The sequence below is a fragment of the Caretta caretta genome, chromosome 3 (assembly GCF_965140235.1).
Source record: "Caretta caretta isolate rCarCar2 chromosome 3, rCarCar1.hap1, whole genome shotgun sequence".
In the NCBI taxonomy this organism is placed as follows: domain Eukaryota; kingdom Metazoa; phylum Chordata; order Testudines; family Cheloniidae; genus Caretta; species Caretta caretta.
Window position 1 is genome coordinate 122,027,387 of NC_134208.1, and position 273,101 is coordinate 122,300,487.

Genomic DNA, 273,101 nt, shown 5'->3' on the forward strand with positions numbered 1-273,101 from the left:
CTAAAAATAACATTTAATACCACCAGAAGCTCATCTTAAATTGAATGTAGATTGTGCACCTGCAGTGATGCCTCAAATTAATAATTAATCAATTACTAATTATAGTAATGATCATGTTAGCATGGGTATAGCATCAGTGATGTGCTACCCTTAAATGTCCACATTAGTCATTCCCTCTTGGTCTGTAAAAAGATGTTGAAGACAACTTCGTGCTGCAGATGCTATGGTGTCTCAGGAATTATATGGATTTTTTTCCAAGGTTAGCTACCCTGTTTGGCATAAAAGTATATAATCATAATTCTCCCTTATCTGATGGTAGACATAATAATTGCTTATTGATCAGGTCTTTTAAAGGACCCCAAACTGAAATACATTTTTTTTTTCAAATTTAAACAGATCATTGTTAAAGGACCAGGTGGCCTGGCCAAGATGGTCGGGGAGGGGGGGGTCCTATGACAAGGAGGAAGCACCTGAAGGAAGAGCTGTTGTACCTTGAACCCTTCATATTTTCAATCTTTAGCTGCTTGGGAGCATATGGTATGCCTTCCTCTCTGCCCACCCAATGATTCTGTTGCTCAAGGGATTTGTCTGGCTTCCTCGTACAACTTGTATACTGAACCCAAAGAGACTGGGAACACTTCTTCCCCTTTCAAGAGCTAGAAACCCAAGAGTAGCTGAAGCTTTCTTGTATAGTGCGGTTCCTTCAGTTGCAGTGTTCCTCCAACCAGACCAGAATATGTGAGGAGCATTCCCCATTGTGATTGTCACAGTTTTACTGTCCAGCCTGGTCTATCCTGATTACTGATGAAATCAGGCTCCTGTGAGAGTCCATGCCAACCGTCTTCATCATCTATGTAACTGGAGTGTTGTATTTTCCTGTATATTAGCTCCATGGCTTCCTTTGCATTATAAATGAGATTATGTTAGGAACAAGTGCATGGAAGGCAGTGGTAATGTTGCTGCTCTTACCCTGTGCCTCCACACAGAGAGTCCAAATACAGGTTACACATGCAGGTTAACCACCACCAAGTGCACATTACGCAATAGGCAGTACATGACCATCAGTAAACTTTTGTTGCATATGCTCTCTCATGTCCTATCTACTTGTCATCATGCTAGGGTATGTTGTCACCCATCTTTTTAGCTCATTCATACTTCTCTGGGATTGCATTTGCCCCCCAAAATACAATACTTAAATATATAGGTAAAAATATAATCCCCAGCTCTCCTAGGATGCTAGATAAATTGAGTCATGTCAACTTTTCTGGTCTTCTCCTGGAGCTGGCAAATTTCAGTGTTGTACTGCGCCCTAATTGGCATGTCAGCAGTGTCAGATACCTCTTGTGCAGGCCTGTTGGCAGGGGCTCTGGCATCTCAGTGAGAGAGAGGGCACAGATCTGCTCAGGTGGTCGTCTGTCCATCTGTCTTTCTCTGCTCTCCCTTTCTCTCCCTTGCTCTGTAGGTTCCTTCCTTTGTTCTGTCCCTTTTCCTTTCTTCATCTCGATCACTTTCCCCTCCTCTGAACTCCCTCTTGCTCACACACATCACCTGGCTTCCCAGTAATATCTCCATTCTTCTCGAGCAATATCTCCATTCTTCTCGAGCAGAGGCATCACCCCCAAATATTCTGCTTGATGCTTGTTTGTATAGGATTAAAGAGGAATCCCTCATCTGTAACAGCATATCACTCCATATGTTACCCCCCCATTATGCTTCCACCATGTAAAATGATCATGGTAGAGATACCTAACAGATCAAAGGGGTTGGTAATAATGGATTAAAATAACCAATAGGATTTTAACATAAATAGTAGAGAAGTGTTAAATACATTGATTTAACCTAATGTATGATTTTTTCCAATTATCTGGGCTCTGTGGACAACTGCTCTCCTATAAACCCAGCTGCAGCCTGTTGTTTCAAGGTCACTTGACATACTCACTTTCAATTGTAAAAAAAAAAAAAGTGAGAGTTTGGAACAACATGAGGCTGGGCTAAACAAATGTTAGGTTAGGGTTTTCCATATAAAATGAGATCTGAAAGTAATTAGACAACCAGCAAGAACTGCTACAAGAGCAGTTCACAAGGAGAAGTTTTTAATGTCTGTTTCCACCTCAGCCCTACATTTCATTTCCCCCACTTACCAGCGTTTGGCTAGAGAGAAAGGTACAGATATCTGGGCTACTTTAAACTAGGGATTGAAATCAGTCTCCCAGGAGCACAATCCACCACCATCTGCCACTTGAATAGTTGACTGGGCATACCTCTATGTTTGTATCATCTGGAAATAATTTCCTGAACCATAGCAAATGTGGGCAGGCAGGGTCACTCAGAACATAATGGGGAGGGAAACACCATTAATGTTGATGATGTTGGGGATGAAAGGTAGAAAGTTTCCATCTATACACACTTAAATTTTTTGAAAATTCTAGCGTTGTGCACTTTGCCTGACCACCCTGTGTAAACTTCCAGAAACATGCCATGATTATCTACTAATGCTTATGCCACCATTGATTCATAATCTTTTCTCTTGATCTACCTCGGGGCACTATGGGCACATGAGTTACACGAATAGCTCCTGCAGCGTTTGAAAAGCCAAATTATTTAAATACCTGAATCTCTTCAACATTTGCGACCTCGATCATAAGTACCTGCAACGTAAGATGAACAGCTGTGCACACAGCCACAATAACAGCACCCACTGGAGACTTCAGTCCCAAACTGGTACCCACTCAGCTGACCAATAAATATTTGAGCAGGCAGCTTCGACAGGGCAACTGGCCACTCTTTTCCTCAACCTTGTGGTCTGGTCTTGCAACATCACCAGAGGCATAAAAAATTGTCATTTCTTATTTTGAAGTTATGCATTTACGATTGCTTGTCCCAGATCTTGACAACACCCTGGTCCTGCTAGTCTGGGGTTGTAGTCCAGGATCAAAAGTGGCACTCCCCCTAGTGAACATCATCCTCAAATAGTACATGGAGAAAACTCCTCCTTAGGTAGTTGTGCTTGACATTACAGCAACAACTGCTAACTATCTGGGCCTGGTCTACACTACAGAGATAAGTTGATGTAAGTTGCCTTACGTTGACCTAACTCTGTGAGCGTCTACACTAAAATGTTGCTCCTGCTGATAACTCACCCACTACATTGACTTAATAACTCCACCTCCATGAGAGGCATAGAGTCAATGTTGATGTAGTTAGGTTGACTCAGAGTAGACACTGCGTTGCTTACATCTACTGTTGCTGCCTTTCAGAAGCCATCCCACAATGTCCCACGTTGACAGTTAAATCGGTGCAAGTGCTTCTGGTGAGGATGCACACCACTGACACAAGAAGCATAGTGTGGACATACAAAAGCCATTTAATTACTGCGGTGGCTGTACATCGCTGTAACTTAGGTCGACATAATTTTGCAGTGTAGACATATGATTGGTCTGTGGCTGTCAACAGACATTGCTAGAACACACTCAGCCATCTTGCCAAAGCTGCCCCCAGTGCCTCACGATTACTTTTCAAAAGATATAGCAAAAATATTCTCTGTTGAGCAAAGAGTGAGAACCAAAGCCCAGATCCTCAAAGGTATTTAGGCTTCTAACGTCCACTGATTTCAGAGTGGAATCAGATTTCACAGTAATTTCAGTGAATGTTAGGGGCCTAAATACCTTTGTGGATCTTTGAGTATTTACTTTAGCCACTGTTTTGAGAAAAAGACTTGGAAATTATACTAGTGCCTGGAAGCTTATTGGAGTGGCCCTTCAAATTAGGAGAATGTTACCTCTTTTTCCTTACAATTCCCTGTGCTCCCAGGAGGTCATTCTAAATCTCCCAGAGGCCACTACTTCAGGGAGTGTTTCAGGAACAGGGATTAGTACCCAAAAGCCACTACAACTGCAATGATACAGTACAGTGCTGGAATGGACGCAGACAGAATTGCATCCTAAACTGTGTCTTTTTATTACAAATTTCATGATATTTGGTGTTTTGTCTCAGCCCCAAGCATCAAGTGATTATATGAGAAGGTTAACTTTCACTGAGGAGAAAAAAAAAGCCTAAAGCCTTTATGGTTGTGGAGAAAAGCTTGAAAATGTGAACCCTAAAAGCTGAAAAAAATAGTAGACAAAAGAAACCACCATTTAGTATTTTTGTTTAAATCTCATGATTTTTAAGCCAATCTCCTCCCTTTTGGGGGCCTGACTCCTGATTATTAATACTGGAGTTTGCCAATATGGCATGTGTGGGCCTATGTTACACTTAAATATAATCACGCCAGTGTTATATTTAACTGTAGATAACTGTAGCATAGATGGAACAGGATTGTGTCCCTGGTAGCAAGGCTGAAGTGCTGTCTGCAATCCAAATAGGTCCAGCCCACGCTACAGCTTTTAAGGATGGCGTCAGCAATCAGGAGGCTCCCTAAGTCAGTTTTATCTGTGGTGCAGACTGGCCCTGCCCTAGGAGGCCATGAACTGGGCACCCCCTGCCCTAGGGCAACTCAGCCTCTCTTTGGAAAAACAAGGGAGAAGGTCACGTGGCCTGTCCAATGGCAACACTCCTCCCCCGTGTCTGTCATGTGATGCGCCTGCTTCCCGAGGCTAGCGCCTCCCTGCCGAAGGTGGTTGGGAGGGAGAGAAACTGGAAGATCAGTCTCCGAGCCGGGCGGGCCAGCCGCGGGGGCGCGAGGCGGCGGGAGCGGGGCTGGTGCGCGCTGGGAGTCCGGCTGTCGCCAGCATGAGCGCGCAAGGCTCGGAAGCGGTGGTGCTTGTTTCCGCGGCAAGAACCCCCGTTGGTAAGCGGCTCCATGGTGCGGCGCAGCCATCCCTTCCCGCTGCGCCCTGCAGCGGCTGGTGGCGGGGGAGATGGGGCGTTGAGCCAGTGGCTGCGGATGGCAGCGGGGCCCCCGCGTGCTCTTGCACGCGTGTGTGATTGCGCGGGGGGGGGGGAAGGGGCTCCTCTTTCTGCACTGTTTGGGTGGGTGGATGCGTGCTGGGCGGCTTTGTTGCCCCCTCCCACCAGCCAGGTTGGGTGTGTTTCTGGGGCACTCCAGGCACGTGCTGCCCATAGGTTACAGGGTGCTTGGGGAGCCTTCGACACGGAGGGTGCTATAGGCGTAGGCGCGCAATATCCTTTGCTACTCTTATTTCTGTGAATGGGGCTGGGGGAGAAGGCTGCTGATGCGGCTGCTGATTGGCTCGCTCCCCGGCTCGCTCCCCTCCTTGCAGCCAGGGCCGGCTCTACCTTTTTTGCCGCCCCAAGCAGCGAAGGCGGGGGGGGGGGGGGGTGAGCGACCGCCGAAGAAGAGGAGATGAAAAAGCTGCCGCCGAGGAAGGGAAAACGAAAAACAAAATAAAAAAACCCGGAGTGCCGCCCCGGCACCAGCTTCCCTAGAGCCGGCCCTGCTTGCAGCGGCGTCGGGCCATCGCTGTGGGCGCAGGGAGACTCCACCCAGGCCCTGCGCTTGCCTCGCACTGATTGGGCAGAAGCGATAGAGCCACTCTGTGAGGCGGTTTGGCGATTGCTTAGCCGGCCTGCTCGAGGGTTGCTCTTGCTCCGATTGGGTTGCGCACGGTAGAACCATAAGCTGCGGCCCGAGGCGCTGGAACGCCTCTCATTCAGTAGCTTCAGGGGGTCCAAAGAGGAGGAGCCGATGTGTTCATTCAGGTTCCTTTTGTTTAGCGTGTGGTTTGTATTAAAGAGAAAGGTTTCAGAGGAACAGCCGAGTTAGTCTGTATCCGCAAAAAGAAAAGGAGGACTTGTGGCACCTTAGTTTTGGTTAGTCTCTAAGGTGCCACAAGTACTCCTTTTCTTTTTATTAAAGAGAAAGCAAACAATCCCTCTTCGTTCGGCCTGAGGCCAGCACTTTCTGTAGGGGGAAGGCCCGTAAGGTAAACATGATGCAAAGCTTCAAGGATGTGGGTAGCATGCATATAAATACTGGCTGGTATGTTGAGAGGTATAAACGAAAACACTTACAGAGAAGAACAAGGGCTTTCTCATTTCAATGAAATGCCTCCTGTGAAGGAGGCAGTGTCAGGGGCACATGTGGGTGGGGATAGGTGACTTGACCTTTATCCTCTTGGTAAGATCTGTTTTCTTATGCTTGTTCTAGGCTAATCTTAGAATGTTAGGTTACCCATAGCCATTTGTTTAAGGTATTGGTAAACTGGGATAAAGTGTGTCCAGTCTGTCTAGAATATCCTTGACCACTACTTCATAAATATTTATGATGATTTTATCTTGTGTTCTCTCTGACTCCTGCACCATTATATTGTTAATAAGTAGTTTTTTGAGGGAACATTCTTTCCCCTCCACGGTACTGATGGGAGAGGTGATACAAGTGTGGCTAATGAATTCAAAACTAATCTATATTGGACAGAATAATAAAAAAAACATAAAAATGTGTATACCAGCCACTTCTCCTTCCTGTCCTGGGTGGATTAAAGATTTTTTCCAAATAGAATGTAAACTGTAAAAGTCTAATGATTCCTTCCCCTCCCCCCCGCCATCTCCTTTTTTTTTGAGAGAGAAAAATATTATAAACAAAGTAGACTGCAATCCCTAAATAGAACTAGTTGGGGTATATGTGTAGGGGATTCTAAGGACACAGCGTAGCAGCCATGTTAGTCTGTATCTGCAAAAAGAAAAGGAGTACTTGTGGCACCTTAGAGGCTAACAAATAGTACTCCTTTTCCTTTTGCAGTAAGGAATGGTAACCTAGTAGAGTATTTTATGGTTTGCTGATATTTAGGTCATATAATTACATTTTAAGCTGCCTACAAAATTTGTGGCTGGATCACATGGTGATCCCAGGACACTCCCTCCCCGCCCCCCAGTCTAGAAATTGTATTCCCTCCTTCCCCCCCCCCGAAACATAGTATTCATTTGAAATGATATTTTTCCCCACAACTTCAGCTCCCCCTCAAAGAATTAACCAAAAGAAAGGCATGATAGACTTTAACACACCACAGCACTATAGTACTTCTAAATAACACTAGGCAGAACTAAACATGGGTTTAGAAAGGCCCTTTTTCAGGTAAATAATTCAGATATTCTGCTGATGTATGGTGTCTTAAAATGTAGAGTAGACTAGATCAGATAATGGTACTAGTTGTTGAATATCACCCTTGAGTTCCTTCTGTTCTTTGTTGTATTGCTCTGATCATTGTAAACCAGATGTTTTATTTCCCGTGTTCTTTTCCTCCTTCATTGACTGAAGTGAGAAGGAGCAAAATGAATCCTAAAGGCAAAAACTAATTCATTCTCTCTCAAGTCGAGAAGTGAAATCTTGGGCAATATTTTCCTCAGAATCTTTTTTGGAGTCATGAGGTTTAAAAAAAAAAAAAAAAGTATGATGACACTGACATAAAAATCTAATTGTTTGGTTTTTTATGTAGGTTCCTTTAATGGTGCCTTGTCCACAATGCATGCCCATGAGCTGGGCTCTATTGTCATTAAAGAAGTATTGAAGAGGGCAAATGTCAATCCGGAAGAAGTGTCTGAGGTTATATTTGGACAAGTCTTGACAGCAGGTATTTTTTAAATTCCTTCCTCAAACACTTGTACGAAAAGGAATTGGAAATAAAAGTTTTTTCCTTTAGTTTTACGATGAGAGACTATGATTGTATAGCAGAGAACAAATCCCATCAAATATCAAGTCCCTATTTTACTGTTCCATTGAAATGTTGAAATTTTAAAATTTCATTTTAAGAATATTAACATTGTTGGTATTTAAGGACTGAAGAAAGCAGATCCCGACTTAAACCCCAACCTTCATTCTGGACACTGCATAAAGCCATAGATATCTAACTTACTTTCTTTTAATCCAAAGAGGAACTAACAAAGTGGGTACGTAACACTAACCACAGACTGATCTTTCACTGTTGTAAGCAGCCTCCTCTCCTGTCTCCCTTGTCTCTCCTTAATCATTGCTTGCCATGTTAAGTCTGACTTTAACTGGAAAGTCCTCAGGGCAAAGAGCTGTATTGTATCTGTAATGCAGTATATACACTTGTGAAGCTGTGGAAATAATCCCTGTGTTAAGAGAAACCTCAGTTTATTTTGATCTGATGGAAATGCATCTGTTAAAGAAGACAACCATTTTAATGGCTTCTTAACTAGAACATTACATGGCTTTGGGTTATTTGAAATATAAATACTAATGCACATGCCTTTATCGGTATATTTTAAACTAGAGCTCAATTCTTTGCCTCCTATATTATGTAATTAAATGAAGGGTGTGCCCACTCTTTTTACTAGTGGCTTCTATACAAAAGAGCAGGCACTGCTTTGGCCTGGAGACATGGAGTTGAAGAATGTTTTCTGTAATATGCAATACTTCAGTTCTGTCAGAGGTTACAGAATGAAAGCTTTTATGACTCTTGCTATATGCTTGAGCTTTATCCATTTCCTAAGGGGTATAGGGTAATATGTGGTCATTCTTAACTGTTGTGTAGAATATCCAAGAAGTTTGATCTAGTAATAAATAAAATGACCAATGTCTGTTTAGTTTCAGAAAAGTACTAGTTTAGTCAAGTCACATTTGCTTGAAATTTGTAACCAATGGAAAGCAGGATTGTAAATATGAATTTACAGCAAATTGGGGAAATATCTATTTTTGCAAATCTTTTACTGGTCTTTACTACAAATAGCAAATAAAACGGTCATATCCAAAGATTAATACAGTGATATTACATACAAATATGGGAAAGGTCCTGTCTGTTATAAACGGCAACTGGTTCCCCTGACTCTTGTGCCTGTAGTGCAGGTAAAGCCCTCTGACAAAGACCGCAGCAGCACACTGTAGAATAGAGTTGGTTTTCTGTCTGCTCTGCTGTGAGTTCTTCAAAGGGAATCACAACACCAGGGCATGGGAGGAGATTGCAACAAATCCCTAAAGCATGTTGTGATGGATGTGCTATCACTCAAATTAAGCTGTGTGTGAGGGTTCTTTTAAAAAAAAAAAAAACTACACACACACACACACACCATGCACAAACCTTAGCTGAGAAATTACTTTAGGCAACTACAGAATCCCACTTGGAAGGGTGCTCTTCATTTCTAACCAGGAAAGTCATGTGAGCAAGACACTCTGGTGTCAGAAAGCAGGAGAACTCCCATGAGTTATTCCATTTGCAAAAAAATGCCCTTGTAATTTTTTTCCTCTCACCCAGTAGAAGCTTAATTAGATAACCCCTCTTAACTGCCATTCATCACTGGGAATGAACTCTAAAATGTGGGGGGAATCTGGCTGTCACTTCATGAGTAGCAGAATGTATGTGTTAGACCTATCTCCATATTAAACAGAGGTAAGTAAGCTATCTCAGAGCTGGAAGGGACCTTGAAAGGTCATAGAGTCCAGTCTCCTGCCTTCACAGCAGGACCTAGTACTGTCCCTTATTTTTGCCCCAGATCCCTAAATGGCCCCCTCAAGGATTGAGCTCACAACCCTGGGTTTAGCAGGCCAATGCTCAAACTACTGAGCTATCCCTCCCCCACTCTGCACTTGTTCATATCTAATTCTTGCAGGTGCTGGTCAGAATCCTGTACGACAGGCCAGTGTTGGTGCAGGAATCCCATATGCTGTACCATCTTGGGGCTGTCAGATGATATGTGGCTCAGGCCTGAAAGCAATATGTTTGGGGGCTCAGTCCATATTGACAGGAGATTCCAGCATTGTGGTGGCAGGAGGCATGGAAAGCATGAGCAAGGTGAGGCTATAGTCCCTTTTGGCAATAACAAAGGGTTACTCGTGACTTCAGGTTTACTATTGGATTTTAAAACTTGAATAATCTGGTAGGAAAATGTTTTGGACTGTTCCTTTGTTTTTTGGGCACCTGGAACTCTTAATGAGCTCAGCTGGAGTTGCAAGTGAGTAACTGTGTGGAATTGGTCTATGTATTTGTTCTTTTTTTGTTTGAGATTTTTGTTTTTCCATTGCAGCCTAAACTTAGTTTAAAAAGTTACTACTTTTGTAGACTTCTCTTTACTAGATCTGTTGCGTTTGTCCTCTTCCACTAACCAATACCTCTTTAGTGGTAGAGGCAGAGTTGTCTTTAAATTCTTCTTTTGAAATTTCAAAACTGTCATGGATTTCTTCACCTTCATTAGTATCCAACTTTCCATTTGAGCAACCTTTTTCTCCTCTAGTGAGACTATTTCTAGATGAAATCTATTAAGCATTCAGATATAATGAATGATATAAAATGAAAGTCAGGATATAGTTGTAGTGGTCCTTAACTTGGATTAACCCTTTACTGAAATTCAAAATGTGATTTAGGAATTTTAGTATTATAGATCTGACCGTGTTATGAGACTGCATGGGATATGAAAATATTGTGTACGCTATTGATGTATCTATTGAGTGTTCCTGCTTAAAATCTAGCAAGAGGAAATTCAAAGGGAGATTCACTTAAGGCCCAATCCAAAGCCCATTGTAATCAATGGGAATCTTTTCACTGATTTTGTTGGGCTGTAGATCAGATCCTTAGGGCCCAGTCCTGCAACTCTTACTCACCTGAGTAATATGACTTAAATGGGACCATCTGGAATCTTAGTGAGTAGAAATTAAACTAGTGCTGATATGAACCCTGATTGATCAGAATGAATCCTTCTGAACTGAAACTAGACTTCTTGACAACCTTTTTTCTTTTTTTAACTTTACTATTTAGGATGGTAGATACTGACAAATAGTTTTTGGTGGTGGGGATGTATTTGGAGTGATTATAAGAAAACAGATTAAGAACTTTGTAAATTCTGATGAAATTGCTTATTTCTCCATGTCCGTGCTCTGGGGATGAATTTAGAGTGTCTTAAATTTCTAAACGTTTTTAGTTGGCAATAGTTATAAATGCAACATCTGGCTTAAATAGAGAGGGAATGGAAACCTTGGAGACAAGACCGATTACACTGTTTTAATTCAAGCCTATTAATTTCCCTCCATCACCCTGACAGTGAGTGGTTTACTCCCAGCAAGACAGGCAAAGGCAGTATTGCTGCTTGCTCTGCAGGAGGCCCAGGTGCAGGAGTAGTCTGAAGACTACTTTTCCTCATATGTGAGCTGTCTGTTCTCCAAGGGTAGGTGTTGGCTGGGCCACCCAGTGCTTTCTGCTGACTCACTTTCAGATTGAAAACCTTGGAATGAGAGAGTTCACTTGATGGTTGGAAATAACCCAAAACTAATGGGTGGCCCCTTGTCTGCTGGTTATTCTGCAGGCCTTTTATTCATTAAGCTGGAGAGGATTCCTTTTGGCCATCAGATCAAAGTCAGACTTTTTGATGAAGTGATTGGATGGGAGATGGGGCTTTGCTGGGAAGAACTAACTGTACCATTGAGACTTCTACATTTCTCTCAATATCTTATCTACAGGCTCCTCACTTAGTTCATATGCGAGCTGGAGTGAAAATGGGGGAGGCCTCATTGCAGGACAGTATTATCTGTGATGGTCTTACAGATGCATTTTGCCAGTATCACATGGGTATAACAGGTAAGTAGTAGCAGTTAGACTCAGACTTTAAGGTTAGAAGGGATCATCATGATTAGATAATGTGCCCTTCTGCACGTTACAGGCCACAGAACCTCATGCAGCCACTCCAGTAACTCAGCCAGAGGTTATGGCCTTACTACAGAAGTCTTTAAATCTTGATTTAAAGATTTAAAGTTACAGAGAATCCACCATTTACTCTAGTTCTGAAAAGTTAATTGTAAATTAGCAAGGGGGTGGGAGTGCAGTATAAACAGATTCTGGAAACTTTAAAGTGCGATTCAAATATACGTCAAGGCAATAGAAGTTAAGAAATTGACTATATCTACAAGTTCACATTGATTTTCCCTTTTGCGTGTTACCATATTACAAAATTGACTTGGAAAGGATACTATCTGAGCTAACAGTCAGTTGGGGGGGAAGAGGGGGGAATTTTTTTTTGGTCTGCCTTATCTATTTCTGTCTTCAGCATTTTGTCCCATAATACTGTACATCAGATAGTGATATCTGTTGCAAAGAATTATCTGAAATTAATCTCTGCGAATTCAAATTTTAAATTGCTTTTCCCCAAACTTTTAAGTGCAAGGACAGAATACTGGAGAACATGTATGAATGTGTAGGAAACAGTTCTGCACTGGAAGGGGTAATGAGTCTTCAACCTCTGATTTTATGAGGTTAGTGTATCTACAGTACAGTCTTTCCAATATACAATTGCTGCAGAGATATTTGAACACAACTGTCCAGAGCAATAATGAATACTTGATTTTGCTTGCTCAAAAAACTTTTAAAGCAACTCTGGATGGAGATCAAATATGGAAATGTTCAGCCCCAAAAAGTGAATGTAGCAGAAAGTCATGAGAGAGTGAAAACAGGAGCTCAGAACGAACACTGTTCTGTAAGCTTAACCTACAGGCTACTACCAGCAAACATTGTCTGATTGGCATGCTGGAATTTTAACTTAAAACCTAGCAAACTTGCGGTTAAGAGTAAATGATTGAATTTTTTCTTCAAACTGGTATTTTTGCTTTGTTTCAGCTGAAAATGTGGCAAAGCAATGGCAAGTTAGCAGAAGGGAACAAGACCAACTTGCTGTACAGTCACAGAAAAAGGCAGAGGGTGCACAGAAAGCTGGCTACTTTGATAAAGAGATTGTTTCTGTCCTTGTGCCTTCTAGGAAAGGTAGGTGTGTGTGTGTAATTAATTATAATGGATAGTCAGTACCAGATATTCCAATGCCAGCTTTTATTTATTTAATGAATGGTGTCTTTGTGGAAAAGCCTATTTTACAGGCAGGAGGGCTCCTCTTTTCAATCTTTAACAATGGGTAAGGCTTCCCCCATTTTTTTTTCCTAAAAAGAGAGAGAAGGTGGAAGAACACTGATGTTTCAGAATTTCCAAATTTAACTCAGCAAGTATATGAAATATAGTTATGTTACTGATCCTACCACCCCTTCTTTGTAGGTGGACCCGACTTCAATGGTGCTCCTGCCCACATGTAGCCAGCTGTAGAATCAGGTCCTGAGTTACATTAGACCCATATTATGCTAAGTTTAAAACATGTTCAAGCTCACCATGATATTTGGTGCATAAACCTCCCTCACTGGTGAAAGACATAGTGAAAATAACCTAGAGTCATTCTGTTATACTCAGTAGCTTATAGATTTTTTCAAAGCCTGCCAGCTTCTTAATCTTGTCTGTCAGGTTTTTTTTGTTTTTTTTTAAATTTAAAGTCTTGGGGTGCCTTTCTTTGTATAGGTAGGCCCTTTGATAGTTGAGTGATTCCAGGATCCACTTTTGGGTGGGGAGTGGAGAGAGTTCCACATCTTTTGTGCTAAACTCACTCCCTAGATTCATTAGTCCGTTGAAGAACTCCAATAGCTTTTCTTTGCTCTTAATGGACTTGGTCAAATAGCTTTGGAGTTAGCTTAATGGCATCATATGTGATCTTTTACTGACCTTGTAGTTAACGGAGGAAGAAAAAACCCAAGCTGAACCAGGGAAGGCTTCTGGATAATATTGTGACTTGACTCTCTCAAATAAGAGCCCGATAAGTATCCATTCCCAAAAGAGCCTTCCTAGCAGAGGAATGGTTGGGGAATAGCAGATAGGAGAATTGCTTTTGAACAGGCAGGCAAATTTAGCCATTGGGGCTTGTTTCCAAAAGCTCAGATGTAAAGTAGTTATACATACTGCTACCAGCACCTGGAAGGAGATAGGCCTCTAAAGGAATAAGAGATTATGGGGCTAACTTGAAGTTCTTGTGTATTATTGTTATAACCCTGACAGCTATGAACTGGAAAAATTAAATACATCCCTTCCCAGTTACGTGTAATATATTCCTGAGTGGTCACTACTTAAAAGTTACTCTCTGTAGTCTTTATTCTAGAGGCTATTTTTCTCCATTTAGAACCCTTTTACAAGTGCAAAATTGCATAGAATTTATCTCAAGTTCATGTCTGACCATTTTGCAGGTCTTGTAGAAGTTAAAACAGATGAGCATCCTCGCCATGGAAGCACCTTGGAAACTGTAGCAAAGTTAAAGCCTTGCTTTCTGACCGATGGAACTGGGACAGTAACTGCAGCTAATGCCTCAGGTTTGTAGATGGGTAAAACAAAATGCCACAGACCAGCAATTGCAAGCAGCTCAGGATTTTGTTTGCAACATCTACAATGTGTACTATTGTACAAGGAAATACAGCATTGAGTTCAAGTGCACATGTAAGAACTTGCATATGCGTGTGTGCTTTTTCCCCTAAATATTGCTTTTGAGAGATGTTGTGCAGCGGAGACTTGATTTTTGCATCAATGCCAGAATTCAACCTGCAACACCCTGTCATGACATGAAGTCAGAGGTGCTTTTATTACTGACACATCTCAGCAGGGTCCACATTCCCTAGTCCCCCATCCTTCTATTTCTTAGTCTAACTGTATTTAGATAATTCCTGTATTCCTCCTTTTTTCATTTCCTTACCTTGTTTGATGTGGTTTGGACTCACCAGTGCAGTGCCTCCAGTTGGTAACTCTGGGAATTAGCTCAGTCCATGTGGAGCGCCATCCACTGGTGGTGTCCCATCTATCTCTCACCCTCTGTTGGCATCCAGACCACGTTGCTCCCTTCTCACAGCATCCTCCTCAGAACACTGCCCCCCAGCAGTGCCCCCTAGTCCAAGTGTTTTCTCTTCACCCCAGCCACATCCCCAAAGTCTAACCCCTTCTGTCGGGTCAGGCGCAGTCCACTGTTGCCACTTCTAACGGCCAGGTGTAGTACAAGAGGGGGACCCAGGACCACCCTCTACTCTGGGTCCCAGCCCAAGGACCCTCTGGCAGCAGCCTCCCTGCCATCCTTCACTCCTCTTATCCACCTCTCCTCCCTGGGCCACTTCCCCTTCAGCCCCCCAGTACTGGTCTCCTTCACTCAGGAGACAGATCTTCTCCCTTAAAGGTCTGGGAGAGACTGCCTGCCTCTTGCCTGAGCAGCCTCTATATAGGGCCTAGCCTGGCCCTGATTGGTTCTCTAACAGGCCCTCCCTGATTGGCTGTCCATCTGTGCAGCCCAATCTGGCTTGGGAGTGGGGCACCCCCCACCACACCTTAGTATTTCTACTTCAAAAAATGTAAAATGAATTCCTCTTCAGGCTCTCTAGTGGACCCCAGTGGTCTTCCATGCTGCCTCTTATGCTTACCATGTCCTTCCAAAATCTGTTCAGCACAGCTGCCACCCTTTCCTTTCCGCTCTCTCATTAAAACCTTGATTCCACAGCATCACTTACAGAAAGTACACATCACATAACTTCCCCCACAACCTAAGTGTGTATGCACCTAATCTGAGTAACCTTTAGCCTGCTGATGTAAACTGTCATATCTCCACCAAAACCAGTGGAGCTACACTGACTTACACCAGCCTCGATATCTATAACCTGTGTACTGTCTTGCTTGTCAAACCTATAATTTAGACTAACTCTTTAGGAGAGGGACCCATCATCTGCTTCCTGTGAAGAGTCTAACACAATCACAGTTTTAGGTGTTTGAAAATAATAAACTGAAAGCAATTGTTCACTGTTCTGCAGGTGTGAATGATGGGGCTGCAGCTGTAATTCTTATGAAGGAGTCGGAAGCTGCTAGAAGAGGTCTTACTCCTTTAGCACAAATTGTGTCTTGGGCTCAAGTGGGTTTAGACCCTTCCATCATGGGAGTAGGACCTGTCTCTGCAATAAAGAAAGCTGTAAGTAATATCAGAAGAAAAATTACTGATCACTTTGAAATACTTGTTTAAGACAAGTCTCCCTTTGACTGTCCAGATCTTAGTTTTTCTCAAAGAAATGCCAAAAATGTAGCACCAAACAATTCTATAATGGAGACCATGACAAACAAGATTTCAAAAGGCAGGACATGTGAAGCTTTGATTCTTTTTTGCTAGGGCTAGTATCTGTATCGTTATTTTCAGAGAAATTTATAAATGGGTCAAAAGTAGAAATGAGCCTAGTTCATGGAATGCCTCCCAAATTGTCATACACAAAGCTGTAACTTAACAGTAACTCTTCTAAAGGTGAACAACAAAGTTCTCTTTAATTGGGTTTATGGCCTTTTAAAAAAACAAAACAAAAAACCTCTTAGAAATATCAGGAAAGGTAAATTTCTTTCCTGATGATTTCCTTTCTGCTAGAAGTGTCTCCCACAATCATTATATATATATATATATATATAGTTCATGGAATATCAGGGTTGGAAGGGACCTCAGGAGGTCATCTAGTCCAACCCTCTGCTCAAAGCAGGACCAATCCCCAACTAAATCATCCCAGCCAGGGCTTTGTCAAGCCTGACCTTAAAAACCTCGAAGGAAGGCGATTCCACCACCTCCCTAGGTAACGCATTCCAGTGCTTCACCATCCTCCTAGTGAAATTTTTTTTCCTAATATCCAACCTAACCCTCCCCCACTGCAACTTGAGACCATTACTCCTTGTTCTGTCATCTGCTACCACTGAGAACAGTCTAGATCCATCCTCTTTGGAACCCCCTTTTAGGTAGTTGAAAGCAGCTATCAAATCCCCCCTTGTTCTTCTCTTCTGCAGACTAAACAATCCCAGTTCCCTCAGTCTCTCCTCATAAGTCATGTGTTCCAGTCCCCTAATCATTTTTGTTGCCCTCTGCTGGATGTTTTCCAATTTTTCCACATCGTTCTTGTAGTGTGGGGCCCAAAACTGGACACAGTACTCCAGATGAGGCCTCACCAATGTTGAATGGACGGGAACGATCACGTCCCTCGATCTGCTGGCAGTGCCCCTACTTATACACCCCAAAATGCCGTTAGTCTCCCTAGTTATATAGTGGTTGTAGCCATGTTGGTCCCAGGATATTAGAGAGACAAGGTGGATGAAGTAATATATTAAGACAGTTCAAAGCTGTAGCAGAGCATGTGCTAGCCATGCCCCCTTTCCTGGGCTGTTGCCAGATGATTCATTCCAAAGCGGTGTAAAAACTTGAGTACGATTGGTAACAATGACTTCAAAGCCAGTAACTGATGTACAGTAGATTACAGCCAATAAGCATAGTTTTCAAAATTAAATACTGTCCCTTGGCTAGGAAGCCACCCAGGGAGGGTAGAATTGTGGGAGACACTGCTAGCAGAAAGGAAATGTAACATTGTGCAGCTCGGTATCTTCCACAGGTTGGATACATATGGGAAGTAGTGAGCAGTGAACAGAAGTAGGGAGGCTTGAGAAAAACAGAATGCTATGAGAAAGACCCGTCAGGGTTAACTTCCCAAAATGGCAATGCCATTACTGGAGAAAGTCCATTTCATAGCATCTGATAAAAGTTTTAATTGATGGGCATGTTGCTACCTTGCAGATTTCTGTAGTGGAAGCAGAAGCCCTTTCTATGCAGTTGCAGTAGGTCTTTTGGAGTGCACCGTGATACATCTGGAACAGGAGCACTTGGTTTGGTAGAGCCTGGTTTGCCTCAACAGTGCATAGCTGGATCCATCTAGGAGGTGTTTGAGTCAGAGGACTCAGGTTTTTTTTAAACCTTTTCTTTTCCTTTTTGAACTTTTTGGCCCACTTTGTAGGTGTCGCTGCTCATCTCTGGCGTTTTGCATCTTACTTTATGCAGAGCTCTCTGGATCTCTCTCCCTTAATGGCCTCCCCTTGCTTGGGGGATGGGGCTTCATTGTTGGAATTCCCCGACTTGAGCTGGGAAGGAGCTGAGCATGAATCTTGCTTTTCTCCCTCCGGAACTTAGGACCCATTTTAAGACTTTGGGGCTGGGAGGAGACAAGGACCTGGTGCCCCTTGAGGGTTTTTCTTTCTGTCCTGGGACTCACCCTGAGCTGGGTGGCTGAACTCATGCTTGGAGTCTCTTCCCATTCTGCATCTCCAGGTCAGGCTTTTCTGTGTGCCGTGGCTTCCTGGAGCAAGGGTGGGAACCCAACATGTCTGTCTGACTCAAAGCCCTGTGCCCTGGCAGTGCAAAGTTTGACTGAATGAGAACAGGCAGGGCCCAGTTCATCTTCCAAAGAGCCTGAAAGCTGCCTTCCAAACAGAACACTGCTTGGATTTAGCTTAGTGTTTGCACAATGCCTTTGCCATACCTGAGAAGGGGGCAGGGAGGCACTGTGATACTGGCTCCAGGTAGCTGAGATCACTCCACTGATACAGGAGGGAGAAGAAAATCTGCACGCTACTGCCTGTAAAAACAGGTGTAATAAGTTGGCAAAGAAAAGTCAGGCACAAGGCAATCCACCACTTGAGGGCAGAAAATCCAACAGCAGGCCAGAAAAGGGAGCGTAGGTAGCGTGAGCTGTGTTACAGCTTTGAACTGCCTCTGGAGAGTGCAGGCAGGAGGCAGAATAGCCCATCCCTGTCAGAACTGTGTCTGGGAGATGTTGAGCTGCAGAAGGTGAAGTCTGTTATTTTCCAAAGTAGATAGATCTGAGGTATACCATCCTCTTACTCCGTATTTCAACTCTTCGAAACCTGCAGAACTGAGCGATGGAGGCTTTTACTGTCTGACTTTCTCACCCCACCCTCCAAGCGTAATATTTAATGGAAAAGGAAACTAAAGCTGCGGAAACAAGAACACAAATAAAGTACTGTCGGTGTATGAACAGCTTTGAGGGGTTAACCGGCTCTACCACTTCATAGCCATTCAGTAAATTCTGAAAAACAAGCACATTCCAGATCCTTTCATTGTAATTATTACAAGTTTAAACTGTCACTATGCCTAGTTGGTAAATATATCAGCTTGAGGACCTTGTAAGCCACTCGTGCATTAGCATTACAGTACCACAAGCGTGGGCAAACTGTGAGTCAGATCTGGCCTGCCAGCCATTTTAAGTCGGCCCTTGAGCTCCAGCCAGGAAGCAGGGTCGGGGGCCGCTCCACGCAGCTTCTGGAAGCAGCAACATGGCCCCCCTCCAGCGCTCCAGTGGGAGCTGCAGGGGTGGTGCCTGCAGAGGGGGCAGCACGCAGAGCCACCTGGCCACGCCTCCGTGTAGGAGTCAGAGGATGGACATGCCACTGCTTCCGGGAGCCGCTTGAGGTAAATGCCACCTGGAACCTGCACACTTCGGCCTCTCCCCGCACCCCTGACCCAGCCCTGATTCCCCTCCTGCCCTCTGAACCCCTTGATCCCAGCCTGGAGCACCCTGCTGCACCCAAACGCCTTAACCCCAGCCCGACCCCAGAGCCTACACCCCAGGCTGGAGCCCTCACCCCACTCGCCCACCTCAGCTCAGAGCTCCCTCCCACACCCTGAACTCCTCGTTTCTGGAGCCCTCACCCCCTCCCGCGTTCCAACCCCAATTTTGTGAGCATTCATGACCCGCCATACAATTTCTATTCCCAGGTGTGGCCTTTGGGCCAAAAAAATTTGGCCACCCCTGGAGTAGCAGAGTAGTTCCTAAAGAGATGCAAGTTCTTTGAAGTAGGGAGTCTTTTAATTAATGTCTAGACAATACCTAGTAAAATAGGGTCCTGAGCCTTGATTGTGTACTCCGAGGAGGTGCAGGCATACAAATGGTTTTGAAATGCCACTGCAGCAAATGTTTTCTGCTGACAAAGCAGATTCAACAGTGATGCAAGGTAAACTGGGGAGGTGGGCTTCCGTAAAACATGCCAGGGCCTGTTCCTAGTTTGAGATTCTTGAAGCAGGAAAAAGCAAGTTTCCCTGAGTTTAGAAATTAAGTGAGGCTGTTGGAAAAGCTTTTGTCTTAACAGGATGTTTTTAACTCCCTTTTTCTGGATGTTGGACCTACTGTGGTTATGACACCCAAGATAACTTTTAAGAGAACCAACAAGTTAAAAACAGTTTGTGCATTTCACAGCATTCCACAGGCCATATAATTATTTCCCATGTAAAGTTTGTTTCTCTCTTAAAATATCAGCAGAAAATATTTTCAAATATCCAGGATATAGTATGTGCAGGGCTGTCAAAACTGGCATTTTTTAAAATAAAATGTCCCTTAGTGCTGCTATATTTCTATTAACAGCACTATTTACAGGTAGATTCCTGGAAAAGAGTGAATACCAATGGAGCTTGGAAGAGGAAGCTCAACAATTCCGTCTCTCTTCTGTCACAGGTGGCTCTGAGCCCTATGGCAAACAGCTTGCAGCTTGGGTTACTGTAGAGCTACTGAAATCATTCACAACTGCCCCAGAGTGACATTTTGTAATCAAGTATAGTGGATATTGGAAAACTCTTCTGTAACTCTTGCCTCATCTAGATTAATCACTAACCTTGTAGGTAATGAGCCAAGTTACAGAAAAGAGTGTTAGGCCACAACACTTTCTAGTCACAAACCAGTGTAAGTTGTGAGGGGACAAAGGCCCTCCACAAGCCATTAAACTCCAGTCTCGTTTCAGTTAATATTAAATATTATCTCCTAGGTTGATAAAGCAGGTTGGACGCTGGAGCAAGTTGACTTGTTTGAAATTAATGAAGCCTTTGCATCACTAGCCATAGCAATAGCTAAAGAACTGAAACTGAACCCTGAGAAGGTATGTAATGGGAAAACACACCCAGTTCTTTATAAAAGCAATGATTTGGGTTAGTTTCTTCTTCCTTTTTTAGGAGAGAATTAAATACTTCCCTAGTGCCTGTATTGAATATGCTGTCCAAACTAAGCTCCATGTACAGCCCAGATATAATTTTGCTTTAACGACAAGCGACTGAACTGACAGCAGAGGCATTATGCTGAGGATGTGGGGTAAGGGAGTTGTCTTTACTTCACTAACAGGCGAACTAGCTCTGTTGTGAACTGAATCTGGTTCTCTAGCAAACATTGTACTAAAGCTGAGGTTCTCAAACTGGGGGTTGGAACCCCTCAGGGGGTCAATGAGGTTATTATATGGGGGGGAGGTGTTTGTGAGCTGTCAGCCTCCCCCTCAAACTCTGCTTTGCCTCTAGCATTCATAATTGCATTAAATATATAAAAGTGTTTTTAATTTATGAGGGGTCACTAGATCAAAAGTTTGAGAACCACTCTACTTTTAAAGCATACAGTGGCCCTTAATTTTACTTTCATGAACTTTACTGCTACAGCAGATGTATGCTATCATCTTAGAAAGTTTGGATAATTCCTGTAACAGTTATGCTGATAGTCTACATACTGCTCAGTTTCAGTGCGAATCTTTAGGTAATTCTAGATAGCATCAGTACCTACACCTAAAAAACTGAGTTTGAAGACCTGTTTCCTTTGCAGAGGTAACTTGGATACACAGATGTACTGATGTAATTCAGGGCATCATTTGAGAACTGAAGGCACTCTGTAAACCATTATCAGAGGTGAAGTAAGACCATTAAGTATAAGGATGGTGTTTGCTGGAACTAAAAGGAAAGTCCTCACTAGTTTTGTAGTAGTCAAACTGGTCTAAACACCTGACAGTAATGGTTTTCTTTCATGTAGTGCCACATATGTCCAGAAAATACCTCAAGAATGAGGGAAGGGCTAATGGAAGTGTTTCAGGAAACAAAGCCTGAACTACCAGTCATTAAGCACTCTCGATTTATTGGAAGGATGTTTATTTCTTATTTGCAGTAGTGGTAGAGCCATGTTGGTCCCAGGTTATGTGAGAGACAAGGTAGGTGAGGGACTCTTTTATTGGCCCAAAGTTTACCTTCCACCAATTCAAGTTAAGCCAATAAATGAGTCCCTCACCTACCTTGCCTCTTTCTTATTAATTATTACAAGACAAATAAGGCTGACTTTATTTTTCAGGTTAATATTGAAGGTGGGGCTGTTGCCCTTGGTCATCCTCTGGGCGCCTCTGGTTGTCGTATCCTTGTTACTCTTCTGTATGCACTGGAACGAACAGCTGGAAAACGTGGTGTTGCTGCTCTTTGTATAGGAGGGGGGATGGGAATAGCTATGTGCATTGAAAGGTTAACATAGTTCAGTCTCTTCTCACTGCTAATGTATAACCCTGTAGAGTGGTTTCAGCTTGCTAATAAAGCTATAGTATTAACTTAATTCACTTATTAAAAACTAAGTTCACAATTTAGACAATGACTGAAGTTGTTAATTACTTCAATGACTGTTAGCCAGGAGGATGAGAGAAATATACTTACCACCCTAAACTCTACCTCTCAGCCCTGGACTTACTATGGTGAATAAAGAACACAAACTTGACAGCAAGTTCTCTTGTAACTATCCCCATTTTATTAACATACACTCTAGGTACAATACTGGGAAGAAGTGTAAGATGAACAATTAAACAGTAACATAAATAAAAGCCAGACTAATTCTCAAGTGCTCCAGAACGAACAGCATCTTCGTAACACCCGCCTCTATCATCTTTGCTTTCAGGATGCAACTTAATAAGATCATCAATTCGTAGAATAGTAATTGCAGCTTCTGTTGCAAATTTCAAGCTCTTTACTTTGACTACAGTAGGCTCAAACACACCAGCTTGTTTGTTATCACGAGGTTTCCCATTGATTAAATCAAGACCAATCCTGCAAACAAGAAATGGATTAGACAAGTCTAATTTGTTGGGTAGCACATAGGTGCTAGGCACTATGGTAATGCACATAATTTGGCTGAAGTTAGAACATAAACTTCTGAGGATTACCAGTATGCTTATCTGAAGGAAAATAAAAAAAGTTTCCCAGAGCAAGGTCAGAGTTCCTAAATTATGATCAAGAGGAGCAGCTAAAGTACACAACAGGAGAAAAACAGAAATGCAGAGAAAAGTAAATTTACACTATATTTTGTAACAGAACTTCTCCACAAGCAGTCAATATTTACAAAACTCCTGAGACAGCCCTGCATTTAAATGTAACCCCCTTTCACTTCTATTAATGGATACTTGCCATTTCAGATTTTTGCGTTCTGGGTTCACTTGAGCTTCATTGTGAAATGCTCTCAGCTTCGCAACAAGATCTGTGGCATCCTGGGCAGCATTTACTGCTAAGGTATTTGGAATAATTAAGAGAGACCGTGCAAATTCTGCAATAGCAAGCTGTTCACGTGATCCCTAAATGAGAGGGAGGAAGAGTTATTTACTTTGAAACCCATCAAGCCAATTCATGCAATACAAGAGGAAAAATGTAGCCATAATTTTAGACCGCCACAGGCAGGTAGACACTTACAATCTATATTGATTATGAACAATACAGGGGGAAAATAGATGTAGGGAGAGGAAGAACTGTTCCGTTCCCAGCTCAAGGTTATTTCTTAATTGTTTTGAAAACTGAAGTTAATATTTTGGTGTATTAAAACAGATGCTCCCAAGATCTGGCAGAACAAAGCTCAAAGCACTTAAAAGCCAAGTTCTGCATTATAACCACCACAGCAAGAAGTTTTAGTGTTATGCAATGAAACACTTATTTTGTGAACTGCTCTTACCATGCTGGTTGCATAATTTTCAAGATATATTGAAAGGGCTGCCTCTACAGCACCACCACCTGGTACCACAGACTTGGACTCCAATACTCTTTTAACTACACAAAGAGCATCGTGTAAGGATCTCTCCATTTCATCACACATGAAGTCATTGGCTCCTCGTAAAATAATTGATGCAGAAGTACGAGCCTTGGTACTGTCCAAAAAATGAGGAAAAGTCAGTTAACTTCACGCCGATCAGAAAAACTCTTCTGGAGAAAGAGCTTTGATACTTTACTATCTCATTGCTACAGCTAAGTTCCTCAAACATTTAATCCTAAAGGGGTTATATTATCTCTTGTGACATCTGTGGGTAACCCTTCAGTTCACACTAACCCCTCTCAGACAATCCCAGATATTCTATGCTGGCTAATGCATTTTAATTTGCTCACCCTATCAGAAAATTCTTTACCCCTCAGCAAGAAAGGCAAGGCATTTCCACACAATGGGAGTGAGATAAAAATTACCATTAATGGAAACATATCTATTTTAAACACACATTTATTGCCACTAGAGATTTTAGATAGCATGTTTGTTTTTTCCAGCCTCTCAATTCCTCTGCTAGATTCCCCTCAGTACCATTGCTGGATTTCTTTATTCAACGTACAAACTTAGTGCCTGTAACTGCCATCAGTACAGCAACAGGTAGTCAGGCAGCTGCAGAAAGTGATATGGTTAGAGGTATCAACTCAACATCTTGGAGAATGTCTTTTAGTCTCATGAAACTGAAACCAGGGGATCACACCAGAAAACATGGGAAACCGATTAAGTGTGTCAACATGTTTTATGATGAGGCAGATCAAGGCACAAACAAGTTTGCATTCATATCATCACCATGGCATACCAAAATCATAAAAGGGAAAAGGAAAAATGCACTGAGTTAAGAATTGCTGTTCTTGATAGTCACGTGACAATTTAATATAAATTCCTGCCATTAAATGGGTTTAAATCAGCACCAAAAAGGTTATACAGAGCTAGTTTTAATCAAACTTCAGTATACAGCATTTTCAAATCTAGGTAGTGTCACAGAAGACATAACCACACCTCTGTCACTATAATCACTAGTGAAGCTGATCATCATACAGTTACACCGTTCCGATTGGATTTTCTCTATACTTTCACACATCAGTGTTTAGAAAAGTAATTTCTATAGTTATAGATAAGCTATTTAACAAAGACATTCTTTATGTCAACTACACAACAGGACAGGCTTATAGCTTGTAACTGGTATGACTGAGAAGGATGTCTGGCCCTAGCAATAATGGTGAAACATTGGTTGTTTCATCACAAATTTACAATGGCCTTACTATACTCTATCCCACGCGTATAACTGCTCATAGCATTGAGATTGCATAGCAGTAAATAAATGGGAAGTTTATCTAAAGATTTAGCAAAACCTGTTTCCAAGGCATGATGAACTCTACAACCCTACAAAAGTCCTTACTTTTTTATTAAAATCAGTTCATCATCACAAATTCTCTCTTGCACCACCTCTTCTGCCTGTCCCAGCATTGATGCCTCAAAGCTTTCTTCACCTTCCAGATTAGCCAGAGTGGAACAAATGATTGCTTTAAAATAAAAACAAAACAAAATTGTGAAATCAGTGTGGACAACACCAACTCATTGTTATTTATCAAACTCACAGAACAAATGGTTTTAGGTTTACAAGGCAAACAGAATGGTAGTATTCATCAGTATTCCTTAACATTAAACATAAATGCAAGATTGAACATTTCTATTTCCCTGCAGTGCTGGCTGGATTAAGTAGTCCTATAGGCCCTACCTTACTTTTAAATCCGTTTCTGTATTTTATAGTCCCCCTTAGTCTCTCTGGGTTCATTTTTACTTGATCTTTACAGCACCTATTCTGTATTATTTGAAGTTTTCACATTGCTGCTAAAAACAAATTACACACTGTTTGTTCTGCACGGTTCTAAGAAGACTTGAACTATCAAAATCTCTTTTAGATGATCTTTATAAAATGCATTTTGGGATTGAATAATTTTATACTATAGACTCTGAATTTTAAGAAAAAAATTTCAATTACTACAGGAAGTTGGAGATTAGATTAACCAGACTTCCATAATCCCCATTTCGAGATAAAATATAGTCTGGTTGTGTGCCCTGGCATAACAGAGCCTTCCCTGTGTCAGTGAACATCTCCCCTCACTGTACATTTTCTGCAGTCACAATTTTTCAGTGGCTCCTCTTTACTTAGTGAGGTGCTCCCTGTCAGAGCATTGTAGCATCTGAATGTTTTCTATTCCAAGCATACTTCCTTATCACTCTATATGTGGATCAGCCCAATAATACTCAGGGAACTGACCAACTACTGCTTAATAACAGCTTTGGAAACACTATATAGAACTAAAAACGTATACTACGACCAAAATCACAATATATACATACCTCCTGCTGCTTTAGCAATGCGTTTAAGGTCCTTTTTTAAAACTCTGCGTACTGCCATAGCACCAGCATCCACAAAATATTTCAGACACATATCATCAATGCTACCAGTGGTTAGAACAACATTGGCACCTGTGGCCAGAATCTTCTGAATCCTCTCTTTAGTGATATCGGACTCTCTGCAAAAGATAATGGGCACGTGTTTACTTATAACCAAAAATTATGAAAGTGGGATTAAAAATCATCAACTGAATGGCTAAACCATACACAAACATCTGAATAATTACCAGCAGTGCAAAGCTAAGATCTCCAGGGAGAAAAGGAACCATCACATGAATATATGTCAGGGTGGATAAAAAATTAAATACAAAAAATATTTCTATTTTTAAAATTAAGCCTATTTGAAATGAGATTTGAAATTACAATAATCTACGTTAAGACCTACATTTACTGTAATTTAAATTAAATAAAAAGTATTAAGGAATGTTGCTGCCTAAGTTTCAAAGAAAGTCTAACCACTGAACTCGTGGAAAACACTGGCTACACACTAGAGTTTGAAGTGCTGAATGAGTTTTTGACAGCAGTAACCCCTTCCATAGACTCAGAGAGAATATTTTATTCATTTCAGTTTTTTCAATAACTAGTACATTAAAAAGTTAAGAAAATGATTGGAAGTTGAAAAAGCATGCAGTCTTGTTTCCTCTCACAATCTAGAAATAAAACTGTGTTCAAGAGGATGAGATCTACTCATTCTAAAATACCAACGGACTTGGTGGGCAGAAATAATCAGTTCAATTCATTAACTTCCTTTGTTTAATAAATCAGTTTTAAATTCAAAACATGTTTTGATCTTTTTTTTTATGAATAAAAAAAGACTTTACAATTCTGTTTGTGCATTTTAATTGAATTTCAGTTTCCATCCAAATGCACCGACACAAATTACAAGTAAAAATAAAGTCTTAAATGCATCATGCACCATTTTCTGATATATTAAAATTAAAAAATTAAGAATCTGAATTAATGTAGGTGTAAGATAGATAATTGCTTAGGCATAGACTCAGTGTACCCACCTGGTTAGCAAAAATTGCTAAACACAGTGTACAGGCTATATTCTAATAGCCACCAACCAATAAGAATCAAATCTTTCTTTAGGAAAATGAAAAGTACAAACATAAAACAATGTAAATCAATTATTTAAATCAAAGTTTTCTGCTTGCTGATATAAATCAATCCAATCTTTGGTTCTAAATAATGTAACTTTTTTGCTTCATAATTCAATTAGGGCTGTCAATCACAGTTAACTCGTGATTAACTCAAAAAATAAATCAGGATTAATCGCACTTGTAACAATAGAATACCAATTGAAACTTAAATATTTTTGGATGTTTTTCTATATTTTCAATATTGATTTCAATTACAACACAGAATACAGAGTGCACAGTGCTCACTTTATATTATTTTTGTTTACATATATATGCACTGTAAAAAAGATAAACAAAAGACAGTATTTTTCAATTCACCTCATACAAGTACTGAAGTGCAATCTCTTTATTGTGAAAGTAACTTACAAATGCAGATTTTTTTGGTCACATAACTGCACTCAAAAACAAAAAACCTGTAAAATTTCAGAGTCTACAAGTCACTCAGTCCTACTTCTTATTCTGCCAATTGTTAAGACAAACAAGTTTGTTTACATTGATGGGCGATACGGCTGCCTGCTTCTTGTTTACAATGTCACCTGAAAGCGAGAACAGGCATTCACATGGCACTTTTGTAGCCAGCGTTGCAAAGTATTTACATGCCAGATATGCTAAACATTCGTATGCCCCTTCCATGCTTCGGCCACCATTCCACAGGACATGCTTCCATGCTGATGATGCTCATTTAAAAAATAATGTATCAATTAAATCTGTGGCTGTACTCTTTGGGGGAGAATTGTATGTCTCCTCCTCTGTTTTACCGACATTCTGCATATATCTCATGTTATAGCAGTCTTGGATGATGACCCAGCACATGTTCGTTTCAAGAACACTTTTCACAGCAGGTTTGATAAAACGCCAAGAAGGTACCAATGTGAGATTTCTAAAAATAGCTACAGCACTCAACCCAAGGTTTAAGAATCTGAAGTGCTGTCAAGGTTCCTCCCTCACCCTGAACTCTAGAGTACAGATGTGGAGACCCGCATGAAAAACCTCCTAAGCTTATCTTTACCAGCTTAGGTCAAAACTTCCCCAAGGTACAAAATATTCCACCCGTCGTCCTTGGATTGGCCGCTACCACCACCAAACTAATACTGGTTACTGGGGAAGAGCTGTTTGGACGCGTCTTTCCCCCCAAAATACTTCCCAAAACCTTGCACCCCACTTCCTGGACAAGGTTTGGTAAAAAGCCTCACCAATTTGCCTAGGTGACCACAGACCCAAACCCTTGGATCTGAGAACAATGAAAAAGCATTCAGTTTTCTTACAAGAAGACTTAATAAAAATAGAAGTAAATAGAAATAAAGAAATCCCCCCTGTAAAATCAGGATGGTAGATATCTTACAGAGTAATTAGATTCAAAAACATAGAGAACCCCTCTAGGCAAAACCTTAAGTTACAATAAAAGATACACAGACAGAAATAGTTATTCTATTCAGCACAATTCTTTTCTCAGCCATTTAAAGAAATCATAATCTAACACATACCTAGCTAGATTACTTACTAAAAGTTCTAAGATTCCATTCCTGGTCTATCCCCGGCAGAAACCAGCATATAGACAGACCCACAGACCCTTTGTTTCTCTCCCTCCTCCCAGCTTTTGAAAGTATCTTGTCTCCTCATTGGTCATTTTGGTCAGGTGCCAGCGAGGTTACCTTTAGCTTCTTAACCCTTTACAGGTGAGAGGAGCTTTCCCCTGGCCAGGAGGGATTTCAAAGGGATTTACCCTTCCCTTTATATTTATGACAAATGCCTTCCAAAAATCTGAGAGGGACGAGGTGTGGAGCATGCTTTCAGAAGTCTTAGAAGAGCAACACTCTGATGCGGAAACTACAGAACCCAAACCACCAAAAAAGAAAATCAACCTTCTGCTAGTGGCATCTGACTCAGATGATGAAAATGAACGTGCATCAGTCTGCACTGCTTTGGATCATTATCAAGCAGAATCCATCATCAGCATGGAAGCATGTCCTCTGGAATGGCGACTGAAGCTTGAAGGGACATATGAATCTTTAGCGCATCTGGCACATAAATATCTTGCAATGCCAGCTACAACAGTGCCATGCAAATGCCTGTTCTCACTTTCAGGTGACATTGTAAACAAGAAGCTGGCAGCATTATCTCCTGCAAATTGTAACCAACCTTGTTTGTCCGAGTGATTGGCTGACCAAGAAGTAGGACTGAGTGGACTTGTAGGCTCTAAAGTTTTAGATTGTTTGGTTTTTGAATATAGTTTTTTTGGTATACAATTCTACATTTGTAAGTTCAACTTTCATGATAAAGAGATTGCACTACAGTACTTGTATGAGGTGAATTGAAAAATACGTTTTTTTTACAGTGCAAATATTTGTAATATAAAGTGAGCACTGTACACTTTGTATTCTGTGTTGTAATTGAAATTAATATATTTGAAAATGTAGTAAACATCCAAAATATTTAAAATAAATGGTATTCTATTGCTTAACAGCGCGATTAATCACGATTAATTTTTTTAATTGCTTGACAGCCCTAAATTCAATATAATTATACAGTTCAACTGAATACAGATTATCCAAATACATTTTAATCAATAGTTATGATCAATGTTTTCCACCAGTATTTTATATTAAGATGTGTTACTTACCTCTGTAGTTAATTTTGTTGTCTATTACACTCTTCAGAATACCCAGAAACCCAGTACATAATTAAAAAATACCAAAATTAGTTTGAAAATGTGCTACCTCTGTCTAATCTGGTCCAGTTTCTCTGGATCTGTGATCACCACCTGAACACCAAGCTTCATTTTTGTTTTCTGCAGACTGAAGTCAAGACAGGCAATCTTTGCATTAACTATCCTCTTGGTCATACCTATATAAAAATGGTATTTTACTCAATGTTGTTACAAGTAAGTTTTAATTAAAAATGCTTAATAAAGCAAAAATAGTTGTGGTGTATTTTACTTTTTAGATTTCTAATACACACACACAAATTACCCATCTAAGGCTGCTTTTTTTCCTGCAACTCTTTTCACAAACACACTTGGGAAAATGTTATGATAAGAACAACAAAAAGGGTAGTGAGACATTCTTCAATATGCAGACATAACCTTAGTTGCTTTCTTAATTTACCACTTCATACGAAGACACAGAGGAGCACCTTTCCATGACTCCTTGCTTGCCAGTTTGTGACATTGGTGAGCTAGAAGTTCAAGATGTATTAGTACCACAGGTAATGAAACTGACCCTTTGGTATCCAGTGTAATCACTATGTAAATCTACAGAGAACTCGGATATATTTAGCAGGGACCTAGTACATTCCCAGTAAGGGATAATAAGAACATGTTGATTTTAACAGAGCTGAACATGTCAAAATACAGTAACCTAATTCTAGTGACAGTAGCCAATTTCCTTGCTTTTACACTGTCCACCTTTGAGGCCTTGCACTGCAGACAACAATCCTCAGGCCAAGGAGGGCTGGATGGAACTCCTTTGGGTGACATTTATTGTTGCTCACTTATTTGCTAGATAAGCTGAGCAATACAATGAACCTTCCCTCCACTACCAAATGAACAGCAGCCTGTGCTGTATTCCAGATTGTGTCATTTAAATGCACGTTCCTTTAACACTGACAACTGAAGCCTCATGAGTTTTACCTGCCGGTGTGGTTTCTTGACACCTGCAGAGTGCTGCACAGTAAATGATGTAATAAACGAGACATTCCTGTCAAAGACTGCACAAATTTAGACTTAAAAAATAAGCTTTTAAAACCTTATGGGCAATAGAAATAGTTCCCTGAGTCTCTCTTAAACTGCAAGTTTTTAAACAGTCTACTGCGATGTATACATTCCAAACATAAGTATTGTACGTACCTGATAACCTGAGATCTATTAGGCACTGATTAAGCACCAGATAAGCGATTGGCTTATTTCCATCATTCAAGTGCAAGAAAGTGACAGTGAACAGACTAAACAATTAAAAATCTATATGATCGTAGATCTCATTTAAAAAATCCTTATTGAGACAAGATTTCAAAGCCAAATATTGACTTCAGACATGAATGCAAGTTTCACTGAAGTCCTTAATAGCTGCCCATGAGTTTGTAGGGAGAATTTGGACCTATGCGTCTGCTATTTTTCTAGAGATGGGTAGTTAGAAACTAGTACATTATTTATTGGATTTAAATTGCTAGAGTAATTTTACAAAGTTTCAGAAAAACACAACCTTCAACTGGGGAACCAGGACAGTGTTTCAATGACACAAATATTTAACATGTAATTGTAAGACCATGTAAAATGGGAATTATCATCCACATGATGCCACAACTGAAGTACAATGTAGCATAGTAAAGCAACCACCATAATTTTTCTTTTTGGGTTTTATACAGTGGTGCCTCACTGCAATACCCGAGTTCCTTTCAGAACATCAACAGCAGCAAAGCCTGTGGACTTCACGGAGTCTGTGACTTCTCACTTTTGGGGCAAAAAAACCCACTGGTTAGTGTAGGGTTTGGTTTTATTTAAGAATGTTTTCATTTACTTTGTTGTTTCAAGGGTTGTTTTTAATTTTTCTGAACGAACAATAGCTTATTAGCCAATTCTTTACATCACTAGAAACATCCACATAAGAGCATATTCATAAACAAACTTCAGTCATTCTGCTCACTGAAGGCTTATAAAACAAAATCGAGCTTACCTTGTGAGCCCACCACACAGTTCAGTGCATAGCCGTTTACAAGAATACTCTCTTTCTGGCTACGGCCATGTGCCTTCAAAACGTTAATGGAACTGATTGGATATTTGGCTTGACCCTTTTGATCTGTGAATTTAACTGCAAGCACAGCATCCACCACCATGTTGGCAAAGAAGTCACCATCACTAGAATACCGTTAAGGCTAAAATGAGCTAAACAGAGACAACTAGCATAATATAAATTCATTTTAATCCTAAAAACAGCATTTATAGGCTGCTTTATATTAACATGCCTTTAAAATAATCCTTGAAGCACCTATGAGGTAAAATAGGTATTAATCTCATTTTACAGATAGAAGGAACTAGGACAGAGTTTAAATGTTTTGTCCAAATATCAAATTACTTCATGTTTTCACAATCACAACATTTTGCTACTGTTTACACAAGTACGCGTACACACACAGCCTATTTTTGCCCGCTTTATCCCAGTCACATCAGAATCCTGAATTAGAGAACAGTTTTTCAAAGGAAACAAATGGATGCCATAAATAAGTAACGATCACTGAACTACAGTGGGAAGACAGACTGCAAGAAGGAATGTTGCCTGGAATAATGGAGACACTCTTGGGATTAGTGTGGCTGATCGTCTGCTTGGATGCTTTTAATTTTTTTCCTCCATCTAATGCAAAATATAAGTTATATGTTGGCTAGGGTGGAACGTGAACTGAGTCAGAGTGGGTTCCACAGGGGCAGCCCCAGGAAGGAGAAAAGGGTTATGTAGTAAGTGGCAGAAAGAGCATTTTTTTAGCCATTATACTAAAAAAAGAACAGGCAAACTAACCAGAGTATTGTTTTTAAAGAAACATAAAAGATTGGTAAAAACAAGAAAAAATATAGGCAAGGGGCACAGCACATCATTGTGTTTTCTACAACTATTAGGGGGATCAAAACAGCTGTTTAGATTAGAACAGCTCCTTCAAGCCTCTGGGTATGGCAGCTTCTGTCAGAGAAAACAGCTACAATTTCAGCATCTAAGGGGGTGGTCAATTGTAGCTTGTGTTTAAGGATTAAGGGTTTAAACAAAATGTGATACCAAAAGAGGAAAATGGTTTGTAAGTGTGAGATTTAAAAACTTGTTGCAATTGTCCTTTAAACGAGCAGGGTTTGGTTTAGTAAACCAGAATACACCTTTTATGCCAAGTTGATACCAAGAACAAGTTTTCACAATGGAGTTATAACTCTTAAAAGAAGGGTTTAGAATGAAAAAGGATAAGAACTAAGAACTGCTGCCATGGGCTTTACAGTGGATACTCAAGCTCTCCACAATAATATCCCTTATTTTTGTAAAATTAAGATTCCAATTTATTATTACCAAGTCAAAGGATACATTCCTATGATTTTGGAGGACATTGATGTTTTAGCTGAATTAATAAGACACTCCCGGCCAAGTTCATCTGTGTTAATAATAAGATTTTCATTGATGTAGCGAACTGCCTCCCTGTTGAATAAAAACCAACATTTCAAGAACAATTTCTCTCTATTCCTTGTAAGGAACATTTCCTACTGTGGGGACATGCAGACTAAATGCAGAGTTAGAACCAAGTTGACAAACCACCACAAGTCTTCTCAAGAAAAATATCCTGTATTGTCGGCAATAATGAATACAGGATTAAGGTAAAATAAGTGTTCACTGGATATAATGAAACACAAGAGTTGCAAAATAATCTATTTCAGCGGAAATATTTGTATCTTACTTGCAAGCAAGACGATAGCCACCAATAACAGAGGTGGGATGAATTTTCTGCTTGACCAATTCATCTGCATTTTTTAGAAGTTCAGCAGCAATAATTACCTGTTTGAAAAGAGGAAAAAGAGTCACTGAGAAAACGGGCAAGTCTTAATAAGCAGTAGCTCTTGCTCCAACGAACAAATAAGTGACAAATATGAAATGTTTCCCATCATTTAGATTAATTAATGAGCAAAACAATTCTAATTCTAACTTTCCATTTCACTAGTTAACTCTGAACTGATTTTGGGGCTCTACTGATAGGAGTTGTCTGGAATCAGCTGATTCTAGTCCATCCATCAGTCCGCCTACGTTTTAATTTTTTCTCAGGGGTTGAGAATTAAGAACTTCTTCAACCCAAAAGCTACTCTCAAATATAACTTCGGGAAGGGAAGGAATGATCATTCTCAAATTGCAGGCACTAAGTAAAGAATAACCCTCTTCCAGAATGCAAGCATGCATAGAGATGCTATTTTTTTTGTTTTTACAGTGGTCTCCCTCATTACTCCGGTTCCAGGAACTGTTTCAAAGCAATTTTCATAGTTTGCACTGGGCAGATGCATTTGAAATCTGTCGTCACATGATGAAATGGTCCAGATTTAATCCCTACAGTGCCAACATTTATAATGATATGCCAAAAGCTACATTTGTTAATGACTTTCAACACGTCTGCCTGTAAAACTTTCTACATACCACTGAGGTGGTCCCATCTCCAACTTCTTTGTCTTGAAGTTCTGCCAGCTCACATAGAACTTTTGCAGCAGGATGTTCTACCTCCAACAGCTTCAGAATGGTTGCACCATCATTAGTAATGGTCACATCCTAGTTTTCAAAAAATAGCAAATAAAAGATTGATATTCATGCTAATTTATTTTTAAACTTTATGAAACTGTAATATATGAGAAGACATTTTAATGCGAATAGTGGGGAAGAACTATGCTTCATGTAACATTGTGTACATCGACCATTTACCTTAAGAGTTTACTTTGTCTTTTTAAGTCAACTCTTCAATACTATATCTATACACATGTAACTACACACAACTAATCCCAGTGAACCATGTGTTGCAGGATGGGAACCTTGGGGCACAAGAATTTGCATGAGCTTTTAGATGGTAGAATTCTTCATGTTGTATAAATAAGAACTAAGGAAGATTTCTTAAATGTAGCTTGAATATCTTTGTCTATTTTTAATAAAGCATTTTAAATACAGTTACTTACAAATCTCAGTTTAGGATAATGTGCAATATTACGACCTTTTATTAACTACACAGTTACCACTCAATGACATAATGCTATCTCACTTTGGCTTTCAGGATAGCACAGCAGAAAGACAGAAATCAGATTCTCACCTGGTCTAAATATTTGAAAATGAGATGTGATTCTATCTTATTAGAAACATTAGCCAATGCAAATTATGTACAACAGCACCTAATTCTAATACATGTAAAACAACTTAAAGACAACAACATGCATGTCAACAACCACAAAAATAAGTTTAGAATAGAACACAGAATGAATAAATCAAAACAATGTTAGTACAAGTATCCATGTGAGAAAAAAACGTTTATTGAAATTCAAACGTACTTGCATATGAGCAAGTGTTAATTGTGTTATAAAATAAGGGAGCACATCATGGAGGAAGTAACAGTTAACTATAGTTTACAATTAAGGCTTTCTTCAAAAAAATAAACTAAAGACAAATAGAGATTTAAATATTTAAAAAGTTAACCGTTTAAACAATTAAAATTATACTGCTTAACAAGTTACCTGATTAAAGGGAGACGGGCTGGGGGTTAACGGTTAAGGGTGGGTTAACAGGAAGACTAATGCTTACCGTTTAATATTTTACATCCCTAATGACAAAATGGAAAAAGAGGTCAAACTACCAAATGTATATTAGAGCCATGGAGCACATTTTAGATAGAAACACTTTACAAAAACAGACATGCCTTCAGCTGAAACAGAACAGGTGCCAGCTCTAATTTAGAGTGTAGGTTTGTTACTATGCAAGCCCTTTTCTTAAAAGTCAAATGAAAGACATGCTTACTTACACCAATATCATCCACTAACATTTTATCCAAACCAACTGGACCAAGAGAACTCTTCACAATGTTAGCAATAGAAGCTGCAGCCATAACTGTATAAATCAAGCAAAATAAAAATCAATAATTCTTTCTTCGCAAATATCTATTTTAAGAGCAGTATATTTTTGTGTCAGCAGATTCTCAATTTCAGCAATCTGAAATAAAATGACTCCTTATTTAGACTCCAATCCTGCAAAAAATTTGCCAATCTGACCAGGAAAATGGGGAAAAAGGGTGGTTGTGTAAGGGTCCATGACGATACTTGATTGCAAGTTCGGGATCTTGGATACTACGAAATAGTGATGTAATGACTGGAATCTATGTATGGTGGCCAATCTAGAACTACTTTTAACAACCCAAAGGTGTAAGTAGATCAGAAAGTTTAGTTAGACGCGATCAGGTTTATTTTTTCATGCTTGAGGATCTCCTCTCTGCTAACCCCAGATGCTTTTGTTTGCTTGTAACATTTAAGCTGAACCCCCAAGAAAGCTATTTTATTTTGGGTGCTTAATTTTGAGAATTGCTCTTAAAATCTAGCAAAAGCCTAAGTTCCAAATGTATTTTGTCCTTTTTGTTTTTAATAAAATTTACTTTTTTTAAGAACAGGGTTGGATTACTGGTCTCTTAAGAGGTTTGTGCATGTTGTTTGATTAGCTGGTAGCCACAGCTAGTGTCCTTTGTTCCTTTCTCAGCTCTTCCCCGGAGCAGGGAGGGGAAGGGCTTGAGGGTACCCCACAGGGAGGGATTCCCAAGTGCTCTTTCCTGGGTTAAAAGGGTGGTTTTTTTGCATTTGGGTGATGGCAGCATTTACCACGCCAAGGTCAGAGAGAAACTGTAACCTTATGAGTTTAATACAAGCCTGGATTGGCAAGTATTAATTTTTAGAATCCTTATGGGCCCCCACTTTCTGCACTCGGAGTGACAGAGTGGGGATTCAGCCTTGAAGGATGTTGTTTTGGATACTGAAATAGTAAAAAACTTTCTATGTTAAAGAAATAAATTATGCACTTTGGTTTGTCATTCAGAATCTTTTCATTCTGTGTTCTGCCATTTCATATAGGAAAAAGATATCGTCAATCTTCTCCTTCAGACTTTGGCAGGGTTTTCTCTATCCCATAAGCATAGCCACTCAATCTGTAAATTGAAGGAGTGGTAGTCAAATGGGAAGGGTCCAGTTTAAATCTGATCTTTCCTTTAAAGCTTTAAATGTACCAAACTTGCTCATTTTTTCTTTCCAGAGATCAGCCCTTCGTAAAAAAAAACATTTCCCAAATTTGCCCTTAATATCAGAAGCTTCCTTAGCCATAGACTAAATAGGCAGCCATGTACCTCATCCCATTTAAAGACACTGCAAAAAAACTACTGGAACTACAGACTTTACTAAGATATGTACCACTTTTCCACATGATGCTTCTACCCATACAGCACCCACTCCAAAAACAGCTGTTTTCTGCTCATTGTGCAGGGCTCCTGTAATAACTTATCTGAAGCACTGAGACAGATGGCACAAAAAACCCTTTTGAGGACTAAAAGGTAACTCTGCAAATTCCAGACTCACCAACATTGCAAAGAGATAATTACGGCTGTGGCAAAGGCAGGCTGATGAGCTAGTGGAGTACTAGGGAGCTACATCTAAGCCTCTCTTTGTCACTTACCATGCTTGATTCTATCCCAAACTAGCCAATGCCCAGATTCTCAAAGGTATGGTAGTGAGACACCCCTCTCCCCCAAGAAAACCTCTGAGGGCCTGGGACCAAAGCTTTATACCAAGCTGTATTATTTTCACACAAAATTAGTCTATCTACCCCGTTGTTTAATTAACGCATCTTGATTTTATACTAGCACTAAGGGCCACATCCTGGTATTTGCTTCTTAATTGTCAGTAACCGGATGGAGTTAAGAAAATGTCTCAAAACTATTTTTGATCCTCAGATAGATTAAAACAGGATCTGTGCTACAGAGGATGAGAAACTCAGTCTTCATGCTCTTAATTTGCATATGCAGGAAGCTTTAATGTTTGAAAGTCATTCATAATCTATATTCAAAAACACCAATATTTTGTAGGAAACACATACAAGAATGGTCTCATGTGGGCAAAAACTTAAGAGTACCAATATCTAGTTTCACCCATGTGTAGCCTTAATCTCCAGTGTAACAAGGGCCACTTTTCATAAATTCCACCCAACCGGGAAGCAAAGGCCCGCCGAGGGGGGGGGGGTTGATAAGACGGTCACTATTGTTCACAGGCACTTCAGACGACACAGTGACAGTGTAAACATTCACGGCACACGATTACCGATTTCTCGGCCATTTCCCCATAGCGAGCCGCCGTCCTGTCCCAGGACGGGACCCACGCGGGATAAGTCACCCGCCGCTTCGCCCCAAGTCTCGCCTGCTGAAGGCATGTCAAAAATGGCGGCCGGGGCCATTCACGTAACAAGGAGCTCGGGTTTGCCTAGCGCCCCGAAGGGAAGCGGGCTAGGAACAGCAGCAAGACACGAGCGGCCCCGCGCTTGGCTGCTCGGTGCGAACGCGGGCGCCCCCGCGCCGCAACCACCCAGGGGCCGCCGCGGGGAAAGCGGCCCTACGTAACGGGCCCGTGGACTGCCGCGAGCTGCTTCTCGGCAACCACCGCCCCGGGCCGAGCTCTGAGCGCGCCACGGGGCGGGCGGGGCCGGCCGCGCCTCGCGCTCCCTCCCAACGGGCTCAGGCACGTAACGATGGCTTCACAGGGACTGAGGCCGCGCCCCGTCCCGCAGACACAAGCGGGCTTGAGAGCCGGGGCCTGGCCCCTCCCCGAGCCGCGGGTTCCTCTACTACAGGACACCCCGCCCCCCTGCCGAGGCAGCACATGGCGGCGGCCGCTGAGGCAGGCGGCCAGGGCCCCGCTCCGCGCTCGGGCTGCCATTACCGTTCTGGCCGCGGATCGCCTCCCCGGAAATCCGCTCCCCAAACACAGCCAGCGACCCCATCTCCATCTTCCCCGCGCGCCGAGAGGAGAGACAGTGACACGCGCGCTGCTGCAGAAGAATGCGCCGGCGACGCCGCAAGGCTTGCTGGGAAACTGGCCCCTAACCGCGGTGCATGATGGGGAGAGGGCAGGGCAGAGAAAGGAACGGCGCTGACTCACGATGACGCTAAACACTTCTGTCCAATCCAGCAGCCCGTTGCAATGCGGCCCAGAAGGTGCCTAGATTGAAGGTGGTGATTGGATTCTGGGGTTAGCAACGCCTCTGCTCTCTGAATTTCCCCCTGAGTCACGTTGCATGTTGGGAAAGGGGGCGGGGCTAGGAGCATTGGTTTTTTTTCTCCTTCCAGGAGGTTGCAGGGCTGGCCTGGGAATTCCCAGCGCAGGGAGCGTCGCCTCAGAGGGGCGAAGCCGCTGCCGAGACGGCCCCTGCCCCGGCACGGCGCGAGCGAGCGAGCTTCAGCGCCTGTCTCTGGGCGGGGCCCAGCGCACCTCCCCCCTCCTACGACACACACGCGGGGCGGGCCCAGCAGGGCGCAGCCCCGGGGGTTAGTGCTGAGTGCTCCGACGCTCCCAGTCCTGCGTGTTCCATTGGGCTTCGCCCGGCGCCGAGGAAACAGGCCCGCAAACTAGCTCCGCGGCCTCCTGCAGCGGGTCCCGGGCCGCGGGAACCCCACTTCCGCCCGGGCCGCGCCGACAGCCAGCCCGTCCCAGGCCGGAGTCGTCCCTCCAATCCCCGCCCCTTCTCCAGCGCCGAGATCGCTGGAGACCGCAAATGTTCTCCCCAGGCTTGGGGGGGTTTAATTGCACGAAGCTGCGGGGCTGCTTTAGTAGCCATAAACCTAGACGACGACGTCGTCCTGCATTTTGGCAGTAGGGCGTAGGGGTAATTCCCTAGAGCTTGGTGTGACCTTGGAGTTGAGTAGAGCAGAGCCAGTATCTTCTTCAGAAGTAATCCAGTACAGTTTTCGCAGATTTTCAGTGTTTATAGTCTACAGCCCCATGAGACTGTTTTAGCTTGATAACTAATTGCAGAGCTAACCAAATGTACAGTGCTACCCAGCATTTCGGTCAACCTCAGAACACTGGTGTAACAGCTTTGGATTTCATCAGGGAAATATGATCTATTTTCCATGTTAGTGCAAAGTCTGGCCCCAAATCTCTTCTAGTTTGTGACCATCTACAAACCTAATATGATCAAAGGGCTTACCACCATTACCTTGTTTTTGTTGTCTATGAAATCAAGATCTTAGTAGTGACCATGGAAATATTTTAGGAATCGTTTGTGTTTGGGGAAAAACTAAAATTAAATCAGTATAGAACAGTGGTTTTCAACCTGTGGTACATAGATTCCTGGGGGTCTGCAGACTATATCTAAGATTTTAAAAAGGGTTTGCACCTCCATCTGAAATTTTGAGGGGTCTGTAAATGGAAAAAAAAGTTAAAACCACTGGTGGACCAAAAAGAAGTGATAGGGTAGTTAACTCTTGGAGGGAAAATACAAGCTCCTTTAATTTTTATTTTATGTTAGTACTATTAAAAATAACAACAACAAAAAGAGCCAGTTATCTCTGCTTAATCTAATTCCCTTTGAAATTCCTGAAAATGTTGGTGGAGTCACCTTGTCTTCCTTTTCTAATTTTGGCCTTAGTTGAGGTCTCACACTCACAGAGCTGAGAAGGCATAATGTGCTTGGGTAAATCCCAGTTTGAATCAATCTGTTCTGAAATTTTATCTGATTGTAGACTTCAAAATAGCTTTTGATTCTATCAAAGGCCACATAGAATTTCTCATTGCCTAATTTTTAAATATAAAGTACTCAATCAAGAATAATGTTCTCTGTGGTGGAGCATCACTCCCTACTCTGTTAATCTACAGTAAGATTTTCTTGATCGGCACTATCACGCAGTCTTCCCCAAATATCTCTTGTATATATTTTAGATATTCCATCTGCTAAGGTAATTTCTATCTCCGTTTTTAAAGATAGGATAAGAAGATTTAAATGCTAGCCTGTAAGGCTAATGCTTGTGGAGTGTATAGCTGTAAACAGATTTCATGAAAAACGAGAAATAAAGAATTAGTGACAAGTATATACAAATCTGACTTAAATTTTTTTAAATGTAAATTTTAAAAAAATCAGATAGAAATTAAAAGTAACTTTAAAATTGTATCTAACCAGCCTTTCAGCGAATTGACTCAATATGAGCCTCCTCCTAACTAGCAAGGAAGGGGAAATAAAAGACGCTCTTGATGACATCCCATCCTGTGCATAGATGGGATTCTTTAGTCTGCAGAAGAGAAGAATGAGGGGGGATTTGATAGCTGCTTTCAACTACCTGAAAGAGGGTTCCAAAGAGGATGGATCTAGACTGTTCTCAGTGGTTGCTGATGACAGAACAAGGAGTAATCGTCTCAAGTTGCAGTGACGGAGGGTTAGGTTGGATATTAGGAAAAACTTTTTTACTAGGAGGGTGGTGAAACACTGGAATGCGTTACCTAGGGAGGTGGTGGAATCTCCTTCCTTTGAAGTTTTTAAGGTCAGGCTTGACAAAGCCCTGGCTGGGATGATTTAGTTGGGGATTGGTCCTGCTTTGAGCAGGGGGTTGGACTAGATGACCTCCTGAGGTCCCTTCCAACCCTGATATTCTATAATTCTATGGTTCCTTACTGGAGAAATGGCAGGGATTCAGGAAATTTCACTTACTCGCCTTTTCCTAGAGCAATGGTCAACAACTGGTTGATCTCTGGCGGAAAAGCAGGGCTGTGGCTAAGGCAGGCTTCCTGCCAGCCCTGGCCCCACGCTGCTCCCAGAAGTGGCCAGTGTGGCCAGGGGGGTCTCCCTCCATACACTGCTCCTGCCTAAAAGCACCGTCCCCGCAGCTCCCATTGGCCAGGAACAGGGAGCTGTGGCCAATGGGAGCTGCTGGGGTGGTGCTTGCAAAGAGGGGCAGCATGCAGAGCCAGGTCCCTTCCAGGAGCTATGTGGTGCCAGGGTAGGTGGGGAGCCTACCTTAGTAGCAGCCTAGCTGTGCCACGGACCAGGAGCTGCTTGATGTCAGTGCTTCCTGGCAGGAGGCCGCACCCCCAGCCCTGAGCCCCCTCCCAGAGCCAGCACCCCATACTCCTTCCTGCACCCCAGTCTTGTCATGGAACCAGCACCCCAAGCCCGCTCCTGCAGCCCAACACATTGTCCCAGCCTGGAGCCCCCTCCTGCACCCAAACTCCCTCCCAGAGCTTGCTCCCTTCACCCCCTCCTACACCCTAACCCCTTGCCTCAGGCTCAGCCCAGAGCCCACTCCCACACTGCAAACCTTTAAGCCCAGAGCCCACAGTCCCTCCTGAACCCTTGCCCCAACCTGGTGAAAGTGAGGGTGGGGAAGAACAAGTAACAGAGTGGGGGGCAGTCTCGGAGGGAGTGGGATGCGGTCTCAGGGTGGATCCTGGGTTGCCCTCAAATTCAAAACGGGATCTTCGGCGTAAAAAGGTCTGAGACCACTGATCCTATTGGGATTTACAAAAAGAACAGGAGTACTTGTGGCACCTTAGAGACTAACCAATTTATTTGAGCTTAAGCTTTCTGTAGCTCACGAAAGCTTATGCTCAAATAAATTGGTTAGTCTCTAAGGTGCCACAAGTCCTCCTGTTCTTTTTGCAAATACAGACTAACATGGCTGCTACTCTGAAACCTATGGGGATTTAGTTTATCTCTGGCCCAGGTAATAAAGGTGTGATCCAGAGCTATACTAGGCAGGGCTTTGTCCTTTACCATCTGCCTCCACGAACCTGAGCGGAGAGAATGCAAAGGCTATAGCCGATCCCATGGCGGGAACGCTGTGCCGAGCAGGGGGGTTATTGGTTGCACAGCAAGGCGCCTGCCTCGTAGGCCCCGGACCTGCTGTGCGCGGGAGCAGCCTGCGCCTCGCCGGAACTGACTGTCCCCTCTGTTAGCTCCGCCCCGCTGCGCGAGGGAGGCCGCCGTGGCGGCGCCTGGCCTGTGAGGGCGGAAGTTAGTTGTCTACTTCCGGAGTAGCCGAGCCGGTCGCTTCAGCAAAGATGGCGCGTCCTCGGCGGCCGTGAGCGCGGGGGACGTTTCACCGCGACTCCTGCCTGGTCGCGATGGCGCTGAGGACCCGGGGCCTGGTGTTGAGGGCCGCGGCCGGGAGACTCCAGGGAGCCGGAAAAGGTGATTTTTCCGCCGCTCCTCGCGATTGCCCTCATCCGCCCCTGGTTCCCCCGCGGTCCTCCGACCCGTGTCTTCACCCTGCCCGCGGGGGGCTGGCCATAGGCAGGCAGCGAAATAAAGTGTCGTTCGCACTCAACGCGCTAGTCCCGGTAACCCGCGCTGGGCCGCCAGACGGGCGGGAGGCCTCCCGGGGCGCCCCCTAGAGAGTGGGCGCGAGGCTTTTGTTCTTGGGACTGAGCCTCTTGCACTGCTCGTACCCCATGCTTAGTGAGCCTCCCAGCACGTTGGCAGGGAGGCTTTCACGGAAACGGGTGCTTTAGGAAGGGCAAGTTGGTGGCAAGTTTTCCTCTGGGCCAGGGCGAGCCCAGTGCTCCAGGAAGGTATTGGGGGTACTCGGTTGCTATAGATGTTGCCTTTGGTACCTAGGCATTTAGGGGAATGCAAGAATCACCATGCACAAACTAATTGTTCATCTAGTTACTGGTTGTGTTTCTGATGCTCTCCAGAACTAAGTGCCTCAGAAGAAGACGCAAGACACCCTGTAACTGGTCATAATAGTATAATTTGCCTACATGGCGAAGCTTTTCCTAGATTCTTACTGTGGTATCTGAATGCCAAGGTCTTTCCCATATGTGGTTACTGAAGATGCCCCTGGCATATTTTTAGAAGAAGGAGTGTTAACACTGATAGTATTGACCTACCTAAATGCCTCTTGTATCCTTATTTGAATATTTGAACTTTTGGTTCCTGCCCAACATTGTTACACAGCTGTGCACTGTTAAACAGCTACTTCACCCCAGAGCGGCTTGAATATGAATGGATAATGGAGTGATCTGTGGACATAAACCTTACTGGACCCTTCAAAATGGAAGGCACTATTCATTATAAACAGTGATCAGTTTCTATTAGAAGTTTTTCTGCATCATGAAATTATCCAGAATTGAGCATTTGCAGTCTGCACATACAGCTGTCCAGCTATAAGTCAGTATTGCAAATCAGGCTTCAGCTATGTTGGCAGAGATGTATAGGATGTCTTTATTCAGTTAGGCAGTTTCCTGTGCAATTACTTATTTTCATTAAGAATAACTTTGTAATCCTGAGAGAATCTTTCTGTCATTTATGCATTTGGGTTACAAGCATAGGCACAGAAAAATTGTCAACTCACCTTTGCAGACCATAAGTGGAAATGTGGTATGCCTTCTGCATTCAACTTACAACTCCGCACACATTTGGTGGAAAACTGTTCAATTCCACTAAGATTTTTACCCAAAATCTTCAGATCACTAGTTCTACATTTCAGGCTTTGTAGACTCAATCCATGTATTCTGTGTATATTCTAGTTCGTTCATTCTTTTCCTGATTTCCCCCAAGGGCTTCGTTTCATATCTGCTGTAGCCAGCTTCAGAACCACTGAGGGTGAAGTAGACACGAAGGAAAATGAAGTGGTTGCCCCAGATTTCACCAACCGAAATCCTCGTAACTTGGAGCTGCTGGCACTAGCAAGAAAGGAACGGGGCTGGGAAACAACATGGCCCAAGAGAGAGTATTGGCATAGGTGAGTCAGAAATCTGTTAACAATAGTGCAAGCTTAACAAAATACGTCTAGAATGTAACCTTTAAGTTGTAACTCCCTCACTACAATATTTTTGTTTAGATTCAACTGAAGATTTCACTCCATTCAGAAAACAAGATACACCTTAAAGTGTGCTGAGCATCTGCCATCTGAAAATCGGGGCCCTTAAAGATGTTCAAGTTGGGCAACCAAAATCACTAATCACTCTTGAGACTACAGGCCACAGTGTTTTAGTGTACCAATAAACAGAAATAATAGCAAGTTAAAATTTTCTGCTGTTGATTCCAAATTAAATAAAAGAGTTGTAAATGAGCTTTTAATTCCAGGGAAATATCTTGTTTTCTGAATAGCCTGAAATCTTCAGTTGAATATAAATAAACATATTGTTGTGTGGGAATTATTGCTTTAAGGTTCCACTTATAAAAGTCAGTGGACAAAAAATACTTACAAATTAACTATTAATGAAAATAACAGTGAAAACAAAAAGAGAACTTGCAAACTTTTGAACAAGCAATAACTTTTGCAGCCTTAAAACATGTTTCAGAAGTTTTACTCAGGGTTCTAGTTACCTCTTCAGTGTCTTTTGCTTCTGTACTCTGGTATATCCAAAAAAAACCAAAACGTTCAGAATCCTGGCACCCGATACCTCCTCTAATAGTGTCACTTAAATCAAAATATTTAGATAACAATTACTTTTAAAAATCCATGAGTCAGCATTAAGGTTATTGCAGTGCTTTTCTTTCTACTTTATAAGTGAGCAACATAAAATTTATGATGTCCTTAACTATTTTCCTTGTTTTTAAAATTTAGAAATGATTCCATAGTCACATATATTGTAACTTATCAACTTTTACTTTTTTCCTAAAAGTTTTGCTTTCAGAGTTGTAAACAAATAATCGTAGAAATGTAGGGCTGGCCTCAAGAGGTTATCAAGTCCAGTCCCCTGTGCAGAGGCAGCACCAAGTAAACCTGAATTATCCCCGACAGGTGTTTGTCTAAACTGTTCTTAAAAACTGCCAATGATGGGAATTCCACAACCTCCTTTGGAAGCCTATTCTAGAGTTTAGCTATCCTTATAGTGTAAAAGCTTTTTCTCCTATCTAACATGCATCTCCCTTGCTGCATAATACTGAAGCTGTCTTTCTTTCAGTGTGACACAATCTAAAATAACAATCACAGAATAATGAATCATTTCACTATTTAGCTTTCATGTTCCATGATATTTATTTTTCCCTCATCCAGACTACGGCTTGAGCGGACACAGCACTATGTGGAGGCCTATGTTGAGCATTGCAGTGGGAATGTCGTTGTGTCAGCCTCCACCCGTGAGTGGGCCATAAAGAGACATCTGTACAGTCCCAAGGGAGTGGCGGCATGTGAAAATATTGGGCGTGTGGTGGCACAACGCTGTCTGGAAGCAGGAATCAACTTTGTGACCTTTAAAGCTGTTATCCCATGGGAATATCACTGTGACTCGGTAAGCGTCCATCTCCTTGCACTGGATTTCTTTACACAAATTTTACTGCTCTTGAATGCTAAAGTGATCTTTGGGTGGCTCAAAGAATGTACCTTAACCAAGAAAGACTACACAATCCCCTCTTCTTTCAGCTCAGAGCCATGTGGACATCCTACCAGAGCACCTTATCTCTGACAAGCAACACCTTCTGCTATTGCAGTTCAGGGGGCCTCCATGGCTTTGCATCTTAAAACTAATTTATAGGACCCCTATTATTCCAGTATAGCAGATTTAATTGGAGGTGGGATGATGGGGGGAATGAAAACTACTTTAAACCTTCATATTTTACAGCTGTTTCCCTTTAAAACCAGATCCAGCAATTCCAAAAAGCTGTGACAGATGGTGGTGTTGTCGTGGGTGAGCCTCGAAGAATCTATCAGTAAGATGAAGACTGTGGGCGAAATTTCTTATAACGGACTGTCAAACAACTGCTCTCATACAGGAGTGGGCAAAGAAGCAATTCAGGCCCAGAGCTGGGACAGTGTGGAACATAGCAATTTATTATACTAAATAAGTGATGCTGATTTTTTCTTTTTGTTGACTTCAACTCTAATTTGTTCAAAGATTTTATGGCCAGAAAAAAATCATTATGATGATCTAATCAGGCCACAATTTCACCCAGTAACTACTCCTTCAAGCCCATATCTTGCGGTTGAGCTAGATCAAGTCTAGATTTGTAGACATCTAGTCTTGATATAAACTTCAACTAATGGAGAATTTACCACATCTGTTGGTATATTTTTCAGTGGTTAATTACAATCACTTTGTATAAATAAAATTTAAAAAAAAAAAGTTGCACTTTATTTCTAATCTGAAGTTATGTAATTTCCAGCTGTTGGATGCCTTTAATCTAGCTGACATAGACCACTACTATTTGGAATCTTCTCCCCATGCAGGTACCTATGAGAACTGACTTGACATATAAGCAAAATATATTGCACTTCCCCAAATCAGTTCCAATTCAACATGCTTTTTGATGTGTGGACACTAGAAGTAGAAAACATGTAATGATTTCCCCAGTGCTATATACAGAAGTAATACCATTTCCCTATTTTATAGTACCTTGCTTATGCATCCAAGAATCACATTAGTCCTGTTAGCCACAGCATCCTACTGGGAGCTCATGTTCACTTGGTTATCTGTCATGATCCCTGAATCTTTTCTACAGTCACTGGATCACAGTCCACCATGCTGCAGGTATGACCTGCATTTTTCTTTTTCCAAGATATGACCTTGCATTTGGCTTCATTAAAACACATGTTCAAATGAGCCCAGTTTACCAAGTGACCCAAGTAGCTCTGTGTAACTGACCATTTACTACTTGATGCAGAAAACAGGTGAGCTGCAAACTTTAGTAGCACTAATTTTATATTTTTCAAATCATTAATAGATAATAGAATAGTACTGGCCCAAGAAAAGGTCCTGGTCAGATGCCACTATAATGTAGCCCCCTTTGGGCGATCATTCCTCACCTTTAGAAATTTATCAAGTGGCAGTTTTAAAATCCATGGAATACTGACTTTTTAAAATTGTTCACTATTAAATTAAACCCCTTACAGAAATGGAAATATAGCAGTTACCTTTAAAAAACAATCTTAGAAGCATTCATAGTATATGGTGACCTATGCTATCAACCTTTAATTCTTTACTGATTATTTTCTATATTAGTCTTTCCATGATTTTGCCTGGGATCGATGGCAGACTCACGGGCCTATAGCTACCTGGGTTGTCCCATTTACCTTTTTAAAATATTAGCATAACCTTAACTTTCTTCCAGTCCTCTGGAAAAATTAAATGAGGTCAGTGAAAGTGACCAATTGCAAGGCTTCTTTAAAACTGGTTGTAGAAGAGAGAAAGCTGTGGATGTTGTTTGCATTTACAACATTAGGACAAATTTATCTTCAATTTCCTGCATAGTGCATAATTTATTCTTTTCAAATTTGTATCAATGGGGTTAGTTCCCAAAGGTAGAAGCTTTATGTGTGTCCTGTCCTACTGTCTTCCAGCAGCTGCTATGGCACTGGTTAAAACTGGTGGCCTGTTTTCCACAGAAAGTTAATTTTGTATGTTTCTGTTTTAAAGAAAATCCTTCAAAAGGGGGCAGACAGAATCTCTGCAGCAGCCGTATAATGTACCAGCAGCTGTAAAATAATTTGGTGCCCTCTAGTGGGAGACGTTGCTGTTGTAATCCTGACTTTTTCGAATCCTGGCTGTTGTCGGGGAACTCCTCTTCGCTCATCGATTATTATTATATGCCAAATGAGCCACAGCATCAAACAGTTTAAATGCTGGAACAGAAGAGAGCGTTGCACAACCATGCAGCTTATAACACGGTTACTTAGGTTCCTGGTTAAATTCCAGCTCCCAGTCCCTCTAGCTTTAGGAGCAAATCAGTACCTCTCCTGTTATAAGAACACGAGTTCTTGTGGCACCTTAGAGACTAACCAATTTATTTGAGCATAAGCTTTCGTGAGCTACAGCTCACTTCATCGGATGCTCACGAAATCTTATGGTCAAATAAATTGGTTAGTCTCTAGGGTGCCACAAGTCCTCCTGTTCCTTTTGCGAATACAGGGCTGCTACTCTGAAACCTGTCATTATGGAGGGAAAGAAGGGAGAGGATGGTGCTGACGTTCCTAACCGAGCGCTGATTCGCTGCTGTTCTTGTCAATCAAGCGGGCGTGCCCGTGAGGCGCCAGTTGCGGCCCGGGAACTCCCCCCGAGCGCCGGTTTGTCTGCTCCGTCCTCGCGCGGGAGCGGCGGGGATGGAGCTGGGGACCGGGCAGTTCGCGCAGAGCCTGCCCCACCTGCGGGCGCTGGTCTTGGGCTGCGACTTCCTGGGTGAGGGGCCCCGCCTGGAGCAGGGCGGCGGGCCGGACCCTCCCCCCCCGGCCGGCCGTTTACCGCGGCCCGGGAGCCGCCCGCTGCCTGCTCCCCCTGCGGGCGGGGGGACGTGGGACCTCTCACACCTGCTAGCTGCCGCCGGGCTCGCTGCCCGGAGCGAAAGTGGCTGTTCACACTGGGCCGCGGGAGCGAGCGCTCCTGGCGGCGTGACTCGGGCAGCCCGGTCCGAGCCGAGAGCCAGGGCCGTGACTGGAGCGCCAGAGGCATCCCCTCCCCTGGTGACTTGCCTCTGGCCCATGGCGCCAAACCGTGCGGGATGCGCCCCTGCTGAGCTCCGCTGCCAGATCGGGTCCTGACTAATGGATTGGCCTTTCCTGGTGCTTGGCCCGCAGTTGATAAATACTGTCTCTGACCCGCCCCCCACTCGATTTTTTCCCGAGCCCTCTTCCATTCAGGGGTGTTGTGTGTTGGAACAATTTGTATAGTGGGTGCTGAGAGCCACTGGACCATTGATGGAAACCACTTCAGGCCAGGGGATGCAGCAGCACCCCTGGTTCCAGCACCTATGCTTCTACTGCCAAATGTGACAAGGGAAACTGGATTTTTTCCGTTTCCATTGCATACTGCAGAAAGAGGCATAGGCACAAAGTTGGGTCTCTTTGTGCAGTAGGTATCAAGGAAAAAAAATTGGGTGCTGATGAGGATGTGTGGTTCCCTTCTGAAAGCCTATAGAAAAACCTCTGAGACACCTCTAGAAAGGTACAGAAGCGCTGTCAAAGAGGAAGCTGAAAAGTACTAAAGCAAAACTGCCTCTACTGCCCCTTTATTCATCTAATCTTTTTTTTTGTGTGTGTGTGTGTGCACATTTTGTATTGAAAGATAGGTAGAGCCAGTTATAATCATGTAGGGAAAGGATTGCACCATGGTAACAAATAAGAAACATTTTTATAAGACTTGAGAATTCTTTTCCCCTTCCATCCCAATTCCAGTGATCTCTGCTATCTCACTTTGCCTCTTCATCATGAATGATTACAACAAAGGATTGGAAAAGGAGTTCAGTCTTAAGCCTTGTCTGCAGTATAAAAGATTTACCAGTGTAGCTATGTATCTGAGTTCTTTTGCTGGCATAGCTTATTTTGTTCAGAGAACTGGTAGAGCAGAGTGTCTCAAGCTTTGCTGCCATAGCTATGTCAGGAATGTGAAAAAAATCGCACACAGTGAAATAACTATTGCGGCATGACGTCATTTGGCGAGGTGATTTAATGCCTTTAACAGTACAAGGAGTTCTTTTGCTTGCATAAACTGCATCTCTGCTGCAAGGATTTGCCAGTATAGCTATACTTTATAGTGTAGACTAGCCACCCTAGGTGTTTCTTCCAGTTTTCTATTTAAGATTTTAATAATCACTAGTGTGTATATAATCGTATCACAGTTAGTGTGCACCTGGAAAAGAATGTGAACCAGTCACTCCTTGATCTCCACAAGCTGGCAACTGACAAGAATGACCCTCATTTGTGTGACTTCATTGAAACAGTAGGAAAAAATGTCGTTTTGTTTTCTCCCACTCTCTCCACCATTGTCCTCGAAATGTTCCCCTTTTCCCTGATCTATAAATGAAGCACAAGTTACTTTCCATTCAGTAACTGTTAAACAGGAGGTAAGGTTGGGAGAAGAATACATATATAACTTAAAAGTAAAAATATACACCCTTACAAGGATGTTGTAGTTATCTTTTTTTTAAAGTTCAGAGTTAATCTTAAGCTTCAGATTATTGGAAAGTATGGTACAGCTACAGCTGAGGCATCCAAACAACTTGTACTCTGTGCTGATGCCTGGGGTGAATGGAGAGCCGAGGGCCAGGTCTACACTACAAAATTTTGCAGGCAGAGGTATGTTGGTCAGAGAGAGGGGTGATGAGTTCCGGTTTCTGGCTGACGTATCTGAGCTAGCAGAAGCCTCTAGTGTAGACGCAGTTATACCAGCAAAACTGCGTTTGTGTTAGATATTTACGTTGCTGGCGGGGGCTGGTATAAGCTCATCATTCTGCCAGTATAAGCTATGTTACATTAGGGGTGTATTGCCAGTATAGTGTACTTCTATAGCTATATCAACAAAGCGCTCCTGGTGTAGGCTTAGCCTAGGAGAGCACCTTATCCATCCACATAACATTTTCACCTCAATTGTAGCTATGAACACTAGAATGCATTACTATTAATTGTCCATTTCCTGTCCCTGGTCTTTGCCTCTGCTGTGCCGCCTCAGATAGACAATGTGATTGCAGTCTTTCCTGTCAGTGATTGTCACTAGTGAGGAATAGTATAGAAAATCATCTAACTAAACTATATCTCACTAGTATGTGAAAGTAGTTTCATATTAGGAGTGTGTACTTCTAATTTATGTAGAAATAAGATTGTTCTATTAATATTGAAAAGACAGAAAAATGTACAATATGTATGTACTGGTATTTTAGACTGCTCCCAGAAATAAAGCTTCAATTTTGGCTGAGAAAGGTAGTGAACCCCACGTGGAGAATAAGCCCAGCTCGTGTTTGCATTGCTGGTCTTGGTGAGCTTGTGTTGGCCACATGGTGCTGATTAAACATACTGTACTTTTTTTTCCTTTTGGCCCTAACATGCTATGCTGTCTAATGCAACTATGTGTTTTAATGCTACATTCAGGGATGAGTAAACCTCAAATGAATGTCCAAATTGTGAAGCACACTTTTTGTTTTGAAGGAGTAATGCCCTACCCAACTGCTGACTGGCTGAATAATTAATGGGTTAAAGGGAAAAGTTAGGGGGGATTTAATTTTCTTAGTACCATGTTGGGAGCTTAGATCACTCCTTTGTCCATTTGTCGTTAGTACAAAAGGCTACAGAAAGGCAGATTCACATTTTGGAATCTTTTTTTTGTGTGTTCTGTCTCTACAGGGTTCGATATGGAATTCACAGGTTTACATTCAGTCTTTCCACAAGGCAAGCAGCCCAGGTAAAGATGTCACATTCAAAATGTCATATGATCTAGTGAGTTAAAATAATGGTAGAAGTTGCGATGAAAAAGTAAAACAGTACATCATGGGAGTATTTCTCCCCCCCCCACCTCTGATTGTTTAATAGTCTCTTCGATTCACCTGCTGAGTGGTATCTGAAGGCCAGACGGAGTGTTCAGAAGTTCACGGTCAATCAGCTCGGTGAGATCTTTTTTCATTGTTGTCAGAAAAGATAAAATCCCACTTCTTGCAAAGTATTTACTAGCATTTCACAAACTAGTTGAATTTGGCTAACACATAGCATCTAGTCTACTAGAGGATTGTGGGACTTTCTGAGAGGGATAAAGGTTTGCAATTCTGTTTTTGCTTGTCTGCTGTGTTTGCACTGGTTGTCCGCCATGCTAGATCCCTTTTTATTAAGGAATAATGTTATCAGCATCATAGGTGCCGACTTCCCCTCTTTCCCGTGGGCTCAACCCCCTGCAAGTCTGCCCTTGGCCCTGCCCCCACTCCACCTCTTCCATTAGGCCCCACCTCTTTCCCACTCCCATTCCAACTCCTTCCCCAAAGTCCCCGCCCCATTCCTGCCTCTTCCTTGCCTCCTCCCCTGAGTGCGCCACGTTCCCACTCCTCCCCCGCCACCCCCCCCATCCGAAAGCATGCTAACACTGCCAAACAGCTTATTGGTGGTGGCCGGGTGGGAAACACTCAAAGGTAGGCGGAGGAGCGGGGACGTGGCGCACTCAGGGGGGAGGGAAGAGGGGAGCTTGGCTGCCGGTGGGTGCAGAGCACCCATTAATTTTTCCCTGTAGGTGCTCCAGCCCCAGAGCACCCCGCGGAGTCGGCACCTATGATCAACATACATACATCTTAAGTAGTTTAAAGTCAGGTTGGCTATGCAAGAATTTTCAGTCTACTTTATATTGCTGCAAATTTATTTTAAAAAACACGTAAGGTATCTGTCATCTTTAAAGAAAAATGTAATGGAAGTCAGTCATTCTAGGTTCTGTTCCAGACTCTGTCATTGACTTGCAATGTGACTGTAAGCAAGAAATATAACCTTTCTGTGCCTTAATAGTCTCCCGTGTAAAATGGGAGTAATCCTAGCTCACTGGGGTTTTGTGAGGTTAATGTTAATAAATAACTCAGATTCTCAAATGGAAGGTGCTAGAGAAAATAATATTTTCTAAGGTTAGACAATGAAATATGCTGCTTTATAAAACTTCATTTTGTCCTCTGGCATTTTAGGTTACTATTGTAGGGGCTTCTCTTGAGGACTGAGGTACTGGCTTTAAGCACAGTTTGATTTGGGGGAGACAGAAACGAGGACGTATCAACTTTTTGACAATGTCTCTAAATAAAGGCCAGCTAGATTATGATCTCTGCATCTGTTTCCTGGGCTGCAGAGTGTTTTGAACCAATGTAGGGATGCTAAGGAGATATTTGAACCTTCCCTGCTGAAGCTCCTTCTGGCTGAAAAGGTAGAGTGGTGTTCTGGAAGGAGCTTCATTTTTGTCCTCATCCATTTAAACATCCGTATGCTTTGACCCAGGTATGTCTGTACCTGAAGCAATTTAAAGGTGACCTGCAATGGGGAAAATGTACTTGTGCCTTATTTCTTTTATGACACACAGAAATCTTAAGGTTTGTTTTCTTGCTCTCTTTTTAATGTTTTTCTGCTTACTTTTTACATTAGAAATTCAGGACTTGTCTAGATTGCCTGTGCCTAAAGACACTCTGACTCAAAAACTAGTGAAATTCTGACACTACAAGAGACTGAACGCTGAGAAAATTAGAAGTACTAAGATATTTAGTTAGATGGTGTAATTTTTTTTTGGTTAACACCTATTTAACTTCAATGACTAATATTTTGAATTAAAAATGTCTTTACTATAGATTCAGCCACCTTTTCTAGTCACACTGTGAGCTGTTAGTATGCCTCCTCTAAGGCATCTTCGTCAATACCAAGGGAAAACAAGAATTTATATTTCTAATGTTTAAAAACAATAGAGTTAGGATGCTTCATTTTTAGGGTGTTGGAAGGGGAGTATGTTTCATAATGAAATTAATTAAAGTTCCAAACTCCATCTTTAAAAATGGTTTGCAGGTCACCTTTAAAGTCTTAGATTATCAGAGTATTTATTGTGGTCTGAGGAGATCAGTTAGTGTTGGGGGACTTCGTTACAACACTACATGTAGAGTAGAAAGGCCTGTAAAGCTACAGCATGATTGTAGCTCAATAATTTTCCTCTTCTCTTCCTTTGCTTAGTCCCTTTTCAGTAAGGGCTGCTTCTTACTGAAGATTAACTTGTCTTCCCATTGAGCCCTAAAATCTTATTTCTGTTTAACTATCTGGGGACCCATGTTCATGCCACCCCTTTGTAACCTGGCAGTGATCTGGAGGTTAGTAAAATTCTAGTGCAGCAGCTTTAGTGTATGACTAAAATGGCATAGCAAGGAGAACTCCTGCATCCGCTATTTAATTTTCACAACATCAGTATTCAGGAGACCGAGGAGTAACACCCAGCTCTCAGTACTAAGACTTCAGTTTGTGTTTGTTTCTTTCAGGGTTGTCTATATTTTCAAATGAAAAATCAAACAAGTAAGTAAAAAAAAAGTATTCTTTCTAAATAAGTTCATAGCTGTCTCTTACAATAGAGATAATGCAGTTGAGATTCCATGCTGGAGGTTCTCAGGCTCCTCTGCAATGGTTCCTTGTGATCCTGTTTTAGGCATCTTTATTTTTCGTTGTAGGTATGTTGCACGCTGCTATAACTTCTTCCTCTTCCCCACAACATTTGGAGTCATGGACTCTGAATTCTCTTTCCAGGCGTCTAGCATTCAGTTCCTGACACATTACGGTTTTGACTATAATAAGGTATGTTCTCTGTTGTAAGTGACTAGAGCAGAGGAGGCTTATGTAGTTGTGGGGAAGTATTAAGGAAAAATATCCCAAAAACTCTGCATTTCTTGTGTAAGCAGCAGCTCGCTACTTTTTCAGTACAATGGCTGCTTTGAACACTTGGGTTGGGTTTGTTCTGTTGTGTGTCAGTAGCAATACAGGGCTTTGGACACTGAGCTGTTCCATGACCAGGGGGCAATAACCACATCTTTGCCAATGGTTACTAAATTGAACCCCTAACTAACCCTGTGGACCCTGTACTGCTGCTTCACATTGTTGCAGTTGGTCACTGGGCACCTCCTTACTGCCCTGTGACACCAACCTTAGCTGCCACTGGCCACAGGGCATCTCCATGTACTTCCCATCTCCTCATCAGCAGAGAGGTAAATGCCTGTCTTTACTGGTATCCCGGCACAGCCAGCCTTTGAATAAATAAAGCACATGGCAGGTCAAATGCGTCCCTTCCTCCCTAGTCTCCATAGGCACCGACTCCATGGATGCTCCAGGGCTGGAGCACCCATGGGGAAAAATTAGTGGGTGCTCTGCACTCACCGGCAGCCAAGTTCAACTCCCTACTCCCCGCCCCACCTCACCTCCGCCTTCTCCCCTGAGTGCACCATGTCCCTGTTTCTCCGGCTACCTCCCAGTGCTTGCCGCTGCAAAATAGCTGTTTCGCTGCATAACAAGCTCCAGGAGGGAGGGGGAGGAATGGGAACGTGGCACGCTCAGGGGAAGAGGTGGGGCAGGGCGGGGATTTGGGGAATGGATTGGAATAGGGGCAGGGAGGGGGCGAAGTTGGAGCGTGGACTATGGGGAAGGGGTTGGAATGGGGGCAGGGCAGGAGGGGGCGGAGCAGGGCAGGAAGGGGCAGAGGGGGGTCGAGCACCCACCGGTGCCAGCAGAAGTCGACGCCTATGCTACTCTCCCATTTCTCACCGAGTCTGCAAACCACGCTATCCAGGTGGGGTCTGCATGATGGGTGAATATCTCCAGGCCTCATACACTGAAGTAGAGTTTTTGTGTCTTAAGTGTCATTTCATTGGCTATTAGATGTGGTCCAGCATACTCAGTTGCACAGAAGACGTAAGACCCTGTGTAGGAGTGGGAAGCTTGGGTACGCAGATAAGAAAATGGGTACTGAATTTATTATCATCTGATAATCTCAAAGAAACTTGAACTCTTAGCTAAATATAACTTTACCTGTCTATGATGTTCCACCATCTCCAAGGTGGAAGGTAGTGCCATAAGTATACAGCAGCGCTATCCAACAGTTCGTGGCAGGGAGTGAAGAAAATAGTACCCAGTTGAAATGGCTGGAGAATTTAATTAAATTGAATGTAATTAAAGAGCTGGAATTTGTCCTGAAAACCTAGATTAGAATCCTGACACTGAGTACTTTTTCTGTCGGCTCTTAAATAATCACAAATGGTCAGGACTTCAATTTTATCTTTCATGCACAGTCTTTCATAATTCAGTATTTCCCTCTCTGTACCTGTGAACCCTTTGGAATCCTAAAATAAAACCTTTCCCTTCCTTTGCATATGCATACAAGTTGGATTACTGGTGAACTTTGGACTTTTTAAAAAAATTTTGGAAGCATTTTGAGAAAGGAATGGGGGAAGGCCATCGTATTAGAAATGACAGATTTCACAAATAAATACTTCATACTATTTTTCTAATTTAACACCAGAAAATCCTATGATAAATAAACCCTTTTCCCCCCCCCCGTTCAGTTTCTGAAAGATGGAATCCCATATATGAATCAGGTTCAGGAGAAGAAACTTCAGCAAGGGCTCTTAGCTGGAAACTGGAAAGTTCGCAGGTAAAGCTCTTCCAAAGCCATTGCTCCTCCAGTGACTTCTGTTAGTATTTCACCTTCACTTTTCACTCAGTTTACATTTTGTAGGACTACTGAAACTGAGATAATGTCTCATTGCCATTTCTGTTCCCTTGGGGAATATATAGAGTCCGGTGAAAGGTCACAGGATGGTGCTGTCAGTTGCTCCACAGAATGACTACAGCAGGAGGGAAGGGGGCCACCTCTTTAAAGTGGAGTCTTGCTTGGCACTGCTTTTGCAGCTTTCTCACTTTTTTTCTTTTCATTTCAGCACTTTGGACAAGGATAACGTGAAAAAGGTGATTGATGATGTGACATGCTGGGTGCCATCAGCAGAAGAGGGAGACTCTATGGTTCTACATAATATTAGTGGTATGAAATAGGATTCCTTCCTCATTTGTGATTTCTCAGTGGCTGCAGTACCTTTTCTGAATATATGGGGATTGCTGCTTGTTCAGCCCACTTACATAGCTGCCTATCTTGTAACACTCTTTCTTTTTCACTTTTAAAAAAAACATACCCAGCCCACCATTGCTGCTGCCAGGCCTTCTGGTTCCTGTCGTGTTTTCATCTCTCTGCTCTGTTTCTCCTCTTTTGTCATTATGATGAGCTCCATTGTGGAAGGGCTTTTTTTCTGGAGGTAGGTTGGTATCAGTGGCTGTTTCTGGAACTGAGGTGGATTTTCCAGGGCTGGGAGTAGTAAGTCTGACAGCTTTCCTCGTTGTAAGGTTTTCTGGCTCGATTTTGTGCCCTTTGCATGGAAATGTTCTAAGATATATATTCAAAGGTATTTTTAAAATAATTTGAAATAGGGATGACTCAGATCATCAGCCCTCTTTTCTGGATTGTTGTATGCCCTAAATATTTAATTTTTATCTTGGTTTCCACACTGATATTTTATTCTTCCATTGAAAAACATTCTTGTTCTACCAAGCAAACTCCTCCCCTTTCTCTCGGTTTCTGGTCTCAGGTTTTCAGCTATTTGAGGTACAGCTGATTCTGAGACAGGCAATTCCAGATGTTTGGACAGAGCCTTTTGGAGATCAGAAGGTAAGTTGGAAATGAAGCCCTTTGGAGGGTAGGACTTCTGTTTTAGGTATGTGTGCACCTGTCCTTCCTGCTGGGATTCTGAAATCTTGGTTGTGCTTTAATGGAAAGGTTCCTGGAGGAGGAGGGAGCTTGCAAAGGAACCATGCTAAGGGGCTGAACCAGGTTCCCTTTTCTGGGATCCCATGGGTTGGGAAGCTTTGGCCTCTGTTTCTCCCACAATCCCAAAGCCTCCTCTTCCAGAAGGGTCACTCTTCGGCAAAGTCTGAAATGACTCTCAGAATTTCCAGGCTTCTCAAACCCAGTGCCTCATGTATCCACAAAAGCGAATATTTGGTCTTCAGTAGTTGCTTTTTCATTGTTAAACTGTCCCTTGTATTAGCTTTGGAGACTTTCACCCATTCTGTTGCTGGTTTGTTATAACAGTAATGTTACACAGCCTCTCGCATCTAGGTCATCAGCTTGAATCTGGCACGCTCTTTACTGAATAAAAATGAGGGCTATTGGATGGCATATTCAGGAAACAAGTGGTCTCAGTCAAATGCCAGGGAGAAGCTTAAAAATACCACAAAAATCAATATTGCAGCTAGCACCCTTATTCTCAAACAGAGGCTATAGATGGGACAAATTTCCTGAGCTTCCATTTCACATCTAAGTGTGGGCCCTCAGAGTCAGCGTTGATGCACTTTGGTGTGGCGAAACCTGAATTGGTGCTGTCCCTGCAATACGTGTTTTATGGATAGAGGGCGTCTTGTTTCAGCGTTGTCAATCGAATACATATTACTAGCGCTAAGAGCACTTAAATTCCATAGCCACCCACTCGCATCCTGAAAAACGCAACCTGTTTTATGGCCACCATCTTTCTAGCCAAGGAGGCCTGGAAGTAACTCCCTTCAGAGTTATTTTAATTTATCAACTGGGTGCTGATCGCCATTCAGTGACAGAAGAGAGACCATCTTCACCTTCTGTATTGAAGTGCTATCTCCACAGCCTTGGGAGTCTGAAAATTGAACCTGTTTTCAGCGTTAACACCAGGCTACCAGACAAGCTGCTTATATTGATTGTGTGTGTGCATTTGTGCAAGGTTATTTCTCCAGAGTTGTAGTAACTCTTTTCTTGCAGGTGATGGTGAAAAAGGTGAGTCCACGGCATCGCTGGTGTCTGGAGAACTCTTCTTACGACTGCTGCCGAAAGGAGCTCATTCTTCTCTCTGCCCGGGGTTTCACCAACCTTTTCCAGACCCTTGTTGAAGCCAAGAAGGTGACACTCACCATCCCTATTCCCACCTTTGGAATTCTTGGATTGTTACCATGGTAGCAGGGTGGTGATGGAGTATGCAAGATGTTTTGTATGGAGCTAAGTAAACAGATTCAAAGCAGTGAGTGGCTGCACAGGCTGGCTTCGTTAACCCCTTCATAGCTGTCAGTAAAACAACTTAGTGTTTAAAGGGTAATTTTGTCTAGAAAAATGGCTATTAAACATAGCAGATCTGTTAAGTAAGCAGGTGTGCTTTAAGTGTATTCTGTTAAAACATTCTTACTTTATTGATCTAAAAATCATACTTTACTGCGTTGCATTCCTGATACCCTGCAGAGCAAGCACGCCTGCGGGAGAGCAATCTAGGCTCTGTTCTGACTCATACATTTCAAACAATTTGTAAAAAATCCAAACTGTCAAAAATCCAAAAGTTCAGAAGTAATAAAACCTGTCACATTTCAAGGCATAAGCCACCATCTGAGAGTTAGTCAGATACATTCCTGCAGGTAGGTTATTCCACTTTGACATAATTGTGCATTTGCAGATTTTTCTCAAATATCTGGTGCTGGCCACTGTCAGAGCCAGCACACTGTACCACGTGGACCAATGGCCTGATCAAGTATTGGAATTCCTGTGTTCCGAGCAGCATTGTTGAATAAGATCCAATTTCAGAAACTTTATCCCTGGTGATGTATAGGGCAGAAAGACCCCACCTGGATGCTCAGATCCCAGAATAAGTTTGTAGATCTGACAACCAAAATAATCTTTCTGGGCCAGCTGGCCCAGAAAGATTTTTAAAGGCTATTGTCTCCCCTTCCTAGTGCCTCAGACCTCTTTTAAACAAAATGTTACCAATAAATGTCCCCCTCACCCTAAGGTTTACACTAGAGGGCAAACCCAGCTGGGAATGGCATTGGCCTCACTGTGATGCTGTTCTAGGCCTTGTAGCTTGTGAAGAGGCTTGTATGGGTGTTACCCCTGTAGTAAAGAAGTTGGGCTATTGAACAGGTCTGAAGTTGGTTACTTGACCTACCTTCTGTAGGAACATGTTGATATTGTTTTATGTCTTTCCCCGTAGCCAGTGGTGGGACACAACATGCTCATGGACCTTCTGCATCTTCATGACAAGTTTTACAAGCCCCTCCCAGGTAGCGTAATCTTTAGCATCATTCAAATGCTGGTGCATCTCTCCCCAAAGCAGCTTTTTCAATCGCTGGGCACAAATGCAGCATGAATGTTCAGTGATCATCATTTACTCCGCATAGTGTGACTGGGTTGATGCTAGATAACTGCACTGGCTCTCCCACCTCTAGGGCAGGACCTGGTCCCTCTGGAATGCTCCCAGTGTGGTTCTCCCATGGGGCAAAAGACCAGAAAGATACTTAAACTTTGTTTACTGCATAGAGTGCTGAGTTTCTTTTTTCTCAGTTCTGTAATATTTTTTTCTGAATGTTTGCTTCTTTATTATTTTTCTTTCAGAAAGCTATGAGGAGTTTAAAAGGAATATTCACAGCCTGTTTCCTGTCCTCATAGACACCAAGAATGTAACAAAATCCATCTGGAAGGTAAGATATGGAATTTTGTTTTGGGAAATAAAACTTGCCTCACACTTAGATGGAAAGAAGGTCCTGATCACTCTCTGGTTATAGAGCAGGGACCAGTTTTAAATGTTGCACTAAAGTGGTGGTACCCAAACCAGTAGTGTGTTGTACAAGTGCTTGGACTTGGGGTTTGAATGCTGATCCTGGTTGTCACTCTGCAGGAGTTGAGTATTGGACAAAAAGCTGGGGGCACTGGATAGAATATGCCCTGTCACTGAGTGACCCTTCTGAAGTTGACTGACTTCCAGACGACTTGTGTTCCATTGCCAGAATATGGTTCCTGAGTTTGAGGGTGGAGGAGTTGAGAGTGCAGTATCTACTAATATTGATTTTAGGAATTGCTGTTGTAACACTTCATAACTCAGCTGTCACTTGGAGCTTAGAACACCTTCTCGGCAGAAGAGGTAGTACAGCTCCAGGGGAAAGAGGATTTAAAGGTAGTACTGAACAGATAGGATAATTTCCAGTCCTTCCATCAGGGAAGCAAGATGGCATCCAGGGACTGATATTCCAGATTTTGACTATCACAGCATCATAACTTAATCTTTAAATTAACATTGTGAAGAGTACTGCAGTGAGTTTGCTTCTTCTGAAGAAACTCTATGGCAGGGGTCTCAAACTCAATTTACCTTAGGGCCAGTGCCAGTCCTCAAATCCTCCCAGCGGGCCAATAATGTCACTGAAGATGGTGTTCAGAAAAGAAAATGTTTATATTGTATTTTTTTATTTAGAATTTCTTAGAAATAATAAAACTGTCATACAACATTATACAATTCTTCACCTGCCAGAGAGTTTTTAGTGTTTGCCAGACACCAGGCAACGCTTCAGTTCTGTCAGTTTGATGATGTTTGGCCTCAGGGACTGAGCAGTTGAAACCTTCAGGATTGCAGCAAGGCATGCATCAAATAGTTGTGTTCGGTACTTTGACTTGTTTATATGCATTGTGGGGGGAAAAAAGTGATGCTGCCTTCATGGCGGACTCTGCCGGGCAACTAATGATGGTGTCTCTGTCCCTCTCTCCCAGCCAATGGGAGCTGCGGTGGGCGGCGTCTACAGCAGATACTGCCGGCAGCGTGTCTGCCTGCATCTCTCCTCCACGGGCTGCAGTGGGGAGGTTCTTGGGCCGCAGATGGCCTGCGGGCCAGGACGTTGAGACTCTGGCTCTATGGGATCCCAGGACTTGAATCCTGCTGTTGTTAGTTGCCCATTGAAGGGCACTACTGGAAAAACAGTGCGGATAGGAAGCTTGCACAGCACTTTTTATATGGTCTGACTGTTTCGCTTTGTTTTCTGATCCTGTGGTTCCTTTCTTCCAAAACATCACAGCACATCAGAAATATCTTGCCTTGTTTTCTTACAGGAATTTCAGTTTCCACGAGCATCTAACCTCCTAGAAATTTATGAAATCCTGTGCAGGTGAGCATTGAATTCTGGGAATTTGAGCCCTACCAGCTGGTCCATGAATCATCTTGGGAAGGTTTCAGAGTAGCAGCCGTGTTAGTCTGTATTCGCAAAAAGAAAAGGAGTACTTGTGGCACCTTAGAGACTCACAAATTTATTTGAGCATAAGCTTTCGTGAGCTACAGCTCACTTCATCGGATGCATTCAGTGGAAAATACAGGTGGGAGATTTATATACATAGAGAACATGAAACAATGGGTGTTATCATACACACTGTAACAAGAGTGATCACTTAAGGTGAGCTATTACCAGCAGGAGAACGGAGGGGAGGGGGGGAAAGGGGAACCTTTTCTAGTGATAATCAAGGTGGGCCATTTCCAGCAGTTGACAAGAACGTCTGAGGAACAGTGAGGGGTGAGGGGCGGAATAAACAAGGGGAAATAGTTTTACTTTGTGTAATGACCCATCTACTCCCAGTCTCTAGTCAAGCCTCAGTTAATTCTATCCAGTTTGCAAATTAATTCCAATTCAGCAGTCTCTCGTTGGAGTCTGTTTTTGAAGTTTTTTTGTTGAAGAATTGCAACTTTTAGGTCTGTAATCGAGTGACCAAAGAGATTGAAGTATTCTCAGACTGGTTTTTGAATGTTATAATTCTTGACGTCTGATTTGTGTCCATTTATTCTTTTACGGAGAGACTGTCCAGTTTGACCAATGTACATGGCAGAGGGGCATTGCTGGCACATGATGGCATATATCACATTGGTGGATGTGCAGGTGAACGAGCCTCTGATAGTGTGGCTGATGTGATTAGGCCCTATGATGGTGTCCCCTGAATAGATATGTGGACACAGTTGGCAACGGGCTTTGTTGCAAGGATAGGTTCCTGGGTTAGTGGTTCTGTTGTGTGGCGTGTGGTTGCTGGTGAGTATTTGCTTCAGGTTGGGGAGCTGTCTGTAAGCAAGGACTGGCCTGTCTCCCAAGATCTGTGAGAGTTTTGGGTCGTCCTTCAGGATAGGTTGGAGATCCTTGATGATGCATTGGAGAGGTTGGGGGCTGAAGGTGATGGCTAGTGGCGTTGTGTTATTTTCTTTGTTGGGCCTGTCCTGTAGCAGGTGACTTCTGGGTACTCTTCTGGCTCTGTCAATCTGTTTCTTCACTTCAGCAGGTGGGTATTGTAGTTGTAAGAATGCTTGATAGAGATCTTGTAAGGTGTTTCTCTCTGTCTGAGGGGTTGGAGCAAATGCGCTTGTATCATAGAGCTTGGTTGTAGACAATGGATCATGTGGTGTGGTGTGGTCTGGATGAAAGCTGGAGGCATGTAGGTAGGAATAGCGGTCAGCAGGTTTCCGGTATAGGATTCTGGGTGGACTGCTCCTGAAGGTCGAAACAACAGACTGGACTTCTACATAGAGTGCTTCCACCGACATGCACAGGCTGAAATTGTGGAAAAGTAGCATCACTTGCCCCATAACCTCAGCCGTGCAGAACACAGTGCCATCCACAGCCTCAGAAACAACTCTGACATCATAATCAAAAAGGCTGACAAAGGAGGTGCTGTCGTCATCATGAATAGGTCGGAATATGAACAAGAGGCTGCTAGGCAGCTCTCCAACACCACTTTCTACAAGCCATTACCCTCTGATCCCACTGAGGGTTACCAAAAGAAACTACAACATTTGCTCAAGAAACTCCCTGAAAAAGCACAAGAACAAATACGCACAGACACACCCCTGGAACCCCGACCTGGGGTATTCTGTCTGCTATCCAAGATCCATAAATCTGGAAATCCTGGACGCCCCATCATCTCAGGCATTGGCACCCTGACAGCAGGATTGTCTGGCTACGTAGATTCCCTCCTCAGGCCCTATGCTACCAGCACTCCCAGCTGTCTTCGAGACACCACTGACTTCCTGAGGAAACTACAATCCATCGGTGATCTTCCTGAAAACACCATCCTGATCACTATGGATGTAGAAGCCCTCTACACCAACATTCCACACAAAGATGGACTACAAGCCGTCAGGAACAGTATCCCCGATAATGTCATGGCAAACCTGGTGGCTGAACTTTGTGACTTTGTCCTCACCCATAACTATTTTACATTTGGGGACAATGTATACCTTCAAATCAGCGGCACTGCTATGGGTACCCACAATGCCCCACAGTATGCCAACATTTTTATGGCTGACTTAGAACAACGCTTCCTCAGCTCTTGTCCCCTAATGCCCCTACTCTACTTACGCTACATTGATTACATCTTCATCATCTGGACCCATGGAAAAGAAGCCCTTGAGGAATTCCACCATGATTTCAACAATTTCCATCCCACCATCAACCTCAGCCTGGACCAGTCCATACAAGAGATCCACTTTCTGGACATTACGGTGCTAATAAGCAATGGTCACATAAACGGCACCCTATTCTGGAAACCTACTAACTGCTATCCCTACCTACATGCCTCCAGCTTTCATCCAGACCACACCACACAATCCATTGTCTACAGCCAAGCTCTACGATACAACCACATTTGCTCCAACCCCTCAGACAGAGAGAAACACCTTACAAGATCTCTATCAAGCATTCTTACAACTACAGTACCCACCTGCTGAAGTGAAGAAACAGATTGACAGAGCCAGATGAGTACCCAGAAGTCACCTACTACAGGGCAGGCCCAACAAAGAAAATAACACAACGCCACTAGCCATCACCTTCAGCCCCCAACCTCTCCAATGCATCATCAAGGATCTCCAACCTATCCTGAAGGACGACCCAAAACTCTCACAGATCTTGGGAGACAGGCCAGTCCTTGCTTACAGACAGCCCCCCAACCTGAAGCAAATACTCACCAGCAACCACATACCACACAACAGAACCACTAACCCAGGAACCTATCCTTGCAACAAAGCCCGTTGCCAACTGTGTCCACATATCTATTCAGGGGACACCATCATAGGGCCTAATCACATCAGCCACACTATCAGAGGCTCGTTCACCTGCACATCCACCAATGTGATATATGCCATCATGTGCCAGCAATGCCCCTCTGCCATGTACATTGGTCAAACTGGACAGTCTCTCCGTAAAAGAATAAATGGACACAAATCAGACGTCAAGAATTATAACATTCAAAAACCAGTCTGAGAATACTTCAATCTCTTTGGTCACTCGATTACAGACCTAAAAGTTGCAATTCTTCAACAAAAAAACTTCAAAAACAGACTCCAACGAGAGACTGCTGAATTGGAATTAATTTGCAAACTGGATAGAATTAACTGAGGCTTGACTAGAGACTGGGAGTAGATGGGTCATTACACAAAGTAAAACTATTTCCCCTTGTTTATTCCGCCCCTCACCCCTCACTGTTCCTCAGACGTTCTTGTCAACTGCTGGAAATGGCCCACCTTGATTATCACTAGAAAAGGTTCCCCTTTCCCCCCCTCCCCCCCGTTCTCCTGCTGGTAATAGCTCACCTTAAGTGATCACTCTCGTTACAGTGTGTATGATAACACCCATTGTTTCATGTTCTCTATGTATATAAATCTCCCACCTGTATTTTCCACTGAATGCATCCGATGAAGTGAGCTGTAGCTCACGAAAGCTTATGCTCAAATAAATTTGTTAGTCTCTAAAGTGCCAGAAGCACTCCTTTTCATCTTGGAAAGGGTATTTCAAAAGTCAGTCGTGCAATATTTTTATACTTTTTTTTTTTTCTGCTGCACTGTGGGTTGAGATTGTTCAACCAATTTCCCTCCTTTCTAACCTGGCTTTAATATCAGAGGAAGTACTACCTATAAACCTATCAAGTTAATAGTCAGTAAATTGTTTAAAATGCCTCCGTTTGAATTATTCAGCCAGTATTAAATTAGGATGGAAACTTCTGATGTAGATTCTGATGTAGAAACATATATGGCAAACTAGGTCGTATGCTGACTTCTAGAGGATAGGATTGTTTAGAGGATTGATAATGGGCTCTGAAGCTTTCTACCATTATTTCCCTGATCTTGAATTTGGGTTAGGGCTGGGATTGGCAGTAACTTAATACTATCTCACTGCTGCACAGGGTCTTAAGTGGAATAAATTTGTAATCTCAGGACAGGTCTACACTACAGGGGAAAGCTGACCTAAGCTATGCAATTTGAGTTACGTTTTGTAGTGTAACTGAAGTTGATGTAGCTTAGATTACTTACCGTGGGGTCCACACCATGTTATGTTGACTGGAGATGCTCTCCCATCGACTCCCCTTACTCTTCTCGTTCCAATGGAGTACCGGAATCGACAGGAGAGCGATCTGCAGTCGATTTAGCGGGTCTTCACTAGACATGTTAAATCGACCCCTGGTGGATTGATCGCTGCAGCATCGATCCACCAGTAAGTGGAGACAAGCCCTCAGTTTGGCTCTTAGCAGACATGTGTCCACATTACAAATGGCACTCTTGTTAGAAGAATGGGTAGAGTGTAAGGACTGGACACTATAATTCTCCTTTTCTATAGATGTGTTCCTTCCACAGGCAAAACACCATGCCAGGAGATATGGTGAGAGCCTTGTGTTGCTACTGTTTGTACTGGATCTGCTATGTGGATAAATGGAGGATATGAGTGCTCTCAGGCAGGCACCTTTTATTATACTAACCTCACTAACTTCTCTTCCTAAGACGTTCTGCTTTTTCGTAGTCTTTTTCAAACTGTGGATACCCAGAATTGTTGGGAAGTTGGGAACTCTTGTTCTGGGTGACTTCAAGAATCCTAATTTTTACCCTCTTTATTGCCTTCTCCAAAAGCCCTGCATCAAAACAGCCTTCCCTCCAGAGCCAGTCAGTCAGCACATCTCCTTGGACTAGTCTGTCTTTACTCATCCTTATTCACACTTTTTTATGCAAGTAAAACACTCTGCTGCACTTGAACACATTCTGTGTAGTGTATACAATATCAGCAGATACACACAGAGTGCAGCATGTGGGGATTAGTTTCCAGTAAGGAGAGCATTCACGGGTATGCAGCTGCATGGGTCCCTATTTGTCTCTGCAGTCACTGATGTAAGGGAAGCCATTAAAGGCAGTGTGATTGGCTTTAGGTAGGGACTACTATTTTTTTTTATAGTTCAAAACAGATTAGGAGAATCCTGCTGCCCAAACTCATGTTCTCCTTGCACAGTCAGATGTTAAAGGATCTTTTTCACAACTGGAATAAGATTCCCTATGCTGCCTTCTGATGTCTCCCCTGCATATAACTGTCTTTACCAAATACGAGTTACAGTATTGGGAGCATGGAGTGAGGGAGGGAACTTTGAACTAGCCTGCTTTTAGATCTCAGTGGAAGTCTTGTCTGTTGGACCAGTGTGTGGAGTGAGGGCATACACACAGCCAAATGGGCAGGGAAAAGAACCAACCTTCAAGGTCTGAAGCAGCTTTCTTCTAGTTTTCTTCAACTAGTTTTAGTTAAGAGATTATAATCCCTTCTGATTTTTATTGTAATCTTTGGTCAGGGACAAGAATCTGTAAATTGGTAAAGTGGGGAGATGTGCAGAAAGCCTTTAGGATACTTGAGTCTAGAAGAGGCAGCCACAAGCACAAATCTACTTCGGGTGTATTGTGCAGGGTAGAAGGCTCCTACATTTGTGAACTCCATATACTTTGTTTTCATGCCACAAACTTGCCTGGCTCCTAATCTCTGTGTGTGGATTTATGCAGATCCCTCTGACACAAATTGGTACTTCTGGACTATGTCATATGCTCTCTCCCCCCCCCCCCCCCCCGTGTTTCTTTTCTCCCAAATATCAGTCAAGAGCTAAGATTTGAAACTTCTGGGATAAATTTTCAAAGTAGCCTGCAGAGATTTGAGCCATATGACTTCCTTTGTTGTTGGTGAAAATTAAACAGTTAAATTGTTGCTTGCACTGCTTTTGTAATGATATGATTTTATTCCTTAATGGTAGAGAAACTTCTTTTAAGAAATCTCTTTAGCAGTTGTGTTAAAAATGGAAAGCCATAGGAATTACTCCGACGGGGCAAGAGTGTTTGCTGAAAAATTTCTCCCACCCTTAGGCATAGGGGAAGAATGAAAATTTACACTTCAAATTTTCTTCAACAGTGACCTAAATCCCACCAACCCCACGTGTCCGGTGATTGCCCATGCAAGTGACTGTTCAAAATATGGTATGTTCTGTGCAATGAAGCAAATTTTCATTTCTCTATAAAGACTCTTTGTTTTATTCCATGGGAATCCAAATGCAAGGCAGAAATGAAGCTGTGTGGCAAAATGAACATGTGCTGGGGAACCTGTCCATTCACACCTTTAACTCCAATCCCGACCTTTTATAAATGCAAGTTTGCTCTAATAAACCTTTAAATGTGATGCCATCTTTTCTTCAGCCACTGGTCTAACTGTTGCCTCCTTGGTAGTGTCATTTTGAAAGCTGAGGAGCAGCAGAGACTGCAGGGGTATAGGGATTCTGTGAGGGGGGAGGGTTAGAAATAGTAAGAAGTGTAAAGATGAGAGAGGAAAACTGTGGGTAATCTGATGCCTAGTGAGAGAAGGATTATTTTGACCCAAAGTAGTTTGCACAGTGTTCTAGAGATGCTTTAATTTATTTTCCATTTTTTGGACTCTTAGCTGACAAGAAATCTCCCCATGAGGCAGCCTATGATGCATTTCTTTGTGGATCAGGTAAAACCTGACATTTCTTAAAGGTTTAACTGTTAGAATTCAAGAATTGCTTTTCTTCCACTGTAACCATTTTCATTCAATAGTAGGTAATACAGGTACTCGTTACTTAACGATAAACTGCCAAATTATTCATATATATAGTTCTTTAAAATTGAACATTTGCTTAGCTTTTGCTTCTGCACTCTTGTAATGTCACCTCTTCATTGTTCCTCCTTTTAGTTCTTTTGAAATTAGCCCACTTGCTCCTAGGCAGGATGCCATGGTGAGTGGTGTTTATGAACTTCTTTGCCTTGGGAATTACCTTGCAATCATAGCTCTTTTAGAAAATAGCTGTCAGCTTGTGATTTTCTGTTCAACAACTTTGTCCGGTTTTTGAATAAAACATTATTCAAAATGCGACTACTCCAAGTAATTAACTTGTTGTTTTATAAAGCTGCAAGTTAGAGTTTTTGTCCCAAGGCTGAAACCTTGTTTAAAAAAATAATCTTGAGGGGTTTGATGGCCTGGGAGGCTGGTAATGAAATTGTGCATCATTCCTTCTTTTGGTCATTGTTTCAAATCCAGCTCAGTCTGGTTGTGACCAAATGGTCTTACCATCTGACAGCTATGGGGAAATGAACTGATGGCTTCAGTCAAGTTCCTAGTGAATGTTTGTCCCCTTCCCACTGTTTGGTACACTTGTTGGCTTCTGTTGAGAATAACAAGGGTGTTAAATGGGTGTTGAAACAGCACTATCCTTGCACCAGTAGATGTGGTCTTTCCCTCTGTTATGATTGAGGTACACTGGCAGGGGGGTTCTGGGGAAGCTTGATTTGCCATGTATGTGCTGTATCTGTTCTGTACACAGAGGAGTTCGTACTGCAAGACTGGTTTCAGAGGAACAGCCGTGTTAGTCTGTATTCGCAAAAAGAAAAGGAGTACTTGTGGCACCTTAGAGACTAACCAATTTATTTGAGCATGAGCTTTCGTGAGCTACAGCTCACTTCATCAGATGTTTACCGTGGAAACTGCAGCAGACTTTATATACACACAGAGAATATGAAACAATAGTGGGGTGGGAGGAGGTATTGTTTCATATTCTCTGTGTGTATATAAAGTCTGCTGCAGTTTCCACGGTAAACATCTGATGAAGTGAGCTGTAGCTCACGAAAGCTCATGCTCAAATAAATTGGTTAGTCTCTAAGGTGCCACAAGTACTCCTTTTCTTCTTACTGCAAGACTGTTAATCTGTTTCCTTTTACCAGCACTATATTCATATTTTAAATAAATAAATCCTTCATACTTCCCCTGCACCTGTTCCCTTAAAGGTCTGCTGTAGCTAGGAGTTCCTTAAAGCTGTAGTACTGTGCCGTTTCCCTCTAGTGTAGATCACTGAATTATTTTTTTTATTTTGTTTTCCTACATAGTGACACGCTGGAGAATGGTCCCTCTTTCTCTCAATATCTCAATGCATTAACCAAGTACCTGAACCAAGTGAATCTGATCCGAGCTGGCGTTTCAAAAATCGTGAGTTTAAAGTGCATCATGTTTATCCTCATTGTATCTGAATCCCCAGGTGGATAAGCTAGTAGGCTATCTGCTCACTCACATGAGTGAAAGAAAATGCCAGCTGGTGTCTGGATCTTCATCTGCGGGTGACTTCTCAGTGTCAGTCCAAATAGCATTTTAAAAAAAACAGTTGTGCTGAATTTTTACCCTGTTATTTATATTCATTTTGTCACCAGTTACAAATGACCTGGGGCCTTGTCTACACCACTGCGTGAGTCAAAGTAAGTTACATTGCTCTGGGTGTAAAAAAAAAAACAAACTGCCCCCCACCCCCCGAGTGATGTAATTTACATCGACTTAACGTGGTATCTACACCGTGCTATGTCAGCGGGAAATGTTGACATCGCTTCTGCGTCTCGTTGAGGTGGATTAATTATGTTGACGGGAGACCGCTCTCCTATCGACTTACTGCATCTTCACCAGACCTGCTAAATTGACGCCATGGCATCGACTGCATATCACTAATTTAGTGCCATAATGAAGACAAGCCCATAGTCTTTTTAACTGCAGCCAAGATGCCTTTTCCCCCATTTCAGCACCTATAATGAGATGGAAATACAGGAAGCATTCAAAGATACTTATTTGTATTAAGGTATCCCTACTTCCAGGCTTCTGATTCCTACAGTTTGTTAGAGGATAGGTTGTTGCCTTGAATTTTTGTTTTCACATGCATTCTGGTGACTTAAGTTTTGCTCTCATGGTTCATGCCCACAAGAGCCCGAAGATGAAAAAATACTCCTTTGTATTGTACAGGTGGGTATTGCTTAGTCACTATGTCACTTTTTGCCTGTTGTGTTTAATTATCTTAAATAACACTTTTAGTATTTCCACAGTCAGATGTGGATTAAATTTGAGAGTCTCTGGCTTAATTTCACTTCATCGTCTTCCAGAATTTCTCTGGCACAGATGTCCCTAGCCAACGTCCACCTCTTCTGATTGCCAGTGTTCGGGGGTGGCCTGGGGTGGATGAAGAACAGATCTATCAAATATTAAAAGCTCTGTGCAAGTTTGATGTCAGACGACTGACCGAGAACCAATTTCTGTTGCTCTCCAATAAGTTTAAGGAGTAAGTGATCAAAATTCTAATTCTTTACCCTCTCATCCTCTCCCCCTGCTGCCCCTATTTGCCCTCTTACTCCAGTCCTGCTGACTTTTAGTTAAGGGGATTCATGTCCCAAGCCTCAGAATGCAATAAGAGCCGCATGCAAGATGTATCTAATGTAATTATGATTTATTTCGTAGTGTCAGGGTTGTTCTGCGAGATTATAAAGCTCACCCCAATCTGCGGATTTCACTCTATCACCACTGGAGACACTCACCACAAGTGAACTGCTTGCTACAGTAAGTGACGATGCTCTCATGTGCTTTCTGCTGTGAGTCAAGAATAATATTCCCCCCTGAACTAGCTTGCCCTGCATCTTTGTATGAGAAACAGTTAATTACTTTTAAGTAATGTTACACTGTAGATCCATCATGAAAACATGTCATTCAGAAGCAGGCTTTATGCGGTGGTTTAGAATGGTCACTGTGTAAATGATCTTCCGTCTCTGGATTCCAATCTTGACTTGGATCACCAAGGAAATGTTTCCTTGTGGCCATCACCAAACCATAATTGACAGATGCTGATTTCTGAAGCCCAGTACTGGAATACCAAGTGTGGGGAAGGGTAAAGCTGTGTTGAAAGTTCAATTCTGGAATATCAGGGACAATTACAGATTAAAATTTCTATGCTTTGTTAATCCAGTGATATAGTGGTGCAGATGGAGGGAGAATATTAGCTCTGACCCAGCTCAGGGAGTAGTCTCACTTTACATTTGGGATTAGTTGTGTGATTATGAAATAGCCTAATGACATTTTAACTTTCTTCTTCTTGCAGAATTTGTGGGATTGTGGCATCATGGTCTCTTTTGGCCTTTGTGTTTGGAGGACCTCAATGGTATGCCATGTAAAAGATTATCTTCTGGAAAAATCTCAAGGACATCTTTCCTATCTTTGTGCTCTACACCAGGATGTCTGTTGTGTTTTTTTCCTTACATTGCTAATATAGTGATGGTCAGTAAAAGGCATTTAACAATGGTTTTTTGTTTGCCTTCAATCACAAAAAAAATCTGTGTTTAAGGAGACCGTTAGGTTTTAGGAATCAAATCTGAAGGGGAAAATCCTCCTTTTTTTTTTTTTTTAAATATATTTATTAAAGAAGTACTACCTCTTCTTCAGGTGCAAGTGGAACAGAGAATCCACTGTTTTGATGGGACTTTTATCTTGTTCCCTGTTTATTCTTCAACAACATTAATAAACCAGTTCTATTCCAAGTGTTGTGTTGCTGTTAAAAAGGCTGGTGTACACAGGTTCATGTTGTGTTTTTTGGAAATTGTTAAATAGAAGAGCTACTTTAACTTTAATTCCATTTCAACTGAGGGAAAGGGGGGTTATTGCTGTTTGCCAGATGGAAAAGGACAAAACTGATGGAGAAATAATTCTGCAGGCTCCTGAAAGGTTTTCAAAGGCAACAAAATAAGTCAGGTGACTTCTCTGTGTGTATTTTTAAGCACACGTTGCAGGAGAGTGCCTGACAGTAACATGTGCTATGTTGATCAGTTTTTCTGATATGGATGAGTGAGTGGGCTTCAGGCCAAGGACTGCTGTCCTCTACTCTGAAATTTGGTAAGCCCAACAATCGTGTAAGTCTTTCGAAGGAAAACAGCTTTTACTTCTGGCCTTGGTGCCTGTGTGTCATAATGAGCATTTCTCAGGGACTAGGGACACTGTTAATCTCAGAGGGATCAGTTTCAGGATTTCCTCGTCCCTTGGCACAAAACCCAATCTAAAATTGATTGGGAATTCTAAGGTGTGGAAGGTCTTCAGATACTAGGAAGAGTTTGTTTCTTCTGTGGAAAGTTGAAGCTGAATAGGGGAGGGACTCAGCTCCCTCCACCGTAAGGAGGGTGGGATACAGGAGCACTGGGGGTTGGGTATCCATTGCCTAGATCCTTCCATCCATGCCTCCCCTCTGCAGGGTCAGAAGAGCACTATGTGGTCTGCTGCAGTAGGCTCTTGGGAGAAGTTCTGCAGCTGGCCTGGAGGGGAGAATTCTTCAACAAGCCAAGCACCAAGCCAGGCTCAGACCTTCCAATTCGAGTGTAAGAACAAACTCTAAAGGCAAAGATAAAAGTGGAAAGTATGTTAGCTTATGGGGGTCTTTGGAAGACACTGGTTGAATGGTTTATTAACTTATGGATGAAAATATTCAAATCCTTCAACTACATAAAAACACACCAGCCAGTGACTGAAGATATACGGGTGGGGTATTTGTGGAGGATTACGCTGTCCGTCATGTCTGTGTGCTGAAGTAATAACAGAAAAGTACACTACCCCCTTCTATTTAGTGCAGACCTTCTCGTTCCTAGAACCTCCTTCATATCCAGAACAAACCTATAAATCTGTATAGTCAAACCATGATTGCCTTCATCAGTTCCAGGGCTGCTCAGCAGTTATGCTGTAAATACAGGCCCTATAAAGTATGCTGTGACTAACACTTAAGTGGTCCAAGGAAGCCATTGAGAAGAACTGGTTCCATAATAAGAGCAGTTTATATTAGAACAGAGTTTAAAAACAGATGCATAACAATGTTCACGTGTCAGGGGCATACATATCCAGTGCTGTTTGCTTGCAAGCCAAATTGCATGGGTTTTCAACCCTTTTACTATTGGTGTTGTGAAAAGACGTACTGTATTTTCAGATGTGGTTTTTAAGCTCTGTACAATATACTGCTGGCAGTCTTTTCTTATTTCTTAGGTTAGTGCACTCATCAGAACATTAATTTGCTTTTTGTGACATCTTAGCTGCTGAGGTTGACTGTGGTGGTCCTTTATGTGCCACTGCTGGTAAATCACTATTTATTATTTTTGTCACAGTGGAGCCCATTGTGCTTGGTGCTGTACAAAACACTAAGACAGTCCACCCAAGAAAGTTCACAATTAGTTGTCAGGCTGTACCAAGAACACAGAGGTGCATTGAGGATGTTTTTAGCCACATATGAGTGGTACTTTAGGCAGCAGTGAAGTAATTAAGCTGCTGCTACTTTTGTAAACCTTTCCTCAGTTTTAGAGCTTTTATACTTACAGCTTCATTAATCATGTTTCTCCTTCTGTCAGTTATGTCAGATGACTCTTTATTGGCTTGAGAACTTGTTTTCTTATAAATGTTCAATCTGGGGCCAGATTGGCTTGAACTAGCTACTTCTACACACAAGAGACCACATGGGCAAAAATTCCAGTTTGGGTTTTTTCTATGCCACTATGCATCATTCTAAGTAAATGAACAGCTTAACTGGACCTCTTCCTGTCAATAAGCAGCACAGATCTCATAAGCAAACTCTCTGGGTGATAGTCAGATCTGGACCTTTTGTTATCTTCCAGCAGACTCTGGCTATTCACTGTTTGTGCTCAACTCTGGCGGTTATAAAACTGGAGATACTCCCATCTCCCCCTTGCTGTTTTGCTTCTGACTTGTGACATGAGAGCAGGGAGATGCTGCTTGAACATCTGCTATCTGTGGCTGCTCTCATAAAAGATAAATATGGAAATTCTAAGAGTTCAAACTCATAATCCAGCACCCAGAGGGAAATGCCTAAAGCAGATACCATTGCAGCTGTAGCTGTAAGGGCTACATAGAGCTTTGAGTGAGGTATACATGTGCTTTGCTGGATCTGCCTACACAGCATCAAATTACATGGCCATAAATGTAACAAAATCCACCAGATATAGGATGTTCATAAAGATGACCACTCTTTGACATTGTGTCTCAGCCCTCTGTAAACTCCTGTGCCCCCACCCCCACTTCCTCAGCGTCACCTTCACGCAGAATGCATGTTCTGTTCCTGTCAGCAAAGAGGACAGGACCCACATCAAAGCACAAAAGATGGACTGTTTTGGGTGGAGGTGCCTAAACTGTGCTTGGAAAAGCAGTGACGTGGCCCTCTCCCGATTAATAGCTGGCATGAAAAAGAGGCTGGCATTGTTTCCCAAGCTGTAGGTCACACTTACTGACTGCCACCCAATTCATTAGAAGGCATGTTTGACATAAGAGTCAGGAGTGCATCACCAACAGAACGCAGGAGATGTGCAACAGCCAGGTTCAGTATGTGAATGCTCAGGGGGTCCAGTTGAGCGTGAAGGCAGAAAAACCAGAGGGCAATTCCACTTGCAACAGCATCCAAGATGGAGCAGATGAGAATAAGCCAAAGCCAGAAGGGTGTAGGTGCAGATCCCTCCACCATGGAAGTGCTCATCAATGTCCAGTAATCTGAATAATCTCTCTGTGTTTCAGTGATAGGAAGCATTGCATCCTTCTAAGAACTTAGTTGCTTTACAAGCAGACCTGGGAATAGAAAAACAAACCCTAATGAAACCATGCCATCATTGTATTTGGCTGGCTCTAGAGTGATGAAGAGTAAGGTGCATATGCTGTTAGCCACATGTATAGTCAGTAATGTCAATAGATGCAGGTGGCTCTGCTCTATTTAAGGAGGGTCATGCTGCTGAGCCCTTAGTGCATCATTCTAAATAGTTATGCTCCTGAAGGTTATTTGCTGGCATAGTCTTATGCTTGAATTCTTGGGATGAGTAACACTTAAGCATCACACCATGGCTTAATACATATTATTAACTATGTAATAACTAACATGAAAAGGTCGCTACAGTCAGGTTACTTCTTTTAAAAACCCAAGTTAGAAGCCAGTTACATCTACCAAGGGTAGTTACTCTGTAACCTGCAGGAATATTCAATTACCTTGGAGCAAATGGGCCCCTGATTCGCAGTTGCTCCATTTCTATGCCTAGTGTGGGAATAGAGTGAGCTGGGGAAAAGGTGCCTTTATGCCATCTTTGGGTTCCTCCTACTGTGGGGCCCTATAGGTACCTACCTCACTCTAAGTGTAAGTTAGAACAGCCAGAGGGCTGCACTAAGTTGTGTTGGGGCTGCCACTCCCTCCCCATCTCCTGGAATGCCTCCTCCCTCCCCATGTTGGGAGCTGGCACAGCGCCCTTGTGCCAGTTCTGTGGAAGCTGAATTACCAAACATCAAATGAATCACTAGCCACTAAACAGCTCAGCTGCAATGGGGAGCTCATTCTTATCCTTGAAACCAATCTCTCATCTGCCCTTGTAAAACAATTAGAGAAAACTTGCATGACATAGAAAGGTGACACCTGCCTCCCACATGCCAATTATCAGCGCTCATACATTTCTCTCTTTTTGTTGTTGTTAGCTGGCTGTTTATCTGTATGAGCAAAGAAGACCAGGAAAGTTGCTGGGTGTGTTAGAGGTTCTAAATCTCCTCTCCAGGTGTGGATGCAGCATGTGAAGAGGATAGGAAGCTTTTCAATGCTTACATCTTTGTGAACAGAGGAAGTACCTTTCAGTGTTAAACGTTCACAAACATTTAAAGAGGGTGAAGAAAATAAAAACATTTCTTCCACTAGATTGGGTTGGGAGCTATTTTACCATGACACTCGGAAGTCCTAATGCAAGCAAAGATATGTGTGTTTGGCTCAGTGTCTCTTTTTCAATTGTTAAGTAAAAAAAAGAGGTGTGACACACTGTACCTCAAAATTGCACCCTGTAACTCCCATATTCATCATTCAAATATGGTTGTGATATTTCATACAAAGCATGCCATGAAAGATATTTTATGAAAGGTCATGATCTGCTGAAACCCATTGTTTTGTTCAAATATGTATATCATTAGTGTTTATGAAGTTTTGAGATTTTGCTGTATAGTTGTTACTGAAATACATTGTAACTTTGAGTCACTACTGCTAATCTCTCCCAGGAGGGTGTTAAATAACCATTAATCAGCAGGGGAGTTGTGATCAAGGGATTTACAATTCAGTGACAGTCCTGCAAGCACCACACAATGGAGATTGCTCAATTCTATGGCTCAGTTGCACAAGACCACCAGAGGCGTTGCTCAACCCTGTGACTCAGCAAAACCCACCAGGGATGCCTGGGCTAGTGTCTTCCAGCCACATGGACTGAGGATATAAAATAGGAGACAGTGGGATCATGCTTTTGCCTTTCTCCTCCCCCACCTACCCTGGAAGCAACAAGAACACAGAAAGACAGAAGACTTCAACTGAGGAGACTGGTCCAGGTTTAAGGGAGAAACCTGTGTACTATGAACTGTAATATCCAGTGGGTTGAGAAAATTGTTTGATCTAAATACTGACTCATTTAATAAGGTTTAAGATGTAGATTGTGTGCTTATCTTTTATTTTCTTTGGTAACCATTGCTGACCCTTTTAGGCCTTCCACTTATAATCACTTAAAATGTATCTTTCTGTAGTTAATAAATCTGTTTTATACCTTAACTAAAAAAGTGTATTTTGCTTGAAGTGCTTGGGAAATCTCAGCTCACTTTCCAAAGGCTAGTGTATGTCCTCTCCACATTGAGGGAGGGGCGGACTGGGTAATAACTTTACACTGCTCAGGCTTCTGAGCAGGGCAAGATGGTACAGCTCTGGGGGGAACTGGCTGGTGCCTTTCTCTGTGTCACTAGCAAAGCATTGTGAGAGACAGCCAAGGCTGAAGAGTTCGGGACATCAGGTGGGCCATTTCCAGCACAAATCCAGGTTTTCTCACCCTCCACCCCCCCACACAAATTCACTCTCCTGCTGGTGCTAGCCCATCCAAAGTGACAACTCTTTACATAATCAAGTCGGGCTATTTCCTGCATAAATCCAGGTTTTCTCACATCCCCCCCCACCCCCATACTGTAGCTCACGAAAGCTCATGCTCAAATAAATTGGTTAGTCTCTAAGGTGCCACAAGTACTCCTTTTCTTTTTGCGAATACAGACTAACACGGCTGTTACTCAGAAACCCGTAATAATACGGGCTCAATTAACTGCTAAATACCTTTTATAGGCACCAGTCAAATATACTCACACTTAGCAGCACAGGCCAATTTCCTAATACTGGTTACATGCTACTGATACATCGAGGGTGACCAGATGTCCAGATATTTGGGGTTTTTCTTATATAGGCTCCTGTTACTCCCCACCCCGTCCTGATTTTTCACACTTGCTGTCTGGTCTCCCTAGATACATCTAACTGAAATCTTGCTATCTTCTTGTTGTAGAAATGAACTCATAAGACAAGAGTTTGTTCTGAGCTTCTGTCAGCTAAAAGGCAAAAATACAAACCAAAGAGTGCTCATGGGTCCCTGCACCCTTTACTTTTCAGTCTAATTTGCTCCAGTATCAGGAATTGCGTTCTTAACTGAGCATAAATGTTTCTATGGGATGACGTTCACCCTTATTTGGAGGGACAGAACAAGGCCCATGAAGTGTGTCAGTCCCACTTAAGCCCTATTTTCATGGCTTAACTGGAAGCTGTGTGTAGCAAAGATCTTGTGCTAGCCCTCTGAACAAAGCCTGGTTTCACCCACAGTAAAAGAACCCAATCCTGTACAGTGCTGTGTGCCTTCTCCAGGGAGCTGAGCACCCTCAACTCCTATTGAAGCCAAGTTGGGGGGGTGGGTAAAAGGGTGCTCAGCACCTTTCAGGAACAACCACTGGGCTGAGGTTTTCAAAGGGCATGACAGGGTTAGGCACTCAACTCTCATTGATTGTCAGTGGGAGCTGGGTGCCTCACTTCCCTGGCCTCCTTTGAAAATCACAGTCCTAAATGTTGCGTGTTTATGCCAAGGTGAATGGCTCCGAGACCAGGAAGCCTGTGGCAGGGTGTCTCCTTTATGGAACTAACCACTGGAGCTAACAACCAAGAGAGCCTGGGTGCAATCCAAGACATGCCCCAGGCTGGGGGCAGGGCTATATACAACAGGAAAAGGCGAGGGAATCAAAAGTGGTGATGGCTGCTAAGGGTCACGAATCTGGCACGGCTCTAGAGACTTTGTTTTTCTGTCTGGAAGTTTGGTTGCTCTGATTCAAGGCTCAGAAATAAGGGCTTTATGAACTGTGTTAAGTGGCTTCTCCCCTGACCTGACACCTCATGGAGAGGGAGAAAGCCAGCCTGCTAGAATAAGAGAATTAGGAACTCTGCTGGCCATGATCAGTTTGGAGACTCTTAAGAGGGGCTGTTGTCATTGTTGTGAGTTTGGTTTTGGCTTCCCCATTCTTGGATCCTGTACAGAGCCCTACCCTGAAACTTTCACCTCCATGACACTGATCTGAATCCAATCCAGGTCAACAGCAGTTGTTATAGCAGGGTAAGACAGGAGCGGGAGTTCACAGCCCTTTCTGGCCATTGTGATTTTGTGCTGTAATATCAGCTAAAGTGGTGTGTCTCAGGGAAATGGGAAAGGAGATAGGAAATCATCTGAAAGGAGGAATTTCTATGGGGTTCTGTTGTTTCTGGTGCAGATTCTTAAAGTACTTGACACTATGTACCAGTTCAGCTGAGCTGAAGCTCCAAAGGGTACGTCTACACTGCAGGTGGAAGTGACTCTCCCTGTCTGGGAGGGGCTCATGCTTCTTCTTTTAGGTGCATCACAGGTGGCTGTCTAAATTATTCAGCCACCTAAATGCTGCATCACTGAGGGTAGCTAGCTATTGCCGTCCACTCTCCAGTCTAATTGTGCGCTCCTCCACCATCTGCATTGCTGCCCCACAGTCACACTACGAGGACTGCACTAAGCCAAATTTCTGCATTATGGTGCCCACTCTGGCTGTTCCAGTCAGCAGCCTGTTAAGCCTCATCCAGGATCTGCATCCCAGGTTGCAATCAGGTGGTTGTAAGTTAAGGCTCCAGAAGTTCATCAGCACGCCTGTCTCTCTGTCCTAGGGTTGTTGCCGCTCTGTGAGGACATAGCTGTTGGCCCCGATATGCCATTGTTCATCTGAGGCTGGCACTGGGCTGGCAGCATTGGGCATGAGTGCGTGAACAGCCACGACAACAGGGTGTCACAAAGTCAGTCAGCAGAAACTGCAGCTTTGGGTGGTTTCTTCTGGAGGCAGGCAGACCTTGTGGGAAGTGTGCACTGCTTGTTGGCACCTGCTGGAACCACTGCCAGCCTTGTATGCAGCAGGCTGTTTTCATCTGTCATAGTCCCCCATGCAATTTTAAGGGTGATGGAATCTCACTGAAATTTTGGTGGTGATCTATGAGCCAACACACAAATTATATGTTAATATGTGGCTAAGGCAACCACTAGTGATACAGGAAGCTGTATTTAGCTCTGAATCCACAAGATGCATGTGCCAGAAGATGCGTCAACTGCCCTCTTGTGGCATCCCCTGTCAGTGGTGTAAAGCAAAACAAAAATAGAACTCAGGCCAGGCTCATACTAGTGTGCTAAAAATAGGGGGATGATTGTTGTGGCACCGAGGTGCAGGCCAGCACACCAAGCTCAAGTCCACTCCAGGTCCGAGTTTGGGTGGCCAGTCCAAGCTGCATTGACCACATAGCTATTTTTAGTGCACTAGTGTGAGCTCTGCTAACAGAAATCCAGGGGGAAGGGTTAGCTCAGTGATTTGAGCATTGGTCTGTTAAACCCAGGGTTGAGAGTTCAATCCTTGAGGGGGCCATTTAGGGAGCTGGGGCAAAAATTGGGGATTGGTCCTGCTTTGAGTAGGGGATTGGACTAGATGACCTCCTGAGGTCCCTTCCAACCTTGATATTCTATGATTCTAAGTCCATCTGGGCTGGGAGGCTCATTCCCAGGTGCAATGTAGACATACCATGAAAGAAAAAGTCATGTCACAGGCTGATGTAGAGAAGCAGAAAGCAGGCTTCTGTCCCACACATTCTTCTCCCTTTGTGACCTTCCCCCAACCTGCTGGTCATGGTTGATTCTCATTTTTCCTCTCCTTTCCTAGTCAGTTCTTCTTCCTTCCTCTCCCTACTCCACCCAACTGATTCACCTGTTGGTCTTTACCCCTAACCCTATCCAGGACTTCTGTTACTCCTGCGTCTTATCTGAGTGTGGAAGTTCTGCCAGTACCACTGCTTGCACTTCTTTTGCCCCATGAGCAGCGAGTTTCTCCTTCCCTTTGCAATGGGGATTCCAGACATTTTTTCAAAGGGTGTGGTTTAGAGGTAGGTGCTTCAAATGGAAAAGGCTTAAAGAAAAGAGTAAATAAAGTTAGCAATAATCAGAATGGCCGTGATTCTTCAGTGAAAGTGGTTCATAAGAATTATTCATTCTTAAAACATTAATAAGCACTTTCTAATGGCAACACCACATTCCAGAGTGTGTATTTTTCAGTAAAATGCAGCTGTGCTTGAATGCTCCTAAGCACAGTGTGTGTTTTATCCCAGAAAAGCTGAATGACACTCAAAGGATTCTAGAGAAATCCCCTCGGGCAAGACTTTTAAAAAGGTTTTTATTTTTAAAAGTCCAGAAAACAAACATTCAATTCAGCAAAAAAGCCTGCAGTGCCCCCAATTGACAAACACCCAAACTAGTTCTAAATGCTCTTCTGCACAACCAGCCTGGATCCATTCTCCATTTGCTGACATTAATGGAGTTACTCCAGATTTACACTGCTATAGCGGAGGGCAGAATTTGACCCTGCCTTAGGAATCAACATTTGGTGTCATCACATTTACACGCCTATTTTCTTCCTGTGCTTTACAGGAGTTGGTGACTAGCTTTAAGACCTACAGTATAATCACATTCAAAATTACTTTAACTCAAACCAGTGAGAAGAACCAACACCTTCCCTTGTTTTCTGCTATTAACAAGCATTTTCTGGGCTAATTTTCACAAACTGACGGCACTAGCAAATTAGCCAGAAACTTTCCAGTCTGTATTTTCACAAAAAAAATGTGCTAGGAATTTTTGCACTGGATACAGTTTAGTGACTAACAGAGACCATCCAGTCAGGAATTGCTGATTTCACACTACCATACTGTTCAGTTATAGTTCTGTACAGCATATACAAAACTTATACACACACTTTGTGTTTAGAGTTGATAACACTGTTTCTCTACAGTCCCACGGGTGTCTAATACTTTGTCCTTGGAGGCTGAAACCCAAGATTGCTCAGGTGGAGCCTTGGTTCTGTGATTGTCCTCATGCTATCATTTCTGTCCCATGCTTTAAGGCTTTCTGAAGCACCACTGAGATTGACTTCCTGAACTCTGCCTCTTTTGGGCCCTGGGACACAAGTAAACAAAGGGGTTTGTGCTGCTGTTAATGATGTTGAATAATCACTCAGTGCTGGGGAGTTAAAGGGGCCTTGGACTGGCTGCGTGTGTGTGCGTGCGCGTGCAGTGACAGTGCACGCAGGAGGAGTTGGTCTGAAGTTTTGGTATTGGGAGAGGAAGTGAAATTAATAGAAAAGATTTGGAACTTTGGTTGCTTCCTCTTCAACTGCCTTAATCAGTGTCTATGCACCAACTTCTTTTCTGTTATCTGGGTTCTTCAGAGAGAACTTTGCTACCAAACCAGTGCGTTTAATGATCTGCAAATAGAAGATGGGTTAAAATTACTTCCAAGTGTAAGTCTAAAACACATGCAACTAGACATTTATGCTCAAGCTGTGACAGGCTGTGCCCACTGAACCATTGGTCCCCTACAGGCAGAGGATGGAAGCACTGAACATGAGGAAAAAATAAACAGCTTGATCAGGAAAGTGAATCAGAGTCCAAGTAGCATCACGACAGTCGAATCACTATAACACACTCAAAGTAAAATATTTCCTGAAGATTAAAAGTATTTAACTGCCATAAAGTTTCCTAAATAGCAACTTTTCACTGTTTACCACTTAGGTACTTTGATCAACCATTCCGTGGTTGCACTTCATCCACCTACTAGTGTGACGTTATTGACATGAACTGTGACCATATAGATCATTGTTGCAACCAGGGTCCTATGGTTGCACCAGGTCTTGTACTGAGGAGGTCAAGTGGGGTGTCTATGGAAAGGTTGTAGTTTGCTGGTTATGATTATGCTGTCTGTAGGTGTGTATCATTTTTGTATTTGAAGTTATGAATATTGGCTATGTACTGGTATCTCAATAGGTTTGATTCTAAGTAGCCTCAGTGAAGCATTTGGTCAGCTTCTTGAGAAAGGACTATTCTCAGTACGTGCCCAATCAAGAAACACTTAACTAACAATGGACTTTGGGAGCTGCCAATCCACATCTGAGCTTTCCTGGGAACGGTCAAACTAACATGTAAACAATGGTGTTGGCCTGCAAAAAGTGGAATCATCCATGGACATGTGACTTACCCAGGTGGCTACAAACTCCATCTTGTTGCTGTGACTTTGCACAGAAGAACAAAGGGGTTTCCGCCCACAAGAGGGGGAATATAAAAGGCCCTGGAAGCCTCTCCATTTTGTCTTCAGCTGGCTCAAGAGATTAATGAACAATGGAATACTAATTGCAGGCAAAATATACTCTCCCTTTATTTCTGTCATACAGTATGCAGGGGAGAATCAGAAAAATAAAACATACTACCTTCATAGATCTGATGTAATACTGCCACCTTGTGGCAATACCACAATATCAGATTGTTTGCTATGTTTATATAGCTTTGCTTATAGCAAAAAGAAAAGGAGTACTTGTGGCACCTTAGAGACTAACCAATTTATTTGAGCATGAGCTTTCGTGAGCTACAGCTCACTTCATCAGTTCTCAAACTGTGAGTCACGATCTCAAAGTGGTTTGTGACCCCGTTTTAATGGGGTCGCCCAAGCCCCACCGCCCGGGGCTGAAGCCCGAGCTCCACAGCCTGGGGCTGAAGCCGTGGGTGGGGTTCAGGTTACAGTCACCCCACCTGGGGTTTAAGCCCTTGGGCTTTGGCCCCCACTCCCAGGGTCGTGTAGCAATTTTTGTGTCAGAAAGGGTCGCGGTGCAATTAAGTGTGAGAAACCCTGGCTTATAGGGTACTCCACAAAGAGCCCTTGGTCTCTGAGAAGAGCTAGGCAGTCTTAAATGATGAGTCACAGAACAAGTTACGGACCACAGATGCACCCAATTGCTTTGGGGTTCGTTTTTTGTTTGGTTGTTTGTTACATTGTGTTATTTTGGTTTCTTTTATTTGTACTTGGTCACCAGGAAAACAATTTTCTGAGTAACTGGTAACAAAAAAAAAAACAATCTGGATTGATCTTGCTGGGTCCAGTAAGGTTTGTCTGGGTCCACGCTGGTATACAGGAAGCTAGAAGGCTTTGATTTATACCTTTGACTCTTAACTGTAGCAGGTGCTGGTTGCTTTGGGGAAGGAGTCCTGAGGATATGTCTTATCTATCCAGTCAAATTGAGGAGAGGATTCAGAAAGGGATATCAATCTTTCAGATAGGATGAATAATTCTGATCTCTATCACCTGCCTTAGGAGGTGGACAGTGTAGGGGCTAACATGGCATTAATTCTCAGGATACTTGTGCAGCCAGGCTCTGCAGTATAAGCAGTTGTCACAAATTCAGAAGATGAAGAATGTTGGAGATAATTAGAGCTGAATGAAAAGTGGAAAAACTGTTGCAAAAAAGTAGAAATTTTGAAGTTGTTTCTGTTTGCAAGGTTCAAAATGGAAAAAAAATTAATTTTTAAACATTTTTGTTAAATATTTTCCCCTCAAGTTTTGAATTTTATGTTTTCACTTGTCCCTCTTTCACCCTTTTCTCCCTCCTCCCCCCCTCTTTTGCTGCTGAGTGCAATAAAATGAATGATGGTCAGGTTTTTGTCTTATTCATTTAAAATTTTTTTCCCCCTTTGGCACCCTTCAGAACATCTCCAAGTTTAGACCGGTTACTGAGTGGCAAATGGAAAAAGCACACTTTAACTCTGCCATGTGGTAACTTTTCACATCAACATGTTTGGAAAAAAGTCATCTTCATTTTTTCCAAAGCCCAGAGCGTTTTGAAAAGTTACCCAGTAGTTAAAACAAATGAAAAATTAGAAGTGAACCTTTTCCCTCAAACCCTAGCATTATTCATTCTATGGGATTCAGTGGCAAAAAGGAACACATAGAATGGGTTGAAAGGTGAAAACCCCCTGTGATGGGGTTGGGACTCACCACCACAGCACCTCCTTTTGGTACCTCTGGGAATTAGCTCAGTCCACATGGAGCACCCTCTGCTAGTGGTGTCCCATCCGTCTCTCACCCTTTATTGGCATCTGGACCCGCGTTGCTCCTTGCTCAGCAGCGTCCTCTTCAGGACACTGCCCTCCGGCCATGCCCCCTAGTCCACTCTCACCCCCTTCTGGGGTGGTGGTGGGTGTTATCAGCAGTTCTTCTCTTCGCCCCAGCCACAATGGGCAACCACATCCCAAAGTCTAATCCCTTTTGGCAGGGGTCTGGTGCAGTCTGTGATGGCCACTCCTAATGGCCAGGTGTAAGTGGAAGCAGAGGACCCAGGTCCACCCTCTACTCTGGATCCCAACCCAGGGACCCTTTGGTGGCAGCCTTCCTGCCTGCCCTCCTTCTCTCCCTTTGTCCATCTCTCTCTCCCTGGGCTGCTTCCCCCTCTGCACCAGGTAGGCCCTTTCCTCAGGGCCTGCAGCCTGGCAAGTACTGGGCTGGAGTTCCCTTCTGCTCCCCCCGACCCGACCCTGCCCCTGGTGCTAGTCTCCTCACACAGGAGACAGACCTTCACCCTCTGAATGCCCAAGAGATACTATCTGCCGCTTACCTGGGCAACCTTTATATAGGGCCTAGCCTGTCCCTGATTGGCTGCCTCTTGCTCAGCCCTAATTGGCTCCCCAAAGGCCCTCTCTGATTGGCTGCCTGTCTGCGCAGCCGCTTTGGCCTGCTGTAGCCCAATCTGGCCTAGGGGTGGGGCACTGCCACACGACACCGGCCAAAAAACTTCCATTGACCTCAACGGGTCCAAGATTTCACCCAGTAATGCTGTATTCATAGCTGAGAGCCCACGCTGTCTCACGGATATGGCAATTGGCCAGGTAATCCACCATCTGTGTCGTCTCCCTCATACAACCAAAGGAATGCAAAGTAGTTGCAGAGTAAGGATGGTGATTGGTTGGGTTAATTCCACTATCACAATGGTCTAGGAATATTGGCATGGCATAAATAGATCACATGGGTGTAATGCATAGAATCAAAACGTCTGAGCTCTTAAAAACTGGATAGTAACAGATCATGAGTCCCAGTGATGATTGATCCTGATCATATTCTGAACAAAAAGAGCTCCCAGCCATACTTTTAGTTGTTTCCATGGCTTAGGGTTGACCCACAGACAAATGATAATAATAATCTTATTATATAGAGACTCCTTTTGGTCTCCACACTTTTCTTATTTTGTGGCCCAGATATACCCAACTTACTCTGTTGAAAAGCTGGATACACTGTGGCAGGTAGTCTTGAAGAGGTGCCTGAAAGGTAATTTCTGACAACTCATGCAGAGGAAAGAGGAGGGATTCCTGCAACAGCTGGCACAAAGAACTTGGAGGCTCTTTTGGCTTTGGTGGACATCAAGAAGAAGCATTTCTATTATGACCCAAAGGGTTAGAGACTGGGCCTCAGGACATCAATAATACCTAGTGCCATCTCCTGCAATGTACACAAAGTGCAGTATGTAAGAATTTGTCCTGCATCAGGGCATGGGGTTAAATTCAGCAAATTTAGAAAAAGTTGATTTTACATTAGAGTTTCATTGAGCAATACCAGCTGGGTTTGGAAATGTCATGCTATCCTTGTAAAGGCACTGAGAAGCCTAAACCAAGCCTCTGAAATAAGGTCATCAGACCCTGTTTGCATTCTTGTAATAATCTTCTTTTAAACTAGTATAAAGTAGGCTAAGTGGGCATGACTGGGAAGGTATCAGAGGTTTTGCCTTTGAAAAATACCATTACCAGGAGCAATAGAAAAGCAAAGAAGGAGAAGCAAAGTCAAGGGGAAAGTAAAAGTAAGATAAGACTAAAGGGAGAAAGGGAGAAAGAGACCAGAGAAGGGAGAGAGAGAAAGGAGAGCGTGAGTGAGCAAAAGAAAGTGAGAGAGACTAACAGTGTCACGATTAGGTAGGTAGAGAGGGTGAGATTCAGTGAACGGTGACAGTGAACAATGGCATATGTGATTTTTAGAGACTAGGACTGGCCAGAGAGGAATCTTATGAACAGTTCTGTGCCTTAGAAAGGCTGGAAATAATTATTTTACTATTGTAAAGTGTTGAGAAAATTAGTGACTAAGTGTCCTCACCTCACCTGAGAAGAAACTTTCCTGAGCCATGGAGGATTTACAGTAAAAATGCCCCTTGAAACAGAGAGGGGTTTTGTTTCCTGATTTTTGAAAAGCCACAGACCAGATGTAATCATCACAGGGAACTGAGACATCACTTTGGAAGAAAACACAAAGCAAACTATGACTGAGAGCGCCTTCACACCAGCACCTATGAAGCACGATGAGCCTGATATGGGCCATAACATCTGAGACGAGACCAGACCCGAGGAAGGACCCCAAAGGACTTGTCCATCCATAATCTATGATATCCTGTCTTCTAGGAATCAGCTACAACCTGAGGTTTTCAACCTGAGCCTAAGATGCTAGAGACAGACTAAAACCAAACTTAACCCATTCATGCCATGTCTCAGCTGCTGAAGAGGAAAAAGCGACTATTAGATTAAGTTTATGGAATATTTTTAATGTGTTACCATTTCTATAGTTTCTGACTTCCTGAGAGACAGCTGAAGTGCCAATTTCATGAGAGGTAAATGCTTTAATTATTATTTATACAAATGTATTTATAATTAATTATTCCATTTAATTGGGTGCCCCAAAATGATTTAAAATAGAGAGATTTCAATGGGAATATTGAATGATCCATGTGCTTAAAATTAAGCATACATGTATTTGTTTGCAGGCTCAGAGCCTTTATCCATAGGATTCCAGCCAGCTGAAGTCAGTTATACCTTTTAATTTGATTTTGAAGGTATCAGCAATTTCAATGTATATTTAAATACTCATGTAATTTTATAACTACCTTGTTATATTTTAACCTTGATTTGCTGGTAGGCTGATGATGCACATGACTGCACTACCCGTACAGGCACAATTTTTTTGTTTTTCTAGGAAGGGCCAGATCTTGCAAGCTGTTCTTCATGGAATTCTGTATCTGCCAGGAGCCCCACTGAAGTCATAAGGGCTTTGTGCAAGAGCAGGGGTCAGTGTATGTGAAACAGCTGGCAGGATTGGGAACTCCCTTAATTTATCGGAAAACAGCTTTGGGTTTGTCCTTTTCAGATAACATAACCTAACTGAATTGCGATAAATTCCTAGACCCTGAGCCTCTAAAGATTTACACATGTGCTTAAAGTTAACCAAGTGAATAGTCACATTGATTTTCATGTTAAGCAGGTGACTAGCTCCACTGAAGTCAGTTAAGCACATGCATAAGTCTTTTCAGGTTCAAGGCCCTAGTCAACTTTATAATTTAAACACAGTAGTTAATCTGATCATTCAAATTAGAAGTTACAGTATGTCTGTCTGCACAGCTATTAATTCTGGCATGACTATTCGTTTTGGTAAATAAACGCAGAATGTATTGATAGGTGATAACAAGTCTGCACTGCTTTGTTTAGAGTGCGAGATGCAGTAGGAAGAGTGTTTTTTTAATTTAATTTTATTTATTTATTTAATGTTGTGGTGAATTCAGCATAGCAGATGCATAACTTTGCCGAAAATCTTAAAGTAAAACTCAGTATTACCTGATCATTCAAAAATCATGAGTCAGAACCTCCCCTCCCCTATGAGATCGGCTTAAAAATAAAAGGTTCTGGATTTTTTTAATTTGTCTTCTGAGCCTTTGGGTTCATGTTTCCTATCTTTTCTCCACAACCACACTGGCTGCAAACTTGTTTGTTTTTTTTTTAAAGCAATCAAACAAACAAACCCAACCAACCAGCTGAGAGTCCCACATAATCACAAAGCGCCAGAACCTGGGGCTTTAACAAAAACACCAAAAATCACAAGACTCACAATAAAATCATGAGAGTTGGCAACACTGAATCTTATAATAAGAGAAAACTGTCAAAGAAGATAACATTTAAAGTCTGACTGCTTTTAGTATGCCCCTTTAATTTTATCACAGATCCTGACCAGATATACATGGAATGCTGTTTCATGCCTCAGTTTCTCCCCTCAGTAGTGGGACCAGAGGTGGGTGCCTTTAATCCTGTCTTCATCAGTTTACGACTCTGCTCTTGGGCTAGATTGTGATATTCTTACTCATGTTGAATAATGCCTTATGCCATGAGTAGTCCCGGTAGGACTGCTTGTGGAGTAATGGATTATTCAGTGTGAGCTAGGTTATTATAATCTTGCCCCTTGTTTGGAGTCCCACTGGTCAAAAGGATGCAGGATGCTAAGAAGTGGGGTGGGAGAAAAAGAGAAAACATTTTCACCAATGTGTCTGATACATTTTATATTTCTGTTTGTCTAAATTCCTACTGGAGAGTGCTGATAACTACTGGGCAAAACTTCTTTCCATAAATGACAGCTGTCACTATTTGAGAGAGATAAGTCTTTAAATGTTTGTTTCCATTTTCTGGCTGTCACTCCAGAATGCTCTCCATTTAAACTGTACTTCAATAGAGTTATAAGGTATGTCCCAATTTTTGTGTGTGTGTTTCTAACATATGTATGGTAATAACTGATTGTGCAAGTTCAGAGCCTACTGGCTCTGCTGAGATAAACTGAGTGGACGTGGCAATAGGGGATGTCTCTACTTCCCTATGAGAAAAATGCTGCCGTGTGCAAGCCTCCACTCCTTCCCACAGTTTGAAACAAGGTATTGTTTCTACACCATCTTGGCTTTCCTGCTGTAGTAATAATCGTTCCATCTGCCATTTAACCACAGACTTGCTGGCAGGTCTCACCCATATGGGATTAGCTTTCAGTCTCTTCCAGTGCTGAAGAATTTTGCTATGTGTGTGTGAATTGTTTTTAATCTTTTTTTAATTTATTTATTTAGGAAGTTTTAACAGGTTTGCAAACCGTTGCCACTTAAATATAAAAGACAAAATGATAATCATGACAACAGTGAGCTTTTGTTTAGAGAAACATTATACAGGAATAAATGATTCATTAAAACTCTCACTTAACATTTTTTTAAAATTTTCCATCATTCAACTTCTCATAACTGATCTCAATGTGTTTGGTATGTGTATGCATACTCTTTGGGTTGTGTATATGAGGGAATGCACATGTGTGTTTGTGTATAGATATGATGTGGGTTTGTTGGGGATGTTTGTGAGGGGAGGTGTTGGGGGACTGTGGGATGAGTTTATATGTGTAGTTGGTTGTTGGCTTGTTGTAAGTAGCAGATGAGTATGTGGGATGATTAAAGAACAGAGTGTGAGTAAAGGCAAGGGTGTTATGGTGTGTGCATGTGTGTGAGGGACTGAGTATGTATGTGAGGGGCTCTTGGGGTGTATGGGTAGCCCCGTGGTGGCACAATAGGTGGGTGTATGTGTAGGATTGGGAGATGCTGGGTGTGTGTTGTTGAGACGTGTATGTATGGTGACTGAGGGCATGTGATTGGGGGCATGTAGGGCAGCGTAGAAGCTGACTGTTTTACTGAGGTGTGGGAGCTGAGTGTGAGGTGTTATTAGGGTGTTTGGGGGCTGAATGCTCATGTGAGGTGTCACTGGGGTGTTTGGGGAGATGAAATGTCAGTGGGGTACATGTATCAGGGGATAGCCGTGTTAGTCTGTATCCACAAAAACAGATTTATTTGGGCATAAGCTTTTGTGGGTAAAAAACCACTTGCATCTGAAGAAGTGTTTTTTTACCCACGAAAGCTTATGCCCAAATAAATTTGTTAGTCTTTAAGGTGCCACCGGACTCCTTGTTGCTTTAATGGGGTACATGGGACTTGAGTGTCCTGGTGAAGTGTCAGTGGGGTGTATGGGGGTGTGTGTGGTGTCACTGGGCTGCATGGGGGGCTCAGTGCCCAGGTGAGGTGTCACTGGGGTGTGTGGGAGGGACTGAGTGCCCAGGTGAGGTCTCATGGGGATGAATGGGGGCTGAGTGCTTGGGTGAGGTGTCACTGAAGTGCATGGGGGGCTGACTGCATGGTATCAATGTGGAGGTATCAGTGGGGTGTATGGGTGGAGTGAGTGTTCGGGTGAAGTGTCAGAGAGGTGCGGGGGGGTGAGTGCCAGGGGGAGGGGTCAGTGGGTGCGGGGGGGTGTGAGTGAGTGCCAGAGGGGAGGTCAGTGAGGTGCGGGGGGGTGAGTGCCCGGGGGAGGGGGTCAATGGGGTGTGGGGGGGTGAGTGAGTGCCAGAGGAGAGGTCAGTGGGGTGCTGGGGGATGAGTACCCGGGGGGGGGGGTGAGTGCCGAGGAGAGGTCAGTGGGTGCGGGGGGTGGGGGTGGGGTGAGTGCCCGGGGGAGGGGTCAGTGGGAGCGGGGGGGGGGTGAGTGAGTGCCCGGGGGAGGGGTCAGTGGGAGCGGGGGGGGGTGAGTGAGTGCCCGGGGGAGGGGTCAGTGCGTGCGGAGAGGGATGAGTGCCCGGGGGAGGGATCTGTGGGGTGCGGGGGGGTGGGTGTCCGGAGTGGGGAGGTATCACTGGGGGAACGGGCCCGGCTAGCCCGGCGCCGTAGGGGGCTGTGCGGGGTCTCGGGGCTGTGGGGGGAGCTGGTGCCCGGGGACGGGTCACACACAATCCCTCTCCCACGCTGAGCCCGTCACGCACATGACTGGTCACATGACCCGGGAGTCACATGAGCGGGCTGGGGGGTGGGGATCACATGACCCCCCCGTTCCTCTCTATCAGGTCCCAGGCGCAGGGGCGCCCGCCAGTTCCGGCTCCGTTCTGAGGCCCCCGCGCTGCACCCATGAGACGCGCCGCCCGCGGCCCGGGGCCTGCCCCGCGCCGGCTCCCCGCGCCCCGCCTCCCGGCCTGGCTGCTCCTGCTCCTGCTCCCGGGGCTGCGGGCAGGCGGCGAGGCCCAGAGCCTGGACTACCAGCCGCTGTGCAGGTGGGGACCCGCCGCTGCGGGCAGGGCGCTGGGGGCTGCTGCTGCTGCTGGAGCCCCCTGCAGGGCCCATGGCGTGAAAGGGACAGTCTGTGAAGAGCTCCCCGCCCCCCATCGCTCACTGAGCTGGCAACGCCTCTAAATCAATGTGGCAGCGAGCTGGGGGGCGAACGGGTGCCGGAGCGTCTTGCCTCTCGTGCTTGGTTATTTGTGTGCCCCACCCTCCCATTTGTGGCGTTGCGGCTAAGCTCTTTCTTGTACAATTGCCTTTTGCTTCCTTCGGCCCAGTCCGCAGGGGCACGGCCTTTATTTGCCTTCACCACCTGCCTTGTGTTGTGCCATTAAACGGCTGAGCGTTTCCGCTCAGGTGGCTGCAGGATGTGGGGGCTTGACCCTTGTGTGCCGTTTGTGACTCTGCTAGTAGAGTGCTTTGGGATCCTCCCTAACTGGTGTCTAAGGAGCCTGCCGCTGTGGTATATACCTGTGGAGAAAGAGTGGGTAATGTTTGAGGCTGCAAGGTGCTTGGTCTCCTTTTATTACCTTTTTGTTTGTGTCACATGCCCTCAGGTAAAGGGGAGGGGGAGGAATGCCCAAAAGTCACTGGCTCCTAAGTTCCATTTTCAAAAGGGACTTGGACGCTTTTGAAAATTTCACATAAATTTTTAGGGTTTGTGGCTTTTCAGAGGAGACATTTAAACATGAATAGGTAGATCCGCTTTTAGAGCTGTAGCCATGTTAGTCTGCATCAGTAAAAACCACGAGGAGTCCTTGTGGAGACCAAGGTGCCACAAGGACGCCGTGCTGTTTTAGCTCTGCTTTTGTGTCGGTGATGCCATTATGCTTATTAAAAGGTTTTGTTTTGTACTGGGATATTTGATTAGTTTTCCTCCTCCCTATGCCCCTGACCAATGCCTGGGCCATGGCCTGGCTGCTGCCCCCCTCCTTGGAGGTGACTGCTTTCTACTAGCGTCAAATATGTCTAAATTTATTAAGTGTGCTTGGAACATTTGGGATCAAAGGAACTGTGTAAACATAATGTATGACTTGTGCATGCATAATCAATCTCTCTCTCTCTGAGTCAACTCAAGCAAGTTGTTCCAGTTGCCAATTTCAGTGGGTGTCAGGCTAAACAGTGCTGAGAAAAAATAAAACTGATACTGGCCACAGCTTAGTGTTTAACAGCTTGTGAGCTAGCTTTTTCCCCCTCGGGGTTAGAGATTCAGAAGATGAAATTTATAGGTGACAGAAATGCTTTCCTGGAACTAGGAGCACTGGGCGTATGGCAGCACTCTCTGGTTTGAAGTAGGCTTCCATCATATACAGGGTGTACGGTTTTGTTTAGGGTCTTTCAGCATCCCCACTACAAACATTGTTCTGGTGCTCTGGGTAGGGGTGGAGGAACAATGCAGCTATACACTTTTCGTTACACAAGGATGAATGTAAAGACTCATGCTAACACAGAGTATACAGTAGTATCATATTAGTATGTTGGTCCTCTCTTCTGTGTACTTTACCTACATTGTTCTTTGAAACTATATTTGTGATGAATCCGCTTCTCAGCTAGAAGTTTTGAAGGTTTGTCCGTTAACATATCTATCATAAAACAGTTGGCCTCAGATATTTCAGAAGAAGCCAGATTTTATATATAGCCTTTTCTGTTTAAACAAGCTAGAAATACACTTAGAAATCAAAGTAATTTTAGGTGTGAAGGAGGAGTGAGTTAAAGTATAGTTCTACTCTGAAAATCAACACTGTAAAAATGGCACCTTCTTACTCTTAAGCCTGTTTCTGTTGTGTGCTGTCATATTTCATTTTAGTGAGGTAAACAAGCTTACGCCTTTATTTTATTCCTGTAAATCCTACAGTGCAAAGACAGCTAGGAGGGAGCTGTATCTGCCTCCTCCTTGTGCATAATCTATATAAATGGGTAACATATACACCAGTGCAAACCCATTCAAGGCAATTGGGGTGGACAGGTGTCAGTGAGGACATAAAATGGGCTCGAGAGACTTCACTGTTGATGCTCATGTGTGAAAAGGGACGAAAAATCCATGTGACAGTTCAATTGATTTTTGCAGAGTTGGTAGGTAGAAAAAATTCTTCTTACTTGTAAACTGAGCATATTTGTTCTGGTATTGAGACCTAATAAACATGGAACCCACTACTGAAGCTGCTTCTGGAGTAAGTCTTTGGAGTAGAATCACACTTTAAGGCATTATCCAGTTGATAAATATTGTTGACATTTAACTATTTTAGTACTGATTAATTCTATGGCTTAATATAAGAGTTACACTAAAAATAATCGTAGGAATGAATTAAAAGATGTTGTAGATATGAGTCTTCTAAGATGGTCAACAAGTACACCAATTCTGCACAAGGTTACCTACTATAGGCATGTATACAATGGATTTCTCCTTCTCAAGTGATAACTATATCTGTTCAGAAGTGCTGTAGGCCTTGCTTCTGCTCTAGTCAATAATACATTTTATTAGATTATTTTCTTGCATTACAGTAGTGCGTAGGGGTCTCAATCATAACAGGAGTTTGAGTCACACTAGGTACTGTACAAACACATAACTAGACAAGCCCTGCTCCAAAGATCTTACAGTCTAACTACAAATGTACCTTTTCAAAGCTATATTTCTAGGAGGAATATAGTCCAGGATTGCTTGGTTTTCATGTTATTTCAGCTCTGAATAATTCAACTACCATCACTCACAAAACGGAACATTCAGAACAGTGAATACACATCATTCTCTCAAAAGCACACATGCACATCTTCATTTGTGTAAGATACCCAGTAAAAGCTAAATATTTTCTTCAGCATTGGAGGGATTATCCAGTGCTCCTGTCTCCTCCCCCACCCTTTGGGGATGCAGCTCTAGCAGCAGGAGCAGGGTCCAGCTGGCCCTACATGCACCTGGCACCAGTGGAAACAGCAGGGGATCCTAACAGCCTTTAAAGGGTCTGGGGCTCTGCTGCTCCAGCCACTCTCCTGCCTCCCCCCAGTGGGACTTTTGGTCACTTTTAATTTTTCAGATAACTTCTTTCAATTTTTAAAAGGTCAAAGTGAGGCCGTGAGGATGTTTAGTCTACAGAAGAGAAGAATGAGGGGGGATTTGATAGCTGCTTTCAACTTCCTGAAAGGGGGTTCCAAAGAGGATGGCTCTAGACCGTTCTCAGTGGTAGCAGATGGCAGAAGGAGTAATGGTCCCAAGTTGCAGTGGGGGAGATTTAGGTTGGATATTAGGAAACACTTTTTCACTAGGAGGGTGGTGAAACACTGGAATGCGTTGCCTAGGGAGGTGGTGGAATCTCCTTCCTTAGAAGTTTTTAAGGTCAGGCTTGACAAAGCCCTGGCTGGGATGATTTAATTGGGGATGTGTCCTGCTTTGAGCAGGGGGTTGGACTAGATGACCTCCTGAGGTCCCTTCCAACCCTGATATTCTATGATTCTAAGTCAATAACCACCACTAGGAACAAGGCCACCATTGGGCTCTGTTCTCCTATAAGATAGGAGCCCCGGGCCCCAGCCCTGCTCCTCCAGGCTACTCTGCCATCTGCTGGTGAGGAAGCCACATTTCAGCTCTTACTTTTTAGTCTTGTCTAAGTAAGTACTTGTCTCTTCCTCACTCTTCTCCACCTCCCTCCCAAATCAGGTAACGGCAACAGGGGTGTCATGACAACAGACAGATTATTTAAAGGAAACTGATGTATGATGCCACTGACACTTCCACTTACTGGGCTCAGCCCTTATTGTTGTCATTTATTACTATTTCCATTGCTGTTATGCCATAATGCTTCCAGAGCACCCACCACTATTCCAAGAACACATTGCTCCAGCTCTGCCCATTTTCAGGACTCAGCCAGGTTAGAGCTCCAAAAGATATTCAACAAACCTGCCTTTCCCATGACATCTGGGAAATCAGACTACCATTCCTCCACTTGGCACATCCCATGGCAACATCTACTACTTCTCCTATCCCAGTTTGAATTGGGAGGAGCTGTCCAAGGAAACAGAAGCAGAAACAAGAAATCAAATTCTAGACATCTGACCCCTAAATACTGCACAGGTCTATTACTGAGGCATGGGTCAGAAACAGACAACACAAAGTAGCATGAATTAAAATTGATGCTAACTATATATGACCTCATCAGTGATGCATTACATGAGAGAGCCTGAAGCATCGAGAGTGGCTGGATGACACTGCAAGCCATGTGGTAGTATCCTCCCCAGGATACTTAGTATACCACAGACCTAGGCAGGTGGCGCGGCTTTCATCTTCTCTGCAAACATCAGATGTAAGAGAGGTACCTCTGATAAGACAACTTTATTTGAATTCATTCATATGACAGTAGAAACCAGAACCAAAGCTATGTAAATTTTATGCTAATTTACCAACCGCCACAGACAAAGATTTGTAAAGGAGCTCCCTGACACCTTGTTGGCGGTGGTGAGATACCCCAGAATTGTCACACAGGGAAACTTCAGTACTTGTTGACAAGATTTAAAAACCTCAAAACAATCTCCTCACTTGCCTCCCTAGGACTTTCATAGGTCATCTTTGGTCCAACTCACACAGCCGGACATACATTGAACCTGATCTTTGGCCAAGATATCAAGTATGAGGATGTTACGACCCAGCCACAGTCTTGGGTGGGTAATCACCTCATTAAGACAGTGGTCAGAAACCTTCCAGCACTCAGGCAACAAGGAAAAAACAACAATCCGGCTTCCCCTATGAAGACTCATGGACTCCAATGAATTACAAAGCCTGCTAAAGGACATCAGCACCCCACCTGGAGGATGAGGAGTGGAGGACCTGGTGGATCACTGTCATTCTACAGTGGCCTCAGCCATTGACATGCTCTTCCCTTCCTTGCCTAGTACAATACTAAAGCTACAAACATAACTTATACATTTCTTGACTGCTAACTGATTCCATGATAAGGACCTGGGTAGAACAGGTCTCTCAGTCAGTTTAACTTTTGGCCTGTCTGTTTTGCTGGAACAGTGGAACCATGTCTCCTTCTCACTGGTCCTATCACACCCTGCTCAGTGTTCAAAGCTGGACAAACCAGAAGGAAAATTTTCAAGGTAGAGAAGTGGTGTATAGGACAGCCTGCTTCCAAGTCTTCACAGGCACCACAAACACACAGTGTGAGGTTCTATGCAGTTCAGCTGTAGTGGTCTGAGTTGCTTGTTCCTAGTGCTTTGTTGGTTAGTTGGCTTGTGGAATCTAGGAGTAAAAGGAAGTTTCTTATAGAGAGAGTCTTCCATTCTAAATCATGTTCTCTGGCTTTGTAAAACTAATTTCATAGCTTCCACCGGCTGTTTTTTCTTCACATGTTTAGCCATAACTGTGCTAGGTAAAAATCTTGCTTTCAGGCAGTGTCCCTTTAAGCCAGTCAACTTAAATCTGCCTGATTTGTTTTTTAACTGGTAAGTCTTGTGACAGTTAAGGCTACTATAATGCAAATAAGTAGAGGGGAAAAAGTCTCTCCATATCTTCAGTTTATCTTGTCTGACTGCACTCTGGACACAGTTCAAATTCTTCCCCAGTTTGTTTGCATCTCACAGCAACAGAGGAGAGACAAATCCTTTTTAAGGAAAATTTATTTGTGAAGCCACAAAAAAATATGGGGACAGATTTAGTATTGAAAACAATACTTTTGCAGACATGACTTAGAAGTATAGAAACATCATTTTGAAATTCTACAACAAACACTGTCTGGGCAATCTTAAAGGAAAACTCTCTCTTCTCTTTCCCCTCTCCTTCTCTCTCCCCCCCCCCCCCCCAAACCACTTCTTCCTGGAGTTTTTTAACTTTGCTTCTGCACTACTGTATGTCCTAGCCCCTTTCCAACTTCATATTTCCCCTCTGCCTTCCTCCTTTCTGATGGACCTTGCCTAGACAAAACGAGTGTGGCTTGATGAAGAGAAAGTGTGGTGGTTTTTTTTTTCTGCAGCCGTAGGATGAGTCCATGTAGTTTTTCATATGCTAGCTCAACCAGTATTGTGGTAACATGCAGAGTGGTGTTACTGAGCTCCTGCTCTTGTGTATATTTAAAATAAACCTCAGGCAAAGATTCAGTAAGATAGAGCAAAAGTTATAAACCCATTGCAGTGTCACTAGTTTTAGGGGAAAAAAATAGTAGAATGTTAATAGAATGTTGCATGTTTCAAATACTTGTAGTTTTGTTTTAAAGTTAGGAAATTCAAAATTGCTGCAGCTTAAATCCAACAACCTTAACTCTCTCCTCATAATCTCATCCCCCATGCTCTTCCAGGCATAACTATATACTATTATTCTTTCAGCCTCTTAATCACTGTACACTGTACCATAATTGACATAAGAATGCGTGTCAGGTCCACTCCCAACACATGTGCTGCTGACAGAACCAGAGAACAGCCTCCAGTTCACCCTCTTTTTGAGGAGTTTCACGCTGGGAATGGGGAAACCTGATGATCTGTTCCTGGCTCTGTCACAGCCGCACTGTGTGACCTTGGGCAAATTCAGATAAATTAGCTGGCTTCTAAAGCATGCTGAAATATTTAGGTAGGAGGTGCCACATGAATGCAAGATATCATTCTACATATGCAAACCAAACCGATCCAAATCCCATCTTGCTTTCTTAATAACATGCTTCCTTCACATCTGATCCTTTTTTATGGTTGCTTTAACCCTTTTCTGTTTGCAGTGATTGAGCTCCATTCAGCTGCAGGCACTTTAAAATTGGTTTATCCTTGTAATTGGCTTGCATGTGTTCTGCTCCGTAAGCCAGTGGATGTATCATAAGACTTGTGTAGCCCCCAAGTGAAATGTCAAAGCATAGGGATGAGGGTTAAGATTTCCTGGCCAAATCAGTAAGTTATATAGGTTTGACATATGACATAGCTACAGGATTTGTCATAAGGACATACTTCCTTACCATCAATGTTTGTTGAACAAAGTAACAGGCATACAAGAGCAGAGGGTAAGATTGATTGGGCAAGATCCCTGGGAGAATAACATGAGAGGGGAAAGGAGTCCAGGAGAGCTGGCTGTATTTTAAAGAACCCTTATTGAGGTTACAGGGACAAACCATCCTGATGTGTAGAAAGAATAGTAAATATGGCAGGTGACCAGCTTGGCTTAACAGTGAAATCCTTGCTGATTTTAAACACAAAAAAGAGGCTTACAAGAAGTGGAAGATTGGACAAATGACCAGGGATGAGTATATAAATATTGCTCGGGCATGTAGGAATGAAATCAGGAAGGCTAAATCACCTGGAGTTGCAGCTAGCGAGGGATGTTAAGAGTAACAAGAAGGGTTTCTTCAGGTATGTTGGCAATAAGAAAGCCAAGGAAAGTGTGGGCCCCTTATTGACTGAGGGAGGCAACCTAGTGACAGAGGATGTGGAAAAAGCTAATGTACTCAATGCTTTCTTTGCCTCTGTCTTCACAAACAAGGTCAGCTCCCAGCCTACTGCACTGAGCAGCACAGCATGGGGAGGAGGTGGCCAGACCTCTGTGAAGGAAGAAGTGGTTCAGGACTATTTAGAAAAACTGGACGTGCACAAGTCCATGGGGCTGGATGCGTTGCATCCGAGAGCGCCAAAGGAATTGGCGGATGTGATTGCAGAGCCATTGGCCATTATCTTTGAAAATGAGGGCGATCGGGGGAAGTCCTGGAAGATTGGAAAAAGGCTAATGTAGTGCCAATCTTTAAAAAAGGGAAGAAGGAGGATCCTGGGAACTACAGGCCAGTCAGCCTCACCTCAGTCCCCGGAAAAATTGTGGAGCATGTCCTCAAGGAATCAATTCTGAAGCACTTAGTGGAGAGGAAAGTGATCAGAAACAGTCAGCATGGATTCACCAAGGGCAAGTCATGCCTGACTAATCTAATTGCCTCCTGTGATGAGATAACTGGTTCTGTGGGTGAAGGGAAAGCAGTGGACATGTTATTCCTCGACTTTAGCAAAGCTTTTAATGCTGTCTCCCACAGTATTCTTGCCAGCAAGTTAAAGTATGGATTGAATGAATGGACTATAAGGTGGATAGAAAGCTGGCTAGATTGTCGGGCTCAACGGGGAATGATCAACGGCTTGATGTCTAGTTGGCAACTGGTATCAAGCACAGTGCCTCAAGGGTCGGTCCTGGGGCCAGTTTTGTTCAACATCTTTATTAATGATCTGGATGATGGGATTAATTGCACCCTCAGCAAGTTCACAGATGACACTAAGATGGGGGAGAGGTAGATACGCTGGAGGGTAGGGATAAGGTCAAGAGTGACCTAGAGAAATTGGAGGATTGGGCCAAAAGAAATATGATGAGGTTCAACAAGGACAAGTGCACAGTCCTGCACTTACGATGGAAGAATCCCATGCTCAGCTACAGACTAGGGACCGAATGGGTAGGCAGCAGTTCTGCAGAGAAGGACCTAAGGGTGACAGTGGACGAGAAGCTGGATATGAGTCAACAGTGTGCCCTTGTTGCCAAGAAGGCCAATGGCATTTTGGGTTGTATAAGTAGGGGCATTGCCAGCAGATCGAGGGACGTGATCGTTCCCCTTTATTCGACATTGGTGAGGCCTCATCTGGAGTACTGTGTCCAGTTTTGGGCCCCACACTTCAAGAAGGATGTGGATAAATTGGAGAGAGTCCAGCGAAGGGCAACAAAAATGATTAGGGGTCTGGAACACATGACTTATGAGGAGAGGCTGAGGGAACTGGGATTGTTTAGTCTACAGAAGAGAAGAATGAGGGGGGATTTGATAGCTGCTTTTAACTACCTGAAAAGTGGATCCAAAGAGGATGGATCTAGACTATTCTCAGTGGTGGAAGAGGACAGAACAAGGAGTAATGGTCTCAAGTTGCAGTGGGGGAGATTTAGGTTGGATATTAGGAAAAACTTTTTCACTAGGAGGGTGGTGAAACACTGGAATGCGTTGCCTAGGGAGGTGGTGGAATCCCCTTCCTTGGAAGTTTTTAAGGTCAGGCTTGACAAAGCCCTGGCTGGGATGAGTTTTTTCAATTTAAAGATCACTTTTTTAAAAAAACCCTGATTCTTGTAAAACATGTTTTAACTGAATGGGTTCTTCAGAAACCATGAAAACAAATAACAGGTTTCAGAGTAACAGCCATGTTAGTCTGTATTCGCAAAAAGAAAAGGAGTACTTGTGGCACCTTAGGGACTAACCAATTTATTTGAGCATGAAGTGAGCTGTAGCTCACGAAAGCTTATGCTCAAATAAATTGGTTACTCTCTAAGGTGCCACAAGTACTCCTTTCCTTTCATGAAAACAAAAGGTCAGTCCTATGACCTTTGCTGTTGACTATATAGACACCTGTGGATTAACTTTAACATTCTTTTTAAAGCTTACTGATGTGGAACTCTTGCAGAATTTTGAGCACATAGGGAAAGGAGCCTCATGACCACTTCAAAAAGGAGAGGCTGGTGTGGTTTGGTAGCTCGCAAAGCAATGAATACCACTTGTGATGGGCCTTTACGATTACATGGGAGTAGATGTGTGTCAGACTTTCCAGTAGTCGTCTGTTACCACTGAGCTGTAGAGAACCAGTAGGTCATGTTATTCAAAGCAAATTCACACAGAATATTAACCAACCAGGTTTCTTCTGCTTTGCTAGAACTGGTGACTGGTATTTTCAGGCTTTATTATTAGGTGGCTTACAGCCTAAACTTGAGACTGCACTGACTTTCACCTTCTTGTAACCCCACTGGCCCACGCGTTGACATGGCACTGTCTATCCGAGGGGTTAGGTTGGTATAACTACATTGCTCAGGGTTGTGGGTTTTTCACATCCCTGAGTGGCATAGATAAACCGATATAAATTTTTAGTGTAGACCTGACCTATAAAAAGTGCACTGTCTTCCTACTTCACTCAGGATTAGTGATTTTCTGTCAATGCATGTTACTTGCTGTATGAAAATCTTGAAACATGGAATGATTTTAATAGACCGATAAGTTAAGTCTTGGCTTAGGATGTCAGTTTCAAATGTAACTTGAAATTGGGTGTGCATGGGTTTTTTTTTAAATCTGTATAAAATCTACCTTAGAAATCTGAGTTAAATAACCTTTTTAGAAAAAAATCATTGATTTTTATCCACACTAGGTGAGACTGACACAATTTTGTAAAAGCATTTTTGATTTCAATGAAACTGCATTTTTGATGGAAAACTATTCTGTTTTTCCAACCAGCTGTAGTCTTTTCTTTTCCTGCCCCCATGTTACCTGAGGGTTAAGTCAATTTCTTCAGGGGGTGGTGTGTGTGTGTGTGTGTTTTTTTTTAACTACCACTTCACTTTTTTACTTAATTTTGCTCTGGCGTTGTCTAACTCCTTTCCCTTCCTCCATTTCTTGTAATTTTTTACATTATAACTTCTGTTCTTTGCTGTTTTTGTTTGGAGCTCTTTCTCTACCTCAGTGATACCTAATTTGTGAAATGTACCTGCACATATGGGGCTAAAGATTAGGTTGGTTACAGGAAAGGGGAAATGCCTATTGAGTAGACATTGAATTCCTTTTACCCATCTTCCATTGGTTTGCTAATGATACCAACTTTTCTTACCTGGTATTGAGTAGTAACTAAGAGGTGATCCACTGTAAGGTTTGGAGGAAAGAAAACAGGTCATGTTTGGAAAGCTGTCTAGCACAGAATCCTTTTTGAATTTGCAGATAGTTCTGATGCCTCCACACCAACTTACAACCTTTTTCCCAAGCAGCAGCAGGGTGAAATTAAGAAAACTGGTCAACTTCCCTTGCTGCTGTACAGACCCTTTGGGCAACGGTGAAATCAACACACTGCTTACCAAGTTTCTTTGTGTTGCTGTCTCTCCGTAAAGCGAGAACTCTGGGCCTGTCTACATAGTGAGTTAGTACACTGCAAGGTAGATGTAAATCTACAATGCTTCTCAATGCCATGTCCAAACAGGCTGCGTGGATCCTCCTGTGGTGCACTGAAAATTCTCTAGTAAACTTTGACCTGCTGTTTTTAAAAAAACAAACAAAAACAAGTAATGCAACCAGGCACTGGAGATCTTCATAGACAAAGATAACTCAAAAACCAGCCTGAGAGTGGGACAGAGTAGCTCCTCTTTTCCTTTCTTCCTGGTCCTAGTAGTCAGCCTTCAGTGTGGAACAAGAGAGCATCTTTGTGTTCTAGCTGTTTGGGGAATGATGGCTTCAAATGATCAAAACTCCTGCCAGCTAGAGATTGGTACAGAAGATGAGGCCCTGAAGCAGAGTCCATGGATTGCACCCTGATAAAATCCCAGTAGCTGGACCAGGTTGCTGGGCTTCTTGTGGCATTGACCCTGAATTTCATTGGTAGAGCTGGCAGCTGTCTGATAAATGTCTCAAACCACACTGGAATTGTAAAACTGTAGAAACCGGAAAGGGGATAGGTGTGGGGAAGAGCTAATAGGTCATACAAGTGGTCTAATACCACTGTGATCATGCATTAGAAATATCTGTGACAGATCAATCTTTGAGTGTTGGCCATTCTTCTGAATGTTTGTTCTAGTGCTTTGTCCAGTCTAAATTTAAAAGCTCCAAATAAAGATGGTGCCTCCATTTTTCCTGGGAGATGGTGCCACAAACTAACATCTCCGGGGAATTTTTTTCTCATTCTGCTTACGTTGTCACAGAATCCTAGAATATCAGGGTTGGAAGGGACCTCAGGAGGTCATCTTGTCCAATCTCCTGCTCAAAGCAGGACCAACACCAACTAAATCATCCCAGCCAGGACTTTGTCAAGCTGGGCCTTAAAAAACCTCTAAGGATGGAGATTCTACCACCTCCCTAGGTAACCCATTCCAGTGCTTCACCACCCTCCTAGTGAAATAGTGTTTCCTAATATCACTTAGACCACCACACTGCAACTTGAGGCCATTGCTTCTTGTTCTGTCATCTGCCACCACTGAGAACAGCCAAGCTCCATGCTCTTTGGCACCCCCGTTCAGGTAGTTGAAGGCTGCTATCAAATCCCCCCTCACTCATCTCTTCTGCAGACTAAATAATCCCTGTTCCCTCGGCCTCTCCTCATAAATCATGTGCCCCAGCCCCCTAATAATTTTTGTTGCCTTCCACTGGACTCTCTCCAATTTGCCCACATCCCTTCTATAGTGTGGGGGACCAAAACTGGATGCAATACTCCAGGTGTGGCCTCAGCAGTGCCAAATAGAGGGGAATAATCACTTCTCTCAATCTGCTGGCAGTGCTCCTACTAATACAGCCCAATATGCTGTTGGCCTTCTTGGCAACAAGGGCACACTGACTCATATCCAGCTTCTTGTCCACTGTAATCCCTAGGTCCTCTTCTGCAGAACTGCTGCTTAGCCAGTTGGTCCCTAGCCTGTAGCTGAGCATGGGATTCTTCCATCGTAAGTGCAGGACTGTGCACTTGTCCTTGTTGAACCTCATCATATTTCTTTTGGCCCAATCCTCCAGTTTGTCTAGGTCACTCTGGACCTTATCCCTACCCTCCAGCATATCTACCTCTCCCCCATCTTAGTGTCATCTGTGAACTTGCTGAGGGTGCAATTAATCCCATCATCCAGATCATTAATAAAGATGTTGAACAAAACTGGCCCCAGGACCGACCCTTGAGGCACTGTGCTTGATACCTGTTGCCAACTAGACATCAAGCCGTTGATCATTCCCCGTTGAACCCGACAATCTAGCCAACTTTCTATCCATCTTATAGTCCATTCAATCCATGCTTTAACTTGCTGGCAAGAATACTGTGGGAGACAGCATTAAAAGCTTTGCTAAAGTCAAGATATATCACATCCACAGCTTTCCCCATATTCACAGATCCAGTTATCTCATCATAGAAGGCAATCAGGTTGGTCAGGCATGACTTGCTGTTGGTGAATCCATGTTGACAGTTCCTGATAACCTTCCTCTCCTCCAGGTTCTTCAGAATTGATTCCTTGAGGACCTGCTCCATGATTTTGCTGGGGACTGAAGTGAAGCTGACCAGTCTGTAGTTTCTCGGGTTCTCTTTCTTTCCTTTTTTAAAATATGGGCACTATTTTGCCTTTTTCCAATTGTCCGGGACCTCCCTCGATCGCCACGAATTTTCAAAGATAATGGCCAATGGCTCTGCAATTACATCAGCCAACTCCCTCAGCACCCTTGGATGCATTAGATCTGGACCCATGGACTTGTGCATGTTCAGCTTTTCTAAATAGTCCTTAAACTGTTCTTTCACCACTGAGGGCTGCTCACCACCTCCCCATATTGTGTTGCCCAGTGCAGCAGTCTGGGAGCTGACCTTGTCTGTGAAGACTGAGTCAAAAAAAGCATTGACTACTTCAGCTTTTTCCACATCTGTCACTATGTTGCCTTCCTCGTTTAGTAAAGGTCCCACACTTTTCCTGACCACCTTCTTGTTGCTAACATACCTGTAGAAACCCTTCTTGTTATCCTTCACATCCCTTACTAGCTGCAACTCCAGTTTTGCCTTGGCCTTCCTGATTATGCCCTTGCATGCTCTAGCAATATTTTTATACTCCTCCCTAGTTATTTGTCCAAATTTCCACTTCTTATAAGGTTCCTTTTTTGAGTTTAAGCTCACCGAAGAGTTCACTGTTAAGCGAAGCTGGTCGCCTGCTATATTTACTATTCTTTCTGCACATCAGGATGGTTTGTTCCTGCACCCTCAATAAGGCTTCTTTGAAATACAGCCAGCTCTCCTGGACTCCTTGCCCCCTCATATTAGTCTCCCTGGGGATCCTACCCATTAGTTTCCTAATGGAGTTTAAGTCTGCTTTTCTGGAGTTCAGGGTCTGTATTTTGCTACTCTCCTTTCCTTTCTTCCTCTTGTGAGGATCCTGAACTCAACCATGTCATGGTCACTGCTGCCTAGGTTGCCACCCACTTCCTCTACCAGTTGTCTGCTTAATTTTACTTCATGTTTTCATAGTGTCACTCCATTGTACTTGCAGTGAATGGAGAGCAATTTAGCTATTTACATACTTTAAAAATGAGTATGAAACTTTGTGCCTCCTTCAGTTGTTCTTTTGGTCTAGACATACATATTAGTACTCAGTCTTTCCTTCAGAAGCATCTCTCTCAAGCCCCTGTAATTTTTCTGGCTCACATCTGAATTCTCTGTCAACACCTCCATAGTATTGAGTGGCCAGATTTTTAAAGGATTATTCACAAGAGCTCTGTAGAGGTGGGTATCTATTATCACAAAGACAGCTGCTGAGTTGGAAGCATTTTCAGTCAGTGGTAAAGTGGCTAAATTTCTTCCTGTGTGTGGTGTTTTTGTTTTTTCCCTGGGACCATACACAAGTAACATGAAGGAATTCTTATACTACATCATATACAAACTTCAGAATTGGGATTCCAGCGTTATGGAGATTGTGGCATTCTTTGGTTAGATCTGATATTTCATGGATGGGTTTTTGGGTTTGAGTAAATGGTTGCAAATATGTATTAACTGACAGGCTATTTTCTTGTTTTTCTTTCAGTTATACATGGGAAGCAATTGATATAGATAAACATGTGCGTTATAAAATAAATCCCTGTGGTGGCATTGAAGACTGTAGTGGATCAAGTGCAGTCTGTGCATATGACCTGAATAAAAAGGTCTATCTGTCAGTAGGTAAGTTAATGTTTTGTTTCTTACGATGTCAACATTCCAAAATATAGAGAACTTCTGGCATGTTTACTGTAGCTTCTCTCCAGGTTTTCTAATGTATGTTAGCCATAACAATATTTCTTAAATTACAGAATAAAATTTTAATCTAAGATTTCTACCACTGCATACTAAATCCTTTTTCTTATGCTGGTTAACTTTTACCCAGTTTACAAGAGTTTATAGCAGCTATTCATAGCTTCCAAGGTCAGAAAGGATCAGTCATCATCTAGTCGGACTTCCTGTATGATACAGGTCCTAGAACTTTTCTAAAATTCTTTTTGAACTAGAGCATATCTAATAATTTTTTAAAATAAAATTCTCCTCTAAACAGGAATAGCAACAGTATGTATTTCACTGTAATTCTGTTAGTATATCTACTTCTAGCACAACGTACACTGCATACGTGTGTGTTGGTTGAAGTATGGTTTTTATGTAGAAAACCAATGCTTGGATTAGATCTATCAACAATACCTCACTGGAGAAATGTCCCTCATTATAGACCCATAGTTACCCATGTCCCATGCAAACATGGTGTCTCCTCACTACTTCTGTTGCTGAAAATTATTTACTGTGAAGAAGTAATCACACAGAATTTTAAGCTTCTTGGATGAGTATTTTTGTGACCCTCCTCTTATTTGGTTATTTGTTTCACATTGGGTAGTGAAGGTGACTCTGGAGATCACGTGATTTGATTATTTTTCACTTACGTTTGTCATCACTGTGCATTTGATTTGATCTTGGGGAAACTGACAAATCTGTTTGGTTCAGTTCGTTTGTCCCTTTTAAAAATTGTTGAGGGTGACCAGAAAGCTGGATAGATGGTGGTTTTGATTCCACATGGCTAATGCTCTTATTCCTCTTTCACTGTGTGGCTTAAGATAGTTGTCAAAGGCATGCAATAAAAGACAGAGGATGTGCAATGTGGTTGAGTAAAGGAACTTGAACTTTTGAATTTCCTGACAACTTGTGACTTTTTAACAGTGTGTTAACTTGACATTTTTTCTTTTTTAACAAATCATATTGGAGGCAAAATGAGATGGTGCCAATAAGTGTTTAGAAACAAAATACAGATTTTGTTTCATTGGTTGTCTGAACCCCACTCCTAGGTGGGTTAAACAGGGCTTAAGTAAAAGTTTGATTCACCAAGGTGCTTAAGCCATGTGCCCAACTTTAAGTAGCAGAAAGTTTAAGGGTTGTGTGGCAGCTCCTGTCCCACAGGGCTGGTTGGGCTCCCTGCTCCAGGCCCTGTAACTTCTGGGGTCCCAGCGCCACTCAGGTTTGGCCCAGCTGTCTTGATGACGGGAGTCTGGGTAGGTCGAATTTGAGTGAATGGCACTGCAACCTCATGAGCCAGGTCACAATTCCACTCCCACAATTTTGATCCAGTCAGGGGACGGGGCCAAACCTGACAGATGCTGCAGCCCCAGAGGTTGCAATGTCCCAAGCAGAGAGCCAAGCCCAGCGAGACCCACAAAAGAGGAGCTGCCACTGTGAGGTGAGTGCCTGGCAGGATCCGACCGAAACAACCTCAAGGCAGGGCTGTAACCAGGGCAGGGCGAGCAGGGTAGCTGCCCAGGGTGCAAAGTTGTGAGGGTGGCTTGGGGTGGCAGGGCTCAAGGGAGGAGTGCCACCTCCACCTCCTGATTCACCTCAGCAGGCTATCCAGCCTGTCTGAGCTGGGGGAGTGCAACCAAAAAATCAGGGGGAGGCCCGTGACCCCATGAAAACTTCTTACTGCATGTGTGAGTAGGCTTTTTTTCAAGCACTGAATAAAAATGTGGTTTTATTATGAAGAAAATCAAGCATTCTCAACACAGCTTGACCAGGTTTTCAAGTGCTCTCCAGCACATCTGTAACATTGCAGAATTGTGTAGAAATTGCACATCTTAAACAAAACTTGTATATTGTCTTGATGAAAAGGGTGTTGCCATGCCTGCCACATTGTGTAGCACATACTGACTCATCCAGAGCTGGCATTCTTTGTGAGAATTCAGACTGTATATGCAATATGTCAGCTGAGGAAACTACAGCAGTAGTAATAGAAATGGTTGTAAAAGTAGAGTTACTTCTAAACTGAAGTGACACTTATACCATGCATCCCCTGTGTATCCTGTCATTTTATTTTTGTTTGCTTTCCTCTCATGCCAATGTTAATTGTGCATTGTAACCTTGCCTTCAGTGGGTTACAGATAATTAATTGAATGCTCCTGTACATTGCTCCTCACCACAGCATGTGGGTTCTCTGAATAGCTGTTAGGGCGTTAATGTCCTAAAATGTGTCCCTGTAGCTAAATTAGCATAAGCTTTTAGCTCCTCTTGTAATAGAGGCCCTAGAGTAGAGTGAATGTAATGTGTTAGTGGGTAAGTTTCCATTGTGATTCACACCCATTTCGTTTCCATCTGTAAGGTTTGTAACCAACGTAGGTTTCCTCTTCATAGTTGTCAGTAGGCTGTACAGCTCACAATGATAGAGCTTGCTGATATCTGCATCACAAATTCCACCCATCCCAGCTTATCTGCAGGCCTGGACAAAAGGGCCGAGTTTCAGCTAGCCTGGTGGTAATGCCTTCCTGCTGGCACTAGGATTTCTGGGGGGGTGGGTGGGTGGGAGAGTGGGGGAGAGCATTGGCAGTGGGCACTGTCTCAAATTCTGATGCCTGGTGTTCCTGCAGTGTCAGTGTTCCCTTTATCAATGTTAACCCTCTTTTCTCTTTCCCCATCTTGTCCAAGTCTTCTGCAAATATTCAGAAGGTTCCTTTTGCTCCCAAAACACATTCCTTTTTGGGTGTCCTCACTTAGCTCTGTTGCTTGCTAACAAGTAGGTCTGGAGTAGGGGAAATGTGTTATGGGAAACCTAGCTAACTTGAACCACAACCAAGTAGCCTGTTTTTAAAGGTGTCAGACTACATCTATATGAGATGGAAAATCATTGACTGGCATGCATTCAAACATGACTTGTTTTCCTAGTTGCATCAGGGCCTGGAAGCAGAGGGAAGTAAAAAGGGAGGAGTAAGTATCATGCTGGCATTTAAAGAGCACTTGCTCCAGTGTGATAAAATTGTGCCAGGCAGGCTGTGTTTCCTAGCTGTACAAAATTAGTGTGTGGAGGGGAGCAGGAGGATATGCAGTCAGTGTAGTAAGGTGGATTTTAGTGTAACATTTTATTCTTTTCTTAAAATTAATAGAAATATTAAAATAGGTCTACAGCGGAACATTCGTGTGGACTGAAAATGGGCACCAAGATAATTGAGGAGTAATGATAAACAACTGTGTAGACAGCTAGTGAAGAGGTGTCTAGTGGGCTGTGGTGTGGAGCTGTGTTGGGTCAGGTCTTAATATCATCGTTAATCTGGAAGAGGGGAGCGAACAGCATAGTGAATAAATGTTTCATACTGGGCTGAGTTGCAAACAGTACTTTGGTTGGAGAAATAAGACAAAAACACTTAGATTAGAAACATCGACAGAAAATAACAAAATGAGATGCAGCTTGAGGGAGGAAAATTCATCTTAATAGACTCTGTGAGGAAAATAATTCAAGATGCCCACACTCAGTAAATAGGAGAAACTCTGGAGGCTGTAAGACAGAAAGACCTTGAGGTGGACAACCAGTTAGCTAGGATTGCAGTGTGACATGTATGCATTGGCCCTTTTTGCAGCCACTGGGGAGCGGCCTTTCTGTGTGGGTGTGGTGCATCACGTTCAGTTCTGAGCATGGCATTGCCATGCTCCCATACACTGGAGGGCAGTTTAAGGACTGCAAACATGGTCATGGGGGGCAGAGATTGATATGGGGAATGAGCCAAGCTCTCTCAAAAGCAGCTGCTTAGGGGGAGGAGAAATGTAAATCTTAAAATATTTGAGAGGTGCAAACCTCAAAGGAGGAGAGGAATTATTTATTATGGTACAGAAGCATAACTTGAGGTGTTAAGGTAAAAATAAGAGGGTGAGTTTAGACTTAATATCAGGAAGTAGCTCCTGATGGTGAGAGAGAAGACTCTGGAATAGTCTCCCAAGAGGTGTGATGGAAGCTCAGTCACATGAGGTGCTTTAAAAGTAGCATCTTAAGCAAGGCTGCATGGATAGATAGATTCTCTTCCCCCCCCCCCCCTTATGGCCTGTCCCCATGCACATTCATTGTAGGCACTTGAGCCCAGATCTTCAAAGGTATTCAAGTGCCTGACTCCCAAATACCTGTGAGGATCTGGGCCTTGTCTGGTAGTGGGGTGTTAAGTTATACTGATGCAGTGCCTAGAGGTCTCAGGTAGGCCAGGGCTCCCTTGTGCTATACACTCGTACATACAGAGTAAATAAGTCTCTTCCCCAAAGAGCCTACGGTCTAAAACGCAAACAAGGGGATGGTGACAGAGAGAAGGGAGGATGGGTAACAAAGAAGATGGTTTAGCACTGACTAGCTGTAAGTACAGTTCTTAGCCAAAAGGTTGTAGCTATATAACAAAAGAACGCTCCTAATCAAAATGTGTACTGCCTTTAAACAGACTGAATACACCGCAGCAATATTGCATTAATAAATACTACTCACAATTGCTATAGCTGGAAAAACAAGAGGATGAATTTTAATTTGAAAAGCATGAGGGTAAAACTTTCAGAAATGCCTAAGTCACTCTTGAAAAAAGATTTAAGTTTTGTAAGTCATAGAATCATAGAATATAAGGGTTGGAAGGGACCCTAGAAGGTCATCTAGTCCAACCCCCTGCTCAAAGCAGGACCAATTCCCAGTTAAATCATCCCAGCCAGGGCTTTGTCAAGCCTGACCTTAAAAACCTCTAAGGAAGGAGATTCTACCACCTCCCTAGGTAACGCATTCCAGTGTTTCACCACCCTCTTAGTGAAAAAGTTTTTCCTAATATCCAATCTAAACCTCCCCCACTGCAGCTTGAGACAATTACTCCTCGTTCTGTCATCTGCTACCATTGAGAACAGTCTAGAGCCATCCTCTTTGGAACCCCCTTTCAGGTAGTTGAAAGCAGCTATCAAATCCCCCCTCATTCTTCTCTTCTGCAGGCTAAACAATCCCAGCTCCCTCGGCCTCTCCTCATAACTCATGTGTTCCAGACCCCTAATCATTTTTGTTGCCCTTCGCTGGACTCTCTCCAATTTATCCACATCCTTCTTGAAGTGTGGGGCCCAAAACTGGACACAGTCACTTAAGCACTTCTGAAAATTTTTACCCTGGGTCTGTCTTAATGACTTAATTTATTATTCTTTGTTTTAAAGTTGCCTTTAAATGTGGATTTGTATGTTGTCTTGTGTAGTACTTAAGCTTAACAACAACATAGGATATTCTTGATGTACCAAGTAGAGTTTTTTATAAAGTACTGTATTATTGCAGCTCTTATCTCTTCATTTAGGTGACTCCTCTTTGAAAAGAAGTTCTCAATCACTTCTTGAGTTCAACACGACAACGCCCTGTTCGCAGCAAGGCGCTCAACATGTTGTTCAAAGCAACATTAACTTCCTTTGTGGGAAGACTCTGGTGAGTCTGTCATTTGTTTCCTTATGTCCTTTGTGCAAGTAACTTCTTCAGGTCACTGGAAGAGCTCGGTGTAAACTCAAAAGCTTGTGTCGCTCATCACAGAAGTTGGTCCAGTAAAAGATATTACCTCACCCACCCAGTCTCTTTAACTCCCATTTAGTCAGCATAGCTTGTGGTTTTTCTAAACTTTCTTTCTTTTTGGAAGAATCTTAAATGATACCTCAGTTTGTGATGCTACAGATGTGATTACACCAGTTCTTGGAAACTCCCATGACAGCCCATGCTCTCCAAGAATGTGTATTGATCTCAGATTGTGGGATAGGCAAGCCATGCGTGATGATATTAAACGAACCGCTATCTTGATTCATTGTGTTTTGCTAGGTCTAGTCAATGACTCTTTTCTGGTTCTTTAATGCTTTCAAATGGATTTCAGTATAGTATTTTCACAAACTATGTAATAGAATAAATTAAAGTCAGCAGCATACAGAGCACCTGAAAGCTCTTATTTAAGTGTCAGCTTGAGTAAACTGCGGACTTAAAATAGATGAAATAGAACAGTATCAAAGAATATGACCAAATTCCATTCTTACAAGCTAATATATGGCTCTCGAACCAGTGTTTAGGTTTGTAAAGTCCTTTTATTTTAATGTAGTGTTTTCTGATAATTGCTAGAAATCAGAAATAAATATTGCATTGGTCAGAAAACAAACTCAGACCTCTGACTAATCCCTCTTTGGGACAGCTTCATGTAAGTTTTTAAAACTTTAGTACAGATGTAAAATTCTAGTTTAAAAGGTTTTATTTTCTGATACTTGATGTCTCCAGACTCTCACCTCCCAAACTCTTACTAGCTGAAGCGATCAGAGCTTGGAGTCACTTATACTAGGACCCAAACACTTCAAGAAGTGATGCTATTGGCAATGATAACTTTATTACACACCTTTTTGGAAAGCAGGGTAACTTAGACTGTTATGTGAAGTGTCAGTACATCAAAGTTTTTTTTAAAAGTTTCACACTCCACATGTGACAAATTGAAGAGAGAGGGTGGAGGCGGAAGCTCAGAGATCCTTTTGCCCTTTCTACATTAGTTTTCCAGTGACAAGAAAATTGTCTGTTATTGGTAAACTGTAAGAGCCAGTGTGGCCAGGGTGTGACTTTGCTAGAACTAGTTAAAGATTTCACATGATTAGGACACCGCAAACTCTTTATCTTTAACAAAATGATCTCCTGTTGATATTGGCTGGCACAACTTTTTTTAAAAATAGCTTCTTGACAAGGATGTGTGTATGTACTAGTGTGGTGGGGACTATGTACTAGTGTAGACAGGCCATAGAGATCTTTTACCACCTCCTTTCCATCCTTCATCTGGAAATGGAAAGCTTGCTCTGCCTGGGATATTCATAGGTAAATAAACTTAGTTTCCATGGCTGTCCAGCCCTGTCCATGTTAAGCACTCCTTAAAGTACTAGACTGACTTAACAATAAGCTATGGTTATTGCATTATTAAACTGATGGTGTGATTGGGCATGAAAAGCTTGAATCTGAACCAGGCCTATCAAAACTAGTTTTTCCTTTCCAGAAGAGATCCCTTGCTGGTGTATGGTTCGAGAGAAGGTTAGTTTCTCTGGCCTTAATTGGTAATTGGTTGTGGGATAAATGGCAGGCAAAAAATACCTACCTATGGATGCTAAGGTAGGGAGACATACATTAAAAATGCATTGTCTTGCTAAAACATAAATCATGGCAACCAGAGACCTGCTTTTCACAATTGCTGAGCACCTGATGTCCCTACTGACTTCAGCTGAAGTTGTGGGCACTCAGCCTTTCTGAAAATAAAGTCTCTAATTTTGGCCTGTAAAATGTAGCGCAAATTGTACACCTTGGAAATGAGGGGTTACTTTTGAGGGCTCACGTACTCAGTGTGGTATACGTCATATGAACGGACAGCTAGGACTTTCCTGTGTTTTTTGGCAGTATGCCTCTGCCTGTGCTTTCTAACAGCTTTCCTAAGTAATGACTAAACTTGCCATTAATTGACTGGGTCATGTCATCGTTTCTGAGTACTATCCATGCTATTCTTATTGTCAAGAAATAATTTGGATGATTGCCTCTTTTTAAAAAAAAACAAACAAAAAACTTCTGTTTTGTTGGTACTGACTTCTTAACCTCTTTTTATTTTTGATTTTTTATTTTATAGTTATAAACTGAAAGCTAACTATTGATTTCATGATCTTTTTAAAATAGGGATCCCCAGAACTTGTTACTGCAACTGAGTGTGTGCACTATTTCGAATGGAGGACTTTTATTGCTTGCAAGAAAGACTCATTTAAAGCCAAGAAAGAGGTAATGTTCATAGCTCATGCAATGCATAAGGTGACTTCACCAATTTTGCAGTCTTCAGTTAGAAGAATGGAATAGTCGGTCAAATAGTACTCTTGGTTTTTTACAGCATACATTGTTAGAAATCCCATTGTTCAGTCTTAATATATAGCAACTCGGGCACAAATAGCAATTAAAACTTCACAAAAGCTTTGTCAACTTTTTTGAAATGAAAATCCACCTTTTAAAAATTATGAATATCCTGTTAGAACAAATTCTTTAATAGCTTTAGTTAACAAAGATGAGAATTTTAAGTAACTCTCCAGTACTTGTGCCTGTGACTTTTGCTTTCTGCACGGTAAAATGAGAGTGAAGGGTTTTCACTTTTGCTTGTGCAATAGCCAACATTGTGAACATTTTGCCTTTAGTGGGGAGCCCGGTGTTTTTAATGGAATTATTTTGAGTTCTGGGCAAACCTTTCCACTGCTAGATTTTATAAAAATCAGTTGTCTTTGGAAAAAGTATTTCGTGTCCTATGATGTCTCTAACTAGTGTGGTATGGACTTTACGTGGAATTAACTAACATGTTTAACTTTCTAGGTACCATGCTACGTTTTTGATGATTTGAAGAAACATGACTTGAATCCACTGATCAAGACTTCAGGAGGCTACTTGGTGGATGACTCAGATGACGATTCCTTGTATATAAACGTCTGTAGAGACCTAGGTCTGAACCTCTGTGTACAGTATATGTGTCTAAGTTGTATGAGTTATGGCAGTACTTACTAATGCCTCTTGTAAAGACTATCTGGTTTTATTTCCTGTTAAACCCCACTTTTAGGAGTTTATAACTCTCTATTGTTTTAATCCATCTTTGATTTGAAATGTGGCTTTGAAGGCAGCTTCCCTAGAGCAGTCTTCCAGAACAGTTGAGCTATTTGAAAAACAGTGTCCTTTTGGATGGCAAAGGGGTTGTCTTAAAATAGTACAATCCAATCTGAGGCTTCTCTGCTGAGACTGGCAACAAAGGTAACAGTTATGGTTGCTCTCTTGTTGCTGTCATCTGTCCATTGGCTTCATGTTTCTTAGGCCAGAGCGAAAGCTAGCGATAATAGCTCAATGTGGGCTCCAATTCAGCCAAGCACTTGCTTATGATTTAGTTGGGGATTGGCCCTGCTTTGAGCAGGGGGTTGGACTAGATGACCTCCTGAGGTCCCTTCCAACCCTGATATTCTATGATTCTACACTTAACTTTAAGCATGAGTAGTCCTATTGAAATAATGTGCCTAAAGCACGGGTGGGCAAACTACAGCCCATGGGCTGGATCTGGCCCCTTAAGGCTTTAGATCTGCACACAGGATTGCCTTCCTTGTGGCATTGCAGGCTCTGCGCCGCTCCCAGAAGCGGCCGGCACCATGTCCCTGTGGGGGAAGCAGAGTGCTCCGCGTGCTGACCTCACCTGCAGGGACCGTCCCCTGCAGCTCCCATTGGTCAGGAACGGGAAACTGTGGCCAATGGGAGGTTCGGGGGAGGTACCCACAGGCAAGGGCAGCATGTTGAGGCATGGGAGGCACTGGTGTGCACCGCTGCCACCCTGGAGCTGCTCCAAGGTAAGTGGTGCCAGGCCGGAGCCCACGCCCCTCCTGCACCCCAGCCCCCTGCCCTGAGCCCCAGCCGTACCCTGCACCCCTGCCCTGAGCCCCAGCTGCACCACGCATTCCCTCCCGCCGCCCCCCCAACCCTGTGCCCCAGCTCTACATTCATGGCCCTGTATGTAATTTCCCCATGCAGATGTGGCCCTTGGACCAAAAAGTTTGCCCACCCCGGCATAAAGTTTAAATATTTAAATGATTTGCTGGTTTGATACTTATTTTGTCCAATAGTGGGGAGAATGGAGACAATATAAGCAGTTCTAACAGCAGAGAAATTTCTTCACAGGCTGAATTTCATACATATTAGATAACTCTAACAACAAATTAGTTTTTCTACACTGCATTGCTTTTGCATTTTTAACCATGTAAATGAAACTGGTCTTTGTTCTGTTAGAAAGAAGCGTGTATGAACTTTGCCCACAGAACAAACTAAGTCTATGATTTTATTTCAAATCCTATTGGCCTGAAACTTAGTGTTGGAAGTTACATCTTTATTTAATATCAACAGGACGTCAAAACAAAATGGTCCGCAGGTTTCTATAAAATATTGCTGGCCAAAAATCTCAGGATTTGCATTTGTTTTAATATAGTGTTGCTTATCACCCTGGTATCTGAGTGGTTCTCCCTAGAACAATGTTTCTCAACGACCAGTCTGTGGACTGGCGCTAGTCCCTAAGATCTCCCTGACACAGTTTAGGAAGGCAGCAATCTGGTCCCTGATACCAAAAAGGTTGAGAAACACTGACCTAGAACATTCAGTTGAGATTAATGCCTGCAAATTGTCAAATTCCCCATTTCTTTTTATCCCTGATTTGTAAAGTGAATACCCATAACTGAGTATTGCACACATACTAGGAAGAGCCTTAAAAACCTAGAATAACTCTTCTCCAAAATTCAATATAATTGGACATGTACAATAGATGTCTTCAAATCTTTGTAAACTTTGGGGTTTTTTAATGTAATGTTTGAGGGTTGTATTATTCCAGTTTGTTTCCATCAGTATGCGAAAATCTTCGTATGTATGGAAGTTTATATTAGTTGTAGCTATTACTATAGTAGTAGAATCACTTTAACATGGTAGTCTTGACTGGAACTACAGCTAGTATTCTAATCCCACTTGCTTTGAAGTAAACTGCAAAATAGACTAGGCGAACATACTGATTAAAATTCCATAATTGGACTTTCTTCACATCTAGAATACTGCTCAGTGGAAGGAAAAAGCTATTACAATGAGAATTTGAAGTTTCTAGCTTCTGAATGTGTTAGGTTTTTTTTGTTTGAAGTTAGATGACATCTTTTCAGCTAGAAGTAGTGGAAGTGTGCATTTTATCTCTTTCATGGCTTCAAATCCTCAGCAATCTTTTTTCCCTAATTTTAGCTTGCCAATAATAAAACCATTTGAGTTCAAACTGTACTTTTGAAAACTTTAGTCCAAGGCTTTTAAACCCCCCCTCAAACTTATGAGCTGTAAAGGGGTTTAGAATGAACACTGCTTCAGTCTAATGTAACTAAATACTTAGCGCTGCAACAAAAACCTCATTTGAGTGATATCTGGTATCCTCCTAACAGGAAGCTCAAGCAGCGAAACCAGAAGTTGTCCTGTGGGTAGTGCTGCATGCTTGTTAAGTGGAGGCCATGCTTTTGATGTTGGCAGTCCTCAAGAACAGCTGAAACTGCGTGACAAAGACAGGTACTTTTGGTGGTACTTTTAAATGTCTGAAAATCTCGTGTATATATTTATAAGGGCTCCCTTTTGTGTTTATGGACAAAACACTGTTTGTTATTTGGCTGATATATATTCCTTAGCATTTCGTGCTAATGTATATATTTCAACATATTTAATTACCAAGAGAAAGATAAAATTGGAAGGTGGCATCTTTTTTGTAGACAGGCATGAGGAGACTAGGTTTTTAATGTATTATCATTGCCATAAAGTAAACTTCTAGTCTTTTTTTTTTTTAACCCCATGGGCATGCTTTACATATAAAAAGTTCTGGAGGATGAGGCAACTACCTAGCTTTTCTTTAAAGAATAAGATGAAATTATTGGTGTCACTCTCTGGTGGCATGGGATGGTCATTGGACAGGATGCCCCAAACAAAGGACTGAGTTCTAATTCCAGCTGTTCCAGTGACCTGCTGCATGCCCCTGGGAAAATCATTTGGCCTCTGTCTCACTTTACTTTATCTCACACAGATGTTACAAGGATTAGAGTCGAATGCTGCCCTTATGCGTTTGCATTAGCTGCCTCTTGGCTTCTGGGTATAGTAGAAGGTGCTGGCTGTGACACTAAGTTGTCTAGTATCTGCCAGCCTGAGACCCCGTCTCTCCTTGTGTGACGCTGCCACAGCTGAATCAGAGGCTCTAAGCTTCCTTGGTATTCAGTAGAGAGAGGTCCTAGGAGGATGTTCTCCAAGGGGGGCCTCTCAACTTTGGAATTAATTGGGTTGGTCTGAAATGGCCCAATTTTGGTGGGGAGGAGAGTCAGATGAGTGTATAGATTTTTATTTGGATGGGGTTGGTATTGGGTTTTCGTGGCAACACAATGGATGACGTTTCATTTTTGAGCATTAGCTTTTTATGGCCCCTTTGAGCTTATTCTTCTCTTGTTGCCTGTGGGGAGCACTGCTTACCCATCCATTCTTACAACACTCACTCCTTGATTGATACCCTGCCAAATGCATATTGCTAGTGGAACTGCAGAGCAAACCAGGTCACTGTGAAGCAGACCAGGGGCTGGGACTCCAATTATATGGAAGCCAGTTAAAATAAGTCAGGTAGTGAAACTGATGGACTTTAATGACTAGCTTGAATAAAATCATTTTGGCTTTGCTGCACAGGATGACAATTCAAAATGTGGTTGCCAAAAATACTAACATGGGCCTCGTAGACTGAGAATTAAGAACATCTGCCTGTACTAGTTCTCCTGTTAACTGGAAAGTTCCTGACACAAGATTGATATACAGGAAATAAAACAGTATTCTCGTCTTTCTGATTTTGTAAGCTTGTGCGTGTTACAAGTACAAATATATCCACATAGCTGAAAGAATATGGTGACCTACAAAAGGTGGCTTTGTTTTTTTTAAAACTGGGCTCGTGACCCTTTATGCTTCGTGATGTATACGGAATGCCTAAAAGGTGGCTTTCCTTGCTTCTGTTGGAGGACTTGCTGAGTCTTTGGGATGTGTATTGGCACTTGCACCTTAAATCAAGGGCCTGGGAACAGGACTGCTGAATTTTTAGTGAAGCCTTCCTCCAAAAGATTCTGATTAACATCAATGACTTGTTTAAAGACACACAATACAGAGTCTTAAACTGACTAAAATCCATTCCCTTCATCTGCTCTAATATCCATTGCCTTCATCCATTCCCCTTCATTGTCCTAGCTCTTGTGATTTCACCATTTCCTGAGTTCTTAGTATACCTTAGGCTAGGGAGAATCTACATTTCTTATATAATATTTAACATAAACTACATTACAAAAATATTAAGGTTGCAGTGTCAGGAACTCAAAAGGTTGCCTGTGCAGCCTTAATTCAGTCTCCTTATGGATATGCCTTACCATACCATCTTTAATAACATGATCATGGCCTGTTGTTTTCCATAGGGCCCTTACCTCATTCAGTGTATAGGCTGGATCTGCTCAGGAAGTGAATCCGGGTTATGCAATGAATGAAGCATCTGTAGGACCCCTGCTTCCTTTGTTGCAGACTATGGAAGGTGTGTAGTGAAATGAGGCAGGAGATTGCAAGAAGATGGTTAAAGCAGTGGAATACTTCCCTGGAAAACTGGATTCTGTCCCTGCCTCTGCCACAGAGTTCCTATGTGATGCTAAGCAAGTCACTTAAACCAGACTTTTTGCAGGTGGTCACTTATAGTGTGGTGCACATTTTCTGGGAGCCCAGCTGGAGACCTTGAAGTCTGATTTGCAGAAGACAGCTGCAGCTAAAGTCAGCTGGGCTATGCTTTGAGCACAGTACTATATAATGCTAAGTACTCTGAAAAATCAGGTCCTGGGTGCCCAGTTTGAGACTCCTAAAATTAGTGGACACTCTCTTTTTACCTTAATTTCTCGATGACTCAACTGTAAATTTGGGATAATAGTCCCTCACCTCACAGGGGCTTTTTGAATTATTTGTGGAACAGTTTTTCTGTAGTGATGAGAAAAACCCATGAGAAAATGAATAATTTGGTATTCAGAGCATGATTTGAACACTGCAGTAAATAAGATAACCACATCAGACAAGGAATGGGGAAAAAAGAGTAGCTCCTCAGTAAGTGAGCACCCACCATTCATTCTGTGCACTGAATGAAGCAGGGGTTCTGTGGGGAAAAAATAGTATGTGAATGAGTGATTTTAAAGATGGTATCATCATCCATACACACAAGGGGACAGATGAATTAAGATTGTGCCAGCACTAGGGGGGGATGAGACCCACACTTTGAGTGGTTTTCTTGGAGGTTTACTGACAGCAGAAGAATGGTGAAACCAGGGAATGTTGGGTTCCATTCCAGCAGACTCAGGAGGGAAGTGAGCTCTAATGGGCACAGACCGCTTCTGTCCCTGTCCTGCCTTCCCCACCCCTGACTTCTCATCCCAGTCCTAGTGTCCCCGTCCAGATCCCAGCCTTCCTTACCCTCAACTCCTCACCCAGTCTGCCTTCCCTCTCCACTACTTCCCAGTCTCCCTCCCTCCCTGGACTTTTTGTCCAATCTGTTTTGCCCCTCCTTGCACAGTCTCCTTCCCTGTGCCCTGGTCTTGTCCTTTTTGTATTTGAGTGTGGCACCTTCCTCCTCCATGCTGCCTGGGCACTCACAGGGTCACTGGGAACGTGTGACAGTCTTCTGCTCTCGGTTCTGGTGCCTGTTCTGTCCCTTGCCCACAGCAGTCAGGAATAGTAGTTGCAGGAAAGTGCCATTAAATCCTAGATTGGAGCAAGTCCAGAGGATGGAAACTTTAGAGAATTTAGCAGGGAGGGTCTAACAGTTCTCTACTGAGAATGACTTATAATTGGGTCAAATTTGAGTGGATTGTCACAGAAACAGCAAAAGGCGCATTCCTCCTGCCACAAAAGCTAACCCCTGCCAAACTTCAAGTTTGTGCTAAAGATTCTCAGCAAAACAGTTGTAAGAACTTTTTGTCTTACATGTTCAATGTACCGTTCCCTAACCTTGATCTTGGAAATGGCTGAACTGTTTTGGATGCAACTTTCCAGAAGTTATCCGCCTGAGGCAGGTACCCAACATGGGAACTTTCAGACCGAATTGTTAAAATTTGGCCAAGTTATAAGCAACTGAAAATGGGGTCTACAATGGGAAGTGCCAGGGTACTTGAATAAGTAGTGCTGTCAGCTCTGCCTCTCATAGTTTTGGGAAAAGGGGGAAAATAAGGCTGAAGATTGTTGTAACTAAACAAAAAAGGCAGAAGCCCTTTTCCCCTCCCCCTTTGTAAGTCCCCCTTTAAAGATAGAATTTAATATTTTTAAAACTCTTCTCCCAGGGTCTCTGGGTAAATTGCAAGTATCCCATCCTTGATATTTGCTAGCATGTGCAGTACACTTTGTATTTATTTATAGTTGGAATTTTTTTGTGGCTTCCCATTTGTTTTTTTTTGTTTTTGTTAGGCTTGTACTGAGTTATGAGAAAACATACAGTGAAGAAGAGAAGCCAAATTTCTGTCTTGGCCATAATCCAGCAGTGACTATTACTTTTGTGTGCCCATCAAAGAGAAGAGGAGAGGTAATTAAACTTCTTTAGACTGCATTAATGATCATTCTCAGTTAACCTCTCTGCTTCAGCCTCTATTTTACTGAGAGCAGAAACCTAGTATGTGCTTTGCTGTTGGGGGTCATGAAGCTTATTAATGTTTGAGATCCTCAGGTGCAAAGTATTAATACTCACTTCAGTATTAGTGGGTTTTTTAAACTAAAAATATTTTCAGAGATAAATCAGCTGTAACTAGGAATACGAATTAGAGAAAAGGTGGGTGAGCTCCCAGCTCTGTGTAGCTTGAAAGCTTGTCTCTCTCTCATCAACATAAGCTGGACCAATAAAATCTATAACCTTGCCTTCCTTGTCTCTCTTATATCTTGGGACTAATATGGCTACAACAACACTGTAAACAATCATAGGAATACAAATGTCTTGAGGCTGTCTCCTAAAGAATCTCTCTTCTTTGGGTGACAACTGCTCTCGTCTGAATTTCAAATTGTGTTGAGATTGTTAGAACCTAGCATTGAGGTGGAAATAGTATCCCTCTCTAGAGCGTTATTCCTAGGCAAGATGTTCTGCTTGCTAATAAGTGCTGTTGTCCAACCTGATTTGTGTGACATGCTTCAAGTCTTTGTTCTGTGTAATTTGGTTTCATTTAAATCTGACCATTTGTCTTACATCTATTATTGCACCCATGCCTTTAGTCTGCAAAATAAGTGTTATGTGCTTTCTTTAAATTATCTCTGATCAGTTTTTAAAGTAGAATCATCCTTGTGTGTTAGATGTCCTATTTGGCATAACGGAATGTTATGAAAGAACTGATAACTTTAACATATCTAGCAACATCCATTTGTTCCAGCTCACATAATGGCATGTGATCTTGGCAGCAAGACACTCTCTCTTTTAAAACCAGGCTGAAATTAACATTGCTGACACTTTCTCTGCATAACCTGTCACATTTGCACGTTTTGGATTGGCCTTGTTCTAGCCTATTGTCCTTTTCCTGACCTAGATGGCTGTCTACACTTCAGCCAGATCACTCTTTAAAACTGATTGAATAAAGAATTTTTTCCCCGTTCATTTTAAAATACTCTGCATTTACATAACAGCCATGTTACAGGCAGATTTACTAATTCCACCTTTGCCCTCCCAATTTTCCTATGCCTGGCCAGTGTGTTTATACACTTGAACATTAATTGGGAAGCAAAAATATTAAATGCAGACTTATGAAGGAAAATATTTCTTACAAACTTTCTTTCCACTTAAAGCACATTCAAAATTTAAAGTGGTTTGTTCTCATGACCACATTTTCCTTCTGATTATTAAGTCATTATAAGGAGTTAATCTGTTGCTTATTGAATTAACTTCATCTTCGTCAGGAGATACGAATATTCGGATACAGTAAGTAAGTTTCCCAGAAGTTTTAACCAGATGGCAAGCTGGTGGGAGGGAGGCAAGAGATGAGAACTCTACAGTAAAAACCATTTACCGAAGTACTCTTTTGGGGGGATAGGTGAGAAAGTTGTCGGGGGTAGAGGAGACGGTGAATCCTGTGTAATTCAGTGTCTTATTCAGACAAGTGTCCCCATCCTTTTATTCATTTGAACTCTTGTCCCGTTAACAAGTAGAGTAGTCTAAGCATATGATTTGCAATTATAATCCTGGCTCTGATACAATCTCATGTTGGGCAAGCTATAGTCTATTAGTTGGAATTGTTTTACCAGTCTCTCAAGGGTGGTGATCTGTGCTTCTAAAGTGCTTTGAAGAAAACTGTTATAATGAAGTGTTCTTAAAGCTGTAGAAAGTCTTTTACCAATGTTAGCTGCGTTAAGTCAACTCTTAATAGTGATCATTTATTCTTCTGGTAAATATGCTATACCACTGATAACCTTTCAGGAATTTAGTCTTGTGCGCCACCTTTGTTTTAGACACACAAAAGACCAACTTTCTGGAATCTAGTGCTTAAGGTACATACCAAGAATCATCTTCAGGCATCTAAATAGGCTAAATATGTATCTAGTTGCCTATCGTAAGCACTAGATTCAAAAAGGTTGGTCACTCTTTTTGGTGTAGAACAAAGATACTGCACACATTTTATATAGATAAAATATACAAATGAAGATGACAAACTTGCGTAATATGCGGGAGTCTTTATTCTTTTTAAAAAAAAATTTTGCTCTTAAATTTCCAAAAGCATGGTCTTACTTTGCTGGAAACTTGACTTTCACCTAAATGGGCTGGGGTGGAATGGGAGGAAGGGGTGGAAGGGGTGTTAGTATACCTACCTTCCATTTGAGTTCTTGTGTCAAATACATTTAAAAAAAATGCTTTGTTCTTATTTAATCATGTTCACTTCCACATCAGCGCACGGGTCCCAAACTCACTGCCAAGCTCAACTGCCGGTATGAAATTGAATGGGTCACTGAATATGCCTGTCACAGGGATTACCTGGAAAGTAGGAACTGTAGTCTGACCAGTGAACAGCATGATATCTCCATTGATTTGACACCACTCACTCAGCAACAAAGTAAGTTCCTATTTTTCCTTAACAGAGAAGGGAGTGAATTCCATAGACCAAAACTGGAGCTTGGGATAGCATCCTGTATAGAGCATTTAAAAGCATTTGTGTCACCGAATTTCATTCCCAGTCTTGTATTCCAGTACCTGTTCAGGGTTGTTGCTTTTCTTTGAACCCTTTTAAAGAAAAAGGCTGCCACCTTAATAATTTTCTTTCCCCGTTTCCTTAGGCTATGTCACACCATATATGGCTAAAGATGAAAAAGAAGAGTATTACTATTACTTAAATATTTGTGAGAAAACCACTGCAGGCAACTGCAAGGATGCCACTGGATATGTTTCATCTTGCCAAGTAAAGTCTCAGAGTAACCAGCAAAAAGTGGCAGGAAAATTTAAGAACCAAACCCTCAGGTTTGTAAAGTCATCTGAGCCACGCCTTCAGATAGGTCACTGAAAGAGGGAAGGGGATAAACATTTGATAGAAACTCTGAGACTTGTATATAGAAACTGTTTTGTTTTGTAAAAGGTACAGAATACAGTAGGAGGATGAATAATTAAAGCAATCTCTAACAAATCCATTTGGAGTTTGAGTTAAAAATCATGGTAAAGCTTCGGCAGAGCCATGCTTGCAAGCACCATGGCAGCTGTACAGCACCAGAGGAGCTAAGGTGGCCCACAAGAGGCGGGAGTGCTAAAAAGTACTTCTGTCCCGTTGATGTCTAGACGTTCTAGCTGCTGCTCTTGAGTTGCCTCACTGAGTTTTGCTGGCAACATTACATCAGAATCCTGTTGGAGCCAGGCTATATAGAGTAATGAACCTGCTAGGGTTTCTTACTATATTGCATGCTTTTGCCATGTTGAACATATCTTATACTTCTGTGATGTACAATTTGTATTGTTTAGAACTGCAAACCCATGCAATGAAGCAAGATCTCTACATCCATATATTCCTTACTGAGGCACCTCTAAGCTAGTCTGGATGCTAGTATTTGCAAAACAGCACTCTTTAGATTTGATATACAGGGGGTGCCTCTTAACCTTGTTGTTCAGAACATACCCTCATAGCTTCTTGACTTTTTCTGGGTGGGACACTCTGAGGAATGACTTTCTCTCCATTCAAAAACAGAAATGTAAATTAGCTTCACTTTTTAATCTACCTGGCATGAAAATGTTTTCATGCAAAAGTTATATTCTTCCAATAAATGGAGTATTGGACACAGAGGAGATCCTAAATGAAAACCATAGAAAAATTTAATTTCTAGCAGAAACATCCAAGAAAAACATTCAGATTTTGTTCAGAAAATGTATAATTGATGCAAAATGAAATCCCATGCCATGTAGATTGATGGAGAGAAAAGTTAGGGCCTGAGTCTCCACTTATCTGCGCTTCATGTGGCCATTTATACCTGTGCAAACTGGTTGTAAAACACTACAAATCAGAAAGGTGTAAACACACAAGGTGCAAAACACAAGGTGGCGAATTGGGCCTTTAGTGTTAATTGTGAAGGTGTTTACAACAGAATTTCTCCATTATGGTTTACAAATCTCAGGGGAAAAGCAATTAGAATATTCTCAATTTGATGGAAAACTCAGTTGCTATGCTGAGTAACAATTCCTTCCCCTGGAAGGAGTGAAGCAGTAATCAATTGCATGAATTGGGCCTCCATTAGGTGGGACAAATAACATGGTGATGCCTGGTGGTAATGTTTTTCATAGCTTAACTTAAAGCATTGGGATTTTTTTATTAGGTACTCTGATGGGGATCTCACTCTAACATACCCAGATGGAGATGCATGCAGCTCTGGCTTTCATCGAATGACTGTCATAAACTTTGAGTGCAATGAGACTGCAGGTGAGAATATAGGTTACAATTACTTTACAGGGCTTTTGTAGCCTCTGTGTATGCTTTTGCTATTGAACTAGAGGAACTCCTCGTGTCCAAGAGCCAAGTGGTTATAAGCCAGCATGGTTGTATCTAATTTCTTATCTGTTGGTTAGGGGTAATTCTCTAGTTTAAGTACTTTAGCATCAAAAACTATCTTCGGTTGAGACTAATTGCACTGTCATTCCTGTCTACTATGGTAACTGCTAAAGAAATTTTCAACCAGCTAGAGAACACTTATCTTTAGTTTTAAAGCACTAACTTTATTTTTAATGTTCAGCCACCAAAGGGTCCGTTTCTTCGTTGTTGTTGTTTTCATGGTCTGCAGTTAATTCTGTGACTGATGCTGCAGTACATCTCACTGCCCTGGAATTACAGCTTTGTAATGTTTCTGCTGTGACGTGGATGCGAAAGGCATAAATGCCATTCCCAGACTTCCCCCATACCCCTTAACTTGAAACCTAATAGTCTTCCTGGGCTTTCTAACCCTATAAGGTAACGAAGGAAAAGGGGCCCCAGTGTTCACTGGGGAGGTGGACTGCACATATTTCTTCACCTGGGATACTAAATACGCCTGTGTTCGGGAAAAGGAAGACCTCCTTTGCAGAGTTGCTGATAAGAAGAAACTATATGATTTGTCACCTCTGATTCGCAGTTCAGGTACAGCAGCAAAAATAAACTACTGTTCTACGGACTATTTTCAATTTATCATGAAACCACGTGCTATTTTCTTAATTGCCACTTCTCCGTTGTGAGCCTCTTCTTAGCCTCATCTTTAGCTTTTGCATAGGTTCTTAATCTTCTCTTTTGAGTGTGATATTAACGTTCAATTTCCTTTTTATGCAAAAACCTCTAATAGAGGCTATACCTTTAAGAAGGAATTCAATTCTTTATCAGTCTCCACTCAAGGTCCCTTTATTTGCAGCTGTGGTTTTTAAACCGCTCATCATATTGTGGATGTGTTTGGGATATTAAGCAACCCTTAATCTTAGACAAGATTGTTTATTATATCTAAAATCTCTGGTTCCCAGAGTCAGCGCAGAATTGGGAAGCTGTGGACAGCAGTCCCGTCGAAGCAGACAAGAAACACTTTTTCATCAATGTCTGTCATAAAGTACTTCAGAAAGGAGCAGCTATTGTCTGCCCAGATGATGCAGCTGTTTGCTCTGTTGGTGAGTGCACAATTTTGAAACAAGTTTGTGTGGAATATTGCTTATAAAGATAGATAGCACTTCGTGACTGGTTTTGTAATAATTCAGAGGGGCACAAAGGCTGGGTGTGCATGGGGCTGGAGGAGAGAATGGGGATAAAGTGATGCCCTGTGGCCAGAAAAAGGCCTAGGAAAAACAGCATAAACATACTTTAACTAGAAATCGAAGAGAAGTTTTACTTTTCACTTTGTTTCCAGGCCTTGACAATGCTTTTAAGGTGTAAAACAGAAAAATTGCCATAAAATAATCATGCAAAACAGAAATTTCTCAGCGCTGTTTTTACTCTTCCTCCACCCCCTAATATTTAGATACTGGCTTCAGCTTTTTTCCAACTCAGGGAAATCACAAAATAGTCACTACTTAAAGTAAGCTTACTTTTTTTTCCTCTTCTCTCCCTCCTCCTACCCCCAGATAAAAATAACAAGCCTAAAAATCTAGGAACGTTCATGTCTTCTCCCAAAAAAGTTGGAGAGAGGATTCAGCTTACTTATTCGAAGGGAGACAGCTGTGGGAAAAACAAGATGATCAAAACTGTCATAACCCTTGTGTGCAAACCAGGTGAGAACGTTGACACGCATTTGTTTTCTAAGCTTTTTATAATGAAAGATAAAAGCAGAAATGTGTTTAACCATTAAAGCTCTTTGGCAAAACCTTTGCTAAAACACAACTTTTAATGAAATCTGGCGACTTTCGCTAGATCTAGTGACAGAACTGCCAAGTTGGCAACACTGGATGGAAGACAGACGGGAGGAGGTGAGAGCTGCAGGGGTGGGGAAGGAATAGGATTAACTGTGAGAGTAAGATAGATGCCAAGAGGGACTGGGGTTAAACAGGGAGGAGAGCAAGGGAGAGAACAAATGGGCGTTGGGGTAGGGGGAGAGTAGGGGAGACTTCGGGGATCAGAGCAGAGGGATATTGGGGCTAGGGCCATGGTGGAGACTGGGACTGAGGGCAGGGGGATATTGGTTGTCAGGGAAGAATAGGTGGCTCTGTAACTGGTGGTGAGAGGGCTCAGGGAGTTGTAGTCATCAGGAAGAAGAGCAGTGGAAGGAGCCTGGACAGCAGGCAAGTGGGCTCTGTGCAGGTTGGCTGGAGGGTCCCCGCTCCCTCAGAGGGATCTGAGTGGCTCTTCTGGTGGGGAGGCAGCGCTGGGCTGCTCTTGGCAGCCAGCCTTCGAGAGGTTGGCTGCGGGGTATTTGTCCAGGATGGGCTGTGCAGTGCAGCCTTTACTCTCCCCACTCAGGGGTTTTCTGTATCTGGAGGGGACCCTGGTGTGACGGGCTCAGGCTGGCTGGAAGGTGCCTAGGGAGAATCAAAGGAGAGATGGAGGCTGAGCAGGGTCTGGAGTGGGAGGGGATCCTCCTGGCCCCAGAAGTTCCAAGCTCCAGGCAGAGGGGTTGCAGAGCAAATGTCCCACTCCCTGCAATGGTGGCACCCTTTATACACATAGCTTTGACTCTTACTACTTTTCCCTATAACAGACCTGTATCACGTCCATGTACCCTAGCTTTAGCAAAGGAGAAATAACATTACTACTTAAAACCAGTTATGTGGGGGAGAATTTATAATCCAGTGTTTTTTTGAAGAGGTGTTGTAAGTCGGAGATATATTGTCCAAAAAAAAAAGTACCCTTTTTAATTTACCAGCTTCTGCATTCAATGGGAAAAGGGAACTGATAGCTCAGCCATCTGAAAGCTTTGCCTGTTTCAGGCTATTTGCTATTAAGGTTGGCAGAAGGGGCTTGAAAACAAACGGCAATCCATGTGACAATTCAGCCTCATACTGTCCCTCTTTTGGTTTTTATGCCAGGTGACCTAGAAAGTGCTCCTGTCTTTAACTTGGAGAGCGGCGAGTGTTTGTATGTGTTTGAGTGGTATACAGCTGCTGCCTGTGTCCTGTCTAAAACTGAAGGAGACAACTGCAGAGTCTCGGATGCTCAGGCAGGTATGTTCCCAACTCCCACAGAGGCTGGATTTGAGGGTTTTGTTAATGGAGAAATCTCAAGCTACGTGGACTTTCATATTTGACAACCTATTCTACACTTAATCGTTTTTAAAATACATAAAATGATTCTGAGGTTTTATAGTCACTCTTGCATTTGAAGCTTGATCTATGAAACTAGGCATGTGGAAATGGCTGTTAGGTGCATGACTAGCTATATGCATCTGCAAATACTGTACTCCACTTGCTTTTGCAATCATACATTTAATTTAGCCAGGCATCTGACTTTGAAAATCAAACCCTATTCATTCTTGAAGGTAGCAGAATGTTCTTTTCAGTTGTGCAAAAGAAATAAGAGTTCTTAACAGCGTATTCAGATTAGATGAAAAGACGTGTAAAATGTAAAAGAGCACATGCTTTAGTCAAATATACCTGTGTTTATCTACTTGGTTTAGAAAATAAAGTATAGTTGTCTTGACTATAGGCCAAGAGCTTTCAGAAAGATGAGAAAAGGAAAAAAAACTGAAAACAAATCTGAATATACTGAACTTTTTTTTATTTGCTTCTCGCTAGAGTTTTCTTTTGACTTGTCACCTTTAACCAAGAAAAGTGGCAGCTATATCGTTAACACAGCCGATTATGATTTCTACATAAATATTTGTGGCAGTGTGTCAGAGGAACTTTGTCAGCCAAAATCAGCAGCAGCATGTCAAGTATCAAAAAAGCAAGTATCTTCAGTCTCCGTAATCTCTAGTACTTGGTCAGTTGTTGTATATAGTGCATTAGGTGCCTGTCTCTAGATGTGGTCATGCAGTGACTAGCTTGCTGAAGTTAATTATGAAGTCCTGCAATTCTTTCAAACTTACTGGTAAAGGAGCTCTAAGCAATATGTAAAAACGTCTCACTTCACAGCTCCCACTTGATGGGGGAACTCTTGGAGACTTTAGTTATGAGAGTTATACTTTAAATTTCACTTAAAGAGCAGTTCTGTTCTGAAAGGTGATTGTAAAAATAGCACTTTATTATTCAATAACCGTTTCAATGGACCAAATTTTGTCCTCACTGAAAATGGCTAGGTTGAATAGGTGTGACTGAAGCCAGAATTTGGCTTGCAGAGTGGTTATGTATGTCTTTGTGAGAGCCCAGTTATGCTGCTAGACCCCAGGTTCAGGTTGCAGGGCTAAAAGTTGGATAAAATCATCCCCTCTACTTGTAAATGGAGAGGAGTTGCTCTGGAAGCCATTAAGATAAAATAAACCTGGATCCCCTCCCCCCATGCCATATATAGTCACTTTCAAAGAAGAGCTCCACTTCAAAGGATATTCTAATGCTAATGTGGCTCAGAACTAGCATTTTGAAAACTTGGTTTCCCTCCAAGGCTTGTTAAATTTACATCAGTTATTTACTGTGTGTGGGTGCACACATCCTAGCTTTTAAGTGGTGTCTTATGAGTTCAGTTAGCATTTGGTTTAAATACATTCTTTTCAAGCTGTGTGTGTGTGTGCCTTTTTAGCAAGGAACATACCTGGAGTCTAGGAGAACCCAGTTCCAAACTTTCCTATTACGATGGAATGATTCAGTTGACCTACAAAAATGGTACAACCTACAACAATGAGAAGAAAACACAGCGATCTACCCTTATAACTTTCCTTTGTGATTATGAAGCTGGAATAGGTCAGCCTGAATACCAGGTAAGAACTTCCAAATGACCAAGAGGGCATGGGCGGAAACCCCTACTTTTCAAGGATCTCTGATTCTCAGCTGCATTGTATCTGTGTGAAATCTGTGTAAAAGCAAGGAGAGCCAGACTCCCAACAGCTGCAGTGAGGATTCTGATAAAAGGTATTTTGAATGATTATTGCAGAGCATCTGCCTCTGGTTACAGTCATAACCTTGAGAGCTGCAAAGTTTTGTCTGGCATTCTGAGCAACAGCAGGGTGTTTGCCCTGATCTGGTTAATTTCCAGCTTGAATAATTATGTTCTGCTTCTGCACCAAACAACTGTGGTTACTGAAGCCACACCCATGCCTTATATTCTTCTGTAGTTTCATTTGGATAAAAGTATAGTTGGCTGTTGAGGAGCCAACTGAGGCTACATCCCAGTGACTGAAGCTACACGCAGGAGTAACTTGTTAAAGTGCTGTGCAATCCTGTGGCATAAAAATTCTAAATGAATGAAGAGATTAAGTCTTGGTGATAACTGAACTGGGGAAAAATACAGACTGGAGAGCTACAGAAATCAGCAAGCTGTGGATCCCGAGTTTTTTGCATCCTGAGAGAGAGCATAGGTTGGTTATTCCCCATGTATAAGGGAACAGACCCATTTTATCCAAGTTAAAAGGTTTATCAGTTTGATATTCTTAGAAGCCATACTGTTGTGACCTATTTATTCTGCAGTCCGTTTGTGACTGTCTTCCTATGATTCTGGTAACTTAGGTAGAAGACAATTACACATACAACTTTAAATGGTACACTAAATATGCCTGTCCAGAGATGCCATTGGAATGTGTTGTGACTGATCCCAACACCATGGAACAGTATGATTTATCAAGGTAAGAGAGAAGTAAATAGACTCGTAATGGAAGGACAAAACCCGCATGTAAAAACAAATGTCCTATCTAGTGAAGTCTCACTGTAAATTTGGTGTATGCTGCGTAGACAGCGTCAGACACCCATGATAATTCTTGACAATCTTGAATTGTAAAGGACAAGCAAAAACGAGGGAAAAAGCATATCCCCATTTTTTAGGGGGCACACTGCTGTGCCTGTCATAGTTGTAAATTGATTAATGTCTTGCATTGTGTGTTGTTTGGCTGGCTTTGATAGCAAAAACGGTTGTCTCTTTTTGTAGTCTGCAAACAACTGCACTTTCTGTGCTGTGTTTTTAAGAAACATTCTGCAGCCAAACATTTAAAACTTTAGTCCCTTATTTACTTCTGAGTGTTGCAATGATAATATCCAATAAGGGAGACTCTGTATTTGCTGCTTCTGAAATAGTTGTTGCATAGGTTTTTGAAGAATGGATTTTGCTTGCCTCTTGCCACTTCACAAATTATAGTGTCTCTAATCCTCTCCATTTCTAAGAGGAATGTGTATTGTAATTTAAGAATATAAATATTTCACTTTGGCAATTCAGTTTATCAAAATCCGAAGACCGAGGAGAAAACTGGTATGCCATGGACAACTCTGAACCAAATGAGCACAAGAAGTATTACATAAATGTCTGCCGCCCTCTGGTTCCTGTTCCCGGGTGTGATCGATATGCCTCAGGCTGTCAGATGAAGTATGAAAAAGATCATGTGAGTATCACTTCCACCCCAGCACCAAAAGTTAGTCCAACTGTTACGTATACATCAAAGATCCATTTTAAGTGTCTTCTGACTCTTCAGGAGGGTAAAAATAATGGCCTGTGGGACCATAAGCATTGGCACAATCACTGGCAGAATAGCAGGTCTTTCAGTAGGACCGTGATGTGTAGTTTAATAGCTCTGGTAGTTAAGGGTCAGACTTACCCTTAGAAGGCTGTAAATCTCAAGTAATACCAAATATACTCAAGAGCAAAATTCTACCCTCCTTTAAACCACACAGTCATCTGAGGGCCAGCATACTATAACAGTCAGTCTCCCATTCCTGTCACTCCTCAGTCACTTTTTTTTCTTTCCTTGTGCACTGTAATGATTTTGCAGCCAAAATCTACAATGCATATTATGGGGGTGGATAGCCATATGCCTTAAACAAAGGGCATAAACAGTCGGTCAAGAAACTCTGGCCTCTTTCTTCCTCTTCCCTGGAGGCAGAATCTCAAAATTCCCTCCCATGATCTAAATCTCACAAGCTTTTGTAAGTAGGAGCCTCTGAGATTTTGGTCCACTCTTTAAACTCTTCAATTTATTTAACCAAAAAATTAAAAAATAGGATGGGGAGCCTGGTGCTGGTGTGGAGACAGTGCAGCCACTGTCACAGAAGAGTCTCCTGAGCATGTGTACCTGCAATCCACTGCAGGAATGAACAGCAACAGCAGGAACATACCAGGAAGAGCGAGGGGGAGGTCTCCATCCACAAATTTGTCAATCACCCTCCTGCTTCCTGTTAAACTGTCAAATTTAACAGATTTCTGCTTCACCTCTGCATTGTGAAGCAATTAACATGCCACAGAGCTTGTACCCACTCTGGTGCAAGTTCTCGGGCTGGATCCTACACAAACTGAGAGCCTATTAAAATACTTTAACATGCTATTCGCTCATCAACATCCTCTTTGTTTTGTCTTATTTTGTACATTAGAGTGAACTGTGGTAGAGAAGGGCGTGAGAGTAAAAGCAAACCTCAGCCTCTCCTGAGCTGTTTCCCGGCGACCTGGGCTCTGATACCGCTTCTTTTGTTTGTTAGCTTTTTCCTGGGTAGACATACCCTTAGTGTCTCTGTCTCAGTTCCCCACGTGGGAAGGGGAGAACTTCATAAGTCACAGGGGTGCAGACAATAAAATCTATGACTGATTGTGAGGTGCTCAAATTTGATAGTGATGAGGGCAATATAAGTACCCAGATGGAGTGGGGAAAGATTTTGTGTAGCTGTACATCTGGAAAAAATGTTTCAGCTGTGTTTCTCTGCAAGACACTGTCTATGACTGATGGAGACTGATGGAATTCCTTTTGTGAGCTCATGACTTAAAAACTACTTTCTCACAAGAACTGCGTTAGTTCTCTGCAGTTCTAAGAGTAAGAAATAGACACTGTCAGCTAAATCAATAATCTATCGATTCCCAGAGCCTCAAATTTGGATTTGCCTTGGTTTGCAAATGGAAATGAGTTTGGTAGTTACTGCCCCTGGGTTGGTGGATGTTTGTTCCCATCAGTCGTCATACACAATTGGCAATCTCTAGGCCGTGTGAGTCGGTTAGTAGAAACTCTTGCTGTTTTGTGTCAAGATGGAGATACAGTAAGGAAACCTGCATAATAGTCCACTGTCATCAGCCATTCACTTCCCTGGACATCAGAACCGTAGAGGATTCTTATTGTTGGCCCTGATGACATATTGCATACCCAAAAATCTACTTTGGCTCTATCCTGTGGAAACCTAATGTGTCACTTGTTGGAAATGCCCTAAGGTCCATGACCGCTTGGTCTCTCACAAGAGCAGTGCAAACTGCAGAAGCATCAAATGTGAGATGAAAACTTACAAACTCTCTCTAAATCAGTGGCACCCAAATTCTGAGTCACATACCACCTTCTTAAAAGCTTGTTCAGTCTATTTACTTTACCACATCAAGATCACAAATGACAAGTGGTACATGTACCACAGTTTGGTAACCCCCCTGCTCTAAATTCTTTTGCTGAGCTGTAGTTAGCTGACAGACACGGACTGTTGCCTCTAAAGGTTTTGGGTAGCCTCTTAAACACCTTCCTATAAACCAATACTTATGGATAGATGGGACTGTTAAATGTCAAGATAATTTGAGGGAGAGGGGGAAGGTAGATTTCTTAACCTCTCAGTTGCTGTTTCACAATTACCTGCATCTTTTAAAAAAGGATATTACAGAATGTCGCTTTGGCACAGCAAAGAACTCTGGGTATAGCTGAAAAGAGGGAAGCTTGATTTTAGTTTTACTCTTGCAAAGCAAGCGCTGTTTCATTGTCATCCTTTTTTCTTCATTCTAGGATTCCTTTTCTGAAACCACTTCCATTAGTAACCTGGGGGTTGCTAGCAAAGGCCTAGTAATTGAAGGACATGGTCGAGTCCTCCTAACCTACACAAATGGTTCTGTGTGCATCAGTGCTGATGGGAAGAGGACCTCCTATACAACCATAATTCATTTTACGTGCTCCAAAGGCACTCTTGTAAGGATGGAAATGCTTTTAGTCTCCTCATTGTACTAATGTTCTCTGAGGCTCTGTATGGGGTGCAGAAACAGTGTCATACTGGAGACATGATGAATACTGAATAGTGGTTTTTCCTTCCCCCCCCCCCCCCCCCCCCCCCCCATGACTCTGGTGCTTCAGCGATGTATCTAGAGTTGACTTACATTGTTAGCCAAATTTTAAAGAGAGACAAACAAGACTGTAACAATTGAGAAGTTAATGGTCTGATCTGGAGGCCATATTTAAGACTGGTTTCAGAGAGGTAGCTGTGTTAGTGTGTATCAGCAAAAACAACGAGGAGTTCTTGTGGCACCTTACTAACATTTATTTGGGCATAAGCTTTCATGGGCTAGAACCCACTTCATTGGATGCATGGAGTGAAAATTCTGGAGCAGGTATAAATACAAGAAAGGATGGGGGGTTGCTTTACCAAGTGTGAGGTCAGTCTAATGAGTTAAATCAACAGCAGAATACCCAGGGAGGAAAAATAACTTCTGAAGTGGTAAGAGAGTGGCCCATTACAGACAGTTGACCAGAAAGTTAGAGTAACCGTAGGGAGAAATTAAGTTTAGGTTTTGTAATGACCCAACCACTCCCAGTCTCTGTTCAGGCCTAATCTGATGTCCAGTTTGCAAATTAATTCCAGTTCTGCAGCTTCATGTTAGTGTGGTTTTTGAAGGGTTTTTTGTTGAAGAATTGCCACTTTTAGGTCTGTTATTGAGTGACCAGAGGCTGGCTCTCATATGACCTTGATATGCATGAGGATTTACACACGTAACTCTGAGTCTTAAATTACAATATGAATGTGTAAGTTTTCTAATGTGACCATAGGGAGAGGATAGATCCAAAATGAGGAAACCTATGTGCTTTATAAGGCAACCAGACTTAACAGTTTCACTGTCTCTGTTTTGTCATGCATGTATATAACTGTTTCCCATTTTGTTTATATCAAAACTACAATTACTTAACTCCCCATAAGCAAGGGAATTCAGATTTAAGGTAGAAAGCCTGGAATAATACTTGTTCTAGGTTTGTTCTTGCTGCATCCTAGGTGTTTTAAATATTGCATGACTCTGAGATCAGTGCATAACATTATCATGGTCAGAATCTTAGTACAAGGGACATAGGATATATATATATATATATATATATGTGGATTTTAGCACTTACCTGCAAAAGCAAAGCAGTGCAGAGTAAATTTGGACCTATAACACTCGATCACAGTAAATTTCTGAATATTTCTTATTTGAAGTAGTTAAACTAACCTTCTAGTGCTTCATGGCCCTATTTACTCAATATTTCCTGACGACAGTAATTACTTGCTTATCATAATGGACTATGTGTCAAGCCCTGAAATTTATGAATAATTCAATTAAATATTGGATTTGATAAGTGTATAAGTAGGACTTTTTTGTTTTGTTAATGCAGGTCTTTAATACAATTAGCTATTTAGTCTAAGCTGTTTGGTTAATGTAGGCACTCTACATACTGAAAGTCTTGAACTGTTGGCTGGGGAAAAGGTACCACAAAGTACATGTGCAGTAATAAGGTTTTTTTGTTTTGTTTTTTTAATTTGAGCCAGATTCTCAATCAACTGAGAATTTGTCCCTAAACTCTTATTAAAATAGCAAATTTTCAAGAATTAGTAGTTTTGACATAAGATGAAACAGATGCGCTTTAAATGAGTCTTTTTTTAATTTTATGTTTTCTTTGCAATTTGAATTTTCAGAGTAGCAGCCCCAGGTTTATTGATAATCGAGAATGTGTTGTCACCTTTCTGTGGGAAACGGAAGCTGCTTGTCCAGTCACAACAACAAAAGATGAAACTCAGGTGAGAGTGGGGAGGGCTATTTTGTAGCCATTAAAAATTGTTCTTCATGCTCTGCTGCCATTTGTCCCTTTTTTCCTCACGTTATTGTCTCCTGCAAAGCTAGTTTTACCAAAGTAGTTTTTAAAGTTAATCCAGAGCTACTGAAAGGGGCCAGACTTAGAATACTCAAGAGTGAAGTCCTCTGTTAAGTGATCAATAGAGCAGGTATGTCATGAGAAGCAATAAGGCAATTTTCCCAAATGGCTCTACTAATATATTAGAATGTTGACCTAGAAAAACCACCCCTGGAGATAGGGTAACTTACTTGCTATGATCATTGAATTGTTTTGCTCCCCTACTGAGACCACCAACAAACTACCAACTGTATTATATCTGTCCAGGGATTTATGCTCAGCGCATCACAGCTGCATTGGATTTGTAAAGATCTGTAGGGAGATCAGACTAATTTCACACTGGCAATTGAATAACCCTCAGATTTTTATGCACATCCTGGATTGGATCTAAACTAGTGACCATGTTGCAAAATATCTGCATGTCCTTTTATAATTTCATTGATGCGTTCTCTTCTCCCTCATTTAGTTCGCTTTATTTGCCTTTTCAGACTTGCTTTATAGAGGATTATGTTCAGTTGTACCAGTATGCCAGTGGTGCATGCTTTCTTGGGGAGCTTCGCAGACAGTAAATGGGCAGCTGTCCTTGCACTGCACTAAAGAATACAAATGTGGTGTTACTGTTAGTAGTCAGTCTAAATTTAAATCTCAGTTAGCCCTTGCCCAAGTTATGTTGTGACCCTCCTGGTCATTATGCATATTTGTAAAGGTGCAGTTTTTTAAAGCTATGTATATAGCGTCTCCTTTTTACAAATAATAATTTCCAAGTTTATCTGCAGGTCCCTTCTTAAAATAACTAACTCTCTTCCTCCACCTCTCAACCCCACCTCCATTTTTTTTTTCAGTCCTGCTCTGTGAGAGATCCAAACAGTGGCTTTTTGTTCAACTTGCAACCACTAGCTTCAGAAAAAGGCTATATAACCAGTGGAATTGGGAAGACATTTATGGTACTTTTTAATTTATTTATTTTTATTTTATTTTTTTTAAATGTACAGACTGCAGCTGGTTCATGCCTTCTGGTCTTAGTTGGTAAAGTGGAAAGTTTGACAGCTGATCTTATCCTTTGTGCCAGTATCCTTATGAGTCAGCCAGGCAATGCCTTACTTCGGGAAAGGAGTGGAAGGCAGTTAAATAGTTTTTTCAGTGGCTGGTGAGAAGAAATTTGAGGAAAAAGTCAAACTGACACTTGGTACACCTCGAAACTTGAAAGCCATCTTCCTGATGCTGACAAAATGATAAAACTGGTGTGGTTTTTGCTGTGTTTCTGGTTTTACTACATTGCGTGCTCCCTTTTCTTTTGGATGGTGGTGGAGGGTCATAAACAGATCAACTACCCTCCCTGTACTGATGTCGACATACATAAAAAAGGAAGTAAGCAAGAACCAGGGTGAGTGCAGAAATGTGGGATTTAATTATCCTGTATAGACAGCCCTCCTGTGGGCCAGAAACAGCAGAGGCTATGTTCTGATGTTGCTTTTATGTGGGAATGATTCTCAATGTTAATTCTTCAGGCAAGTTAACATTATTCACATTTTAATTTTTTTTTTAGCTAAATATTTGTGGACCAGCACCGGATTGTGGTACTATTCACGGAAAACCAGCTGGTGGATGTGAAGTAGAAGATCTGATATCAGTGAGGATAGTGGAATTGGACAAAACCCTCTCTCTGTCCCCAGAAGGATTTCTAACTCTTACCTACAGAGGCAATTTTGAGGTAAAATCAGGTGAGTTCAAAATCCCGTGCTATGGTTTCAATTAATTGGCGTTCGCTTTAGATCTGTGGTGATGGTTTCATTCCCAGGCCCTGTTCTTTGTGCAACAAAATCTATCTGATAAATTCAGTGTTTTAAAGCTGTGTGGAAAAACCCAAATTAATTTCTACAAAAACCTCAAAAGAAATGAGAATTTTTCATTCTGCAGAAAAGCTGAGTAAAAACTCTCAATTTTTCTGTGAAACACATGTCAACATTTTCATAGTTTCGTTAAACAAAATGTTTTGGGTTTCAGTTTAGTTTTTTTCTCTGTTTTTTAACTTAATAAAAATCTGAAGAAACATCCCCTCCCCTCTGCCCCCCCCTTACCCCCCCAGAAGAGTGGGAAGGGGGATAGGGAAAACCAACTTGATTTTAGTTTCAAATTGAAACTTTCATTTTATGATCACTTTGGGCTTTTTTGGCAAAACTGTGGCTGAATTGAATTATCCACAAGTTTTCAATTTGACAAATACCTTTTCAAACACTTTGATCAGTAACTTTTAATTAGCTCTAGGTGGCATACTGTCTTGAATGACTGCTCCTATTTCTTATCATGACTAACTTTCTGAAGCTGAAACGTGCTTGGGAAACTGTTCACTTGCATGTCTGAACGAACTCTGTTTCTGGGTTCCCAGCTGGGAGACATGGCCTTTATTGGGAAAGGAATGTGGCCGTTTGAGAAAGGAGCACTGGGCAGGAAGGGTCGATGTACCGTCTTAAGCATTATGCTTAATTTTAAATGATAGTCCATAGATTGGTGAAGATCTGTCACCATAACAGTTGGCACCAAACATATTATTGTTGCTGGGTGCCATATAAAATGGATAACCTACAATTTTGAAGACTAACTGGAAAGTTGATATCAAACATAATGTCAGAAATAATAGGTAAAGCTCAAGCTTCTTGGCACTACTTCTTGAGGCCCTATGTAACTTAAGTCCTCTCTCTTTGTCTGATTTAGGGTGTCTTCTGTTCTCCCTTCATGCCCAACCTACTGCACTCAGCAATGCCGGTCTTGAGACTCCATTTGTTCTGTTTTTGCTTGGAAGCTATTCCATTGGAATAGGCCAAAAGAGTGCTGCAGTTTCTGCTGCTGTAATTGTTTCCTTAATGTCTGAGCCATGATCCTGGACTTTGCGTAGAAATCAGAGCTCACTTTTTCATGGATAACTTGTCAGCAGCCATGGCAACAGTATCTGATGCCTGAATAGTGATGGGGTGTGTATCTGTATGGGCTGCTTTTTTTTGTGGTCAAGGGTTCAAGGAGCACAGTTCTTATTGGGCATACTTGTTTCTGAAATCAGCCTCAGCGGTCCATGATTTGATATGCTTCCAATGACAAGTCTGTTTAAACTGGGGTGTGTGGTGTGTTAGTGTGTTTTGTTTTTTTTTAAACTCTAATTGGCAATTGAATAATTCTGGCCCAGATCCTCTCTAAAGGCTCCCTGTTGGGGAGTTTTTTGTTTTGTAGTTCGAAACACTGCAGACAAGGTTGAATTTTTCTGACCGATATTAAGGTTTACAGTTTGATTTACTGCAACAAATGGATATGCTGAGTTAGGAGAGTGACTGTTATTCTTAGAGTGCTCACTTTTCTTTAATCTGAGATTAGAAAACAAATCTCAGTTGCATGCAGCAGTAGATCATTTGCTGTATCTTCACACAGGAGCATCAGACACTTTTACAGTGACTTTCATCTGTAATGACTCATACCCTGGAGAACTTAAATTTGTGGAGGAAGAAATAAACAGTGCACTGGGAATTCATAATACGTTCTTTGAGTTTCATACAGCCTTAGCCTGTGCCCCTGCTCCAGTAGACTGCCAGGTTACTGGTAAGTACATTTTGACTGTGGGGGTGTTGCATGAAATGCATATCATGGAGGTGAGGGTAATTGAACGAAAGGTAAAGCTTTCTATGGAGATGAGTGAAAGTTTGAGGTAGGGTCAAAAATGTTTAAAAACTCATTATCTTCAGGTAAGAGTCTAGAAGAACTTTTCTAACCCTTGTTTGCTAGCACTAGTTTTGATTCTTTTATAAAAATGAGCTCAAACGTAATTACAGTTTATAAATAAGCGTGTAAAAACGTGGGTAGATTCATGGAGGGCTAAACTGCAGTTATTTAATGGTGCATATTAATTGTTTGCTAACGTAGCACTCTTTTCTAACGTTTTTAAACGTTAGATGTATATTTGATCAGTAATCCACATCTGAGTCACATGTTACTGTTTTCCCTAGTGGCTTGGCTCTTTACCACTCTGTTTTCTCACATGTAAACCCTACTGATAACTTCTTCGCACCTGCAGCACATCTTGTTAGGAGGCTGCTAAAGAAGCAAATATTGATAGTGATGATTATTAGTGAAAGTGGAGAATTTGGGCTTCAAGGGGTGCTTTATCTGGTACATCATGGGGTTGCTGTTTGTATTTTTAAGTATTTGTTAGAAGTGCCCAGAGTACTCACATTGGTGATGCTGCTTATTTAGATAAGTAAATCAACTGGTTCCTTATCTCAGTATGGTGAAGCTACAAATGTTTCCTGATTTATGATTATGAAGGACTTGGAAACCATGTGGTAGCTTTTTGGTTTTTGGTGTCCTAAGCTGGGATTGTCCTCAAAAAGGAGTTTGACTAAAATACTTCATTTATGTAGCTGAGTAGTACCTAAAAGGAAGCAGCTCTCTTCATGACTGTTAACCTTATTAGAATCCAGAAAATGGAAGGTTCCTCTGTTGCATGCCAATAGTATCTCATGTTCCTAGGGTACAAGACTTTTAAAGTCTTAGTTTTAGGAGAAAGCTAGGAACTAATTGACTTTGCAGATAGATATATATGAAATTTTGACCCTACCAAGCTTGATAGCTGACTTTTGACAACCACTCTATTCTTCAGTCTGCACTGGAAAGAGTCAGCTGTATGGTCATTTGCATGTGTCTGTATGTCATGCAGTTAGGTCTGTATTATTATTACTATAATATAATAGTCACCCTGAATTAGAGGATGTCGACAATCTCAGTTTGTACTGATGGGTCATAGCATGGCTCCAAAGACCAGTTGGAGAAGAATAACACTTACCACACTAACCACAGGGCCATTTGCCTGGTTGTGCTGGTTGAGCTGCACATTATTGCTGTAGCTGGTGATCTGCTTCCCACTACACAACGTGGTTCTTCTCAAAGTCGTAGACCCCCACCCTTATGGCTTGGCACCATGCAATGTGGTCAGTTGCCAGTCGCTCAAAGATTGTCTGTCTGAAATACTCACTTTGTGCAGACCCTGTTTCAGTTTCTTTTGAAGCATTTCATCCACCCTCCACACTTAGTTACCAGAGCTTAATTCAGAATACAGAGTTAGTTTTGATTGGTCTCGGGCATACAACTTACATGACTAGTCCATGAGTGTGTCCATATCAGTTGGATGCAAAGCAAATAACCCTCGATACCAACTGAACCAGCTTTTGACAAAACTTCCATGTTGGACACCTGGACCTGCCATTTGATGTCTAGCTCTAAATAGAAACTGTCAAGATTTTTAATGTGCTGTTCATAATAGGTCCATGTTTCACGCCCATAGACCATTATATCCTTATACCCATAGAGCTGTGAGAACAGTAGCATTATGCCCTTAGAATCTGTCTACAGACAAATCAATGTTGCTTCCAGATTCAGTGATAAAAGCGACCACATGCGGCAGTATTAGGTCTATGTACTGCTCGTTTGGAAGACTATGCCAAAGGAAAAAAATTAGCATGGAAAAAAAAATCAATGTCATTGAGAACTGTATGTATGACATTGAGCCCAGTGAGACCCTGATCCTATTCGGGTGCCACCTCAGTATAGATAGCTAAAAACATGCTCTACCAAGTGTACTTAATTTGGGAGTGGGTTCTTGTCTCTTTTCCATAGTGTACCACATTAACAAATAATGGGAGAGGAAAGGTCCAGAAGTCCATTTCATAACATTCCTGTGACAACTACCTCAATGCTTGCATGGAAAACTAAGGGAATATAGATTTCAGAGTAACAGCCGTGTTAGTCTGTATTCGCAAAAATAAAAGGAGTACTTGTGGCACCTTAGAGACTAACCAATTTATTTGAGCATAAGCTTTCATTTTCTAGCTGTCCATACTGTGGTATTAGAGAGATGAAGTGGGTGAGATAATCTGTTGGACCAACTTCTGTTGGTGAGAGACAAGCTTTCTAGCTTATACAAAGATGACCTGAAGAAGAGCTCTGTGTAAGCTGGAAAGCCTGTCTCTCTCACCAACAGAAGTTGGTCCACTAAAAGATATTACCTCACCCACTTTGTGTCTCATATCTTGGGACCAACATGGCTACAGCAACACTGCATGCAGTTTGGTATAACAGAGCCAGTATTTTTGGCTGGCCAGCTAGCTTTTCATGGACCTTCGGGAGGGGTCCTATGGATCAGTTTGGGAACTGCTGCCTTAATAAATTCATATTGGTAATGAGACTTCGGTATGTATCGAGGAGCCATCTAACCTTGTAACAACATTACAAAGGTCAGTTTTTATATTTATTGTCCTCAACCTAATGTCCCCTCAACTTATTGTACATCCCAAATACATTTCAGACTCAGCTGGCAATGAATATGATCTAAGTGACTTGAGCAAGGAGGGAGAGCCCTGGATTGCTGTAGATACTTCAAAAGATGCAAAAACAAGAACTTTCTATTTGAATGTTTGCAAGCCTCTACCTTATGTGCCCGGATGCCCTGGTAAGCTGACAGTGGCGCATTAAAATGCTCTCTTCCTAGCTTGTGGTTTTATGACTTGAGTAATTTTTATGAAGTAAAGAATTGATATTTTATCTCTTTCTGTGTTATATTTATTTTAGGATTGAACCAGTTTGTTGTTAGTACAGGCTATAGCAAAGGTGGTAGCCATAAATACATTTAAAAAAAAATGCCCCTTCTGTTTATCTTAATCTGGTAAGGAACTTGTTGGAACCACTAACATGAATACATAAGCTTAGCAAGGTGCATTTTCAGTCTAACAAAACAAAGTAAAGTTCTGAATAAAATGTGCTGTCAGCTTCAGATGAACTGGTGACACTTTTTATATAGTGATCCCAGTTCACTCTTTGATATGAGCTACTGCATTTTTTGATCCACTCTGCTTTTTTTAAATTATGTCTCCATAAGTGGATTTTTCTGTAATGAAAATGCAGCATGACATAAAATTTCCTATTCCTGCAGGTGGTGCAATAGGATCTTGTGTGAAATCTGCTGATAAAGGCCAGAACCTTGGTGTTATTCAGATAAGTCCTCAAGCTGCTACCGATGGGTCTCTTAGTATTACTTACTTGAATGGTGACACATGCAAAGATAAACAGCGGTATTCTACACGTATCCTCTTTGAGTGTGATCAAACCCTAGTAAGTGTGTGTGGTGATTTTATATAAAAATCAAATCCTGGTAATAGTTCCGTCTTATGGCACGTAACGAAATGTATTTTATTTCTCCATTCCAGAAAAAAACAGAATTGGAGGCCTCTAAATTTTGCTTAGCAATATTTTTCAATATATTCTAATAGCCAGAAAAGGGAAAATAATTTTCATCGGCCTTTACTGAATAAAGTTTTATGCTGTGCAATACTAGACTCCCCATTATTACTCAATAACAGTGGCTTTGTTCAGGAACCTGATTTATAGGGTTAAAAGTACAGGCATTAGATGCGAGTCTGCTTGAATTCAATCTCCATGACTTAGAAATACACTTTGAGTTTGTTTGTTTATAAAATGCATTTATCTTCTCCCCTCTCCCTGCTTACCTAGAAAGAGAAACCTTAAATATTAGAACTGGTGATTATTCCCCATGTGTTTGTATTGTAGGGGTCACCTGTGTTTCAGCATGAGGATGATTGTGAATTTGTGTTTATATGGAGAACCCTGGCAGCCTGTCCTGTCCACAAAGCAGAAGGTAAAAAGTCTCTAAACTGGAATTAAATATGAAATTTGATCTTATTCTTTAATATTACAACAGTTTTGTACACAATGCTTTTGTGAAAATACTTGTGTAATTCATAGAATATCAGGGTTGGAAGGGACCTCAGGAGGTCATCTAGTCCAACCCCCTGCTCAAAAGCAGGACCCATCCCCAATTAAATCATCCCAGCCAGGGCTTTGTCAAGCCTGACCTTAAAAACTTCTAAGGAAGGAGATTCCACCACCTCCCTAGGCAACGCATTCCAGTGTTTCACCACCCTCCTAGTGAAAAAGTTTTTCCTAATATCCAGCCTAAACCTCCCCCACTGCAACTTGAGACCATTACTCCTTGTTCTGTCCTCTTCCACCACTGAGAATAGTCTAGAACCATCCTCTCTGGAACTACCTCTCAGGTAGTTGAAAGCAGCTATCAAATCCCCCCTCATTCTTCTCTTCTGCAGACTAAACAATCCCAGTTCCCTCAGCCTCTCCTCATAAATCGTGTGTTCCAGACCCCTAATCATTTTTGTTGCCCTTCGCTGGACTCTCTCCAATTTATCCACATCCTTCTTGTAGTGTGGGGCCCAAAACTGGACACAGTACTCCAGATGAGGCCTCACCAATGTCGAATAGAGGGGGACAATCACGTCCCTCGATCTGCTCGCTATGCCCCTACTTATACATCCCAAAATGCCATTGGCCTTCTTGGCAACAAGGGCACACTGCTGACTCATATCCAGCTTCTCATCCACTGTCACCCCTAGGTCCTTTTCCGCAGAACTGCTGCCTAGCCATTCGGTCCCTAGTCTGTAGCTGTGCATTGGGTTCTTCCGTCCTAAGTGCAGGACCCTGCACTTATCCTTATTGAACCTAATCAGATTTCTTTTGGCCCAATCCTCCAATTTGTCTAGGTCCTTCTGTATCCTATCCCTGCCCTCCAGCGTATCTACCACTCCTCCCAGTTTAGTATCATCCGCAAACTTGCTGAGTGCGCAATCCACACCATCCTCCAGATCATTTATGAAGATATTGAACAAAACCGGCCCCATGACGGACCCCTGGGGCACTCCACTTGACACCGGCTGCCAACTAGACATGGAGCCATTGATCACTACCCGTTGAGCCCGACAATCTAGCCAACTTTCTACCCACCTTATAGTGCATTCATCCAGCCCATACTTCTTTAACTTGTTGATAAGAATACTGTGGGAGACCGTGTCAAAAGCTTTGCTAAAGTCAAGATACAATACATCCACTGCTTTCCCTTCATCCACAGAACCAGTAATCTCATCATAGAAGGCGATTTAGATTAGTCAGGCATGACCTTCCCTTGGTGAATCCATGCTGACTGTTCCTGATCACTTTCCTATCATGTAAGTGCTTCAGGATTGATTCTTTGAGGACCTTCATATACAAAATCTCAGAGCACGAAAGGCTCATCTTGGTTATGAAGAGAAAGCTTTTAGTATCTGAAAAATCCACTGACCTGTGATGGTGACAAACAAGTTGTGGACTTTTATCATACTCTGTGCTTCATGAAAGTTACAAAGTGTAACCCTAGGGTAGGGTGTGGCAGCACAGGTGTCTGACCCAGACTCCTAAACTTAGCCCTCATGCTGGTAGGGGTTGGGTACATTTTTTTTTTTTTTTATTTCAAGCTCTAATGTTAAATGCCCAGCCTTCCATAGAAGCTTTCTGGTAACTTCTGTGTGCCATTGTGATCCTGAATTCTTAGTTTTTTCTCTGTTTAAATTGTCAATGATGTTTCAGCAAAATTCAGAACTTTTGTTATAAAAGTACTCTGAGCCATTATTGTTACTCTTGATGATGCTGTAGGATCAGTACTGCTGCAAAGGCCAATCCCATTAGAATTACCTTTATTTGGGACCTAGTAAGCTTGGTGGCGTGTGGAGGGAATAGCTCAAAATACACAGTGGTGATTCTCAACACACAGGTGTCTTGGTTTGATTAAAATCTGTTTAAAATGTGGCACCAGAACCTTAGCTGTTGTAAATCAGTGTAGTTCCATCCATTGAAGGCAGTGAAGATATACTGACTTACACCAGCTGAGGGTTTGGCTCTTCAAGTTACAGTTTAACCCACAACTACTCTCTAGCTCTTCCATTTAAGTAAAGTTGTGATAAACAGATAAAATATGTAAATGTACATTATGGCAGCTGAACATAGGAATTGCCACTGCAGATCAGACCTGAGGTAGTCTTACTCCAGTATTGCCACCTGATGCTTAGAGAGGTTTAAGAGCTCTACACTAGACAGAAATGGGATAAGCTGCCCATCCAAAACTGCTCTCCTCCTTGCTACCTCACTACTTACTCTCCATTTGCAGATCATTAATAAGTAAAGGTCCTGGACCTGGCAGCACTCCGCTTTTAACCTTTTGGCATGATGAAAGTTGACTATTTAATCCTACTCTGTCCTGCTTCCTAGACTGTGTTTGATCCATGGCCATATTTTGCCTCATGAGTCTATTTTTGAATATTGCTTTAAAACAGTGAATAGTACAAGCTTTTATTTAACAATTTTAAGGGGTTATTAAGAATTGTTGAGCTTTTCTCTTAATAAATTGTCACTAAAAGCTAAATAAGAGTGAAACTCTTAAGTGGCTTCTCACGTGATCAACAGAAATGAGTTGTTTTAACTGAAGTGGCCTTCCAATAAAGTTTGGAGGAAAATTTATTCTAAGGCTCTTAAGAGTGATGGGCAGGAGGCTGCCTAATAAGGACTGTCCTTTGTACAGGTTTGACTCTGCAGCTGTGGGTATGTATGACTGTCTCTGAGCGTATCTTACATAACTTGTGTTTTAGCTGTGTTAATTTATTTGCAATTTAAGCCTTCTGTTAACTTTGATTTAAAGGAGATAACTGTCAAGTTAAAGATCCAAGGTACAGCTTTGTGTATGATCTGAGGCCTCTTTCTGGGAAGGAGAAGAAAGTGAGTACAGATGAATATGACTACTATTTCAGAGTCTGTGAGAGAATAACGGAAGCATGCCGTCAGCCAAATCATCAGAACAATGTGTCGTCATGCCAAGTAAAGAAGCAAGACCCGACTCTTAGAAAAGTAGCAGGTATAGTAGTTGTTGGATTTAGTGAAAAGGAGTTGGGAGGGGGTTGCTACATCACTCTGGAAGTGTGAGTGCAGCTTTTCAGTGGCATCATGCTTTACTATGCATCTCCTGGAGGTAAAGAACCACTGCCAAGCAGATCCTAATATAAAATAGTAAAACATCATTTAAAGAGCAACATCTACTTCCGTGTTCCCTAAAATGGCTTCGGTATAACTAGAAGCAGTCCTTACCATCTCTTCTTCTGACTCTAGTCAATGATTCTCCAAATCCAGTTGTCAGCTTTGAATAAGTCCTGTACTGCCACAAAACTGTAGGGTACAGACCACAGTGAATCAGTAGCTCGAGTTGGGAGCTCAAACCTCCCTTTGAGCTGGGAGGGACTGAGAGCACCGCATTTGCTGGAGCGGCTTTCTATGAATCTTCATTAGCTAATGAACAAGGGGCAGATGAGGTGGCTACATGGGCTAGCAAATGGAGTGTGGCTTCAGTGAAAAATGTCAGGATGATTTCAGAGTAGAAAGAAGAACCTGTGCCCATTCTGCCATCCAACTGGCAATGATGGTAAAGACATTGCAGAAGAGCACATAAGGCCTCCGACTATGGCAATCTTGCTACATAGAAATTCTTTCTTTCAAAGCGAAGATTGAATTATTCGATGTAGCTAAAAAATTTAATATCACCAGAAACCTGTAACTTGTCTGTCGTGATTTGAGACAGTATTGGCAGAAATGTATTGTTTTTTAAATTACTGTTGCTTACTTAATCCTTGTGGCCCTGCTGGCAGAAATATTGGCAATAACTATGCAAATGTACTGGATTAACTTTCTGTAGTTGGATTCAAGTAGTAATTTGCTTCTGTCTAATTTAAAAGGTTTGTATACTGAGAAGCTGACTTTTGAAAATGGATTAATAAAAATCAACTATACCAGTGGAGAGAAATGCCACAAAATATATGAACGCTCAACTGCCATATTTTTTTATTGTGATCACAACACTCTGGAGGTTAGTATATCTTTTTGTACATTGAGACAAGTCTTTAGGAGCTACAGAAAAAATAATAGTTTCTGAAATTATCCTCATGAGAGGGCTGGGGAGACAAGTGTAAGGGAAGCTATGCATCTTGCTTCAAGAAAAGTGTAGTCCTCCATTAACAACACCTCCCATTCCCCCCCCCCCCAACTGAGTTAAATTGTTTTGTTCTCCTCCTGAGTTGTGGGATAATGTGGCTAGCTAGAAAACGCATCAGCAGCTAAATGAAGGGCACCCTCATGTGGCATCTGGATGTCTGCCTGGCATGATGTGGGGACCCCAGGGAAATCTCTAGCACCATTCCTCTTTCCAGAGAATTACTGTGAATACAGTAGCTGAATCATGAGCCCTGAACTAGCTTTTAAGGGAGACTGGGAAAGAATCTTTCCTTTTATAAGGGAATAAGTTGACTTTTAAAGTGTAAAACGCATAGCATAAGGATGGGTAGCTTGTCCTACAGAAGAACAGGGCTTTCTTTTTATTATTCTTTTGTTACACGTTGACAGAGATTTTGTTTTATAACAAACATACCTTTTAAGTGAATTATTAGAAGGTACAGAATTCTGGGAAATATGTTCCTCTTGATCATGGTAATCTTGCCCCAACTGACTGTGGTTGACTCCACATTTCTAAGGCTGCCTGATGTTTGTGAAGAGTGTGCTTGAAACCAATTGGAAACAAATGCATCCAGAAGAGTTGCATTGCAAAGTGTGAATAACTTCCTGGAATGTACAGTATTTGCCTGAGGATTAAGCCTCTTAGTCTGGAAGAAATATATTACTGCACTGCATTGTTCCTAAAAGCCCCAACTTTCCAAAGCTTAGGCCTGCTTTATTTTTTATGGCCATGTCGGCACTTCCAGTTCTGCCATCCCCAATGAACCAAATCTGTTGCCTTGTAAATAAATTAATTTACATCTTCACAGGGCTGTCTCTGTAGCCCTCAGTATCACCGTGAAGGTGCAGGTGGCCCTCCTCCTGATCCCTCTGCTCCTTTTTCCCTAGCCCATACTCTGAAAGGACCAGTGGCTCTGGGGGTTGCTCTGCTTACCCACTCCCATTTTGGAGGGAACTGGGCAGAAGCTAGCAGTTCTGTCCACTCTGATCCCTCATTTTCCCTTTCCTTCCTGGTTAAAGAAACAGTGGCCCTTACGCTGCTCTGCTACTCCTCCCTCCCCACAATCCTCTAGAAGAGCCAATCGTTCTTGACCCTCTCCTTTGGGTAACATTTTTACATGCCCTTGACGAATGGCTTTTTTCTGAGCTCCAGTCATGTATACGCAACTTTAGGACTAGTAACATGTGAAGGTATCCTCTGCATTCAGCTGTGTAACGTTAGATCTCTGGTGTCTTGTCCAACTGCACTAATGTTTGAAAGCCAAATAAGGAAGTAGGGGAAATTTTGTTCACTGCTGTATTTAGATATGTGAAATATAAACTTCTCTGGTTCTGTTTTTCTCAGCCAGTGTTTCTAAAAGAAACTCCCGATTGCACCTACCTGTTTGAATGGCACACCCCATATGCCTGTCCACCCTTCCGATCTATAGAATGCTCCTACAAGTAAGCTGTGCTTCCCTCTGACCTAAACTGGTAGTGATGTGCTTGTGGTGACATGTGCCCATTCAGGAGACATTGTATTCAGCATGAGTGGCTATAATCACAGCCATTATTTTCTCTCTAACGTGATCCAGTGTGAATTAGCGATGGGTTAAATTGTCACATGTATCAGCAATGCCCAAGTGCAAATGTAGTTCTCTGGGATGGGGGAAAACAAATTTAAGCTTATGAACTAATTTTGTATATAGGATAGACTGCTTTTGGGAAGTAGGGAGGGTTTAACAGTTTAGTGGCAAGATGGATGTTGTTAGACTGAGCGGGGGAAGGAGCAGAAAGAGAGGCCAGAGATAATATGAAGCTGTTGGTGTTGGGTTTTTGAGCTATTGAAAAGGAGGGGTACGTATGATGGAAACTGGAACCTAATGTTTGAGTTTGCTGTCTGTGTACTGAACTATAGCTGACCACCGGCTTGTGCTCTCTGACCCTCCTAGAAGCAAGATGACTCGTGAGGCTTTCCCAGTAAAAACATTTTTGAATAGTTCTCTAGGTCATAGTTTCATGGAGATTAAGGCTAGAAGAGCCCAGAATTCAGACTAGAGGATCTAATTAATGTATATTCGGATTCATGAAGTTCTACCCAGACACACCTAGAGTAAGCCCAGAGATTTTAGTTAGACTAAAGCATTTAATCCTCAGAAGACTGAACTGTGTGCCACAGGCAGGGAACAGGGGAGACTGTGGTGCCCCTGTGCCAGAGGCCTCTGCAATTGCAGGGAATTGATTAGGGGTGAGAAACCCAGATAGTCCTAGCACGTGAACCGCACCCCATGCTGCAGAGGAAGGGAGGGAAAAAAATCCCCAGTGCCCCAGCCCATCTGACCCGGGCAGGGATAACTCCTTCCTGACCCCAAATCTGGCAATCGCTGTGACTGTGAGTAAGACACACCAGCTAGAGACCTAGATAGAGGATTCTCCGTAACACCTCATAGCACTGGTCCACCCTATCTAATGGCCGGTCTTGGCAAACCTACGAGGTGTGAGACCTGGTTGGGATGCTGCTAATAGAAACCTATTATTGGTGCAGGAGTTCCAGATGCTTACTGCATGTGGCATTTTCCCCTGAATCCGTGCAGAATTGTTGATCCAGCGTGGTGGTCTGCTTTTGGAGGTGGCTTTGATTCATCTAAATGTAAAACTGTTTGTTTAATGCAGAGACAACAAAGGAAACTCATTTGATCTTTCACCTCTGACACGGCGTAGAGAAAACTGGGAAGCTATTCCAATGTCTGGCTCAACACAAAAATACTATATTAATGTCTGCCAGTCCTTAGTGCTACATGCAGGTGCAGGTAAGAGCAAGAGAAATATATATTTAAATGCCATTGGTAGTTATGGGATGAAAACAGGAGGAGAGACAGCCCTGTCTCCTGTCCCCACTGCTCCAACAGCAAAGCAAAAGATCACCAGGTGCAGAGTAGACACAGGCACAGCTGTGGCTTGTGGGCAGCAGGGGGAGGGTCAGTTTCATTCTAACCAGTGGTGGTGTTCTCCAGCAGCTCTCCTCTTTACCCTCACCCCTCCACAGCCTCAGTCTTGCTTCACTACTATCTAGCTCTTCCCCCTTTTATTCCAAGTCCACCATAGATCTTGGGGGTGGGCGAGATAACATACAAGAGCATCACTGGAGGAGGGTGACCTTTTGAGGAGGTTGCTCCTATCTAGCCCTACCAAGCTGATCCTAGATTCTTGGCCGGGTGTCTAGGGGCAGGCATTCTGGCAGCTGATCTGTGCAGTAGCAGACCTCCCTTCTAGCAGCTACAGCTGTGGCTGGCCCGTCTTACCGCTGCATGACCCTGTGAGTGGGTGGTGAAGCTGTATAAAGGAAGCAAAGAGCCCTGGGCAATGAGTGGAAGTGACCTAAGTGTCGAAAAGCAACATAATCAGTTCTTTTCGAGACTGAGGTCAGCCATTTAAAGTGACGGTCAAGCTAAGCATTTCTTTTAAAGTGATGTTGGTGGGTAACCTAGCACTTCGCCGCTATATTTGCTGGTATATTTATGAGGAAGAATCCCTTGTTTCGTAAACATGCATCCTAAACTGTTGGGACAGCTGGTGATGGAGTCACAGAGAGCAAACGTCATTTTTCTGTGTTTATCTCATGTCTAGGGTCTTGTCCGTCAGATGCGGCTGCCTGCTTAGTGGATGGTTCCAAATATATAAATCTAGGTGAGGTTGCTGACGGACCACAATGGGAAAATGGCATTTCTATTCTAAAGTACATAAATGGGGAGCCATGTCCAGACAAAATTCGCAAGAGGACAACAATATTACGCCTCAAGTGTGATGAAAGCAGAGTTGTAAGTATGGTACTACCAGTAGGGTTTTATCTTGCCGTGATGCATCCACTCTTTGGGGGGTGGGGCAAAAACCCTTTTGTGCAATTGGATTGGAACTGGCTGTGGGAGCTAAGTAAGGAGTTGAGCTCCTGATCTGAGACTCCTAAAATTTGAGTGACTGACCAGAAAGGTCTTTTTCATGTCTAATATGCCTGCTAGTGCAGAGTTATTCTCTATAGTACATAGTCCAACATTTTCTCTAGCTTTCAAACATACTCAGCAGTGGAGTTTCCATTACTTGCTGTGGGAAAGTATTACACAGCTGAAATAACCTTTCTTCTTGAAGAAGAATCCCTTTCCTCCTGCCCCATATATGGGCTAAATGTTCCTTTTTAATTTATCTTGTTGCACAAATATATATATGCCACCTTCTGTGTTCACACCCTAAAAGTATTTACAGATTGTTACCTGGCTCCCACCTCTTTAAGTCATCACAGCCCACTCCCCCAAGCTGTGTTCTTTAAATCTCCTCATGCCATTCCTCTTGCCCATCGCCACTTCTGCCTTGTCAGTATGAAATGTCCAGAACATAATATAGGAGTCCAGGTGCTTTCCCACCATAGTGGGACTAGACGGATTTGGCCTAAGTGGTAAATGCTATAAGGATAGTCTGTCACATTTAAATGTTTGACATGCCTGTGTGAAGATACTTTGATTTTTTTTCTCTTTCAAATCTTCTGTGTTTCAGGAGTCTAAGCCAGAATTAGTAACTGCTATTGAAGAATGTGAATATACTTTCTTATGGTTCACTGCTGCTGCATGTCCTCTGAAAAGAAATATGCAAAATGACTGCAGAGTAACCAACCCTGCTACAGGTAAGGGACACATGACCACTTTATGCTCATGGCATCAATGTGTTCCAGATGTGTTAGAGCTGCTGGAAACTGTATTGCATTTGTACTCTCTGTTAGCTGTCATTGCCAGTAACAACGAATGAGGAGAATGGGAGGTCCCTGAACCCTGGTCAGCTTGCCCTCGTTCTGCCAGATGTGGCATGAGAACTCTCAGGTGCTGGGAGATGAGGGTTGTTTCCCCTCACCTTCTCTAAAGGGGAACTGTTTTGAGGTGAGTGGGAGAAATATTGTGTAAAGGAACTACCATCTCAGCCTCTTGGAGATGCTTGGTCTATCATGAATGCTACTGGCCCACCCTGAACAGATTGCCTCAGAAAATCCCAGTATTGGATTCCTCTTAAGTAGCTTAAAAGGCAAATAATTGTCAAAACTGGTAGGCATCCTGTGGAGTTGGGGGAGTGCTGGGCTATCATTCTTAAGCATCTCTTTAAAAAGCCATTGTTTGACTCAATTTTATTTATTTTGATTCTGGAAAAGGAGTAAATTCTTCCTTGTTCTCCCTGCAGGCCATCTCTTTGACCTAAATTCTTTAAAGAGAGAGTCTGGCTACACTATCTATGACAGCAAGAGAAGTAGAACACTTAAGTTAAGTGTTTGTAACGAAGCTAAAAGCCCATGTGGTAGTGGGGTTGGTAAGTTTTTTGTTTTGTTTGCTTTTTTTCTGAATTTGCCTTCTGTGCTTGAATATAGTATGCCACATCACTAATAATAGATCAGTCAGTGAAACTCTTTGCCTAAAGAAAAACCTATTTTTCCTCACAGTATTAAACACCAAAACATACAAGTGGCAGGAGATAGTGGAATATAATGCATTAATACGTGGGGGCGATAGAGGTAGCCTGGCTGGGACTCACTGGTTTAAAAAAAAAATCTTGACAATCGTAAGAAATGTAACACATTAGGAATGGAGTTAGAAATGGACAACATTTGTCTTGGAGAAGTGAGGGTTATTCCCCAGTCCCTATCTGAACAGAAGCCCTTCTCTCTGGACCATGGAGACAGACCCGTAGATCTGGCTGCAAGCAGGGAATAGGGCCAGTCCTTTGTGGAATTCTCCAAAGTTCTCAGCCTCTGGGCATGTGCAGGCTCTATGGGTCTCTGCTTGTGGCAAGACTTGGGAATTGACATTGAGCACTCTGTCTTAAAAACAAAAAACAAAACACTTGGCACTTGGAACAAAAGATATGGTTTGGTTCCCAGAAGATGGAAATCCGCTTCTCTTTAAGAAAATTAAACCTTTTTTCCCCCCCTTCCTATCGCTTATAAACAGCTGATTGCAAAACTGACCAGAAACACTGCAAAAAATAAACAGCAGAAACTCCATTAAACTGTTCTAAGTTGTGGAGCGACATGCAACAGTCACCAATATAATCCATTTACATTTATTCAGCCAAACTATTAAAGAAGCAGCTGTGACTCCATTTCAATTCAGTGAGACTTTATTGACATGCAAGTTATACAAGTGCTGCCAAACTGTAAGAGACCCCTTAGATATATATTGTGACCCTTCTTCCAACAACCTCAAACTGCACTCAAATTTAAGGAAATAAATGCACGTTCCTGTATGTTAGGAAACCAGTTACAAGGCATATTGGCTATCATTAGATTGAAGAGCACGTCTGCCGGTGCATTTAGTTACACCTGGGGGAATTCTGTGCCTAAAAAATATGCGCACAATATTTTCAAATTCTGCATATTTTATTTGTCAGAATAACACAATATTATCATACCAGTTTCAATTATTTTTGGTAATTTATTTCAAAATATCTGTCAGCAAGTATGTCTGTAACAATACAGACCACAAAAAAGATTCAGGAAATGTTTTTTGACAAATAGATTCCTTACTAGGCATATTAATACAGAACTCTGAGTAATAATTGATTTAAATGGCAATACAGAACTGTATTTCCCGCACCCCTCCAAAGCAGTGCAAAGGCTTGGGGGAGTCAGGGGAAACAGAGGAGCTGAGGGAGAGGGAAGTAATTGCTGGGGAGGAGCCTGGGTGTGAACTTGTAGGGCTGTTGGGTATGGGTGGGGAAAGTATGGAACAGGTTTTTTGGAAGGTGCAGGGAGGGATTATTAGGGAGCTTCCCCCATGCAGACCCTGGCTGACACCTAGCCTCTCCCATTCAGTCATAGAATCATAGAATATAAGGGTTGGAAGGGACCCCAGAAGGTCATCTAGTCCAACCCCCTGCTCGAAGCAGGACCAAATCCCAGTTAAATCATCCCAGCCAGGGCTTTGTCAAGCCTGACCTTAAAAACCTCTAAGGAAGGAGATTCTACCACCTCCCTAGGTAACGCATTCCAGTGTTTCACCACCCTCTTAGTGAAAAAGTTTTTCCTAATATCCAATCTAAACCTCCCCCACTGCAACTTGAGACCATTACTCCTCGTTCTGTCATCTGCTACCATTGAGAACAGTCTAGAGCCATCCTCTTTGGAACCCCCTTTCAGGTAGTTGAAAGCAGCTATCAAATCCCCCCTCATTCTTCTCTTCTGCAGGCTAAACAATCCCAGCTCCCTCAGCCTCTCCTCATAACTCATGTGTTCCAGACCCCTAATCATTTTTGTTGCCCTTCGCTGGACTCTCTCCAATTTATCCACATCCTTCTTGAAGTGTGGGGCCCAAAACTGGGCACAGTACTTATCCTTATTGAACCTCATCAGATTTCTTTTGGCCCAATCCTCCAATTTGTCTAGGTCCTTCTGTATCCTATCCCTCCCCTCCAGCGTATCTACCACTCCTCCCAGTTTAGTATCATCTGCAAATTTGCTGAGAGTGCAATCCACACCATCCTCCAGATCATTTATGAAGATATTGAACAAAACCGGCCCCAGGACCGACCCTTGGGGCACTCCACTTGATACCGGCTGCCAACTAGACATGGAGCCATTGATCACTACCCGTTGAGCCCGACAATCTAGCCAGCTTTCTACCCACCTTATAGTGCATTCATCCAGCCCATACTTCCTTAACTTGCTGACAAGAATACTGTGGGAGACCGTGTCAAAAGCTTTGCTAAAGTCAAGAAACAATACATCCACTGCTTTCCCTTCATCCACAGAACCAGTAATCTCATCATAAAAGGCGATTAGATTAGTCAGGCATGACCTTCCCTTGGTGAATCCATGCTGGCTGTTCCTGATCACTTTCCTCTCATGCAAGTGCTTCAGGATTGATTCTTTGAGGACGTGCTCCATGATTTTTCCAGGGACTGAGGTGAGGCTGACTGGCCTGTAGTTCCCAGGATCCTCCTTCTTCCCTTTTTTAAAGATTGGCACTACATTAGCCTTTTTCCAGTCATCCGGGACTTCCCCCGTTCGCCACGAGTTTTCAAAGATAATGGCCAATGGCTCTGCAATCACAGCCGCCAACTCCTTCAGCACTCTCGGATGCAACTCGTCCGGCCCCATGGACTTGTGCACGTCCAGCTTTTCTAAATAGTCCCTAACCACCTCTATCTCCACAGAGGGCTGGCCATCTCTTCCCCATTTTGCGATGCCCAGCGCAGCAGTCTGGGAGATGACCTTGTTCGTGAAGACAGAGGCAAAAAAAGCATTGAGTACATTAGCTTTTTCCACATCCTCTGTCACTAGGTTGCCTCCCTCATTCAGTAAGGGGTCCACACTTTGCTTGGCTTTCTTCTTGTTGCCAACATACCTGAAGAAACATCTGTCTCTGTGCCCTCCCCCCTTCCCCATGTGTCTGTGCACACCCCAGCCCTTATAAGCCCCTGTCTGACCCCCTCCCCCAGCACGCCATAGCTCCTGTCTCCTGACCGGGCCTGACCAGCACTGCGAAGGCAGCTCTCTCTTCCCTTGCTGCGGGAGCAGCAACTTTGTTCTATCGCCACAGCGCCCTCTGGTGGGAAAAAGGCAGAACTGCAGCAACATTTTGGCAGAAGCTTTTTTTCTGCATGAAAAAATAGAAATCTGCAGGGTACATTAAATATGCACGCACGCAGTAGCACAGAATTCCCCCAGGACTAATTTAGTGCATTTAGTATAAATGTAATCCACACTAGGTATTAATCCCATCCCTAAACCAAACCTCCAGTGGTGACCTAATAAGAGGATGTTTAACTCTTTACGTAGCAGATTAATCTGGTCTAGAAGACTGACAGTGTTCTTCTCTCCTATTAAGTGTCACCTACAGTAGTAGGTAAGGCATTATCTACCATGTAGGTTTCAGAGTAGCAGCCGTGTTAGTCTGTATTTGCAAAAAGAAAAGGAGGACTTGTGGCACCTTAGAGACTAACCAATTTATTTGAGCATAAGCTTTTGTGAGCTACAGCTCACTTCATCAGATGCACAAAGTGGAAAATGCAGTGAGGATGTTTTATACACACAGACCATGAAAAAATGGGTGTTTATCTTTTCAAAAGGAGAGAAAACTGTGGGATTCTAATGGGGGAGGGGGCGGGGAGGTAGAGCTCTCCTCTCCCAAACAGTCTTTAGTCGATGAGACAAAAACCGCTCTCCTAGAATTGAAAAGGGAACCAACACTGATGGTCCACACTTCACGGATCCATTTATGGCTAAGTATCACAGCGTGTCTGGTATGATGGCCTCTGCTACTCTGTGTGGCTCCATATCCTGACCCATAGTGGCTACAGTAGTACCCCATCAGAGCTCTTGCAGTCTGCCAGATAAATGTGTAATTCCACAAAGGAGGACAGTTACACCATCACTTCAAATGTCTGTCTGTCTGTCTAACTGCTTTGAGTAATTTATAGTGATCTCTGTAATATAAAGAGATACTAATACCCAAAGGGTTTAACACCCATCAAATGGACAAGTAACCTACCTTATTTCATCTTAGACAAAAAGTCTGTTTCCAGTTTTTCAGTGGCTAATGTTCTTTGCACCCTTATAATTTAAAAGAAGCAAATGGCTAATTCTGAATGTTTGCGGGGAGATGAGGAATGGGTGGTGAGCACTAGGAGTAGCTATACTAAAACTTTTGCCTGTTCTACAGCCACCACTCCATTTTTATGCTTGTAAAATGTTATTTAAACATAGTGGTGTAAGTAGTTGATACCATATTGAGAGGGGGTTTTTTAAATTGGAAAAATTTAAAAATTGTAAGCCTCGTTTAGGGAAAAAAAGTAGTAATTCAAAACTCTTTTAGTCCTAGTTTAAGACCACTGTAAGATTTAAGGAACAATTGTAATTTACCATACAAATACACGGCACGATCAGATTATTCATTTTCTTTCCTAGCCAATAACTTTTGTCCCCATTTTACTTAATTTAGGTGCCTGCATCATTGGTGATCAGAAGCCAGTTAATGCTGGAAGACTGAGCAAAATGTTGATTTATGAGGATCAGCTGTTGAAACTTGTCTACTCTGGGGGAGATCCCTGTCCTGCAAACTCTGAATTGAAACACACAAGCTATTTTAGCTTTGTGTGCAAGTCTGATGCTGGAACTGGTAGCCAACCTGTGCTTTTGTCCTTTGATGAGAGGACATGCACCCATTACTTTTCTTGGCATACTTCTTTAGCTTGTGAGGCGGAGGTAAGAGAATCAACAAACGTCTCTTTTTGATACAGAAACCACAGACACAGTACAGTGGAAAAAACATTTTGCTTCTTGTTAGCATTGTCCTGATGTGGCAAAAGTGGTGGTGGTTAAAATTCTACATTTCAAGGGAAAGGTCTCCTCTTGTGTAGTACCCTAACTTATAAAGAAGTTCATAGCAGAAGTGTCTTTTTAGCAATAAGTGCAGAGAGTATAATTTGTGCTTACAGTAAAAGGTACAAGTCTGCTACCAGGTAGTACTTGTAAGCAAAGGATTTCTAGTTTTGGTGCTTATTGACCAATCTGAGAGTACTCTTAACAAGAACAGAAAAGGCATTTTCAGATGTTAACCTCTGAGTTAATGTGACACACTTTGATAGCTTCTAAGCTAACTCATTTCACTATTGAGCATCTTTGTCTTGAAAGATATGCCATAGCTGAAATAGAAGTTATGGGCCTGTTGCAGGAATTTCACGGTGAGGCTCTGTGGCTTGTTATGCAGATCAGGTTAGATGATCATAATGGTCCCTTCTGGCCTTAAGTCCATGAATCTGACCCATTTTGCAGTTGTTGTTGCTTTTTTCCTAGCTACCATTCAAAACCCCAAAACATTCATATGATTTGAGAAACGTAGAAACTCTGATTCTCTTGGTGCCTGAAAGTATAAACACGACGAGAACAAGTGTACTCGATTGTACAATGAAGAAAAAATTACTGGATTGGAATTAAATGGCTTAAATACTGTACTTGAAGTGTACTTCCAGGACTGATTTCGAGATTGCTGCTGAGTTTGCTGACCCTTTGAGACATTTTTATGGCTATCTTCACTAAGAAATTACACACCAATGCTTCATTTCTCTTTTTCTTAGTGGCAAACCTGGGCCCTAAGTCATAAACATTAAATAATAAAATCCCATTTCCTCTAACAAATATAAATTATGTAAAAAGAAAAGGAGTACTTGTAGCACCTTAGAGACTAACCAATTTATTTGAGCATGAGCTTTCGTGAGCTACAGCTCACTTCATCAGATGTATACCGTGGAGACTGCAGCAGACTTTATATACACACAGAGATCATGAAACAATACCTCCTCCCACCCCACTGTCCTGCTGGTAATAGCTTATCTAAAGTGATCATCAGGTGGGCCATTTCCAGCACAAATCCAGGTTTTCTCACCCTCCACCCCCCCCACACAAATTCACTCTCCTGCTGGTGCTAGCCCATCCAAAGTGACAACTCTTTACATAATCAAGTCGGGCTATTTCCTGCATAAATCCAGGTTTTCTCACATCCCCCCCACCCCCATACACACACAAACTCACTCTCCTGCTGGTAATAGCTCATCTAAACTGACCACTCTCCAAGTTTAAATCCAAGTTAAACCAGAACATCTGGGGGGGGGGAGGGGTAGGAAAAAACAAGAGGAAACAGGCTGGTCACGCAATCACAGACATGAAGGTCGCTATCTTAAAACAAAAAAACTTCAAATCCAGACTCCAGCGAGAAACTGCTGAATTGGAATTCATTTGCAAATTGGATACTATTAATTTAGGCTTAAATAGAGACTGGGAGTGGCTAAGTCATTATGCAAGGTAGCCTGTTTCCTCTTGTTTTTTCCTACCCCCCCCCCCCAGATGTTCTGGTTTAACTTGGATTTAAACTTGGAGAGTGGTCAGTTTAGATGAGCTATTACCAGCAGGAGAGTGAGTTTGTGTGTGTATGGGGGTGGGGGGGATGTGAGAAAACCTGGATCTATGCAGGAAATAGCCCGACTTGATTATGTAAAGAGTTGTCACTTTGGATGGGCTAGCACCAGCAGGAGAGTGAATTTGTGTGGGGGGGTGGAGGGTGAGAACCTGGATTTGTGCTGGAAATGGCCCACCTGATGATCACTTTAGATAAGCTATTACCAGCAGGACAATGGGGTGGGAGGAGGTATTGTTTCATGATCTCTGTGTGTATATAAAGTCTGCTGCAGTCTCCACGGTATGCATCCAATGAAGTGAGCTGTAGCTCACGAAAGCTCATGCTCAAATAAATTGGTTAGTCTCTAAGGTGCTACAAGTACTCTTTTTCTTTTTGCGAATACAGACTAACACGGCTGTTACTCTGAAACCTGTCATAAATTATGTAGATTACTGTCAGTAGCTAAGCAAAGAGTAACAAATGCAGTTTTACTCAGAGACTCTCCAAACTGAATTTGAAATTTAATCCCACTTGAAATTAATTCTGGCCAGAGGGAGAAAAGGAAGTATCATTGCATAATAAACAGTTCCCATAAAAAGAAAAGGAGTACTTGTGGCACCTTAGAGACTAACCAATTTATTTGAGCATGAGCTTTCGTGAGCTACAGCTCACTTCATCAGAACCACAAGCTGTCAGCATAGTCTGTGTGGTATGTAGATTGTAATGGATTTTTTACCTTCAGTCCTTTTGGTACGATGTCCATCTGTTTGCATTTGGAAAGGAAGATGATGTCTGTCTGTATCTGTACAAGTTTTTTCATGCAGTTGATAGATTTCCACTCCATACGGCTAAATGCAGTGCCTTGCATAATGACAGGTTTCAGAGGAACAGCCGTGTTAGTCTGTATTCGCAAAAAGAAAAGGAGTACTTGTGGCACCTTAGAGACTAACCAATTTATTTGAGCATGAGCTTTCGTGAGCTACAGCTGATGAAGTGAGCTGTAGCTCACGAAAGCTCATGCTCAAATAAATTGGTTAATCTCTAAGGTGCCACAAGTACTCCTTTTCTTTTTGCGAATACAGACTAACACGGCTGTTCCTCTGAAAAAAGTTCCCATAAAGGCATCATATTTGTTTTCTAACAGGTGAAATGCTCCGTGATGAATGGCAGCTCAGTTATTGACCTCTCCCCTCTGATTCATCGAACTGGTTATTATGAGGCATTTGATGATGATGATTTAACTGACCTCACTCCAGATTTCTATATTAACATCTGTGAGCCTCTGAATCCAATCACAGATGTCAACTGCCCACCTGGAGCGGCTGTCTGCATGGTTCCTGTTAATGGACCCCCCATAGTAAGTACGGTGTAACTATCAGCACTGAAATATTTTGAGATCCTGTAACTCTGAAAACTCCTTTGAAGAACACCTCTTACCCCAATGAAACTGGTCTGATTATGAGTTTTGGGGGAAAGGTTGATTAAAACTACATCTGCAAAATCCTGCCCCATCACATCATTTGTCACTTCTCCCCAAACTGTGTCCACGTCTTATGTCCCCATGGCTATCCTCTGAGTTGGAAAGATCCACTGGCATTGCAGACTTCTGTCTCCTGTGATATATACCGACAGCTCACACTGGGATAGACCCAAAATGTTAGCCAAACATGTCTCATTCGTGGTTTATATTTAGCAGTACCTACTAGGTGTTTGGATTGGTGAGCAGAAAGCTTTTAAGTAACCGCCTGTATATGGTGGAGAAAAGATGCTAGCCATAAAATTAATAGTGTCCTAAATATGAAGCGGTATGTGTCCCAGTGTGTAGTGAAATGTAACTACAGGTGAATTACCTTCAAAACCTTGTGAACACTTGACTACCAGATATCATGGTTTGCAAAGCAACAGTTGAAGGTGAAATCAGATTTGAAGGTGATGGTAACTCCCCACCATAAGGGAGGTTACTAGGGATGTTGAAGTTTTTTCTCTTGCTGAATCTTAGTGAAGATTAACTTACAAAAATGTGCATCAAGAGTCAGTAAAGGCTGTGAGCAAATGAAGCTAGTATTTTAAATGACAAAATTTCTTTACTTGAGACTTTGGATGCTTCCATGATGGTTTATAAGAAACCCGTTTGTTACTTTGAAAACAGCACTCTTTCTTGGCCTAACGACACATCTTGCACACAAGATGTGAAATTTTGTTGGTTTATTATGTGCTATTTTTTTCAAGCTTACCCATTTATCATAGTGAGTGGTTATCTTCTGTTTTTAAGATCTAATCAAAGTACATCCAAGGAGAGCAATTGTTATAGGGCATGATTTTCAGAGGTGCTCAGTACCTCTGTTCTCACGTAAGTCAATGGAAGATGCAGCTACTTGGCTTGTCTGAAAACTGGGGCTGTAGTATTTAATGTGCTGTCATTAATCAATGTTTTTGCTCATTTAGGATATTGGTCACATCACTGAACCTCCAAAAATAAATCCCGCTGTAAATGAAGTTTATATCACTTTTAACAGTACAACTCCTTGTGAAGGAGACAAAATGTTCAACTACAACTCTCTTATTGTATTCCACTGTAAAAGAGGAACAAATCTGGTAAGAACTCTTTTTTATATATTTTACAGTGAAAATACATATTTGTTTAGTGTAGGAAAAGGAACAATATGAAGTGTATCGCAAAATGCGAAGTAACCAATGAGAGAGTGTAAACTTTGCTCTTCCGTAGTGAATTTCTATTTTAAACTCCAACCAAAACTAGTAAGAAGGGGAGGGGAAAAAAGCACTTCATGAAAAGACAGCAAGCATGTTTTGCTTCAGAAGATAGCTTGCAACTTGCGTAATTTGCCGCCTGCCTAAAAATATGTATCTTAATATAACTGAACAAAGGACTAATTTTCTTTCAGGCCATAAAATGTGAGCTATCTGAGACTTTGCTGAGTTAATTAGTTTAGTGGTAGCTTATTGTCAACATTTAAACTTCCTCTTAATACTGTCTCTGATCAGCCTTAGCCCTGTACCAGAAGGAAGGAGTGGAATTTTTGCCTCTTGGAGGAAAACGTTAGAATTTATTTGAATGTTTCCTTTGTACCCTGTGTGCCATTTTCCCCGATTTAAAGACCAAAGATACTTTGTTATGAAATGTTAAAGCTGTCTGGTTAGGCACTCAGGACAGGAAATGTAATACATCTTAAATGTTCTTCTAATATAGGTGTTCAGTTACATTTAAAAATACACATTTTTATATTAATACTAGGGCTGTCAATCATAGATAACTCATGCGATTAACTAAAAATAAATTAATTGCGATTAATCACATTTATAACAATAGAATACCAATTGAAATTTATTAAATATTTTTGGATGTTTTTCTACATTTTCAATATTGATTTCAACTACAACACAGAATACAAAGTGCACAGTGCTCACTTTATATTTTGTTTACAAATATATGCACTGTAAAAATGCTAAACAAAAGACAGTATTTTTCAATTCACCTCATACAAGTTCTGAAGTGCAATCTCTTTATTATGAAAGTAGCTTACAAATGCGGATTTTTTTGGCCACATAACTGCCCTGAAAAACAAGAGTGTAAAATTTCAGAGCCTACAAGTCACTCAGTCCTACTTCTTATTCTGCCAATCGTTAAGACAAACCAGTTTCTTTGCATTGATCGGCGATACTGCTGCCTGCTTCTTATTTACAGTGTCACCTGAAAGTGAGAACAGGCGTTCGCATCGCACTTTTGTAGCCAGCATTGCAAGGTGTTTTATGCTAAACATTTGTATGCCCCGTCCATGCTTTGGCCACCATTCCAGAGGACATGCTGATGATGCTTGTTTTAAAAAAAAAAAAAAAAAAAAAGTAGTGCGTCAATTAAATTTGTGACTGTACTCTTTGGGGGAGAATTGTACGTCTCCTGCTCTGTTTTACCCTCATTCTGCATATATCTCATGTTATAGCAGTCTTGGATGATGACCCAGCACATGTTTGTTTTTTTAAGAACGCTTTCACAGCATATTTGACAAAATGCAAAAGGTACCGATGTGAATTTCTAAAAATAGCTACAGCGCTCGACCCAAGATTTAAGAATCTGAAGTGCCACCCAAAATCCGAGAGGGACGAGGTGTGGAGCATACTTTCAGAAGTCTTAAAAGAGCAACACACTGATGCGGAAACTACAGAACCCAAACCACCAAAAAGAAAATAACCTTCTGCTTGTGGCATCTGACTTAAGTGATGAAAATGATCATGCATCAGGTCTCTGCACTGCTTTGGATTGTTATCAAACAGAACCCATCATCAGCATGGAAGCATGTCCTCTGGAATGGTGGTTGAAGCATGAAGGGACATATGAATTTTTAGTGCATCTGGCACATAAATAACTTGCGACCCCAGCTACAACAGTGCCATCCAAACGCCTGTTCTCACTTTCAGGTGACACTGTAAACAAGAAGCAGGCAGCATTATCTCCTGCAAATTGTAACCAACCTTGTTTGTCTGAGTGATTGGCTGACCAAGAAGTAGGACTGAGTGGACTTGTACGCTCTAAAGTTTTACATTGTTTTATTTTTGAATGCAGGGTTTTTTGTACATATTCTACATTTGTAAGTTCCACTTTCATGATAGAGATTTCACTGCAGTACTCGTATGAGGTGAATTGAAAAATTCTATTTTTACAGTACAATATTTGTAATAAACAAATATAAAGTGAGCACTGTACACTTTGTATTCTGTGTAATTGAAATTAATATATTTGAAAATGTAGTAAACATCCAAAAATTATTTAAAATAAATGGTATTCTATTGTTTAACAGTGCAATTAATCGCGATAAATTTTTTAATCACTTGACAACCCTAATAAAGACTAAAGCTGGTCAGAAAAATATTGGTGGAGATATTTTTCTGTCAAAATGCTTTTTTGTAACTGTCTTCCTCCAAAATTTTGTTTAGGACCAAAAATGAAAAGTTCCAAAAATGTCAAAATGGGACATTTCAGCATTATCAGAACATTTCAATTTTTTTTTTGGAACTACTTTCTCTTAAACTCTTTATTTATTATATCTAATGTATTAGAATTATAAAACAAGTTATGGCAATTAGAAGACAAGAGGAAGTGGTAAAGATCAAACTCGGAGACACAGAACTGGAACAAGTGGGAACATGTGTGTGCCTTGGAGGACTAGTACTGAAAAATGGGAATTGTGAAGATGCCATAAAATGAAGAATCAGACTTGCTACTACAGAGTTCAGAAAACTCTTTACAAGATCTGGAAGGCTAAAGACATTTCAATAAATACAAAAATCCATGTACATGAGACCACTATCATGCCGATACTGCTGTACAGGTTGAAATGCTGGAGTATGAGGAAGGCTGATGAATGAAAGATTTTGACTACAGAAATGAACTGGCTGAGGGAAATACTGAGAGGTTCAAGGCAGTGGAAAACAAACAAAAAAAAATGATTAGGGCAAGAAGATAAGAATATGAGAAAATGAAATAACGCTGTTACAGACGAGTCAAGAAAAACAACTATAATAATTTGGACGCAAGTTAAAGATAGACCCGGAAAGGATGCAATGCACGGCTATCCACACCAGAGTGCAAGGAACCAAGAAGGTGCTGGATAGATATTGTGAAGAATGGTGTAGAACAGAGGTTCTGAACGAAGTTGTGAAGCTAGTACACAACAGAAAGTGGTGGAAAGACTTCATTCAGCCCTATTGTTGCTGTTGAAGTGACTGATAGGAATCGAAGAAGAATATAAAACAAAAGTCAAACTCTAAACAAAACTTTAAAAAAACACCCTGAATTTTCCTTTGGAGAATTTTCAAACTTTCAGTTTTTGTTCTGATATGAAACAAAGCCAAAATTTGGAATCTCAAAATACTTTGCAAAACAGCATTTCTGTCTTCCACAGAGCTCTAGAAAGGCATGAAAATGGGTGTTATGATGGAATAATTTGTTGCTGGTGACTGACATCTTACCATTTTGTACTGGTGGTAGTCCTGAGCCAAGGAGTTAATAAAAACAGCCCTGCCATCAGGAGTCTTCTCTCCTCGTGCTCCCCTCCCTCCCTCCCTCCAAAGATAACTAGAAATAATTAAACCCACACAGAGTTCATTGTAATGCTTTTGCTGTGTTTTGTAACAGGGCAAGCCAAACATGATACGAAAATCTGACTGCAGTTTCGTGTTCGAGTGGGGTACTCCTCTAGTGTGTCCGGATAAAGTGGACATGCTGGGCTGCTCTGTGACTGATGAGCAGTTAAACTACACTTTTAACTTGTCCAGCCTTTCTGGACACTCATATAAGGTAACATTGACACAGTATTGGGGCTATTGTTATCGGAAGTGGGGGAATAGCCTGCGTTGAAACCAAAGCAGTAATATTCATTTGAATAAGTCATGTGAACTGAGGAAATTGAGATGAAGAGGCATGTGCATTACTTTTTTGTGCCATCTCCAAGAGCCACTAGCGTTAAGTTATGGTGCTGTTCCAGACGGCAGCCCTATGGTGGAGACAAAACTACATACTAGTAGCTCTAGTCCTTCTCTCATAAAATGCTTATTACTAGACATGCAAAATTCTACTTGTCTGGGATATTTCCTCCCCCCTCCCCCCCCAGTGAGGAAGCATGGTTAACTTTTCCGTTGTTAGGCATTGTAATTTTAAAAAATGGATGTTTGTGCACAGGCCAATCAATTTTCATAAAACCTCCTGGGTGCTACAGTAATATTGAGTTTTGCAAGGCTGACCTATTAATGTGGCTCAGTACAATAAAATTTTAAATTGTAGGGTGTATTTCTTCCCTATGGTCTTAAAACGATTTTCTGTAAAATGTCCAATCCCTGTTGTCTAAACTTTTAAAAGACTTCAAGTATATAAAGGACGTGGGTAATTCTCAGAGTATTGACTGTTGGGCTCTAGAGTGTTTTATCTTTGTGACATACGATTCTCTTGTGGATGCCTACAGGTATCTTCTGGATCCAACAGTTACCATGTTGGGGTGTGTGCTGAAGCAGATGTGCCCCGGGGAAAATGCAGAGATGGGGCAGTGTGCCTGGTCTCTGAAAATAGTGTCACTTCATTTGGAACCCTAAAGGAAATGAAAATGGATTACAGGCATCAGGATGAAACTGTCATTCTGCAGTATACCGGGGGTGATCGGTGCCCTCCAGGTGAGATCCTGTAACTGGCTGTAGGTAATTTACATAAAAAAATGGTCTGGTCCCATTAGGACATGGAGCAGCTGAAAAACTGCAAGGAAAAAACAGTTTAGCAATAGGAGGATGTAATCCTGGCTCTTGTATAATTAATTATCTTAAAAACATAAAACATTATGCTCTATTACTGACCTCTGAAATGAAGTTATTTACTTATGTTCAATACAGCCTTTGCTATATATGTCAGTTTGAAATGGCTCAATGAAGGCCCTAGCTGTTTGCCCAGAAAGTTAAACTGTGTATCTCTTTGCAAGGTCATCTGATTACATTTAGACGTGATGTTTCTGTATTTGTGCCTGAATGCTGGGCTGATGGATTTTTAAAACAGAACCGAGTACAAAATGTCGAATTATAAACTGCTGTTGATTTATTGCCTGGCATTACACATGGTAACTACAGAGCATATGTCTCAAGGGGTGTCACCTCCATTTACAGTGACTGAAAAAGGTGAGCTTTGCGTATTCCCCTTCAAATACAAAGGCCAGAGCTATGAGGACTGTATTGTGGACGAAGAAAAACGGCGATGGTGTGCCACAACTAAGGACTATGACAAAGATGGAAAAGGGGGATTTTGTGGAAATGGTTAGTAAGAACTTCATTTACTGGAGATATGAAATGATGGGTGTGTCTATTGAGCCTGATTCTCAGTTTAAACCAAGGCTCTTTTTACATGACTCTTGCAGTACAAGGATCATTTTGTGTGTGTGTCGTTTTCCCTCCCTCCTCTCCAGTACTTTTGATGTGTGGGTAAAAGTCCTTTATGATGAGAAACTGTAACATGAGACAACAGTGTGCAATTTAAAAAAACAAACCCTAATGCCAAAAAATGGTGAAAACTATTTTACCTAATAGTTGATTTTCCCATTAAGCTGGAGATAAAGTAAAGACTATTTTTTTTTTTAATCAGCCTAATGAACTAAAGTAATGGTACATCAAAATGATTGTGTTCTGCCTATTATGTGAATTTAACATAGGTGAGATAGAAACAAAAGTTCATATTTCTTTAATGAGAAGCTATGCTTGATTTAGAACAGTTCTCCACTACTGTCTAGAGTCATAATTATTACACTGCACAGTCCACACATACGTTACAACCCCTGAAGAGTTTTTTCTCTCCATTAATGTATCTCCACATAGCAACTGGGAATCGAGAAGCTACTATTATTTTCAAGTGCGATGACAATGCTGGGAATGGGAACCCTCAGCTCCTGAGCGAGACACTTGGCTGTGCTGTGACCTTTGAATGGAAAACACAGTTTCTTTGTCCTCCAAAGAAGATGGAGTGCAAGTTCATCCAAAAGCACAAAACCTATGATTTAAGAGTGCTCTCCTCACTGACAGGATCATGGCTTTTTAATTACAACGGGATTGCGTGAGTGATGGTTGTTTTTTTGTTTGTTTCTTTGTTTTTTCTCAGATGATTTTGATGCTTTTTACACAGCAGTTTATGCATCGATGGATTGAGATTGAGTTGTATGGAGAGGTGTGTTGGTTTTTCAGTATTTGATAGTCTACATTTGGTAGTTGGTTTGACTTAGAGCTTTTCTCCAAATCACAGCCTTTCATGAATTTTTTTAGTGGAACTTGGGACTTCACTGAAGGCTGTAATCCTGTGCATTTTAGCATTTGGGAAATTGAAAGCTGTAATGAAAGGTGCTGCTTATCTAACTGGGAAAAGTCATTCTTCGCAAATGGGTATCTTTGCACAAGGGTGGATTAAAAATGATGGCATCTTAAAATAAACATCAGATTTTAAAAAAATATTGAAAATAATAAAAAATAGCATTGGTGAATACTCCCTTTAATGAGTTTAAGGGAATATCTTTTTTTCTTAATCTGTTTAGCTTTTTGAGGTCAAATCAAGTTTTATAAATATGACCTATTTAGGGCAGGCCATACATCTGCTACTTTGTCTTGACAGTGGAGTCAATGCTGGTGTTTACTTTTCCAACTTGAGCTGAGAAAGCTGGAACTTTGTTTTGCTTTTCCATTCTATGAATAAAGTAAAAGTGGAGAGGATGAGATGTACAAGTTCTAAAAAGTTGAAAAACATTGTTACCAGAAACCATCTTTTCGATTAACTACAATTAATACTTTTTGTTTAATCAATTTTAATGCAAAACACATTTTTTATAAACGTGTGGCTTTATGAATCCAGCACTTTTAAGGTACTGTTAAACTAACAATTTCATGATGCTCTCTCTGTGTATTTAATGGAACTCCAATTTTCTTCTAAATATAGCTTGACATGACTGTAAAATTGATCTAGTAAATTCATGTTAGAGAACGGTGAATGACGCGCACACAAATCTTTAAAATAAGAATCAGATCAGTTGATTTGGAAATGCAAGCAAAAAATCTGCCATTTGGGGCTCATTCTGTGTTTGCCCGAATGGATTCAGATAGCTCTTATGGTAATGAAGCGTGTAAAAATAACCACTGAGTTCTCATGTAAACTAAGCAACAATCAACATTTCTGAATATAGAATATTTCATGATGCTTTATCCTTTCCTTGTGCCTGTTCATTCAGCATAAATATATTTTTTTTTCTTTTCTCCTATGATAGGTATTACATGAATCTGTGTCGGAGAGTAAACAATGGACCCACAGGCTGCCCTGAAAGAGCTGCTATTTGCAGCAAAAGCCGAAATGGAGATGTTCGGGTTCTGGGAGTTGTACATACGCAGAAGCTGGATGTGACAGGTTCAATAATCCTTTTGAATCCTTATTTCAATAGACAGCTGCAAAATCAGTATTTTTATAGGGAGGATCTAGTGGTGATGCTGAAACTCTCTTGCATAAAGGCTTCAGTAAATACATCTGTTGCATGTTAATTAAGCTTTTTATCTTAAATGGCAGTAATAGTTTATTAATGACATATGCTTTTAAAAACTCTTCCAGAATTCCATCGAAAACAGAGTAACATGTAGGCTATGATAGTGGCCAAAGGAAGTAAAATTAGTTATAGCTGAGCTTCTCTGATGCCATTTTTTATTTAGGAGAAATCCCAACTTTGCTATCAAGAATCCAGCAGTGGGACATGTCCAAGTGCTTTGCTCACTTTAACAGAATGTATGTAGGTGTTGCTTTTTTAAACAAGGATTCTTGTTTAAAATCCTAGTTAAAGGAAACGAGATAGTGACAGTTTTAGAAAATGCAAGAAAAATTACTCTGCTGCAATGCTTTGGTTTAAAGAAGAATCTTTCCTCTTGTCTTCCAAAAGTGCACCTGCAGCTAACTTTTAAATCTCTTGTGTGTTTTAAAGATTGGAAAGAAATCTAACCAATAGGAGGGAAAAATTCATGCACGTATACTCTTAGCCTTACTTGCAAATGTGGGTTTTTCATTCGTTATTTGAGAATGTGGGATATATTAAAATTGTAAAATGGAACTATCTAGGCAAATTATCAGTAACCTTAAAGGACAGAACAAATTTGTACCTGAAGTTTTTCTTTTGAGGGAGTGTGGTGGAAACTGTTTGGTAAGGATGGTTGGAAGGATTTAAATTTTAGCTTTTGTACTGATGTAACAAGATGTAATTTGACCTCTGGGCCCATCAAAATGCTGGGATTAGGTATTTAGATTGTAATCCTAAAATTGCAGTAGTCTTTTATAACCACAGTCACAAGCAAAGTTTTATTTAAAGGATTACAGAACACAAAGAACTGAGTCTCTCAATGATTGTTTTTTCAGATGATAAAGTCCTTGTTAGTTACTCAGGTGGACATGAATGTAGAAAAAACAAGAAAGCAACAACTATTATAGAACTGAAATGTGCAAAAACAGTTGGTGAGCCCATGCTACATAGGTGAGTAATGAGACTTCTGATTATATTAACTAGACCTCCTTGGTTCAGTCGATCAGAAAGATAGGTAGTGGAAACAGCTTCGTTGTGCTGTAAGGATGCAGTACTAAATGCACGAAAACCAAATTCTTGGCATAAGAACTTAGAATGTTAACTTTGCTGTCCTATAGCACCTTTCATCCAAGAATCTCTAAGTGCTTTAGGAACATAGTCTCCCTCACTTTAGTGAGGTTGGTACTGTGCCCATTTTATGGAGGGGTTAAGACCCAGATTTTTACAGGTATTACTTCACTCAGTGTTTCAATGCCTAAGTCTCATTTTCAAAAGTGACTTAGTGTTGGCAATGTATAATTGAGGTGGAACAGTGCCTACATACCTTCAAAAATCTCGGCGCAGGTTATTTGACCAAGGTAATACTGTGAGTCAATGGTCGTGCTGGGAATCTGAGCCATAGGTTCTAACTTGCCGTTTCTGTTCAGACCTCAAAATAGTGTCAGTAACTCTCAAATAAAAAAAAAAATTGAACAAAATAGACTTCCAAACTTTTTTGCCTAAATAAGGATTTAGGTGCCAAGTTTTAGAAATTTTGCCAGTTAAATCAATTTTCAGCCCAATTACCAAACCTCTCTCCCAATCTGTAACTATATATTTTCTATTCTGCTTGAAAAGCTTAGCTGGCATCCCTCTTATTGTCTTGATCCTCCACATTTGTTCTCTGGCATTAGCACCTTGTGGAGAGCAAAAACAATGGTGACACATGTGAGGATGCTAGCAGAAAAATTGCTAGCAATGGGACAAACAGCTGCCTGCTGTATTCACATGTTCTTAAAAGTAAATGCAGAAAGTTCTTAATAAACGTGAACTTTGTGCTTCTGGTCAGTGATCTGTAAATTCCAAGTAAAGGAACTGGATGGTTGCCCCGGAATAGCAAATGTATAGCCTGATTTTTTTCCCCTTAGTCTCTAGAAAGCCATTTAAGAATCGGACAGACTTCAATGTGTGTAATTGCGCAGAACACATTCTCAATCTGTTTACACGAGATTGGAGGCTTTTGGACTCTTTCCACTTGTTCATTTTCATAAACAGCAATTCTATTCAGTATTTATTTTAGCTTGTGTGGGCTAAAATCTTGGCATTCCCTTCAAACTAATAAAGATGTGATAGCATAACAGGAGAGAATCCGTTGTTGTTGAGGTGGATGTGGCTACAGTATATCCGTTATCTGTTCAATGTTTTTTTCTCTAGATTTTTCAAATTATATCCGTCTCAAGTATTTTTAGCTACTGATGTTACCAAAGAGGTTTTGGAGAGAGAGTGTTGCCTAACTGCAGATTTCTTAAATGATTTTAATCTGTTACTTTAACTTTAAAATGTGTTTTGTGTGCGCAATGGTAAAAGCTGACAAAACTCTATGTATAAAAGCTCTCATTTAATGAGCCATAATCTCTGAACACCTCCGCTGAGCACTGATTTTGTTTGGAGCCAAACTTTACGGCCCAGCTCTGTCTGGGAATTAAATGTTCCCCTGTAGCGATAGGAAAACTGAGCACAGGTGCCGGGGACTGGAACTTGACCAGCCATGTTTGTTGTCCAAGATCAGTGATATGCAAAATGTGAACCTTCCAAAGCAAACAAGGCTATTGATTAGTTTTACTTATTCTTTTCTTTAAATCTCAAATGCAGCATGTGCCATTGGGAACTTTACGCAGCTGTTTTTCTGATTTTTATTTATTTTATTTATTTTTTACACTTTTTAAAATCTGTAATTACCTGTTGGACTTCTGAATCCATTGACTTAGGAAGCAGTTCAGTAAGGCTGGTAGAACAGTGATCTTGATCTTGGTCATCAGTTTATACAAGAAATAAGCACAGATATTAAGTTTCTACCTGCTGAACCAATAGGCTACACCATGTTGAAAGTCATGAGTATCTTCCCCTCCTTCTTCCCCCTGTGAGTTATATTCTTTTCGGACTAGCAAGCACATCACTCAAATATGACTTGTTTCTACTTTCCTATGTGTTCGATAGGATTGATGAAGAAAACTGTACATACTACATCACATGGGGAACTCGAGCAGCTTGTGCTGTGAAGCAGCAAGAAGTGGAGATAGTGAATGGGATGGTTATTAATCCTACAACGGGGAACAATTTCAGCCTGGGTGACCTTTATTACACGTAAGTAAAAGCTTGTTCCTATAGTGTACTGAATTTGGCTACTGAAACCACACCACTTTGACTGCTATGGGCTGTCTTGGATGTGCCTGGCTTTGGAGCACACATGCTAATGAACTTTCTGTAACTCACCAGTTGTGCGCGAACTACTGACTCGGGGCCTGATCCTGGAACGTGCTGAGTGCTTTCTCTTCCTGCTGAAGTCAATGAGGGTTGAGGGTGTTCTGTGAATCTCAAGGTGTTCAGTACCCCTCAGAGTCAGGCCCTTTTTAAAACCAGATATCAGAGTTCATCTAGTGTGTGCAGAACTCTCTCTCAAGAAGATAAAGAGACAACAACCCCCTGATCTTGCCCAGTGTTTATTCCTTCGGCCACTGTGTCAGACTCTTACTCAACCATTATGGTGACTTTGGTTTTTATGTAGCACCTCTTTTGTACTCCAGTAATGATACATTCACAGCTTCCCAGGCCAGAAAAGACCATTGTGCAGATGGTGGTCTGACCTCCTGCAGAGCACAGGCTGTAGAATTTCCCCAAAATAATTCCTACAGTGGATTTTTTAGAAAGACATCCAAACTTGATTTAAAAATTGCCAGTAAGGGAGAATTGCTTGCAAGTGCTGAGGCAGGAAGTTTGGTGGCCATAGTGCAAAGCTTTAACCATGGAGAGGTATAATATTGAGTCGTTGGTTGAAATGGGAAACCTTAAAAGCAACAGGAGGCTCAGGGAAGGGAGGAATGTTAGACCTCAAGACTGACTCTAGAGTGTGTGTGTCATAGAATATCAGGGTTGGAAGGGACCTCAGGAGGTCATCTAGTCCAACCCCCTGCTCAAAGCAGGACCAATCCCCAATTTTTGCCCCAGATCCCTAAATGGCCCCCTCCAGGATTGAACTCACAACCCTGGGTTTAGCAGGCCAATTCTCAAACCACTGAGCTATCCCTTCCCCCAATATATATTTAAAAAAAAAAATAAAAAAAATAGAACTACAGAAGCAACTGATTAGAGCAGATTTACAACGTGCTCAAAAAAGGCAATGAAGTAAACAATGCAGGGTGTGTGGCATGGATATATAGATATAGAGCCTCATAATTTGAGGGTGTGTTGGGAAAGCAAGGCAGTCCAAGAAGCATTGCTTCTCCGAGTCACAGACCACCAACGCGCACTAAAGAGAGTACGAGTGGTATAGCCATGCAGAAGCACTGGTATAGCTATTCACATGGCAGCCCTGCCATGTTCAGTGCTTTCTACTGCCTAATGTCATTGAGTAAGGCGGGGCGGGGAACAGACAGGTAGGAAATAGTTCCTTATTCCAAAGCAGACTTGGAAAGGTAACTGGGCGTGGGCTTGTTCAAAAATCAATCTTGAGAATGGAGAGGAGTACTGGAACAAACACCTTTTTAAAAAACCTCAAAACTTGAACACTCTCCAGTAATGTCAGTAGATACAACTATAAAATTTATGCATTACAAGTGGTTGGTAGCCATTACTCTTGGACATCCTGGATTGGTGTCAGTAGTGCGAGGATATTACCGCAGTTACTGATCAGGCAGAATGCAGGATTTTATGACCAACACTTCAGCCCAGCCCACTTATGCTCCTAAGTCCATAGTTAGGCCTCAAAATAAGTGGTCTGATCACCCATAAATCCCACTGAAGCCAATGGCAGCTGCAGGTGTTCAGTATCTTTTGAAAATCAGGCAATTTACCTTTTGGTGCCTACATATGGATTTGGGAGCAAATTTGTAGGTACCAAGGGTTGAACATTTTTTCCAATATCTGTCCTTTCTGACTGTAGAATATAAGAAATGTGCTTGGAAATCTGTTAAAATCCGGTTGCTGCTGATGTTGCAATATTTGTTCTTGCCCATAATTGAGAAATTTGGACTTTGTAGTAAAGTTGCTTTTGCTTTCAGATTATACACCGCATCTGGTGATATACGGACAAATGGTGACAAATACGTGTATAAAATCCAACTTTCTGGTATAACAGACTCTGCACACCCACAGTGCTCTGGAGCCAACGTATGCCAGATTAAAACTACAAGTACCTATGTTAGGAAAGTTGGCTCTTCTGCTAAAGCTAAATATTATGTTCAAGGTAAGTCCTCACTGACTAGAACTAACTCACAGAAAGGTTTCAAGTGTAGACACTTCCTAGAATGTGAGACTTCTGCTTTTACTATTGTTTGTACTAGTATATTCCTGTTAAGGCTGCTGGAATTTATCTTCCTGGCTTCAATCTTTCCATCTCCTGTTTGTCAATTTAAGTGCAGGAGTGGCATAATGGAGGCAGGAATGACTGACTTTCCTTATAGGAAAAAAATATTGGTGGAGTGATGGGGAAAACAAGACGCTTCTCTTCTCCTCCCCATCCCCATGTATGCTCTATAAGCAATAGATTGTACTGTCTGTGAGCCCAGAAAAGGGTTTAATACAGCTCAGGTGAGCTCTGCAGCATAAAGCATTGCATATAAAACTTAGTGTTCGTTATGGCCGGACCCTTCACATCCCCTGCAGATACAAAACTTGCCTGAAATAGTATTCAAGTGAATGTCTCTCTCCTGGCTCCAAGACCACCTCTATTAGTCAATGCTGCCAAACGGGCCATGACACGCTGGACACAATACCAATACAGAGACTCCCTGTTTTCATGGAGACAGTTATTAGTATCACTGCTTACTAAATCTCTCTTTACATTGTGGATTGCTGGCAGTCAAGAGTGCACCACCACTTACACTGCGCAAAAGAGAGAACTTGTACTTCTGCTTTAGAATACCAGGGGTGACAGAATAACCATCCATCCGTCTTTAACACATGAGGGGTGTTTGAGATCTTGCTGGAGTTGCCTTGCAGTATCTTAGTCTCAGGATTTACGTTGGAGTTTGAAACTGGGAGCAGAGCCTTTGATCAAAACTTTCAAAAGTGACCCATACTTTGGTCAAGACCTTCAAGGAGCTTGACTTTTCAGAGGGCATGTGCTCAGTATTTTACGAAAATCACCTTCCCCTTCAAGATGTCAAGTTGAGCACCCAAAAATCATAACTGGCTCTAAAAAATTCTTGGCCTTAATCTTTACACCCGGTGTTATGCAACATTTTTTTCTGTAGTGCTTTTGCTGACCGGAATTCAAGGAATACAACAACAGATATTGAGGGCTTGATCTTCCCCCCGCCTCCCAGGTATTCTAACACATAGCCCTGGTCTACACTAGGACTTTAGGTCGAATTTAGCAGCTTTAAATCGATGTAAACCTGCACCTGTCCACACGATGAAGCCCTTTATTTCGACTTAAAGGGCTCTTAAAATCTATTTCCTTACTCCACCCCTGACAAGTGGATTAGTGCTTAAATCGGCCTTGCTGGATCGAATTTGGGGTACTGTGGACACAATTCGACGGTATTGGCCTCCGGGAGCTATCCCAGAGTGCTCCATTGTGACTGCTCTGGACAGCACTCTCAACTCAGATGCACGATTGTTTGTTTGCCATTGCTCTGAAGCAGGGAGGGGCAACTGACGACACGGCTTACAGGGTTGGCTTACAGGGAGCTAAAATCAACAAAGGGGGTGGCTTTACATCAAAGAGTATTTCAGGCAGGACTTCACGGAGGGTTCCAATAAGAAATGGTGCACCTAAGTTATTCTTATTGGAACAAGGAGGTTCGTCTGGCCTCTGATTGATACATGGCTAGATTTACCTTGCTGCACCTTCTCTGTGAGTGACTGCAGTGTGACCTAGAGGAATGAGTCCCCTAGATGGGGGGTGGGGGGGTTTGCAAATGTGTATAAAACAAATCTGGTCTATTTCTTGTAAAAGATAGATGGAGTGTATTAAAACATCTTTGGCTGGCAGCAGACAGTGCAGAAGGACTGCATGCCATCCACATCTCATGGCTGCTCGGCAGAAGATGGTGCAATAGGACTGCTAGCCATCCTCATCTCTTGCCTGCCCGGCAAAAGATGATGCAGTAGGACTGCTAGCAATCCGTATCACCTGCCTGCTCACCATAAGATGGTTCAATAGGACTGACTGCAGGACTAAAGAGTGACTTGATCAAGTCACTCCAAATTTAGTCCCTGCGCTCATGCCTGCCCCGGCGCTCCTGATCGACCTCACACAGGTGACCGGGAGCACCTCAGACATGACGATGACTGTTACCAGTCCTGTTGCACCGTCTGCTGCCCCAAGTCAATGGGTTGCTGTTGCTGTGTAGCAATGCAGTACTGTGTCTGCCAGCACCCAGGAGACATACGACAGCAGACAGTGAGCTGAGCAGGCTCCATGCTCGCCGTGGTATGACGTCTGCACAGGTAACTCAGGAAAAAAGGCGCGAAACGATTGTCTGCCCTTGCTTTCACGGAGGGAGGGAGGGAACGGGAGCCTGACGATATGTACCCAGAACCACCCGCGACAATGTTTTAGCCCCATCAGGCATTGGGATCTCAACCCAGAATTCCAATGGGCAGCGGAGACTGCGGGAACTGTGGGATAGCTACCCACAGTGCAACACTCGGGAAGTCGACTCTAGCCTCGGTACTGTGGAAGCGCTCCGCCGAGTTAATGCACTTAATGCACTTAGAGCATTTTCTGTGGGGGGACACACACTCGAATATATAAAACAGATTTCTAAAAAACCAACTTCTATAAATTCGACCTAATTTCGTAGTGTAGACATACCCATAGAATACTTGAGTATTGGGTGCCTCTAGATGTGCATGCCTAAATCCTGATTTGTGCTCACACAAGCAAGAAATGCTTGCTGAAGTAAGCATTGGGCCTTGTGCATCACTGCATGAAAATAAGGCCTGATTTGCTGATCCTCCGCCGCCTCCTGCGCCTCCCCCCTCTAACTAAAAACCCTCCTTCCATTCCAACAGAGATTTACATCCATGCTTTCCCAAAACCTCGAATAGCAGATAGCACTCAGTGGATGTCACTGGTGAGAATTGTTTCATGTTCTCCAGAATTCAGAAAAACGTTATCAAATTGCATATTGGATTTAATATTTGTTGGATGAACATAAGGCGTATAACACTAAATGAACTTCTAACTCCCCAGTTAGGAGTTTTTGGGGAAAAAGTAGGCAAAATATTAGTAATTCTAGAAGGGTTCTCTAATATATATATATTCCTGCCTGATAGCCTGAGTGTAACACTTTTTTTCTCAAAGGGATGTTATGAGTAAAAATAACCTAAACATTGCAGAAGTAAATTTAGACAGACATTCTGAAGGAATACATTTTCTCTTGCTCTCTCCTCAGTAAAAATGTAGCACATTTAATAGACCATTTGTAAAGACCTAGTACCTGTGCAGTATTTTATAAAATCTTTTTCACTTTTCTTCTTTGTAGATGATGACTTGGATGTTATGTTTTCATCTGGTTCAGCCTGTGGTAAAGATAAATCAAAGTTCGCCTCTTCAACGATTTTATTCCACTGCAGTTTACAAGCAAAGGAAGGCATCCCAGAATTCCTTCATGAGACCGCGGACTGCCAATACTTGTTTACTTGGTACACATCTGCAGTCTGTCCATTAGGGTAAGTAACTTCATTCTCCCAAAGTAACATGCAGTTCTTGTTAGCAGTTTATCTACTAGAAGGTTCTTTTGCCTTCCAGCATTATCCACAATAGTTGTGGCAAGGAAGAGACAGCTAAGAATCTAGTAAAAGGAGCATCTAATGCTTGTGAGAGGAGTGAGTGGATGCAGTTTCAAGGCTTAATGGAGGAACACTGATTCCACTTGCCAGCTAAATGTTTATCTTGTACTTAAGATTATTTTAGGTCTAGATTGTTTAATATTTGCACTGAAACAAATTGAAAAGAGACCTCAATTAAAATGTACTTCTCCCCATTCACTCAGTTTGTTTTCTGGTTACTGAGAGGAGTAGCCTAAGGCATATGTCCCATTAAACTGTCTTTTTTAACTTTAAAAAAAGGGGGGGTGGGCGGGGAAGAGAGCTCCTCCATAGTCGTTTATTCAGTGTGTGCAAATGAATAGCTAGGTTTCTTCCACACTGCAAATGGTTGTCACCTTTACCTGCCCACTTTATGCCAGAACTTTCTCTGCTGGAGTGGACAACATTTATTTGTACTGCGGTAGTGCCTAGGACTATCAGTCACAGACCAGGGCCTAGTTATGCTGGATATTGTACAAACATAACAAAAAGATGGTCTATGCCTCAAAGAGCTTACAATCTAAGTATAAGACAAGATCCAACAAGTGGATACAGACAGATGGGAGAGCACAAGGTAACAATAAAACAATACTGATTGGCACAATAGATCGTGGTCTCAAAGGTAAGATGTGTAGCTGCATCTGGGTGCTATGTTACAGCTTGTTGTAAGACACATTGTTGTGTTCACCTGCTATAACTTGCTATGGTGCAGGCTCAATTCTATAGAATTTCCAGGGTTCCACAGGATTGGGGTGCTGTGGATTCATAGCTAGATCCTATGTTGGTTTGGGGTTCAGCTTTTTTGTTCCTTAAATATTTAAAACTGTTACTGAGAATTCTACTTGTTAATAACTACATGCGAATGTGTAATGTTGACAAAACTGTCCTTTTAAACAATAATTCTGTATTTGGTTGCAGACCCAAGTGACCTTCTTCTTCCTATTTCTTTGGTTTAGAATAAACTAGATCACTTGTGTATTAAACAGAAATGCACTAAACCTTCTCCCTTTGAAGAAGCTGCTATATAAGAGTCCAACAAGAGCTGGCATTACATCTTGTACTGAATTTGTTTGATTCACTGTTTCTAATCAACATTTCCTCAGACTGTTATACACAAGCAGGCAGTGTCCTCTTAACCATGTCTCCTATGCTGCCTACAGAAGTTCTGAGAGCAAAGAGGGCCAGGGAGTGCAAATTTTCAAAGGCCTTTCGGGAAGAAGCCAAGCTGTTGGGGCTGTGCTGAGTGTCCTCCTGGTTGTTCTCACAGCGTGTCTGTTGATCTTGTTGCTTTACAAAAAAGAGAGGAGGTAAGATAAGGGAGGCTAATGGGAAAATTGTTTCCTTGTGTTATGTAAGGTGATTTCAGTTAAAGGAATGGCATCCACTTGAAAACTAATCAGTTTCTCAGAATGCATTAAAAGTACTTACAGGTATGAAAGACCCACACAAATGGGAGAAATTGGCTGACTAATCTGTTCAGTTATTGTACTCTTAAGTGTTACGTGTAACAATAATGGAGTAATGGAAGACTCAGGCAATTGACTTCTTTTGAAGTTGATGGTGTCTCTAAGCGTAAACTCAAGCGTTTCCCCTGGTTCAGCTTGACCCAATAGATACAGCAGAGAACAAATACAAAAGTTAATGCTATCATGATTAACATGATGTTCAGCACTGCAGAGTAAATGTAGTTTGCTCTTCCCCAGGTGAATGTTCTGCTAGCAATTTTGTTAGATTTGAGAAGGCAGAGGAGTTCCAGAACATTTATTGGTGACAAGATGTAGAGAGGGAGTGGTGTGATTGACTACAGATACTAGAATTGAGTCTTTAGTGCTAGCAATTAGAATAGTCTTGGACCAAATCTTTCCCTGATAAACTAGTGTACCCCATTCAATTAATGGACTTGGAAAGGTGTATGTGAGAAGAGTATTGGATCTCTTGTCTTGACTGGAAACTGAGCAGATTTCCCAAGACTGGCAGAAGAGAGTGAAAATTAAGGGTTTTGGTATTGCTGATCACTGGTTTTTCTCCAGAAGGATAAATAGGGATCTAATACTGTAAGATAAACACTTTTTTTTTCATTTTTTGTTTTAGAGAAACTGTGATACACAAGATAACCAACTGCTGCAGAAGAACATCAAACGTTTCCTATAAATATACAAAGGTAATTGTACTACTTATAGTTGTGATGACCTTTGAGGTTCTGGAAAATCATTTAAAAAACAGACCAGTAATATGTAGCTGCTTCTACTTACAATTACTTTAAATGAATTTAAACTAACTCTGTGACTATAGGTGAGCTAGTTGGCTGGCTGAGACTAAATCTGGAAGTAGATGGAGGGAAAGAACAGAACAGTTTCAGTCCCCACAAATCGGGGGAGAGGAGGAGGTTTAAGGGAAATGCTGAGGAGTGACCAACAAATAGAAGGCAGACTGGGAAAGCACAGAGCCAGAGAAGATGAGACTAAAATGGCAGTGCGCTCAGCATGTAAAAGGCAGCATAGTGAGATCAAAGTAGTATTAGTGCACTAACACTGTATTTTGTGCTATTTGCTTATCAGTGGAAGATGGTAAATCAAAGTGCAGGACGGAGCTGTTGGTGGTTCTTAGGTGATGGATTTCGGGAGACTATAAAGGGTGCTTGAGAGCCTATTGAATATTATTTAGTAACTTTACCGTCTTCATACTCTAGATAAACACTGAAGAAGAAGCTAACGAGAATGAAACGGAGTGGCTTATGGAGGAAATTGCAGCACCAAATCAGAGACCAGGAAAAGGAGGACAAGAAAATGGTCACATCACTACCACATCTGTTAAATCAGAAGCCTTGACATCTCTCCACGTGGATGACCTGGACAGTGAGGATGAAGTTCTAACTATTCCAGATGTGAAGATTCAGTCAACTAGAGGGGTGCAATCCAGAGGCTCAGACCAGAACAGACACCAGCAAAAGCAGCCATTTAGCCTTGGAAGTGATGCCAAGACCAACTTGCTGAATGGAGGGAAGGAAAGGAAAGCAAAACCTAACCCAGGCCAACGGAAGACACAGAATTCTACGAATACCCTATCGTTCCACGATGATAGCGATGAGGACTTGTTGAATGTTTAAATAGCCCCTCTTGTGCCTAATTAAATAAATATAGATATATATATAGTGGGACAACAAAACACTTCCAACCAAATATGAAGACTTTAGCCTGAGATTTCTTCTGAATTTTGCCTTTAACAAGAAAACATTCAAAAGGGAAGGGAAAAAAAAGATCAATCCTGGTTGTTTACAATGATCTGTTCAGTAATGACTGGACTTCCAGCATCCAGTTGGCTGAGTCATGTTGGTGTTCGTTTTCTCTTTCTCTCTTCTTTTTCCCCCTCTCCCCAGGATCTTCTCTTTTTAAACCTTCAGCACAGGCACGACATGTTACAAAATTGTTTCAAAGTACAGGATTAAATCTGAATTTTTCCCGTCACTTGAGATTCAAGATATTTGACTGCTAGCATTTTAATTCTCTCCTTGTATTTATTGACTCTCACTACTCAGGTTTGCTGAATAAAAGCAACGTGTTCTTCCTGCCGGCAGGGTATTATTCTATAGATTCACCCATCATATGAGAAGGAAAATAAAAGTAACTTTTTGTTTGGGGTGGTTTGATGTAAATGTTGGAACTGGTCTAATTTATCCTGTAAATTTGAATATTCCATTCTAATTTAAACACTTAATTGATTGAAAACCATTTACCGAGAGGTACAACTCTGTTAGCTTTAGTCTGAAATGGTGGTTGGTCTTTGCATGATATTTTTGGTACTGGTCACATGACATATTTCATCGGTATTTACTTAAACAGCTGACAAGCACCCAAATATTTCCCTTGAGTGCAGATGGGACTAGAATTTGTGCATGCCCAGACATAACTGGATTGTTCAAGGTCATGGGTGCAGAATTCCTAGAATGCCATATTCACAGCTCTGTCATCTTAAAAAGCCCAAGACCTAGAGAAGCCTTAATTTGCAAAACAGGTATCGTTTTTGGTACTAACTGCATAAAATATGGTGGGTCAATGGTCACTGAATTAGTGTTGCCAGAACTTAATGGAGGTGGTGTCAGTCTTCCTGTAGCAGTCTACTCCTCTCAGTGTTTTCTGAATTATCTTATGGGCGATAATATGGTTTCATATACATGTACGGGTGTGTGTTGGTCAGAATTTTTGAAACTCTTCCTTGTACCTTTTTGGTTCGCTTATTTGGTTTCAACACTGGTTTCTTCATTTTATAAAACGTTTTCCATTTTGAATCAAATTTAGTGTAATATAAACTATTCAGCAATTTCAATAAAATAAATGAAATGGATGTTTCAAATGATTCCCATATGTATTAAAATAAGAGCTGAAATTTTCTTGCTTACACTTTTTTTAAAAAAAATTGTAGTTTGACAACCTGAAAGTCACTTTCCAAATTTCCTGCTGGAAACTGTTAACATTTCTGATTGCAAAGCTAAAGATGAAACTTAAGATGTCTCACCACAGACATCTGAATTTATAAGCAAATTTCAAATAATGGATTTTCTTTTTCAGACTTGGTTTCCCCCTAGATTCTGTATGGAGAACTATGAGTAACAAATAAAACCATAACATTAGGTGTATTCTGTAAAGCCGTGTTAAATATAAGAAAGTGTCAGCATCCCAAACTTGAACAACACTTTTATATCTAGAAATAAAATTGGTGTAAGGCCAATTCTTGGGAGGAAATAGATTCTGGAAATAAGATGCACATTTCCAACAGCCAAGGTAGTTAGTCTACTGGAACATTTTACCAAGAGATATGGTGGATTTTCCATTATTCAGTCTTCAAGACTGGATATTTCTAAAAGAAGTATTCTCTAGTTCCACCACATGTTGTTGTTGGGCTGGACTGCATGAATTACTGGATGGCCTGTTATGCAGGAAGTCAGACAAAATCATTTTAATGATCCCACCTGACTGACTCTACTAATCAGAGTTTACCTGTGACTATTAAGTGAGTCCTGTTTAAAGCTGCATAAGTAACTAGGCCCTCAGACTCTAAGCTGTCAATTCTAGAAATACACTGTTAAACACATAGCTAAAGAAGAGTTAAGGGTTTGGGTTAATGATGAATCCAGAAGCTGCTGCCCCTCCCTGCACAGTTCCTGCAGTGAATTGGTCTTCCATCTTGTGCGTCACTTCAAAAGCCACCTCTTGGAGAAGTGGAGTTAGAGTGCCTTTTTTTTTTTTTTTGGTCTGGATTGAGCATTTCTGTTTTAGGATTTTACACTGATGCCTGTAACTTTAGTTGGGGCGCCTTCCATGTAAAATGCATAATGCACTTCGTGCAGTGTCTCCTCCCTTCTGGGGGTGAAAACTCTCTAGCTGGGATAGGTGTATTGGGTGTGGGGTTTTTTTTTTAATAAGAGTAGACTTAAAAAACCCAACTGTTCTGTAGCTCAGCGTTTTCCACAATTCTGATCCATGTGGCCTGTTCCCCTCCTCTCTGCAGTTTTGGAGGCAGCTGAAAGCTCTCGCACAGCCTGTGCTAGCCACTCTCTCTTGTTCAGCTTGCTGCCAGATCGTATGTGCCCACAGCAACAGTCAAGCACGGTTCACTTTGCTCCTGACTCCTCTTTGCCAGCCTTTATTTTTGTGTGGTTTTGGGAAAGCTGTTTGCTACTGCCTTTCTTCCTCCTCTCCCTCTCCTGGATCTGGTAAAGAGCAGTGGAGTGGTCTCCGCTATCTGGAGCCAATGCTGCAGCTACTCCCTGTGAGACTCCGCGGACCCCTGCAGGCATGGCAGAGCAACTTTTACAAATACTGAGCTAAATCTAAGCAGTGTTCTGTCTGTGAGGCAGCTTTTATGCGCTCTTCAGAGGCTGAATGTGCCCTGCTCATTCTCCGTCTGCCAACCCTTGCACTGCTAGGGCATGGGGCTCTGAGTTGGACAGGCATGTTCAGTGTCCCGTTGCCCCCAAGAAGTCATGACTCTAACACAGAAAAGCCTGATCAAGAGATCCCAAAGCAGATTGGGGAGAGACTCCACAAATAGAGAACTTCAGCCAACCCCAGGGGTTAGTCCCAAGACAGAACAGGATTAGGAAGACCATATCCCTGTGGCATCTTAGGGCCTCAAAGCCCTAAAATGGGTCCCCAGTTCCCTGGGGAGAGAGGCAGGGCTCATATCAAGCTCTCTTTCCTGGTTTGAATCAAGGAGTTCAGCAATGATCCTGGGGCAGGGGGAGTGGGACCTGAAGGGGACCACCCTGAGGGAGACGTATCCAGAGGGCTCAAGGCTCTGCATAAAGCAAGCTGCAAAAGACCACTCCTGACAACAGCTGGGCAGGAATGCCTGTGAAGTAGGCCCAAACCCCCCAAAAGAGAAAAGCTGGAGCGGGAAGGGGGGTGGAGAGGTGGAGAATAGGGACAAATAACCTAAGATCTCTTTGTCTTCTGACTCAAACAACTGATTCTACTGAGGAAGGGGAGCTCTCAGCTTTAGGGTTTGAGAAGGACATGGGGGGGGGGGGGGAGAAATGCTTCAAAGGTTTTTCCTGAAATCTTTAAACCCTTGTGCAAAGAAGTTCTATCCACAATCCAGATCCACCCTGTGCAGGTGCTGGAGGACAAGTCCACAGGCAAATACCTGCCTTCTAAATCCTCACCTGTGACAGCAATCCCACTGCACCTGTCCTGTGAGGAAGTGGAGAGAGAGGAATGGGGAAACCCCTGCTGAGGGTAAATACACAAATGGGCATCTGGCTACAAAGCTTTTTAGAACATATATTTCTTCCCCACTACAAAGCTCAGCTTCAAAGGTGGGAGCTGTTTTTTTTTTCTTGAAAGCATCTCTCTATTGAACCGCATTTTAAATACCCCCTGCAAAGCCTGTTCATGACGGGCACTAAAGAATTTGTTGCCTAGCAATGGCAACCCTAAACTTTTCATTCTCACAGTCTTGCTAATAAATGTATTAAGCTAGAAATATTGTTGAGTACCCTACCTAAATCAAGGTAATAAGGCACCAGGTAGGGGAGGATACCTCTCAAAGTACCTTACTAAGGTTTTGGGTAATTAATGACAAATAAGTGACTTTATTAGCCCTGTTAACGTTGTTTGTGGGCAAACAACATGCCCCTCTACCCCACTTCCTGCCCATCAGAAGAAGAATATTCCAGGGGAGCTGATGGGGGTCAAATAGCAATTCCCCATGGTTCACAGGTGAGCCTAGGCTTGATGTCAAATTTAACTTAAAAAATAAAGCTGCCAATACACGGCTTAATAATTTATAAAGTAGCTCTTTGACTTTTGGTCAAATGTTTTATTGCTACTTAAGCAGCTTCGCTGCCAACAAAATATATAGCAGTGTTGGGAAGAGAAACCAGGTTAGTTACTGTAAGTGAGTTGCCATATGTAAAAATGCCAAACTTAGATGACATTCTAGAGCATATTGGGGAATTTGACTTGTTCCAGAAACAAGTCTCTCTTGTCTTATGCTTCGTGTCTGCAGCCTTCGCCCCTATTTACGTGGGTGTCGTTTTCCTGGGGTTCACTCCCAAACACCGCTGTCTCAGCCCTGGAGTTGCTGAGTTGAGCAGCCGATGTGGCTGGAGTTTAGAAGAGGAGCTGAATTACACCGTTCCAGAGCAGGAGAGACATGGGGAGTCTTTCTCTAGTCAGTGCAGGAGATACAACGTGGACTGGAACACAACTGGCCTCGGCTGCGTAAACCCCTTAGAAAACTTCACTGTTTATGGCAACAGAAGCAGTATCCCGCTCACGCCCTGTCAAGATGGCTGGGTTTACAGTTCTTCAGGATCATCCATTGTGACTGAGGTACAAATGAATATTTTCCTCTTCCTCCCCATCCCCTGGGTTATCAACTAGTTGAGGGCAGACAAAGGTTAAATTTAACAGAAGTGCTTTCATTAAAGAGGAGACTCCTCATAATTAAATATATTGACTACTACGGCCTGTTTGATTGCATAACATGTATTTCATTTTCTGTTCTGAAGTGCTGAACAGAATTGTTTGCACTGTTGATAGGCTCTTGCATTCAACCAGGGTAAATGGTTCCTTGTGTAAATTGAGCACAATCTTATGCAAAGCTTTAATTGCATGAGCACTCCCATGGAAGAGTGCATACGTGCATCTCAAACTTGATATGGAAACCAAGAGTAACACATAAGATGTGACGTGTGCAGTGAGTTCCACACAAGTGGATTCCTACACCCACACGGTGCTCATTGTAGGATCGTGGCCTACATCTTATAGCTTTTGAGGGGAAAAAAGAATTTAAGGGTTAGCCTTGACAAATGTGAAACACCTTTTAAATTCATTAGGTTGGATCAAAGATGATGAGATTAAATGGCTACATATAGGAAAAAAATAATGCACAATCCTACTAAAAGAGACCCCATTTATTAGTCAACCAAATTGGAAATAAATCACAGAAAAGAATCCATGGATTTCCAATGTGCTGAAAATGTTGGCAAATATTGGAAAATAACCATTACTTCCAAGGGATATTTAAAAAATTGAACACCACTTGTAATATCCCAGCTGTTAAACCTAACTTCACAGCAGTGGTAGGAAAAACCTGTATAAACAGGATTAAACTAAGTTTGACGAAACTAAGCTAAAATATTTTGTACAATTGCGAGAACCAATACAAGTATTTGACAAAAATCATAAAAGCTGAAGATTGTTGAAACTAGATTTACACCCCCACATGAAGGGCGATGTAAGAAAAATTACAGGATAATTGATCTCTCCTAAAAACACACATAGGCACTTCTTAGATGGAGATGCGGTCTCTAATGTAATTGGGATCTAATCTGTTTGTGGCTTTTAAGATCAGGGCCAAGGCTTTAAATTGGCAGCAGAAGCAGTTTGGGAGTCTGTGATAAATGGGGTAGCTCTCTTTTTTTATGGACACCCAGCCAGCCAATTAGCTATAAAATCCCTCTTAGTAGTTGTTCTCTACTTGCTTTACCTGTAAAGGGTTAAAAAGTCTCCCTGCATAGGTTAAAAAGAAGGGAGTGGGCACCTGGCCAAAAGAGCCAATAGAAAGGCTAGAACTTTTTAAAATTGGGAAAAAACTTCCACATTGTTGGTCTGTGGTGGCTCTCTGGGAGAGAAGGGACAGAGCAGCTATGCTGTGAGAGCTTGGGCCAGGTATGAAAAATCATCAAATCATACCTAGAAACTACTCAGTTGAAACCCCAGATATGTAAGTAGATCAGGAAATGTCTAGGAAGACATGTTTAGGTTTATCTCTGTTTATTTCTTTATGGCTTGTGGACTCCTCTGTGCTAATCCCAAATAATTTTGTTTTGCTTATAACCTTTAAACTGGACCTCAAGAAGGTTATTCTTGATGTTTAATTTTTATAAGAGAGTTTCTTAAATCTAACAAAACCTGAGTTTTTAAATGTGTTTTCTTTTTGTTTTAATAAAATTTACCTTTTTTAAGAACAGGATTGGATTTTGTGTCCTAAGAGGTTTGTGCACATCTTGTTTAATTAGCTGGTGGCAACAGCTGATTTCCTTTGTTTTCTTTCTCAGCTCTTCTCTGGAGGGGAGTTGTGAAAGGGCTTGAGGGTATCCCACAGGAAAGAATTCCCAAGTGCGCCTTCCTGGGTTCTCAAAGGGGTTTTTGCACTTGGGTGGTGGCAGCATCTACCCATCCAAGGTCAGAAAAAGCTGTAACCTTGGGAGTTTAATACAAGCCTGGAGTGGCCAGTATTTTTTAGAATCCTTGCGCGCCCCCACCTTCTGCACTCGAAGTGCCAGAGTGGGAGATCAGCCTTGACAGAGTCAGTGGAGGGACTGGAGTACATATTTAGGTGCTATGAGCACATTAAACTGTGGAGGAGGCAAGTAGCTGAATTTGGCCTGTGCATTGTTTCCCCATTCAGCATCACATACAGTGATGGCGCTTATAGGTGACAAATGGATGGATCATTGTGGCCAGGTCCTTGTCCAGGAGAAAGAGGGTGGAGTGTCCTTGTGAGCTGGAAGTGGAAGAAGGCTTCTTCTGTCACTGATGCTATTTGGTCATATCCACATATTGATAAGCCAAATGGAACCCCAAGGCTTTGTGCCACTTTGACCATTGGGTGGGTCAGAGACAAGGCCTTGGATGGTTCTTCTGGGCATTTCATCATTCCAAGTAGTAACACTCTGCTTTTGCCCAGGCTGAGTTTGAGGCAGCTGCCCTTCATCCCGTGAACTGATCTCATAGGCATTTTGACCTCTTGGTAGTGTGGTATTGTTCGTGTCAGTGGAAAATGAGTTATCGGGATATTGTTAGGGCTCCATGGCCATCTCTCCAAGTGGTCTCATGTAGAAGGGGGAATTGTGGAGTCCCATGGGTAAGAGGAATAGTTACCCAGCACCCCTCTCTGAGCGGTGCTGGAGGGGAATAATTGAAGCTATTGTAATGCTGTGCCATCTATTCCCATTACATCAGGTAGGCAGGTGAACATGTCGTCACTGCTGTTAGGGAAATGTCCTACTTTGCTGAAATTGAAGAGGTGGTGCTTTAGAGTCCTTGTAACGGCAGCCAATATGTTGTCCTTCACTCTGATCCCAGTATGGCAATCTGATCTTTGTGAGTGGGCTCCCGTGCCTATGACTGCAGTGGGACTCTGTGCAGGGATCAGATGGTGGGATGCGGGCACAATGCTACAAAGAAAAACGTCACTTGTTGAAGTGCAATTGATAAGAATGAACGAACTAAAAAATAAAAGGATTTACTGTCTAGATTAGACTAATGATTGAGCTACTTGAGGAGAATTGGATTTAGTGGGATAAAATGTTTTAAAAATACAATTTTTGTAGCAACAAAACATATGAACCATAAGGGGGGAAAACAAAGTTGTCGTTGTGGGGTTTTTTGTTTTTGTTTTTTTATTGGAAACTTCCTTCCCTTTAGATTTTCAGAAAATCTCCACATCTTAATTGTGGATACTTTTTGATTTCTGACACTAATTTTCCTGTGCTTAAAGGAATTATCTTCATATGAATACACACACTTTTGTGTAAAGTTTTCTTCAGATTCCACTTCATTGACAACAATTTTGTAAATTTACTGAAGAAAACATCATTTCCATTTTCGACTTGTAAAAATTGTTCTAAAACCTTGTTCATTAAAGGTTTTGTTTTCATGGGAGATGCCAGTAAGAACAACTCTAGTCACTTATTACAACCAAGACAAACTTTAACTGCTGTACAATACGTCAGTTCAGCTTGGACATTGGAACTGCTTTTAATTTGACAAAAACTAGCGTGTTGATCCAAGTCGCTGTTGCCTATGAGACATTCACCCCTTGCACCAAGGACAGGCAGAATCAACCTCATCTTCATATTTCACCCAAAATCCAGCACTTCTTGTAGTCTCTGAGCCTCTCCTTCCCTTATCTTTCTCACTAGCATCCTGGTGCCGTCCTGTTTTTCTTTCCACCTCCCTTTCTCTCTGCTTCCTGCTTTTGCTGCTCCCCTCATTTTCAGATTCAGGGGTTCAGTGTGGCTAGGGCTGCGCAGGGCTCCTCATGCTGTCTTTTTCCACGATGCTTCCCTCAGAAGTCACCATCTGTATGCTCCTCCTCTGGAGCAGGCACCAACCAGCCCAATTACTGCCACTGATTTTAGTGAGCGATAGTGCTGTTGTACATTCCCATTGACTGGGTGCCAGGCCCAGGGACCCACGTCAAGCCATGCTGCCCTGCTGGTTCTCCACATTCCTATTAGCAAACTCAAGGGCCCATATAGAAGCAGTTTCTAGAGAGGATCCTTTATTTAAGGCCCTGCACACATAGATGCAACAGTGTTTTAGAAACCGGTTTGTGCCATTCTCATCAGACGACAAACATGGCTGAGTTGTATCCACACAAACTCTTGGCACAACATAACCACATGCCAGACAAGGTAATGTATCCACACTGTCTAACTGTGTTCACATTGGTGCATTCTGGGAAAACCTGGTTAGCTTTCCCCTAGTGCCTCTGCAGGAGATTGAGTACCCAGAGAATCTATAGACACAGCAGCACCATGTGGGGGCTGGTCTGACCAACCACACAGGGTATGTCTACACTACAAATAAAAACCTGCAGCTGTCCCATGCCAGCTGATTCAGGCTCCCAGGGCTCAGGCTGCTAGGCTGTTTAATGGCAGCGTAGACCTCTGTGCTCAGGCTGCAGCCTGAGCTCTGGGACTTCCCACTGTACTCCTTCAGGGAGAATTGTATGTCCCCTGCTCTGTTTTACCCACATTCTGCCATATATTTCATGTTATAGCAGTCTCAGATGATGACCCAGCACATATTCATTTTAAGAACACATTCACTGCAGATTTCACAAAACACAAAGAAGGTACCAATGTGAGATTTCTAAAGATAGCTAAAGCACTCGACCCAGGGTTTAAGAATCTGAAGTGCCTTCCAAAATCTGAGAGGGACGAGGTATGGAGCATGCTTTCAGAAGTCTTAAAAGAGCAACACTCTGATGTGGAAACTACAGAACCTGAATCACCAAAAAAGAAAATCAACCTTCTGCTGGTGGGATCTGACTCAGATGATGAAAATTAAGATGCATCAGTCCGCACTGCTTTGGATTGTTATCAAGCAGAACCCATCATCAGCATTTCTTCTGGAATGGTGGTTGAAGCATGAAGGAACATATGAATCTTTACCACATGTGGCATGTAAATATCTTGTGACACTGGCTACAACAGTGCCATGAGAATGCCTGTTCTCACTTTCAGGTGACATTGTAAACAAGAAGCAGGCAGCATTATCTCCTGCAAATGTAACCAACCTTGTTTGTCTGAGCGATTTGGCTGAACAAGAAGTAGGACTGAGTGGACTTGCAGGCTCTAAAATTTTATTGTTTTACTTTTGAATGCAGTTTTTTTGGTACATAATTCTACATTTGTAAGTTCAACTTTCATGATAAAGAGACTGCACTACAGTACTTGTATTAGGTGAATTAAAAAATGCTATTTTTTAAGTGCAAATACTTGTAATCAAAAATAAAGTGAACACTGTACACTTTGTATTCTGTGTTGTAATTGAAATCAATATATTTGAAAATGTAGAAAACATCCAAAATATTTAAATAAATGGTATTCTATTGTTTAACAGTGCGATTAATCACAATTTTTTTTAATCACGCAATTAATCGCCATTCATTTTTTTAATTGCTTGACAGCCTTAGAAATAACAGGTGCATATTGGGCAATATTATGTGTTTTGTGAAAATACCCCATTCACAGGTGTACGCTAAATGATAAAAGTTTCAACATGAAGCCTCATTGTTAATTTTTAGAGAGTAAGAAAATTGTCTTAAGGGACCTTGTCAGATCAAATTTAGCCCAAAATATCTTTTTTTAAAGCATCTAAAATAAAAGCTTTCCATTATTTTATTTAAAAAAAAATTAAAAAGCAGTTTCCTTGTAGCGTCTGTAACCCAAACATTGCAGCTTTGGCTTAGCACATGAGAACCTGAAGGTGAAATTGCCTATGAAGTGGCTCTAAGGATAAATCTTTGTATTGAGATGGATGCGAGTATCCAAATGACAGGAGGTAATGTTGGTGAGGGAATGATCCATGTTAAGCCTCTTAGCATGCCTAGTTTGAAGACAATGGGCATTGCAGATGATTGGCTTTTCTGAAAATCGGACCACTTATTTAGGTGTCTAAACGTGGATTTGGGGGTGTGACGTTCAACAGTCAATTCTGAACATTTTGGCCCAAATGCCCCTTGTGTTGAAGAGCTCTGTACACACAGACAGGTTCTCTCTGCCTTCCTTTTCTTATGAATAATAATTTCTGAGCATTTTAGCTTCATATTTGCTATCATCTGCAACAGACCTTTTGTTAACTTGTAATTATTTGTATTGTCTATATAGCAGCAGCTGAAGGACAAACTAAAAATGTAAGTCCAGTGAGCCAAGGTTTACAAAAGTCACTGTTGATCCTGGGTGTCTCAATGGCACCTTTAAAGGTGTCTCATTTTCAAAGTGGGTGCTCACAACTGTTTGAAAATTGGGCTTTCTGAGGCATTTCAAGATGGGACTCAAACTGAGACGCCACGATCAATTGCTTTTGGAAATCTTGACCGAACGAGGAACACTCTTCTACTTTCATTAAATTTGTTAAAGATCTTGCATTGAATAGCTTTTGGGAGCCTGTCAAAACATTTCTATAACTGTGTAAATCTGCATTATAAAAGATTTCCACAGATAGAACTATAGTTCTTACTTCTAGTTTTTTTTTTTTAAAAGTAAACAAAAATTCAGTTAAAAATCCTGTGCTCCTTGTCAATCATTATTATAGGTCTGTTAGACTTTGTCCCAGATTACCTATGTATCTGTTAGGCATTTGGAGCAGTCAGGTGCCTCAATGTTATTGCAGAATCAGCTCTCTTGCATCACATATGAGTTCTGCTGTCAATTTTAAAGCGAAGTGAGGTCCCCGGGGAAGATGCACTGTCAATATTTGCTTTATTCCATTGGAATTGCCTCTACTGGCAAGAACTAGATTAATTGCCTCCTGCAGCGCTGAGTCAAACACTTGTTCACAGATGGAGAAACAGACAAAAATTTTGTTTGAAAACCTACTTTTTTGCTAATCGTAACTTTCTTTACCTTAAACATTCTTCTATTTAAATATCTTTGAAAAGAACAGTAGGATCTCGGTAACTGGCCTGCTGCCAACCACACTGGGGGAGCCTCCCTGCTGTGGAGTCAGAATGGGCACCTCAGTTGAGCAGACGTCTTTTGATCAAGTCTGAAGTTTTGTTTAAAGGGTTTGGATAAGGATCCCCACCACTGCCCACAACTTCCAGCGTGGTTGCAACTGTGGGCCTCCAACAAAGGCCCTAGCTCCTTCCTTTCAGCCCTTACTTGGCTGTGCAGCAATGGACACGGAAAAAAATCACAGTGTAAAGGTAACACAGGGGAAGCACCAGCCTTTGTCCTGTGGTAACCCCTATAGCCAGAAGTACACCAGCACAGGAGTAAACACATCTTGGTGTGTGGATTACAAATACATAGCTTTAATTAACCGAACACCAGCAGGAAGGAAAGGGATATACAGACAGATTTACATCCTTTAACACCTCCCATTCACGCCCCCCCCCCACCAATATTTCTTTACGAAACATTTTCTAAAACTATGCACAAAACCCAAGGATGAGTAGCCAATATCTAACAGGGTTGATTCTGGATAACACTTGCATAGGGACAATCCTGCTTTGGCTCTCCAAAGCCCCCCCAGTGTCTTGAAGACCTTGTGTTCAGGCCCAGCAAGCTCTGAGGACCTCTCTTCTTGGGCTTCTTACAGCAAATTCAAACTGTTTCTGCTCAGAGTGCACAGTATTTCAAGGCAGTTGCACTCAGACTATGGCCCAGCGGAGGTCACGTGGTGTTTGCTGCTTGTTATAGGCATCTAGAATCTTCATTGCAAAGAAAATTTGAGACCCCTATTAGAGCAGCCAGGGCTACTGATTTATAGTTGGAGAAGAAGCAGGAATCGCGGCTGGGACCATAGCTGCCAGCCCCCAGTGGAAGCTGCCAAAGGGACCAGAGTTGCCTGCATGTCTATGTCCAAGGATGTTCAAGTCCATAGTGATGAACTATGGTTATACAGTGCCTAGAACAAAGGAGTCCTAATCTTGGTGGAGGCTTTTGGGTGGTACTCTTAAAATGCAGGATCAACCCTGGAACAGAATGCTGTTTTAATAAGGCAAGGCTACAGTGGTTGCTGGTATCAACCAGTTTCTAGTTTTAAGGAGTGGATATATTCACTGAGTTTTCCTTCTAACTGTGATGTGCCTCTTCAGTTTAACCTGGTATGTGAGGACTCCTGGAAGGTGGATCTCTTTCAGTCCTGTGTGAATGCTGGCTTTTTTTTGGGATCGGTATACATCGGCTACATAGCAGACAGGTATGTGTGGGATATCAAAACATAGTTGATATCCCTAATCAATGTTTAGCAGTTAAAAATAAACAAATGTAGAAGCAAATCCATCTGACTAATAGCATGCTCATGCACCTTTCAGTGAATGAACACTTCTAAGTCTCTCGGTCTTAGAAAAACATATCAGACTCTGAGATGTCTATAGTTACTTGTAGCTGCAGATCTTTCCTGATCCCGCAAGCTCCCTCCCTGCAGTGCTCATGTGCTTTTCAGTATATTTTATGGTGATACGTGCAAAAAACCCAGACACCCTATATGAATATATTGATTGTTAACAAAAGCCAGAAAACTGAGTTGGAGCTGTCATTCTGTCTTTCTGTGGTATGAATTGCAATTTTGATATGAAAACATCCTGTTCCCTTTTGACAAATGTTTGCTTATCAAGAAATAATAGTCGGAGATTGCCAAATAGATACAATATCAATGCAAATATGAGACAAAAGTGATTTACGTAACCGCAGCACCATGTTCAGAACTAGGGTATGAAGTCATTGTAGACTCCCATTGAGATTAAGGGTATACCACTGGCTCCGGGCACAGGAAGTGCACGTTGTGTTATAAACCATTAGAACCATTTTTCCAGTCACTGGAAAAAGTTGTGTCCACGTTCCTAATAATGTATTCCCCTTCGTTCCCCCTCCAAATTGCTTTGCATTGCAAGCTCTACAGGCCTCATCGTGTAAGTTCTCTCTACATGAGAAACTTCAATTCATGTCAATGAAAGATCTAACCATGGATGGTTTGCAGGATTGGGCCCTGTCAAGGTTCCTTCCCCACTCTGAACTCTAGGGTACAGATGTGGGGACCTGCATGAAAGACACCCTAAGCTTATTTTTACCAGCTTAGGTTAGAAACTTCCCCAAGATACAAACTTTGCCTTGTCCTTGAACGGTATGCTGCCACCACCAAGCATTTTAAACAAAGACCAGGGAAAGAGACCGCTTGGAGACATCTTCCTCCAAAATATCCCCCCAAGCCCTACACCCCCTTTGCTTGATAAAAATCCTCACCAATTAGTACAGGTGAACACAGACCCAAACCCTTGGATCTTAAGAACAATGAAAAATCAATCAGGTTCTTAAAAGAAGAATTTTAATTAAAGAAAAGGTAAAAGAATCACCTCTGTAAAATCAGGATGGTAAATACCTTATAGGGTAATCAGATTCAAAACATAGAGAATCCCTCTAGGCAAAACCTTAAGTTACAAAAAGACACAAAAATAGGAATATACATTCCCTCCAGCACAGCTTATTTTACCAGCCATTAAACAAAAGAAAATCTAACGCATTTTCTAGCTAGATTACTTACTAACTTAACAGGAGTTGGAAGGCTTGCATTTCTGATCTGTTCCTGGCAAAAGCATCACACAGACAGACACACCCTTTGTTTCCCCGCCCCCTCCAGATTTGAAAGTATCTTGTCCTCTCATTGGTCATTTTGGGTCAGGTGCCAGCGAGGTTATCTTTAGCTTTTTAACCCTTTACAGGTGAAAGGGTTTTGCCTCTGGCCAGGAAGGATTTTATAGCACTGTATACAGAAAGGTGGTTACCCTTCCCTTTATATTTATGACAGGCCCTTTGTATGTAAATTAGTTACTCCTAATCCTCACATTACATAGGTACTTCAAAAGAAACTGCAGAGTAATTATATTCATTCTCAGGTATCTTTCCTCCATACTTAACAACACAGACTGTAATTCCAAAAATAGACAGGAAGGAATACCTTTATGGTCTGTTCGTATTAATGTGGGCCTATTGCTCACCTATCATTTGGGATACTTGGTTTCATCCAAACTGCTCAAAAGCATTTATGGAATTACAAAGCGATGGAGAAGTTAACCCAAATGATAGGTGAGCACTAGGCCCCCATTAACACCAGAAAAATGTAGTTTTATAATATTAATGTGGGCCTATCCCTCCAATAGACAAATGTTTGGATTTTCTAAATGCTACATGAAGTTTTTAACAGTTTACTTCAGTGTGTGTCTGAATTTTGATCTCATAAATGTAATTCTTTTCCCATGCAGATTTGGCCGTAAACTTTGCCTTGTAGTGACAATCCTTGTAAGTGCTATCTCTGGAGTTCTTGTGGCCTTTGCACCAAGCTACCTTTGGATGGTGATCTTTCGCTTCCTACAGGGACTGGTCAGCAAGGGTAGCTGGACAGCAGGCTACATCCTGAGTAAGACTGGTGCTTTCCCTGGGAGTAATATTGGTAACGGGACATGAAGGGAAAACTGGCAATTCATTGGACTAAATGTGAACTGGAAAGCAGAAAAGGGCCCTTTGCTGCTTTTTGAAAGTGAATATATATGACTTGCTCAGAGATTGTTTTTCCCCCTGCTTATCAGTTTACTTTAGAGAGATCAGTTTTTCTTCCCTCAGATTCCGATGTCTTTGGAAGATCAGAATAGTGGTGTCAAATGAGGCTGTTACCTGAAATGCAGTCCCACTTACCCCAGAGCTCAGCCTCCCATTCCCCAGTATGCAAAAGAGGGAAGGGTGCAGCATCTTGGTGTGACATCAGTATTTAGGCTCCAGTGCTCTCTAAACAGATTGAAGGGAGGAGGTGATGAGGGAGGACTGTAAAGAAACAAGCAGAGGAAACAAACAACTTTGAGGAACCTTTATACATAAGGGAGCAGTAAACGGCAAACCCAGGCTTTACATCTTAAACAATAACTCAAGTACAGTAGATACCTACCAAGAAAAAGGCAGAAGTTGTTTTGGTGCTCTTTGATATTATATGCTCATTTGAAGGATGACGGTGGGAAGGCAATAAAGAGATCACATGCAGAGCCAGATTAACCCATCTCTGGGTCCTAGGCAAACGTACACTTCCTGGGCCCCAATTTCTAATGTGAATCACAGCAAACAGTCGTAAGGTACACTCACCATGGCCAGGCTGGCCATGCTGTGGATCTGCTGGACTGGCTGCTTGTTCTGCTGCTGCTTGTGGCACTAGTCACCAGGACGGGGGTGGATGGGTCAAACCTGAGCAGTGCTGCAATCCCATGCACCAGGTTGCAATGCCACCCACTCAAATGAGTGGCCAGATTGACACTAGAAGAGCTACATCAGTGCAGCTGGATCAGTGTAGCAGTAGTGCATCTGGGGAAGACGCTGTATTCCAACAGGAGAGCGTTCTTCTGGCGGCATAATTACTCCACCTCTGTGAGAGGCGGAAGCTATGTCAGTGGGAGAGCGTCTCCTGCCAACATAGCACCAGTGTAGACAGCCCTTAGGTCGATATAACTTGCGTCGCTCGGGGGGGGGGGTATCTTTTTCACACTCCTGAGTGACGTAAGTTAGATTGACTTTAGCAGTCGTGTGTCCCCCTGCCTGTCCCCCTCCCCGCTCTCCTGCTGGTAATAGCTCACCTTTCCTGATCATTCTTGTTACAGTCTGTATGGTAACACCCATGGTTTCATGTTCTCTGTGTATATAAAATCTCCCCACTGTGTTTTCCACTTTATGCATCTGATGAAGTGAGCTGTAACTCATGAAAGCTTATGCTCAAATACATTTGTTAGTCTCTAAGGTGCCACAAGTACTCCTTTTCTTTTTGCGGATGCAGACTAACACGGCTGCTACTCTGAAACCTTTAGTGGTAGTGTAGACCTGCCCAGTGAAGTTTTTTTTAGTTTGTGCAAAAATCTGCATTGGTTTAAAAAAAACCCATCACTTCCTCCCCAAATTTGGGATCTGGGCATATGCCTCATTTGCCTATGTGTTAATCCAGCACTGCGCAAATAGTGACAGTGTCACTCTGATTATGTCACTCTACACTGATCCAGCATTAGTTTTTGTTTTTGTTTTGTTTTTTGTTTTTATGGTCGGTTAAATATAGTTCGCTGTTGCCCAAGGTGCCATTAGGGATCCCTTAGGTGTTGCAGAATTTAGGTTTTGTTCTTAAAATATAAGTGTTTCTCCTTTACAGTTGCAAAGAAAATCTTCCAAATGCTACATGGCTTAGCATTGCATGTCTTCCTGAATCTGTAAAGTGGACAGTTTTCAAACAATAGCTGTGAGTGGTGCGAACTGCCTCATTCACCTCAGTGGAGTGTTAACTCTGAAGGTGACAAAACTGAAATGCCAACATTTTAAACGATTATACTGCTAAACATTGAAGCAGAAATATCTAGCTAATGTAGCTATCCAGAAGTTTGAGATGAAGAAAACCTAATGTAACAACCAGTCCATTCTGTGCCTCCGCCCCCCCATCTCTCTCTCTCTCTCTCTCTCTATCTATCTATATATATACACACACACACAATATATATATATATATACTAGTGATTTGAGTATTAAACCCACTACTGGAACAACTGCCCCCTCCACTTCACATCAGTCGTACAACAAAGGATTATTACCTCCTGGCACAATATGATCCTTCAGTTATACATGATTGGAACTTTATTTAGGATAGTGTTGTATTGTACAGTAAAATATCCCATATGTAAATTTTGGTGATAGTGTTTCCTTAAGCATGGAATGCCATAACAGAGAATAGAATTTAAGCACAGTACAGTCTGGAATAAGAACATAGGTACTGACCTCAATGATCTAATAAAAATAAATTTTCATAAGCAAATTAAGCTTGGTCTGCAAGTAACAAAGGATTTGTGATGAGATTTTATGCAAAAATCTAGAATTTTTAAGAAACATTGTTCAGAGAATTAGTGTTTGCCTCCAGAATCCCTGAAAAGAAACCTACACCTCCCAAAATGCTTGAAACCTCTTGTTTCTGGAGTAGGGTTTCTTGGTTCTTCCATCTCTAAAATGATCCATCAGTTTTCCTTCTGTTTTTGAGCAGTCACTTATATCATATACATTTCAGTCACAGAAGTTGTTGGCCCAAGCCATAGGAAGACTGTGGGAATTCTCTATCAAGTAGCCTTTACAGTTGGACTCCTCTTCCTTGATGGTGTTGCTTATGCTATTCCACACTGGAGATGGCTGCAGCTTGCTGTTACTCTACCGTGCTTCCTCCTCTTGTTCTATTACTGGTAAGGACTTTCATATACCTCAGCAGAAGATTTAAAATGCAATTTCCCTTCATCCAAGAGAGATGCTAAAGAGCTGTAGGAGAATGTCGTATACTGCTTGCATGCACATTACTCTGGTTAACTGCAGATCTACACCAATAAAGAGTGGGAATAGGCTCCTTTAATGTTCAATCCTTGGTTGTATCAGAGCATGCACATTTTATCTAATTATTCTTAGGAATCAAACTTCTGTTGTGTTATGCTGTTAATGGATTTTTTTTTAAAAAATTGAATGTAAAATAATTTGACACATAGAACTGAATTTTATATATGCATCAATTGAACATTTGTTTAAAGGGAAATTATTACATAATTTAGGACCATAATTTGACTGACATCACCTTGAAATGGTGGTTAATTAGTGGTCATTGTCCAATGGTGAAGTATTTTTATTTAAAGTGGTTTGTTGCACACACTTTTTTTAAAATGACACTATATTTTGTGGCACAACCAAAAGTAATATAGGTTCCTTTTTAGTAGATCATTTTGATTTATTGTTTAAAATAATTAACTTGTAACTTTTTGGTTTCACTCTTTTCTTTTTATGAGCACTTGGGTCATGAAGAGTTGTCTGCCCGGCGTGGGGATTAGGGGGGATAGAGTTTTGTTTTCTTCCTTTGTCTATTTTTGTGAATTTTATTTGACATGAGTAAATGGAGTGAGAGTTCCAGTGCTTTTAGCCGGGTGTGTGTGGAGTGTGGTGATGGTGTACAGCAGCTCCTCACTTAACATCATCCCGGTTAACGTGGTTTCGTTGTTATGTTGCTGATCAATTGGAGAACATGCTCGTTTACAGTTGCACAATTCTCCCTTATAATGTTGTTTGGCAGCCGCCTGCTTTGTCCACTGTTTTCAGGAAGACCAGCCCATTGGAGCCAGCTGGTGGGGGTTGGAACCTGGGTGGGCCGGCAGCCCCCTATCAGCTCCCCTAAGTTCCCTGTGCGGCAGCCGCCCAGCAGGCTATCAATTGCTGAGCAGTTCAGGTGTCCCTCCCCCCACTGCCGTGTGCTGCTCCTGCCCTCTGCCTTGGAACTGCTCCTGGGAGCCTCCTGCTTGCTGTGGGGGAGGGGAAAGAGGGGTGCTGATGTCAGGGTGTACCCCCCTTCTCCTGCACCTCATTTCCACAGAACTTGGGGGGGGGGAACACGACAGTGCTCAGGAAGGAGGGAGCTTACTGGCAGCAGCTGCTGTCTCAACTTGCTGATCTACTTAAAAAGGTAGTGTACTTAGAGTGGGGTCAGAGTATTTAAAGGCGCAATGTGCGTCTCTCACACACGTTGTGTGTCTGTCTCTCTCTCTTGCACGCACGCTGTGTGTCTGCCTGACTCTCTGCCATGCTGTGTTTCTCCTCCCTCCACTTGTGCTGCCTTGTAGCGTGTGAGGCTACATTAACAACAATGTGTTAACACTTGAGGGCTCAGCCGAGTGCTAGTCCATCATTTAGCAGTAAGGCATTCCCTGGGAAATATCCCACCCTCTGACTTCACCCTCAGCCAAGCTTCACAATCATCATTGCTGTGCACAGTACTAAATTGTTTGTTTAAAACTTGTACTCTGTGTGTGTGTGTGTGTGTGTGTACATGTGTGTACACACACACTGATGTAAATAGGGGAGGCTAGGTTCCAGGAAAAAATTCCTAGAACCTAACCTTCCCTATTTACATTATTTCTTATGGGGAAATTGGATTCACTTAACATCATTTCCCTTAAAGTAGCATTTTTCAGTAACATAACTACAACGTTAAGCAAGGAGTTACTGTAGCTGGAAAATTGCTCCTCATGAGGAGTAAACTGACTGGGCAAGTGTTACACATGTTCTTATTGCAAGGTTTTCATATTGTTTTATCATGAGTGTGTTCATCTCCAGTAAAATCAAGCTACTGCCAAGGCTCCTCCTCCAACTGCATCTTGCAGCATGGCAAACTGTTCTTTTCTTGAAAAGCAGAAAGCAGTGTCACTGTGTGTGTTCAACTGAAGTACTGTCTCCACAACCTTGGTTCAGTGTGGATGCCCCATTTTGTTTTCTGTATGGCAGCGTCTGCTTGCTTGTGTTACAGGTGTCTGCCTGAGTCTCCAAGGTGGCTGATATCTCAGAAGCAGAATGACAAGGCCATGAAGATTGTGAACTATATTGCCAAAAAGAATGGGAAAAAGCTGCCTGCCCGTTTTCAGGTGGGCTTGAGGTTTTATGCTTATAGGTGAACAACATAAAAGTTCTTTCTAGAATGCTTTCCCCCTGAGGAATTCTACATGCTGGTAAATAGCAAAGGTAACCACACAGTCCCAGCTGGTTAACTATTATCCCCCATTGTACATATGAGGAACCTGGTGCAAGGAGAGATTCGGACACCTGTCCCAGGTCATGCAGGAGGTTTGAAACAAGGCCGAGAATAGACTCCAGGTGTCAGTGCTGTGCCAAGGTTCTTATTTATTCGAGAGCCGAAACATTTTGCATTGCAATGCTGCTGACTCATGACCCTGTTCAGCTAAGACTAAAGAAAAAGGAAGTTATTTAGAATTACGCTTGAGATCCTGGAGAAATTACTTAGGAAACGCCAGATCAAAAAGATAAGGAATGACTAAAACTGTTGAAGTGAAGTTAAAGAATTCCCTCGTTGTTATTGTGATCCTTCTCCTCCATATTCCATGCAATAATCACAATGGAGTGGTGCGTTTCTCAGGAAGCTCTTATGTATTGTATTAAGTAACATGTCTAATATATATTACAATATATCATCTCCCTTCCTGTTTAACATGATAAATTTCTGTCACCTGGTTTAGCCCTTAATTAACAATGCACTGGTTCTTCTGTAGAATATTAACCTTGAAGAGGAAGGTGGGGAAAAGCTGAGTCCTTCATTCATGGACCTTGTCAGGACACCTCAGATGCGGAAACACACATTCATTTTGATGTACAACTGGTAAAAAAAAAAAAAAAGATTAAAGTCATCTTAAGACTTACTTTTTATTACAAAGCATTAAAGTTCCAGTTTTGTCTTACCCCTGTTTCCTGCACTCAGAACTCAGTTTTTTCATGCTCCAGACTTTCTTCCTCCTTTGTACTGCTGGGGAGGTTTCTCAGTTACTGTGTCCTGTCAGGGGAGATCATTGGAATAGTATGAGCTAGAGTTCTTAGCTGTGGTTTTAATTTCGCTCCATTGCCATGATGACCTCATGTGTCTGGTCACCAATGGATGAATTATGGGGCCACATGAGGACTTCTCCACACATAGAGAAGTTAAACTTGTTTCCCACTCCATCAGTTTAAGAGCACATTACATCTATGTAGACAAGTGCTTCAGTCAACTGTAAGGAGACAAAAACTGGTATCAGTTACCCCAAAATTTGATAGGGGTAAGAACTGGGGTAGCCTAAATTGGTGCAGGCTCAATCAGTTGCGTAACTGTTGGCTGCAATGCACTGGCACAACGGGCTCAATATCAGGTCTGATAGTTGCACCCCCATCCTCATTGTGACCCCCCCACAGTATCTGCCATACCCAGAAATGTCTCCCTAGCCCAGGCCTGACTTTAGCCAGGGAATAGGGAGATATTGGGGACAGTGTGATGGAGGGGGTTGCTGTGAAGTGGGAGGTAACTGAGGAATACCATGTGGGAGGGGTCCCTCATCTGAGGACTGAGGTTCACTGGCTGAAGGAGCCATCTCACTTGAATCAATATAAAGCAGCCGTGGTGTGGACACATTCAATTGATGGTGGAATTATTGATGTAAAGCAATCTATTTGCAATACTGATTTCTCTAGTATAGACAAAGCCAAAGTGACTCCGTCGGCTTTGCCTGCACTCAGGAATAGCTCATAGTCACCCATTAGCTTCTAGGAATCTCTGTAGATCTGCTGGTGCTGACCCCTAAGCAGAGACAAGAGCAAGCAGAAATTTGTACCAATTGCACTAACAGAAATCTGTGCTATTAATGAGGTTGGACAAGGCCTACGGGGAGTCATTTTGGCCTTGTGTACAGTAAAGAAATCACTCCGTGATAGAGCCATTAGTTCTTATACCCAGTTTGTTCAACCAGTGATTGAGTGGGCAGGGTTTATATTAGCAAAAGCAACCAAAGGGGAGGAAGAAGTGTAAAACCGGGTAGAAGAGGCCATCTTTTTGTTTGCACCTTTTTTACTCTCTCCTTTTGTAGACACTTCTGCCAAACTAACAGTGTGTAAGTTATAGCACCACATATCTAACCCCTAGAACTGGACCGGAGTGTTTGTCATTTGCTTAGATTGCAAGTTCCTCTGGGCAAGAACTGTGTGTATTCTGTGTCTAAGACAGCACCAACCTCAATGTTGCCACGTCACAAATAATAACCATATGCCCCCATGGATGATTACAACAAATCCGTGTTGCCATGACAGAATTTCCCAGTCTTAGAGCTTGTTTATGTGGTGTGCTACTGTGCAGCAAGCCACTACTATGGCGCAACCTTGCAGCGCACCAGCTTTCCATGCAGTAACTTGTCACGTGGACCCTGCTACAGGGCAGTGAAAGACTTGCACTAAGCCACGCTCCTGGCCTTTCAGTGCACTGTAGTAGTTCCCCGTGGGACGTTATTGCATGGCAAGCTGTTGTGCTGTAGATTCACACCCTGGGTCTCCATCCAGTAACTTGCCATGTGGACAAGCTCTTAGCCTCGTCCTTATATGAAACAATTACAAGTAAATTTATTTCTTGAGGCAAGATGAGAATGTTAATACAAGCATTTGACTAGGGGAGTTTGCCTACCTTCTGAACTCGCTCCCCAATTGCGTGGTCAATTTGCTCTTAACTAAGAGCTCTTTTTTCAACCGTCTGAGCAGTTAAAAGGAGTTATTTAGAAAACGCATTGCTTGTCCAACTGCCCATCTAAGTCTCCATCATGTCCGATGGTGAGGATGCAGAGGGCAGAATGGGCACTTGACAAAGGACTATTCCTTCAGTGGTCATAAGCCCATAATTGTAACTCAGAGCTAGAAGTATGGGTAGGCTGAAAGCTTTTTTAGCCTGAGTCTATGATACTATTGATATTTCCTACCCGATTTTATATTCAACGCTCAGTTCCTGAACTACCATATTATTTTATGGGCTGTAAATTCTACCTCTAGTTTCTGCTTTCCAGCATTAATCTCTACTGTTCTTCTCTCAGGCTTTCATCTACACTGTTGAGTAAATTAGAGCTGAAGTTGGTTTTGTTGACCTAATTGTGGTTCAGAAGGTTTGTTTATGTGCACTCCAAGAGGAAACGGGTCTCTGTTCTTTGACTAGATCTTTTAAGAAGCTTGGGCTCTGTTCTCTGCCTAGGTTGACCAGTGCTCTTCTGTACCAGGGGCTCATCATGCACATGGCAATGGCTGGTGGGGACATGTATCTGGATTTCTTCTATTCTGCCCTTGTTGAATTTCCAGCTGCCATCATTATCATTCTCACAATCAATCACATTGGCCGTCGCTATCCTTGGGCTGTGGCAAATTTGGTGGCAGGCGCTGCCTGTCTCATTATGGCTTTAATCCCCGAAGGTGAGTTGTCAGAGGTTTCCAGTAGTTTACCTTCTCAGTGTTACCTCTTGGGGACCTCATTAATCTGTCTCACTATAGTCTAGGTTTGAAAGTTTGCAAAAGCATGTCTGGGATTGTAGCTGTGCACCTGACAGGTGCTGGAGACTTTTCTCACACCTCCAGCCCCCCACACCCCAGAAGTGAGATGGAATAAATGAAAGTCTACATTTTTGCAGACATCAGAATTAATAGGAAATATCTTGGGAAAATAGGGTACCGTACATAACTTTGCAAATCACATTTAACAATAACTCATGTGGTGCTAACTGTTTTAATCTGCTGCTTTATACAATTAATAGCAGTTCTTTCGAACTAATAAAATTAAAGTAATACAGGATTATTGGATTCTACTAAAAATAACATTGTTTCATTAGATAACCTCATCCCACCCAATGACCGTTGGCCCAAAAAGCCTCCAGAAAACATTGTAAGTGAAATAACTGTTTCCTTTGCAGATATTCACTGGCTAAAAGTGACTGTAGGTTGCGTTGGGAGAATGGGAATTACAATGTCTATTGAAATGGTTTGTTTTGTAAACACTGAACTGTACCCAACGTTTTTGAGGTGAGTGCATTGTCTGGGGAGGGCATGATGTGAAAGGCAGCTGTTGAAACTGACAGATATGTTGTATTTTATATTAACTTAACAATTAGTATAGAAATTCTCCAGAATTATAGATGTATTGATGTCTAAAGAACATTATGCAAATGGATCACGTAGAAAATTGAATAAAAGACAAGTTAATGCAGGAACAGAACATGCAACTTCTCCTTATACATTGCGCTGCAAATGGAACATGCAGAGCTGGATTAAAGCAAGATTCTTGTCCTTCAAATCCAGAGGTTGAAAGGGGCTAGAGACAATAATGAATGGGTGAGAAATGGAGAGTCTGTCAGGGGTCTGGGAGAGCAGGAAGATGGAAGTAGAATAAAAGTTTATTTGAGGAGGGGGAGCTGAATTAAGGAGGACTGGGAAGAATCTGGACTGGTTGAAATTTTGGAAGCCCCAATGTGTTGGTGGATTGGGGCACCTTTTGGTCTTAAAGGGAAGTGATGAATTTTCCATCTCTTGAAGTCTTCAATTCTATTCTAAGTCAAGACTGGATGCATTTCTGGAGATATTCTTTAGCCAAACACAAGTTACTTGGCTCAGTACAGGGGTAACTGGATGAAATTTAAGAGCCAGTGATATACAAAGTAGATGATCTAATGATCCCATCTGGCCTTAAACTCTATGAAACTTAATCTACCATGAACGCCGGCTTTGGATAGCAGTTTTATAAGAGGATTTTAGGTACATGCATTCATCGCCTTTTAAAAAAAAACAACCCCCCGCCCAAAAACCTGAAAGAATCTAAATTTAGCCCATATTATGTAGAAACTGCTAGATTCCCATATGCTCATTTGAAACCTGTATAAAGATCATTCTGCCTATAAGCTCTAGTTAGGAAGCTACTGAAGGTTTTTTTTCATTTGTTTTTTTTATGGACGTGTACATTAGGCAGACCTTTGAACATCTCCCTACATTGACAGTTATTTAAAATAATGTAGCTAATATTTTCAAAGTTCTGTTCTATCTGGTGGCAGGTTCTAATGGGACACTCTGAGCCTGATTCTCTACTACCTTGAAGTTTATTATTAATCATGTTTATTACAGTAGTGTTTAAGAGCCAGTGAAGAGTAGGGCCCCAGTGTGCTAGGCACTGTACAAACAGAGTAGTAGATGGTCCCTGCCCTGAAAAGTTTACCATCTAAACAGAGAGAATAGAAATGGTGGGTGGGACGGGTAACTTCATGATATTTTTATTTGGGGGGGGGGGGAATCAGCTAAATGGGAAGGGAGGGCAGAACAGATTGGAAGAGAGTAAAGAGGGGCAGGTGTGGGGTGAAACTGAGGCAGACAGTGAGGGATGATGAGGGTTGGTGTAGCCAGCCAATCAGCACAAGGCAGAAAGAGCTCACACGAAACTGTAGAAAGTTCTCTGAATCTCAGGGAATCACTTACTCACATTTATGCAAAAGAGGTGTAAACCTTCCCATGGCTATTTGGTAGGGTTATAGTCTTATGCTACACAGGTGTGAATGACTTCATGAGGAGCAAGGCAGGAGAGAATCAGGACTTATGATTCCATTTTGGTATTTTATTATGGTTAGGCTGCTGAAACCACAGCCTATCATACTGACCAATAGTCTCATTGTTTCCTTGTACTCCCCATCTGTTGTCTCCTGCTTAGATTGTAAGCTCTTTGGGACAGGGACGTTTGTTCTGTTTGCACAGTGTCTAGTGCAATGGAGTCCAGGTTCATGCCTGGGCTTTGAGTCACTGCAGTAATGCCAATAGTTAATCATCACAATTTTATGGCAGAATGTATTCTGTTCCAGCTACAGAACTTTTTCAGACCAGTATAATGCAATGACTGTTTTGCTGTTCAATCAGGAACCTTGGTGTAATGGTCTGTTCTTCCTTGTGTGATGTTGGTGGGATACTAGCCCCATTCATTGTCTACAGGCTGTCAGAGATCTGGCACGAGCTGCCACTTATAGTTTTTGGTAAGTATTTTCTTACCTTCTTGTGGAGTGTTCCTCAAGTGTATTAACCATGCCTCAGTTATGACAAACAAATCTGAGAAACTGATTCCAAATCTAGGAGAGAATATTTTTCCCTTCAAATCATAATAAACTAATAGCTCACTTCTGAGTTGTGTATGTAGTCAGAGTCCGCGTCCATATATATTTATGGTTTCTTATGTGCTTTTTTATTTAAAAAAAAGCTGCAAACTAACAAATGTTGCTTTGACAAGTTGAAGAGGATTGTGAAATTTACCAAAATTCAGATCGCATGTCAATTTGTTGACCGTATTCATTAGAGTCATTTTCTCACTTCTGTGGTTTGGTCCCTGTGTTGAGACAAGATGTTGTCATTTCAAATGGTGCCTGTTGGGTATATTTTATGGATTATTAAGGATGTTGCATACTTCAGTCTTGTCAATATTCTCTTTTTTGATTGGACAACCATGTAATCATCTTTAAAATAGGCTATAGACTAGTAAGCAGCCTTCTTCAAAACAGGCTGAAATTTCCTGGAGATTAGTCAATCTAAACTTCAGGCCAGGTACTGCAAAATCTCAAAGTCTTTGGACTAGTGCGTTATCGCTAGAAGTCTGTCTTTGAAGGCAATACATTATTTTTAATAAAGAGCATATTTATATTATTTACAAGGGACTTAATAATACATACATTTTAGAATGGGGCTTATGAAAGTTGGTAACCAGGAATTTAGTGAGTGAGAGATTAACTGTAATTTTTAAAATCTTGTTCTCATGGTGACCGAGAAATCCAGTACATTTCATGTCTTACAAATATACAGACTATAATTCCTCAAACATGCCTTTCCAACTTGATATATACCATTACAGTACGTAGCTTACAATTAAACTTTACTATCTATAATTATCTCAGTAATGCCGCAATGAGACCCCTGAAAAGCTGTGAACCTGCCTTGTGATAAAAAAAATTCTATATACTCATATATATACACATGCGCGCACATTCGCTATAGAGCAAAATTTGGCCCTTTATTTCTGTATGTTAAAAAACAAAATCTCTTCTACCAACTTTGTTGTTTTAATTAAATTCAGCAATTATTATTGCAGCCAGATGGCATCAAATGTATCCTATGATGTGAGTTGGGTTCTAACTTGGTCTTCTTGTGTGTGTTTAATTTGAAGCTGTGGTTGGTTTAATTGCTGGTGGATTGGTGGTGTTGCTGCCTGAAACCAAAGGGAAAATATTACCTGAGACTATTGAAGATGTAGAAAACTTGCATAGGTGAGTCAGGTGGCACATTCAGATTGTTGGAGCTGTTCATGTTTTGAAAAAGAAAAGACGAACAGAAAAAGCTACAATGTAAATGTACATCCAGTGGTTGTCATTGAAATCATCATGGTATCTGTGGCATAGTTACTGCAGTATACTTCTGAGTTCTAGGGATACGAATGCTATGTAGACAATGGCAAAGCTCATTTTGCATTCAGAAGGTAACTGTAGTGTATAATGGTGACCACTGGATCCCTGGTGTTTAATGGCTTTATGAAAAATGTTCAATTTTGACATCTCCAGCAGGTGCATACATCCTGTCCCTCCTCCCAACACACCACAAAATCCCGTGAAATTATTATTTTGCACTTTTATTCCAATGGTGATTTTTCTTAGGACTGAGAAGAAAAACAGGTAGATAGACATTGTGTTCTCCAAAAGAAAACTCCATGCTGCTTCTGATAATTTCTTATTAAATATAAGAATTTATATAATAGTTCTACCAATATTTGATGTTTATAAATACTGTAAATATTAAAATAGTGTGATCTATCTACATATGTCTGATGGCAATATTGTGACCTGGAATTTGCATTATGTACCCTCTCATTGCCTTGCAGTGGCTACCCTGATCATGGGTAGCAGAACAGGAAGGAAAGCAGCCTCCGTGGGGATGTTGCATCCCAACCTGGTGCAAGTGGACGGGATGGAGTAGGGAGTGGGAGCCATGACTCTAGCCCTTGAATTTGCTGACTAGCATAGTTATGCTGACATGCCAGGGGAAGGATGTTGTGTCAGGTATGGGTCTGGCACAGGGTATAGTAGGGGGAAATGAGTAAGCAGATTGTGACTCTGATAGTTTTACTCAAAACCTTTTCCTGCCCAGAGCTATTTTTGGGTTGGCTGGCTACCTTCTCTGCCTCCAGAGCACAGCTTGTTAATTTAGGAACCTTCCGGCTTCAGTTTGTTGCACTGGGAAAACTACTTGCCTGGAAACTGAGAAGAACAACCGTAGGCCATTAGTTGGACTTTGGAAAGCAACATCAGCCTCTCAAACTCATTGTATGACTGACTGACCAAATGCTGTTTGGGCAGGTGGGGGGAGGTTTTTCTTTCCCCCCTATAGAATAAAAAAAGATGAGTCCTTGTTATCAGACACCGAGTGCAGTGATGTCAATGTTTGTTGAGAGGGATAGCAAACATCAGGTCTTTGGGAATAGACAGCTCATTTTCACAAAGCCAGAAGTCAGTGACCAGAAGTGCATATGAGGTTAGACGACCTTTGAACCCATGATGACATCTTAAGAATCCAATTAAATTTACTATATATGACACCTATATGAAGTAACAAATAGTATGTGGTAAAACTATATCTGCAGTTTAGCCTATAAGCTATGCAATGCGCTATGTTATTGCTGAATATGTCTCTTCAGATAGTCAAAGTACCTTAGCAAATTACCTAAGCACATGCCTAATGTTAAGTACATGAGTAGTCACATTGCAATCGATGGGGCTACACACAGGCTAAAAGTTAAGCTTATGCTTGTGTACCTTTAGATAAAGCATTAAGTCAACAGTTGGTAGTATGTGCTTGATCATATAATAACAAGAACAAAAAAACTGCAGGATACTCATCCCAAGTGAATTACAAACTGATGTTGAAGTTGAATTAGCATATTGGCTGTTGGGTAAAATTTTCAAGTGTCTAAGCAATTTAGGAGCATAAGACCCATTTTCAAAAGTGACGTAGGCACTTAAGAGCCTAATTCCAATTAGTCTTACTCCAAAGTGCCTAAATCACTTTTGAAAATGGGATGAAGATGTTCTGAAAATGTTACCATTTTATTTAGCTGGTCACTAGTGTTCTGTGTTCCTGGTTATTCTTTGTTTCTGGATATTGCATGCTCTTTTCTCACTTCATCATTGTTCTGATTCCCTTTTTGTTTTTGCTTCATCTTTTTAGGCAAGAAAATCCTTGGGAGAAAATTATCTACCTCCATGTGCAAACACAGGAAGTTGCACACTAGGGTGACTAGACAGCAAATGTGAAAAGTTGGCACAGGGGTGGGGGGTAATAGGAGCCTATATAAGAAAAAGACCCAAAAATCGGGACTATCCCTATAAAATCGGGACATCTGGTCACCCTATTGCACACTCCAAATGTGATCTGTCTTTGGCACAATAATACAAAAAGAGTTTGTAAATAACACACACTGTAGAACCTTGCTTCCTTTTATGCACCTCTAATCCCTGGTTCCACATACTTAAGATTTTTTTCTGCTTCATTGTCCAAAAGGCACAGCAAGCTACCAAGTACCTTCTTCCCTCTTACCATATTATGGTGTATTTACATTTTAGGACAGTAGTTTGGAATTTGGTTGCTAATCACATAGACTACACACATCTGTTCAGATACTTGCACTGCCATCATCCCTGTAGTATCTGAATATTTATTAATACAGAGATTACTTTAGGGTATTTCTACGCTGCAATGAAACCACAGGGTTAGTAGAACTTGAGTCAGCTGACCCATGTTAGAGAACTCTGGGCTTGAATGTCAACACTGGTTGATTATTCATCCTACATTAAGATTTTTCTGGGGTTGAACCTGGGCTCTGGCATGAACACTGCAGCACGCTGACCCAAGTCAAACAACCATATCCCAAAGTCCCTAGCGCCCTCCTGAAATGTGGCCACTCTCGTCCTTTGCCTATGATGCACTGTGGGCAAACTTTACTGCCTACCCTGCATGCTACAGAAAGTTTAAACAGCTCATCAACGCAGCCAGCCCAGCAGTCGTTTTGATCTTTGTGCTCCTAGCTACTGGAGTCAGCAAGATGGAGGAGGTGGCTTTTGACAAGCTTCTCCTTTTGCCTTCGTTCCTGTGTCAGGAAACGGGCAGAGCTTCCGTGAGGTGCTAGTGGATATTTCAGTGGTGTTTTCTGACCCACTAAAGGTACCTGATGGATTTCATGATGGAGCAGGAGCAGGCAGAGGAAGAAAAGTACCCTGGCTTGGCAGACCTGCAGTGGCAAATGCTCCTCAGTACAATCAGCATAGCTACGTATACTGGTGCTTTTGAGACAGGGCCACAAGCACAGCCTAGTGGGATCACATCTTTATGCAGACCTGGAATGACCAGCAGTAGGTCTGGCTTGCTCCTACCCTCCAGTGTAGATGAGGGCACCCTTGCTGGTCCAGAAGCAGGTTGCTATAATCATCTGGAAGCTGGCTACCCCAGACTGCTGCAGGTCTGTTGCCAACCAGTTTGGTGTTGGAAAGATGACTGAGTAAAGTGCCTCAGAAACCATCACCACCAATCAGGTGTGTGGTTTGCTCCAAGGTGGCAGGTACTAAAGATAATCCTGAGGTAACTGCTGGCTTTGAGAGAATGGAGATTTCTAACTGCACTGAGGCCATTGACTAACCACTATCCAAGGCCCCCACAACTCCAGTCCAGTTTAGATTTCTGGTCTCAACTCTCACTACATCCCTTTGGAAGCCCCCATTCATTTCCTCTTCCCATTCTAGTCCCCCTGTTGGTCACTCCTTATTCATAGTTTTTCCTTCTCATTCCATCTGCACAGCAACTGCCTTCTCCATAAGACCGATAGTCACTAGAAGTGAATCATTCAGACCCCTCTCCAGTGTGTCCCATCATCACAGTGTCTGTCTTAGATTCCAAGCACTTTGGGGGCAGGGATGGTTTTCGTTTTGAATCTTGTAGAGAGCCAAGCACACTGCTGGCACTAAACAATTAATAACAATCCAGGTGAGAAGAGCTTGCAGCTGTGCCTGAAGATTCCTGCTAAACTCCTTCTGGGCCTGATGGAATTTGTGGTGTAACCTTGTCCCAGAGGAGTTGGCAATCGATGCAGTACAATGAGCTTGTTCTTGGTTTAGATTTGACTGAACTGCAATTAATTTTGAGTTATGAGTCCATCCAGGAGATACCATGCCACCAACCTAACAAACCTTGTAACCCAGAAGTTTTCTAGTTTATTAATGAGCACAGAAGTTTTCTAGTTTATCTAATGAGTATACGTAGAAAAGCTGTGTGCAGCAAACAAAATGGAAAAGACACGCAATGAGGACAGTTGAGTCTGAGAGGAATAAATCACTGATTGCGAAGACCAAATGTAGAAATTCTGTCCTGTATTTGAATGTCTGTAACTACAGTTGTGTTGTAATAAAAGCTGCATAGTACAGGTTTGGCATTCCTAACTTCTTGGGGGTTACCTAGCAGTTCTAAGGGTATTTACTTCCAGTGACAATTTCATGAGTGTGAAGGCAAAAGCATTTCCTGTAGTTCTGTGCTCACACCCACCCAAATAATACATCTCCCTTTGGAATGTGGAAAGTCAATATCTGTAATTGCATGCAATACAAAACCTGTCTCAGTTACAAATTGCTTTATCTGCAGCGTTGCTTTCCCAGCAAGCCCTTCCAGTCCAGGCTGGATTGTGACAAAAATGACAGCTCTCACTAAGAATTCAGTGGGTTTCTTTTGTGGCATTTTGGAATGTGACTTAAACCATCTGAAATTCCCCTTTAAGTAAACAATGAATTCAACGCCCTCTTCTTTAGTTACGCTTGGAACTAGGATCCTGTTGCAGATATGCTGATTACATTGGAGCTTTGAGAAGAACCGGGCCAGTGGTGTGCAGAACATTGAAGTGTATATGTCAAGGTATATAGTGTAGTTGTAGCCATGGTGGTCCCAGAATATTAGAGAGACAAAGTGGGTGAGGTAATATCTTTTACTGGACCAGCTTCTGTTGGTGAGAAAGACAAGCTTTTAAGCTTACACAGAGCTCTGAGAGACCTGAAGAAGAGCTCTGTGTAAGCTTGAAAGCTTGTCTCTCTCACGAACAGGAGTTGGTCCAATAAAAGATATTACCTCACCCAACTTGTCTCTCCATGTCGAGGTATCACAGCCAATCCACTGGCTAAAGTCAGCAGGAAGACATCTAGTAATTACTGGTGCCTTCAAGTTATCAGCAGTTCATGAAAATGAAGAGAAACTTTTCATAGTCCCCTATCTAGTCAAAACCACGACATAAAGACAGTGTCTGAGAGGGAGATAAAAGTTCTCATGTTTCCTGGCATAAGTAGCCTCTAATAAATGGAAGTTAGGAAGAAACTGCTTATGTTGGCCAGTTATTCCATAATTGTTACTCTAAGGTTTCTCCCACTTCCCTCTGCAACATCTGGTGCCAGCCAATGTCAGAGAGAGGATATAGGACTAGATGGATCACTGCCTGATCCAGTCTGGCAATTCCTGTCTATAGAAGTAGTTTAATAATTGGAATGACTACTTCATATATTACATGCCCCTTAGTTTATATACGAGGTGTCAGATGTTTTTCAGTCAGGAAAAGGAATTTTAATGACCCTTTTTGGATGAGAAATTACATTTGTAGAGAGGCAGTTTAACAGTGTTCAATAACTGCTCTTCTAATTGCACTTGATCAGACTGTTTTGCTAAACATAAGAGTTTAATAATCCATTTAAAGCCTCTCGCCTCCAATATGTTTATAATCTTTTGAAAGGAGTGTGTTCAAAGGGCTGGGAGATAGGCCTGGAATGTGAGAAGGAATGGGGGTAATCAAAAGCCCTAAACTGCAGAAGAAAGTAATGCGGAGTAGGATAATATTGGAGAGACCCACAGTGAACGTGGGTAGAGCTGGGTGGAGGAAAGTGGAGATGGCAGAAGGTCAGAGACATGGAGATGGGTAAAGAAGAGAGCAGAATAAATGTGTGCTGCCTCATTTACTGCTTCCAACCTCCAGTTATAAGCCCCCCCCCCCTTTTTTTTTGTTCAGCTAGACTAACTGAAAACTAGATGCACCTAGGAAGCATTTGAATCTGAACTGGTAAATCTCTTCATGCTGCATATTGAGTTGAAGCAGCCCTTCAGCTGTACTAAGAAGGCAATGGCTAAAATCCAGGTATTCCCTCCCCCCCACCCCCATATCAGAATCCTGGACTTTTATCATAGCCCATCCCAGGATTTGGGGAAACTGGGTGCAGGAGCAAGAAGGAGGACGTTTGAATCTCTGTAATCTCCTCCCCAAGCGCTGGCTCTGGTGTGAAGTCTTCTCTGGGTCATCTCCTAGCACTAGGGGGCAGCAGAGGCCAGGCTTCTTCAGTTTCCCTCCTAAAGAAGAAGGCAGAACAATTTGTCCTCCCTGGACACTCAATTACAGACCTAAAAGTCAGAATTATTAAAAAAAAAAAAAACTTCAAAAACAGACTTCAATGAGAAACTGCAGAACCTGAATTAATTTGCAAACTGGACACCATTAAATTAGGCTTGAATAAAGACTGGGAATGGATGAGTCATTACACTAACTAAAAACTATTCCCCCATGCTAATTTTCCCCCTACTGTTACTCACACCTTCTTGTCAACTGTTTGAAATGGGCCATCCTGATTATCACTACAAAAGTTTTTTTTCTCCTGCTGATAATAGCCCCCCTTAATCGATTAGTCTCATTAGAGTTGGTATGGCAGACCCCCATTTTTTTCATGCATGCGCTCTCTGTGTGTGTTGGTGTGTGTGTGTGTGTGTGTGTAATCTCTTCCTACTGATTTTCCACTGCATGCATCTGATGAAGTGGGCTTTAGCCCACGAAAGCTTATGCTCAAATAAATGTGTTAGTCTCTAAGGTGCCACAAGGACTCCTTGTTCCAATTTGTCTCTGTTCTCTAGGTTTTGATGCTGCCCTGTGCGTGACATGGGGAATGAAGAAGTGCTAGGCACCTTCTCTGGGTCTCTTCTAGAAGCAGGGAATAAGCCAATTCTAGACTGATCTGGATTCCCTCTCCTGACCGAACGCAAGGGAGAAGTTCAGACTCAATTCACTGCAGATTTAGGAGCTGGAATTCTCTTGATGAGGCCCTCAGCTCCAAGGTAATGGACCATTTCAGCACATAAGGGAAGGCAAATAAACCTTGCCCACCTGTGCTGCACTGCAGGGAAATCCTGGAAACAAAATAAACCTGATTGTGAAATCCTGGTGTAATGCAGCGTGGCTGTAAGGCTGTGTGATTGCATCTGTCGGCCAGCCCCTACAAAGAGTTCAACAACTCTACAGATCCGAGAGCTGGTGATTATCCTGGAGCTAAATGCTGGAGGCATTTGTCTAGTGGTGTTGTATGTGGATATGAACTCACTGTGGCAGGAGAAGCGGAGTTTGATTGGTGGGTGTGGCATGGACGATAGTCTTAAAAACAGTTATCTCCCATGCAGACAGGGACGCTCTGTCACAACTTGGGGAATCTTCAGGTCTAGAGGCAGTTAATTACTAAGTGAAGACTAGCAGCGTGTATTCTCCAGTCCTAAGCCAACGTTAGATGGCTTCTAAAGACTCACCTTGCATTTGTTGAAACTTTCTATTTGTTTTCTACAGGGGATGTTTTAAATCCTTGTAACATGGATGTGCTGGGCAGGGGCCTCACTTGCTCAAACTTTTTTGATGAGATATTTCTCTAATAGCTCTTTTCCTGAAGAACAATAAGTTCCCGCACACAATGTGGGTGAAGAACAATGTTGATTTTATTTATTTATTTATTTGGTCTGAGGCGTCGTCAGACCATTCTACACATTTCTTCCTTTGGGCCTGAACTGTGGCTCGGAGTTGGGAGCGATCAGAAGGTAAACACAAAGCCACAGATTAAATCACATGTGAGATGATGGATGTGATCAGAACCATGTACAGGAGGACAGCTACGCTTGGCTTTACAGTACCAGGGTGTATGGGGGATCCTTCAGTCACAGAAGCCCTACTGCCATGATTCCCCAACTTCTCAATATTTCAAAAACCTGGAGATCTTTTGTGGCCCATCTCTCTCCCAGTCCTGATCTCACAGCTCCCCTGTGGTACTTATAGAGCAGGATTATGTGAAACAGTAATATTAGGAAAGTAATGAGGCTAGATGAGCATGAACTTTCTTTAATGCAATGGGAGCAGCTTCTTGGTACCATCCACCCACATCCATTTGGTGTCTGTCTCCTCTCCTGAACTGAACGCCTTTACAAAGGTCAGTAATGACTCCCCAGGTGTACTGCAGCCCCTTCTCTGCTCTGTTCTCTCCACTTTACACTTTTGGCTCTGGGTATTCCTTGTTTGCCCTCCAAATTTTGTATTCTCTGCATAGTTGATTCTGGTGGAATTTCTATCGATAAAGCCTTAAAGATACCATACAGGACTCGGAGAGCTGTTTTTTTGAAATAGTTGGCCTACAAATAACCTCTGGAAACCGTAAGGCCATGTCTACACTAGGGAGCTTACAGCAGTACTGATGCAGCTTCACTGCTGTAAGATCACTCATGTAGCCGCTCTATGCCGATGGGAGAGAGCTCTCCTGTCGACATAATACAACCACCCCTACAAGCAGCAGTAGCTGGGGCAGCGGCAGATTTCACACTGCCACTTATGCTGGTGAAATGTATGTTGCTCGGGGGAGGGGTGTGTGTGTTTTCACACATCTGAGCAACATAAATTTTGCCAATGTAAGTGATAGTGTAGACATGGTCTAAGTGTCCTGGACTGAGCTACAGATAGTAGCAATGATCAGTGGTGGAAGACAGATGTGTGTCACAGATGCAGCTCTGTGGATGATAACCAGTGGTCTGTTGTCTTAAGGATGTGTAGCAAGTATTAGAGCAGAATAAAGAAATTATGACAGTAGATGGTGTGTGTCATATAAATGTTCTGTTTTCAGTCTATTAATGTGTCATCAAAGGCTGGCCCTGGGAGAAGCAACTCTTTAATTTAATTAGGTGCAACTTCTGTTGTTGAAACATGCACGTAAATCACTTCTTTTTTGCGCTTTCTTTGTCTGTGGAAACAAAACAGAAAAGGCAATTGGAAGGAATAAGGAAAAGAACAGGTGCTCCCCCAAGGAACAAAAAGAAGCGTATCTTCTACTCTGATTAAATTAAATGAAAAACTAGTTTGTGGTTGGCAAATAAAAAAACCGAATCTCTGAATTCTTTTCCAGACACAAACAGAGGAACTAACCTGCAAAGGAATCAGACTGTTCTAAGGTCCCCTTGCATTGTCTATTTCATAGCAAAATATAGGCCTTTATAAGAAACAACCAGGTGCTTTTCATTTAAAGGACTGTAAGTTTGCACCAAGTTGTAAAGAATGTATTCAAACTTCCCAGCTAGGCTACACACCTTTTCCCACACTCCCCTGTGACTGCTTTGGAGTACACATTGTATGCAATTAAATATGGATTGGCGGAGAAAACTGTTTTTTAAAAGTGATTTGTGATCAAGCCAACAAAATGCAGGAAATGCCAACTGAGGACTGACATTCAGCACAAATGCTAGAGCTATCAATAGTGTGTTAGCCTTTACTTTCTGATTTTTCCTCCATTTTGCTGGTGTTATTGTTTAATTTAAGCAGTGTTTTGTGTTGCTGAGAGAAATAATTCCCTGGGATGTTTTATAAAGCATAGATTTTTATCTAGAGTTCTGTCTGAGCAAAAATATATGTAAGTAGAAAGGTTGGGGTTTTTTGCGTTTTTTTGTCTATTATATGGCATCAAGTTTTAACAAGGTGATTTAACATTGGAACAAGCTGCCAAAGGTTGTGGCGGATTCTCCATCTCTTGAGGTCTTCAAGCCTAGATGCCTTTCTGAAAGATCTGCTTTAACCAAATACAAGTTACTGGGCTCAGTACAGAAGTAACTGGATGAGATTCCATCGCCTCTGATACACAGGGCCTCAGACTTGAAGATCTAATGGTCTCTTCTTATCTTAATTTATGAAAATGTATACATGATAAAAAGTAGCTCCAGCTACTGAGAAACTACTAACTTTGTTTTCACATATATAGCTATATTACACACACACACACACACACGAAGTTAAAAGAGCATTCAGGTTGCAAAGTTAACCACGCAAAATTTAGGAAATTTGCCTGTGGAACCTTAATTTGGCCCCTTGTGCCTATGCATTATGAGATTCTGTCTTTAATTACATGATCACATATTAATTTGTTTAGAGACGTTATCCTTTGTGGACAATCACTGGAAGGTGATTGAGCCACACACTTTGCCAGGGGGTTTCACAGTATTTGCTGAAAGCAAAGAAATGGTGAGACTTGGGAATCTTGGGTTCCATTCCAGGCTCTAGAGGGCACAGACTTTTCTGCCAATTCCCCCTCTACCCCTTCTCCCCCCCCCCATGTGATCCCTTCAGCCTCACATGCTCCAGCCTGCCCCATGCCAGTCCTATATATTTCCCACCCTCGACTCCTTGCACCAGTTCCATTCTCCTTACCTAGCTAATCTGAGTTTACATTCTTTAGGCTTCTCATCCTAGTTCCAGTCTATGTGCCCAGTATATCCTAGTTTCACCTCTCCTGACCCCGCCCTTGCCTAGCCAATCCCAGTCTCCCTGCCCAACTTCTAAACCAATATGCCTCTCTACCCCATATTGGCTCCAATTGCCTCCACATATTCCTCACCCACACTGACTCCCACTCCCTATTTCCCTACTCTTGGGCTCCTTGTCTAATCTCTGAGTCCTTCCCTTGTTTCCTTGTCCCAGTCTCTTTGCCCAGCCAGTCCCAGTTTTCCTCTGGCTACTCATCAGATCTCTCTCCTCACCACCTTCTCTTCACCCTGACTGTTTCTCAGGCCTAGTCGCCCTGCCCAGACAATCCATCTTCCACCATCTACTGGCTCCCAGTCCCCCTAGACCCCACTTCCAGCCCCGTCTCCTTGCTCAGTCTCCCCAGCCAGGGTTCCTTGTCCTAATCTACAGCCACTGCTTTTGTTCCCTCTGAATCTGTTTTTTTGTCTGGCTTTTGTCCCCGTTGCATTTGAATCAAACACCTTCTTGAGCAGTGGGTCACTGAGAGCTCAGAAAGTCAGGGTCCTTACTCTCAGTTCAGGTGCTGGGGCCTGGCCCAGCCCCACAGCAGCTCAGAGCTGCAAGTGCAGCAAAAGTCCTGCTTGGCCCCAGGCTGGAGCATGCCCAGTGCAAACCGAATCTTTGGGGAATTTACTTGAGAGTCTCAACAGAGCATGTGCAAACTGCAGTTTTTCAAAGACTTATAATTTGGCTGCATTTGGGCAGATTTTCCTCGGAACAGCACAAGGCCTGTCCTTGACAAAAAGGTCACCACTACCAAATTTCTTGCCCCAAAGCATGGGGATGATAGAGCTTTGTAAAGAGAGGGTACAAGAATTTTTTAACATGGGCAAAATGTTTCCCACTAGCTTCATTCTTGGAAATGGCTGAATCATTTCTCCCCGAAATTTGGCCAAGTTACAAACAACTAAAACCAGGGTCTTATAGTGCAAAGAGTCAGGAAACCCCAATCATAGGCAGCCTGCCAGTCCCAGCTTCCTATTTCAGAGATATGCCGACGTTGCCATTTAATCATCATGGCATATGAATAGCTTCTTGGAGGGTCAAATTCACCACTATCTGCTTGTTCCTTCTCCTTATTCTCTTCTTTCCCCATCAGCCACAGCCGTGCCTAAATGGAAGTGAATAGCGCCACATTCTCAGCTGATGTCAATGGAGATATGCCAGTTTACAGCAGCTGAGAAACTGGCCCGTAGGGTTTAAAGAGAGAGAGAGAGAGAGCGCATGAACATGGGCTGGGTGAATACCACACTGTGTTTTCCAGGAGTATTTGCACACATTGGCTTCAGTCTTGCTTGTTCTTTTTTTAACGGGAGCGGTCCGTGAGCATTTGAGCAACTATTTTATTTGCACAAATGCATATAAAAAGTGGAAAACACATGGTAAACCGGCCCTACTACACTTATGGCACATTTTAAGTTGGCATCCATTAGTATTCTCAGTGGAAAGGATATGTCAAGCAGTGTCTAAACTATATCAAATGTAATTAGGGACCGTTTCCCCCAAACTCCTTGCCCTGCATAAGGGCAATTAAATAAGCCAAACAAGAACCTGACTTTACCTTGCACAGCTATGACCTCGGCTTGAGTGTGATTTCCCTGTCACTGAACAAAATGAGATGTGAACTCTGAACCCAGCCAATGTACCTTACGCTAGTCCAGCTTTTCCCTAGGACTGCTGCCTTTGCGTCTTTTATGTAACTTTTTTCCTGGTGGTAGAAAAGGTGAATTGGCTGCCAAAACTCACTGCCAAGGCCCTTTCCTACTACAAAGACATGGCACTGAATTAAGCCCTGGGTTCAAAAGTCACCTCTAGCTCTTCACTGTTCCCTTTTATCCATGACCGCTGCTATTGCTGTGACAGCAAAGACTTCATTCCACATACCTACAGACAAAAGTTTGCTGCCTCTCAGTATGTAACGCACGTCACTGTATTGAACAGCCAACGTCAAGGTCACAGCGTTTCAAATTCCACGTAAAACAAATTTCCTTTCAGAGATATACTTGTGTACAGCTCGAGTAGATCATGCATGGTAGCCGTGATACTGCTATCCAAAGGCCAGCTAATGACCTCTATTATTTGTTCTTGGAATCCTGGTAGGCAGGAAGTACTGTAGTGCTTTGCAATTGCAGCAACAAACAATCTGAAAATAACAAAATGTTTGGTAGAGAGTGGGGATGGCAACTCAAAATGATCTGAACCATAAAGTTGGACCATTGGGAAAAACAAAAACAGATGCCAATATTTTATAGTTGTGAAATACTGTATCACTGTGACTCCTGATGTGGGTGTGGTACGACATGTTACATTTAACACACAAACTAGCCAAACCACTACAAATTTATTGGAATACTTAGGAATAAGGATTCCACCCTCTCCACATTTTGTTAAAACAAGCCTAAGAATAGCAATGACACTGGGAGCCTGGATTAAATAAAATGGTATAATTTAAAATCTGCTATCCTGCCAACCCAGTGGAAAAACTTTGCGTAGTCTTTTCAGGTATTACACTGTGTCTGCAGTCTTCTGCATTTCTGGGGCTGCAAAGAAGACCAACAACAGATCCTTCCAGGGATGTACAATGAAACGTTGTTCTGAGGCAGATTTTGTTAAGAGGGTTTGATACAAATTTCTCTCAGGCTGGATGGTACTGTACCTGTGCATGTTTTCAGCATCTTCTATGGTTTCAGGCAAAGTTTTCCCTTTGGTCTCAGGTAGGAGCAGCACTAGTCCACCATCGATTAAACCAACCACAGCTTGGAACAAAGATCATGCAAAAGGATTAAATTTGATACAAAATACAAAGTGAGCATTACATGGTTTAATATTCATTTGCAGCAATGATTATGAATTTGAGTCAAAGCTGCCTCTGCTGAATGAGTAAGAAGGCTTTAAAGAAAAGCAAATGGCTTCTGGGTTTTATCCAAGTTCCATTTTTTCAGTAGGCACTGCTCTTATTACCGAGGCCCTTCTGAGATGAGAAAAGAGAGGCTGGGCCACTATCTCAGATGTGGCTTAGCCCCTGCACCCCTCAGAGGGTACAAAGGAGCCAGATTCTGGCTCCAGCAGGCCAGCTGAGAATTCCTCTGGTGAGGGGATGCTCCTGTGCCACCAGCTGCCTCTTCCCCACTTGTTGGCAGAGGAACTTGGAAAGGGAAGGGGTGGCACTCTGCTACATCAGTCCTCCACTGGGGTCTGACCCCTTCGGGACCATGTGCCAGTGGTGAAGGCCTCACCTAATTTAGCTGGTGTATCTAACATATTGCAATCATCTCAAACAAAACTCCAACACTGAACCAACAGTGAAAGAAAATTAAGCGATTCAGGGCATTTCATGAGCCATGACATTTAGTGAATCTTTCTGTCATGAGAACAATAGGGAAAAATACACCATATCTCCTAGTGCACAATATTGTCTACTAGGAAAGTTCTCTTACACAATTAGCGAATGAGGAGACCTCACTCCGACTCCATCCCTTTGCCTAGGCAATCTGTTCCTTCCCTCCCATAACCACCCATCCTAAATCCTTCAGACCACCCACTTTCCATGAAGCTTTGCAGAGTCTTGTCTGCTGCCGCACACGCTGTCTGTTAAATGTTCCATGAGCTGGATACACCTCCAACATTGTTGCTTGGGTGCTAGGGAACTATAGTGCTTTCCTTAGCCGTATCTAGGGCTTGGAGTCCTTTGGAGAATCATCACTGGCTGCTGTGGGGAGTAGGCTGGGGTGAATTGGCTGTTTCCCTCACCTAAGGACTCATGGAAGCAACTGGCCAGTATTCATGGACAGTCCAGTAGGCCAAGAGGTAAGGAAGCATGGTTGAATGGTTAGGATGCTGACTTAGGAGACCAAGATTCAATTTCCTGCTCTGCCACAGACTTTCTACCTTGCGTAAATCACCTGGGGAAGTGTCCCCTTCTGTCCATGCTTTAAAAAGGATGTTTATAAATTGGAGCGGGTTCTAAAAAGTGCTACGAGAGTGATTTGAGGTCTGGAAAAATCTGTCCTGCTGAGATACACTGAATAAATTCAGCTCCTTTTAGCCTAATGGAAAAGGTTAAGAGGCGACTCACTGGTTCATGGTCTCTAAGTACCTACATGGGGAAGAGATTTCTGATGGTAGTGTGCTCTTTATCGGTCAAAAGCATTCCATGATCCAATGGATGGAAGCTGAAGCTAGACAAATTCAGCTAGAAATAAGATACAATTTTTTTTATGTTGAGGGCAACTAATCATGGGAATAATTTGCCTAGGACATAGTAAATACAGAAACAAGGTAGATGAGGTAATATTGTTTATTGGACGACAACTGTGGGTGAGAGAGAAACTTTTGCACTTACACAGAGCTCTTCTTCAGGTCTGGGAAACTAACTCGGTGTCACTGCTATATAAAAGGTTGAACAGATTGTGCAGCTGTAACTCTGAGTACTTTTCCCAGACCTGAAGAAGAGCTCTGTGTAAGCTTGAAAGCTTGTCTCTCTCACAAACTGAAGTTGGTCCAATAAAAGATATTACCTCACCCACCTTGTCTCTTTAATAGGCTGGGACCAACACGGCTCCAACAACACTGCATATAGTAAATACAGTCACTCTACAATACAGAACTCTTACCAAAAACTACAAGTGGCAGCTCATGCCAGATCTCTGCCAGTCTGTAGACAATGAATGGAGTTATGATCCCACCAATATCACACATGGAAGAGCAGACAAGTACTCCCAGGTTCCTAGAAAATATATGTACATGAAATGTTCCCCCATTATTAATTTGTTTAAAAAGCATTCTGCAGCTATTCACTTAAACATTTTTAGCAATGCATACAGAAGAGTAGGCAAGCCATTCCTGTTAACAATACTAGGAGGGATGTGCCTAATCTGTTGCATATTGCAATGGTAATGTCCCCACCGGGATATAATGAGAACATAGTAGGCACTAGTGGGCTGTCCAGAAGAACTTAGGAATTGATTTGTGCACTAGGCATTGGTCTGAGACCTGATCTTATTTAACATCTTCATTAATGATCTGGGCAGAGGGGATAAATATCTTGTTAATGAAATTCACTGATGATATAAATTGGGAAGAGTTGCAAAGATTGGTGAGGAAATAAAATAATAAAAAGGAACTTTAAAAAGTTCACCTCTGATTGGGCTAATAATAACCAAGAGTAATAGGATGCAGTTAATAAAAAAAAGGGTGAAACGTCAGGCAAATCTTCCAGTGAGATGTACTAGGAAATGCAAGTGTTCCTTAGGTGGTGCAATAGAAGCCCCATGGTTTTGAAGATATAAATCTAGACTGGATAAAGCACTGCAAAAAACACTCTAAGAGATGGACAAATGTCCTGTAGGTTTTCTGTTCTTCCTTGTATAATACCTTCATTTAATCAGGTTTTTTTGGAGGGGAGGGGAAAAGGATGAAGCAGAGGAGGCGTTGAAATGATTTATGACATACACTTCAGAAACCTGCCACCTTTAGTCTGTGGCACTGTCCTCCAAGTAGTGTGAACTGAGGGAGAAGGAGGAAAGGGCAGAGAACAGAACCTGGGTGTCTTATGGCACCATGGCGTGCTAGTTGCTGGTTATCGGGCTGCTGTTCACATTGTTTGACTTTTTTTTTTTTTTTTGGTGTATTTCGTAAATACAAAATCACTTTGTTTGGGCACTACATGGCCAGCAGCTTCCCCTCCTGTAGCAATAGCCTCCAGCCAGCCTCCATTGGCAATCCTCAGGCCCCAATCATTCTCTCCTGGCTTGCGTCCACTAGATCTCTGATGCTGCAGCTTTTTCATTCTTCATTGGCTCCTTTTTCGCCATCTTCTGGGGGCAGCCTTTCGGCATCACCACAGCTATAGTCCTGAATCAGTCTTAAAATCAGCCAGTGCCAAAAGTGTTTCACGTCGCTGGCCTAGATGCTAAATATCCATCTATAGAGTGATTATTCTCAAATCCAATCCTGTGTTTTGTGGTATTTGAAACAACTTTTGCAGTGAATGTTGTACATGAAGCTCTCCTCCTTTGGGCCATGCAATGCATTTGGATAGGTTAAGGTGGCTCGCTATACTGTTTAATTTAGAATGAAACTTCTGTCATTTGATAGACACACTATTCTATTTTTTCTACTGTGCAGTCTGTGGCTCTAACGTGTTTCTGTGATACCCTTGAATCAGTAAAGAGAGACACTTTGCACTCTTAGCCATCACCTTGTATGCTGGATTAATAGAAGACAGTGTACTCACCTGAGAAATGTTGGGTACAGTTCTGCATTTACTAGGCAAACCATTTCATAGCACATGGTAATTCCCATTCTGCCCAAGCAAGCTGTAGTAATTTTTAGCCAATAGATATCTGGAAGGAAGTCACATGTTAGCATTACAGTGGTGGTTGTTTTTTTCTGATCATGTCATAAAAGAGTGTGAAAAATTGCATTTAGTGAAAACCATACAGCACAGGAACCCCACAGGGGCAGCTATGAATGGGTTCTCCTTTCACCCCATATCCCAGTTTCATATCCTCCTTTCACCCCAGTTTACAATACTAGTACTTCAGAGCATTTTAAGCATTTTAGATTTGTCAGTGTACTGTACAGTCATCAAGTAACTGACCCCCACAACACTCCTCGGAGGTAGGGTAAGTAGTGATCTCTTAGTTTCCCTATTTGTAAAATGAAAGCAACAAAGATAGTCACTTCTCCAAGGGTCACACACACGGACCTAGGATTAGAACTCAGGATGTCCTAGCTCTAGCCACAAATGTAATTGATTAGCCTACATTCCCTCCTCGTATAAACCATGAAGTGTCTGATCGCTGTTTTAAAATGAGTTTGTTCTGTCAGCTGAGCTCAGTTTTTGGGCTGTATGTAAAACTTCAGGGAGGATGTATTATGTCTTAAGTGACTAGTAGACTTGAGACTATACATATAAAAGAGTATATTAAATCTTGTAAGAGCCTGGTGTCTCTCACTGGGCTTGTCCATCAGATTAGGTGTGTACGAGTTCTTTGTGTGTGTGTGCAGATCCAAACTTTGGGGTGTGCAAAGACATGGCTGCCCAAAACAGTGTGCTTGTGAACTTGCATGTGCAAACTTACAGGCTGAGTTGATGCCATTTGGGAAATTTAGCCCATTATGTGCCCTGTTTTTCAACAGTTGCGTTATAAAAAGCAATTAGAGAGGGGAAAAATTATTGGCAATTTTTATCTTCACCAATGTTTGTGGGGAAAATGTCTATAATTTGTTTCCACTGAATTGCAACACTGATGTGGACTACAATAGCAAAAGTGGTCTTTTCAGCTCTCCAGAACAAGAACGAACACACACACACTCTCTCTCTCTCTCTCTTTCTCTCTCTCTCAGGGGTAACAGTGACACAGACTAACAAAAACTTGAGTAACTCACTGTCTGGGATGAAAGCTGTAAGAAGGCAAGCAGCCCCTGCCACCAGATTTGCTGCAGCCCAGGGATAGCGACGGCCAATGCGATCAACTGTAAGTATGAGTATGAGGGCAGCTGGGAATTCAACCAGTGCAGAATAGAAGAAATCCAGATAAATGTTCCCACCAGCAATCCCCATGTGCATGATGAGCCCCTGGTACAGAACAGAGCTTGTGAACCTAGGCAGAGAGCAGAGTCCAACTGAAGCCAAGTTTGCAAAGGGATAGATTATTCAAAGAATTAAGATGCATTGCCAGTCAAGGGCCATATGGGGAAAACAGCCAAAGTAACTATGTGTGGGAGGGCTTGGGGGTGGTCTAATGCTTTGAAATGAAAACTGCGTTACCCTTCCTTACCAAGTGTACATCAAAATGAGTGTATGTTTCCTTATCTGAGGTGTTCTGACCAGGTCTAGAAATGAAGGGCTCAGCTTTTCCCCATCTTCCTCTTCAGGGTTGAGACTCTAGGAAAGAACCAGAGGGACATTAAGGAAGAGGTTAGGGGGTGAGAGTCTGGGGAGTTCGGCCTTGTTTATTTTCATTGAATCAACATAAACATCATTGTTTCTGGAATTTTTCATTTACCAATTAAGAGTCTGTCTGCAAAGTAACCAAAAACCGAGGGGAATTGTGAACACTTAAACAGCCCACCCTTTCCCCCAGCTGTCTGTACCAAAGCCCCCTCATTAAATGAAGTAACATTTATTTTTAAAAACGATAAATGAATAAAAGATACTTTGGAATGTTCAGTCAGATGTGATCTGGTTGGTTGAATGCTGCTTGATACTTTATAAGAGGAAGAACTCATTTTGGCTATTGGAATAGTTATAGGAGTCTCCATTCATGTCAGTATGTTGTTTTAATATCCGAGGCTTTCACAAAAAGACAACCACTCAACTCCTCTTTGCAGAGTTGCAGCACTTTGGCTTGTCATTTTGCTCCTGGTCTGGAGTCAGAGCAATCCTAAATATATAGCATTGTTTGCTTGTAATTACACACCCAGGAAAAAAATACATGATCACCTGTAAAGAGGGAGGCACCTTTTTCCCATTTCCCTTGGCAATACGGTTAATAATTTTCATGGCTTTGTCATTTCTCTGTTGAGCTATCAGCCACCTGGGTGACTCTGGCAGACACCTGCAACACAAGCAATCAGGCACAGGTACGTGGAAACAAAATATATGTCACTGTAACACTGTGTATTCAAACTAAATTGAGTTTCTGTTGATAGGACATTAAGGGGTACAGAACACCCATAACTCCAGCTGAAGCCATGGGGGGAAGGGGGTTGAGGATGCTTAGCTACTCTCAGGTTCATCATTTCATCGTTTCCAAGGTCACAAGGGACCATTGTGATCATCTACTCTGTCCTCTTGTATAACATAGGCCAGAGAACTCCCCCAAAATAATTCCTAGAGCACATCTTTTAGAAAAATGTTCAATCTTGATTTAAAAATTGCTAATGATGGAGAATACCCCACAACCCTTGGTAAATTGTTCCAGTGATTAATTATCTCACTGTTAAAAAAAAATTGCATCTCTTTTCCAGTCTGAATTTGTCTAGTTTTAACTTCCAGCCATTGGATCTGTGTAGATTGAATAGCCCATTGTTAAATATTTGTTCCCCATGTAGGTACTTATAAAATGTGATCAAGTCACCCCTTAACAAAGAGAAGGCTAAGTTAAACAGGCTCAAGAAGCTCAGTCAATATAAGGCAGGTTTTCTAAATCTTTAATCATTCTTGTGGCTCTTTTCTGAACCCTCTCCAATTTATCAACATTCTTCCTGAATTGTGGACGTCAGAACTAGACACATATTCCATCAGTGGTCAGACAAAGGCCAAATATGGAGGTAAAATAAACTTTCTATTCTTACTTGAGTCTCCTGTTTATGATGACATCGTCTGGCTTTTAGAAAAAAAAACATTTGCTATATTTTGAAATAATGTAAGAAAATGCTCCAGAAATACGAGAAGGGGCTGCCATTTTTCTAAATTGTGAAATTGTGATGAAACTTTTTTGCTGAAATTCTGATGAAATAGTCAACAAAATGTTTGCAGATTTGTTCTATTCATTTATTTATTTTATTTATTTATTGTCTGCCATTTTAAACCAACAGAATCATAAAAATGTTGGGCTGGAAAGGACCTCGGCAGGTCATCTAATGAAATCCTGAACTGAGGCAGGACCAAGTGAACCTACACCGTCCTGGACAGGTCTATGTCTAACCTGTTCATAAAAGCCTCCAGTGATGAGGATTTAACAACCTCCCTTGGAAGCCTCTTCCAGTGCTTAACTACCATTATAGTTAGGAAGCTTTTCCTAATATCTGACCTAAATCTCCCTTGCTGCAGATTAAACCCGTTACTTCTTGCCCTACCTTTAGTGGACATGGACAACAGCTGATCACCGTCCTCCTTCTAACATATTTGTTTAAGAACTGGTTGGACAAACACAAGTCAGGGATGGTCTAGGTTTACTTGATCCTACCCCAGCACAAGGGGCTGGACTTGATGAACTCTAGGGATCCCTTCCAGCCCTACATTTCTATGATTAGGTTTGAAGGATGCTATCAGGTTCCACTCCCTTTCCCTGTCAGTCTTCTTTTCTCAAGACTAAACATGACCAGTTTTTTAATCTTTTCTCATAGTTCAGATTTTCTAAACCTTTTTCTCATTTTTGTAGCTCTACTCTGGACTCTCTCCAGTTTATCCACATCTTCCCTAAAGTTTGGCCCCAAACTGGACACAGTACTCCAGCTGAGGCCTCACCAGTGCTGAATAAAGTGGGACAACTACCTCTTATGTCTTATATATGACACTCCAGTTAGTAACTCACCAAAATTTCTCTAGATGGGTCTAGAGAAACACCCTGGAACTCTGTGCATCGGGTAACAGTGGGTGGTGGGGAGTTCAAGCCCAAATGTGGTATTGAATTTTGCAGCTGGCCCATAGCTCTCTAATGGATCAAACGGAGGCCTCTAGATTAAAAAAACCTCAAGTTTGGAAGGAGTGGGATGACATGCAAAATTCAGACCTGGATTTGAATCCTGGCCCCCATCTCTAAATAAGCCTAGAATAGTGACCTAGTAGCTAATGTTTTATTATTGCCATTCTGAGGCTGAATGTACGGAGAAGATGCTGGAGATGCAGCACCCTTGCTATGGATGATAGAATGGAATAGAGTGTCTTACATTGTTAGGTAACAACCTCTTTACTCATTAACAACACTGAGTGCTAGATTGACCATAACACTGCATTCATGATATGGTAGATTTTTTTGTGCAGAATATTCTAAAATCTCAGGTTAGCTGTCTAATCAGGTGAGAAGTAGATCTAATAGAAAAATGGAATTTCCATCCCCTGGGAACCTCCAATATCTCAACATTTCTTTTCATCCTGAATCAGGAAGAAAAGTCAAAATATCAAAACTTTTTGAAGAACAGGTTCCAAACAATTTCAATTCAAAAAAGTTGAAACATTTTGTTTTGGCTCAGGTTGACATTAGTGTGTGTGTGTCTGCCTTTGCCACTGTGATGCCTTATGTGAGTTGTTCTGGGTTCTTCATGCCCTCATTATCTCCTATAGACAATGCACCCTGGTTGAACTACATCTGTTATGATGCAAGGTGGTCTTTTCCTGTGATTGATTCTTATGGGACTCCCATGATATACTGCAATGGCTCAGCTGCAGAGAAAGACAGCCATGCATCATGGGAGATGTAGTCCAGTTGGAGAAGAATGGCCCATGGGAGAACCAGGGAATGAGAGACCTGAAACTATAAATACCATGAGTCAACACAGTGGCTTTGGTAGACACACAAGTTAATGTCGACCTGACATGAAAAAGAAGGTTTCATTTAGATTTTTCTAATGGAAAGTTCTGTAGAAATTGGTCCTTTCCTGTGAAAAATTTGAATCCTGGTGAAAACCCATTTTTCAATGGTAAAATGTTACAGCTGAAACCTTTTTGACTAGCCCTAACAATAAACTAAGGTTGTCAAAAGGAGCTTAAACTGTAAACTAAAATCTCCATTTTGTATTTTTGCTCTTGGGTGAAATATAAATGTGCTTACCAGTAATAGAGCAAGAAGAAGAAGTTTGGCAGAGTAACAGTGAGCTGCAGCCATCTCCAGTGAGGAATCATATAAGCAATAGCAGAGAGTACAAGGAGTCCGACAGAAAAGGCTACTTGGTAAACAATTCCTACTGTCCTTCTATAGCTTAAGCCAACAAATTCTGTGACTAAAAAGATAACACAAATCAAGGTAGAAAATAATCAGTGATAAATCAATTTAGAGATTGGAGAACCTCGATCCCCGAATTTAAAACCATTTAAAATTTAATAGATTCTAGAATTTATGACCTTGTAAAATTTCTGTCCTATCTAGAAGCCTTAACAGCACTTTAAACTGAGTTCTCTTCAATAATGTATAATAACTATTTAAAAATCAAATTCTACAAATTGGTCATGTTTCATGAACTTCTGTTACATAGACTCTTTGAAAAATTTGGATGTTACTAAACCACAGTCAATTTCTAACCATGATTTTGGTATCTAAATATTTACCTTTTTAAATGAATACTGCTAAGTGGAAAATGGCAGTAGATTTAGGGGTGAGGGGGTCCAGGGGAGGAGGTAGACAGCTTGTAATTGATGTTTCTTGAGAATGTTGTGTATGTAGTTTAATAGATGTCGATGTATGGTTATGTGGACTTGTATTAGAAGCTGTTCAGTATCATTATTGTGTGCATATTTAATTTTTAGATTTCTTTTTTTCAGAAAGGGCTTGGTGATATGTTCTCATTTTGAGATTACAGATGAAAGAAGAGTATTTGTGTGTCAGAGTTAAGGGTGTTGGGTTGTGACGAAATATGCGTTTCTTTGTACTTGATGTGAATAACAGGTGAAATCCCATCCTCACTGAAGTGAAGGGGAGTTTTGCCGTTGACATCAGTAGGGCCAGGATTTCACCCATTAACATGTTATGTGGACAAAGCATTTAAGTGCTTTGGTTTTCTAAATGTAAAGAGGGAGCACAATATTGTCATGTAGTAACCTTACCTTGTCTGGAAATACAGTTTTTTATACGGTCTCAAGTCATGGAACCCCAAAAAGTCTGGTGAACAAAAAATTCAATTTGGACACTACACTACTCACTACCTTTTGAGGCCAGCCCCACTTGGCCTGTACAGGTATGTGTACACTGCAGCTGGGAGCGGGTCTCCTAGCCTGGGTAGACAGAGGTGCTTGAGCTAGCATGCTAAAAATAGCAGTGTGGAAGTTATGACATGGCCAGTGACGCAGGCAAGGCTCCCAAATAGAAGCCCACCCAGCCCCTTCAATCCATACTGAGCTGGCTAGCCCTGGGTCTTCCTGGGCTTGCTTCCAGCTGTAGGTACACCCTTAAAATGTAACCTGCCTTTGACAACATTTCCAATTAATCCATGTCCCTATATGGGTATTTATTTGAACATATGCTTGTTAATGTGGGAAGGCACAGTATTTTCCAAAACTGTCTTATTCCAATATGCGTAGGCTTCTCAAAGGCTTAAGGAAGAATGCCAGGTTTTTAGATCTGAAAACCCTGCTATTGTGACCTCTGAAAAGAAAATGTGATTTTTGACATAAATCTTGGTTTTGAGCATAGAACTGCAGTTTTTCAATGAATAAAATGAGCTTAATTTTTCAATGTGTTACCCAGTGAGCTAATAATTCCTTACATTCAGCTGTATTAGAACAAATCTGTTCAGCCCTACTTCTAAACCCGGGGCTTTATTCCCAGAAGTGGTAATTGCAATCCGTCTTACTCAGTACGTAGCCTGTTAACCAGCCTCCCTTGCTGACCAGTCCTTGTATGAAACGATAGATCAGCATCCACATGTAGCTTGGTGCAAAGGCCATGAGAACTCCAGAAATGGAATTGACAAGGATTGTAATTAAAAGGCATAATTTACGACCAAACCTGCAGAGAAACAAATGTATCTGTGATTGTTATATGCATTACATCATGTAAAATACAACTGAAGAGCAAACTTTCCCGTGGCTGAGTCATGATGGTTGCAAAGCAATACTTTTTGAATTCATTCTATTGAAAGAGCTGTTATTTTCTTCTGTTATTGCCCTCTTTTTTTGCCTGTGGAGGGGCGACAGCTAGAGTCTCTGTCCTTATATCTCCTTTTACCCACATGATTTCCCCGCTACTTTTAATGAAGGCAGGAATTGCTTTGTGGTTCCCCTCCACCAAGATTTTCCCTTTACAATGATCTTGGTGAGTTCTTCCAGACTGCTTTCACCCATGTGTTTGCACATTTTCTTACCATAAACACTTACTGACCGGGCTAATGGGCTCTGGAAACATCCTGTGGTGGCTTACGCTACATTGATCGGTAATAGTTCTTCTATGCTACAGTAGTTGACCTACTACTACAATGACCTCCATTGACCTATTCAATGACACTAATTTTTGCCTCATTCTGATCATCCTTCCCCAGATATAGTGCTCAGAAATTTCATATTGGGCCTGCAGCTGTCTCTCCATTGGTATCCTAATGGCTCCACTAATATTCAAAAGCAAATGTTTCCAAAAGAAACAGGCTTATTACAATGCTGGAAAGACATTTTGGTTTGGTTTAATAGAGAACTCTTTATTTAGTTATTTATAAAAATGCACTGTCAGTCAAAACTCCGCATCCCAATCCAATAAATGTACACTAACAAAAACAGCAGAGTGACAAATGACAGCCAAAGTAAATTTCTTTTCCCCTCAAAAACATCAGCAGCTCAAGTCACTCAGATGCCCCCTTCCATCAAATCCTGCGTAAGCAGGTCATTTTGAACTATGTCCTAAGGGTCAGCCAACAGGGCTTTGCAAGGCCAACAGGAAATTCCAGACTCAAAGTCCATCTCCTAAGAATGCCCTAGGGCCCTTCAGTGTTCCAGATCTGAACTTCAGGGGCAAGTGAGGAGTACTATAGCTGATCTCAAACATTGCATAAGAAGAGAGGTGGTCTTTATGGTAACCAGGGTACAAAACACATAAAACTTTATAGATCAAAATGAGCACCTTGGATTTTGCCCAGAAACCAGCTGAGTCTATGAATAGGTCTAATATACTCCTTTGAACTAACACCTCTAAGAAGTCTTATTTTGCATTAACTGAAGCTTCTAAATGGCAGTTGCAGTGATCCACCCTCTCTTCCGCTCCTGGCTTCTGGGAAATGACATTTATATAAATCCACTGATCAGAACCATATATTTTAGGAAATAAAATATTTTAGCTGCCAAAAATGACTCTATTCTAAGGGACTGAGTGATCTTTTGAATTAGTTTTTCAGTGCGTTCGTTTTTCCCTTCAATCATAACTGTTTAAAAATATGAATGTTAAATACCCAAAGTGAATGTTTCATCCCACACGTACCTGTCTGCTATGTAGCCGATGCTTAGGGAGCCAATAAAAAATCCAATGTTCACACAAGACTGAAAGAGATCCAGCTTCCAGGAGTCCTCACACACCAGGTTAAACTGCAGAGGCACATCAGCATTAGAATAGGGAGGACAGACACTCCCTAACATTAGACATGGCCCAGACATTTTGAGATATGATGAACCCACCACACACACACACACACCCACACACACACAGAGGAAATTAGGAAAATTGTCCAGAAATGAAATGACCCAATTCTTTTAACCATCATAGCTGAAATACATTTTGTCCAATTTGTATCAATTTCCAGAAAAATACTGCCCTTGTTAAGGGTGAGGGCCCAGTCAGGGACACGTGCATACTGGAGATGAATGCATGGCTGCACAGACCGGAGGGCTTGGCACCCTGTGCCCTTGGGAGGCTGTTCCAGGAAGGAGGTGTGCTGGGGAGAGATGGACTCCACCTCACACTGTGTCGCCAACCTAGTGAGGAGAGCTTTAAACTAGGGTTCAAAGGGGGTAGGTGACAAAGGTCTACAGGTAAGCATAAAAATATGTGACCTTAACAGAGGGCTAGCGGTTTGGGAGGACAAAGTTAGTATAGGGTTGTCATAAATATAAAGGGAAGGGTAAACAGCTTTAAATCCCTCCTGGCCAGAGGAAAAACCCTTTCACGTGTAAAGGGTTCAGAAGCTAAGACAACCTCGCTGGCACCTGACCAAAATGACCAATGAGGAGACAAGATACTTTCAAAGCTGGTGGGGGGGTGGGGGGGGAACAAAGGGTTCTCTCTGTTTGTGTGATGCTTTTGCCGGGACCAGAGCAGGAATGCAGGTCAGAACTCCTGTAAAAAGTCAGTAAGCAATCTAGTTAGATATGCGTTAGATTCTGTTTTGTTTAAATGGCTGATAAAATAGGTTGTGCTGAATGGAACGTTTGTGTCTTTTTGTAACTTAAGGTTTTACCTAGAGGGATTCTCTATGTGGTGATTCTTTTACTTTTTCTTTAATTAAAATTCTCTTTTAAGAACCTGATTGCTTTTTCATTGTTCTTAAGATCCAAGCGTTTGGGTCTGTGTTCACCTATGTAAATTGATGAGGATTTTTATCAAGTCTTCCCCAGGAAAGGGGGTGTAGTGCTTGGGGGGATATTTTTTTTGGGGAGAGACGTTTCCAAGTGGGCACTTCCCCTGTTCTTTGTGTAACATTTTGGTGGTGGCAGGGTTTAACCTAAGCTCGTAAGAATAAGCTTAGGGGGTCTTTCGTGCAGGTCCCACATCTGTACCCTAGAGTTCAGAGTGGGGAAGGAACCTTCACAAGGGTCAGAAGAGCAACAAGAAAGAAATCAATGGGGAAAATCTGCTCGACATCTTCGATATCTATACACAAATGCAAGGAACATGCGGAATACATAGGATGAACTGGAAATATTAGTACATAAATTAAATTATGACAACTGACGTCACAGAGGCTTGGTGGGATAAACCTTGTGACTGGAGTATTGGTCTTGTAGAGTGATATAGCTTGTTCCAGAAGTTCTGGCAGGAAAAAAGGGAGGAGGTGTTGCATTATACATCAAGAATATATACACTTGTTCTGAGGCCCAGAAGGAGGTGAGAGCCATACCAGTTGAAAATCTCTGGGTAGGGATAAAAAGAGAAAAAATAGGGGTGATGTCATGGTAGGGGTCTACTACAGACCACCATATCAGGAAAAGGAGGTGGATGCGGCATTTCTAGAACAAACAGAAATGTCCAAACCAGAAGATCTGGTAGTAATAGGGGACTTTAACTACGCAGATATCTGTTGGAAAAGTAATATAGCAAAAAGCAAAATTTCTAATAAGTTCTTTAAATGTACTAGGGGCAACTTTCTGTTTCAGAAAGCTGAGGAGGTAACCAGTGGGACAGCCATTTTAGATTTGATTCTGACTACCTGGGAGGAATTGGTGGAAATCTGAAGGTGGAAGGTGACTGTGAAATTACAGATTTCAGGATTCTACGAAAGGAAGGAGTGAGAGCAGCAGAGTCTAACAAACTCAGAGAACTGGTAGGTCAGATCCCATGGAAAGAAAATCTAAGGGATAAAGTCATTCAGGAGAGCTGGCAGTTTCTTAAGGAGACAATATCAAAGGCACACTTGCTATCCTGATGGAAAGGAAAGATTGGAATAATAGTAAGAGGTTAATATGGCTCCAGCAGGAACTTTTTAGTGACCTGAAAATCAAAAAGGAATCTTACAAAAAGTGGAAACATGGATGAATTTCTAAGGAGAAGTACAAAAGAACAGCACAAATGTGTTGAGACAAAGTCAGAAAAGGCTAAAGCAAAAAATGAATTACGCCTAACAAGGGAGATAAAAGGCAATAAGAAAGAGGTTCTTTAAATACATTATGAGTAAGAGAAAGGCAAAGGAAAGTGTAGATGCTCTACTTAGTGGGAAAGGAGAGCTAACAACTGATGACATCAAGAAAGCTGAGGTGTTTACTGCCTATTTTGCTTCAGTCTTCACTAAAAAAGGCTAATGATGACCAGATACTCAGCACAATTAATATTCATTATGTGGGGAAGGAATGCAAGCCAAAATAGGGAAAGAACAGGTTGAAGAGTATTTAGATAAGTTAGATATATTCAAGTCAGCAGGGCCTGATGGAAATTCATCCAAGGGTACTTCCGGAACTAGCTGAAGCAATCTTCAGGTTTTGGAGTAGCAGCTGTGTATTTTCCACTGAATGCATCTGATGAAGTGAGCTGTAGCTCACGAAAGCTTATGCTCAAATAAATTTGTTAGTCTCTAAGGTGCCACAAATCCTCCTTTTTTGAAGCAATCTTGGAACTGTTAGCAATGATCTTTGAGAACTCCAGGAGGATGGGTGAGGTCTCAGAGGACTGGAGAAGGACAAACATTGTATCTATCTTCAGAAAGGGGAACAAAGAGGACCTGGGGAATAATAGATCAGTCATCCGAATTTCGGTACCTGGAAAGATACCAGAACAAATTATTAAACCATCAATTTGTAAGCGCTGAGAGGATAATAGAGTTATAAGGAATAGTCAAAATGGGTTTGTTCAGAACAAATCGTGTCAAACCAACCTAATTTCTTTCCTTGACAGAGTTACTAGCTTAATGGATGGGGGGAAGCAGTATATGTGATGTATCTTGATTTTAGTAAGGCTTTTGGCAACCAAACATGACATTCTCATAAGCAAACTAGGGAAATGTGGCCTCAATGGAATTATTGTAAGGTCAGTGCACAACTGGTTGAAAGACCATATTTAAAGAGTAGTTGTCAATGGTTTGCTGTCAAACTGGGAAGGTGTATCTAGTGGGGTCCAGCATAGGGGGGTCAGTCCTGGATCCAGTGCTATTCAATATTTTCATTAATGACTAGATAATGGAAGAGTGCACTTATTACATTTGCAGATGACATCAAGTTGGGAGAAGTAGCAAGTAATTTGGAGGACAGGATTAGAATTCAAAACAGCCTTGACAAATTATAGAATTGGTCAGAAATCAAAAAGATGAAATTCAATAAAGAAAATGCAGTGTACTTCACTTAAGAAGGAAAACTCAAGTGCACAACAACAAAATAGGGAATAACTGGCTAGGGGGTAATACTGCAGAAAAGGATCTGTGGATCCCAAATTGAATATGAGTCAACAATGTGATGCAGTTGTGAAAAAGGCTAATATGTTTCGGGGGTGTATTAAGAGGAGTGTTTCATGTTAGACATCAGAGGTAATTGTCCTGCTCTACTTGGCACTGGTGAGGCCTCAGCTGGAGTACTGTGTCCAGTTCTGGGTGTCACACTTTAGGAAAGATGTGGATAAATTGGAGAGAGTCCAGAGGAGAGCTACAAAAATGATAAAAGGTTTAGAAAACCTGACCTATGAGGAAAAGGTTAAAAAAATTGGTCATGTTTAGTCTTGAGAAAAGAAAACTGAGGCGGAAGGACATAAGTCTTCAAATTTGTTACTGGCGGTTATAAAGAAGACTGTCTCAATTGTTCTGTGTCCACTGAAGGTAGGACAGGAAGTTAATGCACTTAATCTGCAGCGAGGGAGATTTAGGTTAGATATTAGGAAAAACTTTCTAACTATAAGTGTAGTTAAGATCTACAATAAGCTTCCAAAGGAGATTGTGGAATTCCCATCGTTGAAGGTTTTTAAGAACAGATTAGACAAACATCTGTCAGGGGTGGTCTAGGTTCACTTGGTCCTGCCTTAACACAGTGGGCTGGACTTGATGACTTCTCAAGGTCCCTTCCAGCCCTAAATTTCTATGATTTCTATTATTTCTCTGAATAGCATAATTACTTCTCAGGGTGAGGGTGCAGGGGGAAAGAGGAGGGAATCTTAAGAAAATTAATCTGCCTGTAATTTTGGATAAATTTGGAAAAATGTCTGAATCTCTATCAGTTTATCTTGGCAAACCTGTAGACTTGGTGGTTTGCTCACTGCAAATTATCTAGCAACTGAAACGGTGTGATGCTGCAGAGGTGTTACTCGGCTTCATTCTCATCTATGTGTAGTGACTCTGTATGGAGGAAGTGTCCATCAGTTCTGCTTTGGAGTTAAGCATTTATGGCTTTGATTTAGGAGTACATTACATTTTCCGGCTGTTCTGTGGTATCACCCTGGTGCCTTTCATTAGTTTTAGATTGGCTTATAGGGCTAGGCAGCACCATGGGGGGTTTGCACTGCTGCTGGACGCTAGGAGGCTTGCCTAATGCAGTTTTCAGCAGCAGGTAAAGATATTTTCAAACTCTGAACTCCTGAACTGAGCTTTAACCCGGCAGCTGTGAAGACAGTAATGTCTGTGGGAGCATCTATGGGCTACTGGCTGTGGGTTCATATTTGTTGCTTAATAGAGTCTTTAGGTGTGATACAATGGGCCCTGCCAGAGTGAAGCTGAGCAACCTGCTCTCAAACTCTTAATTAGTACAGGCACAAAGCCCAGCGGCAGAGTCTACTTCACTTTTACTCACAGCAAGCATGTACTCTGTAACTTTGCTGCGACTCACTGAGCAACAGAAACATAAGGTATGTCTACACAGCCCACAGCCTCCCAGACCGGGTCAACAGACTTGGGCTAGCGGGGGTCATGCTCATGCTCTAAAAATAGTTGTTTGTAGACCGAGCTTTTAAATTGAGGCTCAAGCTGGTCTCTCATCAATGATCTCTCCAGGCTGAGGGGCTGTCTCCAGCCTTGGCCAATGCCAGACGCATCAAAGGAAAGTGGAAACCTTGAATGTTTAATACTGTATTTCAGGCACAGTTTTACTCTCATTGAAGTCAATGGCAAAACAGGAAAAGGACCAAGTATTAGGTGGGGGATGTCCTTATTTTCTGCTCCCCATCCTTAGAACACTTCGTCCATATAATTTTATCCTAGCCAATGTAAGAGCAGATACTGTTCTTGCCCATGTGTAACCTTTTCTTAAATTCTTATGCTCTTTGCCTCAATAACATCCTACAGCCATGAGTTCCACAGATTCCACTTTACCCAATGTTTAACTCACGCCCTTTTATTTATGTGTGTTGGTGTTTAATTCAACAGTATTTTCTCACATTCTCATTTAAGAGAAGGGATAAAGCATGCACCAAGACTTCTTGCCATTCCCCACTGCTTTATAGTATCCATCACATATGCTTTTTCTCATCTCCCTTCCAAATTAAATCATTGTAATCTCTTTAGCCTCTCGCCCTGTGACATACACCCTCCCAACATGCTCCCAATTATTTCTCTGGATCTTTGCCTCTTTCAAGGGAAGATTGCCTAAAGGGAATGCAGCATCGATGCAGATCAAGCTTTATCTCACTGTGTATACTGGCATTATGATAGTGTGTGGACTATTCTTAGTCTCCTTCTTTATAGTACTTGATGTCTGGCTTTCTGGAGTTGACAGCACAAATTCAACTCTCAGCATATTTCTTCAACATATTTGTCTACATTAATAGTGACAATATCAGGCTCTTACGTAGCATTTTTCATCAGTAGATCTCAAAGTGCTTTACATAGGAGATAAAGTATTTATCCTCCGTCTTACAAGCTGGGGAAACTGAGGAATTGTGAGGGGAATTCACCTTAAAAGGTCTTCATGGCGCCTTCCCCCTTACAACTTGCTCACTTTGGAAACTGCTCAAGACAGATGATCACTTACAGGTTGTATTCTCATCTTGAAGAATGGAGCAGGGGAGGCATCTATGTTAACTAGAGCCAGTTGAATTATCTATTGCAAATTAGTTATGTGAAAAATGTAGGCTTTTTCTCTGTTTGCAGCTCTTTTTTAACTTATCCCTATTATCTATTACTGTATTTGTTATATGTAAATATTTTCCAATGTAAAATATTTCCAATTTTGTCTTCACTGTGTCTTTGACATCATTTATTATTCATGTGCAAGATCAGTCAGCTAGGTCATGTGTAAAGCTTTTATTTTGTTTAAAATGTCCTTGGAACTTATCAGTGTTGAAAAAATGGGTGAAAATTGGTGCAAAAAATTAGCTTTGCAGTTTTCTGAGTAAATATTGGGGGTAAATATCACTCTTTCCCCCTGTTTATTAAAAACAACATTAAAAACCCATTTTTGTTCTGAAATGTAGTTGGACACCGATTTTTGTTTTCATCTATTTTAGCATGAAAAGTAGTTCACGAACTTGTATTTGCTTTACATGCTGCTAACTTTTCATGCTATCTGTAAAGCTGACCCGTGCACAGATGACTGAAACATTTAAACAAGAGAATAGCAAATGATGAAATGTGCAGAATCATTTGTATGGAAATTAATGAAACTTTCAGGATTTGTGGACATTTTATGAATAAACTTCCAGTCTTCTGACTACTCCTGAAAAACCAGTAATGTGACTCTGCAAATAATAGCACAGTGTACTTATCATTTACCCCCACAAATATATTCACAGATCACTGTTTGTACCCTTCAACCAGGTCTAGTGTTACCATTGTTACTGGGAGTTATACTCCATCTATGCAGACGCTGAGATGAGACTATTAGCTGGCATAAGTGTTTCCTCCTTCAGAAAATTATTATCTGGGATTTTTTCAGTTTGCAAATAGCTGGGTAACCATGGGCTGTTGCTGCTTGTTTATTAGTCGTACCTTAGTCACGATGGATGATCCTGAAGAATCGTAAACCCAGCCATCTTGACAAGTGGTGAGCGGGATACTGCTCCTGTTGCCGTAACCAGTGAAGTTTTCTAAGGGGTTTGTGCAGCTGAGGCCAGTTGTGTTCCAGTCCACGTTGTATCTCCTGCACTGACTAGAGAAAGACTCCCCATGTCTTCCCTGCTCTGGAACGGTGTAATTCAGCTCCTCTTCTAGACTCCAGCCGCATCTGCTGCTCAACTCAGCAACTCCAGGACTGAGACAGCGGTGTTCTGGACTGAACCCCAGGAAGACGACACCCACATAAATAGGGGTGAAGGAGGCAGACAGCAGGCATAAGACAAAGAAGGCTCGCTTCTGGAACAAGTCAAATTCCCCAATATGCTCTAGAATGTCATCTAAGGTTGGCATTTTTGCATATGGCAACTCAATTAAAATAAGTAACCGGACTGCTCTTCACAGCATTGCTCTGTATTTAGTTGGTAGCAGAGCTGTTTAAATAACTGCAGGATGCTTGACCAAAAGTCAAATAGTTAATTTACCTTGTAAATTGACAAACCATGCGTTGCAACCTTTATTTCTCAAGCGTTGTTTCAAATCAAGCTTTGATTCTTATGTGATGCAAACTCTGCTGTTGGTGATTAGCTTGTTTTGTGCGTTATGGCTCGGAAGATTACACTTGGTGTTTTACATAGCATCTGTTGATTTGTTAGCATATGATATAGGCTTGACAATTATTCCTCTGTAAAACACTTTTGTATTATCTGAGTCTATAAGCATTATAAATGCACATTGTATTCTTCAGATAGCAGCCGTGTTAGTCTGTAAATGCAAAAAGAAAAAGTACTTGTGGCACCAATAAATTTGTTAGTCTCTAAGGTGTCACAAGTATTCCTTTTCTTATTGTGTTCTTCATTGTTCATAGGGTCCTGAAATTTTTATACCCTCAGGTATAACAGATTCTAGCCCCTATATGCTGCGCTGGCAGTGTATATGGACCAGATTTCCAGATTTTTAAAAGTATTTAGCCAGCTAACGATGCATGTAGATGCCAAGTAGGGTATTCCAAAGCACCTAGGTGCCTAACCATTGGGAGTGTGGTGCCTAGCTGCTTTGGAAAATCCCACTAGGCACCTATCTGCATCTTTAGGTGGCTAAATATCTTCACAAATCTGGCCCAAACTTCCTCAGAGCCTCCAGTACAGGGTGTGCTGATGGTGGGAGAGATGGCAGGGGAAGGGCCACAGCATAAAGTAGCTATTCTGGACTGCAGAGCAGCCCGTAGGGGCTACAGGTCCATAAATTAGAGCAACACCTATGGCTGTTCTAACTATGCTGGGGGCTGCACTAATCTCCAGAGCGAACAGAATTTGGGGCATGCAACGTTGGCCTTAAAACCTCCTTTGCCTCCCCTTCCTTCTGGGCTGTGCTTTGTTTCCTGCACCTCCTGGGAGGCTTAGCTCAGAAACTTGTGTATACGTTCCATTTATGTCATGTAACGTGATTATACAATGCTAACATTTGGGCTTATGCTAAAGCTATAAAGAAATCTCAGTGTTCCCTTCACTCTCTTCTGTCTTTTGAGAGCATACATGTTGTGCTCCTGTACTATGCTGAGATTCTAAGGCCAGAAGGACCATTGTGATCATCTAGTCTGACCTCTAAATAGTACAGGCCATTGTACTTCCCCAAAATAGTTCCCAGAGAAAAACATCCAGTCTTGATTTAAAAATTGTCAGTGATGGAGAATCCACCACAACCCTTGGTAAATTGTTCCAATCATTAATTACTCTCTTTGTTAAAAATGTATCCCTTATTTCAAGTTTGAATTTGTTTAGGTTCAGATTCCACCCATTGGGTCATCTTATACCTTTCTCAGCTAGATTGAAGAGTCTGTTAAATATTTGTTCCCCTTGTAGGTACTTATAATTGTAATCAAGTCACCCCTTAACCTTCTCTTTGTTAAGCTAAATAGATTGAGCTTCTTGAGACTATCACTACAAGCCATGTTTTCTAATCCTGTAATCATTCGCCATCCATGGACACTACCCGGCGAGTCACAAATATGGGCACTATTTTGAAATTAACAATTTCTATATGGCATAATAAAAGATCAGATTTTTTTCCTATTCACAGGGAGCTTTTAAACTATTTATAGCCCAGATTATTGCATGTCAAAGGCAGGAGATGAGTGATGCCACCTGTAAGAGAGTGAGAGATGACCTTAAGTGCTATACGCATGCACTTTTCAGTAACTGTATCCACCAGCAAACATCCTTTAAATTTACACCGGTTACAGACTTATTTATATTTAAAGATCATACTAAACCAAAATAAATATAAGGGCAGGTGCATGAATGCGTCTTGGAAATGCACTTTGTCCTCCTTCTCTCTCCTGGGTATGTCCCAGCATGACTCCATGCCGGGAACTGCAAGTGGGGGAGCAATACAGGGTTTTTCCACTGCCCCTATGCCACAGGAGAATCCTCCCTATGCCCGGTGTATCCCCTAGGGGTAGATCAGCAGGATTTGTGGTCCCTATATGCTGGAAGACTGGCCCACAGGGAAGCCCAGAATCTGGGCCTAAAAGATTAAACAGGCAGATTTAGAGTCACCTGAAGGTCAGCTATTTGTTGAACGTCTAACCATAGACTCAAAAGCATGTGTTGGAGGTGGAAAATGCTGTCACTTCCATCATTATAAAGCTGCATTGCGTTAGCCCTTAGTTTTCCTGTAAGCCATGGTTCCCATTCACACCTGGGACTAGTCTGTTACAAACCCCTTCTGTGTGTCTGGTCTGGCTGTCCCCGCTGTGTGTTCTGGCCCAGTCTGATCAGGCTCCCATCCGCCAGGTCTGTTCTGTCTCCTTGTGGCGTAACTTGTACTTCAGCTGGGTTTTTTCAGTTCAGTCATTGACCCATAGCTGTAGCCCAGTGGTTCCCAAACTTGTTCCGCCGCTTGTGCAGGGAAAGCCCCTGGCGGGCCGGCCGGTTTGTTTGTCAGTACGTCCCTCAGCCTGCGCCGTTTCCCGCAGCCCCATTGGCCTGGAGCAGCGAACCGCGGCCACTGGGAGCAGCGATCGGCCAAACCTGCGGCCGCGGCAGATAAACAAACCGGCCCGGCCCGCCAGGGGCTTTCCCCGCACAAGCAGCGGAACAAGTTTGGGAACCACTGCTCTAGCCTGTCCTCCCCCTAGTGCAGATCAAGATCTGGGTTCCCTCTGATGCTTACTGAGGGGATATAAGGCAAAGGTGAAAGAATCAGGAACACTCATTTGAATGGAGAGTTACTATATCTGTTTCCAGAAGACTATATTGCCCTGTTGCAGTAGGTTAATTAAAGCAGTTGTCTATTGAGACACTGTTACTGTGTATAATCAGTAATCTCTTTAGTTTATAGAAAGTAATGTATTATCACGCCTGCTATGAAATATGTCAACGCTCCAAAAGCTGAGTTAAATGTTCCTGTACACTGAACTCCTGGAGCCTCTGATACACTTTTATAGTCTTTTTAAGGGATCTTCATTTAATACATAAACAAAGTTAAAACTAACAACCCGCTCTAGAAAATTGATTGTAGTTCACAATACAGATCGAAGCCAATAATAATAAAATAACGTTTTGTACTTAAACAGTGGCACTTTTTATCCATAGATCTCAAAGCATTTTCTAAAAGTGGGTGAGTATAGTGCTCCTTATTTTCCAAGATAGGGAATCTGAGTAAAAAAGAGCTTAAGTGACTTGCCCAAAGTGTCACAGATAGGAATAGAAACCAGGGGCTAGATTGACAAAAGGACTTACCCACCTAGCCACCCCAGGCACGAATGGGGGGCAGATAGGCATTCCTCTGCTGAACTCACTTAGAGAGCCTGATCTGGTAAGCATGCTGAGAGCTCACCTACTGAATTGGGCCCCTCTAAACAAGCTGACACAAAATGGCCAGGCGAGGTGGGGAGAGGGACCTCCCTTATAACTTTTAGGCCAGGAGTTATTAGGGCACTCACCTGGAATGTAGGAGATCCCTTGCTCAAGTCTCCATTCCACTTTGCCGGGAGGGAGAGGAAGGGATCTGAACCAGGATCTCTCACCTCTCACATGACTGCACTAACCACTGGGCTATGGCATTTTCTGATCTGGGGGGCTCTCTCAGTCTCTTCAGCCAAAGCTGTTCCACTGTGACTAACTGAAAAAGTCAATGAGCCAGAGAGCAAGCAAGTGAGCGTGAGGCTGGCACTGTAGCCTGGTGATTAGCACACTCCCGTGGGAGACCCAGGGGCCAGTCCCCTGGTTCCAATGACTTTTTAAATTATTTACCCACAGTGGAGCAGCTTCAGCAAGACAGAATGAGGGAACCCCATGTCAGAATATCCTGTAGCCCAGTGACTAGTGTCCTCACCTGGGAGGTGGCAGAGCCCTGTTCAACTCCCTTCTCCCCCTCAGGTGAAGAGGGGAATTGAGCCAGATGTCTCCCACATCTCAGGTGAGTACCCTGACCACTGGGCTAAGAGCTAGAAGGGAAGGTGTCATCATTGTTCTCTTGCCCCCTGGGCTACTTGCTAAAACAGCTTTGATGCCTAACACCTAGAGCGGGTTTGCAGATAAGGATCCCAAACAGAGATGGGCACCTCCCTGCAGCCTGGACTTAGACAGTAGCTCTGAGAAAGGGGCAGGATTTAGCACACACCCCTTTGCTTGGTATCTTCCCACCTCGTGTGCGGGCTTTTGTGGATCCCATTTGCAGGCTCCCATCTCTCCCCATTCATTGCCTAGGAACCGAGTTCAGCCTTTGTGAATCCCAGTGATTTTTCTACAAGCCTAAAAGTGAGGTGTAGGGACGCTCAGAGTTGTGACACCTAAGTGTCTTTGTGAATCGAGCCCTTGGTCTCCTCATATTGAGTCCCAAGCCAGAACTCACTTGATAGACACCACAACGCTTTGGTTCCTCTAGTAACGTAGTTCTTCAATCAGATAGGTTAGTAACTATTTTGTTCTTACACTGTTCCATATGTATAAGCCCTACTTTATCATCATGCTTGCAAGAATAATGCTACTGCTGATATCAGTCACTGAGAGTTCTGGGCACAGGATGGCTGGTTAAGACCTCATTCCACTTGTACAATTCCACTTAAATCCCCAATCGGTTTTAGCATGCCTGAAGGTGAACACAGCCTTCAAAGAATAACAATATGCAGAGTTTTCCATTCGCCGATCTGTGAACATGTTGTTCAGGCTCAGAAGTTGTCTCTTTATAAATTTGTTCTTTTACTGTCCACACAATATTTATTTACAGCATTTTATAGCAGAAAAAAGAGTAAGTTTTGCAGTTAGGTCACATTCTATTAATTAATTTTCGTAAGAGAGTAAACAGTAACTCTGCAGGAGATTTTTTTCCCCTTGCAAAATAAAAATAAAAGTTATTTTAAACTGAAGATGCAGCTGAACCAAAAACCCTGGATCTGTGCAGCTTGAACTCAACTTGGTATTAAATAATAAATACACTATGGCTTTGTGCAGTCCAAGAATCACAATGCATAATTATAACAAGTTCTCCAGTACTGTAAAAGTCACAGTACACAGTCCCTGCTATGAAGAGCTTACAGTTAAAACATGACAGACATAGTTGCCTGCAATATACTGGGAAGCCCAGAGGAGGGAATAATTGGGATGTTAGAAAAATATAGCTTTATGATTGACTAATAAACATTTCAATGTACCTTTAGCTGTATATTTATGAATATGTACTGTAATTATATGTGTGATATTGTAACGGAAAAAAACAATCTGATATTGGAAGGAAGGGAAATTAGATCTGGTCTGAAGGAGTATTGGTAACATCCAAGTGTTTGTATATCAGTTAATATCAAGGAGTGTTGATAAGTAATTGTTGTGGGGAAAAAGATAGAAAAAGAGATCAGCTATAATCAACTGTTATTTTATAGTGCCAACAGTGTCCTAGGTGCTACACAAAAGATATGTCCTAGGCTAAAAGTATGTACAGTCTAAGACCTCAATCCTGCAACTTCGCAGGGGCAGACTATTATACCTGTTCTGAGGCCCATTAACTTCAATGGGAATCTGCGTGGGAACAGCAGATCACCCACCCAGGAGTAGTTACAGGACTGGGACCTAAAAGATTGATTTGATAGGCAAGTGAGAATATAATGAATAGCAGGACATTGAGGGACAAGGTAGGCAGTGGGCTGAAGCTATGTTACATGGGTCCTCATTTTAGGCAAATCTACACCTTGATGGTTCAAATGTATCTATTTATTTTTGACATAAGGGTAAAGATATTCTTTTTGCATAGGTGATGCTGCAGACGCAGGGCATTTATGTATGTTTTGAAAGAGAAGAGGGTAGAGGCTTGTTAAACAGATTCCAGGTAGACTAAGAACAAGGGGCCACATGGAAGAAGGCACAGAAATATTAATGAGAAGAAAAGCCACAAGGGATATCAAGGCTGGCATTACTGGTACAGCACAGAGGACTGATGAGGGGAATGCAAAAAGACACTCTGGCCCTGATTCAGCAAAGCACTTAAGCAAGTGCTGCTTAAGTCCATCCCTTTTCAGCAGCACTGGTAAGCATATTGTGACATACCAGGGGCACAAACCAGACTAGCTGGGGCTATGTCACCCCTGCCCTGTAAACTGGGGGTGCCCTTAACAATGCCTTGCTGCTATAGTCTCCAACATGGACTGCTCACAAACAGTCTCCAGCATGTAAGTAACTCCCAGCTATGTCTGTGTGGGCTTCAGCCAGACAGCCGCACCTTGGCTTTTGCCAGCCTCGGTTATACTGCAGGGTGACCCTAACACACCTCCAGTCCTGGATCATCCCTCAGAAACGTACGTTCTGTGCTGCCCAGCCTTTTCCTGGACAGTACAAATATATTAAATCCATTATTCCTTTAAGGGAATAATATGCCATCTTATTATTTTAAATAGAGAATCCAGACATTCTGATTCTAATACATTGGATTAGATGAAGCAGTAAAACAAGTTTATTAACGACAAAGAGATTTTAAGTGAGTATAAGTAGTGAGGCATAAAATTTAAAAATGATTACAAGAAAAATAAACATAAAACCTGGTGCCTAATTTAATGAACTATATTAGATTCAGAGCAAAGTTTTCTCACTGTATGCTTTCAGCAGTCATAGTGACCAATCTTTAGGTCAGCTCCCTGGCCCCAAAGTCCAACAGCTGTGTCCTTTATCTTTTCAAGTGCAGAGAATGCAATGGGGAGGGAGAGAGATGAGGATGTTTTGGGGTGTCTGCTCCTTCTTTTTATGGTCCTGTCCCACCTTTGAGAAGCATTTCCAGCTGGGAGCAAGGCAACAAACAGACTGTGTAGAAGGAAACTCCATGCTCTTTCTTTGCATAGATGTAGATATTTTCCCTTGCCCCCTTTCCTGCCAAAGAATGTCCACTTAGCAGGTAATGGTCCATCAGCTGTGTTTACACCTGGCTGAGGCATCAGCTTGCCCTTTGTCTCTGAGGAACTGGTTTGGCCATTCCCCAGATTTATCTGGAAAACATACTTTTAGTCATGATCTCATTATGTTTATAACTTCACATATAACACTGTTATGTGCATTTTGCCATGCTGTTATTGATCAACAAATTATGAGTTTTTAAGTGATACCTCACAAGGCATACCTTGTACAAACATTATTATGTTAGTGTGCAGGTTGTGAACACAAGGCTATATTCTGTACAACATGCTTAACATTGAGCATGTGCATAAATTATACTAAAGTCAGTGGGATTTAATCACATGCTTAAAGTTAATCACGTGTTTAAGCACTTTGCTAAATAAGGATGGATTGGTGAATCAGGGTCTCTGTCAGAGATGTTAGGGGCAAGTATAGATTCCCCAGAGTCATATAAAAGGTTATTTAACATTATGGCACTTGACGATAACATGAGAGAATTCACCTTTTAATGTCTTTACTCAGATGATTCATACAAGTTCTTTTGGCTTCTAGGGTAAGAATAATTTTTGTACTTCTGCAGAAACAGTAAAGCACCCAATTATTTTTATTTGTTCACAAATCTTAATTTTTTTTTTATTTGGCAAGGGGGATAGCTTTGTTTAGCTGGCTTATAATCAGTAGCCCATCTTTTTTTTTTCTTTTTTTTTCTTTTTTTTTTAAATAAAAGCCATTGTGAAGCAGGTAAAATTTGGCCTTGTGAGCAGTAACTAGTAATGAATCCCTGCAGCAAATTCAGAGAAAATCTGTCCTCCCTCCAAGTTTCTGGTATGATTTTTTTGAACTCAAAAGAATTTGAAGAAACTGATTCAGTATGTTCCATTCATTTTTTTTATTGTTGGGCAAGTTAGTAGCAATAGTGCACCTGTGAGGATACTGGCTTTTGTTTGACTGTGTCTCGGGCTCCCGTTACAAAGGGTCATTGCACTGCAAGGCTGCAGCAGAGAAGCAATCAGATGACCCGCCTCTGATAAATTGACATTCAAGGATTTTTGGCAAAAATGATCTGTGAAGGGGTCGGGGACGGACCTGAGCTCTCATGATTGAACTGCCTTTTATACATCTGGTCCAACTCTCATTAAAGTCCATGGAAGACTTGCATAGATTTCAAAGGGATTTGGGTCAGGCCCTATTTCTTTTTGTTGTCTCAGTAACTTTGTCCTTGGTCCTTGACACTCCATGAAGTACACAGCTGTCTGCTGGGCCTTAGGGTCTGCTCTGATTCCTGTTGAGGTCAATGGGAGTTTTGCCAGTGACTTCAAGGGTAGTATGATCAAGCCCCTTGCAACACACTAAGCAAAAACATCTGTGAACTTTTTGTGTAGTTTTGCCCTTGCAGCTCAGATTCTGTAGACGCTTGCCAAGATGAATTGTTTGCTGGTACCTAACTCCAATTAGAATTTCCCTCTGCAATTAGCTTAATTGGAAAGCTAGCAGCAGGCCAAATGTTTTGCTTTCAGTTGAGGGTTTGTTTTGAAAAGATAATAAATATCAGGCCTATGGGAAGGAACAAACTTTCAATGTTACCTTTGAACATCTCTCCGTACTTTTTGTTTTGTTTGCTCCTTTGTAGCATTATCTTTTCTTTTCAGTGATTTGTTATGTGTTTTTCCCACTCATCAACTGTCTTCCAACCTTTATTTACCCTTAGCAGCTTGTGTGGGTAGCACTGCCAATACAAGAAGTGTAATGCCAAAGTGTGAGGGTTTGTGTTAATAAAATACATTTTAATGTTGCTGAAAAATACCGAATTTACTCTGCATAACCGTCTGAGTGGTGAAATTTGCTCTTTAAAGGGGGACTTGCATATTGGAGCAACCTTGAAATGAAAAAGAAGCTGTATTTTGTCAGCGTGTTTCAGCATTCTCTTTACTATTATTATACCAGATATCTGTGCTATAAGGGGGGCTTTCTTCACAGCCTATGGTGAAACCGTAGAGTCGGAGCCTACAAACCTGGATTCCTATGAGAAGTATCCACTAACCCTAATGGAGCTACTTGGGTGACTAAGGAATACTCACCTGGGGTAGGGTTTGTGGGTCTGGGGCTATAATCCTGTATTCATGTCTGTCATCAATGAAAGATTGTCATAAAGCCAACTGAAACTGCAAAGGGAGAGAGAGATTGAGGATGTAATCTCAGCAAAGACCTTGGGGTTAACACCCCAGCTCTTATAAGAGATGCAATGGGAACTTAAATATCAAGTGACCGGTACCCGAATTTTTGATGGCTGTAGTTTAGGGAATGATGAAACAAGAGGGAAAAGATGGGCTGTATATTTTTAAACAAAAATACTATTGCCGTGGTAATTTTGGTCCAGATTCTGCGAACCTCTTACTCACATACACATATAGTCCTTACTCCCTTTAATCCCATTGACTTCAATGGGACTACTCGAGTGAGTAATAGTTTTCAGGATTCTGCCTTTAATTTTCAAAGCTAATGAGAACAATTCTGAGAATGCGGATAAAGTGAATGGATTAGATTTTGTTCTGATACATTGTACATTCCCTCCCCACCCCATTTTTAAAAGGCCTGGAGAGTCAAAGATTTTTCCCTTACAAAAACCCATGGATGGGCATGCATGGAAACTCCTTAATAATCAGTTTCTGCTGCACAGAAGGCAGACATATCAGAGGTGGCATATGACCCAAAAGATAGTGGCAAACATTTTCTGTCTGGGACATCCTATGTTATTATATGACCCATTGTGACGTATTTTATTTCAGAACTGGGGAGAAGAAATTCCAGGAAGTGTAAAAGGAGAGAAAGTTGTGTCCCCAGGGTCTTGCTGTAGAGCTTTTTTTACCTCTTTGAAAAGTCTGAGTTTTCAAAATGGAAGAGTCCGAGGTGAGCCTGGCTTATTGTAAGAGCATGAGTGGGAGGAATGAGGCCTTTGTGCTTTGTACTGGTGAGATACCAATACAGAGCTGGCTATTGAGAGTCCATTCTCAAGGTGAGAGTGAACAGAAGGGAGTCTGGGCTGTGAGGCGTAGGCAGTTAGTACATCATGGACTAAAGTAAGGGCAGTTCGTGAAATTAAATAACTAAATAAATAAATGACTAAAACAGCTTAGTTCTCAAGTTACAGATCAAAATAAAATCTAGCACAGGTGAGTACCCAGTCACAAGGGAAAAGACCAGTTTAAATATGGAGCCCAGCAGTAGATGACTCAGTGTGGGGGCTACCTATTCTACTGCACAGACTTCAAGTTGAATGAATAGCTACCTACCTTGTGCCCAAGTAGTGCATGTACAGGGGTGGGCGAGCGGGGTGGGTGAGTGGGTGCCACTTTCTGGGGTGACAAATTGACTTTTTCTCTGCTGTTGATGGGGGGGTGGTAAAAACATTTTCTGATCTGGGTGACAAAACGTCTAGTGCTGGCCCTGCCTATGCCTATATCTGGTGCAAGTAGACTGTGACCCTTTGAGCCCAACTACAGCAGACTGGGGCCAAAGTTGCAGAACTGGTGACAGAGGATTTTTTTTTTTTTTTACAGATACAGTGTAAGGGTGCATTATAGACAGGGCCCACTTCAGAAATGGCTGCTCTGATTCTCCTAGTACACATAACACACAGGAGAGATTAAGGACAATGAGCAACTTCTCTTGCTGACCACCTGTAATTGGCGATTGTCAGAACCAGAGGCTGCCAGGCCTATGTGGAAAGACCCTGGTTTACTGAGTGGAACTAGGTACTGAGAAAACCTGCTGCTCCCTTCAGCTGCCATCAACCATGCCCTGCTTTGCAGGGATGTGTATTTTGCCAGAGACTGGTGGCTGTAGAACCTCCTTCCCCCAAGCCTAAGGGTTCAAGTCAATAGAGAATCAATTTCAACTGATATTGAGGAAATGATTCTCATGATGGGAGTGGACCAGTGTCTTTGAATACTTTAGGTGCGCTCAGGGGCTTTCAGAACAGGGAAGGAGGTGGCACCAGGAATTCTGAGACTGATCATCATTAACAACTCACTATTTGTCAACACTTACCAGACAGTATGAGAGTATTTCCCCCCATGCTTAGAATTGGAGAGATCTAGTTGGTGAATACTGAAATTCTAATGGCTCCTTCTCTAACGTTTACAGCTACTGGTAGCTGATGGAGGTTCTCTGACAGCAAAGGCTTATATTTTGGAGTACAAAATCATGAGCTCTAATCATGATAATACATCTTCTATATGCAGTTTAGCTGCTGAGTGTGGTGTCTGGAATGTTTGTTTCCATGCATCTTCATAGTTTCTCAAGCCACAATTTTGAATCTCTTGACTTGTTGATTTGAGTCATAACCTTAATGCTATTTTAATGTATTTTTGTGTTTATAACCTACAAAGTTTGTTAGAACAAGTATTTGTATAAGTCCTGTTGTTTTTACTATAATAACTATATTTTAAGCCTGGTTCCATGAGAACCAAACTTTATTGGAATCTAGACACAAAGGAGGAATAACAAAGAGAGGAAACATCTGGTAAGAGTAATATCAAGTGGGAGAAAACATCTGTTGCACTGAGTTTGGACAGGGTCGATACAGCTAGATACATGTAAGAGTCCAGCCAGGGTCCCCTCCCTGCATCATTTTCTAGTCAGATCTTTATTATGTTTCAGATACAAGTGTGCGGTCCAACTGAACAATTTGACAATAATGCTATGTGCAAATCTAAACAAAGCTGTCACGTACAATGCAGAGACAATATTATTCTTTCCCAGAACCCTAAGCTCTGATCTTATCAAGAATGTAAAGTTAACAATTGTGTGTGTTCCCAGATAATTCCAGGGGATACAAATTAAGAAGATAAATTTAAATAGACCATTCTTAGGCGCTGATATAAAGTGCAAAGAAATCTTGTCAGATAGTCGGCAAAATAACATTTCTTTTAAACTTCCCTCTTTTTTCTTTGATTTGCTTTTGGTTTTCAGGTACAGCAAAGAACTATCTGATCAGCTATTTCCTTCAAAGAAGAGGGGGCAATAAATAATGACCCAAAATCTACCCAATAAACCAGGCACATAGGAAAACAAACATGCTCACAGATGTTGAAGTAAAAGGCTGTTTAAAAAGGTTGTAGAAGAGGGAAAATTTCCTGTTCCAGGCCTTCTGTTAGTCTCTGTAACTGTTCCGGAGAGACAGAAATTCCATTAGCCACATGGCTTCTATTGTTGAAAAGGGTCCCTATTGAACTAAATATTGAGAGATTACTGTTAACCATGTTGGACTGAAATAGAAGGTTCTGTGGGCACTAGGCGGTAACTCTGGAAGCTAAATGTAGTTAGGGACCTGATCTGAATGGAAGGGGAAATGAGGCTATCTAGATAATTAAAATGCTTGCCGATTCCTGTTCAAGTCTGAGCAGTCAGTAACTTTAAAACTATTATATTGCCCTCTGCACTAGTAAACCAGTATCAGTGCTAATTCACAGCATCCCATAATCTGTACATGAACATGATGGACAATTTGTGAATGCATTAATGTTGTCTCTGTTGGTAACCGAGTCATGGGCAGCCTGACCTAGTGATTGGAGCAAGAGTCCAGCCTACAAGTTAGAGTTGAATTCAGACAAGGAGGTCCTGGAGTGAAGCCAAGGGTTGTAGCCCGGTGTCAGAAACCAAAGCCAGAGCTGAAGGGTTAACTGGAGTGGCAGTCGGAAGATGTAGCAGAGAGTCATAAACTAAAACCTGAGCTGAAGACTTAACCAGAGACAGTCAGATGTTATACCAATAAAATAAAAACCATCAGGATCTTATTAAAGAGAATAAGGCAAAATGCCACATGTATTGTGAATACAGAAAGAATCATAGTAAGCAGTTAGTTATAGCTATAATATTCCATTCAATTTCATGTTTATTCACACATTCATTCATACACCCCCCCCCCCAGGTTCTGCAAGGTTGTTATCATAGTTGCCAGCCGTAGAGTTGCTTGTGCCAAGCTACTGGCCAGGTGGCCTGGACACGAGGAGGGAGCAGGGCCTTGTTAGATGCACATCTGATGCTCCTGGAAGTTGGTTTGCAGAATCAGACCCCAAAGTTCTCAGTTTCTAGAGTCCATTTTTATAGGAATGTCTTCCTATGCTAGTCTATGGGAATTGCTTCATCATGCTGTTGCTGAATCAATCAGCAGATGGCACGTTCCTGATGGCTCCATGCTGCCAGATGTTATCTTGTTCTTTGGTTCTCCCATCCTTGAGGCTTTTGGGTGGATTCCAGTTTGCCCTCCCGGGGTCCTCTGGTTGTTTCCACTTGACGCCTTCTTCGGCCGATCGACACTGGATTCTTAGGCTGGCACCTCCCTGGTCATTCATTTATTATCCACGCCAAGCATCCATCACATACATCCTCTATCTCTATTTTAATCACAATTGTTAACAAAGCGAGATAAATACAACAAAAGGGTGTGAAGTCTCTGTGTGCTGTTTCTGTTGTTACAAAGTATCGCTTTGAGTCTCTCTCTGTGTGAGTAGTTGTTGTTACAAAGTATTGCTTTGAGAACAGACTCTGCTTTCGGATGTACTAACACAATTAGCAGCTTGCAAGTTTCGCACAGAGAGGGAGAGAAACAGTGAAAACAAGAGACCAAAGACCAAGAGACCTCTTAATTAGTAATACCCTGGAATTTGAACTATGAGGAATCAAACTTATTTGTGATTTTAATACAGAACTTCTTTAATATGATCCAACACAGAGGGTCTGAGCCAGGAGTCAGAAGTCAGGATGAAGCTGGGGGCTGGAGTGGGAGTAGGTACAGGCTGGGGCTGGAGAAAGCTAGACACAGCCGAGGCAGGGAGAGGACCGAGCACAGCTGTGCTGTAGGAATACACTGAGCATGAGCAGCCCCTGGACTGCTGCTGCTGAATGTAAGTATAACCTGCTGTCTCCTTCAGCCAATCAGTGACTCAGTCAGACAGCTTCTATCAGGGCCATTGTTCATTAGGTTGCCAGGGGACCGGCTCTGCTTCAGGTTAGATACCTGATGGTAGTCTGCACTCCCCTCCTCACTTCTTCAAAGGTGCCTCCTAGGGGCCATGTGACCATGTTTCAGGGAGTATTTCTGATGGAAAGTATGAGAGTTCTAGAGCATGGAAGTTTTCTACCAGCTCTCATGATCACTCTTCCAGTCCATAGTCCCACCAGATAATAGAATTTGTCTTAAACTCACTTGGAGTCCAGGATGTCCCTGACTTCATACTCTTCTTGCCTCTGGATATCGAGTGGAGGTGGTAATGGAGCAGAGTGACCAGAAAAGGGATTCTCCATGTAAGATTTCAGAAGGGACATATGGAAAGCCAGGTGGACCTTCTAAGATTCCAGTAATCAGAGCCTAAATGCTACAGGATGAGACAATGGCGTAGGGAGGGGGGGTTAGATTTATTAGGAACTAGGGAAACTTTTGGGAAAGGGGGAGCCTATACAGGAAGGATGGGCTCCACCTAAACCAAAATGGAACCAGATTGCTGGTGCTTAAAATTAAAAAGGTCATAGAGCAGTTTTTAAACTAAGGGCTGGGGGAAAGCTGACAGGTGCAGAAGAGCATGTGGTTTGGACATCCCTTGGGGAGTATCTATAAATGGAGATTCCCTATGTCCTAATGAGGAGAGGATAGAAGATGATAAAATACAGGTAGGATCTGATGAGAAACAGTCAAAAGAAAAAACGTCCCATTCAATTACATCATATAATGGCAGACAGCTAAAAAGTGACAAGTTTTTAAAGTGCTTATATACCAATGCTAGAAGTCTAAATAATAAGATGGGTGAATTAGAGTTCCTCATATTAAATGAGGATATTTATATAATAGGCATCATGGAAACTTGGTGGAATGAGGATAATCAATGGGACACAGTAATACCAGAGTACAAAATATACTGGAAGGACAGAACAGGTCCTCCTGGTGGGGGAGTTGCACTATATGTGAAAGAAAGCGTAGAATCAAATGAAGTAAAAATCTTAAATGAACCAAACTGTACCATAGAATCTCTAGGGATAGTAATTCCATGCTCTAATAATAAGAATATAGCAGTAGGAATATATTACAAACCACCTGACCAGGATGTTAATATTGACTGTGAAATGCTCAGGGAGATTAGAGAGGCTACTAAAATAAAAAACTCAATAATAATGGGGGATTTCAACTATCCCCATATTGACTGGGTACATGTCACCTCAGGACAGGATGCAGAGATAAAGTTTCTTGACACCTTACATGACTGCTTCTTGGAGCATTGAGTCCTGGAACCCACAAGAGGAGAGGCAATTCTTGATTTAGTCCTAAGTGGAGCACAGGATCAGGTCCAGGAGGTGAATATAGCTGGTCTGCTTGGCAATAGGGACCATAATATAATTAAATTTAACATCCCTGCGGCAGGGAAAACACCACAGATTTCAGAAAGGGGAACTACACAAAAATGAGGAGGTTAGTGAAGCAGAAATTAAAAGGTACAGCACCAAAAGTAAAATCCCTGCAAGCTGCATGGAAACTTTTTAAAGACACCATAATAGAGGCTCAACTTAAATGTATACCCCAAATTAAAAAACATAGTAAGAAAACCAAAAAAGAGCCACAGTGGCTAGACAACACAGTAAAAGCAGCAGTGACTGGCAAAAAGGCATCCTTTAAAAAGTGGAAGTTAAATCCTAATGAGGAAAATAGAAAGGAGCATAAACTCTGGCAAATGAAGTGTAAAAACATAATTAGTAAGGCCAAAAAAGAATATGAAGAACAGCTAATCAAAGACTCAAAAAGTAATAGCAAAATTTTTTTTAAGTACATCAGAAGCAGGAAGCCTGCTAAACAATCAGTGGTGCCATGGGATGATCAAGATGCTAAAGAAGCACTCAAGGAAACTAAATGAATTCTTTGCATCAGTCTTCATGATTGAGGATGTGAGGGAGATTCCCAAACCTGAGCCATTCTTTTTAGGTGACAAATCTGAGGAACTGTCCCAGATTGAAGTGTCATTAGAGGAGGTTTTGGAACAAATTGATAAACTAAATCAAACTAAATGAATGTTGGGGGGTGTACTGTTGGAGAAACACAGACATAAGAATGGCCATACTGGGTCAGATCAAAGGTCCATCTAGCTCAGTATCCTGTCTTCCGACCATGGCCAGTGCCAGGTGCCTCAGAGGGAATGAATAGAATAGGTAATCATCAAGTAATTCATCTTCTGTTGCCTATTCCCAGCTTCTGTCAAACAAAGGCTAGAAACACCATCTCTGCCCATCCTGGCTAACAGCCATTGATGGACCTATCTTCCATGAGCTCTTTTTTGAATCCTGTTATAGTCTTGGCCTTCACAACAGCCTCTGGCAAGTAGTTCCACAGGTTGACTTCCCTTTGTTTGTTTTAAACCTGCTGCCTATTAATTTCTTGGCCTCATTATGTAGATCACAAGGTCAGTCCCCCCTGGATGGATGGCTTTTTGGACTAGGGGAGTAATAGAGGAAGAATTTCTCAATATTGTGCATAATATTTTTTAAATGTTTGGGTTTTTCCAGCAGAAAGTGGATTGAAAGGGTCATCCTCAGAAGAGACAAATTAGGGCAGACCAGGGTAAATGTGAGAATGTGTCATGGTGTGATGGGCCTTGTGGGGTAGGGGGAAACCAAGGAACAAACCTCCTCTGATACAGAAGTGTACAGAAGAGGCTCAACTGGGAAGTTTTACAGGCTTTAAGAAGAGTAAACGAAATATTTAATGAATTAAATATTAATATCCCAGTATCACAATGCAAATGCATAGTGATTTGGTGCCTTCCACCAGAGAAAAATAATATAGTGTAGTGACTGTTTTGGAACAATTGCTCATTTTAACATTAGAGTTTAAAGAAAGAGAACAATTCTGTCCTCTGCGCCATTCAGATTTGTTGTGGGCTGTTTCTTCCCTGACTCATCAGAATGTGGGTTACCAGCAATATTTTCTAAGTTACGTTTTCAATAAATAAATAAATGAAATAAAAATCTGTAAAGCGGTATTAGATTTACAGGGGTTCATTGTATCTTTAAGCTATGGTCTATGTTGGGGAGAGGATTAGCATGCAATGATGAGCAACAGATGTGCAGCAGTGGGAGCCTGACAGACAGAATTCCTTTGATGGGGAACTTGGGAGCACACACCAAGAGCTCTTACACTTGAGCATCCCCATTGCTGGGGCTGGGCAGGCCAGCATAGCCTTAACCATAAACCCCTTTGAGAAGTGTGGCAAGGCCAATAGTCCTGCACTCCAGCAGTCCTCGAATATACAGAGCACAGTAGTGTTGATTGTGTCTAGCCCTGGTACAGGGGCACAAAGAAGGGGAAATTCTTTGTTCCATCTACCTTTTTGTGTACCCACTTGGGACCAGTCGCAATCTGGCCCGTAATAGGAAAAGCTATGGGGATAGATATCTGAAGGGTTAGACTGGTGCCAACATTAATGTGTAGTGCTAACACTCAGGCTGAAGTTATACAGTAACTACGGTCTGTTGTCATTTATTAAATAAGCCAAAATGAATGCGTTTTTCTTCAATCATCCTTTAATTAAAATAAAGCATGAACTAATCCCCCAAATGCCCCTTTAATAGTGATCATCTTTGAGAAAGGGAGATGGCTCATTCTTCCAGGAGGATGACTGTGAGTCTAGTATCTACTTGTTCTCAAAGAGTGGTCCACTCCATCTCTAAATCTAAGCTTGGGAATTTAAATATGTGGACCTTAAAATAAAAGATGTGTGGGGCCAGTTCTTCCCTTCCGGGGGGTGGATGGAATGAAAAGTTGGTGGACTGGTGGGAAGGGCACAGAAAGTGAAGTGCCATCTCTGAGGCATTGTCCCAAGCTTCTCATGACCTTGCAGAAATGCCCCAGCATTGCAGAGATTGGGCTCCACAGGGATTAGTGGGATCAGCCATTCTCTATGGCACCAATCCCTATCTGACCCCATAATCCATATGGATCAGGCAGCATTAATTCCCACAGAGCCTCTGCCATGGATGTTACTGCACAGCTGCAAAGACTTAGCCAGTGACTCCACAACTTCTCCTAGTCCCATGCTGCCAGGGGAAGTGGATGTCTGCCTAACAGTGCGTGGAAGGGCAATCACTTGACGTGGTGCTTTTTGATTCCAGGCGTCAAGGGGTTTCCGTCTCCACTGATGATCAGGATCCACCATGTTAGGAAGCTGCTCTCCCTCCCTTTGTTAAGCCCCTCCTAACCTCTCCCACCTCACATGGCAAATGCCAGGAAGCCAACCGCTTCACTTCACAGAGTGTTCTGATTTCTATGCTCTCCTTCCATTATCTTCTCTGTCAAGGGGAGATCTAGCCTGTAGACATTAAAGAACAAAAACACTAAAAATGCACTAACAATATAGGATTGTCCCCTATGGTAAATTTGTTTTGGCCCATTCAGTTCAAATGACCTTAGGATTTCCATGTATTCACTGGCGTGATTATTTCACAATACATTAGACTTGAATGGTAGGACACGTAAATAAATATTCAGCATACATTGTCCTTTGTTCAGTTTCATCCAGTTGTTCATAATCTCACTCTCTTGCAGCAATTTAAGCAATTCTTTTTCCTCCTTGGATTTTACATGCTCCAAATATTTATAGGTGGATAATTCTTCTGGCCCCCATCTCCACCACCCTTTCATGTTTAATCCATGTGCACAGATTTAGATCTTTGAATTTTTTTGTAAAATAAGTAATTTTTAAGGAAAAAAATTTCACCTAGTTAAACAAGTTGATGAGCAACAAAGCTGATTGGATGCTTGGTTCATGAACAGATAACATGGACAGCTAGTAGAATGACCTGATGGAAGTGGATTGGTCTTCACACCTATTAATAAGTCATGCTATTCAAGAAAGGGGTGAGTAGCTGAGAGGTTAAAAAAATCTCTAGATTAGTACAATGTGATTGGAGCAAAGAACACAATGTAATGACAGAGAAAAGACAAAAATAAGGTTTGCTATAAATAGACTTTTACCATGAAGAGCCAAAAAACAGAGTATGGAGATAAAGACTGACTAGTTCCCATCCATCCAGTATGAGCTGGACTTTTGTTGTTGTACTAAAAATCCCTCAGTCTTCTGCTGTTGTACTAAGATTGTTCCCTCTCTCTGTCTCTGTGTCAGGTTATGTATAGCCATTTCTTTATTCTTTTCCAGTTACCATTCTGAGGTTTCTTTTTGGAACGCCAGAAACAGGAATTTGCTGAGACCAAATTTCTGTTGATTTGTACACATACATATATAGTGCATGGAAGGGCAGTCCCTTGACGTGATGCTTTTTGATTCCAGGCATCAAGGGGTTGGTTCCTTCTCCACTGATTATCAGGATCCACCATGTTAGGAAGCTGCATATATAGTGTGGCATTTCCCCCAGTTTGAAATTGATTGGCTAGGTCTCATTACATCAGGATTCTTAAGGCTATTTTAGACACCAGATTTTATTTATTGAAACATCCTCCTTCCTTCTTTTAGCTCAGATCTTTAGCACAGAAGGAAGCTATTTGATGTTAGCAGGACAGTGGTGATACTTATGAATCATATTGATATCTGTATGAAATAATGTGATTTTGCCATTTTTGTTCCATTAATTATTGTAATCTCCAGAAATTTCAAGGTGTCTCAGAACTAGAAATCAGGTAATACTCTAGAGAGAGCCCATAGAGGAGGCTTGATGGGAATATTCAATAATTCAATAGGCACCACATAAGCAATAAAATGGTACAGTATTAAATAGAAAAGACATACTAGACATTCTACAAATATGTTTACAATGTGTTAAGCTCTAAATAGTTAGGGAAACAAACAACTACTCATGAGTAAGCTTCAAAAGTTTCCACTCTGATATGGTTTAGATATTCCTTTATTGTACATATATTTTGTGCTTGCAACATTGGGCTGGAATCTTTCAACCACACCCTCTCCCGTGGTACTTTGACACTTTTGCTTCCAATCCAATCCAATGGAATTGAGGCATGCAAGTACAAGTGCAGAAATGGAAAAATCAATGAACGAAAATGCTAACCAAACTTTTCAAGCCTCGTGGTGGGGGCAATGTTGATTCACATCTGGCTGAGGAAGTTGCCATACTTGTTTTATGGAAACTGGTTCACCTCTCCCTAGAAACAACCCTAGTCTAATGTAGGGCCCATCTTTAAAAAAGGGAAGAAGGAGGATCCTGGGAACTACAGGCCAGTCAGCCTCACCTCAGTCCCTGGAAAAATCATGGAGCAGGTCCTCAAGGAATCAATTCTGAAGCACTTAGAGGAGAGGAAAGTGATCAGGAACAGTCAGCATGGATTCACCAAGGGCAAGTCATGCCTGACTAATCTAATTGCCTTCTATGATGAGATAACTGACTCTGTGGATGAGGGGAAAGCAGTGGACGTGTTGTTCCTTGACTTTAGCAAAGCTTTTGACACAGTCTCCCACAGTATTCTTGCCAGCAAGTTAAAGAAGTATGGGCTGGATGAATGGACTATAAGGTGGATAGAAAGTTGGCTAGATTGTCGGGCTCAACGGGTAGTGATCAATGGATCCATGTTTAGTTGGCAGCCGGTATCAAGTGGAGTGCCCCAAGGGTCGGTCCTCGGGCCGGTTTTGTTCAATATCTTCATAAATGGTCTGGAGAATGGTGTAGATTGCACCCTCAGCAAGTTTGCAGATGACACTAAACTGGGAGGAGAGGTAGATACGCTGGAGGGTAGGGATATGATACAGAGGGACCTAGACAAATTGGAGGATTGGGCCAAAAGAAATCTGATGAGGTTCAAAAAGGACAAGTGCAGAGTCCTGCACTTAGGACGGAAGAATCCCACACATCGCTACAGACTAGGGACAGAATGGCTCGGCAGCAGTTCTGCAGAAAAGGACCTAGGGGTTACAGTGGACGAGAAGCTGGATATGAGTCAACAGTGTGCCATTGTTGCCAAGAAGGCCAATGGCATTTTGGAATGTATAAGTAGGGGCATTGCCAGCAGATTGAGGGACGTGATTGTTCCCCTCTATTTGACATTGGTGAGGCCTCATCTGGAGTACTGTGTCCAGTTTTGGGCCCCACACTACAAGAAGGATGTGGAAAAATTGGAAAGCGTCCAGCGGAGGGCAACAAAAATGATTAGGGGACTGGAACACATGACTTATGAGGAGAGGCTGAGGGAGCTGGGATTGTTTAGTCTGCAGAAGAGAAGAATGAGGGGGGATTTGATAGCTGCTTTCAACTACCTGAAAGGGGGTTCCAAAGAGGATGGATCTAGACTGTTCTCAGTGGTAGCTGATGACAGAACAAGGAGTAATGGTCTCAAGTTGCAGTGGGGGAGATTTAGGTTGGATATTAGGAAAAACTTTTTCACTAGGAGGGTGGTGAAACACTGGAATGTGTTACCTAGGGAGATGGTGGAATCTCCTTCCTTTAGACGTTTTTAAGGTCAGGCTTGACAAAGCCCTGGCTGGGATGATTTAGTGGGGGATTGGCCCTGCTTTGAGCAGGGGGTTGGGCTAGATATTCTATGAGTCTAGTCACTGCATTATGTGCAATGTTCTAGAATATCTGGTTGAATCTTGATTATCCCAACGCCAGATGACCAAAACTCCTGGTTAGCCAACACCCAAGCCATGTGCCCTCGGTTTGCTGCACAGCTGTCTGAAGAGGAAGGTAGGGAGTAGGGCTGCCTCTCCTTTGGTTTTCTCAAAGCTGATAGGTTACAGGCAAGAGTTAAGAGAGGAGCTCAAAAGAGCTCTCCTCTTCTCCCCTTCCTGCTCTTCTTCTGTCACTGGCCTTGGCAATTCCTGTTCCTGTGTCAGCTAGCTGGCTCCCATGTTTAACCAAAACCCTGATTAGCCATAGCTTTCAGGTATCCCTAAGACTGTGGGATAAGCAAAGTTCTACACCAACTGAGTTAAGTAAAAATGACAGTGGGAGCAGGAGGGAAGTGGCAGTCTGTGCCTATGACTACCCAGCGGCCACGTGCAGTAAATTAGCTGGAGGAGCAGCCATGGGGGCAGGGCCTTGCTGTATCCCAACCCTAGCCCCGAGATGGGAGATGGATTCCACCCCATACCTCATGCATTTCACCTGCATCAAGCCCAGGTTATAGGGTTTTATGCAGGGGAAGCAAATTTCATCCTATAGGACATGGTTACTGTTCTCTTCTTTTTCCCTCCTCTAGGTTCTGCTTCTTTACTCCCTTCTGTTTTTCTTTTTCGTCTCTGCTGTTCCACTCCTGCTTTCCCCTCCCTCTTTTGGCTTTTCTCTCCCACTTCCCTAAATGTTCCTCTCCTGTTTTCAGCCGCTGTCCTAGCAATGAGCACAGATCCCCCTGATTCTTGTACTCAGAGGTTCCTAGTATTCACATTAATTTATGTCTGTACTTGGAAACAGGGGGATAAAAATAGCCTAATGGCCGTGGAAAAGTTATAGAGGAAAATATAGTGCAGTGTAGTGCTTTTTCTTGTGACCAAAAGGTGGAAACCCCGTGGATGGAAAGGAACATTTCCCGTGCCCCAGAGTTAGCTACAATTTGTTAGATTGACCCTGAGGCATGGGAAATGTGCCATTCCATTGAGTGGTGTTGCCACCTTTTGGAAAAGAGAGAAAAAGGCAGGAAGAAAAATGGAGTGAGATCAAAGTTAAAAATGAAAGAGGAAAATGGAAGGAAGAAGACAAATGAACAAAAATGTAGAGAAAGCAAGAGACAGAACATGGGACTTGCCAGACTGGGTCAGACGGAAGCCCATCGAAGCCATTATCCTATCTCTGAGACTGGCCAGACCAGGTACTTCAAGGGAAGGCGTAAGAAATCCTGCAATAGGTAGATGTGGGATAATCTGGATCCGTACACCTCATCCTCACCCCTAATAGTTAGATACTGGTTTAACGCTGGGGTTTAACGCTGGTGCATGAGGTTTTATATCTCTTCAAAACTGGTTTGCTGGCATTAACAATCATAACTCCACATACTCTCATTAGCTTGGTAAATGTCTAGTGTCCCTAGGATCAGCATCAAGGTGGGTGCAACATGCTGCAGTCATGTTCCTGTGCTTTTTAAAATATTTTGGTGGCAGCAAGAGAAACTGAAAGGAGAACCAAATAATCATAAATTATACTTTAACATGACACTTTTAATGCAGAAAATGTGGACTAGTAGTATTATTACTGCTTATATAGTGTTGAAAGTGAGTTCAGTGCTTAACAGGCCTATAGGAAACAAGGGGCCTGAAACTTGTCTTATCATTTAAACATGTGCAAAGTGCCGGCAAGTCAGAATTCTCCATTTGTTTATATCAGTAGTAGATCTCTGGCAGAGGTGTAAATAGCAACCCAGAGTACAGAGCAATGGAGCCTCAGGCCTATAGTTTTTGGTCAGGAGGAATTTACAGTCTAAATAACAATTTTATTTATTCAGGCCAGATAGTTTCACAATATAAATGATCATACAGATTGGGTGATGCCCTTAGGCTTCTGGGAACTGAACAATGCAACCCTCCCTCATCCCCATGCTAGGCTGCACTGTACAGGCAATTGTTATCTTGCTGGGATGTAGCAATGGGGCTGAAAATATTTCAGGATACAAGAAGAATGGTTGTAAATCTAAATCGATCATCTGTGCTATCAGCTGCACAGTGGCATGAGATGGCACACAGTGTGTTTGATCTGTGCATGAAATGCTCCCACAGACAGTTGGCTGGAACAATATAGTTTTTCTCCTGCCTCTTAACTGGTTGTGACATTTGGGTTCCTAAAGGGAGTTGCAAACACTGCAATACTCATGTTTGCGATTCGTGATTCTGAATATGCCCCCTTTCATCACTGCTGCTGTCACTGTTCCTCCCCTTCTACGGCTGCCACACCGCTCCTTCCCCTCCCTCTTTGCTTTTCCCTGGCCCATGTCGTCCCTTTCCCTCCCCCTTTGCTTTTCCCTGGCCCATGCCGTCCCTTCCCCTCCCCCTTTGCTTTTCCCTGGCCCACGCAGTCCCTTCCTCTCCCCCTTTGTTTACCCCTCAGCCCATTTTTTATCTCTCTATCTCGCCCTCATCTTGGCTACTTCCTTCCAGATATCAAAGAGCATCAGTTTGTGCTGCATGCGTGTGATTAATGTCCTGAAATACTGGTTTGACTCGGGACCAGCCCCAGCCCTAAGACCATTTCAGAGAACTGGAAGACGTAAGGTCACTATAAATGCCCAGGATTTTCTGGTTCTGGGCAGTGTTTCCGTTCATGCGTATCCGGCAAAGAAGTTTTCCAGGGGACACTACGTGTAGCCTGAATTAGCCTTCCAGTTCTGGATACAGTTGAGAACCCCAAACAAATCCCAAATGAAAATGAATTTTGAGGTCTCACAAGCACTCCATGACAGCATCCCAGACCTGAATTAGAAGGGGTGGGTTCAGTGTTCACCTGGAAAGGCAGAGTTGTGCCAGGGAGCTTGCCCAGTGCCTGCCATTGCTATGGCTACATCTCCACTTGGAGCTGGGGGCGCGGGGTGATGCCCAGCTCACGTAGACATATGCACCCGAACTAGCGCTCTCAAAACAGCAGTGTGTAGCCACGGCAGCATGGGCAGCAGCAAGCAGCAGCATGGAGCAGCTGCCCCAAGTACAACCTGCCTGCAGCCCAAGGGCACATACATGGGGCAGTTAGCTGCTGACGTTGCCTACGCCACTGCAGCGATGCTATTGTTTTCAGTGCACTAGCTCAGTGGCGGATTTAGAGTTAGTGGGGCCCTGTGCTCAGCTTCATTTTTGCCCCACCCCCTCGGGACCCAGTCTCTCTTATCTCCCCCATCCCTGTCTTTCATTCTTTTTGTCTTCATATTATAAGTGATAGGAAGTAAATGAAAATAAAGTGAGGTACCTTGATTGTTTTTGGAGTCTAACGTTTATTTTCACAGACCACATGAAAATCTCGGCAGACCACTTAATGATCTTTCCAAATATTGTTTGTACCATTTGTGAAGTGCTTTGGATCAGAGCGCTTTATTTAAAAAAAAACATTGGGGTGCGGGGTCTGGGAGGGAATTAGGGTGCAGGAGCGGGTTGGGGTGTGGGGTCTGGCCAGGAGTTCGGGTGTGGGAGGGGGCTCAGGGGCTGGGGCAGAGGGTTGGGGTGCAGAGCTCTTACCTGGGGCTGCTTCTGTTGGATGCAAGGAGTGCAGGTGGGGATGGGGTGGGGGATGCAGGAGCTCCCATTTGGTGCTCAGGGCGGGGTTGGGGATGGGGGTGTGCAGGAGTCAGGGCAGAGGGTGTCTGGGGGGGCTGGGTGTGTGGGGGGTATGCAGGAATCAGGGAGGTTAGGGGGCTAGGGGTGTGTGTGAGGGGGTGCAGGAGTGAGGGCTGGCGGTGTGGAGGGCGGGCCGGGTATGTGGGGCCACCCCAGCCCCCTGCCCTGAGCCGCTCCTGTTCAGGGGTGTGTGTGCATAGGGGGCAGTGTGTGGGGAGCTCGGGGCTGGGACAGTCCCAGTCGAGGCCGCTGGGTTACCTTACCTGGCTGTCTGGTGGGTGCATCCCTGCCCCGCCGCTGCTCCTGTTCGCTCCCAAAGGGAGATGTGGTGGCAGCAGCATATGAAAGCTGAGACCCCGTGGCCTGCCACTCCCTTCCCCTGGCTTTTTTTCCAGGGGCCACCAGCAGCAGGGCACACCAGGGACTGCACCTGCGCTTCCCGGCGTCCAGAGAAGCAGGGCAGCAGGACAGGCGCAGACGGATGCCCCACCAGAGGATCACGCACGCCTCCCCTGCAGCATGCCCCCAGCCAGCCCCTCACCTGCCTGTCTCACCTGGCTGCCTGCTGTGACTGCAGCAGGAGCCCTGGGAGCCAGCAGGAGCCCAGCTCACCAGCTGGGAGACTGTACCGCACGCCGTGCCTCCAGCACGGCTCTTAAACGGCTCCCTCCCTGCTCTCCCACAGGTTCTTCCCCCGCAGCGGTCCCCCCCGGCGGCAGTGTTGGATGGTGCTGGGCTGCCTGGTCCTAGGGCCCCCTGTAGTTGGGGGGGCCCTGTGCCAGGGCACTGTATGTTTCATAGTAAATCCACCTCTGCACTAGCTCTAGGAGAGCTAGTATGAGTATATCCACACAAGCTGGGACTCACGTCCCTAGCTCCAAATGTAGCTGTAGCCTTTGATTCATTCTAGTCAGTGCTTTTCTTCCCCTACTTTCACCAAAACAAAAATAACGCATACGTTTCTGGTTTTAAATTGGAGCTGTTCAGAGCTGTAAATGCTATTTCAGAGCTTCATTTCTTCAGCCCTTTTTTAGAAGTTCTGAGTGGGGAAGGATTATTATCCCAGGTTTTAGAAAGTGGCCCAAACCAAAACCCTGTGTCCATACACCTCCCAAACTTTGCATGTAGGTATGAACTTTTCAGCTGAGCATCTCTCTACTTTATTTTATGGGAAAGGAAACCATGGCACACCTGGATTGAGCTGTTTGAATTAGTCAGTCAGTGGTAGAGCTAGGAATAAAAGTCAGTGAGCCTGATTCCCCATCCTGTGCTGTCAAGCCACTGGAAGAGGGACCCAGACCTTATATTTACCTGTTAGGTGTGACTTTGGAGCGGGGCTCTTTGACTACATTTGTCTCCATTACAAAATTAAGCTAGTTCGGGTGGCCTTATTTTCCCCTCTGACTGCATCCCTATCCCCTTCCTTTACTTGGCACAGCAAGGATTTCCCTCTTTCTCTGGACCAGTTAGATCAGCCTTATACAGTGATGAATGTTCCAGCAGCAAATGCACTCCTCAGCACCAGCATTACTAGCCAATAAATTCTTCCAAAACAATCTCCCAGAAATCAAATGTCAGTTTGAAACTTAGATATCTAAATTAACGTTGGAGTTCCAGGAAAACCTGAGGTAATCTAAGAATCGCTTGTTCTGGAATACTACTAATGCACACTGCCTGCATCTGTAATTTGATTATTTTAAATTCCTTTATCAACACTAAATCTCACAACACCCAGTGGTGTAAGCAAGTATTAATACACCATTTTTAGATGGCTAAATGGAAGTCTAGAGAGATATTAAGGAACTGTGATCACTTGGGCCTCATCTACACTAGAGTATTGAACCGATTATATTTAACCAGGTAGAGAACAAATGGTTCAGTGCATCCTCACTGAAACGTGAAGAATACCTGCAAGTTTGCCCTGTGTCCTCACTAGCACTAAACCTTTTCAGACACAGTGTCCTCCAGGTTCTTACCCAACAGTTCATGGCAGTGCATTCTGGGAGATTGCAGTAAGGCACTAAAACGATGGAGGCTGGAAGAACTGATGTTCCAATTTGGAGCACTTTCATTTGTGGAAGAGAGGTGTTTCACAATTGTTTGAGGGGGAAAAAGTGTCACTTTGCATGGTAAATTTCTCTGGTATAGACAAGACCATAAGGAGTGATTAACAGGACAGACCCATGAGTTTTGACTCCTAGGCCTGTACCCCAATCACTAGACTGCATTTTCTCCCTTTGCACTCACCACATATCTCCAATTCAAGACAATTTTTTGAGTTAATGGGCTGGATCCAAGCTACCTCCACTGACCAATTAAAAGTTGGCAAATTCAAAATTGATCAAAGGAAATATTTTTTCAGACAACACGTGATTAGACTAGAGAACCAAACTCACTGTGTCATGAAGTCGTCAAAGTCAAAAACTTAGCAAGAATCAAAAAGGGATAAGGTTAACAAGAATAGCCAGAGTTGTCATAGTTGATGGGAACAAAGGTTTTAGAAGGTGTTGTGTCTTGTGCTCTCTATACAACATATGTAATATAAAGGAACCATATGGGCAAGGTGAGGTCCAAATAGCCATGTTTACTAATCATATATAACCTGTACCACCTGGCTACCCACACACACTGCTGCTCTGGCAGAGTTCTGGTGGAACGTAGAAGACAGTGAGGGCACTAGTGGGCTCACAAAATATTTAGCAGGATGTTACCCTATTCCCATACACTACAGAAGGGATATTAAACCTCATGCTTCCGGCCTTAAGCCAATCTCTAACAGAGATCAGAAGGAAATATAATGTCTGGGGGAAATTACCCCACATCTAACTACTGTGCGGTGCTTACACCCTCCTCTGAAGTGTCTGGTGCTTCCCATTGTCAGAGACAGGATACTGGACTAGATGGACTGTTGGTCTGATCCAGTATGGAAATTCCTTTGGTCTTATGTTCCTAATTCCAGTGATTTTCACCAGCTGACGATCTGCCCCAATATGTCTATTTTCCATGTGTTCCCTTTATCTGCAGTATTATTGTAATATAAATTAAGCCCATTTATCTCATATGGTAATTTGACCCGTTGGTACTTCTGATTGCTGCTGATCCCACTGAAAATTATTATTCTTGGTTATTATGGTCCGAGACAAAATGGCTACTAAATTTCACAGCACAAAGTCTCATCTTAGAAAATACATTGTTGGTCATCCCTCTGTACAGGAGTCAGACAAACTCCCTTTACTGGTGGGTCTAGTGTAGGGCTGGGTGAAAATTTTCAGTTGAAACTTTTTCCCAGAGAAAATGCAGCTTCAGAGACATCGAAACATATTGCAAATTCATGTCAATGTCTCCTAAAAAATCCCCAAATTGAAACGTTTTATTTTGGTTTTCCAAATGAAATGTTTTGATATTCAGTTTCCAAATTTCCTTTCATTTTATTTGTAAAAAATATGTAAAAATGGCTGAGAATAAAAATGATTTGGGGAAAAGAAATGTTTCATTCAACCAAAAGCAATTTTTTGGACTCTCTGATTTGCTGAAGATGTTTCTGTTTGACCCAAAGTGATTTATTTTTCAAAACTGCGGGCAACTGAAAAAGCTGTTCCATGCCCAGCTCTAGTTTAGTGCAGTTACAGAGTCTGCCTACGTTTCTTGGTTTTACCATCCAACTTTTGGGTTGACTAGGTCAACTGGGGGACTCAAGTGATGATATCTCAAAGTTATGTGTTGGGACCTGTATCCATGTGGATGGGACCTGAGCTTGCCAACCGAACACAAGCATTGTTCTGTAACAATTTCCAGATGCAGGGTCTAGTTGACAAAAGGGATGATGGTTAGAAGGAATGTTTTGTCTTTTAGAGTCCTCAGATTTTTTTTTAATCTACAGTTGGTGGGGCTTTGTTAAACTTAGTCTTTTCCTTTCATATTGAAGTAGTCATATTTTAAATGCAGATTTTATCACAAAGGAGTGAAACTATAAAAGGCTTGGAATTTGGATTGAATTCAGCTAAACGTGGCCCTTTCAGCCACTGATTATCCTGAGAAAAGGTCTCTTCCCCAATCATTGAGCTTTTCAGGGATAAGCCCTCTTTCTTTTCGACTCTTTAGTTTTATTGGCTTCACAGATAACTCTGGCAGCAAAAAAACCCACCCACTTTTGTCTGTAACTGTCCAGAAGACTGCGCCACACCATGTCAGACACAGACCTGCCTGCAGTGAGCCATGCGTTCATGACCTGCAGGTTTCATTATTTTGCAACTCATTATATCTAGGACTGAAACCACACACCCTGTAAGAGCTCAGCCTGATACAAAAGCTCATCTGCTTAGCAACACAAGTCATGAGCACATCACCTCAGACCTCTGCTCCCTCCCTGGGCACCATTTCAAGTTGTCTGTCCTGATATTCAAAGCCCTCCATGGGATTGGACCTAGCTACCTGAAAGGTTGCTTCTATCTCCACAACCATAACATCCCATCAACGACAACCATAGCCAGTAAGAGCCGAGTAATTGCCAGAGACAGAACTGCCCTGGGAACTGGACCTCCACTTATTCCTGTAAAGAGATAAGAGGGGCCACAAATCTCACCTCTTTCAGAATTTTAAATGCAAAACCCATTATTTCTGTGGCTTAGATTGCCCTCTGGAAGTGCCACCCACCCCTAGCCCACCTTGATCTCTGGCCCCCACAAGTCCCTGGCCCCCAAGCAAACTTATCAACTAACTGAATGTATAGCTCCTCTGGGAAAGGAGAGAGCAGGGGATGCTCAGATACTAAGATGAATGCGGCCATATAAAAACCTACATAAATAGGTCAAAGCACAGATAGACCTATTTTTAAAAGGAACTCCTACATTTTGGGCATGACAACCTTTCTTTAATTATAACATATTTATGCGTTCCAATAAAAGTTGTAGACATGGTTCAATAGCACTTTGGATGAGTACTAGAACGTGGCTGCAGAAATAACTCCTGTGTGCTGAAGGGGAGACTTCAGAGCTTTTTATGAACATTTCTGTCACTGCCACCCAGAAT

At 42.1% G+C, this 273,101-nt stretch overlaps 7 protein-coding genes, 1 long non-coding RNA gene and 1 other non-coding gene across 15 annotated transcripts; 6 read left to right on the top strand and 3 right to left on the bottom strand.

The window, feature by feature from the left end:
* Nucleotides 1-4,593: 4,593 nt before the first annotated feature.
* ACAT2 (acetyl-CoA acetyltransferase 2) lies at nucleotides 4,594-21,982 on the top strand. The gene is made up of 9 exons (XM_048844105.2): nucleotides 4,594-4,789; nucleotides 7,395-7,529; nucleotides 9,526-9,707; nucleotides 11,366-11,483; nucleotides 12,516-12,659; nucleotides 13,952-14,074; nucleotides 15,548-15,702; nucleotides 20,364-20,474; nucleotides 21,695-21,982. Exons 1-9 carry the CDS (start codon nucleotides 4,732-4,734, stop codon nucleotides 21,866-21,868), a joined length of 1,200 nt encoding a protein of 399 aa, XP_048700062.1. The 5' UTR covers nucleotides 4,594-4,731; the 3' UTR covers nucleotides 21,869-21,982.
* Nucleotides 21,983-22,112: 130 nt separating this feature from the next.
* Nucleotides 22,113-38,572, bottom strand: TCP1 (t-complex 1). 2 transcript variants are annotated; one of them, XM_048844103.2, is made up of 12 exons: nucleotides 38,414-38,572; nucleotides 35,470-35,555; nucleotides 34,110-34,238; nucleotides 33,385-33,482; nucleotides 33,018-33,128; nucleotides 31,635-31,816; nucleotides 29,685-29,811; nucleotides 25,769-25,944; nucleotides 24,804-24,927; nucleotides 23,324-23,516; nucleotides 22,789-22,952; nucleotides 22,113-22,431 (listed from the first exon to the last, which is right to left on the bottom strand). In XM_048844103.2, exons 1-12 carry the CDS (start codon nucleotides 38,478-38,480, stop codon nucleotides 22,215-22,217), a joined length of 1,674 nt encoding a protein of 557 aa, XP_048700060.1. In that variant the 5' UTR covers nucleotides 38,481-38,572; the 3' UTR covers nucleotides 22,113-22,214. The 2 variants fall into 2 exon arrangements, with proteins under 2 accessions (XP_048700060.1, XP_048700058.2); XM_048844101.2 differs by lacking the exon at nucleotides 38,414-38,572 and adding an exon at nucleotides 37,799-38,010.
* On the bottom strand, nucleotides 36,536-36,670 carry LOC142071675 (small nucleolar RNA SNORA29). Its single transcript, XR_012667907.1, has one exon. It is a non-coding gene; the product is annotated as a small nucleolar RNA SNORA29 (small nucleolar RNA).
* A 3,906-nt stretch (nucleotides 38,573-42,478) lies between the features above and the next one.
* On the top strand, nucleotides 42,479-46,357 carry MRPL18 (mitochondrial ribosomal protein L18). Of its 2 annotated transcripts, none has more exons than XM_048844099.2 (4): nucleotides 42,479-42,653; nucleotides 44,025-44,208; nucleotides 45,469-45,703; nucleotides 46,034-46,357. In XM_048844099.2, exons 1-4 carry the CDS (start codon nucleotides 42,587-42,589, stop codon nucleotides 46,076-46,078), a joined length of 531 nt encoding a protein of 176 aa, XP_048700056.1. In that variant the 5' UTR covers nucleotides 42,479-42,586; the 3' UTR covers nucleotides 46,079-46,357. The 2 variants fall into 2 exon arrangements, with proteins under 2 accessions (XP_048700056.1, XP_048700055.1); XM_048844098.2 differs by having other exon boundaries at nucleotides 42,481-42,653; nucleotides 46,054-46,357.
* A 2,100-nt stretch (nucleotides 46,358-48,457) lies between these two features.
* PNLDC1 (PARN like ribonuclease domain containing exonuclease 1) lies at nucleotides 48,458-77,169 on the top strand. Of its 4 annotated transcripts, XM_048844096.2 has the most exons (20): nucleotides 48,458-48,583; nucleotides 51,517-51,574; nucleotides 51,703-51,776; nucleotides 54,144-54,177; nucleotides 54,330-54,453; nucleotides 56,211-56,299; nucleotides 56,586-56,686; nucleotides 57,285-57,364; nucleotides 58,484-58,621; nucleotides 59,697-59,766; nucleotides 60,098-60,183; nucleotides 61,580-61,635; nucleotides 67,708-67,772; nucleotides 68,230-68,283; nucleotides 68,503-68,545; nucleotides 69,690-69,789; nucleotides 70,722-70,897; nucleotides 71,074-71,172; nucleotides 71,708-71,767; nucleotides 76,099-77,169. In XM_048844096.2, the coding sequence occupies exons 1-20, from the start codon at nucleotides 48,508-48,510 to the stop codon at nucleotides 76,151-76,153; spliced, it is 1,638 nt and encodes a 545-aa protein (XP_048700053.1). In that variant the 5' UTR covers nucleotides 48,458-48,507; the 3' UTR covers nucleotides 76,154-77,169. The 4 variants fall into 4 exon arrangements, with proteins under 4 accessions (XP_048700053.1, XP_048700054.1, XP_074982946.1 ...); XM_048844097.2 differs by lacking the exon at nucleotides 76,099-77,169 and having other exon boundaries at nucleotides 71,708-72,143; XM_075126845.1 differs by lacking the exons at nucleotides 70,722-70,897; nucleotides 71,074-71,172; nucleotides 71,708-71,767.
* Nucleotides 77,170-91,520: 14,351 nt separating this feature from the next.
* Nucleotides 91,521-183,971, top strand: IGF2R (insulin like growth factor 2 receptor). Its single transcript, XM_048844078.2, has 48 exons — nucleotides 91,521-91,733; nucleotides 106,217-106,350; nucleotides 111,756-111,880; nucleotides 114,125-114,223; nucleotides 114,800-114,926; nucleotides 117,421-117,541; nucleotides 121,475-121,589; nucleotides 123,927-124,089; nucleotides 124,310-124,490; nucleotides 125,828-125,931; nucleotides 126,457-126,621; nucleotides 126,993-127,133; nucleotides 127,584-127,730; nucleotides 128,982-129,116; nucleotides 129,687-129,837; nucleotides 130,627-130,804; nucleotides 131,550-131,665; nucleotides 132,250-132,412; nucleotides 134,768-134,947; nucleotides 136,698-136,799; nucleotides 137,755-137,856; nucleotides 138,459-138,633; nucleotides 140,330-140,497; nucleotides 143,256-143,399; nucleotides 143,880-144,058; nucleotides 144,515-144,602; nucleotides 147,483-147,695; nucleotides 148,567-148,697; nucleotides 150,186-150,283; nucleotides 151,493-151,629; nucleotides 152,447-152,637; nucleotides 153,365-153,491; nucleotides 154,037-154,162; nucleotides 158,791-159,053; nucleotides 161,888-162,100; nucleotides 163,189-163,338; nucleotides 166,895-167,056; nucleotides 167,718-167,922; nucleotides 168,403-168,549; nucleotides 169,105-169,339; nucleotides 170,535-170,671; nucleotides 171,662-171,776; nucleotides 173,802-173,948; nucleotides 175,862-176,046; nucleotides 179,297-179,483; nucleotides 180,782-180,928; nucleotides 181,713-181,782; nucleotides 182,311-183,971. The coding sequence occupies exons 1-48, from the start codon at nucleotides 91,591-91,593 to the stop codon at nucleotides 182,725-182,727; spliced, it is 7,449 nt and encodes a 2,482-aa protein (XP_048700035.2). The 5' UTR covers nucleotides 91,521-91,590; the 3' UTR covers nucleotides 182,728-183,971.
* Nucleotides 183,972-186,918: 2,947 nt separating this feature from the next.
* On the top strand, nucleotides 186,919-214,219 carry LOC125633992 (solute carrier family 22 member 2). 2 transcript variants are annotated; one of them, XM_075126846.1, is made up of 12 exons: nucleotides 186,919-187,012; nucleotides 187,128-187,453; nucleotides 195,462-195,565; nucleotides 197,625-197,779; nucleotides 200,438-200,606; nucleotides 202,703-202,817; nucleotides 203,460-203,566; nucleotides 205,943-206,157; nucleotides 206,652-206,760; nucleotides 208,633-208,745; nucleotides 209,924-210,023; nucleotides 211,975-214,219. In XM_075126846.1, exons 1-12 carry the CDS (start codon nucleotides 186,934-186,936, stop codon nucleotides 212,036-212,038), a joined length of 1,656 nt encoding a protein of 551 aa, XP_074982947.1. In that variant the 5' UTR covers nucleotides 186,919-186,933; the 3' UTR covers nucleotides 212,039-214,219. The 2 variants fall into 2 exon arrangements, with proteins under 2 accessions (XP_074982947.1, XP_048700042.1); XM_048844085.2 differs by having other exon boundaries at nucleotides 187,009-187,453.
* A 3,335-nt stretch (nucleotides 214,220-217,554) lies between these two features.
* Nucleotides 217,555-242,797, bottom strand: LOC125633991 (solute carrier family 22 member 2-like). Its single transcript, XM_048844084.2, has 11 exons — nucleotides 242,381-242,797; nucleotides 235,255-235,358; nucleotides 233,645-233,799; nucleotides 231,910-232,078; nucleotides 228,858-228,972; nucleotides 228,193-228,299; nucleotides 227,801-228,015; nucleotides 226,644-226,752; nucleotides 225,022-225,134; nucleotides 223,065-223,164; nucleotides 217,555-218,858 (listed from the first exon to the last, which is right to left on the bottom strand). The coding sequence occupies exons 1-11, from the start codon at nucleotides 242,795-242,797 to the stop codon at nucleotides 218,792-218,794; spliced, it is 1,671 nt and encodes a 556-aa protein (XP_048700041.1). The 3' UTR covers nucleotides 217,555-218,791.
* LOC125633997 (uncharacterized) lies at nucleotides 228,265-243,268 on the top strand. The gene is made up of 3 exons (XR_007355762.2): nucleotides 228,265-228,997; nucleotides 229,640-229,687; nucleotides 242,375-243,268. It is a non-coding gene; the product is annotated as an uncharacterized LOC125633997 (long non-coding RNA).
* The last annotated feature ends 29,833 nt before the right edge of the window (nucleotides 243,269-273,101 follow it).

Bases quoted from the DNA above. Each gene is read 5' to 3' on its own strand.
- ACAT2 (XM_048844105.2), top strand. From the start codon at position 4,732: ATGAGCGCGCAAGGCTCGGAAGCGGTGGTGCTTGTTTCCGCGGCAAGA. The intron at 9,708-11,365 runs GTGAGGCTATAG...TCTTATCTACAG, and splicing joins GCATGGAAAGCATGAGCAAG to GCTCCTCACTTAGTTCATAT. The intron at 20,475-21,694 runs GTATGTAATGGG...TTTATTTTTCAG, and splicing joins TGAAACTGAACCCTGAGAAG to GTTAATATTGAAGGTGGGGC.
- TCP1 (XM_048844101.2), bottom strand. From the start codon at position 37,931: ATGGCCCCGGCCGCCATTTTTGACATGCCTTCAGCAGGCGAGACTTGG. The intron at 34,239-35,469 runs GTAAGTAAGCAT...TTTGAAAACTAG, and splicing joins TGTTAGTGGATGATATTGGT to GATGTGACCATTACTAATGA. The intron at 22,953-23,323 runs GTAAGAGCAGTT...CCTCTCATTTAG, and splicing joins AAAATTATGCAACCAGCATG to GGATCACGTGAACAGCTTGC.
- MRPL18 (XM_048844098.2), top strand. From the start codon at position 42,587: ATGGCGCTGAGGACCCGGGGCCTGGTGTTGAGGGCCGCGGCCGGGAGA. The intron at 44,209-45,468 runs GTGAGTCAGAAA...TCCCTCATCCAG, and splicing joins AAGAGAGAGTATTGGCATAG to ACTACGGCTTGAGCGGACAC. The intron at 45,704-46,053 runs GTAAGCGTCCAT...CTTTAAAACCAG, and splicing joins GGGAATATCACTGTGACTCG to ATCCAGCAATTCCAAAAAGC.
- PNLDC1 (XM_048844096.2), top strand. From the start codon at position 48,508: ATGGAGCTGGGGACCGGGCAGTTCGCGCAGAGCCTGCCCCACCTGCGG. The intron at 56,687-57,284 runs GTATGAAATAGG...TTCTGGTCTCAG, and splicing joins GGTTCTACATAATATTAGTG to GTTTTCAGCTATTTGAGGTA. The intron at 71,768-76,098 runs GTATGCCATGTA...TGTTGTTGTTAG, and splicing joins GTGTTTGGAGGACCTCAATG to CTGGCTGTTTATCTGTATGA.
- IGF2R (XM_048844078.2), top strand. From the start codon at position 91,591: ATGAGACGCGCCGCCCGCGGCCCGGGGCCTGCCCCGCGCCGGCTCCCC. The intron at 140,498-143,255 runs GTAAGTACATTT...AATACATTTCAG, and splicing joins AGTAGACTGCCAGGTTACTG to ACTCAGCTGGCAATGAATAT. The intron at 159,054-161,887 runs GTAAGAGAATCA...GTTTTCTAACAG, and splicing joins CTTTAGCTTGTGAGGCGGAG to GTGAAATGCTCCGTGATGAA.
- LOC125633992 (XM_048844085.2), top strand. From the start codon at position 187,037: ATGCCAAACTTAGATGACATTCTAGAGCATATTGGGGAATTTGACTTG. The intron at 200,607-202,702 runs GTAAGGACTTTC...CTTGTGTTACAG, and splicing joins CTCCTCTTGTTCTATTACTG to GTGTCTGCCTGAGTCTCCAA. The intron at 208,746-209,923 runs GTAAGTATTTTC...TTTAATTTGAAG, and splicing joins GCTGCCACTTATAGTTTTTG to CTGTGGTTGGTTTAATTGCT.
- LOC125633991 (XM_048844084.2), bottom strand. From the start codon at position 242,797: ATGCCAACCTTAGATGACATTCTAGAGCATATTGGGGAATTTGACTTG. The intron at 235,359-242,380 runs GTACGACTAATA...GTGCCTCTGCAG, and splicing joins GATCATCCATCGTGACTAAG to TTTAACCTGGTGTGTGAGGA. The intron at 225,135-226,643 runs GTGAGTACACTG...TATATTTTCTAG, and splicing joins CTGTACCCAACATTTCTCAG to GAACCTGGGAGTACTTGTCT.